Raw genomic sequence first — 288,358 nt, 5'->3', positions numbered from 1 at the left:
TTTCTTCTATGCCAAAGCTCCCTTTCTTGAAAGACGGTCAAGCCAAATAATTGAGAGAACGGGTTTTGCAGAGTCCGACAGACCTCGATTCCCCCGTACGGGGTCTGGCACTGAAGGTGTCGGGACCCTGGGCAAGTCAGCTGAGCTCTGCTGCAGAAGAACGCCACAAGCTTCGTGGTGGAACTTGGGGTGGGGGGATGGAAGGAGGCGATGCAGACACGGGCTAGCTAGACTCAGAGCTGGGTGCCTCCGAGAAAGGCTACCACTCCTACTCCTCCCCTCGCTGTTTCTATGGTTATCGTGCCGCCTCTCCGCCTCCGTCCCACTCCCGAGAGGACCGGATGGCTGCACCAGCTTCATCTGATACCATCCGCAAGAGCCCGGTCCACCGGGTACAAAAAGAAATGAGGAAGTTGCGGCTGGCGGCGCAGCCCGGGCCTCAGCGGTCAGGCCCCGTGGGTTTTGTTTTGACCACTGAGTCACGTAGTGACCAACGATCACACGGAACACTGGCCAGCTCTCCTGCTGTTCCTCGGGGGGTAAAGCTAGCAACAAAACCTCCCGTTTGGCCCATGAAAATTCACTGCCTGCTTTAAAACTGTCCTCAGGTATGGGGGCGGGGAGGGGGGTGTTAGGAACCACAATGAGCAGTTTTTCCTTGATGGCATCACTTCATTTGTTTTTGGCTTTGGCCTTCTGCTTGTCCCATGGGCTTCGCATGTGTCAGAAGCAGCAGGCCCCAAGCTAGAAAAGCTTTCCAGCTCTGCTCCTGGTAGCAGTGAGCCATACACTGGATCTCCCGGTCGGTGCTGGGCTTGACCTTGTCACACTCATCGCAATTATGACTGTTCATTCGGTGGCCGACTTCCTTGACTGGTCCATGATGGAGCCAAGAAATGGGCGCACGGGGGATACGTGGTGAACACCGGATGACCAGATGAATGAACGGAGAACGAATGAATGGCTTCCTACCTCACCCACCAATGCTTGGAGCTCGTATGTGCTACAGATGTCACTTGGGCGCTACCAGACAGCTTCTTTCCCTTTTCTAGAGTTTATCTCCCAGACAGGCTGAGATGTACCTCCCAGAGTCTGCGGGATCGAAATTAGGAAATGTGTAGGGCAGTGTGAGACCGGCTTCCTGGTGGACTTTAAACTCCACCCCCTTGAGCGCCTTGCGGGTGTTTACAGGCTCCTCCCACATCCCATCACCTCCCCGCCAGAGTTAGGGAAGTCAGCAGAGCGGCTTCCTATCTTTCGCCGCTGTGATTCATCTTGCTTTAACTTCGCCCTGTCCTGTGGGAGTGGAAATCTGGCTACTAGAGAGCCACCGCCGGTGGAGCCACCTCCTAGAAACCAAACACACATCTGGCAGAGCTCACTGGTTTCCATCTCCCACGGAGAGGGGCAGATTATCTAAATGCTGATTAAGTCATGAGCTGTTGGTACTGAGACATTTCACTTTGAAGCACCAGAGATCCAGGCAGCCTCAAAGAGGTGACATTTCTTTTCATTCATTTCTCCCACAGGGATAGAGATGGCCAGAAGGCAGGGGAAAACTCAGATGAAAAGTGGTGGTCTAGAATGGTAAGTGTCCCAAGAAGCAGGGCTAAGGGAGGGGCTGGTGGAGTGGAAGAGACCAATGACAAGGGCAGCCTTCATGCTTTAAGCCTGTACCAAGGCAACTGCTAGTGTGGGCAGGTGAATACACACACACACACACACACACACATACACACACAAGCTCATCACTCCTGCAGGCACGGACTTCCAGAGCTCATGCATACACGTGGTCATCTTGTTCCTGCCAAAGAATGTCCCAGAAGCTACCGGCCTTACCTTTACAAGGCTTTCTTCCCCACTGGTTTTGTGGCTCTTCTGACTTGACCACAAACACAAGCCTGGTTAGGAATGATAGACAGTATAGGTGCCCCCACTCGGATCCCCATTTTGGCCAATGCAACCTGTCCACCGCTGCTGTAGGCTGTTGGCTGCTGAGAGGATTGGCTCCAGCCAGCCAGGGCTTGGTGCCCTGCCCTTGGCAGCCCACAGTCAATAAGCAACGGAAATGGGGGCATAAAAGCCAACCCCCTTGCTTCAAGGTGGGGCGACTCTCGTGCCCCAAGTGACACCAAGAGCCACTATGAAAGCAGGCTGATGCTGGACTCCCAGCAGACCACGCCCTCCATTACCTCCCTCTGCCTTGTCTAGCCTCCTGCCCTCCCCGTCTCCTGAGACTGCTCTCTCAATGAACTTGAACAAGAATCTCCATCTCAGGCACAGTTTCTAGGGTTCAAGACTTATAAGAGGCACTAAAACGATCACCAGGCACATAGCACTCCCCGCGTGTCAGGAGTTCTAAGTGCTTCATGTGTATTCCCTCATTGAGTCCTTACGAATCTACCCCATGAGGTCAATTGTACAATTACCTCCACCTGGCAGTTGAGACCACTGAGGCACAGAGATGTCATGTAATTTGCCCCATGGCACACTGTAAGTGACAGAGCCAGATTCAAACCCACCCCATCCAACCACAATCGCAATCCACACCGATTCTCGTAACTCTAACATCTGCTCATGTTCCTTTTCAGAAAGCAAGTTCAGCCCTCCCTCATTCCTTCTGTAAGCTTTAATATCCAAGGAATCGGGGACATTTTGAAACTATCTTCCTGAAAAACAAATCTCAATAACCCGAATGGGTTTCCTCCCATCGCCCCCCCACCCCGATCCCAGCCAACATTATGTAAAGATTAATTTCATACTTGAGCAGATGCTGAGCAGTCTGTATGGCTGTGGCTACAGAAAGGATCCAACTTAAGGGAGAGTAGGAAAGACAGCTCCAGAGCACAGACTCTTCCAAAGGAAATCCTGTCAAAGCACACTTTCAGGTAGTCTCAGTGGTCGAGGCTGAGAGTTACCCAAGGTAAGGGGTAGGAAGGGCAGAAGCAATGGAAATGGGTTCATAGATCCACCAAAAGACAGGTTTAAAACGGCATTGTTATGATACCAAACACTGCAAGTTACCCAAATGTCCATCAAAAGTAGAAAGGAAAAAATAAACTGGGGTAGACTTGCACAATGGATGACCCTATGGCAGTAGGAGTCATAGAACTCTAACTACATAGAAAACTATGGAAGACTTTCACACACTTGATGTTGAACAAAAGAAGCCACACGAGCATATATGGCAAGATTCCTGTACATTAAGCTCAAAACCAGACAAAACTGATCTATTGTGTTAGGAGACGATACAGTGGTTACCATTGGTGTGGGAGGTGCCTGGAACGGGGCAGGAGGGGTCTTACAGAGCAACGGTATATTCCGTTTTGTGATCTGGGGCTAGCTTCCTGGGTGTCTTGACTTCATGCAAATCCACCAAACCATACACTTGTGATTTGTGTACTTCCTGGAGGAATACTATATAGCTCAATAAAAAGCTAAAAACCTGATTGAAGACAATTTTGTGAAGAGAAAGAAAGCCTTGGGGCACCTGGGTGGCTCAGTGGGTTAAAGCCTCTGCCTTCGGCTCAGGTCATGGTCCCAGGGTCCTGGGATCAAGCCCCACATCAGGCTCTCTGCTCAGTGGGGAGTCTGCCCCCCCCACCTCCTGCCTCTCTCCCTACTTGTGATCTCTGTCAAATAAATAAAATCTTTTTAAAAAGAGAGAGAGAGAGAAAGAAAGCCTCCCACCACCCAATTCCCATAGACAGGCTGTCTTTTTTTTTTTTTTTTTTCCCCAGAAGGAAAATTATTTTAATGAAGACTAAAGCAGTCTTCTCACCCGGTGATCACACTTGTAAGTTCAGATTCCTGAGGGAGATATTAAGTTGCTTTTCAGAGATCTCTCTTTATTCCTCACATTCTGCCCTGTGCTGGTTTTTCGAATGTTCTCTATATTCCACAGCACTGGGCCTAGGTGCTCATTTACTCAGAAAAGGGAAAGCAGTCAACAGAGGCATTCATGAACCACTGGAATGAGATGTCTCTGTAGGCCCATCTGTATTCAGCTGGGGCACATGGATTGATAATAATGGCCAGTAAGGAGGGCAGGAGAGGGCTGTGTTACATGGAAGCCAGTTGGCCCCAAAGCAGCAGGAACCCCTGGCCGACAAGGGCTGCCTTTGGTGCCTTCTCCGGGGCCTGTCCCCAGTGATGTTCCCCACTATCCCTTCCTCAACACGATGAGCGAGTTAACTGCAAAGAAAGCAATAGTCTGGCTTCCAATAACCCTGTCCATTTATTTCAATACACAACAGGGTCCCTGATGTGGAAAAATCAGATTTCTAGGTCTCTTCAACATCTGTTTCTGGCAGTCGTGATGTGTTATCTTTTTTCATTGCAAAAAGCAGCTGGTGAGTTGTCATGCCATTTCATTAAAAAAAAAAAAAAAAAAAGACCAAGTGAAATAAGTCATGCCTTCTGAGAGATTATTTACGACTTCACCAGAGAGAAGCTGGAGAAATACTGTCCCCTCGGTACAAAGAAGGCCTTTCTCTTTGTTCACATGGGGATAGAGAGTCACATTTGAGAAAACATGAATGTGTACTTAAGATTTGTCCCAAATTACATCTGTCCTTTGCCTACAGGCTGGGATTGGTGTCCATTTTTTGGCTCGTTTGCTTCACAAACATTTATTGAACGCCTACTGAGTCAAGCATTGTGCTGGGTGCTGGGGACATGGCAGGGGATTAGACAAAGACCCTATCTTCTGGGAGCTTGAAGCCCCTCATGAAAGATCTGTTTACAACACAACCAGGTGCTGGGCCAGGGACCTGCTCCTCCAACAAAACTTGGATCTTAGCACAGAAGTCTTCTTTCAGAAAAATATGCCTGCTTCTTAATCTCCCCGCCAACCCAATGTTCCCAGGTCATAGCCACTGCCGCTCAAGAGGCTTTGTAAGCTTCTCCATTGGAACATACCTGTGGGTGTAAGCAAAGCTGGAGCCTGTTTGTGTTGTTAGAGGTTCTGGATGATCTGACCTCCGCCCCAACCTTTCAAAACTCCTGTCCTACGACTGTCGCTCTTCCACCTGGCTCACTATGCTAGGGTCACACTGGGCATATTTCTGATCCTCAAATGGGCCAAGCTCTGGACCACCACCTTAGGACTTTTCTGTTAACTCTCTTCCCACTCCAGATTCTCTTGACCCCCAGTCTTCTCAGGAAGTAGTTCGACAATATCTTCTCATGATGGAAATACCAGCTGAAATGCCACCCCTCAGAAAGACCTTTCCTGACCATCGCCTAAGTTAGCTCCCACCCCATGACTCCCCAGCACGTTATCTTGGAGTTTCTTGCTCTGTGGACATGCGGATCGCTGGTCTTCCCGGCCCCCAGAGAATGTAAGAGCAATAATGTGGGACCTCATCTGTCCAGGTCCCTGCTGGGTTCCTAGTACACACTCGGTACGTATTTCTTGGAAATTTTAATAAACAGAAGAATAAATGGAAAAATATTAGAAATATTACACAAGTTCAACCTTTGAAGATCTGTGAAATAATTATGGTATAGCCCATAAATAGGCTGTCATCGATCCGATAAAACTTATGTTGTGGCTTAAGTGTTTTTCAAACTATGGATTGTGATCCTTACGTGGATCATGTAATCAGCTAATGAATCATGAAACAGTGCATTCTATTATATGCTATTTCATTCTAATACAGAATACACAATACTGGGGTGTGTGATATATACTAAGGGGGGTATTGGGTAGTTATACATACAGGTGTATGTGTGTTTACTCAGTAGCAACATAAATATATCTTTTGCTATGGATCATGGTAAAAAAAAATCAGAAATCATTGTAGTAAGATTAATGACTAGGAAATATATTCATAATAAATTAAATGGAAAGAAGTGGGTTGTAAGAGTAAAGACGGTGTGTGTGTGTAAGATAAAATATTAAATCGAAACACTATTAGCTTACAAGAAAGCACAGAGAGGCATAGAAAACCAATGGAAAAAAATATTAATGAAAATACCAAGTAGATTTTTCTGGGCGATTTTATTGTTTTCTTCCCATATTCATTTTTGTTTTGTAAATCATCTACCTTGAATGTGTAATTTCTTAAATGGAAGTTATTTCTAGAAGATACTGTCTGATACTCTTTAGAAAAACAGGCTTTTCTTTAATAACGCTACCTCAGTGATGATGCCGTAAATTATTGCAAATAGGCTTTTAAGTGCATAAAGAAAGCATAATTATGACTGGGAGTTCTCTGTACAAAGTGTTTTATCTTACGTTATTTTGTCTAATCTCCATAACGGCATGCAACAGGGGAGACAAAGTACAGTCATCTTTCTTTCACAGGAGAGGAAACTGAGGCACAGAGAGGTGATGTGCCCTGTCCCCGTCACACTGCAAGGTAGTGGTTAGCTTGGCAAAAGCCCAGGCTTACTCTGCTCCCTGCATTCCTCCTAGAATACAGCATCCCTGCTACTTTCTTGTGCTGTCCCGGGCACAGTTATCCCTTCGCACCTCTGTCCTGAAGACATGACGTTTCCTTCTCTCATTCATCTGTCCTTCTCCTATGGTCTCTAGGCTGCCGGCTCTAGAGAATGGCTCAGCTGCTCCCTCAGTCACGTACCTGTCCCTAGAGCCAGGGGGGTGTTGTCCTCTCTGTGTATTCACCGGGGACACTATAACATGGGGGTTATGTGCTATTGGAGTTTGAATCCTACTTCTGCCACTTACGAGCTCTGCGATCTTCTAAAGTACCTGGATAATGTCTGGCATTATACTCAATGTACGTTATTGCAAGGTAGTAGTACTACATAGTTTAGGAGGGTCCTGTGGCCAAGCCACATTCATGCACGGTGCCCTCCGATTCTTCCCATTCCCCTCCTCTCCCCCCATACACAGCAGGATTCCCTGTATTGCCCTCCTTGTATTGGCCCTGACTGCGAAACTCTTCTTGGTGTTCTATTCCAAGAGGGCTCCTGATTTATCCCTCTTGTGTTTGAAGCCACAGCTGCCAGTGCTGGCTGGTTCCCCACTCTGTGGACCATGAGTCCCACTGATGGGGTGGAAGACTCCGAGAGCAAAATCTATAGGGGTCCACAGTACAGACACATTCGGTTTTCCCTCCTGGTATCTGTTACCCTCCTTCTTCCAGCAACACCCCAGATTTGTGCTTAGGCGTGGATCCCTCCTTCCAGTCTAAGCACCAGTGATCTAGGAGGGGCTCCGCCCCTTACACCAGGGTGCAGAAAACAGAAAGAGAGAAGGGGTCACGTTCTGGTAGTTCCTGTCCAAGTCTCAAGCTTCCTTCTGATCGGAGTAGCAAGCCTTAGAAGTGAGGAAATAATGAGAAGCCACTACCTATGTCCTAACTCCCCCACGTTCCCCGCCCAACACACACACTGTGTGAGATCTGAAAATCAAGCCAGAGGCTGGACAAGAGTGGGGCAGAGTCTCCAGTCTGAGAGAAATGGGTCTCCCTGACGGCCTCAAGTCTCCGAATCAAGCCTTCCATAAAGCCAGCCTGTACCCTGAATTTCTCTGGGAGGTGAACCAGCACTTTCTCTAAGTGTCCCTTAAGACCGTTGAAGTTGGGTTTTTTAACAGTGTTTAGCCAGTAAGTTCTTGCAACAGAAATGTCCTTAGAACCATTAGTGTAAAAAAGCTGAGAAAGCCTAGGGAAGAACAGAGCAGACCAAATAAATGCTTGAGGAAAATTCAACAGAAATCATGGCGCATGGTGTTAGAGCCTCCAAGCCTCTCTGGGAAAATCCAGCTTAAACCTCCTTTCTGGGACTGCGGCTTCCCTGTGCCTTCATGTGAAATTATGCCTCCTTATTCAGAGGTGCTTAAAGACTTCCCGCGTAGGCTAGTTGGGCCCCCCAAAATACCAGGAGAGCACGACTTTGAGCAAAAGTGGTTGTAACAGAACTTGAGGAACAATCCAGTCATTGGCGTGAAACACACGAGGGCCCTAGCCTTAGCCCTGGAGGACACATAGGCTTACCATTTATTTCATCTTAAAAGCCACTGGCTTCCTGGTCCAGGCCTGTGGTGCTCAGAGGGACTGGATCGGCTGAGCTCACCACTAAACATATTCCCTACGAGCCTACAAATATCCCTGAGATGCTGCCGAGTGGACTGTGACCGGCAAGCTCACCTCGCGAGGGAATGAGATGTCCATCACTAGAAGCGTTTAAGGCAGGGTCTGAGTGGCCATCACCAAGGAGCATTTTGGAGAGAAGTCCTCCCCTGGAAAGTGTGTGTGTGTGTGTGTGTGTGTGTGTGCGCAGATAATACACAGCCTGGGAAAGCAAGGAGTATGAAGTCAATTGGATTTTTGTTGACTTTGAGTCATTTTGATGGGACGCTCTCCCCTCCCCCGACCTACACCCCTCCTCCACTCACAGGCCACAGGGTTGAGTGATTTCTTAGCGAGGCAGCACTTAGCCCCAGCACCCCTTTCATTTCCCCTAACCTCTGACTGGCAGAGACATTGCTCTAGCCAAAGCTCTAATCTCATCTCAACAGTGGCCGGGAGACCAGAATGGCAGCCGTCTGGGAGAAAATGCAAGTCATCAAGGGCAGGAAAAAGGGGACAGTTGGGGGCGCCTGGGTGGCTCAGTGGGTTAGGGCCTCTGCCTTCGGCTCAGGTCGTTGTCCCGGGGTCCTGGGATCGAGCCCCACATCGGGCTCTCTGCTCTGCAGGGAGCCTGCTTCCCCCTCTCTCTCTGCCTGCCTCTCTGCCTACTTGTGATTTCTGTCTGTCAAATAAATAGGTAAAATCTTAAAAAAAAAAAAATAAAGGGACAGTTGGCTCAATGCTGCGTTTCCACCTTTTCTCTACTTCCTAAACCACCCTCTTAGCTGCCTTATTGGCAGGTATAGACTCGAAAAGGCTGCCTGGTGCCAAGTGAAGAGTAGGCACCCCCCACCCCCACCCGGTGTTCCTGAGTCAGGCAGCTCCCTTGCCGAGCTAGGCGGCCTGAGGATGGGACTTCCTGGCTGGAGAGCCTGGGAGCCATGGTGCTCCCTGTCAAGGAAAAAGCAAAGAAACACCAGCTGCGGGACTGCCTTCACTCCCACACACTTGAAATCCCACAGAGCCTGATAGGTGTGATGAGCACCTGCGTTGCCCAGAGAGGTCAAGAAAGAGGGGGAGTTCATGTGGGAGGGGCTGAGGGTCGTTTTATCTCCCAATCTCCAAAACAAGATGGCGCCGGTTTCAGGCATCTGCTTTGGGGGCCCCAAATTTCAATTTGAGGTCACTTGGGTCTCTTGTGAGTGGTGAATAGAGGTGAGAAAAGCAGCAGGAGGGAAGGTAGGGAGTGGAGAACTGGGGGCTTAGGCCATTTTCAGTCAAGAACGGAAGATATTCCACACCTGAGGCACATTTCTGTAAATGAGAAAGTCATCCCCCTCTCCTAGTGAGCAAGGGCGGAGTTCCTCCTCCCCAGACTTCACCCTGGGAGGAGTTTTTAATCATTAGCTTCAGGTTGATAATAAATCACAAACACAGCTTTGTGTTCTCTGAGATAGAAGCAGGGGACTGGGGTGTGTGTGTGTGTGTGTGTGTGTGTGTGGTGGGGGAGACATCGAAAAGAAAATAGATATTCCTTGGAACGCCTATCTGGCTCAGTCAGTTAAGCGTCTGCCTTCAGCCCAGGTCACAGTCCTGGGGTCCTGGGATCGAGTCCTACCTACATTGGGCTCCCTGCTCAGCAGGAGGCCGGCTTCTCCCTCTGCCTGCAGCTCCACCTGCTTGTGCCCTCTCTCTCTTTCCCCCCATGCCCCCATCAAATAAATAAATAAAATCTTTAAAAAAGGAAGATAGATATTTCATTAATTCCCGCAAATATATTTTAAAAGTGGTCTCATTAAACCTTATGGCTAAAAGGCATTTAATTCACAAACTCTTCCTCAGAGGCTCGAAACTTCCACAATGAACTGTGTCAGAGAATCCTTGACCACAGCATGCAGGTGGGTTGATGGCTCCACTCGGTCCAGGCATGTCCGCCACTGTGCCCGATCACCGAGCCTCACACGGAATTCACACCTATAATCCACACCCGAACTACAACAAAAAAAGCCAAGGCTGAATGATTACCCTGAATTTTGGAGACAATCTGATAATCGAGTTGGGTACTTCTGGCTAAATAGATGTGGTGTCATTTAGGGACGCCTGGGTGGCTCAGTGGGTTAAGCGTCTGCCTTTGGCTCAGGTCATGATCTCAGGGTCCTGGATGGAGCCCTGCGTTGGACTCCCCACTCAGCCAGGAGTCTGCTCCTCCCTTTGCCTCCCCCTCCCAACCCCTCAGCACATGCTGGCGTTCTCTCTCTCTCAAATAAATAAATAACGCCCCTGAAAAAATAAAAAGATGTTGTGTCATTCATTTGCATTCCGTTCTGTGCCTATTTCCAATCCGACGCAGGACTCTACCCAGGAAACAAAACAGATATCCCTAAGTTATATGAATGACAGTCCTGACTCGATGTAAATAGAGAGGAGTCCAAGCGCCTCGTGATCGGAGCTGTGGCTGATACTTTGGTGGGTTCCCAGGGCCCATTATATTCCCCCGCGCAGAGCTGATGCCCTAATAAATGTTTGTTAAATTGAATGCAGGGATTTCATGAGCTCCAAGCCACTCGTGAGTCACTGGCGTCAGTACAGCTAATTGACAGGCTTGACCCAGGATATAAATGGAACTGGGCCACATAGGGACAGTAAGGCCACCGTCTTTCCACACCAAGATTTCTCCAAGTATATCGCCTGCCACCTACCAGCATCACAATCACCGGGGTGTTTGCTAAAAATTCAGATCCGTGTGGCCCCGCCCTTAGGAAATAAGAAGGTAGGGGATGGGACCCCGAAAGGTAGGTGCTAAATTAGAGGACCAGTACCTTCTCTCCCGCCCTTGGCAGGTGCTTTTGAGAAAATGCTACTTCTGTTACAAGCTTGAACCTAAAAAGAACACATCTCATTGAACCTAAGACAGAGTCCATTGCCAAACGCAGGGTTATTTTCTGAGACATCTTCAGAGGGAAAATAAAGCTGCCAACCACACTCTTGCCGTTCCACTATCCATCTGAGACATTCTTACTTTGGGCGGGGGATCTTAAAATTGGTGAAATGTGGAACCTGCCCCCTGTACTCCCCAAAGTTTAGTAACCCCTCAACTGTCTCCCAGGGTGTGTGGAAGGGGGTGGGCAGGCATGGGAAATGTCTGGGCTATCTCTACTATACGTAAGTAGGGCCATTTGATCTTTATTTTCCATTAATTTGTTGTGATCTGGGGAGTTGTTTTTCTAAGGAACTGTGATGAACCAACGTCAGGATACCCAATGCCAGACAAAGGTGTTGGATTTACTTCTTTAAAAAAAGAGAGAGAGAGAGAAATTGGAGAGAGGCCAGAGGAAAGCGTGATTAAATGATGAGCACATAGCTCCCAAGGAAATCTTAAAGAAAATCCCCTAACTAGAAGGCTTCCAGGTTTAGGAAGAGTCTAGAAATACACCAAGGAATGCAGCTTGAGGAAGAGAGCTAAGCAGATGCACCGCTCTAACTTTGTCCCCAGAAGACAAGGAGGGCACAGTGCTCCGGAAAACCTCAAATGTCCCCTCACCCCATCACCAGGAGGCTCGCCCCTAACACCTGCCGGACTGAGCCGATCATACAAATGGAGGTCCACGCACCATATGTCTGAGTGTTTGAAAGTTATATACCAAGCTAACAAATGTTTACATTGAAAAGCTTCTTTCCTCCTATCTTGACAAACCGTCATAACAACTTGGAAGGCCAGCTGTGAATTCCGAATTTAGGGCTCATTAGAGTGCCACAGTGGAATTTGGGGGCGCAGAGAGAGCTGGCACTCAGCCACCCCCCGCTTTTCCCACCCGCAGTGTGGGTACGTGGATGTGGGTGCTTCGGCTGCCTCGACAAGCTTCTTCTACAGTCCTCCTCATTTCCACCTGCTGAACAGCCACACCTGTGCGCCCCTCCAGCCTAGAGCAACACTTACAGGCCTGGCCGGGCCGTTAACCCCCAGGGGGTGGGGGAGGGTGCCCTGGAAGCAGGCTCGGGAAATTTGAGCGGGGAATTCAGGAGTCCAGGAATCCAGAGTGTTCTGGGAGGGCAAGTCCTGAGTGGGCACATCCATTGGCCCTTCAGAATCTTGCCTGAGGGAGAGGGGAGGAGCCAGAGGAGAGAATCTCTGAAACAGTGTTTCTCAAACTTTAATGCACACCAGAATCACCTGCGGGGTTAGCGAAAATGCAGAGCCTGGTTCCTTAAGTCTGGAGTGGTCCCCAAGAATTCTCACTTCTTTTTCTTTTTTTTTGAAGATTTTATTTATTTGAGAGAGAGAGCACACGTGCAAGCACGAGGGGTGGGGGAAGTGGGGAGAGGCAGAGGGAGAAGCAGGATCTCCATCGAGCAGAGAGCCCTATGCAGGGTTCGATCCCAGGACCCTGAGATCATGACCCAAGCTGAAGGCAGATGCTTAACCGACTGAGCCACCCAGGAGTCCCCAAAAGTTCTCACTAGTAACAAGCACCAGGTGATGCTGATGCTGCTGGTCCATGGACCACACTTTGAGCAGGAAGAGTCTAAAGGACTAGGACCCAGAGGCCTCCCTCTGGCGCTGGTCTAAAGGGAGATGGTACTTGCCATAAGTCTGGGACCAAGAGATGTTTAGTGAACGCTTGCTGTTATGTGGGTTGCTTGATAGAAGAACAGGGGAGTAAGGAGTGCGGAAGGATGGAAAGAGGGAGGAGAGAAGGAAGGGAAAGAGGAGCAGGAAAGAAAAAGAGGAAGTTCTTTCCCCTCAACTTAGACATCACTTGCCTTAGTACAGCAGTCTGTGTTTACTGTGACTTGTTTGATACTATCAGCCTTTTCCACACCGATTTTTCCCTCTTTTCTCTCTATGTTTTTGCACTCTGGTTTTTCTAAGTCCTTCAAGGACAGTGACCAAGTATTTCAGGTCTTTTCTCTGCACTAATTCACTTTCAGCAAAGCCTAGCCTGAAACCCAGGTATCTTGGCTCACAGTCCTAGATCCTCCCCTCATCGCCACCGTGTCTGCTAAATAGAAGAAATGTTAATTTGGAGAGACTGTGCATCTTCTGGAAATTTCCATATCACTGAAGATTCAGAAAGTCAGTTCGCATTCCCTCTGTACCCTTTAGTTATTAAATCATAAACTTTAATTTAAGGCATTTTAAAGGGCCCAAAGGAATTTTAATTTGACGTGAATGACTTTCAAATCTGAATAATAATCAGATCATATAAAACTGTACAATCTCTATTACTCTTAAATAATAGACCAAGTTTAAAAATAATCAACAGCCAATGTGAGACTCCTGTATAATTCAATCGAACCCTTATTTTCTGGGCTAATGAAAGAGGCAGTGAGGGAAGTAATTCCACATCATTTGTGTGTGACTTTGCTTAAGATGGACACTCTACCTTCTGTGTTCCTTAAAGAGTCTGTTTCAATTAATGACATTCTTTAAGGAAAGGACGGCTGTGGCAGGATAGCCCAGACAATACCTGGGAGGTATTAGCGTATGACCTTTTAGCACTGAAGTCCAAACCAAGAGGTAAGCGTTCACAAAGCTTATCAGAAGGCAACCCTCCCCCCCAACCTTTGTCAAAACGAATGATTTGCTATATAGACACATTGGAAGGTATTACCCGAGAACTGCTTTGAGAACAAACATGGGGTGACCACCCAGTGAGGAGAGTTTAGGGCACTTGCAGGAGAGGAAGAGCTGTCCCCTATGCAAAGATCTTTGTTCCACTGTCCTCAGGGTGGTAGTAGAGAACCCAGGGATGTCATTGCCGCCACATACATTGGCATAGGTCATCAGAACAAAGCGCCTCTCACACTCAAAACACCCCAGAGCACCAGATGCAGGGAGCCATATTGGATCCAGAGAGTGAATGAGGTCAGCCTACATTGAGTTGAGTCACACGGGAAGGGGCACTCCATGGCTTGGGCTCAGAGCTTGGAAGAAGAGTGCTTCTCAAATGGGAGCGGGCATCACAATCGCCTGTCAGGTTTGGGAACACTCCAGATGGCCCCACTCCCAGAGTTTCTGATTCAACAAGCATGGAGTGAGGCCTGAGGATCTGAATTTCTCACAAGTTTTGGGTGATCCCACCGCAGCTGCTCTGGAGACAACACGATGTTGAGAACCATGAGACCATGAAACTCTGACTATACCTGGTAGCATTTCCTTCTTTATCTTGACTGGCAAAATTGGACAGCTGCCCACCAGCCCTTTGCTTCTTACTAGGATCCGGACTAGGCACCCCAAATTCTACCATTAGCAATCTGCTCCATTGGACTGGAGAGTGGTCTCCCATTAAAGAATTCAACTGGAAAAACACCTGGTAAAGTCCATCTTTGCCAAGCACTGCTTTAGTGCAACACTTCTCAAACTGGAGCTGCTAAAAGGGCCTGAAAAGCACTGGAAATGCTGATCCTGGGGCCCTACCCTCAATGGTTCTGGCATAATTCATTATGCAAAGACCAGGACTTGACCTTTTCGTAGTTCCCCAGTAGAATGGTAACTGATGTCAGTTCGAAATACACTGCCTGAGCAGGAATTAAACCAGGTGACACAGTGATCAGATCCCAGGTGTGGGGACCTGGGTGCCACGATTGGCATGTAGTGAAATGAAGAAGCATCAGAAACAACATTGACTGCCTCCCAGTTCCCCTCAGGCCCAACCTTTGGTCCAGGCAGGTGTAGAGTTGGAGAAACTATGTCCTCAACTTGGACACCCACCTTGACGGAACACTGAGCATGACTGGTGGCAGGAAGTTGACATAGTTGTGCTGTCCTTACAAGGGCAGGTGCTCCCAGGGCTGAAACACATCTGGACACCCACCTGGCATCTCAGGTATTCTAGAAGAGACCTAGGGAAAGCAGATCTTGCTCTCTTTGTCAGTCGAGTAAGCGGTATCTTTAGGCTAAGTACCAGCTTAGCTACAAAAACAGTAACAACACGGGCTTTCCTTTCCCATCCTTGGTGGGGAACAGGGTCAGGGGAGGTTGAACAAGGACCATGCACAGAAGAGTGAGCAGTGCAGGTAGAATATGAAAAATGCCTTTTGGCTGTCGCCGAGTTACATGTCACCCAGTCACCCCCTTCTCCTCATGTCTTGAGTATGTTATCACCTGGCTCGCTCGCCTCTCTACCACTGCCACAAGCATTATTCTTGGTGATTTCAATGTTCAACACAGATAATCCTTCCAACTCTAGCTTCTCAGATCTTTGACCTTTTCTCCTCTCCCAGTTGTGTCTCTGTCCTATGTCAGATGCCGAGACCTGTTACACCCTAGATGGAATCATTACCACTAGCTGTGTCCCTAACATAATCTCAATGTTAAGTGTCCCACTCTCCATCTAGCACCTCCTACTCTCCCACATCACCCTCTCTAATCCCCCCACTCCAGCAATTTTTAGATCTCGCTGGGAGTTATCCACTGATCCTGCCAGCTCTTCACTCCCATCAATATTCTGTAGCTTCATGGCCCTCCTCACCTGCTTTGATCCTATCCTAACTCCCACTCCATTTCTCTCCACTTCAGCCATCCCAGTCCCTCCCCCATCTGTCCTGCCTTTGCACCCCAATGCTAGGTAAATCCACCTCCCCACTTCCCTGGCACCCGCACACAAGGAGCTGCTCTTACCTTCCATTCATGACCATGAATTCCAAGTAGGTCTGGAAGGCTGCTGGCATCCTTTGATGTTTTCCTACTCAGTCTATGCTACTCTCTGCAACAATGAGGCCACTCTTTCTCATCTCTCCTCAAATCTGCAAAACTCCCCTTTATGTCTTCACTCTTGGCTGATGGTCTTGCTTATTTCGTGGTGAAAATAGAAGTAATCAGAAGTCCACTTCCAGAACCCGTACCCAATTTCCCAGCCTCTCTGCAACTGTGATCAGATCCTCCAACTTCTCTCCCGTCACGGTAGACGAGCTGTCCATGCTCCTGCCTAAAGCCAAAATGAAATGTATGTGCACTGGATGCCCCAGCTCCAGCCTGCTCAAGACTTGCCTCCTGCCCCCTCCTGCATCATGAATTTAGCCCCCCAACTAGAGCACCCCCATCTGCACACAAGCCTCCTTGGATGTCAGGAATCTAAACAGAACCCAGAAGCGCTCCTTTGACCTTACATCCCTTTCCAGGTATTGCCTCATTTCTACACTCCCCACCTACAGCAAAACTCATGTTATTTCCACTTGTTCTCTGTACCTCCTCCTTTTTTCTCTGTCTCTCTCTTTCTCTCTCTCCCTTTTGAGCTTGTTCTAGCAAGGCTTTCATTCTCAGCATCCCACTGAAACTGCTCTTTTTCAGAGTCACTAGTTGATGCCCGCAAGTAAGTCCAAGACAAATTCTCGGACCTCAGCCTAACTTGACCCATCAGCACTCTTCTCCTTCTGGAAACAGTTTCTTCTCTGGGTCTTGCAGATCCTACACCTTCTTGGATCTTTTCCTACCTTTCTTGATCTTCTTTCTGTCTCTTTTGCTAGTTACAGTTCATCTTCCTGACCTCTAAATGTTGGAGTAAACTGGCATTCAATGCTTGAACGTCCTCTTTTCTCTGTCTACACTGACTCCCTAGGTGCTCTCATCTTGAATCTCAGGACCTTAAGCATCATTTACTCGCTGACCACTCCCAAATTTAAATCTCTAGCCTTGACAACTTCCGGAACTCCAGGCTTAGATGTCCCATTGCTTTCTCAACATCTCTACTTGAAGGTTGATTAACTTAACGTACCTTAAACCAGAATCTCCATTCCCCTCACCCAAACTTGCTCCCCCTGGGGTTTTCCCCAAGGCAGTAAATAACATCATTCTTCAAATAGCTTGGGACAAAATTATTGGTGTCAACCCCACATCTTCCCTTTTATCTTATATCCTACATTCAATCCATCTGTAAATCCTGTTAGTTATACCTGCAAAATATATCCAGAATCTAACCACTCCTCAAAAGAAACCACCACTACCATAAGAAATCCATCTGCCATAATTTTTTTAGTTGTTTGGCTGCAAAAGGCTCCCAGTTGTTCTCTCTATTTCCACCATTGACCCTACAGTCTCATCTCAGCATAAAGCCAGAGTTGTCCTTTTAAACACATAATTCAGATTGTTTCATTCCTCTGCTCAAAATCCTCCAGTGGTCTCTTAGCTCATTTAGAATGAAATCCACAGTCCTCTATGCAGCCTACATGATCCTACATGGCCTTCCCTACTACCTCTAGGCCCTCATCTTTTGTACACTTAGCTCCAGCTACAGTGAACTCCTTGCCATTTCTAGAATATTCCATATTTAGGCTTACTGTTTCCCCAGGCCCAAATTCTCTTCCCCTAAATAGTCATATGGCTCATTCCCTTGTTGGGTTCAGATGTCTGCTCAGAGGTCCCCATATTATAGAACTTTCTCCTAACCTTGTCTGCAATAGGATTCCTGTCTCCTCATCCCTCAATTTGATTTATCTTGCTTCATATCATCTGACATTATATGCTGTCTTACTTTGGTTCCCTCAAAAGCAGAGCCTAAGACAAGGGCTCCAGCACAAGTAGTTTATTTGGGAGGCAATCCCATGAAGTAGGAGTGAGATGACAGGGACAGCAAGACATGGAAGAGAAGGAAAGGTCAATGTAAAAGTGCTTTATCAAGGTTGTCACTCAGGCCACTGTGAGCTGGGGTCATTTGTGTTCAGTTTCACTGGGACCCCCTGAGAAGTGCACAGAGTGCCTCCCAGAATTTTTGGCCCAAAGCACTGAGTTTACCCCTGAGCGTTAACTCCCCCACACAGCCAGGGGACTTGCTTGAGGGCTGAATAATCCCAAGGTATTGGAGAAACTCCAGAGAAGAAAAGAAGAAAGTAAAAAAAAAAAAAAGAAAGAAAGAAAGAAAGAAAAGAAAAGAAAAAGTGAAGTGCACATTTGAGAAGAGAGGCTGTGACATGGGAGGAATGTGAGTTTGCAGGGAACTATCCCCTAGAGCAGGAGGTGAAATCAGAGGAGGGCTGATGGAAAATGTTGTAGGGCACCATCTTCTAAATGTATTCATTAATATATGCTGCCCCACTAGGATATGAGCTGAGGCTTTTGGTTTTTTGTTTTCTTTTGTTATGTTTTAAATTTTTATTTATTTATTTGAGAGAGAGAGCACAAGTGGGGCAGGGACACAGGGAGAGAGAGAAGCAGGCTCCCCACCAAGCAGAGAGCCCAACCCAGGGCTTGATCCCAGGACCCTGAGATCACGACCTGAGCCAAAGGCAGATGCTTAACCGCCTGGGCCACCCAGGCACCCCTGGGCTTTCGTTGTTTTTTGAAGTCAAGTTTTTAAAGGTACAATTTAATAATATCTAGCCTTTTCAAGGGTAGAACTCAATGAATTTGACAAATGTATTCAGAGAGCCACCACTACAATGAAGACATAAAACATTCCAATACCCCCCAAAGTTTCTTTGTGCCCCTTTGCAGTCAGAGCCGTACAGATGCTGGCAGCCACCGATCTGCTTTCTGTGCCTAGAATATGCCTCTTCCAGGATGATATGCTGTAAATGACATCATACAGGATGTAGCCTTTTGTGGCCACCTCCTTTCTCTTAGCATCAGACCTCCTGAGATTCACCCATATGGTTGCATGTATCAATAGTTTGTTCCTTTTTATTGCTGAGTAGCACTCCTCATATGGAGTCCTCGTTGATCCGTTCTCCAATTGTGATGGACCTTTGGGTCATTTTTGTCCATTATGGATAAAGCCACAGTGATCATTTGCATACTGGCCTTTGTGTGGTTGTACTCTTTCATTTCTTTTGGATAAATGTGTAATGTGTTTCATTTTGTTGGCTTACATCCCTAGCGATTAGTTCATTGCTCAGCACGTAGTAAGATCTCAATAAATATTGGTTGAATGAATGAACATAAAAGCAGCCTATTCCAAGCCATGAAGACCAGTCTTCATGCCCAGAAAGACTCAAATAAAAGCTGAGAATTAGACCACCTATATGCTACATAGATGTTTATAAAAAAAAATCTTATCTGATTGCCTTCTGGGACAGCAACTATTTCCATTATTGAATTCATGGACCAGCACTCATCTATCTCATCAGCTAATCCCCAGACCTCAGCAGGCTCATACTGACTGAGTAGAGGTATAGGGGTTTTTAATGCACTGCCCCGTACACCACCCGTGCTTTGGTTTGCTTGTTTGATTTAAATTCTAATTCATCTCTCCACCACTTAATTTCCTCCAGTCCCTAGGCCTATGGACTCATGCTGACTTCCATGGCCACACTATCAACAGACACAGGAATGACACTATTAAAACAAATTCATATCCTCCTTCCTCCTCCTGGCCAGTACAATTTCTCACTGGCTAATGGAATCCCATAGGTAGCCAACCTATTCTAGGAGTTTCTGAACGTTTAAGCGATGTGCCTCATCCTTGGGTGCTTTGTTCATGACACATTTTCTTACAGATATTGTTATGTGAGTTCCCCGCAGCCAAGTCAGTGGTACTAATGGATTTAGATCGCAAATAAAAGCAAAGGTTTCACTCAGTCCTGCCCTTATCTATAGTAGTTCTAGGAGGTCCCAGGGTGTCTCACATGTGCTCCTGGACAGCTTTGCTCAGATATCTCAGTGTCTATCCACTACTCCTTAGTGGGAGCCATATTGTTTTTCTATTACCTCCCACTGAGCACCCCCATTAAACCCTGAAAACCTGAGATGCTGGCAGAGCCCAGCTGTCCTGACCAATCGATAGAGAATGCATTCAGATTTTTGAAGTATCCTCTACAAGTCAGATCCCATAACAATGTGGTTTGTGTGCTGCTGGGTTCCCAAATTGAGTATCACAACTCTGTTAGTTTTTCCTTATAGCCCTTTTGCAAAGCAGTCACTCAGGAAGCACTTATTGAGTACCTTTGATGTACTAGGCATATTCCAGGGTCTGGGACAGAGAAATAAAAAGACAGGGAACTTTCCAGTGTCAGGTACCTTTTATCCATTCGGCTTCATTGCTGATCCAGCCATGGCTACAGTGAACAGTTCCACATAGGTTCCAACCCATTTTACCTGCCTGGGCACAGGTTAGAATTTGCCAATAAGAAGAACCTAAGTGAGATTGGAAAGGAAGAAATGAGAAGAGACTATTACTTACAGGAATTTATAAGAGCCAGGTATGATACAATTCCCCAGAAAACTTTTAAGAACCAGCCATTACAGGAATTTATAAGAGCCAGGTATGATACAATTCCCCAGAAAACTTTTAAGAACCAGCCATTACAGTGCTTTGCTCCAGGCTGAGATCAACAGTGTTTCCTTGACCTTGTAGCCTCAGTCTTCCTGATCTTCATTCCCTTACATCTACTTATACTTGTGCAAGTTCTGATTCCTATATTAAACCTTTTTATTACTACAATATTTGGAAGAGGTCTGTCTTCCAAAATAAAGTACCTGCACCAAACACTTGTCTCAGGCTCTGCTTTGAAAGGGAAGCAAACTAAGACAAACCCTGTCCTTAAGAGGGAAGAGACAATAAACTAGCAACCAAATAAGATCATGTCAGCCTGGGATAAGGGCTAGGAATAAAATAAGAAGGGGGATGTGAGAGAGTTTTATGAGGCATGAGAAGGGTATCCACTTTAGACAGGGGAGGTCAGAAAAGGATGATTTAAGGAGGTGAATTAAATTGAGAGTGAGAGGATGACAAGATGTGTTCCAGGGAACAGTATTGAGGACAGAGGAACAGCAGATATAAAGGCAGTAGGGTGAGACTGGACCGGGCTCAGGATGCGAAAGAAGGCCATATGGCTGAAATAAACAAAAGGAAGAGAATTACAAAATGAGATGGGAGAAGCAGGCAGAAGCTGCTTGGGTAGGATCCTGCAGGCTCTCAGAAGGAGAGTTTTATTTACCACTCTGCAGGGTGGAAAGCCACGGAAGGTTTTCAAGCAGAGGAGGGCATGATCTGATACATGATTTGAAAATAGTAGTCTGGGTGCTGTATGGCAAACGGAATAATAGGGTGAGAAAGAATGACAGCTCATGTCTTACCAAGACCCAGACCCGAGTTTACAGATACGCAGGAGTCAGCTTTGAGTGCCACAGACCACAGGACAGATACTCACTATCACACCTTCTTCTAAAGTGCAGAGCTCTCTTATTGGGTCAAGCTCCTTAGGCCTGGCTCATCCTTCTCTTAGGGACTCTCAAGAGTCTCCTTAGTTCCTCATACGCAACAACTTCCAAAGGGCCTGCCTCTGCAGCCCACTGGACACTCCCAGGGCATCTGAGGGCCAGCACGGTTGCCATTGGCACCCCACCAGTGTCTCAGGAGGACTCAATTCAGAGGCACCCATGGGAGTTAAAATTGGTCTGGCCTAGTTAAAAGAAATTAGAAAAGCAGACACCTACATTCAACGGAGCTGTACTTTCTCAGACGCTCCAACCATTTTGGCAAAAGGAGATGTGCGAAAATGGTCTTGAGATTGTTAATGGTACAGAATCACAGAAAATATGATGGGATGGAAACATCTCCAGTGATAGACTCAAAATGGAGTGTTCTATTCTGGGTCGAGAAACAAAATGAGGAGGGGCTGCCTTTCAGGAGACAGCCCCTATTTCCATAATTACGGGCAATTGTACAAGTTACTTAGGAAACATGCGAGTCATAAGGCTGGACTGTTTTTAGACCAAGCCATAATTTAGATGTGGGAAGTGGTTTCACATCTTTGTACCACCACCACAACATACGCTGTGTTTCAATCTATCAGGAGCTCAAATTTGATCAGCTTTTTTTTTCTTTTTTTAAGAAATGTGCAGCAAATTGCTTTTCCTAATTAAGGTAGATGAAGACATAAGCACGCATACTACTTACCACTCTGGGATAAAATTGACTTTCAAATGATATTTAATGGACCAGCCTGATGGTAATGTTCTGCAGTTCCAGGCAGGAGGCCTGGATTTGATTCTCTTACTGCAGGAAAAAAGAAAGGAATGTGTGTGTGTGTGTGTGTGTGTGTGCACATGTGTGTGTTTACAGTGGTATCAAGCAGAGGGCAGAGAGTGAGGATACTTTCTCAAGAAATTTTTCATCCTTCTGAAAAAAAATTAATCGGTGTCATCCCAAAGGATGGCAAAGAGGAGAAAGTCAAGTGAAATGGTAGGAGCTGATATGAATAAGGACTAGAAGAGGTGTTATTGTGAGCATTTAAAACCTTTATGCAAAAATTGTCTTCATTTTTCACTAAAATTAAAAAAAAAAAACTAGGACTGACCTCTCTTATAAAGAGAGGCTTGATATAATAATAGCAATAATAATGATGATGATAGTTACATTGTTCACATATCAGAAACCGTGCTAGCAATTTTACACAGCTTATTGCACTGAGCCCTCGTGCAAGCCACATGAATTGCAGATAGCTGGTTTCTTCACGTAATGTAAGAGGGGATTGTTGCTTGCAGGGGTGAAGGGGGTTGCCCAAGGTCAGTAGCAGAACCAAAGTTCAAGCACTTGCCCACTACCCCACAGGACCTCACTCGGGCCCTCCAACCCATGCCAATGCTGCACTCGTGGGGTTCCCTCTTTCTTGACCGCAGGCGTGTCTGCAATACGGTGACAGGGGATGGCAAGCAAATGGTAGTCAGAGTGATACAAATAGTGGGGTCAGCAGTGACTTCAGTGTACTTCTGCCTATTCTATAGAAACCAAGCATACCTGGATTTCAGCTGGCGTCCTCTGTTCCTTGGGGGTCTAGGCCAAGTCAAGCTCCATGCGCAGCTAAAGTCCAAAGTCCTCTCCAGAACTTCCCCAGGGGCCCAAGGCCTCCAACTTTTGCCCTGCTGGTGAGCACGGACAGAAAAATGTTACTTCTTTACTTTCACAACCTTCTAGCTAACATTCAGCATTTGCTTCTGTTATGAATCGGTACCTGAGTCCATTGCCACCAAGCAAAACTCTACCAGTTATTACTTCTGCCAGCTAGCTCTTGCTAGCAATGCTTTCATTAAGAAAAACATATATTGCTGTTTGGCACATTTGATCCTCAAACATTTGATGACAAAATTCCAAAGGAATTGGCTTTCTTTGACAGTCTATGTAGAGTTAATCCTTGAACAACCCAGGTTTGAACTGTGCGGGCCCACTTATCCACAGATTTTTTTTTTTGAACAAAATAAAGTGCAGAACTGGAAATGTGTTTTCTCTTCTAACATTTCTCTTCTCTAGCTTACTTTATTTTAAGAATTCAGATATATAACACATATAAAATACAAGACAAGTGTTCCTCGATTGCTTATGCTATCAGAGGGGTGTCCGGACAACAGTAGGCTCTTAGTAGTTAAGTTTTTGGAGAGTCAGAAGTTGTACATGGATTTTCAACTGCCTGGGGAGTCGGGGTCCCAACCCCTACATTGTTTAAGGGTCAAGTGTATTTTATTTCTGGCATTTAACAGCATGGTTCTAAGAAGGGGTCCCTGGATTTTACTAGACTGCTAGTGGGATGCATGGCACAAAAATGATGAAGAAGCCCGAGTTTAAAATGGAGAATTTTATGTGAATTTTACTATAATAAAAGAAAAACAAGAAGCTGCAAGAGCAACTCTGGTTCAGGTTCAGTGAGGCCCCCCCCTCCTAAGAACGCCACTGTGGTTATCAATAAACACTTTTTTTTTCCCCTGTAACTTGAATTTGGAAATTTCCATGCCATTCTTCCAGAGGAATAGGAAGCAGGTTGGGTTCACTTGCACAGAGTGGCTTTGTGTGCTCAAGGCTGTTCACAGCACCAGAGAGGTGAGCTGAGGGGAAGGAATCTGGCAAGACCCTTGTCTTCTTTCGGCTAATGAACACTCAACAGAGATCTGTCCTTGGGGGTATTAAAGACTGGATGTTTGTGTCTCGCCCAGTCCACATGTTGAAGCCCAAATCCCTAACACGATGGTATTTGGAGGTGGGGCCTTTGGGAGATCATTAGGTCTAGAGGAAGCTATGGGGGTGGAGCCCTCATGGTGACATCGGTGCCCTTAGAGGAAGAGGAAGAGACCAGAGCCCTTTCTCCACCATATGAAAACGAAACAAGACAACCTTTGGCAAGCCAGGAAGCGGGCCCCCAATGGGATGAGAACAGGCCAGCACCTCGACCTTGGACTTCCCAGCCTCCAGAACTGTGAAAAAGAAATGTCTACTGTTTAATCCCCCCAGTGCACTCTACTTTGTTTTAACAGCCCGAGCAGACGAAGATGGGGGCTCGCTTTCTCCCTGACCATTATCCCAATGTGAGGGTTACTGTCCACAAACTACGCAGATCACAGCCAAACCCTGTGGTCTCCTGCATCCCCTGGACAGCCCCTCCTCTGCCCTCTGATACAACCTTATTCATTTGAAAGCTTGCCCAGTTTTATATTTTAATGTACCTTTGTTTTGTCACTCTCGTGTCCTTGCTCGGAACCTGTAAATCCTTCTGATTGAGGATCTAGGCCTAATTAGGGGGAAAAAATCCATAATAGATTAAAATTTTAAATATACTGATTATTTCTGAACAAGTCTTCAGAAAGTAATTGCTTACCATCTGTCTTCTGTTGACCAGCATTAAATGGTAACTAGCAATAACCACGGCTGCAGAGTAGACACTGTGGTCTCATGTCCCCGGGTGAGAGCCCACTCCACCCCTGAGCTCAGCTGGCCTTAGGACAGCCACCCTCCAAGGACTGAAAGGAGTTAATGGGAAAGGAAGAAACGTCACTTGGAACAACGACATGCTGAGGCTGGGCGCTAAGGCTGTCACCAGATCTTATTGGATTTTGTTATAATTGTTCAGTTTGCCTTTTTTTTAAAATTTCCTTTTCAAATGTTTGTTTGTTTCAAATAAAGCACCATACGAAATGTTGGCACAAGGCAGCAATCCTTGTCAATGACTGTCTTTGTGGGCCTGGGAATGGAGAAAGCAGCGGTGCCCGGGTAGGGAATCATATAAATTTTCCTTTGAGGGAAGGATACTTATGTGAACAGAACCAATCATCTCTAAAGGCCCTCTCCCAGGGGCAGCACCAAAGGAGACCTCAAGAGATTGCAATGTATAACCGTGGTGAGGAGATGTGATTTGTGGATCCACACGTTATAAAAGCTACTTCTGTTGATTTTCTGTAAATGTCATGTGAAATAAATTGCTCTATAGCTTGAAGATTGTTTTGCAAGTAAAAAATGTTTAGGATGGCATTTTCCTTTAGAGGAATGAATTTATACTGAACTAAAAGCCTTGAACAGCTTTTTTTTTTTTACTTGTTTATTTTTTTTCAAGCAGCAAATGCAGTTTTGCAGGCCACTGTGATACCCACTGTACGTGTTTTTGCTGTCCATGTTGGAACATGATGGAAATTACGAAGTTTGTGGCCCAGGAGCAAAGGAGTTGCTAACATGTTACAATGTAGCCATCATTTCTTACATTTTAGTAGACATGGGCCTTTTTCTTTGGTTTCTAGCTCCAAGCCCTATCCCCAAAGCCTGTTCCTTACTTCTCGGATAATTTGTGGTCATTTTCTATAACTTCCCAAATCAACATGCATCCATTTGTACTCCCATGACCAGATCATTGTGTAGGCGCCAATAATGAATTTGGTGTCATGACCTTGCACGGCTCTGCTTCCCAGGCTCCTCAGTGGGGAGGGCCAACCAGACTTTGTTTAGTTCTGGCTGCCGGGAAAAACTAGACTCTGAGAACGGACGGACGGTTCAGGCAGTTTGCTTGGAAAGGGGATCCCAGGCAGCACAACTGAGAGGGTAGGGAAAAGGAGAGAAGACAGGAAAAGGGGGCTTTCATGACTGGGCTTCTGCCGTGGGCAGCTAGAGCTCGATCCTGCCTGCTAAGGACCCTCTGAGGAATGTTGGAGAACAGGCCTCAGAATCGTTCCACCTCAGGGCAAGGAAGCTGGGTACTTGAACACCAATCCCACTTTTTAATGGTTCAGGGTTTTTCCTGGGGCTCTTAAATCCCCTGGCCTTTCTGGACTCTCCTGCCAGGAAGTGAATGAGCTCTGGGTGGTGGGGGGAGGGGGGTGCCTGAAAACCCTGGGGCATAGAAACCAAGGAAGGCCAGCACTCAAGACAGAAACCTGGGGATGTGCCCAGGAACTCAGAGGCAAGCCAGCTCAGAGGTTGGCCAAGGGAACATGGGGCAGGACACTGACAGCGTTTATTACAAGAACCACTGTTTATCAAGCACTTACTATGTTCTAGGCACTGCTCCTTTACGTATATGTATTAGCTAATTTAATACAGTGAGGGCTTTGTTACCACATCTCCAACTGCCTTTGACTTCGTCACTTACACCGCCCATTAGCTTCCTTGAAGCCAATTCGGTGTCGCTGGCTTTATCAGACCACAGGGAAAACAAGTACTCAAGTCAAGACAGCCCAAAATGCTTTCCCAAAGCCTAACTGAAGTCATTTCTCTTGAGTAGGGAGGAAGGCACAGTGGTCAGAGGATTTTTTTGAAACATAACTTTGCAGCTTCTGATGGGTACCTAACCTGTCTCTCCAACTCACCACGTTTCCATTCTCTCCCTGCTTTGGTTTCCCTTGGAAGGAAAATACAAATGTTTTTTCTTTTCTTTTTTTTTAAGATTTTATTTATTTATTTGACAGAGAGAGAGAGATCACAGACAGAGAGGCAGCTAGAGAGAGAGAGGGGAAAGCAGGCTCCCAGCTGAGCAGAGAGCCGAACATGGGGCTCGATCCCAGGACCCTGAGATCATGACCTGAGCCGAAGGCAGAGGCTTAACCCACTGAGCCACCCAGGCGCCCCACAAAAGTCTTTTCTAAAAACAGGCTTCTCTGGAGGATGTATTCCTGTTTTTCCAGAGACGGTGAAACACGCCTTCTGCACAGCACTGTCATCGTTATGTAACATTTTATCAGGGACTTTCTATCAATAGTTTTTGGTGCTTTCTATCGATAGTTTCCCATCTCGCATTTCAGTAGCGTTGACAAGAAAGCCAATCCAAGTTTTGTGTTTGTGTTTTATCATCATTCATGCCACTCTCCAAAGTGACAGCCCCAATGGCACACTGGTATTTATCATTGCCTCTGCTGGGTACAGTGCAGAAGCTGATATTGGGTAGAACTTTCTAGGCAGCAGTAAATCCCAATCGTAGATCAATATGTATAGAGCCAGGCATCCCTTATCAACCCTTCTGGGTGTATTTACGAGGATACGAAAGCCCTGAGCCTCATGGTCAGTTAGGAATGAAGTTTTACTGATGATACCCACTTACAGTGATGGGCTAGACAAAAAGTCAGAGAAAAACTTTTTTCCAACGCCTCTCTCTCCAGTTCTGTTGGTGAAGGGAATCCTTCGTGGGCAAGACAGAATGTTCTAATGTTGTTTGGTCGGGTTATGTTTCCATGTTAATTACTCTGGTTTTATGCTGGTCTGATGGAGGCCCAACACATTACCCAATAGTGTTTCTCCCAAAGCTAATATGGAGCCGTCAATCTATATTAATTGCTGTCACGTACCGTTCCTTCTGGCAGTAAGACAACAGGCTCCCAATTTTAAAATTCAAGAGGGAAACTGGAAAAATCAGGAAGCATAGGCCATTTTCAAATAGTATTGGTCAGTGACCATTGGTAGCTGGTACCCCAGAGCATGGACTTGACCTTGGTGCTGGACGTGACTACTTTGAAGTGTAATGACCAGGTTGAGGTCAGTGAACCACCCATTCAGGCAGTCTTGACCAACGCACACCAGACAGGTATGAGCAGAGCAGTCTATGCTCCTGGCTACCTGTGCAGTCAGTGCAAAGTCTTGTTCATTCGGGATTCTTCCAGAAATTAAGACATCAGCACCTTTAGCTCGTGTTCAGATGTTCCAGTTCCACCAACAGCGGCAAGCCTGCAGAGGAGCTGCAGAGAGGAGGCACTTCCCTCAGTTGTGTAGTTGGAGCACTTTTTTTGGCCAAGCTTTCCTGACCACATCGTCCGGGGAGAATGCAATGAAACTCTCAAAACAGAACCTCTTGGTTCATGCAAATTAGATCCGTACGAAGCCCAAAGAAAACATCCCAGGGAATGGCCGCATCATTGCGTCTCCCTGGAATAAGACTGTCTCCCCGCACACAGGCAGGCTGCCCCACCCATTAGGTCTGCAAAGTTCATGGAAGGAGGCACCCCAGGTTTTGCCTCTGCTGGTTTGGGGGCTCTGCTCCAACTTCCCATCCCCCTGAGGCCACTGCAGTTTCTAATCAGAGCCCACATTCTGCTGGCAGATTGGAAGGAGTGCAGTGTAAAAAGAAAGGACCACTGGGACAGAAGGGAACTTTCAAAATGTCCCAGAAGGGCACGCTAGGACCATCCTGGTGGCTCCGAGCTGCACATCTGGGCCACACTCTCCTCTGCACTCCCAAGCCACTGATGGCCAGCCATCGGTTGCTGAGGGCTTTTGTTTTTCTTAGGAGATTTTCTTTTTTCGAATGATTTCGGTTGTACAGAAAAAATTGTGGTTATTGAGTCACAGAGAGTACACAGAATTTCCGTATATCCCATACCAATTCCCCTATTGTTAACATCTTGCGTCAGTGCGGTAGGCATATGTGGCTACACTTAATGAACCGGTATTGATCCACTGTTATTAACCAGAAGCCCTGCTTTATTTGATTTCCTTGGTTTTTACCTAAGATCCCCCTTCTGTCCCAAGATCCTACGCAGGGTACCACATGCCATTTGTAGTCCTCATGACTTTTTAGGCTCCTCCTCCATGACAGTGATTCTGGCTTTCCTGGTTTCTAATGACCTTGACAATTTTGAGAAGTACTGGCCACATGTTTTTGTAGAATGTCCCTGAAAGGGAATTTTTCTGGTGTTTTTTTCATGATTAGACTGGGGGGTATGGGTTTCAGGGAGGAGGACCACAAAGGTGAAGTGCCTTTCCCATCATGTCGCATCCAGGGTACAGGTATACTGTCGGCATGACTTCTTGCTGTTAATGTTGACCTTGTTCGTCTGTACTGTAAAGCTCCTCTTTTTCCTCCTTTCCATCACTCCACTCTTTGGAAGGACACGACTGTGTGCAGCCCGCGCTTAAGGTGTGGGAATTATGTACCATATCCTTTGGGTCACGGGTCTGCATGAATTAGTTGGAATTCTCCTAGAGTGGAGACTTGTCTCTTCTTCCCCAAGAACTTACTTATATCAGTGTGGACTCACGGATATTTATTTTATGCTTTGGGTTCTAATTTGGTATTGCTCTCTTTGTTGCTCAAATTTTTCCAGCTTTAGCCACTGGGAACTCTTTTTAGATGGCTTCTTGCACACACTCGTAACAATGGAGTTTTGTTTGTTTGTTTGTTTGTTTTTTGTGTTTCTTTACTCTTTGACACTACAAGATCCTCCAGGCTTGTCCCATATTTTATCTTCCCCAGTCCCAGAGTTAATCATTTGCCCCATTTTCTTTTACTGAAGGATTGTTTTAGGAACCAAGATCTTGGCATGGGGTGTATTTTTTGCTACTGGGCTATCACCACTTCCAGGCCTTCTCAGTTGACAGAACAAAGAAATATAAGTGTACGCTAACCTCAATATATACACACATCTACAGATACTTCTGTATCTATATTGAAGCTAACCATGCATTCATACCTATGTCTCCAACTCTAATCCATTACCACGTGGGTCATTCCCTTGCTTACCTGTAAATTCCCATCTCCACAGTGAGAAACCTCGCTCCCACCATGCACCACCCGGTGCCAAATTGCTCCCTCCCAGTACACCTGTGTACCAGGATCTGAATGGCCAATCTGGCCCCCCTGGGGCTCTGGTGCTTATGTGCTTATGTTGCCTTTCGTCTTAGAGAATCCAATCATTTCTTAAGTCACTTATTGTCGGGGCCTCCTTCCGTGAGGTGGGTTCGTACTTTTGTGATACAGTTAAATTCTTTTTATCACAGTCTTCATTTTATCCTGAGATCCCTACCTGAGGACCTTTTTTCCTCCAACAGTGAGAAAACTGACTCTCATTATCCTAATGTATTTACTCATTGACTCAAAACTAAAATACACAAATAGTTTCAAAATGGTGAGCCCTTACAAGTGTACAAAGCAAACTTATTAAGTAGGGTTTAATATTTGTTTGTCATTTTTCCCCTCTTTGGGGTAAAACCGACATACAATGAACTGCACAGATATCAATCATATAATTTGATGGGTGCTTGATTAACGGCATATACCTGGCCACCCAGAGCCACCCTAAGATACAGATTATTTTAATCACTCAGAAAATTTTTCGTGCTCCTTCATGTCCCCCCCCCCCCACCAGAGGTAACTCAGTCCTGCTAGTTTTCACCAAGGATTAGTTTGCTCTAGAACTTCACGTAAGTGGAATCATACAATATGTCATCTTCCGCGTCTGGTTTTTTTTCACTCAGAATCATGTCTGTGAGATTCATCCATGCTATTTCTCTAGCCTTGTAATTAGTTTAGTAGTTCCCAGGAATGGAGTCAAGCCAGTGGTGTGCTAGTAAATATTTAACAACCAGCTGTCTGGGGGAAAGGGGGGAAGAAAAGCCCCGATTTTTGACATTTGCTAATTTTTGTGGCGTAAATACACTCCACATTGCCAATTTCAAGACACTTTCAAAAATGTCATAGTTGGCTCTTGCGGCCTAGGGTGAGTACGCTTCGGCACAACACTGAGTAGGTCAGCTAGAGGCTCCCTTCGGTGCTGGTCTACCACCAAGCCAGTGAAATACTTACGGCATTATCTTCTGCAGTTCTGAACGACCAAGTGGTTTGCGAGATCGTGTGTCTGCAAAGACTTCTGAGAACAGCACATCCAGTGGATCAAACACTGAGAGCCTGTTCTGTAACAACCACCACCTAGATGCACAAAAGCTCTGCTGTCTTTTGCTTTTTTTTTTTTTTTAAAAAAAGGTTTTATTTATTTGTCAGAGAGAGAGGGAGGGGAGGGAGAGAGAGCACAAGCAGGGGGAGCAGCAGGCAAAGGGAGAAGCAGGCTGCCCACTGATGCGGGACTCGATGCCAGGATCCCGAGATCATGACCTGAGCTGAAGGCAGACGCTTACCTGACTGAGCCACCCAGGCGTCCCATGTCCCTTGCCTCCTTGGCATCTAGGTGATAGAGGGTCCAGCTTTGCACTTGGTGGGGATATTATAAGAAATTAGAGTAGATTTGGTCCCCTGAAATTTTGGCCTTAAGTCTGTGGCATTCTGTTTTTTTATAAGAGCCATTTTAGTCCATTATGTTGACATGAATTCAAACAGCCTGGGATTAGGAAAACACATCTGCCAGCTCCTGCCTCTGTCAAGTTATGAAATAAGGATCAGGTACAACTGTATAGCACCTGATAGAAAGGAGACACATTACTATTATGTCAAGGAGATTTCCAAAGAAACGGTGGTCTGGAACGAAGTCCTCAGACACTTGAGCAAGCGAGAGCTCTCTCCCTGTGGCCTTGACTCACAGTGCCTGCAGCTTCAACAAAGAACATTCTAGCAGGCTTCCCCTCCCCCCCCCCTTCCTAGCGCATTTGTTTTCTATTTTTCTAAGACCTTTTCTTAAAAATGTTTAGAGTGAGGGTCAGGAAGAGGCATAGGATGGGAATAGGGAAAAAATTTCTTAAAAATTCTTCTCAGAGCTGACCTTCAGGTAGAAGCCCCTTATACTGAGTGTCTGTGTGAGAGCCATTTGAGTTCATTAACACCCTCTTCAAAACAACACGTGGAAAAGAAAACCTTCTTTTCCCCATACCAATGATTCAATTTGGCTTTTGTGTATTTTTAGGTTAGTATGGGACCAAGGCCTTCTGAAGTCTGATGAAGCCGTATGACAAGCAGCTCATGCATTCCAAAGACCTTGAACATCTCATGGAGATGCCACTTGATGGATATAAAGCAGTATTTTTCTCTCTCTGCAATCCAGACTTCACTAGAAGCCTGATTTTTAATACAGTCCTCTCTGGTTATTTCATTATCATCATTACTAAAATCACATGTCCTGCCTAGGCCACCTGTTTCTTTTTTTTTTTTTTTTTAAGATTTATTTATTTATTGGAGAGAGAGAGAGACAGTGCACAAGTGCTGGGGGACAGGGCCTCCAGGGGGCGGGAGAATTCCAAGCAGGCTCCTCGCTGAGCACGCAGCCCAACGGGGGTCTGCATCTCACCACCCTGAGCTGAAATCAAGAGTCAGAGGCTTAACCGACTTCACCACCCGGCACCCCCAGCCTGTTTTGTTTCTTTTCCTCTTTGGATACAGTCTCCCATCAGACCACGTGTCCCCATTTCTGGGTCAAGATGATGGTCACCACATCATTGCATCTGGTCTCAGCTTGGCACCCTCCGCCTCCCTTCTCAGTGCTGCACTCCTGTCTTTGAAAATCGTGCAGCCAAACCAGGCTCAACGACTGCCCAAAGGCTCCTGCCACCTTTCACTCTATGCTCTACCTGACCGCCCCCCCCCATGCTTGGGCCAAGGACATTTCCTTCCCCTTCCTCCACTCATCCCTGTTAACCAGGGTTTCCTTCCTCATCTCCTCCAGAAAGGGGCACAATCTCTCCTTCTCCAACCAACAAATCAACCAACCAACTCAACCACAGCCTACCCACTGCAAAGCCCTCTTTTCTTGCTCCAAAAAGGACACTGTGTATTGTCCATGTATGACATTCCCAAGACATCTCGGCCTCCAATCATATATTGTCCCACCCTGTCCCCTAAAAGCCACCACAGATAAGCTATTCTGGGCATCAAAGGCCAGCGTGCATTCCAAGATTGATGGAAACGATAATTCGATAATTCGTGCCTGGTAAGAAGTGAGCACACAAAAGGTACAATTGATGTCATGAAGATCAAAGATACACAATGAATGGCTGAGGCTCCCTCGTCCCACCTTCCTTTGTTCCGCGGAGATCTCCGGAAGCTTGGTGGTCGAAAGTCGTGTGTGCACGCGTACACGGGCCCAGTCCATGGAATTACTGGTACTAGTTGGAGGGGTCCGGGTGCTGCACCCCCATCTTGTAACCCAGCACTGCCTCCCCCTTCTTGTGTCTCCCTGCAGCATCAGGTTTACTAAAGGATTCGGTGCAAAGGCTTTCCACAGTGGGTTACATCGGAAATTGAAAAATATATCTTTCCTATATCAGCTTACTCTCTTGTCAACTTTTGACGGCAGTGTCTCTTGAGCATATGTTGAATTTCCTTTCCTCTGAGTTCCTACAGCACTTTCAGATTCATCTCTGGGCTCTAGTCCTGCCACAACTTACACAGCATTTCCTGCAGGGCTTCCTCGAGGGTCCAGCCTAGGCCCTCCCTGTCTTTGAATCCTCAGTAGTTAGCGCTGATCTGCGGATCGTTTACATAAATGTTTGCCAAACCGTGGTTAAATGTTTTCCCACAGCACACAGGCTGGATCAAGCGTGAGTCCTCAGGATGAGGGAACTGTATCTGTTTTCTTTTCTGCACGGACCTTAGCCCGTGCAACTTAGTAAGTGCCTTTGAAAATGGATGCTCAGACTCGTCTGAACGTTCACTACCTGTCCGTATTTTGTATGCATTGTTTTTTTGTTGTTGCTATTTTTGTTTCTTGTTTTGTTTTGTTTTTGTTTTTGTTTTGTTTTGCTAGCTATATGTATTTGCAAAAAGGTAGGAAAACCAGAAAGGCAGAGATTTCTTGCCTGCTGCCTTTAAAATCCAAAGAGGAAGAGATCATATCCGTGACCTCACTGTTATCTCCTTTGGAAGTGAACATCAAGGACTATGGTTTTAGATGAGAAGTGAATGACATTACGACCAGGAAAAGCCTTAATAAAGGATTGAGCCCATTCCACCAGCTCCCTCGGGCCACCTGCCAGCGCGAGAAGAACACGCAGTAACCCTGTCAGCCGGCTTCAAAATTAGAATGAATTCATAAGAAACAAAAGATCTTGTTTTCATGGGAAAATATCCTTTGTGATATCCAACAAAGGGAGAATAATTTTGAAAGCATGTGACTTGGGGTCCTATCCTGCAGTTCTTACACAGACAAAACTCTCATTGACTCCATCAATAGAATTATTGCTACATAAAAGTCTTTTGCAAAATTTCCATGATGCTTCAAAGTGCATTTTAAGTGCATCAGCCCAGCATCCCACGCCCGCCCCCATTTTAATACAGCTGGAGAAGGTTTCTCTTAGATTGCCCTATTGTACCGCAGGAGACGAACGCAGCATAGGATTGGAAGCCAATGGACACCCCTCACCCCCACCCCTTGCATACATCATCATAGCAAAATCCAGGCGATATAGAGAAGGTCAAATTTCAACTGATCTCTGAGCTTGAATTTTCCATTTCAAATTGCTCTTGCCAGGTAGACAGAAAATGGATTTCTTGCAAGCTTCAATAAATACCATCTCCAAGTAAAATCCACATTTTTCAAATAGATAACAGTATAATGATTGGTAGTGCTATTCCAGCTATGGCTGAATCGCAAGCAGTCCATTCCTTTTTATGTACTATGCTCCTTACGAGCCTCAAAAGATGAAATTGGGCCTTCAATACTGTTGGAATGAAGGACAATGGGCCCGATTTGTTCTTTTGAATTCTCTTAGCAAATGTACTGCATAAACTAGAATGCAATGCTAGGAAAGACTTCCCTTCCCTTCCCCCACCCCCCCCCAAAAAAGCAGGCATTATCTGTTCTAATAGGTTTTCCATGCTCACCCATACCTGTGTTGTTGTTCACTCAACTGATGCAATTTTTAGTAGGTAGCGTATTCTTAAACTAAGAAAAAAAAATTCTTACTTTAATTCATGAGGTTTTGCCCTAAAAAAGCTAATGCTGATAGTTTCACTAATGGGCTTAAAAGGAAATGGGGGAGCCTGTGGCCTCTCCCACGGAACTCTGAAGAATTGGAAAGATCTGGGGCTCCTGGTTGGCTCAGTCGGTTAAGCGTCTGACTCTTTTTTTTTTTTTTTTTTTTTTTAAAGATTTTATTTATTTATTTGGCAGAGAGAAATCACAAGTAGGCAGAGAGGCAGGCAGAGAGAGAGGAGGAAGCAGGCTCCCTGCTGAGCAGAGAGTCCAATGCGGGACTCGATCCCAGGACCCTGGGATCATGACCTGAGCCGAAGGCAGAGGTTTAACCCACTGAGCCACCCAGGCGCCCCAAGCGTCTGACTCTTAATTAATTTCGGCTCAGGTCATGATCTCAGGGTCATGGGATGGAGTCCTGTGCTTGGGCCCAAGCTCAGTGGGAGTCTGCTTAAGATTCTCTCTCCCTTGGCCTCTGCCCCTTCTCTCTCTTACTCTCTCTCTCTCTCTCAAAATAAATACATAAAATCTTTTTTTAAAAATCTGTAGATTGCTCTGGGTAGTATAGACATTTAAAATATAGATAGATTGATGGATGATAGACAAATCCAAGATGCTATTCCAAGTGCTTTACACTTAGCATCTTATTCACTACTTACTACAACCCCATGGGAAAGGTGCAGGTCCATTTTACAAATGAAAAAAGAATGAGACAAATAGCAATTTTTTAGTAAATAATTGTTAACTGCTATAAATAAATGGAGGCCAATAGAAAGTTCCTGAAATGATTAGCAAAAAAGCTGGAGCCAGTGACATTTTTTAAAATGATTGCCCTTAGTCCTTTGGTGTAACAGAGACAGATATTAGGTTCCCAATATCCATTCTCTTCTTCTTCATTCGAAACAAAGCCTGATTTTTCTTCCCCAGAATTCCTTGCAGCTAGGTATGGCCTTATGGCCAAGTTCTTGCTAATGCAATTTACATATAAGTGCTGTATGGTATTTCTGGGATGATCTTTAAAATGAAGGAAGCAGGCCTATTTACTTCTTCCTCTTTCCTGCTGTTCAGAACATGATATAATGCCGATATTCTGCAGCTAGTTTGGGCAGTGAGGTGACCTTGGGAATTGAAGCCACACAATCCTGAACAAGAGAGAGTGGTGCTGGTACCTGACACAGTGAAACCACCATACCACATCTGGCTACCTACATCGTAACTACTTTTACATAAAGGAGAACAAAGTGATGGGAATTAAAGAGTACACTTATCATGACGAGCACTGAGTAATGTATCAAATTGTTGAATCAGTCTATTGTACACCTGAAACTAATATAACACTGTATGTTAACTATACTGGAATTAAACTAAAAATCTTTCTTAAAAAAGAAAAAAAGGACGGAGAACTAGGGGCACCTGGGTGGCTCAGTAGGTTAAGAGTCCTATTCTTGATTTCAGCCCGGGTTGTGATCTCAGGGTTATGTGATCAAGTCTGGGGTCAGGCTCCATGCTCAGCTAGGCATCGGCTTGGGACTCTCTCTCCCTCTCCCACTGCCTCTCCCCTCTTCTCCTGCCCCACTCTCTCTAAAATAAATAAACAAAACAAATCTTAAAAAAAAAAAAGAGAGAGAGAGAGAGAGAACCAGATTTCTAGCTTAAGCCACTATTAATTCTTTATTTTCTGCTATATGTAGCCAAACCAAGAACACTAACAAGTGGCATATATCCCACAACAACAACGTCTCTTTGATGCCTATAACAAAAAGTTATACTCCTATTTGGAAAAAAAAAAAGCAAATGTTATTTTTAATACTCATAATACTTTTTTTCTGATTATAAAATAATACCTCTCTATTTTGGAAAATTTTTTAAAAAAACAGAAAAGCAGTAAGAAGAAGATTATACTGATCTCTAATTCTACCAGTCAGAACAAATGTTATTCATACTTTGGATTTGACACAGACCTGTAAAATTAAACGCTTTCCACAGCCCACCATGCTGATGCCGATCCTGCTTCTCCCTGAAGAATCCCCACAATGAAGAGTTCCAAGTGTTGTAAAATAGTTTAGCCCATAGCTGGGATCCTTCTGTTTTAAGTTCTATTTTATATTAACAAATATTTGCCTCCCTGACATCTGGAGCAACCCAGAATAAATGTATTATCTCTCAAATATCCTGTTCCATTAAATGTTTGAAGGTCAACACAAAAGCTTTCTTTTCCATAGTCACAAACTATGCTCCAAGCATTGTGGCAGGAATGAAAACATAGGTCATGACTTAAAATAATCCAAGAGACAGAGAGTGAAGGTAAAGTAGGTGAGGGCATAAGTACACAGGGTCAAAAGACTTTTTTTGTTTTCAAATTTGGTGACCAACTAAAATATGGAGGGTTGAGGGCCCTGTTTAGGCTGGGCCACACAGCCATGTGGCGTGTAACCTTATTCTAGGTTTCTGAGCCTAAACACCTTCAGCCCAAAGCAGGTTGTGAGTGAAGTCTATTCATGTTTTATTTGCACCCAAGCTTCTCCCAGCCCTATGTAAAGAAAAAAGGAAAGTGAGTTAGTTGGTTGGCTATGCTCCAAGGCAGTAGGCCCTGTGTCAGCTTATCACTTCTGCCATACGGATGGCAGAGAATGAGGAGAGAGGAAGAGAGTCTCCCAGAGGGGGTAACCCTGACCCTTCAACTCTAGCAGTGTTTCAGGGAGAGCAGCCAGAAGGCCACACCCTAGCGCTGAGCTGTTAACACACAGTGACTGTGCCCACTGGAAATATGGCATAATCGTGTCCCAGAATCTGATGAATCCAAACAATACTCCTCCTCCCTAGACGTAGATGGAAGGGAGGAAGGAAAACAAGCTCTTGCTCCTTCATTAACTTACACAGCCAAAGGAATCATAGCTTTTGAATAGCTTCCTAGGCCTACTGGCTTGTATTGAACTTGGGGCCAATTAAATCTCCTTGGTCGTTTTCATAAGAACTTCTGAGACCTCCTCCATCTTGTACCCACGTAACTAAAGTATAAACCCTTAATGAGAAATTTAGGGGCACCTGGGTGGCTCAGTGGGTTAAACCCTCTGCCTTCGGCTCAGGTCATGATCTCAGGGTCCTGGGATCGAGCCCCACATTGGGCTCTCTGCTCAGCGGGGAGCCTGCTTCCCCCTCTTTCTCTCTGCCTGCTTCTCTGCCTACTTATGATCTCTGTCTGTCAAATAAATAAATTAAATCTTTGAAAAAAAAGAAATTTACATTCATCTCTGTCAGTTTTAATCTTCTTGCTTTTGTTTCCTAATTCATGTCACCATCTAACATTCAAACGTCTGATAAAAATGAAAAAAAAAAAAAGGCCACAGTTAAGGGTCTGGAACCTACAACCAAAAACCTCATTCTAAGTTGATCTAATTTTTGTTCACGTTTAAGTTACCTTGAAACACCCCAACCAAAGACTCATTTAGCCTTGCCCTTTCTACGTTGCCCAAGCTGACATCACAGCCACCAAACAGTGGTTTAAATCATGCTATTCTACTGGCCATTCTATTATTCTGCCCATCCTGGGACTCTGTTTTTAGAAAGGAAATGAAAAGAGTTTTTGCTTTTTAATTACATACAAATACAATACCAGAAAGACAGCTTTAAAAAATGCTCATCATCCCCAAATTCAACTTTTCCTGTGTATACGTGACAGATTATATCCCTAATTTGCTTGCATCAAGCCTGAAACAAAGAAACGATAGAGCTAGGAGCAATCTTTTCTTCCATACGCTTGCCACACAGAAGAAAGGCAGAGCAATTAGCAATTTTATCTGTTTGTTCATGAGTTCGTATTTTGCGTATATTTGCATTTCATATTTAATTTGGTGCCCCATAACTATTCAAATTAACTAGACTCAACAGATACTTTCACTTACTAACACTCTGAGTGATGTGCCCTTAAATTAATAAATAATTAATTGAACAGATAAATAGAATTTACACTCTACCAGAAAATTGTTCCTCTGTGTAGCAGATATGAAAAGCAGTGGTCTTCACTACATGTATATACAGGTAAGGATATCAAAGCATATTTATCAAAATAGATAACATCCTATTTGTGATATTTTAAAATATTTGTTAGATGACTTGAAGAGCAAATAACTTTTAATGAAATCTACAATATTTCTACAAGCATCTTTAGATGAGTTTTTAGAACAAGAAGCTTCAGTTGTACTGTGCTTATCACTGACCTTCCTATGGCCTGAAGGGTTAGGATTTTTTTCCCATAGTGAGAAATTTGTCTACCGGCCACCCTGGTCTGAGTTGTAAAAATTACCAAAAATGGTTCAAAATGTTCTACCATAGTTAAGAACACACTCCCCCAAGAGTCAAAGTCTCCAGTCCAGATCTGATCTGCTGTTGGAAGGCCTCTGGAATTTCAGGGATTTATTCCATGTGATTTCATGGAGAATAACATTAGAACATGATTCACAGGAAACCTTAGAACCAACTAACCTGTCAAAAATCCATTCGGGGGGCACCTGGGTGGCTCAGTGGGTTAAGTCTCTGCCTTTGGCTCAGGTCATGATCTCAGGGTCCAGGGATCGAGCCCCGCATCGGGATCTCTGCTCAACAAGGAGCCTGCTTCCCCCTCTCTCTGCCTGCCTCTCTGCCTACTTGTGATCTCTGTCTGTCAAATAAGTAAATAAAATCTTTAAAAAAAAATCCATTCGGTTTCCAATCACACTAGTTTTGCTTCCCCAGTGTCACCCCACCTCTTTATGTGTGTCTCTCCAGCCTTGACTGAAGTATTCCTTCTGGGGCTCATTCACCAGGCCTCTCCTCTGAGCATCTGTTTCCCTCATCCTATCTCTACCCACACCTGGATAAGGACCTGGCAGCAGCAGCAGCAGCAGCAGCAGGGAAAGATACCACCAAACCCGAGCCCTCTTTGCCTACCTGTGACCTGATTCACACCCCAGACATTAGGAAAAATCCTCCCTGGCATGGCCAGGACCGGAGTTGGAAGGAAAAAATGTCATCTTGAATTGCATCGTGAATTTTGCTCAGAAGCAAAATGGTCGTAAGTGGCCACTTGTTGGTACATTTGTTCTTTCAAACAAATGTTTTTGAGTGCCCCATTGAATGCTTTTAGCCCTGGGGATCTAATCTGGAAGTGATTTGATCTGAAGCTTCCCTTCTAGTGGATGTACGAAAAGATAATCTATCTCATTTACCCCGCCAGGACTTGGATTTCCGTTAGTAAGCTTCCCCTCAGCACTAGCCATTTTGCTTTGGGGACATTTTACCTTCATGGGATATATGCACAGAAGCAGGTGAACCACACCACCAGAGGTGAGAGTGAGGTAGGGTGGGGGTCAGGAGGACAGAGGAGGCAGGGAGGCAAAATCAACTGAAGGGACTCACGTGTACATAGAGAATGAGAGAGAGAGACAGAGAGAGAGAGAGAGAGAGAATAAGATCCACTGTCAATGTTTCTCTCCTTCCTTCGCTCCCACTTGAAGACATCCCCACGAGAAAATAATACAAGACTTCTGCCTCCTGCCTACGATTGCCGCAGCTGCCACTGGCATGTTCATGATTAATACGTCACATCAAACTTCTAGTAAGGACACAGTTCCCTATTCTTTACCCACGAATTATCTTTGAAACATGGCGAGGGAAGTGCATTTAGACTCATCGGACGCACCCATTCTCAGCAAAGCATTTTATCATTCGTTCAAGTAAGACTGCATGGCTTAAACCCTAAGATCAATTTGAAACTTCCTTTTGCTATAGCAACTGATCGATGCCCAGAGAGACTTGAGACAAAGGGCAAGATGAACAGCTTGAGGGACAGTGCTTAATGGACAAAATGGGAAAAAAGCACAGGGCCAGTTCTTGCTCCGGAACTAATTAGATGTGCGACCCTGGGAAAGCCGCTCTGTCTTCCTGAGCCTCACGTGTCCTTACCTATAAAATGGATTTGTGAGTATGTTTCCTCTGAGAACCAAAACAGCCTACCCCACATTCAGCCTGGACCCTGAGAACCCAAACCACACTCTACTGGCTATGCAAACATGACTTTGCTAGTCCGCTGTCTCCATTAGTATTACTTTACTTTTCCAGGACTGCCCTGCCCAAGCAGATGACTGCATTGTTCTGCCAGCAGAACCATCGACTCTCCCATGGAAAGCATCAATAGACAATTTTCACCCTGATATTCTTTGAATCCCTCATCTTAAAATCCCCATCTTGCTGTTTTCACAATCCTAGATGTGTACGGTGATTCTCACCCAATCTTAACCGAGCCCCCTGCATTGAAAGTCGTGCTTTAAACCAAACTTCCGGTTCTCAGTGAACTCTGACCTTACCCTCATCCCTCTGAGACAAAGCCAAAGCCAGAAGCTCAGCTTTGTCTTATTATGTGTTGGTGATATTTGGGGACCTAGCTTCTGACACCTCCCACAATCACTGTGATAATATATGTGAGAATTCTCCCAATGCTGTCAATTGCAATGAAAGTACGAGTTGTCAGAATGACCATAAATGGAGGGCAATAAATAAGGCCCAGCTAAGGCAAAAGGTGACAGTACTCCAGAAGGGGATATAAACACCCCTGGGAATGACAGCTCCCTGAAAGTGTTGTAAGATGCTGGGGACTCCTACTCCTACCGTTGGAAATAAGGGAAAACTTTTTCACCTGTACCTACCATTGGACTGTTCTAGTTCACCTTCAAAGGCGAGAAATTTGCCACTGTACAGTTGTCAAACCAAAGCTGATTTTCTAATCTAGGACACAACTGGACAATGGGTGCACAGGTAGGTGGGTGGCTATCACAAGCTGCCTCCACTTGAGTTGCCAAATGTAGGACAGGCTCTTCAACCTGATGATTTGAAGAATACCACCTTAAATTGATGGAGCGTACCAGCTTTACACATTCTAACACTGTTTAGTTCAGTTTCTGTGGTTTACAGATTCTCCAGCTTCTTCTGGACAGCCAAATGTTATTAACCAATCACCATACATCTCTTTCCTATACCTTTTGTAGTGAGAACATCCCCCCCAATGTCTGTTTCACATATGTGTATGAAATTTACATTCACACCATAGCAGTGTGCGTATCCAGAATATATAAACGCAGCATCCTCCATGCTAAAGAATGTGGCCAAAATAAGGAAGTGGCAAAACAGAATTTGGATTAGCCAAAGGAAGCTAATTGTTAACCAGGAAACCCAGAGTGCTTCACATTATCCCCAAGACAAGCGCGTAGTCCCGCACCCGCCACGAGGAGCACCTTCAGCAAACGCTGTGTGCTATCAGAGCTGGGATCATGTCTGTCTTGACACAAGTGTGTTCCTGTGATACATCTGGCAGTGTCTGGCACAAAAGTGGCACGTGATAATGTGTATTGATTGATGGGCCAACAATTCACAAAAGAAGACAAATGTCTGAGAGATAGTAAATGTCACTAGGCAACCAGCAAAATTCGTATTTAAATGAGATATCGTTATTTGCCTATTACATTAGCACAGTTACGGAAGATGGTATATCGTGCCCTCAAGGGTGGAGCCAAATGACCGGTGTGAGGCAACATCAGTGTGGGTGCAAATAGATACAACTGGTCTAGAAAAGCATTCAAATCAAGCCTTTAAAATGTTTCTGCCCTTTATTCCACGGCTCATAATTGACCCAGAGGAAATAATTTTGGACAGAGGCAAACACGGCAACATGATAAAGAACAAAAACAAGGAACACAGACTCCATTCCCAACGACTGAGCAATGATTTGGGACTAGCTAACCGATATTTCACATTTGCTATCTACAGACTGTGTCGGGGCTTCACGGATATGACCCTATTTAATAGTTTCAGAAACCACATGGAGTAGCTACTATTACCCCCATTTTACAAATGGTGAAACTGAGGTCATTTGCCCATAGACAGAACTGGATGCTGAAGGAATCAGGGCAAGAACTGGGATCTCTTTGACTCCAGAGCACTTACACAGTGTCTCTGTACCAGAGAACATTATGCATTCAAGTTAAATTTTAATGAGAGGGTAAAAATTTAATGTTGAGTGAAGATGGGATAGCAAATTGTACATATTTAATCTTTTTTTTTTTTTTAACTAGGCTCCGTGCCCAACGTGGGGCTTGAACTCACAACCCTGAGATTGAGAGTTGCGTGCTCTACCAACTGAACCAGCCAGGCACCCCTATACATATTTAATCTTAATTTTGCAATACACACACACGTGCGCGTGCGCACGCACACATTGGGAAAAAATTTTCCTGAAATGCAGCAAATATTAACAGAGGTTATTTCTGAGGGGATGTTCTCTGAGGAACTATTGTTTTCTACTTTATAACTTAGCTATATCTCCTACTTTTCTACTATGATTAATAAGTTATTTTTAAGAGAGAAAAACAGAAATGTTGTTAAGAAAAAAAAAAAAAACGCAGTTGTAAGAGGAACCTATGTCCCACAGATAAACAGAGGTTCACAGAACAGTAAAGATCTTTTGCTTGCTCTGGAGTCTGGTCATAGGGGCGCCCCCATACTCACTTTGCTGGGGTCCCAGAGTAATGCAGCTTTCTTTGTTTTCATTTCTCTACTTCTACGAGCTCGGCATCGGATGACTGGATCGAGATGGATTTGCTATATAACTCTGCCTTGCGACACAGACTGCAAGAGGTGACCAGATTTCTCCTCTCCATTTCTTCAAACTAGCAGGTGTTCACACACCTGCAGGTGCTTCTGAAGATGTTCACCTTCTGCGCTCATCACGTGTCAGAGATCCACATGATGACGCGACCCACAGGAACAAATCAAGCAGACCATGATCCTCAGTCTGAATCACTGCAGACACACCACACAGGAGCCTCCTGGAAACACAGGGCCTTTGCACCTGCACACTGTATACGGCCCGAGCCAGAGAAATGTGGACACAAGGCAGAATCCAAGTTGGCACAAATGCATACAGATCATTTTTATGGTGGTTATTTCTTTGCTCACTTGAGAGACCTGACCAGAACATGCCCACAAAGGATAATTGTTAAGTAAACGTTTGTGGTCCTGTTGCTATTGTGTTGTTGTAGAAGCTTCTCCAGTGGAATCATAAAAATGAGGTATTCATTAAGCCATGGTTGAGAAAACATTCTCAACCGGTAGAATGAACAACATAAACTATGAGAATTAAATTGATCTTTTTTTGGCCATTGGTTTTTCTGAAACTCGATCACAGAGTCACATTGAGCTCCCTGCCCAAACTATGTGTTCTTAGTTACACGTGGTTTCTGTACAGATGATAGAGCCATCAGTTAAAGGTCTGGGACTGTGGCCCTATCAATTCACTATCTTTCCAACTGCCGGTTGGCTATAAATTATCTCCCTTCTCATCCTGTTCCTAGTCCATGAATTAGAGTAACTTTTAACCTCTACTGCTGTTCCCACTCAGCTTTATTGAACTTACTTCAATGCAAACGTAATTAACTACTTTCCCCTTATATATTCATGAGATATTCAAATTGGGGATAAACCTGCTTTATGAAACTGTATGAAAAGAAAGCTGTAGAACAACAGACTCTACTGTGTGACCATGACTACATTGGCACAAGACAAAAATAAAAATAAAGATGGCAGCTAGTAAGGCTCCTGGGTTCTCATACAAATGAGAAACCAGTATGTTCTCTGGAGAACAAACCACACCACATAGACTCTTCATGGAGTCTTAGAGTTGGACCAAACATTTTGAGGTCATATGATCCAGTGTCCTACTTATAGGGCAAGAAAATATAAAATATTCAGGTGAGACCATCATTGATTCTCCTCTTAAAATTCTCCTGCAGAGATAAAAACATAGTCCTAGCTCAGAAACCCATTCTTGGGTTCTCTGGTCCCAGTTGACAAAAGGTCTTGAGTCTCAGTGAAAGTATTCTCAGCCTTGGGGTGTCTGGGTGGCTCAGTGGGTTAAAGCCTCTGCCTTCAGCTCAGGTCATGATCCTGGGGTCCTGGGATCGAGCCCTGCATCGGACTCTCTGCTTGGCAGAGCGCCTGCTTCCTCCTCTCTCTCTGCCTGCCTCTCTGCCTACTTGTGTTCTCTGTCAAGTAAATAAATAAATAAAATCTTTAAAAAAAAAAAGGAATTATTCTCAGCCTTATCAAAGTCTATTCTTTCTTGTCTCCCCCTGCTAAAGTGGGGGGCAGAACTTTTCAAGGGTCCTCTTCACCACTCCCTAATCATTTCAAACCAAGGCAGTTGTCAGCTTCTGAAAGCACAACCAGACCCACAGGTGGGGAGTAAGGAAGGCCACATGAAAAGTCTCCTCCCTACAGTGTAGACAACTACCCCCTGCTCTGATTAATTAATTCCAAACCTTTGGAGAAGCCCTCATCTAGAAAAGACACTTCGAAGAAAGCCTGGGTGAGAAGATCCCGGTGTGACTGCCAACACGCTCTTTGGGAAGAAGGCAGAAAAGCAGGGTCCAAGTCACAATATTGGGAGTTTCTCCTACTAACCACTAAAGATAAGAGCCTCTAATTTGCTCGTGCCACCATCATCCCTTTTCTTTGTAGGTCTGCACCTGCGCTGGCATGGGTGACCCATGTCCTGATGATGTGGCCGAGTTGGGCCTCCACCTGGATTTCCCCATCCAAATAATGTTTGGGTTTGTTTTTTAAATAAGAGTCACATAAGGCTGAGATAGGAATATTAGTCATAATGGTTCTGAACACATGGGCCCATTAGACAACTTTGGGCTTTGGACTGATTTGTAAGTGTCACCACCTCGAAGAGTCTGGCTTTTTTGGCTCATGACAAGGTAGATCTACTTACCATTAAAGGAAGTAAAGAAAAGCAATATTGCAGTATCTAGTTTCCTGAGACACCGCAGAGCTAGAAAACAATGTTGTTGTCAAAGCTTTGAGTTCCAAATAGAAGCTATACCTGAATGAACAGAGCAACCAACTAGCAAAGAAAAAAATAAGTACACTATGGATGGGGATAGTGGCTACCTTATCTATTGATGTCTATCACATCACCCCCAAACTTTAAATTAGCATTTATTATCTAACAGTTTCTGTGGGTTAGAAATCTGGAAGCAGCTTGGCTCTAAATTCTTCTGGGTCATGCGTGGTCTCTTAGGAAGTTGCGTTGAGAAGTCAGTAGCCAGGCTAGACTCATCTGAAGGCTCGAATAAGGATGATCGATCCACTGCCAATATGGCTCACTTCCACAGCTCACTTCCACAGTGGCCTCTGGTCGGTGGTAGGAAACCTCCACTCCTCACCACACGGACCTCTCCATAGGACTGCTTGAGTGTCCTCAAACATGGCAGATCCCTTCTCCCAAAGCAAGCAGTCCAAGAGCATCAACATGGAAACTGCAACATCATTTAGGACCTAGCCTCAGAATCATACTCCGTCGCTCCCATACTATCTTACTATATACCTGGGTCAGCCTCTTCATTTGCGTAAAGACTACACAAGGCTGTGAATACCAGGAGATGAGAATCACTGGGGGAAATCTTGGTGCCTTGCTGCCTACCACATTGGCCATTAAAGGTATTATGAGAAGCCTGTGGCCCACCTTTATCATAATGTCACCCCAAAGAGGGATTGTGGGGTTCATTGATATGGCAAATTGCCTCTTTGTCTTCTCTGCTCAAAGTGGGCAGGTCATCAGTTTCATTTCTGGACACAGAGGGGAGGGGAAGAGGAAAACCAGTAAGTGGCTCCTCTGATTCCAGGTTTCATGGTCCCTGCACACTTTAGAGTCTCTTTCTCCACAGCTGGAAACTTTCTCTATGGCTGGTATCCAATTATCTATTATCTCCACATGGTATATCATTTATATCGTTCTTCAAGTCCTTTCCATGTAGATTTAGCTTCTCACAGCATGGTGGTCTCAGGGTGGTCCCGCTTGTCACATGGTGGTTAGCTTCCAAGAGATGCAAAATGGAGGCTACTTCTTCATGTAGGATAGACCTGAAAACTGGCACAACCTCATTTCCGTTATATTTTACTGGTCAAAGCAGTCACAGTCCTGCCTAGATTCATGGGGAGGGGACTCTCTCTATGGGAGGAGTGTCCAAACCTTGTGACCATCTTCAGCCCACCACAGCAGGGGAGCGTGAACAGATCATCTGTGTATCTGAAGCAATGGGACTATTGGGATATTAAAAAATTACACAGCTATTTCTTGGGCCCACAGTTTTCTGTCCCTACCAGAGTATCTTCCATAGTGTGGGTGGCAGACAGGGCCTGAAGTAAAGCCCACGGTTTCATTCATTCATTCAGTCAACTGAACTTCTACTTCATAAGCACTGCCCCCCGCATATGCTAGCCACCTGTTCCAGGTGCTTGGGACACATCTATGGATGAAATCAAAGTTCCTGCCTTCACAGAGCTTACAGTCCAGTGGAATGTAGATGAGGAAAAGGGGTCAAATGACAGTTTCCATCATCACATGGGCTTGCTGCCCATCAGGCACTGTGCTTGGCACTTAACTGTACATTATTTCATCGACTCTTCAGTGGAACCTGCAAAGGAAGAGCAGATTCTCTCCACAAAGCTGGCAAACAACCAAGCTGGGATTTAAATCCAGGGTCTCTCTGACTCCAAAGCCTTATGCTCTTCATCACCATGCCATGCCATCTTCCTCATGCTAGGTAAGATTCTAAAACAGAAAGGAGCCCAGGATAAAAGCGTCCACGTTAGTTCCAAGTCGAGATAGAGATCTGGATGGTAAAACCCACCAACATCTGTGAGGTACCTAACCACTTATTTAAAAAAATTTTTTTTTCCTTTACCCTACCCTAAGCACTCCATGAGGTGTGAGGTTTTCTTTTCTTTGCAGAGAAAGAAACAGAGATGCAGGAAATTTCAGGGACTTATCCCACATCTGGTCTGAACCTTCCACACATCAGTCCAGCTGTGGAGACTTAGGTAGAAGCATTGCCATAGAACACCTGCAGGTTGGCCCACCTGGCAGAATACAATTGTTCTTCTCCTATTAATACAGAAAGTGAGTATCGTGGCTCACCAGACTCTCCCAGTTGGGCCCCCAGCCCAACACCACAAGTGTCATTAGGATGATGGCAGCACGTCAAAGACCTACTCCTACCTCCCATTGACCTGTGTTGCTCTCTTCTTCAAAATAGCCCTTGACCACCTTAATCCAGTCTTGGGCCCTGCCTAGGCCAGAATCACTACAATATGTTTTGTGGAAGAGGAATAGGCTCTCACATAAAATAATATTTTCCATCTTGGTGTTCCCATAATAAATAACTCCACCATTACACCAGATGTTACCCTCCTTCGAGACATCAAGCTCCTGAAGAACGGGGACCAGCTCTCATCCATCTTCATGTCCCCAGGAACCAGTTTGAAGTGTGGCATGTAGGAAGTGCTTAAAAAATGTTTACCGAATTTAATTAAATCTTATTTAGCTGCAACATGTCCTGAGCAGACCTGAAGTTCATTTAGGAGATCAGAGGTCTCCAGGTAGCTGACAATGACAGTACAATGTCTTTGGCAATGTACAAGAACAACAAAATGAATAGTTAAAGACATAAGCCAGATTTCCAAATGCCCTATAAATTCAGCATTGATACAAAAAGGGCTTATATTTTTAATAAACCTTTTATTTTAGAAAAGTGTTCGGTTTCTAGAAAAAACTACGGAAATGGTAGAGAGTTCCCATACACCTCACACCGAGATTCCCTGATTGTTAGCAACTTATATTAGTGTGGTACCCTTGTCACCGTTAGTGAATCAAAGTCAGTATGTTATTCTTATGAACTAAAGTCCCAACTTCATCCAGATTTCCTTTTCCCTACTGTCCTTTGCCCATTGCAGGATTCCATCCAGTACCCCACACTATAGTTGTGCTATCTCTCCTCATGTTCCTTTGGGCTGTGATAATTTCTCAGACTGTTGTAGTTTTGGGCAGTGTTGAGGAGTACTGGTCAGGTATTTTAGAGATTGCCCCTCTACTGGAATTTATCTGATGTTTTCTTCGTGATTAGATGAGGGTTATGTGTTTGCGGGAGGAAGACCACAGAGGTGAAGTACAATTCTCACCACATCCTATCCAGGGTAGATACTCTCAGAAAGACTTATCGTTGTTGATGTTGACCTTGATCACCTGGCTGAAGTAGTGGCTTGTCGGGTTCTCCACTGTCAAGTTACCCCCCACACACAACAGTGGGCTTATTTTTATTTACTTTATCGAGGTGTAATTTATATACAATCAAATGAGTGTACCCATTTTCAGTGTATAGCTTGATAAGGATTGATGAACCACACCAGTGGTTCTCAAACAGGAGTGACTTTGTCACCCAGGAGACGTTTGGCAATGTCCGGAGACGTTTTTGGTTATCATTTCTGACCTAAGGGGACGTGTTACCGGCATGTAGTGGATGAAGGCCAGGGACACTGCTAAATATTTTATAATGCCTAACACAGCCCTCCCCAGGAGAGAATTATCCAGCCCAAACTGTCAGTAGCAACAAGGTTGAGAAACGCTGTTATACGCTCTTATACCTATTGCTCCCCATGAAGACACGGCAGCACCCCAAAAGTCTCTGGGCTCCTCTACAGTCAATATCCCACTACCTGTCCCTAGAAACAATGATTCTAATGTTCTTTACATCAGTAGAGTAGTTTTGCTTCTTCTGGAACTTCATATAGATGGAATAAGACTTTGTTTCTCCTCTATCTCTGGCTTTTTTCATGCAGCAGAATGTTAACATTCATCCATGTAATTTTGTTTATCAGTAGTTTGTTCTTTTTTGTTGGCTGGTATCCCATTGTATGGTTATACTACACTGTATCAACGGGCATTTGGGTTGGTTCCAGTACGGGGTTTTCAGGAGTAAAAAGAAAACTGTGCGGAAGTCTTTGTGTGAACATGTGTTTTTGGTTCTCTTGGATGAATACTGAAGAATGGAATTGCCAGGTCATATGGCAAGTATACATTTAACTCAAACGGCTTATATTGTTAAAAAAGAAAGACAAAATAAATGGTTCTTCATCTCCTTTTGGACTATATGGATTCTCTCAGTACTTCTTCCTTCTCATCTCCACTCAGAAATAAGTTTTGAATTAAAATAAGTAAGTGATGTCAGAGACATCCTCTTCCATTTTTTCCATCCCCAGGCAGAATTCCTTGGAATAGGTGATCAGACTTCATCAATCCCCTTCTCACTTGGACTCGGCCAAACAAAAGTTGTTGTCTCTTAAGATCAGAACCAGAAACAGCTGTGTCTCTGGTTCTTTGGGTAATGTGTGTTTGATTTTTTTTTTTTTTGAAAAGATGTTTATAGAAAATGGCCTGCGGTATTGGCAGTTGTGAGAATAGATCTAACTTCTGCTTGGAATTGCTATAAATTTTTAAAACAAACCAAACCCTAACATCACAATATGGCTATGTAAGGTACCTCCAAGCCAAATCCATTAGATTGGGAATGAAATATTTATTATGATCTGAATGAGACAACAACAAAAAAAAGGACTTTAGATTTTCCTTAAAGTTGTACAACCAAAACTTGGAACATTTGTTTTCCTACAGTGAGTCTGGGGATTTAATCTTTGATTTAAACAGGGACTCAATGTGACCAATGTGAAGAAAAGTTTGCAGAATTCATAAATGAAAATGAAATCTTCTCAAGGTTCGAAGTAAAGACTTACTTTGCTAATAAACATCCTGAATTTGAGGCACCGAGAGCTATTTCTTAGGCTTAAAAATGATTTATAATATGCATTATGAACTGATCTTTCCCAAACTCTCCCATCAGAGCTGGTAAGTGATATCTCCCAAATTTTAGGCATTCATATCCAAAGATAAAATTTTAAAAGAGCATTGGTAAAATTGTTAATTTTCTCAAAAATTAAATAATTTAAAGAGGGACAATAAAGAGCTCCATAATGAATGAAACGACAATGGAGAAGTAGAGACTTAAATTCGAATCTTGCCTGTGTCACAGACTAGTTAATGGGAAATATACTGGATAGATTTCAGCTCTAACCTTTCATGAATTCCACTGTCTGGTTTTCAATGCACACATAAATAACGGAGCACAGATATTTGTATAAGCAACTGCTTCATCAGAGTGTTTTCACCCACTTCAAAGTAATCGAGGTAGGGGGAGCATTAGATGAGAGAAGCATTTGTTAAAGTCATATGGAGTTACTACTCGCCTTACAGGAATTATAATACTAAAATGTCTTCATTAATTTTTTTTTTAGTTACAATCTGATGGAAATTTAGCATTGCCTTTTACATCTTTATTTTTAGGTAGATTTATGTCCCCCTGTTGTAAGATTAAGCATTCATGCGACACTTTAATGTTTACTGAGTGGTTAAGGATCATATGTAAGTTAATTCTCATACAAGACTTTTTAAAGGCAGCCTGGGTTATTTAAATGGAAAGAAATTGCTTTGGGAAAAACAGTAAGTACAAATGGAGTTAACTTTGAAGGGAACAGACGCCACCTTAATCTGTAAGAATCAGAAGCATGAAGTACAACCGTGGTCAGAAAAGGCTCCTAGCAGGGGCATTTCACTTCTGTTCCAAATGGACAAATAAGGTCATCTCTTGGGTGCTTCCTTTTCATACACTCAGGATTACCATTTTGGCAACTTCTCCATGCATCACACTATTCTTCTCAGATCTGGGTTTTCAGTATTTTGTGTCTCTTCCCACTCTAACCCTCAGTTATATACAACCCTTATTCAGGTGAGTGTTTGAAGGTTATAAAATCATCTGCTTTTCAAGGGGGGAAAAACCATCAGGAGGGGACATTCCTGATGTCAGCCTGATAGTATGAACTCCAGTAGCTCTCTTGGCGTGAAGATTTTGTAAGACCCCTAATACACCCTAGGGACAAATGCAAAGCAAGAACAAGGTTTGCAAGCTGTATTTGCCATGAAAATGGAACCTTGACTTCTTTGAGGTAGGTGATTAAAGTGTCAGATTTGAATATCATGGTGGCTATTTTTCTGCATTCAAATTTGCATGATTTTGAAAACAAAAGATAAGGTCCTTTCAACGTTGAAATAAATCAAATATAATAGCTGCAAACATTTGTGAATGAATCGTATTTTGAAAATCATAATGTTCAGAATGAGCACAGATAATTGTATTGCTAAAACGACCAAAATCAATACATTGCCCTGCAATTGATATAAAGGTACCATTATCACCTGAGTCAAGAAGTAACACTTATCCACAGGGCTTCTTTCTGATATAACAGTGATGCTCACATTGCTATGAAATGCTAAGGCATGGCGTCCGTGAATGCAGTCTTGGGCTCACCTTGAAAAGGGAAATTCCAACAAAAATAAGAAATTACTTTTTTAGATACGATTATTCTCCCCACGGAAAGAAGAAAGAGTTTCTTCTGGCAAAATGTTGAAATCAACACAGGTAGCCAATCCATTTTTCTTGGAATAATCATCAGAGCTCTGTAACCCACTTCAGACAATAGTGTGTTTCCATGATAGAAGAATCATTAGGAAGGAACTGACCTTTCTGGAGAAAAGGCTAGAATTCCTAGCAGGCATTATGGCAGAGAATTAGGCTTTTCTACAGATTTGCAAACACATCTTCGGAGGAGGACTTAGCTTCCTGAGGTGGGAGTGCATTTGATCTTACAAAACACCCATATTGAGATGTTTATTTCTACCTTTCTGGGAGGTGATTTTCCTCCGGGAGGAAAAAATGTTGAGATTAACTCCTTCTGATCTCTCTTCTCACAGACCTTGGTTCTGACCTCGCAAGTGGACTCCCACCCTCCCCCCAACAGCAGGCTTGTCGGTCCCTGCACCGCACCCACCCCCCCAAGCTGTACCCTGCTCCTCATGGCCTCCTTGCCATCTCAGAGGTACCTTCCATGCCGGTCATGCTATCTCATCTTCCTTGGTTCCATTTCTTTACTGTGAAGTGTCCAAGCCCCCAGCCTGTACCTTCCTCTTTTGCTACGGATGCAACATGCCTTTTAAGGGTTTTGCCAAATGCCCCTATCACTGCTGGCTGAAAAGTTTGGAATAATCCCTATTTCCCAGTGTTTGGCACCTAGAAAATCCTGATCCTTTCCCCAGTCGTCCCCCAAATAGGTATTGGCGTGGGAAGTCTTCATGTGAGCTGGAAATGATAGAACAAATCATTTGTGTTGGCTCTGGTTTGATTATCGTGCCCTGGGTTTCTAAGCAATGCAAACCCAGGGTGGGGGAGGGGGTGGAGGAGGAGGCGGGGTTCCTGCTGAGCCAAGACCCTTGCAGACTGAGAGGCAGCTACTCACCCACACCACACCTCCCCCAAAGGAACTTTTGTTTGTAGGAAGTTAGAACAGAATTTCTTGGTAACTCAGGAGTTGGTGGATGCAGGAGCTCCCCCCACACCCCTGCAATGCCACGGCCCGTGTCACTCGGGGCCCAGGAGAGTCTTCCCACATTAGCCACCACCTCACTGAGACCTATGCATCACCCCTTGGCTGTTTGTTCTGCCTCGGGTTTGAGGGTGGGGTTTTATGTACACTAAAAAAAAATAAAAAATAAAAAAATAAAGGAACAAGCCTATCATTTTCAAAAGAGATCATAAAAAATCCATTTCCTCCTGTCGCTCACACAGGGACAAGCAGGAGTCAGAGAATATTGCATATCCCTAAAGGTCTTTCCTCCATGGGAGGTATTATAATATGTATATTTTGCCTACCTTGACTTTTAAAAGCTATTTGTGAATATGTCAAATTCTGGGAAGTGATCTCCTGGTGTTCAATTTTTTTTTTTTTTTAACTCTTGTAACCCCTTGATCCCGCTGGTTTGTTAAAACAGATAAATTTATACATACATTCTTTTCACAAAGAAGTTTACACTTCAGAAAATATATTACTGCAATTTATTGTCATTTTGAGTCCTTTCTGTCTCTGTAGCAAAGCTTCACTCACACTTGGGGTTCTTTGTACAAGTCGCACTAGATAATAGCATGTGGCTAAAAAGCATTACCGGTGCCCTAAGCTGAAATAAAAATGAAAATGGGAAATATGAGCAATTCGAAACATACATTTCACACCCAGACCCAGCAGCACACCTCCAGTGCGGTCACAGGAGCATCCCGGCACACCTCATCTCCCTATTTCCTTTATGCAAGAGAGGGAAATGACTCCCTTATCTAATTCCTTGCCATTTTGGACATTTCTCTTACATTGGTATCTGGGAAAAGAACATTCCAGAAGAGAGGACAGCAAGAGGGAGGGGCCCACGGCCGGGGCATGTCTTGCAAGTTGGAGGAGAAACGGAATGACTGGTGTGTCTGGGACAGAGGGCAGGAAGGGAAGAGGGTGAGATAAGGTCAGAGCCCTAATAGGGGCCATTCTGTGGAAAATCGTGGAAGCCTTTGGAAAGATGGTGGTTTTTACACTGAGAGTTATTAGGAGTCCTTGGGATGTTCGGATCAGAAGAGTGGCATGACAGGAGTTCTGTTTCAATCACATCCATCTGGTTACTGTGGAGAGGAAGGATAGATGCAGAGAGACCTGAGAAGAAGCTCCCAAATAACACAGATGGAGTATCATGGTGGCTTGAACCCGCGCAGTGTCAGTAGAGGGGGCGAGAAGCAGTCAGGTAGTCGTTGTTTTACGAAGACAGAGCCAACCAGGCTTCCTGACAAACTGCATATGACATATGAGAGAAGGAGAAGAGTCAAGAGTACTTCCAAAGTTTTGACCAGAGCAACTGGGGGAATGGAATTCCCATCCGCTGAGCTGGGCAAGGCTGTATGTGGCTACAGCTGGCTTAGTAGTTGAGGTCGAAAACTAAAACCATTCTTCCCCCACTAAAATCGCCTCCTTTGTCTCACATGCTTATCTGATGTATTCTATGCGGAGACACTTCATCCCAAAGGTCACCCATGACTCTCCCCTCTCCATAACCTCCAAGTCATGCCTACCACACCCTCTGCTTTCCGCTTCCAAGATAATCTCCTTCATCCATCCACTTCTGTCCTCCATGGCCATCGTTTTATTGGAGGTCACCGTCATCAGTCATCTGAACTCCTTTTTTTTTTTTTTCAATTTGGTTTATGTTTGAGAAAGAGAGAGAACATAAGCAGAGGGAGGGGCAGAGGGAGAAGCAGGCTCCCCTCTGGGAGCCTGACTTGGGGCTTGATCCCAGGACCCAGGATCACCACCTGAGCCAAAGGCAGATGCTTAACCACTGAGCCACCCAGGCACCTTGGTCATCCAAATTCTTACAAGAGCCTCTGAAATGGCCATGAATCCACCCCAGATTGAACCATTCACTAGACTGCACCCTGAGACTTCATCCGAAAGCACAAAACCCTCCCATCAATGGTTCACCATGTCTTATTGTCTTCAGATAAAGTCCAAATGTTAAAGTGTGGGGTTCTTTTAACTCTTGGCTTTGAAATAATTTCTAGCTTACAGAAAGGTTGCAAGAACAGTCCAAAAGCTTTCCACATACCCCTTACCCAGATACCCCATTTGACGTCTCTCTCTTTTCTGAATCATTTGAGAATAAACTGGAAACACAATGGCCCTACCCCTAAATGCCTAGGAATGAGAATGACAACGTGTGACTGCAATACAATAATCAGAATCAGAAATTAACATGACTCCCATACGATGTATAAACAATATTTAAAGTTTCCCGATTGAATAAATGATGTCTGTTACAGCAAAAGAGATACAGTTGTAGATATAGATGTTGTCGACATTACTGGGCTGAGAACTAGTCCCGGATTATATGTGGCATTCGGTTATCCTGTTCCTTTGATCTCTTTTATTGTGGAGCAGTTCCTCAGCATTTGCCTTTTATGACCTTGACACTTGCGTAGAGTGTAGACCTGCCATTTTGCAGAATGCCCCTCCATTTGGATTTGTTTCCTCATGGGGTTTCCTCATGGTTGGATGTGACTAGAGTATGTTGGGCCAGATGATCACAGAAGTGGTGTGTCCTTCTCCGGGCATCTTATCAGGAGACAGGTCTTTAGTTTGCTTAACAACTTTCTTCATAATACTGCTTCTATGCAGGTGTCACCCTCATCTCGCACCCTCTGCCCACCCCCGCTCTGAGGCTCTCAGACATAGCCCTAGAGATTCCATCCCGACTGCATTTTTCCCTGGCAAGTCCACCCTGTCCATCAGGTCTCATTGTAGAGGTCGCTCTGTCCAAGGGGCTGGTGCTCAACCCCAGGCCTGGGTTAAGAGCCTCTTTTCTGAGCTCGCATAGTGCCCTGCATCCACCTACCATCGCACTTATGAAGCTGCGTGGTAATTGCCTGTTTTCCTGTTTATTTGATGGCAGGGACTGTGTAATGTGCACTAACATCACTTAGCGCATAACCCAATGTCTGGCACATAGTAGGAGCCCAATAAATATTTACTAAATGAAGCATCACTTCCATGTAAATTCCTCCTGCATGCTCCCGGAGCTCTGCTTCACTCCATTATCTCTGTCTTGGTATTGCTGGATTGTTTACTACCTTTGGTCTTTCCTGTTCGACTGGAAACTCCTGGAGCCACATCTGAGCTCTTGCCCTTGATTCCAGTGCACCTTAACCCAGAAGGAAGGGAAGAGAGAAGGAAGGGAGGGAGAAAGGGAGAGATTGGGTCTTTTGTTCTAGAACTTTTTTCCTCCTGAGTTTGTGTGGAGCGGGTGCAGGCTGTTTTGGAGTCCCTCTCCCAGCTACTCCTCCCCCCACACTCCACTTCCTGTTTATTCTGCCTGCCAACAGCCACACTGGGGAGGGGTGGGGGGTGGGAAACATTCCAGTTCCTTTATCCGCCTTCTCACTCCCTGTGGGCCCCAATTCAGGAATGATTGCTTCAAGGTTGAGTTTGTGCTCTTTCAAAGTCTTTATGAGAGTTATTAACAAGAATCTAAAGCTTCTAGTGTGAATTCTCATCAGTGCATATACTAATAACCGATGAAGTCAATGAAGGAAGAAGACAGGAAACAAAAGAAAAAGAGGTCTGGAGAATTCACAGATTAAATAGTCAAAATAGTCTAGAATGTGGTTGAGTTGTTTTATAAAGCCTTAAAGAACAAATCAGGTAAGAGAAAAGCATCTCCTTCCTCTAAGGTTCCCTTTTTATCCTTTTCCTGGCCAACATATTAATTAAAAACTAGCAAACACTTTAAGATCGTTACAAGTTATGGTTTAATCGTTGTCATATCTTGAAGACTTGGTTTCCCTTATAACAAATTCTTTGAACACTGGTTTCAAAATTAGTTAGGGTTAGATTTGGCCATGAGCAACAGAAATGGCAGTGACTTGAACAAGATAGCACTTTATTTCTGGCTTTTGAGATCGAAGTTCAGAGGCAGGCCATCCATGACGATCAGAAACCTGGGTCCCTTCCCCCCTCCACCCTTCCTGCTGTTCTAAACACAGTACTGCCACCTTATTATCCAACATGGCTGCTGGAGCTCCGGCCAGCCCATGTTGCTCCATTTCACAACAGGAAGGAAGGAAAAAAGGCACTCTCCCATCCTTTAATGATACCTCCTGGAAATAATATACGAAACTTAATGCTTTTGGCTCATTGGTTCGAACTCTGTCACCTGGCCACTTCTAGCTGCAAGGGAAGAGGAGAATTACAGCTTTATTTGGGGTGACCAAGTTCCCAGCTAAAGTTGGGGGAACCAGGAGAGAACAGATATTCAGAGACAACAAGCAGACTTTGAGACAAATCTACTCTTCTGTAAAATGAGAATAATATTAATACTTACTTCATAGGGCCCTCGTGAGGAAAAAAATGAGATCATGCATGAGGTGGGCATCAGTCACATTAGTAACGACTTCCTTCTTCAGAAGAAGGAGGAAGTGTGCACTTGAGTGTGAGCCCAGTGGTAGTTCATTGCTATTACTTTTAATCCAGTGAGGTAGTACCCCGCATTTTGCAAAAGCGAAAAGAAGCCAATGAACCCCCCCAGGAAACAGAGAATGAGCCTGTAGAACTGGAGTGAAATCCACATTCTGGGACTCTGATTCCTGGTTTCCTTTCACTCCTGGGGGCCACCCCTCCTTCAGCCTCATTTGGCCACATCCACCTCTCTCACTATGATCCTCATGTTCCCTAAGACAGCATTTACTACGCTCTTCTCCCTGGAAAATCTCTTATGCTCTACCCCAGCACTACTGGGAGAACCCAGGTGCCAGTGGTGAAAACATCACAGATCAAAAGGGGCTGCACGCTGGGATCCCCGTCATTAATGGCTAGCTGGGGATAAGCGGTATATCCACTGTGGAAAACTCCTTGGCAGTTTCCTGTAAAGTTAAGCATTTACCTCTCTTATGAACTAGCAATGCCATTCCTATGTATTTATTTTTAAAAAAAGGACTCCAACTAGAATGCTCCTTATTAATAAAAGCTAAAAGAAATAAATTAAACAATGCAGACAACCTAAATGTCTATTATCAAGAAAAGAGGTAAACAAAACATGGACATTTATAAGATGGAACAGCATTTACAAGATGCTGAGCCATAAAAAAGAAGGATTCAGGTACTAAGTCCTACAGGAGTGTGGGTGGATCTCAGAAATATTACATTGAATGGAAGAAACCAGACCCCCAAAGAGTATGCAAAGATGATATTGCAGGATTCCATGAATACGAAGCTCAAGAACGGGCCAAATGGTAGATGAGGGCTAGAACTCAGGAGAGTGGTTGTCTGGGTTGTGGGGGAGGGGAAGATCCGAAAGGAACATGAGGGAACCTTGTGGGTGATGGGAAGTCTGTGAACCTTTACTAAGGTATCAGTTACATGGGTGTGTGCATTTGTCAAAACTCAAACTAGGTACTGTACGTTTTATTGCAAGTAATTGTATCTCAATTAAAAAAACAGAACTAATGATGAGCAGGGATACAGAAATGAATGCTACACCTCAATGTCACCAAACTGTTTTAGAAGGGAAAGAAGCGAGAATCGAACAAATCAAAATGAAGAAGGCGGGAGCGCAAGGTCTTAGCCACAGAACAGGTAATAAAGAAGGCGGCTAGATTTGAAGTAAGCCCTTCAAGTTCCCAGTGGCAAAGCCATGACTCATGTCTGTTTATGGGGGGCTGCTGCCACCAAAATTAGAGCTGAAAAGAAAAATAAAGTCTCTTTCACAAAAGAAGGCAAAAAGAACCTTTAATGCTGTTCTCAACAAGTTGTTGTGCTCGAAATTCTATATTCCAGCCAGCCCAAGGCAGTGACTGAATTAAGTGTCAAGAGTCTAACCTTTCTGTTTTCCAGCCACATGCTAGAGGTCAGCTGTTTCCGTTTCCTATTGCTTCTGGAACAAATTCCCACAAACTTGGTGACGTAAAAACAATGCAAAATTATTATTGTCCATTTCTGGAAATCAGAAGTCTAAAACAGGTCTCGCTGGGCCAAAACCAAGGTGTTGGCAGGGCTGCATGCTTTCTGGAGGCTCTAGGGACACTCTGTTTCCTTGCCTTTTCCAGCTTCTAGAAGCTGCCTCTGCTTTTTGGCTCCTTTTTCCGTCTTCAAAGCCGGTGAGGGCAAATCGCGACTTCCTCATGCAGCATAACTCTGACCTTAACTCTGACTCGGACTCCTACTTCCATTTTTAAAGACCCTTCTGATTACACTGGATGCATCTGGATAGTCCAGAATAATTTCTCCATCTCAAGCTCAGGTGATCAGCAGCCTTCGTTCCTACTGCAACCTTCATTACCCCTTGCCATGGAAGGAGATATAGCCACAGGTTTGGATGATTAGGAGACAACCACCTTTGAGGGACTATGATTCTGCCTACCAAGCTGAGCTTTAACTGTAAAATGTGACTTCAGATCCTTCTCTTCTTCACAGCAGCCATCAGAGGAATGTTTCCAAAGGTTCCAGGTGTATTCGAAGCTGGGATAAAACAGACCCTGTCCTCTAGAATTACGTCCTACTTTAAAAAAAATTTTTTTTAAGATTTTATTTATTTATTCGACAGAGAGAGACAAAGTGAGAGAGGGAACACAAGCAGAGGGAAGTGGGAGAGGGAGAAGCAGACCCCCTGCGGCAGGGAGCCCGATGTGGGGCTCGATCCCAGGACCCTGGGATCATGACCTGAGCTGAAGGCAGAGGCTTAACGACTGAGCCACCCAGGCGCCCCTACATTCTACTTTTTTGGGGAAAATTTCATTTATTTGAGAGGGAGAGAGAGAGAGACAATGGGCAAGGGGGAGGGAGCAGCAGGCTCCCTGCTGAGCAAAGAGCCTGATGTGGGATTCGATCCCAGGACTCTGGGATCATGACTGGAGCTGAAGGCAGACGTCTAACCGTCTGAGCCACCCAGGCGCCCTACATTCTACTTTCAATTGCTTTCACTTAGTTCTACAGTCTCCTGAAATTTGGATAAAGGTCTCCACTCCGATTATCCATTGCTGGGTAACACACCACTTAGTGGTTTCAAAGAATGAAAATAATTTTGCATGCAGGTATGAAATTTGGACAGGGCTCAATGGGGACAGCTTGCCTCTGCTCCTCTCCGCGTCGGCCAGAGCGACTCAGAGGCTGGGGGCTAGGCTGAGCTGAAGGCTGGCTCCTAGGGTTCGCAGAGAGATGCTGGCTGTGGGTGGTGACCTCACTGCGGCCATCAGCCAGGACAGCTACATGTGACCTCTTCGCGTGGCCCGGGCTTCCTTGTAGCACTGCAACCCTGTTCCCAGGGTGAGCATCTCCAGAGACAGCCACGTATGTCACACAAGTGGAGGATGTCCCGCCCTCCGTGGTCTGGCCTTGGAAGTGATGGCCACGTATATTTTATCAGGCAGCCACAAAGCCCCACCTAAATTCACTGTCAGGAGAGGTAGAGTCCACCAGTTGATGGAAGGTGGCAAAGTGGCAGAAGAAAATTTAGGGCCAAAAAGAACTCGGCACCCTTTGTTAGAAAACACAGTTTGCTGCAGCTTCTCTGCCACGTTTCCGTTTCTTCTCTTCATTTAAAGTCTCCTCTTCCTTTTGTTCGATTTGTTCCCCCTTACATAATGCCCCTCTTGGGGACAACTGGGTGGCTCAGTCGGTTCAGCGTCTGCCTTCGGCCCAGGGTCCTGGGATCAAGCCCCTGCGTGGGGCTCCCTGCTCGGCAGAGAGTCTGCTTCTCCCTCTCCCTCTGCCCTTCCCCTCGCTCATATTCTCTCTCTTTCAATAAAGAAATAAAATCTTAAAAAAAACCATAATGTCCCCCCTCGGCCTCTTTTTTGGTCCCCCACTCCTTCTGGATTGAAATCAGGCCAACCCTGAGTTGGCGAACAACAGTTTCATGAGGTGCTAGGGAGGGACCGTGGCCCATGCTCCGAGGACGGGCAGCTCGTGGCTGGAATCGGGGTCCGCTCAACCATTCTGCATGGACAAAAATGACAATTTCATATGCTTCAACCTAGCATCTGCTGCTTCTCCAGGCAGAGAAAAAGGTACCAACCCGCTATCGAAAGAGAAAGATTACTTCTGCACTCCTCAGGTTTCCAATGGGTGGGAGTGTCCCAAAACACACTTCGCCTTTCTCCATCACGGCCCTTATCACGCCGACCCAGGGGTGACATCTGGTCCATTCGGAAACACCAAATTCGGCAGCAGCTCATCTTGGCACCTCCCTTTTTCTCCTTGAGGCTAAACTGGCCCCAGCTTTCAAAACCACTGGTCGGAAAGGGCTGCCTGTGTGAAGATCCCGCCCAGCCCCCAACACTTGGGTAAAACATCTAAATTTCTGGCACTTTCTCTCCAAACATTCAAACTATGGAGGAACTGTCAGCAAGTACTTATCACAACAGAAGCTAAATTATACCCTCCAAGCACGGATGAGTTACAATGTCAATTAGATGTCACAGAATACTACAGCTTGTTTTGAATGACCGAAACACAGCAACTACACTCCTCGCATTCTGCACATAGCTCGGCTGCCACCCTACGCACCCGTGCTCTTTCACAACGCACGCGTCCCATTAACAACATAGCAGGGCTTAAAATTAACATCACATTGTGAAAAACCGGAAAATTTAAAATACCTTGGTGGGACCCAACAATGCGGTACTTTCGTTTTCATCTTTGTTTGACCACCAAACAGGAAATCTCCTCAATTAGATGTCCGCTCAGAAGAAGAAGGGGGAAAAAAAAGCCATTATCCAAGGACACAGCAAGTTCTGTCAGGTATTTCAACATGGTGGAAGAGTAGTCGGGTTTTAATTGGCCCTATTGAGCTCACCCACAAGCTACAACATTCTTTACCTCAGCAGTGTGGTATTCAAAAGTTAAAAAAAAAAAAAAAACTACAAAGGTAGTTCCTACCTTTGAAAACATCAAACGAAACATGTTCGGTTTCATCCTGTTAACTGAATGCTCGTTGATAAAAGTGCACATATCAACACTAGTAAGACTGGTATTCAAAAGTAAAAGAAGAGTCTTGAAAATGCCCCACCCCCAGCATTGTTTATTTAGCTAAAATAAAGAACTGGGCTCTGTGTTTTGCTAGTATTTTCTCAGTCTCATCTACTGTGTTGGAAAGCACTTTCTCTAGACAGCTCAAGGTCAGAAAGTTACCTTCAATAACCCCAGTCTCAATTAAATGATAAAAAGTTTCTCCAATCAAAATTCTTCCCAGTTCGGGGTTATTGAAGTGGGCCACACTGCCAGATAGATTTTACCACTGCTAGGCAAAGCATTCTGAAACAATAGACAAAGAAGTAATAAAATAGAAGAAAAATCATGGGAAGTTACCAAAAAAAGAAAAAAAAAGCAAAACAAAAATGTTCCTCTTAATATAGAGAATGCCAAAACAGGAAGGACTGATGAGGACAGTTGTGGTTTTAGCTGGCCTTGTTTAGACAGATGCACACAACTATTAGTTTTGTGCTTTAACTTGACCAAGACTTTTGACACTAACAAGAAAACAGCAAACTCAGTAATTAACAACAACAACAACAAATAGATGAGAGAAGATTCGAGATGGCAAATGCTGCACGGTTTTACGGAAGGCATATCTGTTTGGGTATTTGCTATAATGACTTCCATTCAGGCTCTGAATGGCAAACAGCTGGAAAAACTCTGTGTACAGATGTGGTTTTCCTTCTCCTTAACCAATATTTCATTAATTAAATAACATTCTTTCTGTGGAGCAGGGAGGATCCTGAGGAATGTGGGAAACACAAAGGAAAATGCTAGAATCCTCATTTGCCAATGCTGGAAGAGATCTTAAGGCTTGAGCTAGCTTTTACCTCTTATTTCCTTTCTGCAGGCTTTCAAACCCTTTGTCCATCCTGAAACCCAAAGGGGACCTCCTGTCCCCACTCCATCCCCTCATCTTCCTTCCCAAGCTCCATCCTCTGGACAACACAGTTTGCTTCCAAGCCCTGCCCACCATCCAAGCATGTTCACCACCGGGAGAATAAACTCAGGGTCAATATTTGTGAAGTCCCCGAAAGGGGGTCAGGGCCATTTGGACAAGGAACTCTTGTGATTCAGGTACCCAAGTGTGGTGTAGAAGTAGGGGCACAAACTCTGGACATTCCCTTGGCTCTGAGACCTCCTTGCCCCAGGGGAGTCACAAGGCCTTACAGGAATCATGGGGGCCATCGAAAGTTGGGGACCCAGGAAAGGAGCCCTCATTGCATGAGGCAAAGGATGGTATTGATTTCCAGATACAGAAACGGTTATTGGTAATAGACTATCATTATGTCCACCACTTACCAGAAAGTTCTACACAGTTCCAAATGAACTGGAGATGTAATAAAGTGTTTAGAGGAACTCAAGAACACCCTTCAAATTTCCCTGAGTTACTAAAAAAAAAAAAAAAGGACCTGACCTTAAAAAAAAATAATAACTTTACATTTAAATTATCTTACTAATTAGAGCAATTTAGCCTTGATCGGAAGCTACATAAAGCTTAAAATTTTATTTTGTTTTATTTTATTTTTAAGCTTGAGATTTTACAAAGACTAATAATTAATTTTAAGAGATCAATTCAATAGTCCACATGTTTAAAGTTTTCATGAGCTTCTGGTCCAGATTTTTTTATCTGTTGGGGGTAAAAATCCCTTCTAAAATTTTAGAGAAAACATTCCCTCTGTCATTATTTCATTCAAAACTCTTCCAAATAAATCAAACAAGGATGCAGTCAGTGATTGGTATCAATGTACTAGACGTCCCATAAAAAGATAGTTACCTTTAAAAAAAAGGTATACTCTGCAAGATTTGAGGCCTCAGTCCACCAGAACTGTGTCCAATTTGCAACGAGATCCAGAGACTAAGGGGAGAAGGCAGGGGGAGGCAAACGGGAGACCCGATTTCCCCAGTGAGTTTTTTTTTCTTTTTTTTTTTTTTTTAAGGATTTTATTTATTTGGCAGAGAGAGGTCACAAGTAGGCGGAGAGGCAAGCAGAGAGAGAGGGGGAAGCAGGCTCCCCGCCGAGCAGAGAGCCCGATGCGGGGCTCGATCCCAGGACCCTGAGATCATGAGCTGAGCCGAAGCCAGAGGCTTAACCCACTGAGCCACCCAGGCGCCCCTCCCCAGTGAGTTTTGTTCGGCAACTACAAATAAGGGGAATCTTTGGGGCATATGCAAACGACAATAACTTTCGTTAAAAAAAAATTGTTAAATGTAGGCTAGTTTTCAAGTAGGTCCAAACAATAACAATCCCAGCTGCTTTCTAACAATTGAGTTCAGGTTCAGAGAAAGAGTAAATGAGGCCAGACCACTAAGGAACACTGTGTAAATGTACAACATGAAAAACCCCATGTGAGCAAAGCAGAAATCTGTTTTTTAGAGGCAAAAGCGGGCCTTCTCAAAGGCTTCGGCGTGCAGTTTTGATGTAGAAAATCGCATCAGATGTAAATATCTGGACGGTAATCAATTCCATTCTAAGCTGTTCCCTTTTGCCTGGTTCATCTAGCTGTGCCTTCCCTTTGGTCACAGGCCGCCATGGAGATGGGCACCATCAGGCAGCCCTGAGCTCTTTGAGGGACGTGCCGCCCAGTCTCTGCAACTTTTAAAATCTGTTGAGTACTTTGAGCTTCCTCAGGAGAGACCTTCTGAAAATAAAGTGGCTCATCCCTTTATCTACCGATTTTAAGCCAAAATTTAAATAGCATGGGAAGTTTGACTGGGTCAGTCTGAAAAGTCTACACAGTTCCAAATGAACTGGAGATGTAATAAAGTGTTTAGAGGAACTCGAGAACAACCTTCAAATTTCCCTGAGTTACTAAAAAAAACAAAACAAAACAAAACCGGACCCAACATTGAAAGAAAAACTAAATTACTTTAAGTTTAAATTATCTGACTAATTAAAGCAATGTAACCTCGATCAGAAACTACATAAAGCTTGACATTTTATTTTATTTTTAAGCTTGAAAATTTTAAGACTAATAATTAATTTTAAGAGACCAAGAGTCCACATGTTTAAAGTTTTCATGATTTGACCTTGTTTTGTCTGATAAACTGATCTTGAATAAAACAGTAGTTACTATCTGTGGGCTAGTACTTTTGGGGGCTGGGAATCCCCATGGTTCATTAAAAAAAAATCCAATGCTCTTTAACAGTGCTTGTTATTACTCCTAGGTCAGAATCTCTGTTTGCATAATAAAAATACCCCTATGTGAAGGAATGGTTTCCCGTATGCAGTTCGAATGGATAGCTATGTACAGTTTAAGTCTTGCTATCTGTATTCTATATAACACAACACCCTGAAAACAACTTGCAGTTAGCATCTCCTAAAATTTCTGCAAATTATCTGCCCAAATTATGACTTTTTGCTTTAAGTTCAGGTTCTCCCTCTGGACTTTGAGACGGGAAATAGGTGAGCTGCTGTTTCAAGGACGTAACTGAAATTATGCATTCCGTGCCTCACGTACATATTCCTGGAGAGAGGCAAGGGGGTCAACAGAGACATGAACCAACATTTAGAGCAAGATAGAAATCTGTAAGGCCTCTTTCCAGTGCCTGAAGGAACTCGGAAGAGTCATTCTATGTGTGTCAGCTCATGTAATCCTCACTGCAACTGCACGAAGAAAGCCCTGTAGTGATTACGCCTAATTTCAAGTGTGGCAGTGAGCGTGGATGGTCGAATATTCTAGTAATAAGTTGTAACAAGAGGATTTGAACACACCACTTTCTGGCTCCAAAGTCTTGGTGTTTCTTTCCACCGCGTTTGTTGTTTGCACTTTGGATATTTTAAAGGGAATACGCTACAAGAGCCTCTATACCTTACTTTCGATGCTGGTCCCTTATCTTTCTGTATTAATGATTAACTTTCTCTGGCAAAGGCAAGCGCCCCAGTCTTGACACTTCCCCATTTTTTTTCACTGCTGCTAAAAGCTGATAATAGACTTGAGCTGCCCACACCACAAAAAACGTTTGGCTTTTTATTTATTTATTTATTTATTTTTCGGACTGCAAAATTCTATGTATTTTAAGTTCAAGCTCTAGGAGCTTAGAGATGCCACATGATTTCAATGAAGTCATGATGCCACATGAAAAACTGAAGTTGATCCAACACTCCTTCCCCCTAAACAAATAAAGAAAATGCAGAGCACCCTCCCAGGAAAGCATCATAGCCGTCATCTGAGAAGTGTTCCCCAGGGCCCAGCGGCAGTTTGGCTTCAATCTGCTGTCCACAATTGCACGCCCGCTCATCGAAAACCTGGAAGCATTGCTGGGCATCGATTACCAAAACTTAGCTCTTGCCTGGGAAGCAGGGAAAGAGGCCCTGGCACACGCTACAGAATACGGTTTCAGTTATCTCCTAAGAGTCCCCTGAGAGTCTCATGAAGTAAAGACCTGCGAGGTGTGTGCGCTAGTATTAGCTGATTTTTCACTTCTCAGTAGCTAAGTGAAATTTCCGCCTCTAATGAGTTTTTCTGCCTCAAAACACACTTCACTGTGGGCTTGGGCTTCTTAAAAAGCCCAAAATGTTCATCAAGCTCTGCAAAAAGCCGGCCAAGGGGGTTGAAAAATATAGCTGCCTCCCCAGATAACCTTGGGTATCTGAATTTTTGTTGAGGTGTCTGGGCCTCCAGGGGATGGACTTAAATAAAAAGCTTGGCCGTGAATCTCATTGGTAGCTACATCCCAAACAAAACCGGGTCCTTACAGAGACGATTAACCGAATAACCACCACTTTGAAATACCAGAGAGAAAATAACATTTTCTTCCGCTAAAAAAAAATAAAAAGCAATTGAATTTATTTTTATTTTACTTAGCTAGGCCATTCATAGACAGATTTAAAAGCAACAAACTTTTGCTGAGTTTCGTTAACACATGTGCCTTTTTAATTTTAGAATATAGTCTACATCTGGATTAAAAAAAGTTTTAAATAAATTTAAGACATATGACAACAGTGGAACCCTTCATCATTCTATGTACACCACGGATAGAATGTCAGTTGGTTCCATTTCGGATAAGTCCACTTTCTCATAATAACATTATTATTTTCACTGGCTGAGTGGCAAGCTTCGTAACGGGCTGGCACCGTGCCAGCTTCCACACACTGGGTTGGGGGCGGGGAGGGTGTGAAAGGGCTTGGGGGTAGGGGTGCCACAGGACAACTGTACAGTGTAACAGAAAATCATTAATCTCGTAGTACCGGTTACCGAGAGACAGTGCTGTTTGTGCGCTTATCACAATGGAATCGACGAAGTTTCAGAGCAAGGAGGAGATTGGAAATACTTGAAGACAGGGCCACTGTTACAAAAAGTAGTGCAAACAGGAAAACTGATGCAATCCTAGCAACGCTGCGGCCTCCACCAGCCCAACGGCAGGGCGGTAGGAGGCTGCGCGCCCCGCCTTCCCCAGCGCCCAGCTCCGGGCGCCGCTCCCAAGTGTGGCAACCCAGCGCCGCGCCCCAGCATGGCCCCTTCTCAACTCATCTCCTCCAGAAAGAACAGAAAAGAAACTCCAAGGAAGGCACAGGCTGAATGCAGGGCGTCAGCCCAGTCCCATTCCCAGCAACTTAGAACACAGCGCCCCCCCACCACCACTACGGGAGAGGGGGAGGGGGCCCCAACCTTAACTCCCGCCACCACTTTCCTCTCCTCTTCCGCAGAGGAGGCCCCTTCCTCCAGGCAGCCCCGCTGCGCTCCCTGCACGTACGTAGCCACCCCCCACCCCGCAACTTTGCAGTCCGCCCATCGCCCCATCGCGCCCTACAGCCAGAAAGAAAACAGCTTTGAGGAAAGGGTGAGAGATGGGGCCAGGAAGGGTGCTGGGCATCCGCGGGCGTCCCGCCTCAGTGGCCCCAATTGCTGAAGCCGATCTCCTGCTTGTATCTGTTGGTGAGGATGTTGGCTTTACGCGTGAGTTTGGAGAGCACAGTGTGCAGCCCGCGCAGGTGGTAGTGGAACTGCTGTTCCAGGTCCTCCTCGCCGGCTTCCGCGCCCTCTAGGTGGCTCAGGTCCACCAGGATGTCCTTGGACTTCCAGGCGTTGCCCTCCTCGCTCTCCGCCGGCGGCGGCGGCTGGTGCAGGACCCCCCACTCGATGTCGTTGCGGATGGACTTGAGCAGCATGTAGTGGCTGTACATGTCCCGGGAGGGCGCGAAAAAGCTGCCGTTGGCGCTGCCCGGGCCGGGGGCCGGGGGCGTGCGCTCCTCCAGGCAGCCGCCACTGCCGCCCACCTCCACGCCGACGTCGTTGTCCAGCCCGGGCTCGGCCAGGGGCACGTCGCGCAGCAGGCTGGGCACCATCACCGTCTGGTCCATGTTGTTCACCGCGCCGATGAAGCGGTTCATGGCGTTAAAGAGCGAATGCTTCTGGTTGTAGGTATCGCAGATCTGCATCATGGTGGCCGCGCGGGCGCCGGGGCACAGGGACGCAGAGGCACGGGATGGCCGGCCGGGGCGACGGGCTACTTGCCCTCACGCGCTCTCCGAGGCCCGCGCCGGGGGCCTGTCTAGAGCCGGTGCGCCGGGATTCCCGGCTCCTGCTCCGCCTTCTCCAACTCTCGTCTCGCTCACAGCCGGGCCCTGCGGGACGCACAGCAGCTCCGAGCTTGGGCGCCCGGAAGCTCGCGATGGCGGCGCGTGGTCCGCGGGTCGAGCCGTGGCCTGGCTGGGGAACGGGAACGAAAGAGATTACCCACCCGGCGAGGGTGCCCGGCGGCCCCGCCCGCGCACAGCGCCCTCCCCAGGGCCGGCTCGCCCGGGACGGCGCCCCGCGGGTTCCCGCAACCCAGCGCTCCCCCCGCAGCCCCGCGGTCCCCCCCTCCTCGCCCGCCGAGGCCGCGGAGAGAAGGAAGGGGTGCTTCCCACCCCCGTCCCCCTCGGAAAAGGCTGAGTCCCAGCATCTACAGTGAGCGGGCAGAGATGGGGCGGGGGCACCCACCTACTGCTGTGCCTCAAGATCCCCTGCCGCTGGGTATCTCAGCGTTCCCGCAGCTGGCGGCTGCTGCCTGCGGGCGCTCCTGCGGTCAGTGGCCGGACTGTGACTGCGGGCGGCTGTGGTGGCGTCGGCCCCCTACCCATCCCAGGTGCTCAATTTATAGAGCCCCGGAAAGGTGTCGCCGGCGCTCAAGGGCCACCCCTGGTGTCTCCACCTCCCGCCTCCCCGGCAGCGCCAAGATAAAAGGCCGGGGCCAGGATGACCGCGAGTAACACTCTCCTGGTCCCTTCTACAGCGAGGGCGGGGCGCGCCGGGCCAGCTCCGCCTCTCGCCTGATACCCGGGCGGAGGGAGGGCGCCTTGGCCTGGCCGGGCTGGGCAGGGCGGAGGAGGGATGGAGCAGCCGCACCCCGCCAGCCGGGAGAGCAGAGCAGGCCAATTGGGGGAGGGCGGGACACCGAGCGGGGAAAGATGCTGGCGTCCGGAACCGCCAGGAGGGCAGGCGTGCTGGCTCGGGTGGGCCTGGCACACGCTCCGGGAGTGGGATGACCGAAATGCACCCTGGTTGCAAACGGAGCCCCCGACCCTGAATCGATAGTGGCCGCTGCCCAGAAACTGGTTTATTATTAGCCGTCGGGGGCGGGGGGGGGGGCGGCGGGAAAGGGACCAGCAGCAGCCGCAACTCCATCTCAGTGATCTTACGTAAGAAGGGTGGCTGGTCATGCCTGGTGCACGTGGACGGGTGGTGTTCCCGCCGTGGCCCTGGCCTTGGTCAGCTGCTGGGGGAGGGGAGCCTCGGAGTCTTTTGACTAGGTCCAGGCCAGGTCTTTCCCAATCTTTTCTGTAACAGCTGTTGCCAGGGATGAAGAGCAACCCACCGTCAGATCTGTACATTTCCCCAAGAGAACAGTAGTGCCAATGGGGAGAAGTAGCCAAATTCCTCACTTTTGTCCAAGTCTTGCTACTCAGAGATGCTGGGGAGGCCTGGCCGTGTGGCCTTTTGGCTGCCAAGGGGCTAGGAGAGGGGGATGGTAGTTAAGCCTGGTGTTGGGTATCTTTCATCATTTAACAGAAAAGCTGGGAGGCATACAGTTATATATAAATATATGGGGGTGGGGATGTGGAGTTTGAAATGTTACTTGCCAAAGATAGTTCTTAAAACACAGGGTCATTGAATAGGGCCAAAGCCATGTACTGAATCTTTGAATTTAATTTTTAAGAGCATTGCACCTTAAATTTCACTTTGGGACTCCAGACCACAGCCCATTTTCATTTATTTTTGTTTCACCATCTCACTTCCCTTGTCCTGTCCTTCACTGGCCCCTCTTCTCCAATAGTCCTACAGATAACAAGATTCAAGTTTCTAATTTTATTTTATTTTTTAAAATTATTTATTTATTTGACAAAGAAACAGCTAGAGAGGGAACGCAAGCAGAGGGAGTGGGAGAGGGAGAAGCAGTTCCCTGCTGAGCAGGGAGCCCCATGGGGGGCTCCATCCCAGGACTCTGGGATCATGACCTGAGCAAAACAGATGCTTAATGACTGAGCCACTGAGGCATCCCTCAAGCTTCTAATTTTAAATTGCTTTTCTCTAAAACCTTTCAGTGGTGCTTTTACTATATTGTTTCTCACAGGATAAAATGTGCCAAAAGAAGAGAGAGGCACCTAATAAAGGAGTTTATTTCTTTCCCTCCTTCTTTCGCTTGTGTATATTTAAATTTTTTTCACAGCAAACTATCAGACTTGGTGCAATGTGGACTGACCTGTGAACAACAGGTCACCAGTCAGTGACTTCTGGAGGCAGAGCCTGACCAGGGGACCTCCAGTTCCAGGCTTTATTAGCTCTGCTAGATCATAGGCCATGTTTTCCTATTGATAGAACTCGGATAACACTACCTGCTCACATACCAGTCTTTGGGGGGATCAATGGAAAGAAAAATGTTGGGCAAAAATCATTACATAAATTTGAAGCATGAACATAATCTCATCCTCCCATTTGCACTCATGGAGACTTAGAGAAACTTTCCCACAGTCAGTTTCCTTATCAAGAAAATGGAGCTTCTCCCAGGGGCTAAGTCCAATTTTGTTTCAGGTTAAATAAGATAGTGGATGTAAAATTTATGTAAATTAGAAGCTACTTTCCAAAGATTAATTGTACTTACTGAAAGACATCATAGCCAAAAGGTGTTTATGTGAAGTCAGAAACTTTTAAAAACGTGTAAATGGGCTATGATGAGCCACAGACCCTTTCCCCTAGTACTTAGGCAGCGGGAGAGTACAAAAATCGATTTTAAATCTTTACAACCAATGAGATACAAAGAGCGTTGCAAGAAGACAACTCGAGAAAAACGCACATCCAGTTTCCAGTAGGTGATCGTCTCACTAATTAGAACATATTTGTCCCCCATTACAGATCATCTTGATATTTTAAGTATGTATGCTTCTGGATGAAAACTTGGTATTCAGATTGAGCTAATCAAAAGCTGGAATCCCGCTTCTTTTTGTCTTGGTCCCAGTTTCAACACGGTGTGATAATAACTTGCAGAAAACGCAACTCCAAGTGATCTAGCAAAGGGATCCCAGCAAAAAGGCCCAGGTTGGAAGAAAGCCCCTAAAGCCTTCTTTTTGGCCCCCATCCTTCTCCCCCACCCCACCCCCACCCGTTTCCTTCCTTCCTCTAGTCTCGCGGTCCCTCTCCATCCTCCAGTTCTTGATTTCGGCCCCTGCTCTTTCACGTTTCTTAAATACTGTTGAGAGAGATGGCTCGTGCACCTGCCTGCAAAACTTCCCAACCCGGTCCTCCTCAGCTCCCGGGTGCCCGTGCAACTACTCACGCCACCCAGTAACTCCGGAACTAAAAAGTCCCCGGGCCAGGGCTCCGGGCCCTTAGAATCACCCCACCACCGCCCCTCCAGCTTCAGCCAATCAGATGCCGTCTGAGCATGTTATGCAAATAAGCCTTCACGCCCCGGCCAGTCAGAAGCCAGAGCCCCCTCCCCCCAGCGTCCTCTTTCACCCCAGTCGCGCCAAAGTGGCGGCCGCGTCCCTGGCAACTGGCGCGCTTTCAATTTTCCCTCAGACGCGGCTGGAAAAAAAAAAAAAAAAATGGTTCCCTGGGGTCACTTGGGAGCGGAGCGGGCGGGTCCCGGCCTGGCCCGAGGGGGCCAGCCTCTCTGGTTGCTTCAGGCACTCTCCCAAATCGAGATCTGGACCTGGCTGGAGATGCTGAGCCACCTGCCCAGGCTTCATTTTGCCTCCGGAAAACAAAGTAAGTCGTCCGTGAGCAAACAACTTTTGAGTATTTGGTGTAGGCCAATAGGCTCAAGGCTAGGGCCCCTGGCCTCTGCCTCCCGCCCAAGACGCTGAAGCCTCTGTGAAAGCCTTGTCTGGGGTCTAGCGCCCACCCCAGCGTCTCGGTCCACAGCTCCGACTGTGGAGCTTGGAAGTTCTAGTTCTTAATTCGCACTTTACTTCCTAACCTCAGCAACCAGGAAATCATGCGTTGCTGGCCCGTCTCCCAAAAAGTGTCCGCAAATTACCCCTTCCACTGTGTCCTTTGAACAACTGGGAATGGTGGCATTTTAAATGGCCAGAAATTCACAAGCGAAGGAGAGAGCAAGTGTCAACTGGTCAAAGAAGGCAGATTAGAGAAGTAAGAGGTTCAGACGAGAGGTGGAGAAAAGGTGGTGGAAGTGGCTGTAAGACTAGAAACCAGCCCAAGTCAAGGTAGTGGAGATTCTGGATTACTCTGTGGCAGAACTTACAAGGAACCAGTTCATGCACAGTGTCCAAGAAACAGGACAGTCAGACTCTTGTTCAAGGGCATGTCCTTCCGCCATCCACTTCCATTGAAATCGATCCCAACATCCCCACCAAGTGGTCACCCTGGCCCACATTCTCATCATTCGCACCCCCCAGTACTAGTTGTCCCTCTTTGGAGCCCTCCTGGAGACCACGCAGCACACCATCAGGGGAGATGCTGTCTCCCTTGAATCCATTCTTCTTCCAGCCATCTATCCCCAGTTGCTACCGTGATTCTTCAGTATCACTTCCTAGGCACTCCTCCATCCTGATCATTCTTTGCAAGTAGCTCTGGTTTGTTTGTAAGTGTGGCACCTGGAATTCATCCTAAGCACCATCTCTCCTAGGACTGAACGCAGTGGTGGGGCCACCTATTTTATTGTAAGTGGTAACTTTCTGGGTCGTCGCTATTGCATGCAAGTGCCTGGAACTTAGACATGTTAATGCATTTGAACTCTACAACAACCTCGAGAAAAAAGTAAGGATCAGAGAGTTTAAATGACCAAAGTAACAGGACTGGGATTTGACCTAGTTTGCTGCTGCCAGAACTAATGTTCCTTCTACACTATTCCACAAATACCTATTTCCTTACAAAGCCACCTAACTTTGAGTGGATTACTTTTCACAGCTACCTCCGTAAGCTGCTGGTTAACAAAATTCCGAGTAACCCATTCTTGAGCGGGGCAGATCTTTTTGGACCAAAGCACAGAATTTTATATGTATCTTACTTAAATTTTATCTCATTAGATTTGGCTCACTACTCCAGCCTGTTTCCATATTTTAGGCCCCAATTTTTTGCTCTGATGTAATCAGGTCTTACCCATACATTTGATAACTGCCCTATATATTCATCCACGTTATTGATAATGGGCAAAAGGCAGCACTCGGTAAAGGGCAAAGTGCTGTGGAACATTTGGAAAGCTCCTTCAGCTTGATATCAGTCCATTAATTAGCACCTTTTGGTGTATGTTGTTTCATCCAGCTATGAATCATATTAATTGTACAATCATCTAGCCTACATAAAATTTTTTCTTGACTACAGAATATTATGAGCGACCTTGCTAAATGCCTTGCTCAAATCTCAAGTTAATGGCTGGTGTTTTCTTATGGGGTCAGGAAGCAGGGTATTTTTTCTCATCTGCCATGGAGAAACCACTGTCACATGGTACAAATGTGGCAGAAATAGCATCACAATATTCTGAATTAAAATTGGGAGGGGGGAGTAATCTCATTGTCATTGTTATTATAAGATACACCGTCACAAAGTTGGGAGAAGGCTAAAACCCAGGAACAGGGCAGGAGTGAGTCTGTTGGCCTCAAACCTTAAGCTTCCAGGTGCTGGCATGTCTGAATATGTTGGAGTTAGCACTTTGTCAAATCTCATTTTAAAAAAGCCTCTTTAGCTTTGAATCCAGGAGGAGTAAAGCACAGAAAAAGTTGAAAATACTAAAGACTACCTTTTGTTAGGTTCTCAGCATTTCTCTATCTTTGGGAACTTTATATATAAATTGAATCATTTAATTTGAGTATGGTAGATACTTTTCTAAGTACAAGACTCATTATAGGTTTGCTTACCTACCTTATAGAGGCATCTCAGTTTGGTTATTCCTGGAGCCCTTACAATTCCAGGACCTCCTTGCACCACCAGCATAGGAGGACATGGGCAAGGGGAATAACTCCAGGGAGTTATTTGCTTTTGACTGCAGAACATAGAAGGAACCGCGACAGTGTTCTGCCTTCACTCTATCCTGTGTATCTATTGGATTATTTTATTATTAATTTTAAATTATTTTTATTTATTTATTTGACAGAGATCACAAGTAGGCAGAGAGGCAGGCAGAGAGAGAGGAAGAAGCAGGCTCCCTGCCGAGCAGAGAGGCCTATGCGGGGCTCGATCCCAGGACCCCGGGATCATGACCCAAGCCGAAGGCAGAGGCTTTAACCCACTGAGCCACCCAGGCGCCCCTTGGGTTATTTTAAATTATGAAATTAGATTCAGAGTTTATAGATTATAATGCTCAATTAACATAGGAAGAAAAGACGTAAGTATCAATATTTCATGTGTTCAAGTCCTAACTTGCGTGACATATATGTATATATATATTCCATTTTACTGTTGTATATATAACTTAATGTATGCTTATATATAAAAGTTATATATATCATTTATCGGGGCGCCTGGGTGGCTCAGTGGGTTAAAGCCTCTGCCTTCGGCTCAGGTCATGATCCCAGGGTCCTGGGATCGAGCCCCGCATCGGGCTCTCTGCTCAGCAGTGAACCTGCTTCCCTTCCTCTCTCTCTGCCTGCCTCTCTGCCTACCTGTGATCTCTGTCTGTCAAGTTAAATTAAAAAAAATCTTAAAAAAAAGTTATATATATCATTTATATGTATTTTATACACACACACACACCCTTTTATTGAAGCTACAATGTCATGAATACAATGTTATCTGATAGAATATTTCAAGAGTTCCCCACCATAGTTTACTCTTTTAACCCTAATAATGAAAGAAAATGGGCCTAGATGAGGTATACGGGAGTTGAGCTGACTCACCTATATCATATCAGGTCTGGACAGGGCAGTTAGGCTAATCTCATGAGCAGGAGAAAAGAATAGTGTGGCAAACAAAAGAAAAAAAAACAGTCTGCAAGAGACGTGTTTGGAAGCCAACATAACCCACAAGTCCCTCTAGCTATAGAAGGAAGTAAGAATAGGAAAAATAATAAACCATGGGGAAGATTTAAAAAAGGAAATTGCAGAGCAAAGGAAACAAAATTTGAACAGCAACAGCAACAAAATACCAACCAACCAAACAAACAGCTGAAGAGGTAATAAATGGACCAGAAACAGAACAGGCATGACAGAATGTTTAGTTACTGCCAGAGAGTAAAGGGCTCAGATCATCACAGAGAAGAGCCACGAAGAGTTAAAGGAAGTGTTGGATCTAGACAGCAGACAACACATGGATGTAATTGATGTCACAGAAGTAGAGATCTCGATCCATGAACTAGAAAACAATTCAAACATGATAGAGAAAGTTGTCCTTAATAAAATGTGTTCATCTGTAGCTTTAATAGCACACTGCATAACAGGTAAAATTATTCAGAAGAGCTGACATTGAAAACCAAGCTAGTTATATGCTTCAACTTCAAGGAAGAAGAAAAAGTCTTCAAGGATCCAAGTAGGAAAAGAAATCGCCAGAAAGACGGCGGTTGCAGGGGAGGGTACAATCAAGCTAGCTTTACAGAAACATTCAACAGCAGGAGACAGTAGAACTATAAAAAAGAACATGTGAGGCAAGAATCGTATATGACTCAAGTAAAAAACAATAGAATTCTCAAACATGAACTCAGGGCTTTCCTTGAAAAAACAAAATTACTCAGGGATAAAATTCTGCCAACAACAACAACCAAATGAGCCGAAAGAATGAACATAGGAACAAAGAAACCCTGATGAAGGGATTCATGGTGAGCTTCAATCCACAGAAATACAGAAGGAAGATTAAACTGTGGGTAGGATGGTTGCAGGACAGAATAAATATTTTAAACACCCACAATGTGAAAATAATGCAAGCATCAAAATTGGAAGTTGGGAGAAGAGATTAGCAGAGGCAATCAACTTGGTCAATCAGTGAAATCTAAAACCAAATTGTGCCATTTACAAAATGAAGGCACCAACATCTTAATTCTCAAACAATTTTTTTCTCCACTTAAAGGAGTCCTTGAGGAACTAATATTTTTTATAGCAAAAAAAATCTCTTTCTGAAGTTCAGTATTTCTTTCTGTGTCGCTTCAGTTATTATTCAAAATTCAAGTAAAATTAATTTTCACATTTCATTTAAAGTAGCATGTAAACTAATGTTCTATTTCTTCATTTGAGTACTAGATGCTACTTACATAGGTGTGTTCAATTTGTTAAACTGACACTTACTTGAAAACTTTCTTCCCACGTGCTATCCTTGAATAATTGTTTGGAAATTCCATTTATACATATTGTCCTGATAGTTTGTCATCAGTTTCATCTGGTGAGCTGGTTTGGAATTAAATGCTCTCAGTATTGTTTTGGTAAAAACACTTGTGAACCCAAATATTACGTGGGAGTAGGAAAGCAGTATGCCATCTGAACTCTGACCCTTAGGGCAGAAATTACTGTTCTTGCTCTCTGTTCCTGTCAACTGCAGTTTGAGGCTTCCAGTGTTGGGAGTTTCCAAGCCTTGATCTTGGAGAGATGATATTCTCAGACGTGATTCCATTAAAACAGCATTTTTATGTAAATGCCTTAAATACTGTTTCTAAAAGTGCATTCATGCAGCATATTTATGCATGGGTATCTGCTTTTGTTATGCTGTTCCTTGTTATGTATCTATTACAGATGATTTATAAAACTAGAACCCTGGTATCTACCATTCTCTCTGTGAAGTCTGAATTTCTTCAACCCTAAAGGTAAAAAAGTTCATGTGAATGGAGTTCTAAGAGTCTCCTGTGTGCTCATCTATACCCCGAACCTGGCCAGAGGAATATATTATTTATCTATAACATATATGTACTATTTATCACGCTGCTGCGCAAAGGTTATCCTTGCCAGTTTGGCCTGCAAAGTTTGGACTTTAGGTCGGCATTGGTCCTCGGCAGTCCGAAATCCAACTGCCGCACGTTGTCAGTTTCCTTTTTTCCTAAATGGCTTCACGATTAGTAGAAATTTGGAAATAAACTCATGTGTACACCATTAATAAGCACCTTGAACTTTGTTATAATTATTGCTTTCTTCCTAGAAAAACATTAAACAAGGAAACGTATGTTTTCCAACTTTAAGACACAGCGTCTTGTGTAATTTCATTTTGTACAAAGTGGGCGATTACCTTGTCGGGGATTATAAAGTGGGTGTTTGTGGCGTAGAGCTCAGCAGGCAGTGTTTGTCATACATGTTTATTTGGGGCTACACAATGTCTCTAGAAATGACTTCCTTGGTTTCCGTTGGAGGGCCTTAAATATCATTTCAATCCTGATTTAAAATATTAGCAAATGTTAAGTGAAAATGCTGAAGTGGTTCGCATAGGGATTAGATTTGGGGTTTTGGAAAAAAAACAACCTTGATTTACATAACAAAACATCCCTAAGAGAAAACAACGTGGCTAGGTGTTAAAACATCTCTTTCCTGTTTAGTCTTCTTCACTAGAAGGAGATTCTCTTAATCGTTGGGCTTTAGATTCAGAATCCAGAATATTCTAAATTGAAGATTCTTGGAGTCTGTGAAATATTCAATGAAGACATCCTAAGTGTGGGTTTAATGTTTGTTCATTGCATCCTATTTTTTCCATTTAGCTTTAGACAGTCCATTCACCTTTGTTAGATCAAGGCTGAAGCAAATTGGATGCCGTTAAGAATGGCCAGTTCAGCTCCTTTTATAAATGTTGTTCTTGACCTACTGTTGGGACCATGCCTTTTGTATGTTCAACCAGTTGGTTCAAGTACTTCACATTTCTTTGTTCCATATGCGTTATTCCTCCATGACCAAAAAATAGAGTGCCTGGGTTATTACCACCTAACACCATGTTTATTCAGATTTCTATTTTTTATTTATTCAAGCAAAGGCATAAATTTGCCTTCCTTCTAGAATACAATCCTTGACCTATGTTCCCAGACAGAAAACAGTCTCCTTCCTCCTCTCCTCTCCTCTTCTCTTTCTCTCCCCAACAAAAGGGCCAGAAATTGAAATGGGAGAAATGCTTAATGGGAAGATGATGTTCTCCCAAATCCCTAACCATTTTGGAATCCTTCTGTAATTCACTCAGAAAATGTAAGGTGTGCAGGGAGGTCAAGTTCACTCACAAGATACTGTATAAGGTGACATAATAAATTAACAAAACAGAAAAAATAAACCCACCACACATTGCAAAGAAAGTGATTCATTCTAAAGTCATGACTGGATTCTCACAAAGACCATAGAAACATTGTAGTAAATTTGTGTTCTAATACAAAATTAGGTAGAAATAAGTTTTCTCTAACAAATGTCCTATTTCCTTGAGAGGGTGGCAAGCCACACCAGGTAGCGTAAAGAGCCAAGTCTCTGGACTCAGACCTGTCCTCCATGCTCCCTCCCCACACACACCCCAGCCCCAAGGTGTAAATCACCTCTCTGTCATTTCCAACCTCAGGAGCTCAGAGCAGGCACAAAGGCTCAGTTTCCTCACCTTGCAGAGTTCATGGAAGGAGAAAGATGAGATGTGCCCATGATAGAGTACCAGGCATCGGGCCAGCAGTGTGGTACCAGCTGTGACACATTTCTGCTGTGTACTGCATGTCTGTATCAGGAGGCCGTACACGAGAAATGTGAACGTATTCTCAATCCCCAGATCATGCTTCCTTCCTTTCAAGCAAGTTTCCTATAATTTTATCATTGAATATTTTTTTTCTCCTCTGAGATTTCGAGCCTCTTCTTCCGGAGTTTATTGTATGCTTTTGTCTCTCTTTCAGAGCTGTCACTTTTTAAAAATTTAGTTTCATTTATTTGTCCTTTTTCAAGTCCTATTGAATAGTCTCTCCAAGCCTATCTCCCTACTACTCACTCCTGATATCAGTAAGATCTAGTCTACTTTTTGTCTTGTTTTTGTGTTTTTTTTCTTTATTTTTATGGATTTTTTGGGGTTTTTTTGGCCTTTGTCTTTATGTTTTTTTGTTTTTTTTCAACAATCTGAAATACTTCCTTTAAAAAAAGATTTTTGGAAAATCATGGCGAATATATTTGCAACGATGTGGGTGGAACTAGAGGGTATTATGCTAAGCGAAACAAGTCAGTCAGAGAAAGACAATTATCATATGATCTCACTGATAGGAGGAATTTGAGAAACGAGACAGAGGATCAGAGAGGAAGGGAGGGGAAAAGGAAATAAGACAAAACCAGAGAAGGAAACAAACCATAACAGACTTCTTAATGTCAGCAAACAAACTGAGGGTGGCTGGGGGTTGGACACTGGCGGGGAGGGGGGTGGGTATGTGCTATGGTGAGCCCTCTGAGTTGTGTAAGACTGATGAATCACAGACCTGTACCCTTGAAACAAATAATACATTATATGTTAATAAAAGCCCAAAATACAAAAAAAAATTGTGGTGAATATGCCAATATTGGATAAAATTGGATTGGGTGTACATGTTGCTTATTATTCTCTATATTTTTCTGTGAGCTTGGTTTTTTAAAAATAGACTTTTGTTTTTGATTTGTTGTTTTGAGCAGTTTCAGGTTCACAGCAAAGTTGAGAGGAAAGTACAGAGCATTCCCACATGCCTCCTCCCCCCACATGCCCAAAGCCTCTCCCGTTAGCTGCAGAGTGGTCCATTTGTTACAGGCAATGACCACGCACTGGCTCATCACCATCCCTCAAAGCCCATAGTTTACATTACAAATATGGTCTTGGTATCTATAATTATTGTGTTATCATGTCTATTTCCTGAGCCCCGCCAGTACGTTTTATATCTCTTTCTCAGCTTCTTCCCATCCCTCACTGTCTTCCTTGAGCCCTTTTCCTTTTCAAAACAATCTTTCTGGGTAACTTCGTTATAATTGTTCGAATCTTCTGCACGGAGGGCAGCCACATTTTCCCAGGTGTGCGGTTTTTTTTTTTTTTCCTTCTTTACATCTCTCCTACCTTCACATAGAACCCATCAATAAATCGCACTAGCTTCAACTTCAAAATATCTCCACATATGATCCCATTTTATGCCCCTTGGCAGTTAGAGAGGTCAGGTCTGGCCAATGACATGAAAGGGAAAAATTCTCCATAGCTTTCGGGAAAAACTTTCTAAAAGCAGACAGACAGCATCGGCGTGTGCCTTCTGCTTTTTTCTAGTTGCCCTTCTTCCCTTCTTACTGTTGGGAAGGCAGCTTGGGGCTTCAGATGGAGCAACCATTTATCACCATAAGGAAGATAGCATGAATCTATAAGAAGCTGGGTGTAGATGACATCTACAAGCAGCTCTATCAGCCATAAAATGTCTAGCTCCATATTTCCTTTTACCTTTAAGCTACCGTGGTCAGCTTTCTGGTACATGCGGGCGAGAACCATCTTGACTGATGAACGCCATGTAAACAGTATTTATTCATTTCCTGTGCCCGTCGTAACAAAGCATCACAAACTTGGTGGTTTAAAAGCAACAGAAAAGGGGGCGCCTAGGTGGCTCAGTGGGTTAAAGCCTCTGCCTTCCCCTCGGGTCATGATTCCAGGGTCCTGGGATGGAGCCCCGCATCGTGCATCGTGCTCTCTGCTCAGCGGGGAGCCTGCTTCCTCCTCTCTCTCTGCCTGCTTCTCTGTGATCTCCGTCTGTCAAATAAATAAATAAAATCTTTAAAAAAAAAAAAAAGCAACAGAAAATTTTCCCCCCATCCTGGCATCCAGAAGTCCAAAATCAAAGTGTCAGCAGGGCTGCTTTCTCCTAGAGGTTCTGAGCAACAATCTGTTCCCTGCTTCTCTCCTGGTGTCTGTTGGCTGCCAGCAACCTCTGACATCCTAAATGTATTACTCTCATTTCTCCGCTTGTCTCCAGATGACCTCCCCTCAGTCTCTGTGTCTTGTCATTTTCTGTCTCCCAAAAGGACACCAGTCATCGGATGTAGGGCCCACCCTAATTCAGGATGATCTCGTCTAGAGATCCTTATTTTCCTCTGCGAAGACCCCTATTCCAAATAAGGTCCCATGCTGAGATTCAGAGTGAATATATCATTGGGGGGGGGCACCTTCTAACCCACTACATGCGTGTGTACACATAAATGGAATCATATGTATGTAGCTTTATTTTAGGGCAGTCCTTTTATTTATATATTTATATGCATTGTACTCTTTACTTGATTCTTCTCTTTCTCTCTTCCCACATCAACCTACATCATACTACTCTCATAAATCATGTTAACATATTGTGTATCCTTCTATTTTTACCCACAGACATCTAATCTTATGCAGACAGAATGTATGCACACACACACACACAGTATCAGTTAGCTGTCCTGCATAATGAACTACCTCCCAAACTCAGTGATTTAATATGGCCATTACTTCTTATTATAGTTCATAGATCATGAGATTGAGATTTGGGTATTTTGGCTGGGCTTGCTCATGTATCTCAGGATCAGCTGGGGTCTCCGTCGGGATTGGATTTGTCTGGAGTAACTTCTAACTTTGCTAGAGTGGCTCTGCCTCACCATCTCTCAACCTCCTCCTGGGACCAGTGGGCTAGCCTGAGAATATCCTTCCCGTGGAGACAGTGGAAGTACAAGGGGGCAAATGAAACTACACGAGCACTCTTTCAAGTGTCCACTCGTGTCACGTCGGTTAACATCCCATGGGTTAAAATCATAGTCAGTGGGCACAGAAATCTATTCCATCTCCTGATGGAAGACACCGAAGTTACCTGGCAAGGGCCTGGATATAGGAAGGAGCAAAAATAGGGTCCTTTAATGCAATCTATCTCATAGATGATATGATAAACAAACATGTCTGCCTTCATTTGCTGAGTGTTTGCTTCCCAGAAATAGGATCATGCTACATGATTTGTTTGCATCTTGCTTTTCTCAGTGACACCATGAAAATAACTCTAAGTCATCTTTTTATCTCTGATTCAGTTCTTAATTGGCTGTATATTATTCCATCTTGTTAATCTATAATTATTTAACTATATATAATATATTTTTAAACCATATATGATTTAAATCATATTTATATATATGGTTACATATATAAATATGTATAGTTACATATATAAATATGTATGGTTACATACATATACATATATATGGTTACATACATAAATATATATGGTTACACATATATACATATATGTGGTTACATGTATATACATATATATATAAGTATATATGGTTACACATATATACATATATATGGTTACACATACATACATATATATGGTTACACATACATAAATATGTCAAGCTTTCTTGATGGATATTCAATTTGTTTCTTTTTTTTAAATCGGTCATTCATTTTGAAGAGTAGGGAAAAAAATCCTTTCGGAGTAGTTTTTCAGGAACGAATGTCCTGGGTCAAAGATATGTTTATTGTCTACTCCTGAAACCAATATTACACTATATGTTAACTAACTAGAATTTAAAAAAAAAAAAACTTAAAAAAACCCCAGAAGATATTTTTATTGTTAATTTTGATAGAAAGTTCCAGGTTATTTATCTTTCTTTTCTTTTTTTAAGATTTTATTTATTTACTTCAGAGAGTGAGAAGGAGGGTGCTTGGAGGGACAGAAGGGAAGGGAGAGGGCCAGGCCAGCTCCACACTGAGCTCAGAGCCCAATGCAGGGCTCGATCCTATGACCCTAAGATCACGACCTGAGCCCAAGTCAGCTTACTTTTCAAACGAGGCTGTGATACTTCAATTTTATCAGTGCTTTATGACACTCCAAGAAGTGGTGGCTTTGTTCTTTATTAATCTTTGCCCCTTTATTGCGCATAAAGTGATCATTGCTTCCTCACCTTTCATTTCTCTGTTTGTGAATTTTAGCATCTTTTCATATAATATGTCATCTGAGTTTGCATTTCTGTTACTAGTCTCTTTATACCCTTTCCTCAGTTTTCTGTTGAGCTGTTTTTCACTTTCTTGTCAATTTGTAAGAGCTCTTTGTATATTATAGAAAGTATGTCTTTGATTGGCTTAGGGGTTACAATATCTCTCCAGGTCTTTGTTTGTTTATTGACTTTGTTTACAATATCCTTTGTCCTGCAAAAGTTCTGTTTGAGGCTGTTTTCGCTATTTAAATATTTATTAAATTAGATGCTTTTTGAAACAGCGCTATGCCAGCTAAGCCAGTGGAATAAGCATCAGGAGGTGGAGTGGGGGAGAGGGATCATCTCTTGACACTGCCTGGAGCTTCCTCCAAATCCTCTGTGCATGCAAAAGAGAAATGAAATAGGGCATTTCAATTATACCTCTACCAAATTGAAAGAGGAGAGAGATAAATGAGAAGTCACAGGTAAAGAACATGTGATTGAGGCCCCAACAACTGTTATTTAACAGAAAAAAAAAACCCCACTTGAGTTAACTAGGACTGAAGGAGGAGCTCAGCTGAGCACTGTGCTCATTTCCTAGGATTGCTGTAACAAAGTGCTGGGAGCCTGATGGTTCCAAGCAACAGAAATTCATTGTCTCACAGCTGTAGACGTGTGACATCAAGGTGTTAGCAAGGTTGTTCTTTCTGGAGGCTCTTTCCTAGCTTCTGGTGGTTACCTGCTATCTTTGGCATTCCTCGCCTTGTAGGCTTTTGACTCCAATCTCTGCCTCCATCATTGTGTAGATGTCTTCAAAGCCTGTCTTCACATGGCCTTCTTTAAAGGACACCAGTCCCGGGGTATAGGGCCAACTATAATCCACTCTGACTTCATATTGACTGATTACCTCTGCAAAGGCCATATTTCTAAATAAAGTCACATTCTGAGGTTCTATGTGGATACAGATTTTTTAAGAACACTATTCAACTCAGTACAGTCAGCCCTCGGCCTGCTGCCCGCCCCCAATCTCATCCGTTCCTTGTGCAAAATACATCCCCCAATGTCTTAACTCATTCCAGCACTAACTTTAAACCGAAAAATCTCATCTAAATATAATCAAGCTATTGAAAAGTTCACAATCTCACAAAGTTCTAAATCTTATCATGTAAATCATCTAAATCAGGTATGGATAAGATTTGGAGGCTAAGCCATCCTGGAGCTAAAGTCCTTTACATCTGCAGACCAATGAAACTAGAAAATAAATTATCTGCTTCCCAAATACAATGACTGACAATCAGAGGGTAGATGTTCTCATCGCAAAAGGAAACAAACAGTCACAGAATCTGATATCCCCTCCCTGGAGAGCCTGACTCTGTAGGCTCCGCCACCAAGGTTCTTGTCCTGGATAGACTGGTGTAGGTGGCCCCGCCTTCCACGATTTCCTCCAATTTTGAGTATGTCTAGGCAAACCTAGTTCTTCCTTTATAGCTTCTGTGTTTTTAATTTCAGGTAAAAATGTTTCCCCTTTTTAGTTGTTTAATTTTGTGTTTACATCTTTAAATCTTCTGACACATATTTTTTCTATCATGGGAGATGGAGTCCATCTGAATTTTTTTCCAGATGGATATTCAATTATCTACCTTATTTTAACAAATCCCTACTTTTTCCAGAAAGTGGTTTGAACTATGACTTTTGTCATTTATTAATTTCCCAGATATATTGGGACATAATTCTCGACTCTCTCTTCTTTCACACTGATTACTTTGTTTCTTCTCATGTCAATATTATATTGATTTGATAAAAGTGGCTTTTCAATATATTCTGATAAAAGAAGACTTCCCTCACTGACTTGATTTTCTGGATGTCTCTTTTTATCCTCCAAAAAGTCTGTATGAGAGGATAAAATGAGTTTACAGCTGCACCAAACATTTGGTAACCACTAGCCAAAATTAAACCACTTAAAATTAAATTAATTAAAGTAAATTAAAATTAAAATTAACCAAAACTTGAATGACATTAGTAAATTTTTTTAACATCTGAATTTTGTTTTATTTTTTCATGTTCTAAGATTCATTATTTATGCACCACACCCAGTGCTCCATGCAATACATGCCCTCCTTAATACCCACTACCAGGCTCACCTAACCCCCCACCCCTCTCCCCTCCATAACCCTGTTTGTTTCTCAGAATCCACAGTCTCTCATGCTTCATCCCCACCTCGATTTATCCCAATTCACTTTTCCTTTCCTTCTCCTAATGTCTTCCTTGTTATTCCTTATGCTCCACAAGTGAGTGAGACCATATGATAATTGACTCTTTCTGCTGGATTTATTTCACTCAGCATAATCTTCTCCAGTCCCGTCTATGTTGATACAAAGGTTGGGTATTCATCCTTTCTGATGGCTGCGTAATATTCCATTGTATATATGGACCATATCTTCTTTACCTATTCATCCGTTGAAGGGCATCTCAGCTCTTTCCACAGTTTGGCAACTGTGGACATTGCTGCTATGAACGCTGGGGTACATATGGCCCTTCTTTTCACTACATCTGTATCTTTGAGGCAAGTACCCAGTAGTGCAATTGCTGGGTCATAGGGTAGTTCTATTTTTAATTTTTTGAGGAATCTCCTCATTGTTTTCCAAAGTGGCTGCACCAACTTGCATCCCCACCAGCAGTGTAAGAGGGTTCCCCTTTCTCCACATCCTCTCCAACACTTGTTGTTTCCTGTCCTGTTGATTTTGGCCATTCTAACTAGTATAAGGTGGTATCTCAATGTAGTTTTTTTTTTTTTTTAAGGATTTCTTTTTTTTTAAGATTTTGTTTATTTATTTGACAGACAGAGATCATAAGTAGGCAGAGAGGCAGGCAGAGAGAGAGGGGGAAGCAGGATCCCCGCTGAGCAGAGAGCCTGATGCGGGGCTCGATCCCAGGACCCTGGGATCATGACCTGAGCCGAAGGCAGAGGTTTTAACCCACTGAGCCACCCAGGTGCCCCTCAATGTGGTTTTGATTTGAGTTTCCCTGATGGCTAGTGACCAGTTCCTCTGTTGAACTGGTCACATTTCAAGTGTTCTATAGCCACATGTGACTGGCAGTTACTGTATTTAACAGCTCAGAATTAGAACCTTCCCAGTGTTGTAGAAAGTTCTATTGGATAGAGCTACTCTAGAGTATCTGAATTTCTTTGTTTCTGAGGATGATTCTTCTGAAGTAAATTCTTCCTTTAATTTGTGTTACATGTTTATTTACTTCTCTTTTTCTGTTTTTGCAGGTGGGGGAGTGCCAGTGGTGGTACTAATATCTACATATAGGCCATATAGCATCCTTCCTTCATTTTGCTTATCTTTATTTAGATGGTGACACTTCTGAAAAGGCCACTATTTGATAGTAGCATGAGGAGTATTTCTGTTTGTATCCATGACAGAGCAATTGGAAATGGACTTACCCTCCCACCATAAAAACAACAACAACTATAAAACTGGAAAAAACATATGACAACTGTTTTCAGGCCTTAGACAACAGGCAGTATAAGAGCATGACCCTTCAGAGGATGGAAACATGGGAGATGAGCCTCAAACTCATATCATTTTTCTGCTTTGGGGTACTTTTTGGGTCATGGTGCCAACCAAGTGGAATATGCCAGTCTCACTGGGCTGAGGATATCAGAGTTCAGGGCAGCTGGAACACATGGAATTTTTTGAAAGTGTACCAGAGATGAGGGAGCTGAGCAGAACAGGACCCAGAATAGCCAATATAGTCTTGGGATTAGAAAAAAAAGTTGGAAGACTCACACTATGCATTACCATAAAGCTACCAAAATCAAGACATAGGGGACAAAGAGTTTAATAAAACCAAATATAATATGTGAATAAGTAGATAAAGTTATAAATCAATTGATTTGTGAGGCCAAGACAATTCATTGAGAGAAAGGAAAGTCTTTTCAACAACTGTTGCTAGAACGAGTGGTTATTCTTATATTAAAAACAAACAAACCTTGGGACGCCTGGGTGGCTCAGTTGGTTAAGCAGCTGCCTTCGGCTCAGGTCATGATCCCGGCGTCCTGGGATCGAGTCCAACATCGGGCTCCTTGCTCGGCAGGGAGCCTGCTTCTCCCTCTGCCTGCCACTCTGTCTGCTTGTGCTCACTCTCGCTCCTCTCTCTCTCTCTCTCTGACAAATAAATAAATAAATCTTTAAAAAAACAAAACAAAACAAAACAAACAAACAAAAAACAAACAAACCTTACCTCATACCATATACAAAAGTTACTTCTAGATGAATCAAAGACCTAAGTCCACAAGCTAAAATTATAAATTTCTGGAGTAAAATGCAGGAGACTCTCTTTATGATTTAGGGAAGCAAAGATTTCCAAATCAGGATGTAAAAGAAATTTATCATTACAAATTGTAAATTGGGCTTCACCAAAAGTAAAACAGTTCTTGTCATCCAAAGTCAGTTAAGAAAATGAAAAGGTGGGCCCCTGGGTGGCTCAGTTGGTTAATCATCTGCCTTTGGCTCAAGTCATGATCCCAGGATCCTGGGGTCAAATCCTGTTTTGGCCTCCCTGCTCAGCGGGGAGTCTTCCCTGCCCTTCCTCTGGCTCATGCGTGCTCTCTCTTCCTCTCTCTCACTCTTTCTCTCTCTCGAATAAATAAATAAAATCTTAAAGGAAAAGAAAATGAGAAGGCAAGCATGGTCTAGAAGGAAATATTCACAAAACATATGTCTCATGAGGCGCTTTTTTCAGAATTCATAAAAAATGTCTTCAATAATAAAATAATTAGCAGCCCAATTTTAAATTGCATAAAATGCTTCAAAAGACACTTCACAAAAGAAAACATACGGAGGCTAACAACTGCATGAAAAGGTAGTTAACATCAGCAATCAGAGAAATGCAAATTAAAACCACAGTGTGACATTACACACCCACTAAAATGGCTCAAATTTAAATGTCTGATTAAAGGAAACTTTGGTGAATATGTGGAATAATTGAAACTCAGTCTTGCTGTCAGGAGTGTAAGATGGTTCATCCACTTTGGGAAACTCTCAGTTTTCTGTAATGAGAAGCACACAGCTGTGCTCTGACCATTAGTTCTGTTCCAATTCATTCAAGAGAAATGAAAACTTTTGTCTACAAAAAGACTTGTATGAGAATGTGTATAGCACCTCTATTCATAATAACCCCAAACTGGAAACCATCCAAACATCTATTAACAGAAGACTGGATAAATAAATACACTATAGTCACACAATGGAATATTAGTCAGCAATGAAAACAACTGAATTGCTTATACACGGGACAGCAAGGATGACTCTCAAGAACACATTGAGCAAAAGAAGGCAAACACAAAGGAGTATACACTCTAAGATTACATGGATAGGAAGTTCAAGAATGGGCAAAGCTAACCTATAGTGACAAAATTCAGATAGTGATTGTTGATGGTGGAGGGCGGGGAGGGGTTGAGTACTGGGGGCACAAAAGACCTTTCCTGAGTGATGGGCCTGTTCTCTTGTGTTCTTGATGGGGGGTGGTGACTACAGAGGTGTGTACATTTACCAGGACTCATTGAGTTGTAAACTTAAGATTTATGTCTCTTACTGTAGGCAGATTGGACTTCAAACAAACCAAAGGAACACTGTGAGGGGGATGAAAGGAAGTAAGCTGTGGTTGCCTGGGACTTTCAATCAGGTATGGTGATTAGAAAATTGTGTGGCCAAATCTGTGTCTCTTCCCTACAGGTGACTGGTCTTTGTCAGTTCTTGGCACAGCCCTTAAGAGGAAGGTCTCATTCACAGGGAGTGTTGGTTATTTAACTTTTTAGCTCCCTGGAATTTTTTTCTTTCATGGACCTGTGGTTTGTTTTTGTTGTTGTTGTTGTTTTGTTTGTTTGTTTTGGTTTTTTTTATGGTTTGGTTTGGTTTGGTTTGGTTTTTGTCTTGTTTGGTTCAGTTTTTCTTTGCTCTCTGGCCCCTGCCAACAGCAGCCTTGTGGCAAGCCTTGTCACCTCTGCCTTATCTAAAGGAAGTTTATCTGGGCTGGGGAAAACAAAAACGGCATATCCACAGTGTCTTTTCTTTTCTTTTTTTTTTTTTTTAAGATTTTGTTTATTTATTTATTTGACAGAGAGATCACAAGTAGGCAGAGAGGCAGGCAGAGAGAGAGGAGGAAGCAGGCTCCCTGCTGAGCAGAGAGCCCGATGTGGGGTTCCATCCCAGGACCCTGGGACCACGACCCGAGCCGAAGGCAGAGGCTCTAACCCACTGAGCCACCCAGGCGCCTCTCCACAGTGTCTTTTCTCCACCATGACTTTCCCTGTAGTGCTTCAAGGTGGAAAGAAGTCTACATCATGATGGGCCGTACTCCACCATATTCGGCTCACTCCCCCAGCCCATCCTCAGCAGGGCGAGACTCGGCTCCGGATGCCTTGAGATCTGGAGAGTTACTTGTTAGCTTTCAGCAAGGGCCCATGACTTGGCGGATCTACTCCATTGTGTGGGTCATAGCAGCCATCTCTTAGTTTTCATTGTGGCTGGAATTTTCTTTTGTTTTCCTTCATTCAGATCTGTGGGCTTGGAATGCAAGAGTGTGACCAGGATACTTTTACTTCACCATCTTTTGTTGGAAACCTTGAGTCTAGTGTGAACTTTGAGAAATCCAGACGTGGTCCTGCCACTCCCATGCCTACAGCCTCTGACTGGCCTCCACTGCCAGGCAAAGATAGAGTCCCAGAACACTGGGGTAGCTCACCAGGCTCTGTATGGCCCACCTCTGATTGAGCTGCTCGGCCTCATTTCACTTCTGGCTCCACAAATCTCAGAAGCCCCAGTCACTTGCACCTTGTCTCATCCTTTTAAGATAACATTTATTGTTCTTCTTCAAATTATGAAATTATGAAAGTGACTGTATTCAGTGGTAGAGAATTGGGAAAGAGAAGTATAAGAAAGGAATCGAAAATTACCTTTTGTCATGCTTCCTAAAAGGTAACCACTGATATCCTTGTGTCTTCTTTCATTATAGTATTATTTCTCTACGTAACAGCCAGATAGTATTTTTATATGTTACATATTTTATATATGTCATTTAGACATATATAGACTCCTTCCATTCACATTTTATTCTGAACATTTCCCCTCACCTCACCATCATAATAGTTGCAGTGATAGTGAATATTAATAAGCACTTCCTACGTGGCCAACACTTGACATGCATTTTCACATTTAATCCTCACAACCGTTTTTGAGCTGAGTACTATGATCTTCCCATTTCACAGATGAGGAAATCAAGTAACATGCTCAAAGTCACATCGCTACTAAGTGTTGGAGCTGTGACCTGAACGCAGGTGAAGCAGACCTCATAACTCCCTTGAGGGGTTAAAGGAACTGTTTAAAAAACAACACTAAATATTGAACAGATACTAAAGAATGATTATAACCTATATGTAAGGTATAAAGAATCACGATACAATGAACCAAACTATTACCCATCACCCAGTGTCAAGCAAACACACTCACTTTTGAAGTTCTTCAAAGTGGCCTTCCGTGAAATGATCACGATTAGAATTAACAAACATGTGGGTCCTTGGATGAAAATTCCCCAGTGTAAAGGAGACAATGGCTCCCCCAGTCTCTCGGAGGACAGCAGGCCTCTATAGAGAATCAAGACCCGTTGAGTGCTGTGAGCCCAGTTCTGGCCCATGCTCCTTGGGCGGTCCCTTCCCCACCCTTAGGAGACTTCTGCGCTGAGGGGGGCCAGAGCAGTCAGAGCAAGGCCACCTTCAGTGAGGTCAACAGAGCATTCTTGGGAGCAGTGGCATCAAAGTGGGCAGTGATTAAGAGATGAATGGGGTCTGGGCTGGTGGCAAGATCAGCTCACAATGAACAGTCTGGGTGGACAAAGCAAGGACAGCACCTGGGGAAGTAGCGAGGGACTGGGGCAGCCAAGGTGAGGGGACAACTTTAATTGCCACAGAGTTGGCTGACTATGAGTCATTCCAGGAAAAGCCAAAGGACCTAGAGGCTTTAGGAAGCCCGCAAGGTTCAGGGGGCTCAGTGCCAAGGTGTTTTTGTTACTACAGCCATTTCTATCCACATCCTCATCTGTCCACCCTCCTTGGCTAGTTCAGGCCGAGCTAGGAAGGATTAATCAATATTTAATAAAATGCAAGTTTCATTGCCCAGACCACTCATTTCATTCAGCTGTGGTGGCTCTTCCCCCCCACCCCGCCTACTCGCTGTGGTCCCCAGGGATAAACTCAAAAGTTGTACAAGTTGTCTTCATCAGACGGATACTTCCAAGAGACATGGGAAAGCAGCAGGCAGAGAGGGGGCCTGGCCACACCAGTGTCTGTGCCCTTTCTCCACCTCCCGCTACCCACCCCCTCGATGTAGTTAAGGACCCTTATCGTATCCAGACTGAATTCCGATAGTAGCCTCCCAAGGAGCGTCCTTGCTCCCAGTCTGTCTGCTATATTTGCCACCGATTTGGCTCCTTTCACAACTGCTTTTAATTGCCCAAAATGCATGTGGATTTCCAAAGTCAAAATAATATCACAAGCTATAGTCCGAAAAGTTCCACTCCAATCACTATCTCCTCTGCCCTGCCTCCTCCCTCTCCTCTACATGTAAATATTTTTATTAGTTTTTCATTTGCCCTTCCGGTGACTTCTTTTTTGGGGGGCAAATACAGCAAAAAATGTGCATCTGTAAGTATGATTATCAGTATTTCCTCCCTTTCTTAAGTATAAGATAGCATGCTAAATAAATACAAATTAAAAAATAAATAAATAAATAAATAAATGCAAATTTCCTTTTTATGGTGGCTTAATACTACATCATGGAGGTGTACTATTCTTTTTCCAACCAGTCTCTGTATTGAACATCTGGGTTATTTCAAATCCTTTTATTGACGACAAATTTAATAAAAATAAATAAATTTAGCAGCAATGTCGCTCCCTTGCTCAAAAACCTCTACGGCTTTCCGTGGCCTGCAAAATCCAGATGCCCTTGGAGGTCTTCTAACATCCGAAACAATCTACCTTCCCCTACCGGTTTTCCCCCTACCCATCCTGGATCCCGTGTAGCAGCCACAGGGGAACTTGTCCTCTCCATTCACCAATTTTATTTCCCCAGATTTCCTTTGCACATTGCTCATGCAGTTCCCTCAACCAAACACTCTTTCTTTCTGTCCCCCATTTCCACCTCTTCTGTTCATGTTGGTTGAAAATACTCCTTAGTCCCTAGAAGAAAACTGATCCTTGCAGGACTCCATCACTGAGCCCTGTCCTCATCCACTCCTTCCCCCAAATAAAATTAATCACTCTCCCATGGGATTCCCAAAGCATGGTGCTTGTATTTTTATATTTCAGTTTTGCAATTTACATCATGTAGTGTTTTCTGGTTATTTACGTACATTTCTCCCCCCTCCCAAATAGGTTATGGAAAAATGATTCCTGCACAGAGCTTTTCCATGGTTAAGTGCTCAATACATACTCGTTGAATTGTTTGTTTTTATTAAATGTCTGTAAAAATAAGGCACACATAATAACTAGGACCAACATTGCTCATGGCTTTGAAAACCAAATGAACGTCACTCATCCTTTTGCTGGCTTTGTTTTAATCTACTGGGTGGTGGGAGAGGACCCAGAGCAATTCCTGAAGAAATAAGAATTCTCTGAACAACCGAAGGTTGTTGTGTTTGTACAGCATATTTATGTAGTTTTAAAATTACCATGCTTTGACACATCAACCTTCCTCTTAATAGCTTTTTGCCAACTACACTAAATTTCAAATTAAGTTAGTTAGGTCCTACTCAGAATGACTGCTAAGCACTTGCAGAGTTCACAGGGTTTATTGATACCTTAAAATTAATGCTTAAATTTAAGGACAAGACTTATCACTGCCCTACGACGTTCATATGGTAAATTTGAACCATTCATGGGACCTCTTTAATAAGTGTGCAGATCTAGCCTCCTGAAATCCACCAGAAGATACTTGGAAATATTTAATTTGCTTCTTTCTGTTGTAAGAGAAACAACCCCTCTCCCCCAAATTTTATGAAGTACCATCAGAAAGAGTCCTAACGAGCTCTTTCAAAATTAAGACAATGCAGTACAAAATCTCTGATTGTAGAGACAAAAGTCTTTCCAGACTCTTGGGAGGACACCAAAGGTCACATCAGCTCTAATTGACATCAATATTTTTGGTGGGTTAATAAATGTTCATTATATTGGGTCTCCTATTTAGTCCATGTATAGAGCCTAAAGTCTATACCTTAAGAGATGTAGAATCTCATAAGAATAATAAAACCTGTCAACAGGAGAACTGTCAAGGAGTTGGAGGCCATCTTTAATCCACCACAGACTCCGTCCTGGGTAATGACTATGCATATAAGCAGATCCCAGGACGAGCTCTTGCACACAACCCCTATTTGTTGCATTGTTCCTGTCACTTAATACATATTTAGTGAATTAACAAATAGACCTTCGAGATACCATAGAGGAAAAAATTAGAAGCTGGACTTTGTGGTGAAATGTATGCAGGAGGCAAAGGAGAGGAAGGGAAGCACAGTGATGATATTATGAAGTTGGGAATCAGATGGTTATAAACGGATAGCAGTTTCCAGAAGGGAATATGAGCTCATTTTCTGATGGATTAACTTTCAAAAACCGCTAAAACCATCCCTAGCAATGGTCAATTGAAAATAATAAAAATAATAAGGCTAGGTCATGGTTAAAGGTAAGGAGTATAGGGGAAGATTTAGCAATCATAGAATCCCAAGCAATGGTTAAAAAGGAAACAAATGATTTCGTCCATGGGAGAGACTGTAGCAGGAACAATTTTAAACAGTCACTGAGCAGCGCCGTTAATGAACACTATTACAGGAACATTTTTGTTGACCTTATTAGGGTTGTTCCCCCATTAACGTTGGTAGGTGCCCCATAGAGATCAGTAGTAAAGATACCTCGACTCTGCAAAAGAGCCTTCTTCGTGCCAGAATTTCAGAGGCTTCTCGAGTTGTCTGTTAAATCTGTGATCCGATGAAATATGCTCGACTCACATTCCATTCCAAGTTTCAAGTTTACATTTTTCTATGCGGGTTGATCTGGCTGCCGCTAAGGCCGGGGAAGCAGAAACTTCTTGGGAATCAGGGCTGATCTGGCTGAGGTTTATGGAGGGGCTCTTACAGCCTTGCATTTAAATCCCTCCCTGCCTTCCTGTAGCACAAGTTGTAAAGTGCTTCGTAACCCCGTGACCAGGAGAAATGAGAGGCTCTGCTGAGACTGTAATCTCACTCTAAACAGGTCTCCGGCGAGGGCTGGCGAGTGGTGATACATCACACGGCTCTCTCCTCTTGAGGCGCCCGGTGTCACCTCTACGGCGCTCCCGCTCAGGCTGGAAGATAGGAGGGCTTCCAGGGAGCGTCGGAGGGAGGTCTCCCGCGTGTGGCGGGCACGGCGTATTAGCTGCTGAGCCAGAGGCCTGGCCCCCAGCCTAATTATTAACATTTGAAAGTCGGCTGCTGGGCAACTGCGGGAATAGCTTCTATGACATTTAAAAGTATGGATTTTTTCTCCTCCTTCTTATTGGACGGGCCGGTTGCATATTAGTTTCTGGATATACTGTCGTTGGGATTGAAGAAGCCATCTCCACCGTGGCTACTGTCACTATTGATCACAGCAAGGATGAGTTCTTTCGGGGACAATCATCACTGAGCACATATTGGAAAATGAGTAAAAGAAATCCTCGTATTACTACCATTATTTAATATGAATACTAATTTTCTATGTATTGAAGCGTGTGGGTGCTAGGTTCTCATAAAGAGCAAAATGTTACCCAAAGCCCGTCACAGCAGATCACATCCCTGGCCACAGGACATTTTCTATTCTGTTTGGATAAGGCGGACGGATGTATTAGAACTGTATCTCACACGTTCAATCAATAGGCCATAGTGATTCATCAATAGAGAGAAAGAGTTCACTTAAAAGTATGACCTTCCAGCCTCTGAAAGAGCACTTGTAGTTCCAAGGATTTTCTAATATGCATTTAAGAGAGTGTTTTCGGCTGGACGGAGCACCGAACGCTGGAGAATGTGGGTTACCTTTCAGAAAAAGGAGTTTTCTCCAGGCCCTGTTTGATAAATGAACCTGGACTGAATGCGGCTCCGGAGAGAGGCAAAGGGTGACTGACACTAGATCCGACATTTTCCTGCAGTCACTGACAGTTTCAGAGATAAGTCACATCCTGGGTGTGGTGAGCGCTGTCGTGTTTCTCCTCTCTCCAGGGAAGCCAGGGACCAACGCGTCCAGCGAGCTGAGCAGATCGTGGGAGGGAAGCATCTGCTACAGAAATGTGCCCAGTGAGATGGTTCGGAACCTCTCTTCTTAACCCCAGATAATCCTCTCATTAAGGGCAGCTGCTGGCCTGGTCTCTGGCTCACCGATCTGAGTCATTTTGTACCGTGGCTGCGAGGGGAAATATATACATGTTCGAAGCTCTTTACTCTGTTATCCTATGTCTCAGCCAAAAGCTACAAGAGTAAGAGGAAGACTGCCCAGCGCAAGGTAGCTGTGAAAAAGGAATGAACACAAATATTCAAAAAGCACTTTTAAGGAGTAACAATAAAAATACGAATTTACATCTATAGAATAATTTATAACTAGGTAAGACTTCATAAATCACTTTGCATCCATTACACAGGACATTTAAATCTCAAAGCCAACCTACAAAGTGTACAAATACTTTATAAATACTAAATAACTAAGCCCAAGAGCAAATTAGCTTAAAAATTAACTTTACAGATGACATTATTTTAAATGAATGGAAAATCATTCTTTTAGTAATTTAACATTGGCACCAATACCCCAGAAAGATAGACGATTTGACCTCGGCTTTAAAGTTGTCTCCATTGTTAATTTCCATAAAAACCTTAACATTTGTCTAATTATAGGGTTCTGCATTCATTGATCTCACTAATTCAACTGTTTTATCTGAGTGCCTCTCCTGAATTGATAAATCTAAATTGCACATTTTCTAAACTGCTAAGCTCAGGAGAAATCTCGAAGGTGGCCCAAATGACTGTTGGATTCTTTTGTACCCGTCTAGCACCATCTACTGTAACTTTGTAATAATAGATTTATTGTCCTTCTCTCGAAACCACGATGTTCCGATCCCTTGACTCTGTCCAGGCATTACTCATTCCACCAAAGGGATGCATTCACGGGGAAAATGAAAACCAAGGGACTTGGGTGGCAAGACACGTTAAAGGCGATCTCAACTCCATGGCGTTGTTCAATTTAATCATCGAGGAATGGGTTTCTCAGATTTCCTGGCTTGTCTTGAAGTCTGTGTTGCATAAGCAATGTTTCTGCTAGAAACCTTTCTAAAAGGAATGAGTAGTTACATAGGAAAACACCATGAAACCCTTGCAGTCGCTTTCTTTGTCCTGGAAGAATGTGTGTTCACATGATTCACACAACTTATTGTTTTATCATTTATCTGCCTCCCTGGAAATAACAGGACATAAAGAGAATGAAATCAATATTCTTTTCTACTTGCCTAGCACAAATGGATACTTACTTGGGGTCAATAGTCCTTTTTGAGGGTTTTATGTAATGCTCAAAAGTACCTCTACTCCAGATGGGGAGAAGCCAGAGAATGGAGTGATGAGGGAAACATAGAGTTAGCTGGAGTTATGACCAAGGTCCTGGTTTTTGTTTGGGGCTATGGATTTAAAGGTGATTACGTTATTCAAACTAACTGAATAAACAGAGTGAAAAATTAAAGTAGACGACGAATGGACCAATGATGAGTCCACCACGGACCAAGGATTATGATAAATCGAATCCCTTGCTCCTACACAATCCGACGTTAAAAAGAAAAAAGAAAATATTCCTACTTTGGTTTGAATATTGGAACCCTAAGATCTTCTACCTAATGAGTTTTTGACCAATGAAGTAACATCCCGTGTCAGAGCCTCAAGACTAGTTAGGAGCACCTATCTAGTTTCTTGATCTTCAGAAGAGTTTCCTTGTCACTAGCCTCTCTGCAGGCCATTCCATCCCCATGGGTTCCTGCAATGCTGCAAACCCTGGGAGGTAGCATACACATCAAGAGATGGGTTCCAGAAGGTTCCCAGCTGCACTGTTCATGATCGCCCCAAACCAGAAACAATCCAAATATCTATCAACAGTCAATAGATGTGGTATATTCACACAAAGGCATACTCTAGAGCGATGAAAATGAATGAAATACAGCTACCACAGCTGGATGAAACCCACAAACACAACACTGAATGTGAGAAGCCAGACACACAGAAGAATGTCTACTACATTATCGTATTTATGTAAAGCTCACAAAACAAGCAAAATTAAACTGTGTTTAAGGAGTGCATGCTTGGGTGGTAAAACCATAAAGAAAAGCAGTGATGTCATCGTCATAAAAGTCAGGTTAGTGGTTACCCTTGAGGGGGTGACACAATGACTTGGAGGACACATGAAGAGTGGGCCTCTGAGCCACTGGCAGTGTTCTGTTTCCTGACCTGGGTGGTGGGGCCATAGGTGTTTGCTTTATGATAATTCCCTTAGCTATACCCTTATGATTTATATACTTCTTAGAATATCTGGGATATTTCACAGTTACAAAAAGAGTTTCCAGACAGATGATGAAAATTCTGCTCTGTGACTCCATTGACCACCCAACCCCTCATCTTGTCAGGGAGTGCTCCCCACATCTGCTTCCAGCTCCTTGTCTTGCCTGGTTCCCTCTTCTCCCTATCATATGCACCATGTTCTGATCATACTATTCTCTTCAGCGACACTGTATTTTCTCCACTTCTGTGCCTAAACACTTACCCCTTCTCCCAGCCCCATGTCCACACATTTGAATTCACATCCATCCTTCTTTTTCTTTTTTAAAGATTTTATTTATTTATTTGATGGAGAGAGAGATCACAAGTAGGCAGAGAGGCAGGCAGAGAGAGAGGAGGAAGCAGACTCCCCACGGAGCAGAGAGCCTGATGTGGGGCTGGATCCCAGGACCCTGAGATCATGACCTGAGCCAAAGACAGAGGCTTAACCCATTCAGCCACCAGGTGCCCCTCACATCCATCTTTCAAGGCATAGCCAAACCAAGACTTCTTCCGTGAAGTCAACCCTGAGCTCCTTGGGCAAAATACTGTCTTCTAACTGAATTCTCATTTCCATTTGAGTCTCTTTTATAGCAACTATTGTATTTTCCTTGTCTGGTCTTGTGTGTGTTTGTGTGTGTGTGTGTGTGTGTGTGCATGCACGCGTGTGTGTCCACTTTGTCCATAGACAAAACACAGTTTTGAGCACAGTAGGTACTCAATAAATGTAGAATAAATTCATTATTCAATAGATGAATGAGAATCATTATCAATTTGGCTATTTGGGACTTAAAATACAGTTACAGAGGCTTGACCACAGAAAAAAGGTCATTGTTTGTTAGAGGTACACTGAGGAATAACTCAACCCAGGCAGTAGAGTTTACTAACTGTTCTGAGAGTTGGGTTGGGCTATTCTGGGAACTGGCCTGCAGTCCCCAGCTAGGTCACTCTATGCTGCTGGTCCTGGGTTATGACCCAAATCAGTTTTGTGGAACGTATCTGGAAGGCTCTAGAAGTTACTGGGCAATTCATAATACATATATGAAGACACTCCACATGTGAGTGAGGATTTACAGAAATCATACATATAGCCACCCTTTTATGAGTGTGTGTATGAGTGTGTGTGTGTTGGTGGGTGTGAGCAGCAGCATGTGTAACTACTTTGTAAATTACTTTGTAAATCTGCAACTTACAAATGTGTATGTTGTCTGGTGGAATTCAGAATACCTCACTCTTCCTTTCCCAAAGACTGTGGGTCAGTCTGAGTAGAGAATGAGATGGGGCAATAGAGAAGACTCTTGGGGCTACTTACAAAGCCATGGATGCCATCGCTGGTTAGCTGTTTGGGTACATAAGGACATTCATAAGTTAGGCATGGCTGAGTCATGAAATACCGACAATGTGAGCATGCATGTTTGTGTGTCTGTGTTATGGCCTATATTTGGGATCTTCTTCATTAGCAAGTGAGCACCTCTATTTTGGTCGACTTCACAGAATCATGCAAAAATAACTGAAGGATCACCAGATTTTAAAGGAGGGATTATAGGGATTCAAATGTTGACTTAGGTAGGAGCTAAACAGAAAGAAAAGCAAAACAATGAACCATTTAGAGAAGATTCTGGAGAACTTTGGTTGGGTGACTTTGAAAGGCACAGGAAGTATCTTTGGGTGAAAAGTTCTGTTCATCTGTTTAGCTCAAGTCAGAAGTAATTGTTCAGAATGGGTGGTGGGTTGATGACCTTAGTGGTTATTGGGCAGGGCCATTAGTAGAGTTCTAGGGTCACAAATAAGTTAGTTTTGCATATGGACTCTAAAATGCATGATACACATATGAAGTATTAGATGCAAAGTGTAGTTAATGGCTAACAAATGTTTGAAATCCAAAGCTATTCCAGGAAAGGAGGAATGAAATGAGTCCATGTTACATTCATTAGGCTAACGGCCTCCAACATTTGATATGTTACCCAAACATTCTGTGAATTGCTAGCTCTAACATGTTCCAATTTTGTTGGTTAAGAAATTATCAAGAAAATCCAGTGGAAGTCATGGAAATGATGCCCCACATAATGATCTGTGAAGAAATACTTTAAACTTAGAAATAGGAGAACACTCCCTGTGCTTTTTCCACAGGTCTTAGATGAAGTATAATTCAGGAAATGAAGTCATGTGATTAGGAAATATCATTAACTTTCCTTGTTATTATGTCATGATCATTTTTTATGGTTTGGGTAGTTTCTTTACAAGTCCCTTATGCAAGCTCTAAACCTAACTAGTTATCTCTGGGAAAAATTTGGAACTGTCGGTGAATTTTATCAAGGTGTCTGTAAGGAGATGCAGCAAAAAATAGGTGGCTGCTTAGTTTTACCTTGAATTTGCTAGTTTAAAAGCACTGCAGCTGCATTTTTCACTGGGGTTCTCTTAAGAAATGTGGAGTTTTGATTTTGAATGTCAAGTCATTTTTTTTTAGCATTGTCATTGGAGGTTTACAAGTGTTTTTCAGTTGTGGATGCTGGAGAAAATGAAATAAACCATAATAAAAATAATTTTGTCCAGGTGGTACATAAATCAGTTGAGGAAATACAGTTCTTTGTGGCAAATAAAAAACATATGTATTACCAAGTGCACTGAAATGTTATTATTCATCAAATGAATGTTATAGATGCGTTAGAGTTCAGAGACTTGAGGAAGAATATTAAGGTAGAACATAGCAATATTGTATATTTTTGCCTAATGTGGAATAATTAGAAACAAATATGTGAGGGCTTTTGCATGAATTTGGAAGAGTTGAAGTTCATTTCTGGGGTACATGGGGATCTCCTCATTAGGCAGACTATCTGCTGCTATTTATTCTTAATTCACCATTTGTTGAATACTGCCGAATTACTCTCCAACTAGAGACTTGGGAAATAGAGGGGTGCCTTGGTGGTTCAGTTTGTTAAGTGTCCAACTCTTGGTTTCAGTTTATGTCGTGATATCCGGGTCATGGGATCAAAGCCCCTTGTTAGGCTCTGTGCTCCGCTCAGAGTCTCCTTGGGATTCTCTCTTGCCCTTTCCCTCTGGCCCTCCCCCTGCACACACACACTCCAAATACATACATACATACATACATACACAAAATCTTGAAAGACTTAGGAAATAGAAATTGCAGTGGATACAGTGTTAGCTAGGAAAAAACCTGGTTGTGGCGTAATCTGGAAGCAACGGGAATGTTCGATGACATGTACACGTGTGTCTGTGCGGATATTTGGAGTATATGCATATTCATGTTGGGTGTAGAGATTGCTTAAAAATAAAATCTTAAGAAAAATACTTTTGATGCTTCAGTTTTGTACTCAAACTATTTCTAGATTTAACCAGAATCACTATTGTGTATCACATTGTCCTCCATTTGATAGCAGATTGTTTCAAATGGAAATTTCTAGTTATTTTTCTCTTAAACCCAAATCTATAAATTATTGGTAAAGAATTTTATATAGATTAAATGACTACTACCAGTGTTTACTTCTTTAACGAACTTGATACATTCATCGCTTAAAGTGGAGGTTTGACCAAAGTCATTTGTTGGATAAAATGCACATTTCTTATGCACAAATTATTTTTTCTTTGATAACAAATTCATTCTCTTTACATTTCTTTCTCTTTCTCCTTCTCCTCCTTCTTGACCAGCAAATCAAAAAGAGGGCAGAGGTAATAGAAATAAATTACCAGAGGATTATGAACATTTTGAAAAATAGAATGAGTTAGAAAAGATCTGTGTAAATGATGACCTAAAAGAAAACCAGAATGTTCTTTCTCATGTAAGAGTGTTTTACATTAAGACAGATGTTTATTCATCTCAGCACATAGGTCAGTCTATGGTTAAAAAAATATTCCACAATTTAATGCAATCAATTAACACCAGTTAAAATTGTCACAAAATCCTATCTTACAACATCAGAGCTCTTGATAGTAACCTGTCGTGATGTTAAGGTTCAGATTTAAGGAACCTATGTCACACCTGTGGTTTGCGCTAGTGTGCGAACATGTCACATGGTCAACTATCAAATGGGGACTGGATTGAAATAGTCTGCCTTGATATGTGATGCAGTCAAACCTTATGTAATATTGGGTTCTAAAAGGGAAACCAACCAGCGATTAGGCTATGTCAGCAGGAGTACTTATCCTGAACCTAGCTTAGCGCTTAGAATGGTCAAACATGCTGAGTTAATAAGTTAATGTTTGGATGAGGCATGGATCATTTTTTGAAGAAATTAACGTTGGCCTGTTGCCTTCCACAAGTCTGGGTCCTCATTTACAAAGAAAGGATAAAATTGATTTTGGAAGTCCTTCAGGAAGTCTTAGGTCACAGCTGGTATGTGTTCTGTGGGTGTGTTGGAACGGTCATAGTGATAGGACACCTTCTCCGTTCCATTTACATTTAGGACCTGAAAAGCAGTGACAAGTGCTCCAAGGAACCTGGGAAATCAAAGAGCTGATAGCTTGTTGGTGGTTCAGGGCACTCAGGTCTTAGGACATTTTCGATATCCACTAGTTAACATAAGAATCGTCACAACGTGTCAGTAGTTCACCAGTCTCGCGTGCTGTATGGGAAGGTGATACCACTCCTCCGTAAGGATGTGGCTGTTCGCATTCATGACATCATCTTCGGAAGTTAGGGATGTAACTTGAACCTGCCTAATTTGCCCTCAGTGAACTGCTAAGGTTCTGTGATCCACGAATTGACCCAAATTCTCCTTGAGCACATTCACCTTCTCATCCCACCCAGCTTTGCGGGCCTAATGGATTCCCTGTGTGGACTAGACACTGCATCAACAGGTTCTTCATGTATGTTCTCAAACCATAAACCGTAAGTTTTAGGGTACACTGTACATTCTAGATTTAATACCAATAAGCTCATGTGAGTGCTGGCCGTAACTTCTTGGTGTCTGTTTGTTGATCCCGTCCCCTTCATCTTAGGGGAGGATCGTTGTATGAAGGAATTAAGATATTTCAATACTTTCACGTGTAAGCCCAAATAAAATACACCCATGTTTTTGCAATTCTGAAAATTCTTTCAGAACAAAAGCTTTTCAGTGTTAGATTTTGAAAACTCCCAACTCCCTTCAACAGATTGGTTCTATGACAAAGGAAAAGATTTGGTATGCAAACACTCCTAGCCAGAGTACACACAGACTTTCATAATTCACTCTGATATACCAGTCTAACCCTCAATATGTGATAAAAATTGATTATCCATTTAAAGTTGTTTCATGGTCCATGCATGTGTTTCCACTAGTATTTTAAGTGGCTTTACACAGAGTGAAATAGCATTACTTAAACAGTAAAGTATAAACATAATATGGCTCGTTTATTAAGGTCCCAATGCTGCAGCTGGAAGGCATCCCAGGCAGTCCTGATGCATAGAAACTGTCAGTGTCCTTGGCTTCATAAGCCACAGAGACAATTGAGACACCTCAGTGTGGTCTATGATGACCTTTCCCTCCTTCCTCTCTAGCAATAGACGAGACACTGCTTTTATCTTTCCTCCTAATCCAACTATCTCTTGTCAGTCGTGCATTGTTCACATGAGTTGCTTGGTAATAAGTGTTGCAGCTGAAATTTTAGAGTGGACTGGAATCCATTTCAATGTAAAAGCTTGGAATTGTCATCTTTGTTGATGGTTGTTGGCAAAGGAGGGAGTGTGGTCAGCAAGGTCATGGCAAAAAGGGTAAAAAAAAAAAAAAAGCCTGCTGAGTTTTGCATAAAATCCTAGTGAGTTTCCCTAAATCTGGTCTCTTCTGAGCCTTGGCTGTGTCCAAAACACAAGGGATAACCGTTAGTGCTCACCCCTAGACCCTGGACACAGCCCATCTCCGTGCAAGCCAACCAGATGGCCTCCAACTGGCCATATCTATAGCTCTTTGCCATTGGGCTTTCTCTGGTTGCCAGAGCCCCCTTGGTTTACTCATAAGTCAGGCTGGCAGTGTTGGGGAGCCAACAACGGAAGTGCCACCTGCATCGGGCTTATCTGCACCTTGGACGAAATATTTCTAAGATGTGATGTTTACTGTCCCCACAGGTTCCTAGTGGAATTGAGCCGTGGTTTCCCACTGTGGGAACCTGCTCAATAACACACGCCTTATTGGACTTCTCTTCCTTACTCCCCTGTCGTTACTTTCTGGAATTATCTCCCAAATAAGCTCGTTCTCACGTTTTTGTCTTGAGGTCCAATTCTGAAAGAATCCAACCTTCCGTGATTTTTATTTTTTTATTTTTTTTCTTCCGTGATTTTTAAAAAACTATATGTTCTCTGGCTCAACCTCAGATCAATTGAATCAGTATCTCAGGGGATCGAGGCCTAGGAAACACTGATTTTTAACACATGCAAGTGACCCTCAGGTGTGGCTGGCTGCAAAACACTGAGAACCCCTTCACCACAGTCCCTCTCTCCCCGCAGACTTCAACAGTAGCAAGGGAAGGCAGGAATGGCTTCTAGAACCTGGTGGCCATCAGTGAAGTTGTACTCAAAAGTATTCAAGCGTGGCTTCCTTCACCTTCTTTTTTTTTTTTTTTTAAAGATTTTATCTATTTATTTGACAGAGATCACAAGTAGGCAGAGAGGCAGACAGAGAGAGGGGGGAATGCAGGCTCCCTGTGGAGAAGAAAGCCTGATGCCGGGCTTCATACCAGGACCCTGGGATCATAACCTGAGCTGAAGGCAGAGGCTTAACCCACTGTCCAGCTTCCCTTGCCTTCTTGCTGGCTATCCTACAAACTCCAGGAAACTGTAGGTGGAGCGTGGAGGAGAGCAACCTGCCCTCGTCCTTTTACGCTTTCAGGAGGTCGTGGTCATTCTGTTTGTTTCATTCTCCACCTGGATGCCATAGGTTAAGCAGAAGATTCGGAGCTGCCTACAGACCAAAACTGTTGGGATGTACTTAAAACCAGACTGCATATTTAGAATTTCCTCTGGCTGATCCCAAGCAAAAGGATGGTGTTCTACTATGTCTTTCAAGACAAAAGCTCATCGTGCTTAACAATGAAGAGTAACACAAGCTGAGTTCGGGGGCCAGATCCTCATTGTGCCCACTAATGCCTTTTAGTAGCTAGAAGGAAAAGCTAACCAAAGCCTTCCCCACACCTGTGCCAAACCTGAGGTCATGAGGAATTGGTGTTCAGAACTCACCTGAGGCCATTTCTAGCTCCTCAGCTTGAAAGGCTTAAGAATAATTTCGAGAAGTCAGAAGAAAATTCCTTTGAAACCGGAAGAATGAAAATACACTTTCTGGGGAATCAAGTAGTAGGAACTGTGTGCATTTAACTTGGAGAAGGTGCTACTGATGGGGGTAAGACTAAATTGTCACTGGACTGGATCTTGAAGAATCGGTAGGCTTGTTTTATTTATTTATTTTTAGAGATTTTATTTATTTATTTGACAGAGAAAGAGACATCGAGAGAGGGAACACAAGCAGGGGGAGAGGCAGAGGGAGAAGAAGGCTGAGCTGGGAGCCTAATGTGGGGCTCGATCCTAGGACCCTGGGGTCATGACCTGAGCCAAAGGCAGACGCTTAACGACTGAGCCCCCCCAGGCTCAGTAGGCTTGTTTTAAGCATATCTTTTCTTTTCTTTTTCATTTTTTAATTTAAGTGTATATTTTAAATAGAGATTCATTTCTTTTTTTTTTTTTTTTAGATTTTTTAATTTATTTACTTGAGAGAGAGAAAGAAAGAGCAAGCAGGAGCATGAGCAGGGGGAGGGTTAGAGGGAGAAGCAGGCTTCCCACTGAGCAAGGAGCCCAATGTGGGGCTCGATCCAGAACTCCAGGATCATGACCTGAGCCGAAGGCAGACGCTTAACCGACTGAGCCGCCCAGGCGCCCCGAGATTCATTTCTTTAATTCAACCCATGTCATTGCATTTCTAACATGGGCCTGGTGCTATGCCCAGCACAGGGGTTCCAAAGGGGAACCAAATGCAATTCTGGCTTCTAATAAACTCAGTGTCGCAGAGTTTGGTAGGGAACATGAACTGATAGAGTGCTACATTCCAGTAACGAACAGAGTGTGATAAAGCTTCAGAGGAGAGAGTGGTTCATTAGGATAAGGTCTGTAAGAAAAGGGATGCAGAATTGTCTTTAGGCTAGAAAGCACTAGAGAAATGCTATTGAGAACAGCTGTACCTGGGGGAGGAGCAGGGAGGCACTCAGGGAAGATTTCAGAGAGAAAATAACTTTTGTCCCAGGCCTTGAAGACCAGAAGGCTTTCAACAGGCAAGGTGAGGAGCAAAGACAGTCGGGGCCGTGGGCCCAAGGTGCGCAAAGCCTGCAAGCTCATGTTGGGGGCCAGTCGCTCACTGGGCGGTGGATTCTGCCTGGGCCAAACATTTTCCGTTCTCTCCAAGACCATCCCCAACCCTGTCCTGCTTCCATTTACCTCTTCTCGACATCACAGACCTCTCTGTGAACTTGCGGGCCTCTGTTTCTCGGCACCTCAACATCTCTGGAGCTTTTTCCACCTTTCCCTTGGAGATGAAATGTTCAGAAGCTGTAAATCCAGCCCACCTGCTGACACCTCTGAGCCAGAGCCTCTGCTCCTAGACCAGCCCCTTCCTCTGTCCCTGACCTCATCCGCCCTGGTCTTTGTGAGTTTTGAGCTCTCCCTCGACCCTTCTCTGTCATCTTAAGTCTTTCCTACTCCACTGATTTCTTTCTTTCTTTCTTTTTTTTTTTTTTGCTTTTTCTTGAATTGCATACTCAAGTTTCCTCTACCTTTGACAATCCCCCTCTATACCCTTCCCTTTACCTCCCTTCTATGAAATGCTAGTGCATCTCCCTTCCTTTCTTCTCTACTCTTCTAGAAGGCTTTAGCTATACCTCCTGCCTGTGCTTCAATACCCACTCCCTCTGTAATTTCTTGGAAACCAATTCCACCTCCTCATAACTGCCCTTTCCCTCCTACCCCGGCCCCCGGCAGCACGTACTCTGAGCACTACCAGGGACCCACTGTGAGTTTTGAGCCCACATCCCAACTGGCACTGCGTGCATCTCTCTGCTTTCTCCCTCGGCTTTGAGGGGCAGAATTCACTCCTTCATTCACTAAACATCCATGTTCTACCTGATCCTGCTTCTCTGCCTCATATACAAATGAGCACGATTTTTCTCTTTAAGGTGCTCACCCTCAGACACCAACTCTCGTGTCTATGTGTTGGGATAGCGGCCTTTGTCCAGGGCTCCCAGAATGCTGAATAGACAGTGATTCAGTGGGCCTGGGGGCAGAAGGAGCTGTGGGAAGGATCCCAAAGGCAGTCGTAGCCTACGTAAGTGGCAGTGGAACAGTCTTGTCATTAGCAGAAGTCTGGAAGGCAGGAGAGGAAACTGATTTGTGGATGATGAGTCCCAATCTATCTGTTCTGAGTGAGAAGGCAGCTAGGTTACCCAGGAAGTCTAGGCAGACCACTCGGCATTAAGACACAGACCAAAGAGGTTTGGAAGTCACCTGCTGATGGCGTGGCTGACACCAAGAGGGAGGTGGGCTTACTGGGAGACAAGGTTAGAGAAAAAGGAGAACCAGGGGCAGAGCTTGGTGGTGAAGGCAAAAGTGAAGCTAGAGTTTCCCTGAAGGAGGGCTTCTTGCCTCCTCCCTCCCCTTCCTCCATATCATCCTGAGTCTGATGGGCTTGAAGCACAGCTCTGTCTCTGTCCTTGCTCAGAAACCCTCAGTGGCTGCCGTATTGCACAAGATGGAACAACCAGAAGAAAACAATCTCCGTAACACAAGTCTCTTCAAGGTCTGACCCTTGGGTAGCTTACCTTGTCTATCCTCTCCCTGGCAGGGCCCATGCTGTGACCCAGGGGTTCTGAACCTTGAACGCAGGGCAGAACCACATAGTGGGGGGCTTGTTGACACATGGATGACCAGGCCCCACCTACGAACTTTCTTACTCTGCAGTTCTGAGGTCGAGCCTGAGAGTTCCCAACAGTTTCCTAGCGATGTGACTGCTGCTAGTAGGACCACATGTGAGGACCACGGCTTTAAGCCCTGCAGGGTCCCCTGACCAGGACAGGGGGCTCTGCCTCTGTGTCTTTGCAGATGATATTCTGTGCCTATAGTTCAACCTTCTTCTCACTGCCCAAGGCAGTGTTCTAGAAAACTTCCTGGACCAATTCTCCTTGGTGGCTATACACCATGACTCTTTTCTACCTTCCACTAATAGGTATTCTGCCCCTCTGATAGGCAAGGACTCTGGCTAGATTTGATTTGCCAAGGCAATTCAGAGAGCAATACTACAGACTTGGCCCTGAGCCCCTGCTGGATGGGGCCAGTCTCGCTATGTTGATGGGCTTGCTGCCCCAGCCCCCACCCGTCAGAACCCTGGGTGGTCCCAAGGCTTGCTGGGTGGGGGAGGGGAGGAGGGGCAGCCGCTCTAACTGTGATGCTCTAGAGAAAGAACGATTCAGAGGCTGAGGTTGGCAGTCCCTTACCAGTGCATATGTCTTTTGTCCCCGTCTAGAACACAGATTTCTTAAATGCCGGAGTAGAACTCTCTTTGTATTCTGTGCTGCCTGCAACTGCCTTGAACGTGAGCGGTGCTTCTTCTTGAATGAGTAAAATGAGAAACAGCGGCGTGTCCAATTTGTTATTGGCTTCTAAGTTTATTTAAACAGAAGAGGCCATGACAGATGACATCTGTGCCATATACATTTGTCACATTTATGTCACATTTATGTTAACATGCAGCTTTTGAAAGTACATTTCATAGTATCTCCATTATCTTCTGTTATCCTCCCGTTTTTATCTGATCAATTAGGAGGTAGCTTTTGACCAGCTGGCCATTAGGCAAAGAGACATCTATTTACCTATTTGATAGAGACTGGGAGCCTTGGATAATTCAAAATCGGGCATTTCTAAACAATGATTTAGAAAAATTAAGATATTAACCTCGTATAAAACTTTGTTTTCCAAAAATAAACATTTTTTTTTTTTTTTTTAAAGGACAGCTCAGTGGATTTGGAATTTTTGGAAGACTTTTTTAACACCAGGCTCTGTCTGCTCACAGCACAGTAACAAAGCACCATTTTGCCATCTAGTGTCGCTGGGCAGTATTACCTGTGCTGAGCGCCCCGCAGGCTTCTTGAGCCTTTAGTAAAGCTTGCAAGGACAGCAGCGGGAGTGAAATAGATCTTAGAATCCCAAGGATCCCAGTTTCTTAAAACTCAGGCTTCTTTCTCATCCTTCCCTTCTCAAAGCCTCTGGTAAACAACGGAACTGAGTTAAATTCAGAACATATTGCAATTGTGTCCTTAGGAATCACCCACATGCACCTGCTGGGAGATTTTCTTCTGGGTGGGAGAGGATGGTAGAGAGGACAGCACCCACGGGAGTGGGCCCAAGTTGCTCGGCAGCAGCAGTCATAGAATTGAGCATGGCTTTAGAAGTAAACCTCCGTTCAGGAGGATACATAGGTTCTGGTTACACAGACAGCGTCTGGTGTAGTTACGACCAGGGTTCAAATCTTTGTTCTGCCGTTTACAGCGGTGGGACCTTGGGAAAGTCATTTGGCCCCTCTGTACCTCAGTTCCTGCATCTATAAAAATGGGGGCAATGATGCTTCCCATCTGTATGGTTATTGTTAGTATGAGTTCATAAGTGTAAAGCTATTGACCGTATAGTGCAGTATTTGCTTGAATCCTTGGTCTATGATTTAGTACTTCTGCAAATTTAAGCAGATTTCTTAACTTCTTTGAGCCTCGGTATCATTATTTGGGGGGATGTAATACTTTTTGATTAGAAGTGGTAGCATAGGGGCACCTGGGTGGCTCAGTGGGTTAAAGCCTCTGCCTTCGGCTCAGATCATGATCTCAGGGTCCTGGGATCGAGCCCCACATCAGGCTCTCTGCTCAGCAGGGAGCCTGCTTTCTCCTCTCTCTCTCTCTCTCTCTCTCTGCCTGCCTCTCTGCCTACTTGTGATCTCTCTCTCTGTCAAATAAGTAAATAAAATTAAAAAAAAAATAAAAAAGAAGTGGTAGCATACCTGGTGTATTTGACACCCAGAGCAGATAATTTTTAACCTTGTCTACCCTTATATGACAAAATCTTTTCCCGCAAGAATCACAAAAGGAAACAAATGATTCTAACAGCCAGCAAAGAAACACAATGAAAAAAGGTCTTTTCTTGAACTTCTATTCCAGTAAAAATATAAAATAAAATAAAAATAAGTATCCTCCTACCAAAAAGGAAAAAGGCATTGGATCAATATTTTTATCCGTATCCATATACTTTTTAAAGACAGGGGAGCCAGGACTCCTGGGTGGCTCAGTTGTTCAGTGTCTGCTTTCTGCTCAGGTCATGATCCCAGGGTCATGGGATTGAGTTCCGCATCTGGTCTTTGCTCAGCAAAGAGCCTGCTTCTCCCTCTGCCTGCTGCTCCCCCTGCTTGCGCTCTGTGTTTCTCTCTTTCTTTCTCTCAAATAAATAAATAAAATCTTAAAAAAAATAAAGATGGGGAAACCACACAAAGGACCACACCCACTAGAGTGAACGCCACGTGCTTCCAAGAATGATTTGTACCTAGAATGGCAGATCGAGGCATCATAAGTTCTGTTTCTTTGCTTTCACAGTCACTGTGTTATCTGTGCGTTTCCGATCTACCATTTGAAAGCAGGAATATATAGTAGCACCTGGACAAGGGTCCCAAACGGCACCCAAAGTGAATGCAGACGATTTCCCACCAACACGAACTTACTTTAGAAGCCAATGTGTGTGTGCCTAAGTCTACCTGTTGTCAGCAGTCTACTGTGTCCTGGGGGGGGGGCGTCCCCTACATTTTCTTCAATGCAGAAAACGGTCTTTATTAAAGGACAAGTAATGCATATGTGCTTATTTGAAACCACATATATAGCATTTAAAACTCAACAGGGACCTTAGGAATCTTAGAACTAAACCCAATACAATATTTGGGTGGTGAGAGTAAGAGTATTATCACTGAGGTTCTGAATTACTGGCCCATGCTGATAATAAGAGGTACGGATTTGTAGTAGGTTTTATTATTGTTTAAAATTTGCCCACCAACAGTGCATCCTCCCAATGCCTGCACCTGGGGCCCACTGCGCTCACCTCCTTGCCCTCGGTACCCACTGCGTGCAAGAGTTCAATGAGAAAGGCCGCCAGGGTAATTCACTCAATAGTAAATATTTGATATACCCACTATTCTTCCTTGAGTTATCTCTTCCTTCCCCTTCTCCTACCAACCCAAAGCCTGGATCTCCATCCTCCAGGATGATTTCGAGCCTTCAGGTGACTAGCGAATGACAAGGTAACCAACAAATCCAGTGTTCTATGTTGCTTGATGATAAATAGTCAACAGCTTAGGGCTTCATTTGGAAACATGGGTTTTCTCTGGATTTTCCCTCAAGACATCTCTCAATACCAAAAGACTAGAGTTGGTCTGAGTTGTCTTGGCAGTTGGGTGTGGAGATACCATGTGGGGTCTGGCCCACAAGCCTGTCATTTGCCTGTTTGCTCTCAGATCTATTCCCAGCCCTGCATCTCCTCCACTCGGTATGACGAAGCATTCTACGTCCCTGGCTTCTGGGCAGGTTAGACCAATAGGAGGTCCAGACAGAGACTGGAAGGGAGGAGCCGGCCTCACTGCCTCCACCAGTGCCCACAATAGCTCCATCTCTTCCAAGACAAGTTTGCTAAAGAGTTAATAAGGCTTAAGGCCCAGGGCCTCTCACTTACACAGGCACCTTCCAATGCCCTGTGTGTATAATTTGTTAATAGCTTTTTTGAAAGATAATTTACAAACCATAAAAATCACCCATTATAAGTATATGGTTCAATGGATTTTAGTTAATGTATCAAATTGTGCAACCATCACCACAATCCAATTTTAGAACGTTTCCATCAGCCCCTAAAAGTTCCCTCTGGTCTTTTCAGTCAGTCTTGCCTCCTAAGCCCTGGACCCGGTAACCACAAATCTACTTACTGTCCCTAGAATTTGCCTCTCCTGGACATTTCATATCAATGGAATTGTATAGTAAGTGGTCCTTTGTGATTGTTTCCTTCACCGAGCATCATGGTTTTGGGGGTTATCCACGCTGTAGCATGAATCAATAGTTTTTTACTTTCTTATTGCCAAATATTATTCCATTGTATGGGTAGTCCTCAGTTCCTTTGTTCATTGACCTGTTGTTGGAACTGAGTGTAATTCTGTATTTGTAACTTTGCATTCTTTATCTTAAAAAGGGTTCCCCAGAATGTCTACGCTTTGTGCCTCCAAAGCCTAGCTGCCTCTGCCTCTATGGTTACAGTCCTGTGGCAGGAGGTCTCTAAGCAGCCCCCCACCCCCACCCCCGGTGACCCAGCCTCCCAGGCTTCATGCCCTTTTTAGTCCCTTCTTGAGTGTGGGTTGTCCCAACTGGTTCCCTTCTAACAAACTGAATATGGCTAAAGTGTTGGGATGTCTCTTCCAAGATTAGGTCACAAAAAGACTGACTTCCATCCTGCTCTCCCTTTCTCATATGCTCTCTCTCTCTCCCTCAGAGCTCTTGCTCTACAGGAAGAGAGTGCCATATTGTGAATGGCCCCATGGGGTGGCCCACGTGGCAAGGAACTGATGTCTTCAACTGACAGCCAGTGAAGACTTGAGGCCCGTCAACATCCATATGAATGAGCTCGGAAGAAGAGATCCTTTCCAGCTGAGCCTTGAGATGACCGCAGCCCCAACTGACACCTTGATCGCAGCCTCGTGGGAGACCCTGAACCAGAACCATCCAACTAAGTTGCTCCTAAATTCTTGAGTGGCAGAAACTGTGTGGTAATCAGTTTGTTGTTTGCCTCTGTTCAGTTTGGGGGCTGACCTCTTAGTCACCTATAGACAAATATAAGCCCCCACCTGGCAGCCTTCAACTTGCCTCTAGCTCCTGCCACGTGAGCATAGCTTCTGGAGTCTGGTAACACCACCTCCTCCCATGGCCTCCTAGTCCCAAGGGTAGTGGCACCTTCCCACTGTGGCTAACATCTGTGTTGCCTGTGGGCCCTTCATTGACTTCTTAGCCTCGTCTGACCCATGTAACCAGCTCCTGGTGTTACCCCCCACACACACCACCCCGTGTTTTAAATACCTAGAGTTTCTGTTTCCAGCATTGCAGGGTAAAGTAGTTCATCTTCTGTGACACATAGCCTCACTTGAGCCTTCACAAGTCTGTTTAGAAAAAGAAAAAAAATTAGCGTGGGACCAAGAGTCTTGTAGGCCCTAGAATCAGTCTTCACGAATAAAATAGGTTAAGACAGAAAGCCACCCGCTGAGCTACCAGATCGCGTACAACAGTTCTAAAAGGTGATGACAGGGTGACAGAGCAGCCCTCCTCACCATTCCGGTCCGCGGCGAGCATTTGGGAGCAGGGAGAAAGGGGGACTGACCAAGAGTGGGTATTCTCCAATGGCAGCGGCTGCCATCCTGGGGATTCCTCTTTGCTGAGTCTCCCTGGGGCCATACAGGGTGGGGGTGTGTCTAAGGCTGCTCAAGGGGCAGATGTGATCCTGAGCAGAGGGCCAAGCCCACATCCTCTGGGGCTTGGGCTCTCCGAGGGCTCCCCTACGGCTTAGGTCAGAGCCTGCCTGCTCTGGGAATGGAGTTCTGCCCCTAGCATGGTGAAAAAGTTTCTACAGATTGCTGGAGGGCTGGTGCACCAGCAGACACAACGCATTCTTTGACCTGCTGGACGAAGTAGCTGCTCTTTCCCAGCCCGACCTGGGAAAAGAGACAAGGAGCCTCTGGGTTTGGTTCCTCATCTTTCAATCTCTTGGTTGTTCGGGGGCAGGGGCTGTTGGCTGGGGAACTGTTTTCCTCAGGCATTGTTTTTGCTTCCAGCCCCCAGCCCTGTTACTGCCTCTCGTGCGTGGGGCCAAAGAGTAAACCGAGTCACAGATATTAGCCCCTGGCATCTTTTGACCTCTTAGAGGCTTACCATCCTGTGCAACCAGCTCTCATTCTTCATTACCCCCTGTAGCCCACGATTCTCTATCTTCTGCTTCTGGCACCTTCTCCCTTTCTCCTGTGTTATTTCATGGACCAGCACCTTCAAATACACCCCCAGCTCTGACGGAGGAATTGGCAGGTTCCTCCGACACAAGTGGGTTCGGCCGCAATCCGCGCTTGGAGGGGTCACCTTGGGGTGACTACGCCCCCTCAGCAGCACAGACACCCCATGGACAGAGGGACAGAGAAGAGGTTGGCACGATGTCAGAAACCCCACTGTGGAGTCTGTTTCTGAGTGCATAGGCAGAGCAGAGAGAAGGAGTGGACAAAGGAGGGAGATTAGGAATAAAATGGCTAGGAGGATCCTAAGATTGATTTTACTCGAGCTGCCACTGTCAGCTGTTTGGGGCATCTGGGCCAAGGCCTCAGCTAGAGCTGGAGAGAAGTTCAAGAACAATGGCTCATGAGAAAGACAGTTCCCCTCTCCAGACCACTGCTGCTTTCTCTTGCTAGAATAGATTTCACCAAGCAGTTCGGTATTGACACTTATCATTTACATCTTCATTAAATATTCATATCACACCCTGTAATTGTTCCTCACTTTTCAGTCCAGGCTGGATTCTGTGAGGTACCGTGCTGATCTGCTCTCCTCGTGTTTGGGCTCCTGGTCTCTCTGGGATGTCATCACCAAGGGCTGCTGGGCACCGGGCTGGGATCCAGGACAGGGTACAAGCTCCCAAGCAAGGGAGTCACTCATTGCCCACAGTGTGTTTGATGGTTATTACTTGTGTGATGATGGGGAGGAACGTACATTATGCAGCCTCTCAGGGCTCTGCTGGTGAATTACAGATCACTTTGTCCTTTAGCCTGTTAGCACATCCATAAATTACAGCACAGCCTGGGCAGAACTCCTATGGAAAACTACCATTTAAAAAAATCTTTTCTAGGGTCTCTAATTTGGGAACCACAAATCAGCTAAGTTACCAGTCACCATAAACACTCAACGGGTTAAGAAACAGGAATGGGAACCACCTCCAGTTTGTGGATGAAGAAGATTTGAGGACAAGTGGTGGGTGAATGTTGAAATGGACGTGGGGCAGGGAATTGGGGGACCCACTGCCCCCAGTTACAGCTCATTGTTGGACATTGGTCGGGCACATTGAAGGAAAACTGGCTTTAGCTTCTATTGAGATATGTGAAAAGGATCTAGCTCCCTCTTTAGATCGGCTCTAATGCTTTTGGCTGTGTATAACAAAATACCAAGTAACAGTGCTTCACCATCAGGATGTTTCTCATTTAACATACAAAAAGAGAAATCTAGAGGTGCTTGGTACCAGGGTCAGTTTGGTGGTTCCATAGTGTCCCTTAGAACCCAGATCCCCTCCATCTTTCTGCTCTGCCCTCCTCAGGGTATTAGCGAGGTACTCAGGCCTGTCCCTACTCCCCATGGTTGCAAAGTGGCTGTCATGGTCCCAGGCACTGAATGGAAACACAGCAATATCTAACTGAAGAAGAGAGCTGTTTCTGCCCATGAGGCTTCTCCCAGGAGCCCCTACCACGTGACCAGAATCAGGTCACGTGTCCATGCCTTAGCTGCGAGAGAGGCCGGAAAGCGAGCTGCTGCCATTTTCAGTCTCTGGGATGGGAGGGTCTCTGCATCAAGAAAGGAGGTGGAAATGGCCTTTGTGCTTATGACTGGCAGTATCTCCCACACCCAGATTCCACCTTTACCGTATTCTTAGCACAAGCTTAGCACTCTGCTAGGCACCTTCATGTAAATTACATTATTCACCCAGTGAAGCTGTCATAAAGTTAGAATGCTCAATAAATCACCTTCTGGGGTCTTAGAAGCCCACTTGTTCATCTATTTACCTCTGCAGTCCTAGGGCTGTTCGTTGGCCCAGACCCTGACCCAAACTGACCCAAGTAACCAAGTGGACTGAAAATGGGTATTAAAAAGGAAGACCGAAAAATCCTATCAACATGGGTTCAGACAATCTGAATTGTTGAGACGAATTTTCTTGATTTCTGGCAGAGTGTTAACAACATTCCCAACCTCCGGAATAAAAGCCACACACTGAAAGGTCTTAATTCCTGTTCTTTCAAGTTACGTAAGAACCAACGCTAGCCATTGATACCGCCTCCCTATAAGGAACGGCTCAGAAATAAAGGGCTCCAATACCGTTGTGTTCCGGTTTATTAGCTTAGGTCAACCCCATTGGCTGAGCTCATTCCTTTGAGCCCTCTGAGAATACATTGCCGTTCACCTGTGTTTTGCATTGGAGTTTCTGTCAACAAGTAATCAAGTCTCTCCAGATGTTTCACGTGCTGTAACAAAGCTACTGTCACACACAATAATGCCCAGATGTTCCCTTTGAAAAGCAGATTAAAAATGTTTTTGTTAATGCTTTCGAATTATCAAATGAATTGTGAAGAATATGAATGCAAAATTGGTTTTAGGAATATCTGCTTGAAACTGGAGTTTTAAAAAAATTAATTATCTGTAACCTCTTCGGGTAGGATTACTCGAACTTCAACAAACAAAGTAGAAACATAAACTGAGTGTTTGGGGGGGCAGGATTCAAGTGGCTGGCGCTTGTGAAATTTGCTCTTCACAGAAGGATTTTACTCCCGCTTGTTCCGTTTTCTTCTTCTGTCCTCTGTGTCCCTTCACCGCACTTCACACGGAGCCTGTCTGCTCTTGTGTTACTGAGTCTTTGTTTCTGACATGGCTTTTTCTTTATTTGCTCATTCACCCCTAAGTCCCGCAAGCTCTTTGAACAGCCTGCCGCGCTTAGCCAGAGCGTCTCAGAGCTTGGCTGTTTCTGATTTACGCTGTTCTTTGATAGCCTGCTAGTTTCCTTATTTTCTTTTAACCTTGTTTTGTGTTATTACGCACTAGGTTTCATTGTTTTTCTGCTGCGCCTTCATTATCTGTCGGTGTGTTATTTGATTCATCCCTCTCTTTCCTTGTAATACCAGTCGGTTGTAGAGGGTTTGCTTACAACCCGCTTCTCTTGCTTGTGTTTAAATGAGGCCGGGGAGGTGGGGAGGTCCTGCGCTTTTCTGAGAGGGATCCTGCCCAGGGAAGGGGCAAATGGGAGCCTCTTCCTGCTCCACAGCTCCTTCCCTGCTCTGACTTGGAGGCAAGGCTTGGAGGCCGGGTGGCCTGTGTCGCTGCACAGGGTCCTGCTCGGGCTTTCCTGCTCTGCTAGCACCTCGAGGGGCTTCAGAATTTGTGGACCAGGGGCCCTGCGTGTTCAGGCCGCATTGTGCTGTGCAAATGATGTTGCTGGTCCCACTGAGGAGTATCAAGGACGTGGCCTTGATAGAACTGCCCCCTGTACAGTTCTGAAGGTGGCACCCTCTAGACCTCTCTGGGCCACCGTGAAACTGGTCTCTCTCCCACTAGGCTCTGGTTTGCTCCATTTGGAGGCCGCTCCCAGCACGATTTCTTTCTCAGGTAGGGTCTCTGTTCTTCGGGATGGGGGGTTATTATTGGGTATTCCTGAGGTTCTCGTAAGCTTTCCTCCACTCAGCACGCTGTGACCTTCCTGCAGTCTCCGGGTGGGGACCTGAGGTCCTTTCTGGGGCTGGCCTGCAAACGGAAGCTACAAAGGCATCGCTCAGGGGTCTTCTCAGATCTGCTTGCCGAACATTCCTACTCGCGGGGGAACATTTCTTTTGGAACCATTTGTGGGCAATTTCTGTGTCCTAAGTCTCTTAGGATGATTGGCGTGCCCCCCTATTCAGCCTCTAGTTCCTCGCATAGTTTCTAAACCCATAGCAGTCCTGCTGCTGTCAGGGTTGGGGCCCACGCACACATGTGCCGGGGTTCCTGGGCATGCGGTCACTCCCTGTTGTTGAAGACGTTGTCCGTGGTTTGTATCTTTTGCTATCCTACTTGTTCGAGAGGATTTGGAAAGATTAAAAAAAGGGCCTTGCCATCATGATCTTGCCCTAACTCGAGGCCGTATAAGAACTTCTGGAGGCTGAAATACAAAATGGAAGAGAAGTGGTGTCATTGTCATCAGCAGGGCACAGGGGGTCTCGCTTAAGCACTGAATATTAAAATGATTTTAAAATTTGGCTTAAAAAGTAAAAACCTTCACAAGATGGATAAAGTTCTATTTGTGAGCCTTGTTCGTCTGGAACGTAAATCCGTCCATTACATTCTTCATATCTCACGAAGTAGTAAACCCTGTGATAACTAGACCAGGTGAGAGCTACTGATCAACACCTGGAAAAAGACACACCATTGGGTTTTTTGTTTTTTTGTTTGTTTGTTTGTTTTGATAATCATTTATCTTGTAAATAAAATGAGGCAGTAATATATAATTTTCACTCAGTGTATGTGGCATTACTTTGGCAGAATAGGACACAGTAGCAGAGCATATATCAAGAGCATTTAGAATCATGATATATGATCCCCACAAAGTCCTTCTACAGCCCAGGTTCACCTGCCGCTCATTCATTCATCAGGTAGATGGGAAATCTACCACGTGCCAGAGCTGTTCAGATGAGACGACATAGCCCCGATTTGTGGGAAACGAGGCTGGCAGCCTCATCAGGTCTCAGGAAACGGGATGGGTGCTTAAACAAGGACCAGAAGAGGGAAAGCTATGTCCATTTAGGAGGTCAGAGAGGGCTCGGTCCCCCTCTCTGACTCTGGCTCCTGCTGTTTTCCAAAGGCAAGGTGCCCTCCTAATGGAACTAACTCACACTTGTCAAGTCTTTATGATTCTACTTCTCAGGTACACCTCAGCTCCTGAATACCATTTTATAATGATATTTTTCTTTTTTTGAACTCTGAAGTCCATCCCACATGGTCTCATTTTTGTCTCTACATTATTGTAGGGTCATTCTACAGTTTTTGTCTTTAAGTGCCTATTTCTATACTGCTTTTCTCTAGCTGAACTCTACGTTTTTCCATGTTAGCAGAGGTATCTTCAACTGCATTTTATATTCTGTAAGATCTAATGTGATACTGGGCACACCATGGGCGTTTCACAAATGCTGGTTACAGAAGGGAACAAATAAGCGAGTAAATGAAGACATGTTTAAGTTTGGTTTTGTTTGGTTCACTACGTGAAACTTGATAAAACTGGTTATATGTTCTTCAAACTGTGGGTGGATGGAGCTGCTTTGGAGACCCCAAAGTTGAAACTACGTTGGCTTTCTTTTGCAAGGTAGATAAGGATTCTGTTGCTAAAAACACATCGTATCTTCGAGTGACGTAAGCTCTTAGTCCGAAGTACAGAGTAGAACATACAGTGGAACCATGTGGTGGGAAGAACAGAAGCTTTGGGATAAGTGACAGCTAGAGTCAAATGCTGAGATAGCATTCACCAGCTGGGTGGCCTTGGACAGGTTAATGGGCATCACCCAATCTGTGTGTCTCTGCACATATTTTACGTACAATTTCAGGTCCCTATTCTTCTTGCTATGCGCTCAACTTGGCCCAATAGTATAGAGCTACGATTCTCTACATTGTGTATCCATTGATACTCCAAGCTTTGCATTGATGTTCTAAACTTGAGTAAGTGCCCCCAAAGTTGCTAGTGTTAATGGGACAGACTTAGAGAATACATCTTTAGCTTCCTGTCACATAGACAAGATCTTTCCATTCCAAGCCCCCGCCATGTACAATTAGGATATTGTTTGGAAATTATAACATCTGAAACTTAAGAAAAGACAGGCCCAATCCTTAAACTTGTCAGACTTGCAAGTCTGTAATAATAGGCTTGAGAACTATAGTTTTTTGTGCTGGAGCTTGATGAAGAAAGGAAGAAAAACAAAGACATGTTTCTACCATTCAGTGGAGCTTCACAGGCTATGGTTAGAGAAAGAGGTCAGACTCCATTCATTATTTGTTTACCACCATTCTGCCAGCCCAGTTTCTCTTCTGCTGCCAGGTTCACAGGACTAAGGTCAGAGGAATTATTAATAAAACAACGAGTCTCTATATTTCAGCTGTTTGCTTGTTAGCCTACAAAGCTCGTGAGGATGTTTAAATATGTGGACAAGGCAGAAAAAGAAAGATCTTTTTAAGAACTCTTGTTCTGTCTGCTACCCTACATTTCATCCTTGCCACCAAAACCTCAAGTTTTGAGCTCTCCAACTGAGAGCTCACAAATTTTGTTCAGAGATGTGGGGAACAGACACTGCCAATTACACATCGCCCTTCTGATGGACAGCTCAATAACACAATGAAACATAGCAACACATGGATGGTGAAATCAGAGGAGACGGAATCTCCAGCAAACAGGAAAAATGACCTTTCTTTCTTTTTAGGAAACCTTCCCTCTCCATTTGCTCCCCAAAGATATGCACATTTGGTAAGTTCATACACATGCGAGAAAACACTTAGTAAGTCAAATGATAGATGGTGTAAGGCAGTATAATGAGTTCTATATCGTCATTTTGGCCTGGTAGTGAGGTATTATTTGACCGGTTTGAGACATTTTTATAATTCAGTTTGTAGTCAGTTTTTGAATGCACTCCTAGGTGTTGTTGAGTAAAGTAGTTCTTCACAGGTTGTTGGACTCAGTTCTACACATTCTATTAGATCCAGCTTGTGAATCATGTTGTTTGACTCCTTTATGCACTTCCTAAGTCTTCTTATCTACGTCTTCCTGAAAGAGATGTGTTAAAATTCCCACTAATTGTGGAGTCTTAAATTTGTCTATGCACTCTTATTGACTTTTTGCCTTATTTATTTTAGATCTATTTTTTGGGTGCATAGTAGTTTATGACTATTTTTTATTCCTGGTCTATAATTTTACTACGTAATGACCTACTTAATCTCAATGCCTTTTTGCCTTGAAGATTATTTCATTTGACATAAATATTGCTATGTCTGACTTCTTTTTTGTTATTCTTTGGTTGGCCTGTCTTTCTTGTTCATCCCTCTATTTTCAGCCCCTCTCTGTCATCAGATTTAAGGAGTTTTTCTGGATTGAAAAAATCCAAGGCAAGAAACTATTTTTAGGACTTTTGAGTTGAATTCATACATATTCTTGTGGTTACTAATGTATTTTTATTTATTTCTAACAGCTGATTTTGCATTTCTCTTGCATATGACTTGTCTTGGTTTCCTGGGGTTTTTTGTTTTTGTTTTTGTTTTTTTAAAATTGATCTTTTAAAAATGGCTTCCTCAACAAAATAAAAAAAAGAAATAAAAACTGCTTCCTCTTTTCTTATCTTCTGGTTTGGAAGTTATTATTCCATTTCTATTCTTTTGCAGGACACCCTTAAATGCTTAACATGCACATTTAACCTAAAAAGTTAGTATCTCTACCCTCTTCCTGAACAACACAAGACCTCCAAACACAAACTCTAAGCATAATCCACCCATCTGCCATGTTTTTGTTGTCTAGTATTTAGTGGCCCTTTGTTTTTAATTTTCTATCCCTTATTATCATTGTTATCAGCTTTATAGCTGACATTTATTTAAATTTGAATGCATGTTGAACAATGACCACTCACATTGTCTCTTATATCCCACTTCTTCCTCCTCAGTTCTCTCCTTATTCAAGTATCTTCTCTAGAGATTTTTCAACAAAGGTCCATAAGTGGTCAACTTTCTCCTTATTCTTCTAAAAATGTCTCTGTTTTGACTTGATCTGGAATACAAATCTAGCTGAGAATAGAAGTGAGGTCCACAGTTGAAAATGGTGTTCAATTGTCTTCTGATGTTCTTACTGATGAACAGTCTGTTTTCAGTCTAATTTTTGTTCCTTGGTCTTTTTTCCATGATTACAACTTCCTCCTTGTTTTTAGTATTTTGCAGTTTCACTGTGATGATCTCTACCCCATCCTCTCTACTCTCACCTTCTGGAACGCTTGAATTTCTTTCTTTCTTTCTTTTTGTTTTTTTTGTTTTTTAAAGATTTACTTACCCATTTTAGAGAATGAGTGAGAGTGAGTGGGAGGAGGAGGAGGAGGAGAGAGAGACAGAATCTCAAGCAGACTCCCCTGGAGCATGGGGCTCGATGGGGGTGCCCAATCCCACGACCCTGAGATCATGACCTGAGTTGAAACCAAAAGTTGAATGTTCAACCAACTGAACCACCCAGGCGCCCCTAGAACTCTTATTTGATATATGTTGGACCTTCTCATTCTTGCCTCCGTGTTTCTTAATCTCTCTGCCCTGTGTTCCACCTCTTCATTTTTCTTTGCTGAATTGTGAATCATTTTCCCAGGTTTGTTTCTAGCTGGGTGTAACATAGCCACTGAATTTTTAATTTTAATGATTCTGTTTTTCATTTTCTTTTAAAAAAATACTTCTCCTTTTTCATAGTGTCTTTTTCATTCATTATGATTTTGACTCCTCCCTTTACCATTCTCAAGGGTCTTGTTTGAAGTCTCATTTTATTCATAAAGCTTACAAATCAAAACAACACCTTCCTCCCTCAGTAAGTAACTTCATTTATTAGATTGTTGTGTATCCGCACCATGTTTCTTCATACAAATGTGAGGATTTTGAATATCTATTCAGATCTTCTCCCTTTCTTAGCATAAGGTAACATCTATACTACATAGACAGTGTCCTGTTTTACTTTTAGCACTGAGAAACATGACCTTGTTCTTGTTTGTGATGGTAGCGCCTTCCCTTGTGTGAGTATACCATGGTTAGTTTAACCAATACCCTGCACCTTGGTTGTCCAGCCTTTTTACTCTTACTCATAATACTGTAGTGGGTAACTTGTCATTTTGCATGTGCTCAGGCCTGTCTCTGGGATCGAGGCACAGAGTGGGATCACTGCGCCAAAGGGTAACTACATTTGTAATTTTGATCAATGTAACCCAATCATTCTGCATGAAGTTAGAATATTTTGTGCCCCACCAACAATGTATGAAACTGCCTGATTCTCTACAATCTCACTAACAGTGTATGTCAAACTTTTAAAGTATTTTTAACACATCTCACATACAGTCTCTTTCAGAGTATGTCATTCTTTACAGTTCTCATTGTCCCCCTGCATGTTGTCTGTGACCTTCTCCCTCATCAAGGATCATTTCTTCTCACATTCAGAATTTGTGTTAGGGAGCATCTCTTCACCAGAGATTTTCTTCCCCCTTTTTCTGATTATCTATTGCCACAAACAAATTACTCCAAAGCGTAATGGCTTAAAGTGACTCTTTTATGTTGTTCACGATTCTGCGGGTCAGAAATTCTAGAAGGGCCTGACTGGGAAGTTCTTGCTTGACTTGTTTCGTGTTGTTGCAATTAGATGCCCCCTGGGCCTAGAGTCATCTGAAGGCTTTACTGAGCTAGGCATCCAAGATGGCTGACACACAGGGCTGGCATTTGGTTCTGGCTGTCAGCCTACAGCTCAGCTGACATGTAGGTGGGAACACCTACATGCGAACTCTCCAGCATGGCAGAGCCTCAGCATGGCAATTCTTCTTTCTGTGGAGGTTTACGGCTCCAGCATGAATGTTTCAGCAAACAAGCTGGTCATTTCAAGGCCTTGTAAAGTCTAGCCTCAGAAGTCATGTAGCATCTCTTGAGCCGTATTCTGTTGATCAAAGTAGTCACAAGCCTTTCCTGGATGAAGTGAAGAAGCATAGATCCTACCCCTCAGTGGAATATCAAGGATATTTTTAAACTATCATGTTTTTGAAGTCCCATGTGTCCTGGATTGTAGAAGGATCTCTACAGGATGTGTTTCCATTTCCCTCTGTGAGGTGGCTCAGAGGTTTTGTTGGTCTAAAACTGGTTTTTATATTGATTTCTCAGCTTAGGAATTCTCATACCATATGCGAACTGAAAATTCATGCTCTACAACCACTTGTGGCACAAACCAGCGGCTTAATTTTCTGACAAGAAACTTTTTTTTTAGTCCACCTAAAGTCGTGGGCAGACATATTATCCATGTTAAATCCTTAGGCCAATCAGGAGACTTTTTCTAGCTTACCTTTGCTGAAGGGACAGCTCTTTTTGGAACTCTGGCCTCATGAAATGAAATAAATTCTAACTTGTCTTGCGTGGACACAAAGCCACATCTTTTATGGCCATTAAATCCCAATACTTGACCATAGCACCCTATACCTGGGTCTGATGCTGTACCTTATCCCCACCCCAACCCCATGGGACCTTGCTTCTGATTTCCTCTTAATTTTGCACTTGCAGGGGTTTGCTTTCCTTTATACTGAATGAAGCTATATACTTAAAAGTTATTGTTGATCCAGTCTATCCAGCATCTCTATGTGTTTGTAGTGGAAGGATCATCTACGATAGCTCAGTCCAAGACGGTCCCAGAAGTCTTCAGTTCTCAAACAACTTCTGAGGGTCAAAAAAAGAATCATTGAATGACTACCTTTGAAGGTATGTTTAAGAGACCATTATTAGTGGGCAAGAATAGATGTTTTCCCTTCACTGGCATGCTTTCCTGTAAGGACATCCCTTTCATATTTTCTGATCTAGATCTGTGGGCAGCTGCCAATTTAGCCAACCTCCAATGGCAGCTGAAGCATGTGTAGTCACTGCCTTTTTGCCATCCCATACAGCTATTCTTCTTGTCGTAGATTTGGCAGGATAATCAATAGGACCCAAATGGCAATCAATTTCATGTGATTGCACTTGGTTTCCCATTGATTTCAATGCTGACTCTATGGCAGAATAATGAGGGAAAGCTGATGCCAATCATTGCCTGTGAATGCCACTGCACATCTTTCTAGGTGACTGAACAGCATCAAAGAGATGGGGAGAGAGAGATGTGCTGGCAAAAAGACAGAGAGAGGACAGAGCAAGCTTCAATGATGGAGATGAAGAAAATGATGTTGATAGAGATGTGAAAAGGAAAGCTTGAATTATGACAGTCCTCTGATCCAGAACACCACTGAAAAACCTGGGATTCATACCAGAGAGGATAAAATCAACCTCGGGGTCATTGAGCTGGAAGAAGATTCCAAGGTATGTTTCCCTAACAATGATGATGTCTAACAGCTTCATCTTAGTGTGGAAATCTTGGTTGTAAGTTCACACTTGGAAATGATTAGTCTGTCTAATCATGGCTTGATCATCAGATGTCATTTTCTCAAAGCCAAGAACCACATTTTTATTTACCCACAAAGTACTCAACCGTCCTCCACCATATGGATCCTCAATGAATAATGGATGGAAATCTAGATTGTACCTCTTATGGATATCTTTTTCTAATCTGTGGACCTAATAATGTATTGTTAGTATTCTCCAGACTTCTCTCGGTGTTGACATCCTAGTTTGACATACAACAGAACCATTGCACCAACCGAATGATCTCAGTACATGCTAATATGAAGGCAAAGTTAACAATACAGTAGAACATATTTGACTTTGATTTCTTCTAAGGCATAAGCTCTACCTTACTCTTGGGTTATTTATCTCTGCCTTCAGCAAAAGTTTTCTGCAGAGTATATTTTTAAATTTTATTTCTATTTTTTTGAGAAGGACGTATATTCACATTAGGCAAAAGTTAGAGTAAGATGGAAAGCCATATATTAAAGCATATCCCTCTTAACCTCTGTCTCCATCCACTTCCATCTGGCCTGTACTGCTTTGGTAATCAGTCATCATAGTTTATTGGGTCCTTCCTTACACAAATACAAGAAAATATGAATATTTTCATATTTCCCATTTCTTATGCAAAAGGAGGCATAGCACAGATGATGTTCTGTCCCCCTTTTTTCACTGAGTATACCCTAGAGCTTTCCTTTCCATATTGGTACCTAGAGAAGAATACTTCCATTCTACTGTAGCAATCGCATAGTATCCCATTGTGTGGCTATGGCCAAGTTTCTTTAGTCTCCTATTAACGGACAATTGAGTTGCACCCAATCGTTTGCAATTACAAACAGTGCTGCAATGAATAATCATGAACATATGTCATTTCTTACATGTGCAGGTGCATCTGTGCAGTAGGTTCAAAAGGTAAACACATTTGTAATTCTGACAGATAGCGTCAGTTTGCCCTCCATACAGGTTAGAACATTTGCATTTCCACACGTAATGTATGAGATGGTATCTTCTGCCCCACACTTTACCAAGAGAACGTCGTGCTGTGATGTGCTTAGATTTTGGCCAATCTTAGGTGAGACATAATACCTCAGTTTAATTTTAATTTGCATTGCTCTAATTATGACTGAGGTTGGGTGGATTTTTACATGTTTCAGGTGCCATTTACATTGGCATGTGTGCGTGTGTGTGTGTGTGTGTGTATGTGAACTGTGTATATTCTTTGCCTGTTAACCCACGTTTCTTGAAATGCTTTTACGGTTTCTTTCTTGCATTTAAATCTCTGATTCATATGGAGCTTGTTCTGGGGTACCGTCGTACCCCAGAGTACGACCCCCAGTTGGAGGTTTAGAGCCCACTTTGCAGTTTCTCAGATCACTACCCCATTGTCCAAAGCGTTCATGAGCCTCCCGACCAGAGAGACAATCTTTATCATATGTTGACATCATGTACCCAGCTTGATTTCGGGATTTTCTATTTTCTTCCAGTGATCTCAATCATTATTCAAGCACCTTTTCAACTGCTGAGCCATCCCTGTAAGTTTTCTCTTCTGGTAGGGTCAGTGTCCTTATACTGTTTTCCTTTTCCAGAATTTCACCAACGACTCTTACTCGTTTTGTAGCAAGTAGTTCTTAAGAGTTTTGTTTGTAACCATTTGACCTTGGGTGTGTGGACATGAAGGTTATGTTATAGGAACTTCTTCCTATAGATGGCTTTTTCTCTTCTTACAGAAACTGAAACTGAATGCAATCACCAAATTTAGATGGAAGGGTTGCCTGTGAACCTGAGATGAACATTGTGCTGGTCAGCATAACCCAGCAGAATCCTGCTCTGAAGAATGACCTTATCTCACCAAGTAAAAAGAAGTAAGTGAGCCCACGGCTGTTGGAGCCCCACCCTCCCACATTCTAGGATGAACGAAGCCAGTAAGACATAAGCCTCTGGCTTTAGGTCTAACAGCCTTAAGGGAAAGGGTCCAGGAAGCAGCTATTTGGTTCTGATGAATAAAAGCTGGGAGACATGCCATGACATTTGTGAATGAAACCTGCACCCAGACGGCAGCAGGTGTTACATGCGTCCCATACCCTCCCTTAAGCTGTTCCTTCCTTAGATTGGAAAATGGTGGCCCAAGCAGCTGGGGATGGCCAGGAGCCATTCATAGCACATCAGTGAGACCACAGGCATTCATCCCAGGGAAAAGCACTCCTGGGCATAGCTGCCTGGGAGGGACTGGGGTGTGGTGAGGTCAGGAAAGAAATCCAATAGGAAGGTGCACTTGAACTAGATCTTGTAGGAAAGAAGGGAGTTTTCTGATAGATGAGTTTGGAAAGGGCATTTCCGAGAGAGGGAACAGACAGCACAAAAGCCCAGAAGTTCAGGGATACCTAGTGCATTCTGGGAAGGGCCAGTGGTTTGCTGGGGCTGTAACAAAGGCATGCAGGGGCATGGGTGGTGTCTAAGCAGATAGATCTGCAGCGTTCCCTAGGTCAGTACCTGAACTCGAACTTGAACTAGTCTCTAGTCTGTGGGAAGTCGCTGATGGATTCCTTTTGTAGCCTGTTTTTTTTTTTAATATTTTATTTATTTATTTGACAGACAGAGATCACAAGCAGGCAGAGAGGCAGACAGAGAGAGAGGAAGGGAAGCAGGCTCCCCGCTGAGCAGAGAGCCCGATGCGGGGCTCGATCCCAGGACCCTGGGACCACGACCCGAGCCGAAGGCAGAGGCTTCAACCCACTGAGCCACCCAGGTGCCCCAGTAGCCTGTTTTTTTATTACCAAAATCTTACCATCACATAATGAACATTCCTATAGCACACATAAGTCTTTCTTGCCTCCACTTCTCTCCTCCAAAAAGACCACAGCTATAGTTTCTTATATTTGTTTTCTGAATTTCTCTCCAGAAACATGTCATTATTATGGGTATGTGTCCTTTTTAAAAGGAGATTGTACTATGTTGTACTGACCTGGGTTTTTTTTTTTTTCCCCACTTAATTACCCATCTTTTTACAACTGCTCTTGAAAAACCACACCACTGGGGGCCGGAGTGGGAGACATCACATTTTTTTTTTTTTTTTGGATTGGCATAATGAATTTTCTTCTGCAAAACGTACTAAATAGATGCACTAAAATGAGAGTTTTGACACTATGCTTTCCTGCAAAGACACACTTGCCAATTTCCTTGGTGAGCAGTTTCTAGTCAGAGATTATGATCTAGAACTCATCTGAACTGTGCCCCATGTTTGAATGGAGGGCAAGTGTTCTGTTTCGTTCACGCAGACCAAGCGAGAACAATGCAACCCTAGTACCTTCCTTACCTTCAGTCTGTAGTTGACATGAGCTATTTCCACTCAGGTTTTAGCCTTTATGTCACCCCCAATAATGTTCTTCTATACTAGAACTTTACTTTCAAGAACTGTTTCAGGGCAAGATGAGCAGAAGCCCACCTAAAAGTGGAGAACATGGTGCAGAAAAGCAGAATTCACCTCCCAAGGAGCAGCTCTCTGTCACCCCACTCCCCCAGCCACCGGCCGCTCTTCAGTCTCCTCCCCTTTGGGCAAGAACCCTAGACCGTCATTATGTGCACACTTGCAAACTGATGTTAATTCCTTGCATCAACTCATTTTCATCACACAGCTGATCTCTCTTTCTATCTGCAAAACATTTTAGAGTATTTGATGTTGGATTAGAGTGTGACACAGTTTTCCCAGTGAGATTGATGTACGTAGTTTTCATGAAACAGCTCTTCGCTTAGCGGCCGGGCTTTCAGGAACAAATCAGAGTCTGAAAGGAGGAGGTAGAGTGTCTCTCAGGGTATAGATCATGGCCAAGGCCACCAGAGCAAACCCAGTCTCTGCCGTTCAGTTTATGACTTCCCAGTGTCTAATTCCTGCAGATACCACAGTGCCTCTAACCAGGCATCTCTTACTAGATGGTCTAGGGTTTGTTCGTTTGTTTTTTTAAAAAGGGAAAAAGAAAAATCAACAACAAAAATGCTGCAGTGGAGATCCTTTTATACACGTCTTGAAACTCTTGGGTAAGCATATCTGTGGGAGACATTTCTAGGAGTGAAATTGCTGGGTCAAGGAGTGTATGCATTTACAACGTGAAAGTGAATGCCGAACTGTCCTTCCCAGAAGACCTACCGACTTACACTGCCATTAACTTTGGACAAGTGTCCCTACAACTCCATCAACAGAGGACCACAATGAACATTATCAAATGTGAAAAGCAGTCATTTGTCTGTTTTTATATGTATTTCTTTAAATGTTAGTGGACTTCAAGAGTAAAGGAGAGCATTTTTCATGTACTTATGGCTATTTGCAATTCTTTTTCTTTGAACTGCCTCTTCATGCTCTTTGCCCATTTTTCCATTAACTTGTTACCCTTTCTTTTATTGAGTTGTTAGATTTAAGGGTTTTTTTAAAAAGATTTTATTTATTTATTTATTTGGCACAGAGAGAGAGAGATCACAAGTAGGCAGAGAGGCAGGCAGAGAGAGAGAAGGAAGCAGGCTTCCTGCTGAGCAGAGAGCCCGATGTGGGGCTCGATCCCAGGACCCTGGGATCATGACCTGAGCCTAAGGCAGAGGCTTAACCCACTGAGCCACCCAGGTGCCCCAGATTTAAGGGTTTAAAGTAAGGGTGACATACACTCACATTTCAGAAAGTTCTTTTGCTATATAGTGCCACATTGATATTATCATGTATTCACTTGACTAATGTACCCATATTCTCATGATTTCAGAAGACTCTGGACATAGGTGTCTGTGACCCTCTCGGAAGGAACAGAGCTACTATGGAAGTATGAAGTTTATTGAATCTCATAGGCTAAGTCTCGCCGTGGTAGAATTGTACTCTTTTCTAAAGTTGGTGGGTTAGGCAGAAAACGACAGTTGCCAGGAAGTGTGACAACAAAAAGAGAGCAGATAGATTATACCTCCTGAAAATAAAAGAAACATCATATTTGTCAGACTATTTCAAAATTCGGAAGTAAGAAATACACCAGCATTGCATTCATTTCTCTACGACATGGCTTTCATTTCTCTCTGAAGGTCAGAAACATTTCTTCTTAACTCCTCTTTGGAGAATACACACTTGGTTAATGAAGGCAATTCTTTTCCTGCACTGAACTTTCCATTTTCCCTTATACACACTCTGAACTCCCCAAGTGGGCATTCATGCCCTTTCAGACCTGGCTTTGAGCTACCTTTCCAGGGAGATTTGTCTGTGTTCTGAACTGTGAAGTAGTTCCTCCATCCACAGTGGACATCACCTTGTTGTCTTCTTGGGCTTTGTCGTCATCTCCCCATCCCTTGGAGAATTCCCCTCCATGGCCTATCTGGCCCCCAAGGTCTGCCATGTCCTGTTTCTCTTCGAAATCTTGGTTCTTCACTCCCACAGAGTCTTCTAGACCTCATCTTCCCCAGCTATTTGTCTCTTCCTTAGGCTCTTATTTAACCTCTTTTATGAGTGAGTTTTGTTTCCCCAACTAGATTAGAAGGCTCTTGATGTCAAGAGTCCTGTGATAGATTTCTTGTAGCCCCCCTCCCCCCATAGGGACCATCACAGTGCTAAGCATTCCAACATTTACTAACTGAAATGACATGAGTAGGACTTTGGGATGCTTCCAGCATGTCATGTGGGGTCATTCTCAAAACTTCCTACCACGAGGTACCTGCCTCTGGCCATTCCTTCTCTTTCCCCGCATGGCGATCCACGTCCTCCATCTATCCCTTCAATGCTGGGGTACTCCACCTGCCCAGTCCTTGCCCTTCTGCTCTGGAAGAATCTCTTCTGCCCCTTATTGTCTGCCCCCATTGACTTAAGAGCGTAGCCTGAACAACCACTGAAGCCAAACCCGGGCTCACCTGGCGGATACTCGTATGCCCTTCAGACATCCGCACCGGCATGTCACTGAGGTACCCAGACTCAACCTCTCGAAAAGCTGACTCATTGTTGTCCCCCAGCCTGCTCCTGTTCATGTGTCCTCCATCTCCATGGTGGGCCCACCACCCTCCCAGTCATCCAAGCTAGAAACCCAAGAGTCATCCTTGAGACCTCGGTTGCCTGCTTTCCGACATCCAGTCAATGACCAGGCTCCACCAAATGTGACCCTTTTCCACACCAGCTCTCAGTGCCTTAGTTAAGGTTTTCATAATCCCTGGATAACTGTAGCCACTTTTTACTTTGTCTCCTTGACCTTAATCTCATGGCCCCCAAATCCTTCCAGAATGATCACTCTCCTCTACTGAAACAGTTCCCCAGGTCTTTACTGGCGGCAGGATGAGGTCCCTGATTCTCAGCCTGGCGCGTAAGGTCCATGGAGCTGACTCCCTGTCTCCACTCCTCTTGCTGTGTGTCTCACAACTCTCGCTGAACACGGCAGTGACACAGAAGGGCTCAGGCTCCCCGCACACCCCCAACCCATGCACCATCCTCTTTTTGCCTTCTTGCCTTTTGCTCCAAATATCTGCCTTGACTCTAACGCTCTTCCACCTTCTGATACCCGATCCCTCCATTTGGGTTCCCCACTCCCAGCCAAGCAATACTCTGTCCAAATCACTGGTTTCACATAGAATGTAATGTTCTATGTATTTATGATATTTTTCCTTTCTTGTGTCTGGCTTCGCACTTGATTGAGAGGTCTATGAGGACAGGGTTCATATTTCATGCATCTTTAATCTGACACATTAAGTGCCCAGTTTGTTAAATAAAACAACACACGTGTTTGTTTCTCCTCAGTGTAGAGATGACCTCGGGGATATGTGAATGAAATTGTGGAGGGTACTTCCTCATGCAGCTTCTAGTGTCTTATGGAAGGTAGGTCTTTGTGCCTTTACATGGGGTAAAGGTTTCAGAAATCGGCATGAATGCCATATATTTGATACTTGTTTATTCATTCCTTTGCAACTTCTCCTGGCTACATGTCCACATGGGGTGACAGACCAGAAAGGCTAACATGTGCCTGGTGTGATGGGACCGGAGGGGCTTGAGTACAGTGGCCAGGGCAGCCTGATACCCACAGACAGAGACCCCCAAGCTGCCACGTGACCAGGGTAACTGTGAGCAGCGGCCAGGGTGAGGAAGATGGTAAGACGAGCTGGAGAGGAACAGAAAAGGAGGCTGGACTGCCTTGTGCTCCAGCAGCAGCTACTGTGGGCCCCTGCCCAGGGCACTATTCCTTCCCACTCGGTGACCGAAGCAGCACAACAGACACACAAGAGAAAACAAGGCAGTTTTATCCTGGTTTCCGGTTCTTAGTAAGCCAAGATCATAAATTCAAATTCCAGTGAACCTAGAGGAGGCAATTATCAGCAGTCTATCTCCAGTCGCTGGGAGGGTGAGCGGGTTGTCAGGGTAACCCGGTAGGCAGCTGGTGGTCAACCTTCTTCCCCCTAGTGGTTCGCTTGGAATTGTTACACACTTAACCTTGTGCAGCATTTGGCCTTCCGTGCAGGAAAGGGGAGACGGTTTTCCCTAGAAATGAAGAAACCTGAGTATCTTTGTGTCCTGGCCCATGCATTATAAAATTGGAGCTCCTGGAGTGTATTTCATTCCTTTTGTAATACCCCTGGTCACTAGCTAGAGGTTAACCTAGAAAGAGCTACATCAACTCTTAACTTTGCTTAAGTCTGGCAGTGACCCTGGCGAAATACTGTGGCTTCTTTATTCTGGTAGAATGATTGATGCATTGATTTTATTACCTTCATCCTGTTTGGAATTATTAATAGTTCGTTGTTCTGCTTGATCTTCCTTCCTTGTTAATCTTTGTGAGATTTGTGGTTTGTAATCGTTTTGTAGGCGGCATTCTCAAATAATGTAGTTTTCGTTTTACATTAATCTGAAATGGAATGTTATTGGGCAAAATACCCCTTAGGAGTATAATGAAAAGGACCTATTAATTTTCAGGGCAAGAGGGCTAATTATTCCCCTCCCCCTTAAGTCTGTATTAATTGCTAATAACTTTTTATAGAATCGAGTACATGAAGCTAATTTTGATTTCTTCTTTCCAGTGTATAGCATATCTGAAACACTTGGCCGGCACAAGAAAAGGAGCTTTAGAAGGTCAGGTGCTTAATAAATATGCTTTATGATATTGCAGTTTGTAAATGAGTCAAAATTGAAAGAAATCGGGGGCTCCAAGAGGGAATGCTCATGTTTTTAATTAAAGGGGACTGCAGTTGGGAGACCTGAACATTTTATGAGCCCACACACATGCAATACTTTATGGGAGATACTCTACAACATCATTATGGAAAACTTTACAAAAAGAAATATTCAAGAGGTGATTTTTTTTTTCTAAAAATAAACCATGACAACAATCTATTATTTTTTCTAATTCTGTGGATTAAGTATTGAAGTAGGGGTCAGCGGCATGGGTTCTGTCCCCATAGGGGTGGCTGATGTGGGTCTGTGTAGCTGTGTTCATCTGGGAACTTTGCTGGGGCTAGCCAGGCCAAGCTAGCCTCTCAACCCTCAGAGCTGCTCTTTCGTGGTCTCTAATCATTCCATTGTCTGTCCTGGGCATTGTCACAGCCTGATAACTGGGATTCAAGGATGCAAAAACAGAAGCCACCAGGATTCCCGTGAGGTTTAGGCCGAAAACTGGGATAATATCATTTGGACCACACTGTATTGGTGGAACCAGTGAAAGGTAAGGCTCATTTTAAAAAGTAGAGTATGTAACAATCACTATAAAGTTATTGAGATAACACAGAAATATATATCTATTTTTTAGCCTTTTCTTCCCCCCCCAAAAAAAGAGGCAATATAACACAGTGGTCATGGTGACGCGTGTGGCACTGGGCCCAGTCTGATCTGGTGAGAATCCCAGCTCCAATGGTGTGACCTTGGGAAACCTTCCTGTTGCCATTTCTTCATCTGTAAAACAAGGATAATGAGAGTGCTTCCTAACTCATACTGTTGCTGTATGAGATTAAAATGAGATTAAATGAGATCTTGTCCATAGAGCCTTGAGAACAATGCCTGACATTAGTGTCATCAACGTTAGCTATTTTCAGTATTAAAAGAAATTCTCAGGTTTGCACTCCTGTCCTCATAGCAGCCTTATTCACAGTAGCCAAGAGGTGGAGGCAACCTTCAGATGAGGAGAGCCACAAAATGTGACGTATCCATACAGTGGAACGTTATTCAGCCTTCCAAAGGAAGCAAATTGTAACACGCGCCCCAACATGGACGAAGCTTGAGAACATTACCCGGAGTGACATAAGACAGTCCCCAAAAGCCAAATCCTGCAGGATTCCACTTATATGAAGTATCTAAACTAATCACATTCAGAAAGAAAGATGAAACAGAAAGAAACAAAGTAGAATGGTTATCACGGACTGTGGGCAGAGAAATAAAGGGTTGGTTTAATGGGTACAGAGTTTCAGACTTGCAGGAGGGGAAGTTCTGTAGACTGAATGCCCAGCGATGTGAATATACTTAGCACTACTGAAGCATGTACTTGCCAACAATTAAGATAATAATTTTTATGTGATTTTCCTTACCATAGTTAGAAGAAAAAAACCGTTCTCTTCGGAACATGAGGGTGTTTCTGGGGCACTGGGGACATTCTATATCTTGATCTGGGTGCTAGTGATATTAGTATGCTTAGTTTGAGAAAATTCATCAAAAACATGTTCATGATACGGCACTTTCTGTATGTCTCTTACACTTGAATGAAAAGTTTAAAAACAGAGATACACCCTTCAGTGTCTTGAGCTTGCAATCCTTTTGCCAGCAAAGCACACGCTTGCTTATAGAAACAACATTTTTACACGTTAGCATGTACAGAAATGACTATTTCGTCCAAGAGAAGTGACTCATAAGCAAGCAGGTGTGTTAAGAATTCCAGGAATTCAAACAGCCTTCGTACAATGTCATAACACGAAGAAACTACGTAGGAAAAATGTGACACAGTTCTCGCTAACCTCAACAAGAATTTGATCCACTTTTTAAATCGACCATGCTTAGGGGGAGACTCGGAAGAACTCAGTGACACAAAATAGACCTTTTAAAGAATAATCAACAATGGTTGGCATATAGCGTTTCGTAACAGCTTTGTTGAGATATCATCTACTTCATACAATTCCCCCATGTAAATGGACAATTCCATGGTTCTAGTATATTCCCAGAGCTGTGCCACCATTACCACACTCGATTCTAGAACATTTTCATCATCCCCCGAAAGAAAGCCTGCGCCCGTTAGTAGTCATGACTTCTTTTTTTTTTTAATGACACAATTTTTATTTTTATTTATTTTTTTAAAATTTTTTATTTCTTTTCAGCATAACAGTATTCATTGTTTTTGCACCACACCCAGTGCTCCATGCAATCCGTGCCCTGCCCAACACCCACAACCTGGTTCCCCCAACCTCCCGCCCCCCGCCCCTTCAAAACCCTCAGGTTGTTTTTCAGAGTCCATAGTCTCTCATGGTTCACCTCCCCTTCCAATTTCTCCCCAACATCCATGCATTCCCCGCAATCCCTAGGCAACGGCTGATCTACTTTGTATCTCTATAGATAAGGCTCTTACTTACACTCATGGAAGTAGAATTACACCCATATATGCCCATATATGCTCTTTTCTGGCCAGTTTCTTTCACTTGGCACATTTCATCCACATTGTCGCCTGTGCTGGTGCTTTGCTTCTTCTTCAGTAACGTTCTGTTGAGTGGACATACCGCATTTTCTTTATCCATTCATCACTAGATGGACTTTGGGGAGCCATTAGGAGTAATGCTGCTGTGAACTTCTGAGTGCAGGTCTTTGTGTGAACAAGCCATTTTCATTTCTACCTGAATGGAACTGCTGGGTCTGTATGTACATATCTGATATACAGTAAATTGCACATATTCAAAGTGCACGTGATAACTTCTGACATAAGCTACCCCCATGAAACCATCAGCACCATTGTGATCAACAGCTCCCCACCAACCCCCCAAATTCTGTGTCCCTTTTTCCCTCCCTTCTGCCCCAACCTATCCCCACCCCTGGCCCCAGGCCGACACTGATCTCATTACTGTCACATAGTGGAGCTTGTATTTTCCGTAATTTTCTATAAATGGAGCCACACAGTACATGCTCTTCTTTGGTCTGGATTTTTTTCTCACTTGGCATTTTGAGATTCATCCATGTCGTGTGCATCAATAGTTCATTCCAATTTGTCTGTCCATTCCCCTGTTGATAGACGTTTGTGTCATTTATAATTTTTGGCTATTACAAGTAAAGCTGCGGTAACCATTCATGTACAAATATTTGATTGGATCCAGGATTTCATTTTTCTTGGGTAAATAAATACCTAGGAATTTAATGGATAGATCAAATGATAAACATTTCTTGAACGTTTTAAGAAGTTGACCAAATATTTGCTAAAGTGGTCGTACCATTCTGCATTCCCGCCTGCAGGAATAACTAGAACGTTCACACACTGTTCCAGTTACTATGAAAATTGATACCTAGCACAGCCGATCACTTTAATCTTAGTCTTTCCAATTGGTAAATAGGGGCAGCTCATTGTGGTTTGAATTTCCATTTCCCTAATGACTAATGATAAGGGGCATATTACCATACACTTTGTCATCTGTATATCTTATTTGGTGAAATGTCTATTCAAATATTTTGCCCAATTTTTTATGGGTTGTCTTCTTATTGAGTTTTGTGAAATTTTTTTATATATTTGGTATACACGTCTTTTATCAGATTCATAGTTTGTAAGGATTCTCTTCCAGTCTATAGCTTGTCACTGCATTTTCTTTCCAATGGCTTACCTGAGAAATAACCCAGTCTAAAGCAGATATTCTCTCCTATGTTTTTTTTCTAGAACTTTTATAGGTTCACATTTTACATTAGGTCTGTGATGAATTTCAAATTAATTTCTATGTGCAAGATGTGACTAGAAGTTCAGTTTTTTGCATGTGGCTGTCCAAGCATTTCCAGCACCATTTGAGGCAAAGGCTGTCTTTCCTTTACTCTGTTGTTTTTGAGCCTTTGTGAACAATCAGTCATCTGTGTACGCATGGATCTATTTCTGGACTTTCTATTCTACTCTGTTAATCTCTTTAACTACCTGACTCTGATACCACACTGTTTTGATTACTGATGCTTTATAATATTTCTTGAAATCAAATAGTGTTAGCCCTCCAACTTTGTTCTTTTTCTGTTGTTTTTTTGACATTTTCATATGAACTTTAGAATCAGTATATCCATTTCTACCAAGAAAAAAAAAAAAAAACTTGTCTAGATTTTGGTCAGGATTGCATTGAACTGATCGGTTTGAGGGGAACCGACATCACTGTTGAAGTTTCTGAACCATTAATGAGATCTCTCTTATTTGGCTCTTCCTTAATTTCTCTTAGCAATATTTTTTATCATTTTCAATAGGTTGGTCTGACCCATCTTTGATAAAATTTGTCACCAAGTATTTCATGTTTTTTGATGTTGTAAATGATATTGTAAAAATTTCAATCTCTGATGATTCTTTGCCAGCTCATGGATTCACTTGTCGTTTTGAAATTCCTTCAGGTTTTTTGCCTTTTTTTTTAACATAGAAAATCTGTGAATAAAGGCATTTTTATTTCTTCCTTTTCAGTCTAAATGCATTTTATTTCTTTGTCTTGTCTGATGATCCTGGCTAGAACTTTCAGTACAAGGTAGAAGAGAAGGTTTGCTAATTCCTGAGATAAACCCTAAGTATTAAAACATATTGGTTTTGTATGTTGTTGGGCTCCATTCGCAGCAATCTTGTTTTGAATCGCTCTATCCATTCATTCTAGGAATGCACCGCAGTTTATCCGTTCTTGCTGTGGCTGGATACTTGAGTCCCTTCTGCTTTCAGGCTATTGTGAATAAAGCTGCTGTGGTTATTCCTGATGGACTTTTTGGGGAACATATGCACTCAGTATTTTCAGGTCTATACTTAGGAAGAGTGTATTATGAACCATAGCTAGGTGCTCTGTACATCCATTTTAACATTGTTGGTGATTAATTTTTGCCCTTCTAATTCCCAGGGTGTTACCCTAGCTGCCACTAAGCAGAAGAGGCTTCCCTTTCTTCTCCCCAGGGAGCATCCCTTCTCTTCCCAAGGCCAGCGGGAAATAGGCTCACTGGCAGCAGGAGGGCCCTAGCACGTTCCAGAGCTCCCTTGGAGGGTTTCAAAGGCGGCCCACGGTGATTTCCCCCGAGTGGGAATGTTTGATTTTCTTCACCTGAATTGGTGATGGAGAAACCCCAAATTGGGCAAAAGGCAAGAAGCCATCAAAGGGATTGCCTTTTTATTTTTCCTTCCTCTCTAGTGAGAGCACCTTGTCAAGGTAGGTAGAGGGATGTAAGGCCCCCTGGCCACATGGCTATGATTGTTTTTTTTTTTTTTTAAAGATTTTATTTATTCACCTGCCAGAGAGAGTGAGCACAGGCAGACAGAGAGGCAGACAGAGGCAGAGGGAGAAGCAGGCTCCCGGCTGAGCAAGGAGCCCGATGTGGGACTCGATCCCAAGACCCCGGGATCATGACCTGAGCCGAAGGCAGCCGCTCAACCAACTGAGCCACCCAGGCGTCCCTGATTGTTCTTTTTTTATGTGAAGATACAAAACCCCGAGGCTAGGCTCACTTCGCTCTGCACCACACCTTTATATATCCGGGCACTCGGCAGAAGATACCACGGAATTAGGGTAGACGTCCCTGCTATCGCCGATACCTTTCATAATAATCATACCTTTTTATGAAAAAAAGCTGCAGACTCTGCCTGCAGGACGACGGATGTGACTGACCAACTGATTCTCGTCTTCTTGCCTGTTCAGATTCATTTTAATATATAGTTGTTTTGAACTTTAAATAATATCTCCCACAAATCTCACGGGACTCTGTGGGAAAGGGCACATTTATCCTCATTGCCGGCCCCTGCCTGTGAAGCGATTAATGACCCTTTCTCTATTTCCCATGAAACTCTGTGGGAGTTAGTCTGTGCTACGTCACTGGCTTGAAAGGTAGGGGACAGTCTGCAAGGAGTTTTGCAAGGGATGTGGCGGGTACCCTTGGGCTTTCCTTGGAGAATTGTACTTTCTTTAGAACCTCATTTTAAGGAGACTCCGGAGGTAAGCATGATAAGGTTGTGTTGACATTTTTGTGGAAACTGACTCACTCCCAGCCTTTGGGCTGACAGCTCAGACTTCGTCCCTGCGTTCCAACTGTGATCTAGAAATCAGGCTGTGGGTGAATAGCAAGCAGTCCAGAGAGATGTCCTGGCCCCCAGAATTTTCCTCCCAACATGGCCCAAAGGCATCACCAACATCCACCAACATGCCAGCGGGACTTGACTTACCTCTGAGTCAGGAGGCAAAGCTACTGGTGGCTTGGAACACGAGATCTGAGAGAGTACTATGTAAAGGGAATTTTTAAAAATCCGGTTTTCTCGTTGGTTTATATTACGATTTCCGAGCCATCATGACTTCATTTTTGGAAATTCCCCATTGGCAGTGATACCCAGGACTTTGGCTCCATGTCTCCTCCTCTTACTCCCAACCGCCCATCGCAGGAAAATTGTCACATTAAGGAATCCCTGTTTTAAAAGTTTCAAGATTTCTTACAATTCATTTGTCTCAGCATTTTTAATTGACGTGTGATTAAAATAGTGTTATATTAGCTTCAAGTATACAATGTAATGTTTCAACAATTCTATACAATACTCAGTGCTCACCACAATAAGTGTAGTCACCAGTAAGCCTTTCAATTGGTTTTTAAATTTAAAATTTGAACAAGGCTAGAGATTGTCTACCTTATACCTACATTTGTAGTCTGGTCCCATACCCTCAAAGCGCCTGTGTCCTTCAAATATCTTCCCGATTCTTACACTTAGGACCCAGAAGTGAACATTTAGAAGATGAATAAGTAATTTTTACTCCCAAAGATCTATATGGTTATCATAAAATTATTTGGAGGTGGGGTATTGTGATCAAGTTCATTGATCATCTGAATCCTTGTTTTGGTTGATACAATAGTAATGATGTTACTGTCTCCCCTCCCACCACTATTTTTATTCCTATGGGAGCATGTCTGCCCTGTAACAGTGAAGGCGTAGAGACACTAGAATTGGGAAGATAAACAGAAACTAGGGAATCCTCAAACCAAATCACGATTTCCTGTATAACAAGGATCTTATGGCATACAGATCTGTTTAAACTCAAAGAAGCTGGAAGCAGGATGGTGTTTCCAAGGGTTAGGGAGAGGGGAAAATGGGGAGCTGCTGTTCAATGAGTATAAAGTTTCAGTTAAGCTTGACAAATAAGTTCTAGAGCTATCAGTACAACATTATCCTTATAGACAGCAATACTGTATTAGTCACTTAAAATCTGTTCCGAAGGCCAACCTCATGTTTAACATTCTTACCACAGTAAAAACAGAATGAAAATTGCTGAGATCAAAATTCTTAATTCAGAACAATTTCATGGAGTAAGGGTTGTTCTGGGGCAAACAGCCAGGTTTTGGACTTCCTGTCTCTTCCTCATAAGAAGGCCTAGCACAGGTCTCTGACAAAGGGCCGGAGTCTCTTTTTAAATGAAATGCTATTATGTCAAAGGAAGTTAGGAATTCCAGCTTTGCAATGTAAGCACATTCTGGTATTTTCAGCTGTCACGGAACCTGCGTTTGGAAGATCACAGCTCTCAGAAGCCTCAGTACCTTCGTCTACTCAATGAAAAGAACACCTGCCTTCTGAAGATACCATCTTAGATTTCTCGCATGTTCTAATGGGCTAGCTTGTGTGTCCCATAACCAGAAGCTCAGAGTAGCCGGCTTCTTGAGCAAGAGAACAGAACTTCACACAAATCTTCTCTTAGCTCACCTCCAACTGTTCTGCTAAAGCAATTCAGGGACGACAAAGAATTTAACTCACTGAAATTTAAAGACTAGAGCCTGTGCTTGCCTGTTTCCACAATTGAGTTTTCATTTTCAAAAAATCAGAAATGTGTAATACAGATTGAATTTGTTGAACCGTATTTCTGGGAGACACGGCGGGGGGGTGGGCGTAGGAAGAAGTACCCCCCAAAGGTATCCTCTTCTGAATATTCAGCCACCTTCTCCCCTCCCTCAACAATCCCCTGCTATTTGCTTTATGGCTTAACAAATGCATAAGGCCATATTCTGTTTACTGCCTTCAGCGGTCTGAGCGATCCATGTGGCTTCCTCCCCTGGAGGAATCGCACAGATAAATTATTGCATACAATTACATAAAATAAATTTAAACTGGATAGGGTGAGTAGCAGGCAGGCTAGTCTTTCTGAGTGTTTCTACCAAGTTAATCCCTGGTGAAGAGGGAAAATCGCTGCATATAAATGAGATCTCGCTGCCGTCTAAACCAGCTGATAAATGATACCATCTGCTGGAAAAGAATTCTCAGTGCCCTCGCCACTCCCCCCACCCACTTACAAGAATAGCCATTCTCCATTCATTATGCACCAGCTTCCATATTCGAGGAGGCCGTTGGGTTGGGGTGCAGTGGGAGGCTGTCACCCTACCCCAGTGGTGGAAGGTTCTAGACGACTGACTTAACACTCTAAACCTAGTTCTCCAGGTGGCCAAACAGCCCACATTTTCAGGACATGGATCATTCTTAGGGTTCCGTCTGTGGCCTCCATCAGTGTTCTCAACCTTGGCTGCACATCAGAATCCTCTGGGGAGCTTTCACTCTCTGGTGATTCCAAAGCATGGCCAAGTTTGGAAACCAGTGGCCTAAATTAGTACTTCTCAAATTTTTGTGACTATGAACCCCCTGGAGATCCTGTTAAAATGTAGGTTCTGATTCCGATTTGGGGCAGGGCCTAAGATGCTGCAGGGCCAGCACGCTCCCGGCCATCAATGTCACCCACTTTCATGGTCTTTCTAAAAGAGATCATCAATTTTCTTCATTCATGCGTGGATCATCTGCCTGCTTCCATAAAAAATGTAAGTTGCACGAGGGCAAAGGTCTGCTCTGTCTCGTCACCAATATAGCCCCATTTTCAAAGCTGTACCTGCTCAGTAAGTATCTATGAAATGGTTGCAGAAGTAAAGGCCACCAAAAATTCTCTTTCCTCTCAATCCAAACCAGACTGATCTGGACATTCCCTCGATTTGCTGTCCAAGTCAGCCTCACCACTACCACCACACTGGGCTTCTATTCTCTCAGCCCTGAACCGTGCAGATCTGTAGCTCCAAAGAGTTATGTGAGCCAGCTGAATGAAGATGGAAGTCACTGGTGTATATGGGGCCACTGAAGCAACAGCGGTGGAGAAAACTGTCCAGCAGGAGAGTGTGCAGATGGCCCAGGCTTGAGCTCTCACGGATTCAACCTTTAAAAAAGAAAATTATTGGGGCACCTGGGTGGCTCATTCAGTGAAGTGTCTGCCTTCGGCTCAGGTGGTGGTCTCAGGGTCCTGGATCGAGCCCTGCATCGGGCTCTCTGCTCAGGGGGGAGTCTGCTTCTCCCTCTCCCTCTGTGCTCACCTGCTCTTTCTCTCAAATAAATAAACAATAAAAAAAATTATTCCCCATAATTTTCTGTATCTCCCCAACATGCCCCAGTCCCCCCCCCCACAAATCTGCACAACTGGACTATCACGGATTCCTTCAACCCTAACATGATTTCTAGTGGCTTAGTATTCTGGAGACTACTTTGGATGTATTCATCTATCAGTTTAACAATGTCCTCTTAAAAATGTAATTTTTTTGCTACCAAAGAAATTACAAATAGAACCAGTATCAACCCCACTGTTCCATTCATTCAACTGTAGCAAGCATCATTTAGAAGAATCCTCATGAAAAAAAAAAAAAAAAGGAATCCTTATGAAGTAAAGGTAATGGAAGAAGGGGTTAAAAAATCAAATACCAAGTCATTTACTTTTAATGATTTCTCTTCAAGGTTATTTTGCCAAGAGGTGTGTGGCAGTACAGAAATGAGGTAATTACTAGAATTTTTTTTTTTCAAAAAAGAGTAGACAGGAACAAATTAGAAAATCTTCCAAGATAATGAAAAGTAGTTCTAATATTTGGAAATCTACAGCATTTGATTTTGCTGACCATCAGAAATTCTAACTCCTAAAGAAAAATATTTGAGGAAGTGGTGCCCAAAAAAGAAAAAAAAAAAAAAAAAGAAGAAGAAGGCAAGCCTTGGCTAGTCATGAAAAAAATGAATGGCAAACACCAAGATCAATGACAGCAGAGTGTAAACTTACTTGTACGAAAGTCCTCTTCCTTAATTTAGTTACTATTCTCTGTTAACGGGGTGTGTCATTCAGTAAGTCCCAAAGGGAAGCAAATCTAGTTGCAGCAGGCAGCCTCTATGATGGTCGCGGACGATGCTAGCCTGCTGCTATTCACACCTTCGAGTCATCCCTTCCCGTTCTGCATGGACTAGACTTATTCACTGACTTCCAGCAAACAGAGGTTTTTTAATTTTAATTTTAATTTTTTTAAATTAATTTTTAAATTTTTTTATAAACATATAATGTATTTTTATCCCCAGAGGTACAGGTCTGTGAATCGCCAGGTTTACACACTTCACAGCACTCGCCATAGCCCATACCCTCCCCAATGTCCATATCCCCATCACCCTCTCCCATCCCCCCTCCCCCCAGCAACCCTCAGCCTGTTTTGTGAGATTGAGTCTTTTATGGTTTGTCTCCCTCCTGATCCCATCTTCTTTCATTTTTTCTTTTCCTACCTCCCCCCAAGCCCCCACGTTGCATCTCCACTTCCTCATATCAGGGTGATCATATGATAGTTGTCTTTCTCCGATTGACTTATTTCGCTAAGCATAATACCCTCTAGTTCCATCCACATCATCGCAAATGGCAAGACTTCATTTCTTTTGATGGCTGCATAGTATTCTGTTGTATATATTTACCAACATCTTCTTTATCCATTCATCTGTTCATGGACATCTAGGTTCTTTCCATAGTTTGGCTATTGTGGACATTGCTGCTATAAATATTCGGATGCACGTGCCCCTTCAGAGCACCACGTTTGTATCTTTAGGGTATATACCCAGTAGTGCAATCGCTGGGTCATAGGGTAGCTCTATTTTCAGCTTTTTGAGGAACCTCCACGCTGTTTTCCAGAGTGGTTGCACCAGCTTGCATTCCCACCAACAGTGTACAAGGGTTTCCCTTCCTCTACATCCTCGCCAGCATCTGTCATTTCCTGACTTGTTAATTTTAGCCATTCTGACTGGAGTGAGGTGGTATCTCACTGTGGTTTCGATTTGTATTTCCCTGATGCCGAGTGATGTGGAGCATTTTTTCATGTGTCTGTTGGCCATCTGGATGTCTTCTTTGCCGAAATGTCTGTTCATGTCCTCTGCCCATTTCTTGATTGGATTATTTGTTCTTTGGGTGTTGAGTTTGCTAAGCTCTTTATAGATTTTGAATACTAGCCCTTTATCTGATATGTCACAGCAGAGTTTTAAAGAAGTGATGGCATATTGCTTCTGAGGTTAGGTTATAAGAAAGTGGCTTTTGTCTTAAACATTCTCTTTCACTCGCTCTCGCATGGATCTTTCATCCCAGGGCAAGCCAGCTGCCAAGCTCCCCTATGGAGGGGCAGGGCAACCCTGTGGAAAGGCCCCTTTGGTGAGGGCTCAAGGCCTCTCAACAATCACCTGAACGAGGCCAGAAGTGGATCTCCCTCTCCCAAGCTGGGCCTTTAAAGGAGATCACAGCCCGGGCCAATGACTTAACTGCAACTTCACAAGAGACCTTGAGAACCAGAGGCAGCCGGCAAAGCCACACCTGGATTCCTGAGCCACAGAAACTGTGATAATAAGTGTTTGTTATTTTAAATTGCTAAGTGATGGGGTAATTTTTCATAAAGCAATAGGTGACTAATACATCTGTGTTCACAGAAGATGTTATATTGACCTTTTCACAATCAACTGTACAAACCTAAATTATTCCAGTAAAAAGATTAGTAGCTTGCATGATCTGTTATATATGTGGAAATTAATCAACACTGCTTGAAGACATTTTCTCCACATGCCCCATGGTCTAAATCCAATAAGTCTTCTATTACTCTTCTTTGAGTTAAATTCTATTACTCCATGGAAACATCACACAATGGATCAAAGGGGTCCAAGAACAGATAAAGGAATTCCTCCTAGCCCTGGTAGCTCTCTGCGGCAAACAGTACTGTGTAATAGGTCAAACTTGCTGTGCATACACAGAGTGTTAGCACATTTATACAGGCTATCTTGAAGGTTCTGTTAGGAGACAGAAGTCACCAACTTCCTTCCTCTAAGAAATAAAAATCTCAGGATTCTAACTATAACTCTGAACAGGAATCTGTGTTGGATCCTACCAGTACTACTCAAGACATGGAGAGTTATTTATATTGAGGACAGTGAGAGAAACTATGACAAATTCATGAGATAAAAATAGAAATACATTAAATGGAAAACAAGACATGAGGCAAATATAGAATGCCATAGAATTCTAGAGATAAAACAACAAATAGGACTCCAGGAACAATGAAAATAAATGAAGAAAATATATGTACCTAAAACCAGTTAATCTCCTGGCACATAGTTTAAGGACTTAAAGTTGATTCATTTGTTATTTATGAAGTAATTTGAGAACCTAAAAAATTCTTCTTTGCCCATCACTGTGGGGATATAAAGGCAGTATTGACATTGTCCTTGCCCTCAAGAACATTATTAAAAGATCCTAACCAACTGTGAGTGAAATTATTTACACATGAGACAATTAGAGAACAAGGAGGCAACATGTAATGCATTGCAAATATTAGAATATGGGTCCTGGCACCATGAAAAACTGAAAAACAAATGAAGCCATACACACTAGGCAGAACCTCAAAGAGTGAGTAAAAGTATGTTTAAGAATTAACTATATATCTAAAGACAAAAAGATGAATCACCAAGAGAAACAAAGAAACTTAAAGCTAGAGCAACAGGTTCATGGGTTGTGTTCCATCAGTGACCGGGGTAGAGGGTGTGGTGGGAAATTGACCTAGTATACTCTTCAATGCCTTGAGAGTTGAACCCTTACAAAGGGTCAAGAGACATATTCTTGGGTCCACACTGAGCAGTGATATTTATCTCATGACCCTGCATAAATCCAGTGACGGGAAAAGGAGAAAAAAACCTACAGAAACAACAATCATGTGCAGGTGTGGAATCTAAATCTAAGTCGTATATGTTTTCTCAAGCTGAGAAGCTAATATAAAATCTGGTTCTGGATCAACAAAACTTCTGGGTGCCCACCTAAACAAATGCAAAATCTCCCCACAGGGACAATTCTATAACCCAGAAATCATGGTACTATCACAGAAAAACCAATCCACTCTCTAAAGGTAATGTAGTATCCTGGATTGGATCCTGGAACAGAAAAAAAGACGTTGGAGGAAAAAACTGGGGAAATCTAAATAAAATTTGGAGCTTGGTTAGTAGTAATGTACCAGTGCTGGTTTCTTAGTTTTGTCAAAGGTACAAGGATAATATAAGGTGTTAACATCAAGGGGACTGGCAGGAAATCTCTGTATTGTCATCACAACTTCTGCATAAATCTAAAATTTGTCCAAAATAAGAAGGTATTTTTTAAAAATTCTCCTTGAGGTTTACAAAAACTAAAAACACAAGAAAACAATCTACCCATGAGTGACAGTCAGCAAACGCAATGTCCAAGAGGATTAACCCTCACAAACTTTATATATTAGACTATCTGAAAGGATAAAGACAGTTGAGGATTAGTAGAGATAAAATGAAAAGTCAGTGAAAGATTAGGTCACTAAAGAAAAAGAAGAGAAGGTTTTATTTATTTTTATATTTTATTTATTTGACAGAGAGAAAAAAACAATCACATGCAGGGGGAGGGGCAGAGGGAGAGGGAGAAGCAGGTTTTCCGCCTAGCAGGGAGCCCATTTCGGGGCTCGATCCCAAGACCCTGGGATCATGACCTGAGCCAAAGGCAGACACTTAACGGACTAAGACACAAAGTACCCCAGGAACAGAAGATTTTAAACAAAAAGATGAAAAATAACTTATAGAATATTAAAAATAATTTGATAAAATTGAGAAAACTGGAAGACATAACCGAGGAAGTGATCCAGGATGCTCTTCAAGAAATGAAGACATGAAAAAAAGAAATGAAAGATTCCAGGAGACACAGAAGATAGAAAGTCCATCATATATAGGAGGATCATGAAAGGTAAAGTCTTACAGGCCTTTAGTGATAGTTTTTTCATAAAGATTTAGAAAGAAGAAAGTTTAGCAATTAGATTTAAAGTATTAAAATACTCAATCCAAGAGCACTGGACTAGCATCACTCTAAGATTCACATTATTGTCTTCCAGGGGCTTTACATGTAATGATGACCAATGCTATCTCGTACTAACCATGATTCAGCTATCCAAAGGAGGTCACCATGCAATTATCTTTTCCAGCATCTATTAAAAGAACAGGACCCAGTCCTGGGAAGTGGAGGAAATGGGGAGATGTTGGTCAAAGAGCACAAACTTTCATGTATAAGTTCTGGGGATATAACATACAGCATGGTGACTGCAATTAAAAATACCGTATTGTATACTCGAAAGTTGATATGAAGGTAGACCTTTAATGTTCTCACCATGACAGTAACAAAACTGGGAATTACAGGAGGTGAAGGATGTGTTAACCAATCTTATTGTAGTAAACATTTCACAATGTATACATGTATCATCATCACATCTTGAACTTACACAGTGTTATAGGTCAATTATATCTCAATAAAGCTGGGTGGGGGGAAGAGACAGTTTTAAAGGCCAACTAGGGAGAAATGACATGACTATGGAGAAATGATAACTGACCCCAAAATGAACAATTGGACTTAATGTTAATAATAGTAAAAGGCCAGCATTACCTTCAACTACCAAGCTAGAATTTTAGCCCCAGTTAAACTATCATTTAAAAATGCGAATGACATGGAGATTTTTCAGTCTGAGATGATTTAGCACATATAAACCCCTTAATGAAATAACAAAACATGCATTTCAAAAAAAAAACCCAAAACTGAACCCCAAAAGATGTAAGCAGCAATGTTTAAAAACCCCAAATGAAACAAAAAACTCCTATGTATGTAGGTAAATCTAAATAAACTCTAAAAACAGTGATGGGATCCATTTCAGGAGATGGGAGAAATACAGGGTCAGGGAATAGAAGTGGGGACGTTAAGTGAGAGGTGCCTGGAGTTAAAACACTCCAACGTCTTTGTGTTATTTTGGAAGAAGATGGAGATTCTGATTATCTTTCCATTTCAAGGATGCACAATCAGAAATTAAGATTAACCACTAAAAGTATAAACATACAATGCATAAATTCAAAATAAAACAAAGAGGCAGGGAAGAAAAATGAGAAAGAAATGAAGAGTAGACAGAAAAAATATGCTAGAAATAAAACCAAATATATCAGTAATAGCAATATACAATGGGATTAAGCTTTTCGGTTAAGACTTTCTCAGACTGAGCTAAAAAAGAAAAAATGCAACTATATGCTGTTTAAGAGACACATCTAAAATATTACACAGAGAGGCTGAAAGCAGAGGGATCTGGAACAATATCCTTCACAAATATTTGTCAAAAGAAAAGTAATTATAACAACTACAATATCAGACAAAATGAACTTTAAAAGAAAAATCATAATTAGGAATAAAGAGGGTCAGCCCATAATAACAAAGGAAATAATTAATCAATGAAACATAATCTTGAATTTGCATGTCCTTAACAATATAGCTTTAAAATACACAAAGCAAGGGACACCTGGGTGGTTCAATAGGTTAAGTGTTTGTGTTCAGCTCAGGTCATGATCCCAAGGTCCTAGGATCAAGTCCTGCATGGGAGACCCTGTTTCTCCCTCTGCCTGCCGCTCCCCCTGCTTGTGCGTTCCCTCTCTGAGGAATAAATAAATGCATTTTTAAAAGTATTTATTTATTTATTTATTTATTTGACAGAGCGAGAGCGAGCGAGCACACCAGCAGGGGGAGCAGTGGAGGGAGAGGGAGAAGCAGGCAGAGAGCCGGATGTGGGGCTTGATCCCAGGACCCTGGGATCGTGACCTGAGCCAAAAGCAGATGCTTAACCGACTGGGCTACCCAGGCGCCCCAAATAAATAAATATTAAAAAAAAATACATGAAGCAAAAACTGACAGAATCCACAGCTCCAGCAGGGGATTTTAAGTACGTTTCTCAGAATCTGATAGGTCAAACAGATAAAATATTCCTAAGAAAACACAACTTCAACAATAGTCCTAAAATTGACTCTCTGAATACATTTACAACCTTGTTCTAACCCTGCACCTATAATTAGAAAATACACAAAGCTTTCAAACACATACAGAACAAACATGGACCATATGCTAGGACACAAAGCAAGCCTCAACAAATAATAAAGAATCTTTATATTACAAAACAAGTTTGTTGGAACAAAAAGGCAGCCTCAAACTCTACACATTTGGAAATTAAAAATTAAAAAAAAATTCCTACATGGTTCAGTGCATAAATCCTAAAGAAAACTGCAAAATGTCTGGAATAAAAGACAACAAAAATTGCAAACCAAAACTGAAATGCAGCTAAAGCAACACCTTTTTTTTTTTTAAAGCACAAATTAATGAGCTAACAATGCAACACAAGAAGTTAAAGAAAAACCCAAGGAAACTCCAAGAAAGATTTCCTTAATTCTCTAAAAATGTTGACCCTCTGAAGAAGAACTATCTGTTCTACAGTGAAGAGGGAGTTTTTAGATCCACTTTTTTTGGGACAGATCAACATATGCTTTCATTAGTTTTTTTTTAAAGGTGACTCATTAAGAAGGAAAATACAGATCACAGATAATCTATACTCCACCTATTGCTAAAATGCTTAAATCAAGCGTATGGATTCCATACTTTAGTACAAACCAGGGCATGGGGACGACTGCATGGTCTGATGTCATCTATTCTCCAGACTGAGTTTCTTCAATCCAGACAAGAAAGAAGGAAAGGAAGAATGCTCATTCGAAACAAGGAAGGAGAGCATAGATGTCCATTTCCTTTTTTTTTTCTTGCAAATGACGTTGAGTTTTGAAAACTTTGCTGAAATCTTTCTGCCTCTAGCCTGCAATAGTATGAAGCTTCTATTTTCGCAGCCAACAATACATCCTGCTCATGATAAATGATTCAAGCTTCCGAAATGTCCATAAAGAAGTCTGACCCTTTGGCTTTTGCACCCACCAAGGTTATTTCGGTGGGGTGGGCGCATGCGTGGAAGGGTGGGCGCATGCGTAGAAGGGTGGGCGTGTGCGTGGAGAGGTGGGCTCATGTGTGGAGGGGTGTGGCAGCGTGCAAGATGATCCACTCCCAATCACCCATGGAGCAAGAAGAAGTAGAAATACGTGCGTAGAAGCTTACACGATAAGCAAAGAACAAAACACAGCAATTTGTAATGATTCTATTTATTAATACATGTATCACAAATGTTCACAATATCAATGCATTCTTGTTGGCATGCTAGACAGAGGCATTGTTTAAGATCTTCTAAAAATATTTTGACTTTAGTTCCCCCTTCACACTCATTTTTAAACTGATTTGCTGAGGTCCTCGATGTCCATAATGTTGATGCAGAGAAAAAAAATACAGAAAGAAATAAAAGAACACAAGAGCAATTAATTGGGGAAGAACAGAAGTGATACTATTTCCTTCACAGGAGGCGACAATACAGCTTGGTAAAAGGATTATATAGGTTTCATCCAAAAGTCATGGGGGTCACTAAACCGTCCACACGTGCCCAGGCATGTAACAATAACGAGTAAGGAGGCCACCTAACGCTCAACTGTGTCCTTCATGCATGATGCAGGCTTTTTTCTCCTCACGGATGGTTACTGATGTCTCTCTACATATCCTAGGCAGCCTGAAGAAGGTAGGAACAGAGTCTTAGTAAGGGGAAAACCAAACCAAAAGGAGATTAAGCCAAAAGAACAGAGCGCTATCAGCCTATCTACATCAAGGGGTATGGGGTTTATCACTCATGATGAAGGGTGAGCGGGAACCTTCCACACTCCATGCAGGGCCCGGCGGGGCCAGGGGTGGTGTGATAACCAGTCACCTACAATGAGCTACAGTCGGACCAAGTACAGATGGAGGAGCTGGCACGCAGGGGGCCTCAGGTGGGGTCCACTAGGACTGGATGCAGGGAACCTGGCTACACTCTGGCACGACGGGGCTTCACAAAATGGAACGCTACACGGGATGCGGGCTGGAAGGCGGAGTGGAGACCGCGTGGGCAGGTCACTGGGGCACTGGCTGGGGGGTTAGGGAGCCTGGGGTGGGTGTGTTAGGTGCTGTGCTCTAACATCCTCTGGAAGTCTTTCGGAGAGTGCTGTGGTTCGTTTTTAAGACAGGTGTCTCATTCCATCGTGCTTGAAAGACTGCGGGAGAAGTGAAAACATGTGAGTGACTTAACTGTTAACAGGGACTTAAAAGAAGGGAACAAGCTACAGGGAGCATTCAGACTTTTCGCACCCCACCCCCTCCCCGACCCCCGAGCCACAGAAACGAGGTTTCAGCTCATGTGCAGGTGGCGCCGAGCTCAAGTAGCTAAGTGGCTGGGCGGTACCCTTGCCCCTTTGCAGGGCAGCGTGTGCCCCAGAGGGAAAACCCTGAAATTAAACACTGCCGCATGCACTCACCTTCTCCTTACACCATCTCATACTGGTTGGCCGTGATGAACCGGGACAGACAGCAGGCCAGCAGCATGCCGATCAGCTGTTGCCAGGAGAGAAAGGAAGACCACAGTCTCAAGTCCCTGAACTGCACACTTCTTTGACCCCCCAGATGTAATTTTTAACAACCAAGGGCTTTTCTATGCGAATAAGGAAAAAGGCACTAACGAAAAAGATCAAATGTGATTTCACTGGTGAGGTCTAGGACTTAGAGAGTCTGACCACTAGGGCAGGACAACTGGAATTTCCAGAACTAGCCATAAGGTTCCAGTCTAGCAAGCTCTGGCTGCTTAAAAACAACTTTTGACACATAAGCGATATTACGATTGGTTCATATGTAAAGAGAGTAGGGGGAAAAAAATGGAAGGACCACAGAATCAGCAAGGTATGCACAAAAAGGCCAAACACGCCCATTCAGAGGATATCTCAACACGGTGTGATCCCTCAGGCATTCATGGCTGACAGGATCATCACTCTTTCCTTGAGGCAACGAGACGCTATTCTTGACTGAGTTTGCCAGTTGAGGTAAGAAAGCCATGGCTTGAGGTGTAGGTGTTGGATTAGGGGAAAAGGGACATCAAGGCTTATACTTCTCTTTGTCTCTAACCATGTAGATATTTTTGGCCTACATCTTGGTTTCCACTCAGACATGTGGACTCCGATGCTCTGGGGGCTGGCGCCCAATGCTGGTGGGTCAACAAGCCTTCCGGGTGAGAGAAGCAATTCATCCAGGCCACGTGGTCACCCTTATTTTACACGTGGGACACATGCAGCCACAGCAGGTCCCACTGTGGCTCAGGGCAACCCCTGAAACACGGCTACCTCTCTTGCTGAAATCCCAGATTCTTATCTTCATTTTTAAAAGTAAAACTATGCTGTGAAATATAAAAACCATAAGTTCCATCAGGTGAGGAAAAATCATCACCTTAATGGACTTACCCTATCTCCTACCAAGGCTTGGGCCACCATCATTTTTGTGCCATAAAACATATAGTATCCTGCCCAAACCACCAAATCACCACAGGAACCATGGCTGTAACCTCCAGAATTCTGGGCCACATGACACAAATTAATCTCCCCCCACCACTGACTGTAAGGACTTTGAACCTTATAGTTTCTCCCTTTTCATTAGAACTGCTAATTTCTGGGGCCAACGTACACCAGAACACACTTGATACTTTTTAAGAGGGGAGGGGTGGGGGGAAGGAGAGAAAGTGCAGGTGGGGAGGGGTAAAGGGAGAGAGAGAATCTCAAGCAGGCTCCACACCCAGCACAGAGCCCCACTTGGGGGTTAATCTCATGACCCTGAGATCATGACCAAAGCCGAAACCGAGTCACACGTTTAACCAACTCAGCCACCCAGGTGCCTCTAACACACTTGATTCTCCTAAAAATCAGATTTGGGCCAAAAAACAAGCATGAGAGGTACAGCATTTTCAAGTGTATTAAGCTATTTAACCCTCACCACATCACCGTACAATATTACCATCCCAACCTTCCAGATAAGAAAACGGGCTCAGGGGACGTTAAACGATTTTCCCCCAAACCACACTGGTAGCTCACATAGAGCTTAAGTTTTCACCCTCTTTCCCGTCAGAGGACAACCCCTTCCCTTGCCACCCACTCCTATAGCTCAGCCTAGACATTGCCCTTTCCAGAATCGCTCCTCGGTCTCACGCTATGAGGGCTCCCTCCTGCCTTGCCCTGCAGACTCTGGACGGAGGGGTTTCAGTGGGTATCTCTTTATTTGATTTCAAGTTCCTAAACTCTTTTTTCTTTCTAAAGCTGCTCCGTTTCTTGTTTCCCTGTTGAGCTCATGTGTGTCGGAAACACTTCGGAGAGTTATCACCCCACTAAGAGGTTGGCAATGCTCCCGTAATTCAGTGCTTTCCGATGCTCCTGGCCTCCACGGCGATGCTTGAGCCACACAGCCAGAAGACTCCTTAGGATGCTTACCTATGTCTTGTATCTAAAATCTCTGCTTTCAGGGAAGGATAACATGTGCCTCCACCTTCCCCCCCCCAAACAGAAATAGCATCATTCTTAAGCACTGGACATACTTTGTCACAGAAACAAGAACTTCTAAAAATATGGCTACAAATGAAAGTGACTTGCTTTTAAACTTCCTGTATTTTACCCTGGAACTAATAATATAGTATGTGTTAACTAAATTGAATGAAAATTAAAATTTTTTTAAAAAGATGTTTTTCAAAAAATAAAAAAACAAACCAGACCAAAACAAACCAAAACAAAAAACCTTACTGTGTTTTCTATTTCTCGGGCAAGAACATACCTTCTGTTTGCCCACAGAAGAAGATAGACTTTTAAAGTTATTTTTTAACATCTACTAAGAAATTTGTTTTCCTAAAAAAAAAAAAAAAAAAAGCATCCTGAACTGAGGATCATAGAAGCTATTTGAAAACAGTATTTTGCACACACTGGCTTTTATTTTATTTAATTCTAGTGTAAGAAAAAGTAGGATTTGGGGTATAGTAGGCATTTTGGATTCTTCACAGGGTTGTGGATTTCAAATTTGCTCTCGTGTTTTTACCATATTTGAGAGAAACTTCGCCCTCCCACCTCCATAGCTACCACGTTAATGGAAAGTCAGAAGCTGGGCAGGGAGGGTCCCATACTTCATAGCAGCTGTTACCGGGTGATTTCTGAGTACGTGACGGGAAGCTGTTTAGCCAAAGTCAGGGCCCCTGCCTCAGTGTGAGTCAGGACAATCACCTGCTTGACACTAGACCCAGTTCCTCTGTAGCCAGAAAAGCCCAGCCTTATTTTGACAAAACCTTGTTTCACGCTAACTGTATGGGAAAAGCCCCTCAAAGAGCAGAGGTACACTCTGTGCCCCGAGAAGCATCTTGCTGGTGTGTAGCAAGGCTGCAGGAAGTAGGCACTGGGCCAGACTTCCGCTTTAAGCCCCGGATAGAGAGAGGAAAAGGGGGTTGGTCTCTCAAGCTGGAACCCCTCAGGATGGAGACCCCAGGGCCACCCCTCGCCGTTCCCGTGGCCGGTGAGAGGCCTGCTGTCCGACGGCCTCCAGAGTTTTAGATCAGATTATTTATACTTGGTTGACGAAGACTTTGTAATTCATATTCATCTGGTTTTTTTGAGGTTACATTTTATTTTTACCACTGTCTGCCTTGCTAGTGCTATATTCTGCTTTCTTTTGCGTCATGGGGACCTCTAGGACGTCTTGCCGCTTCAAGAACTGAGAAGCCGGAGAGGCGGAGAAAGAAGAAAGGGCCTCTACTTAACAGAAGGCTGACTCCAGGCTTCGTAAAGGCCCTCCCACAGAGACAGCCTGTGAGGTCTGAGCGCCGGGAAGCTCGAGCGACATGGGTTGCCTCACAGGGCCTCTGCAAGTCACCAGGGACCCGGCAGATGCCAAGAGGTGGGAGAGAGGAGCGCGAGAGAGGTGGGGCCCAGGTCAGCAAAGACTAGAGAGGTAAGGGGCGATGGGCCGAGGGCGTTGTCTCTGCCATCGCCATGGGAGGCAAAGGTGGCCCAATTCCTGATTCCGGTCCACAGAGAGGACAGCAAAGTTGTAAAGGCCACTTTCTGAACAAGCAAGCGACAAGCAATAGGTCAAAAACTTAGATCCTTGTAATGCCAGGGGGGCGGGGGATGGTGTGCGGATGACCGAGGTGGGGGTTCCGTGTCATGGGCATGCGCCAAGGAATCTGGTTTGACATAAAACTGTATAAATGCTATTTGGGACCATCTCGGGCTCTGAAGATACTAGGGAAATAAGTAAAGAGCTCCATTAGCCTTCTTTGGCCACATCTCATCAAGGCTGTGAACAGCTTCGTCCGGACCTCTACATGGAAAAGGTCGACAAGTTCGAGAAGAGAGTTCGTGACTCATAATGAATCATCCCAGCAGCCTGTGGGTCCTGGGGGAGGCCCCGAAGGGGTGTGGGTCAGGGGATGGATGGATAGGAGGAGGATCTCTATTTTTTGATGAGTACCTTTTTCCTTTCAATTTCACAGATTCTCCCCCCTTTTGTTACAAAAGCACAGAACAAGTTCCCTTTAGGTGAGGTAAGAACAAGGGTGATCTTTGGTGCCAAAGTTTAAGAGAGCAGGCCGGGTGGAGAGGTCAGAATTGTAAGCTTGGATCTTGAGCCCAGACTCAAGCAAGCCACTCAACCGTCCACTTCTGGAATATAGCTCTACTGTCCCCATTCAGGACTATTCTGTGATGTGGAGGATTAATCCAGCCTAACACGTTCCACGTCCAGCAAGGCCGTGTGTCTGTCTACACCGGATGTGGGAGCCTTGCCACTCCCCATTTGCAACCCACAGCAGAAGCCAACCAAAGTCGGGGCAGCGTCACAAATGGAGTAAGTGTCGAACACCCTCAGCTTTGGCTTTGGGTCATGTTAAGGGCGGGGGGCGGGGTGGGGGGGGTGATAGTCCCATTTTCCTCCACTCTCTCCCTCTCCCTCCACACGGGCGCATGCGCACGCACTCACACTCTGCTTGTGTGTGTCTCCCTCTCCAAGCTGTCTTGAGTGAGAGTAGCTGCCGAAGATACAGGGAGGAGGTAGCCTATCAAAACACTCAACTTCCCGCTAGGAATTAATTTAGAGGGAGCAGGACCTGCCCATCGAGTGTAGACAAATGGGTTTTCCCTTGACAGGGCTCAGGCCATGGGAGCCTGTAAGAGAAACATTAAATGTCTGCGCAAATCCTGCTGCCCAGAACAGAACTCAAGGGCTTTCAGTTGGCTAAAGGAGCTAACCAGGGGCAGAGTTTTGCACAGTCTGTGGAAAGGCTCGACGCGGCTCGTCTGCCTTATACTCTATAGCACCTTTCCTTTCTGACACGACAGATGAGCAAGGCCAGTTCTTTTCCACAGATGATAGCGTGGATGTGGATGTCAGCAGAGCAGGCGAGGGGAAGGGCACGTAGCGGGTGGAGGTGGGTGAGGAAAGGGGAAGAGGAAGGGAGAGGAGGAGGAGAGGGCAGAGAGAGAACGCGTGACACAGCTCTGCGCTTTCCTACCTACTTTGGCCTCCCCTCAGTAGAACCTGCTTTAGTACCGGAAGGCCAAGACGTCAGCCAACATGACTGATTCACCTAAATCAGCCAACATTCGCTAGGTTTTGCTCTGATACTAGTCCTAAAAATTCTGAGCACATGTGGCTAAAGCTTTGGTTCTGGGTCTTTGACCAGGACCAGTGTAGCTGGTTCTTCCTGAATTGGTAGCTGGTAAGTGGCCGCCGCTGTCCCGGAAAGGCCTTGGATCTACTGGTATCTGGAAGCCAACCTCAGCGGCCGGGAACCCCGAGGCTCCTAGCACATCCCGCTAGTGAAAGGCAGCTAGGGCTCGTCTTCGCCTGCTTCCAGCTGAGCATGGCAGGTCTCAAGTCTCCGCCTCACTGCCCCTGTCTGGTCCTGCGAGTGAATGGGATTGGCGAGGCGATGCCCCTGGGCTTTGTGTTCTGTTGTCTTAACCCAGCAACAATGTGGTACCTTGATGACCCTAAAATCTCTGCAGAGTTTCTGTGTGGGGGTTCCCTCAGGGACGCTGGCCCCTCTCTCACTGCCCCAGAGGGCCACAGAGCAAACTCCACAATCCCCACGTCGGGGATTTCTTCAAGGTTAGGACAGACAGATTCAAGCTCATTGGGTGATTTGTCTAAAGCAGAAATGCCTCCCCTCCCCTTCATAGGGAAGCCTGAGAGAGAAGAGAGGTCTTCATCAGAATCTTCATGACTTGGCTCACTTCACTAATGAAAACGGGAGAACCCCCCATGCTCCTTATGGTCGTGCGGGAATATTCTTAGATCACATAACTTTTTATCCATGAGATTCCAGGCTCTGTGAGGCTCTCTTCTCCTCATGTTGAGAGTACTGGCATCAGGTTCCTTTGTGGTTCTAGGAGAGCCATTAGGGGAGACTTCACCTGTATTCCTTCCTCTGAAGGGACAGTCGTCCCCAGCCACCAAGCACATGTCTGGCCTGTCAGTGACTTTAACGTGACCCTGCATATAAACGCACAGATGAATATGCAAGCTCCCCAGTGCACCTTGCACGTCTGGCTCGGACGTGGGTCCCGGATCCCCTGACATATCCCTTGGCTGTTACAGGTGCCTCCCTGAAGTGCGATAGCCGTCGGAAGAAAGTCTGGGGCAGCAACTCTTTGGGAAACGTCTCAGGAGACGACATGGCATGGTTTGTGGTGCCATCTTGGTTTGTGTGTTGGCGTGTTGAGGGTGTAATTCCCTTCACGGGCTGCCAACAACGCAGAAGCACGGTAAACGACCACAAGGAGCACACACGCCCATGGGATGAGTCCACATGCTCTTGTGAGATGAAATGTCACCTAGGTTTTCGTCACTGCTGAGGAAGAAGTTTGTCAACTGACCTGCGGTGAAACCCTTTCATTGCAAAAACGACTAGGGCCATGTTCTAATCCTTGATCTAAGTGAGGGTGACGCAGGTATGTTCACATTGTGCTGGTTTGTTAAGCTGTGCATTTATAATTTACGTACTTTTCCGTCTATGCTTTATTTCAATTAAAACGTTTGAAGAACGAACTTGGCTAGAACGAATGTGTGCCTACACTGCTAGGCAGGAAGGAAGGAGGTGGGGGGGCAGGGAAAAGGTAAGTATAGTCCGAGAGAGCAAAGGTGGAATTCAGGCAGGGGAAATTAGAGTGGTGGAAACATTACCGAGAGAACGTTAATTGGGCTTTGTTGGAAAAATGAACTGTTGGTCTGAAAAAATTCGGAGTTAAACATACACCAAGTTTTCATTTGGTTGTTAAGTATACATGCCAATCCTCCCACCCAGAGCTCTGTCGTTGCAGTAATGTGATCATTTGGCCGGGAGATCAGACGCCTGTGGGGTACTGTGCTGCCGGGCCGAGGTGGGCTAAAGTTTAGAGTCAGCTTAATCGTGTTCTATCCATGAGACCGTGTGGCACACTTCGCTGGCAGAATGACTTCTCCTGTTATTTTAGAGAGGCTGGGTGGAGATAAAGGGCTGCACAATTTAATAGACAAGAATTCCGCTTCCATCGAAAGGAACCATAGTCAAACTTAGGATGAAAGTAATGATCGCCAGACAAAGTTCGCTAACTGTAGGCTTTCTATAAAAGGAGACGGCTCATGCATAATTGACAGGAATGAAGAACAAAACAGGGACAGGTCAACCAGGAAAAAAGAGCCTCCCCCCAAACCCAGATCAGCCATTTGACGTTTTGAGTTGTTTATGCTCCAATTAAGCCAGCACTTGGTTCAGTTAACCTCCATTTGACCTACAGAAGCAGCAAGTTGTTTTCTGGAGCTAGTCATTAGTTGAACTGTAACCGATATTCCCTTGATGGCAAAACTTCATTTAAGTTGAAGAAGAAAAATCAATAAACAGATGACCTGAGGACTAATGAGCAAGGAGCTCCAACCCCATCTATCAGCCTCTCCCAAGGCCCAGGGGGGCCAGGCAGGGAATCGGGAGCCCGGGGAAGGAAGCCGGGGCAGGAGGCTGGGAAAGGCCAGGCCTGACCACACAATTGCGCAGCCTACCTGGGAGAACGCTATTCCAAAAGCCACTCCGGCGATGATTCCCATGTTGGTCTCCATGAAACTGGTCACCAGATCATAACAACCCTGCAAACAGAGAGAGAGAGAGCGTGTGGGAGCCTCAGAGACACATTTCACACCCAGGCCAGACTGAGCTGTGTTAACCTGCAACCCAAGCCAACATACGCTCCGACCCGCAGTCGGCAAATCCAGCTGCCTCTCACCTTAGGAACTCGCTAGCATTCTGTCCAAACTCAAAAAAAGGAAAATTTCGAACATAAGTAAAGGTACAGAGAGTAGTACCGTGACCTCCCGAGTGACCCTTTCTCTGACCTCACAATGAACATGTAGCCAATCTGGTTTCATTTAAATCTCAGCTCTCCTCCCCTGGCTGGACTATTTTAAAACAAGTCCCAGATAGATCGTTTCATCCAGAAATGTTTCAGCGGTAGGACAAAGTGTAGCAGGACATCTGTCAGACCTACGAAGCAAACCCGCAGACTCTGACCGTACAGAGGCATTCCACATCCTTGCACAGGAAGAATCAGCATAATAAACACGGTTACTAGCATTTCGATAACAAGTGACACAGTCTTAGAAAAATAAAGTGAAATCATCAGGTTGTGGGGTGGTGAATGCCTGCCACCTTTATTGTGTTTTGGGGTTCTTCCTAAGGAGACCATTAAGCTTTGTTTGTTTGTTTTTTTTTTTTTTAACAGGGAAAAACCTATGTTTTTCCATAAATTTACTATGGGACCCTGAACAAGTCACATCTCGTCTTTTTTTTTTTTTAAGATTTATTTATTTTGAGAGAGGGAGAGAGTGGAGGGAGTGGCAGAGGGAGAGGAGGAGAGAGAGAGAATCTCAAGCAGACTCCCTGAGATCAGGACCTGAGCCAAAACCAAGAGTCGGATGCCTAACCGGCTGAGTCACCAAGGCGCTCCCTCACTTCTCCTTTCTAGGTGTCAATAACTTCGTCCATAAAATGAAGTGAATTTTTCTTTCACATACAATGAAATCTCCAAATGCTGTGATTAAAACCAACACCCGTTTTATCAATTTCAATGTTAGTGTAATACTGATAAAGTCAATCACCTTTCTTTAAAATAAATGATCTGGCTGGAGTTCAGCCAGGTTGCTAAACAAGTTTGTTTGCTGTTGTTATTCGGGATTACATTTTATCAACCTGGTCCAAATAGGAAACACCAAATTTTGTGTATCACCCATAATGCAAAGGCACAAGCTGACTCTTCCTGTTAAATGCCTGACAGGTTGAATTCTGTGTGTGTGTGTGTGTGTGTGTGTGTGTGTGTCTATGTGTTTATATGTATATTTATTTGAAACCCGGCCAAGTCAGCCTAGATTTCTGAACTGACTTATACAGTCTCAGAAGACATGTTTTTTTTTTCCAGTTTTCTGAAAAACGGCTTCTACTTGAATATATAAGTCTGCAGAAATCAAAACATTAATTTCATAAACAGGGTAAAAAGGATTCTTGTTTATCAAGAAAGGCACACTAAATTGCAATGATATCCGAAGACCACAAAAAAACCATGTCTCCCACACTGGAATTCAAAATTACCTATTTAACATTTCTCAGAGCTTAGGAAAATTCTACCAGTGCTGTAGTTTCTAATAAGTGATATTTTATGCGTCTGCAGTCTGTCTGCAGAGAAGTGTGTTGACTTAGCAGCAGCGCTCTGACACGTGCTTTCAGTGCAATGGGCCGACTGTACTCGTTGGTTAGCTGATGCAAATGTGAAGCCTGGAGGCGGGTGGGAAAGGAAATCTACTTCTACTCATGAGAAATTTTGAAATTTGATTCTCCCTTTGTAGTAGAAGACTGCTTGCTGATTTCATTTTTACTAGTGGAAGTATCTGTCACACTACTTTTCGAAAGGTAGTGGAAGGGAGAGCAGGCTGGGTTAGGAAGAACTCAATGCAAGAAGAGAGATGGATAATTGGAACACTTTCCCAGATGGTAGCGGCTAGGGCTGTGTTTTGCCCAGGTGGCCATCATGACCATATCTTCTCCCCCCAGTGATGGTCGGGCTGAGAGATGAAGTTCATTCAGTCCAACACCAGTGGTAGGTCACCTCAAGATATGGAAACCCAAACCCAACAATAAAGACCAGAGAAAAGCGAGGCAGGTGATTTTCTTACTCTATAATATACCTTGGCATAGGTATTTTTCCTATGAACTTCGATTCTGCATGTAAGCGAAATATATTTTTCTGACATATGATTTCTGTTCCATTTGTAGGAGACTCGGAGCAGAGTCAATCACATTTTTGGTAAGCCCACTCCAGCCAGCAAGAGCAACTGAAAACACGCAGTCTCTGCCATTAGTGCAACTGTGACAAAATCGTTCTCTCTCAACCTTGTTCCTCAAAGTGGGGTTCTTCCAGGGGCAGCAGTATCCCCTGAGAATTTGCTAGAAATGCAGAATCTGAGGCCTCCCTCCAGACTTCCTCCATCAGAATCTGCCAAATCCCTGGGTTATTCATTTTTAATGAATTTTAATGAATGTGACCACTATCTCTAGAGTTTCAGCTGCCCATTAAAGCTTGAGGAACACTCTTCTAGAAGAAAAGTTCTCCCATGGCTTTTCACTCTAAAGAAGACAGCAAATCAATGAATCCTATCAGTAGGAGGGTTCCTTAAAATGAAGAGATGAAATCAATACTTTCCACCTCTGGATTCCTCTGTTACTCACCAGGTGGAACCCATGAGCCCATTCTGCAGGTCTCAGCTCACATCTGCAGACGGCAAGGCCACGTTTGCATTCTACCTCATGTTCCCCACTACACCGTGACCTTATCTGCCCACAACAATCTCTTTTCATTTCCTCAAATGAAAGCCTGGTGGTCGGGCATGAGAGAAACCTACAGAGACCTGCTAAGTGTCCTAAGAAACATTCAGAAACGGAACAGGCCCTTTGCTTGCCCTCTCTGCATGTCGAAACCAACACAGTCACGGATGGAAAATATCCCTCTTGCCCTCGCTCTTAAAAAAATGTCAAGAATTCGAGGGAGCAGGGGCCCAGTCAGTCAGTGCTGTCAGCCACGTGAACTGCAGACATTTCAACATCCTGCTGGCAAAACCAAAATAAATCCCGTCCCCTACACAAAACAATAAATATCCCGTTTAGCTAGTCTCACCTCCCTCCTGCTTCTCTCCCAGGGACTTGAACAAAGCAGGTTGCACAGGCTGCCAGGTGAGAGCCAAGAGTCATCTTTCAGTGCTATTAAATCATAGGGTTCAAGACACAAAAGGATCCATAGGGATTAAGACAGCACGATTCCGTGGAACTACAGGGGCGGTGCTTAAGCCTCCTGGGGGAGGGAGTCAGGAGAGGGGAGCTAAAGTTTATGAGCATTTCCTATTAGGTATTCACCCCAGCCCTATCTCCTGCGTTTTACAGGTGAGGCTTCTGAGACTTAGACCCGGGCCTTCATTTGTCTCAGATGTTCGTGTGGGCATGAAATGAGACTCAGTAGGCAAATTTCACTCTTTCCTCACTTCTTCTTCACAGAGAAAGCCAGGTTGAAGTTAAGCCCCCTTTCCAGGTATCTGAGTTGCCCCAGAAAATGTAAATCAAGCAGGATGGGGGTGTGTGTGTGGGGGGGAGGCAGGGAGTGAGGTCAGTTTGCAGGTTATCAATGAATGAAATGGGAAAAAAAAAAAGGTACCCTATCTTTCTTTCTGGAAAGAATTCTAAAGATCATAGAGATGCACTATAGGATAGGATTCCGAACATGCCTTTGAAGACTAACAAAGATCTTCCCTCTGAGGACGTGCTACATCATTCCTGATGAGGGACAGTGTGGTAGAGGGAGACAAACTTCTCCACCTCCCTGGTGCTGTTTGCACTGTAGCTGACATCGAACATCACACTTAACGTTTCTCTGGTCCTTACTCAGGGCCAGGCCCTGTGCTGTAGCGACTTTATCTCGTTCTGTCCTCCTGCTGATCCTAAGAGGCAGGAGCGATCATCCCCCTTTTGCAGCTGAGAAAAAATAAGAAAATATGACTGAGAAAGGTCACCCCTAGCAGGTGGCTAAGCCAGAATTGAAACTGGAGTTGGACGCCATAGCCCATGTCCCTGACTTTTAGATCCCCAACTTTCACAAAGGGAAAGGAAGTTTGGGGGTAAAAAAAAGATGACCCAGTTTGATGGGTGCTGCATCCACAAACAACCTCCTGGGGCTCTGTCATGCTCAGACCTCACTGCCTTGGAGCTGCGTATGCTCAGAGCTTCATAAAATGGCAGCACGAGGACATCTCTGGGGGCTCAGTGGGGATGCCCATGAAGAGACCAGAAGTTACCTTACTGATGAGACACAAAGGAAGGCTCAACCTTTGGGTTCATAAGAAAATTCCAAGAGGAACAGATGTCTTCTTGGCTAAGACAAGAAGCAGTCAGCACGGAATATCTGACCGCATCGCTTCCATAAGAGGTCATAAGCCCAGAATGACACAATGAACTTCTAGAAGGGCAACAATGCTCTGCAGCATTTATGCTACAAATGCCAACATTAAATGGGTAAGATAAGAAGCCATCTCTTAACGTTCTCATCTTGAGAGGATGGCTACTGTCTATGAATTATTCAGCAGTTCGCCCAGATCGCGTCAAGTGTTGAAGACCTTGGAAGAATAGAATTTTATCTGAGTAAGAAAACTGACCCGATGGCTGCATAACAGCAGGTGAAGTCAACAGAGGGTTGGTGTTTTCGTCCCTTCTGTCCTACCAAAACATATTTTCTGTGTGGCATTTCTCTAAATCTTTCAGACTGCGGACACAGCCTTCAAACATGTCTTATCGGGCTTTCGCCCTCTTCTCTGTGAAGTGGAAGACAGAATTGGTCTTCCTTCTGATGACTGAAATTCTATTTCCCTCATTTTCACTACCTACTACCTTTCCAATGTCTTTTAGCCAGTTCTCTCTCTCTCTCTCTCTCTCTCTCTCTCTCATTTCTTTGGGAGTCAGGATGCTGACAGTGAGTTGAAGCGGAGTTGCTGCTTTCTTTTCCGCAAGCAGAGAACACCTTAAAATAAAGGCCACCATCCTGGCAGAAGCAGATGTTGTCTGTCAACTCTCGTCCCCCTTCCTGCTAAGGACTGGCACCCAGCTGTGAAGAATTCCATGTTTAGAAGGTAGATTGAGCAGGAGAAAGACAGCCAGGAAGAAGAAAGGCCACAGTCCCTGTCTGACATCAGCCCAGGTGAGCAGGAACCGTTGCTCAACCTCCCTCCCAGGGCCTGGTCGTTTCCTGCTGAGTCACAGGAGCTCCTTCAGCAGCGGACGGCCTCGGGTGCCTCGTCCCAGGCAGGGAAGGACCACGGGGAAAGACTCTGCCCTCTCGCCCAGACTACCATTTCTGATCCATTTGGCACAGTTTCACAGAAGCACACGCACCAAAAGCCCCCCCACCCCCAGCACCCCCAGCCTTCACCACGGATCCCAGCAGGGCTGAAAGCAAGCCTACCTTCTGGTTCACTTTGGTGGCAGCCACGGTCAGATTGTGCAGGTCCTGGGGGTTGCAGTCGGTTTCGTTCATGCAGCAGCTCGGGGGGATGCCATGCTCCAGGAAGTAGGGGCTGGTGCTCCAGTTGGTGTAGTTCTGCACGCCGCAGCAGCTCAGCTGTCGAGAGGGCAAGGGAGTGAATCCAAGCGTGCGGATCACAGACACCGCGCTCTCCCGCCCCACCACCCCGCGTGTGCCATTTCGACGAGGAACTCGGGCCAAGACCCTAAGTCAACAGGCACAGCTTTGGTGAGGAAAGGTGAGCTGAGGCTCCATGAACGCTCGTACTCACTGGGAAGCCTGCCTGAACTGAGAGAAGGAAGCTAGCCCCAGACTGCATGTTGTGTTGGCTTTCTGACCACGTCCACAAAGTAAAGCCCGGTTCTCTGGCCCGGCTCCGCACGGAAATCACCTGTGTGGACTGGCTGCTGTTCCAGGTACGGAGCAACTAAACCAGGCTTGCTGGTGGGGAAGCCAAGATAAGAAAGGCTTTAAAAAGCTCTTTTTAAGGCTTATAGATCATAGGATCTATGCCAATAAGCAAATGGTTAAGGGGTGGGGAGGAAGAGAAAAAAAAAGCCATCTGCTTTTACCAGTGAGAATTTGGGGGGACATGGCCATGCCTAGCCCTTCACAGACTACGGCTGCCTGTGTGCCTCCAGAACAGAGCTGTGTAGTCGTGACACAGACTGATGGCATGGCCCTCAGAGCCTAAAACAGTGACCACAGGACCCTTTCCAGAAAAAGTGTGCCAGCCTCTGACGTAGAGAATGTTAAAGGAAACGGGGCAAAAGTAGAAGTGAATTACTGAATCTGGGTAAAGTGTATATGATTCCTTATACTCTGCTAGCAAGTTTTCTGCTGAGTTTGGAATGTTCTCAAAATGTCAAAAAATAAAATAAAAATACTGCTGCCGAAGTAAAAGACAAAGGAAAACACACAACACCCGGCCCACCCGAAGAGCACCCTAGGTGATCCAGCCGAACCGGGAGGATTCGGCACCAGCATCTGTCCCCCTGGGCACCTCCAGGCAGGGGACAGCTACTTCCCTCAGCTCCTCGGCAAAGCACCAGGCAGCCTGGGGCACTCCCACTCCTGCCTTGGCTTCTCCTAGGCCCACTGTTCACCCTCACCACACTGCCCAAGCCAGTAAACACAGCTCACCGGAGCGCTCCACTCAGCCTGAAGAAACCACTTCCAGAATGCCAGCCTTTGGGCGCCAGTGCTAAGCAAGGCTGCTGTACCTTGAGCACCTCCTTTCCAAGGCTTTGGGTTTTAAGGGCAAGCTAGCTTTCCTTGGGAGGCTCCTAATTCATACTGATGAAAGGCCAGCCACAGGTACTGGTCCCCTTGATGCTAATTACCTGGATAACCAGACCCTGGACAAGGACTGGGTGTGAACTCTTGGCAATGGAAGTGGAGGACAGGAGTCAGTATCAAGTGCTGACGGCCCCACGCCCCCAGCAGCCCCCAAGTCTGAGGCCTGATGTCACTTACGCTGCGCTGCACGTGATCCACCGCCCGGCTCCTCTCGTCATTGCCGTTGTAATTCTGCATGGCGTCCGTGTAAGTCCTCAGGAAGGTGTCCTTGATCTGCAGAAGGCAGGGAGGAATATGGTTCTGGTCCACTGCCACCCAAACGGACTCAGATTTGTACCGAATTCTACCCCAAAATGGCCTCTTCTGAAAAATCCCTGAATCAATGTAGGCCAGAGGGTGGGGGTGGGATGCCCTGTTTTCTGAGACAAAAGATCTCAGGAAATTCGCCGAGGGATTTATTAAATCGGGAATTTATTTAAAAAACTGTTTTCCTCATCCGTAATCCAAAGAAAGAAGCCTGCCTCGTGGCCAGCTTCTGAAAGAGCTGTGAGAGTGAGCCCCAACCTCAGGCCTGGCTTTTCTCCTGATTTTCTTCAAATTGATTGATGGCCATCGTTCTGTCTGTAACTTTTCCTGCCCTCACTCAGAAGAATAACAAAGGGCAGGCCACTGGAGGGCAGGAAGACTGATGGCGCTGTGACCAGACACGGATCGCTGTTCTAGCATACGGAAGTGGGGCAAAACCAACTTGCACTTAACCTGTCTTTATCGAGGCCAAAAAGAGAGGCAGAAGGACGTGAACTTTTCTTGTTATGAGGTAGTTCACAAAACCCTTCCACCTCCTCTGGGAGCACATTTGGCGGTGGGCTAACTTTTAAGCTCTGTTCCCCTGGAAACCCACTGAAGGGGGCGTGTCAGGTGTGTTACCACGCAGCTCCCCACGTCTGGTGAGACTGCCCCCGACTGCCGAAATGACCCTGGAGGGGGAGGACGGCAGATGACAGTAACAGCCTGGTGGGAAGCGGTGGACTGAGTATGGCGCTGGTCTCACAAGAGGCAGGCACCTTGCGGAAATACCGGGCACTCTGCCCATGGACCAGTGGACACTAGTCCCATGGAGCTTCTAAGCCAAGGTGGATACTGCACCTGCATGGTCTCTGTGGGCTGGGCAGGGGCACACGGAGTAGACCCTGGGCCACTGTGAAGACTTCCACTGGAGAAACAAGCCCTTTGCCCCTGGTCAAAGGGTGGCATCACATCCCTACCTCCTACTCCCCTCAGGGTGTCAGAGGCACGGAGGTGAGCTGGATGAGGGTGTCCAGGCCCTGGGTATCCCTCCTCCTGCCCCCTGGGGAGCCCAGTCACAGCAGCATGTGGGAGGAGAGCGGGCAGGGGCTCAGCTGTGTCTGGAGTTCACACATGCGTCAAGGGCACCTCTGGGGCCGTGGAGGCCGGGACCTCATCAGGTTTCACCTCGCCTGACAATAAAAATGGGGAGTCTAATTCTAGATGCAGCACCCGTACAAAATGGGTTCTAGAAGTTGGCCTTGACACCCGAGATCTCACCTCCGGTGAGAGGAAAACCAGAACAATGGGGAAAGGGGCAGAAAGCGCCATGAGCTAGCTCACAGGAACCAAACTTGGCCAAGCACAGAAACAGGGTCTAGGACAGATCATGCCAGACTTTCAACAGCCTCGGTGCGTTTTCCACCTTTATCTTGCTTCCCCCCCCCCCAACACATGCATCCCGACTTCTGGCTTTACTGCTATTTACAGGGCACAATACCAGACCGTGGAGGAGTTAGCGTCAGGGCTTGACTGTAGCACGTACCCTGTCTGACCTGTCACCACTATACATGTCTGACAGGGGACACCGTGGTGGCTACAGATAGCATGAGGGCGTCTCGTCTCTGCCAGAGTGTCTACCCATTGTCTCAATAGAGCAGCCCCAGTGACAGTCCATGGAGGAGGGCTACACAGGATGCAAAACAGCCAGCAATGTCCTTGAAACCACGGTTAAGATCACAAAACAGCATTCAGAATTCTTTTTCTCCAGCCTCCGAAGTCTAAACCTATTACATGTCACTTCAAAACAAAGCCACGCAGGGGTGTCAGATCACGATGGCCCTTTCCTCTATTCCCCTCGCCACCACACAGAGTAGCAGGGCTCCTCACTCCTGGGCTTGGCTTCTACCCCCAGCTGGTAAGGGGCGGCCACCAGGACTCTGGGGAGGGAAGAGGGGAGTGCCGGCTGTTTGGGGGAAATCAAGCAGTCACAGAAATCTCATGATATAGACACCCACTTGGGCCTTTTGCTGAAGCTGCTGTTTTAAAAGGAGTATATTTGCTCAACACCGAAGGTCACTGCTTTAAAACAAGGTGGAGAATCACTTCCTGCAGGAGCTCTTTCACAGAATGGAGTGAGGATCCACACCTAAGGTTTCAAGTCTGGTGAAATTCCTGCATTTAGATTTTATTGGCATTTCAGCCCCTATGAAGTGAGACCGACAGAGACACAGCTAACCTCTATGTGCCCCTCACACATTACAAGAGGCTTTAAAAGTCCTCGTCCCAGAAGACCCTCTAAGCGCATTCTCTGCTCTGTGTATACTTACCTCATGACGGAACACGAATCCAGAAATGCCGGCAACCAGCTCAGCCAGGAACACCAGCGACAGAAACATGGCATACTGAAAACCAAGCACACGGGGACAAAGGCAGACACGTCAGGATTGGGGTGAGGGCTCCTTTGGGGCTCGGTGACTTCGCCATCTCAGGGAACCACACAGATCCTCACATCCCCCAGCCAAAGCGGAGAAAAAGTTTAAAAATACTCTTGTCCAGATTTCCCTACATGAGCCTCAATATAGAAATGTATCTGTTTAATATGCATAAGCGTTGTGGGCCACACACGCTGAGGAGAGCTCATCCGCAGACTCAGCCCAACCAGGAGAAATGTGGAAGGGCTTTTTATAACTCAGGTAGCTACTGTTTTTGATGTTAGAATTGTGGAGCAATGGGGTGCCTGAGTGGCTCAGTGGGTTAAAGCCTCTGCCTTCGGCTCAGGTCATGATCTTAGGGTCCTGGGATCGAGCCCCGCATCGGGCTCTCTGCTCAGTGGGGAGCCTGCTTCCTCCTCTCTCTCTGCCTGCCTCTCTGCCTACTTGTGATCTCTGTCTGTCAAATAAATAAATAAAATCTTAAAAAAAAAAAAAAGAATCGTGGAGCAAGAAGGTATGCTGGGGGGAAAAGATAAGTACTCTGGAGGTCACGGTTCTGCCCTGTCTAGAGGGTCCTTCCGACCCCCTGCCCCATGGCGGTCGGCTGGCATCCGCAGGCACCCTCTAGCTGGGTTCTGCAAGCTGAGCGTAGTCCCTGCACCCGCGGACCCCTAGGAACCCATTTCGTTTCCAAGCTTTTCCGTCGCTGGAAAGACTTCCTTTCTCTCGGCCACAGTACTTGTAACTTCCACTCCCTGATGCTAGAACGGCTTTCAGGAGATCGGAGAACCAGCCCAGTCTTGCTCCTAGGCAAGGGCCCTTCGGACGTGTGACCACCGCCCTGACGTGAACCTACTGCTTCTCTTCGTTTGGGTGAATCCCTGCAGGTTTCTTCAGCACATCTCCTAAAACGGCTTCAGACCCCCTTTGTTTGCAACCGTATGGAGCTCCTGCTGACAGAGAGACCTGAATGCACACAGGTCCACGTTCTTCCTCGATGTGGTAATCGGGCTTGAGTGCAGCATTTAGAGCCGGGGCCAGGGGCCTACTTTCCTCTCCAGCTCTGCACAGCACGTGGGGTTGATAGCGTTTAAAAAGCTAGTAAGCTACATGACTGTAAGTATCTGAAACCCTTAATGCTTCTTATTCATTTCATGCTTCCCGTACTTTCCAAGTTAATTGTATGTGTGTGTGCGTGTGTGTGTGTGTGTGTGTGGTGCACGCACACGCGCGTGCACTTACTTCAGGGATAAATTACATGGTACTTATGAGACATTAAGTGTTTCCATTTTTGTGCCTTTGAAAAGCAGATAAAAGGAAAGAGAAGGGATTCTTATCCTACAAGACATATGTCTTACAATCTGTTTCTTCTCATCTCAAAATGAAATACAACAGTTCTGAATGTTTGGAATGGTCCTAGGTGATGCTGTAGAATTTGGATAGACTCGACATGGTCACATTACTTACTTTAGAGTGTACATATGTGCACGGGATCACAAATTATTCTTCTTGGCTAGTGGCACATATGTTAAAAGGAGGAAAGACTGGCTTAAAAGGGCAGTTTTGAAACCTTAACAAAAGTCTCTACACACACTTATAGCACAGCCAGTAAAACAGCAAACATAGTTCTGAGTAGCATGCTCCACGTACATGACCTTGGTCTCTCAACTTAGTACACAATGCAGTGAGAAGCACATGTGACTCCGCAGAGAGTCTCACACCAGGCCTACAACCCACCAGAAAGTCCTGTGGGAAAGTAACCACCAGGAGGCAGGGGGGAAAAAGGACAATTGACTACATGGTCAGAAGTTTATGGTTTAGGTCCTAGCTTTGTTGTGGGCTAACTCTTAGGAAAGAGGCAGCCACACTGGGCCTCCATAAAGTGGAAACAGTTATTTTCAGTTGCTTTGCAATTAATGAGGTTAAATGAAGACCATAAAATTCTAGACTGACAGTTAATCAAGTGATCTCCGCTCTTGTCTGCCAGATCAGCAGTTTCCTGTCTCTGGGAAATTCCCTGTTTCCAGAAGCTTCCAGAGAACAGCTGCTTCTCCTTCAGAAGACCTTGGCCAAAAGCCTACTGGGGAAAGCTTGTACTAAGTACAAGTGGTAGGGGTCGGGTTTTCTCCATGTGAAAATACTATAGTAGACAGAGTTCTGGCTTTGGAAGGCGACATGTGTGGGTTCCAGTCCCAGCTGTCCCCACACTAGCTGGGTGAAGCTGGGCAGGTTATGCACCCAGTATGGCATCTAGCAGAGAAAAGGAACTGATGGTTTTTTCAAAGACCAAAACCAAAAACTAAATGAAATCCCTAAAACTTCTCCCCAAAGGCTCAGGGAGCTCACAAGTGGTAGCAGAAAAAGGCAGAGTGGTTTGGAACGTCCCTCAGCAGAGTCCAACGCACTCTTTCATACATAGGGACAGAGGCCCAAAGAGGTTACATCCCTGCCACTAAAGACCAAAGCCAGGTCTCCTCCCTTCTTGTCTGGACAGATGGATTCTTAGCCATCTTTCTTTTCTATGCCTCTGAGGTGAATTCTCCCCTTGCTACGCATTGCACTAAGTGGGAGGCTCTCCGCCCCTGCTGTAGCATCAAATCGCCAGGAGAGCTTTCGGAGAATGTGGTGCCAGCCTCCCCCCGCCCCCACCGCCACACATTCTAGTTCAGCTGGCTGGAGGTGGAACCCCTCGCAAAGGTGTTTTTGAAAAGCTGCCCAGGTGATGGAAGAAGGCATGCAGAGTTGAGGACTAGACCAAAAGAGATACCGGTGCTTGGAAGAAGCTCTAGAAGGTGGACCCAGGGCACTAGCATGGAGTGGCAGGTGACAGCAGCAGAAATGCCTCTGTATGGCCTCACTGTGGTTCTTCCACCAACCTGGAAGAATCCGTGCTGGCCGGGCCATCGGCCTCCTGCCTGGTCTGCAGAACGGAAGGAGCCAGAGCAACTGCTACCTCCACGAGATTGTCGAGAGAGACTGCTCAGTGCCACTCGGGAAGGTGGTTCCTTTGCAGTGAGTCACCCTCTCCCCCATATCTGTCACTGGAAGGTATTCAATGTCACCCTAACCTAGGGCTAACCACAGCACTGAGGGACTCTCCACCCTCCCCTTTCACAAAATGAGGCGTCTGAAAGAAATGTCTTTGAACAAAATGTTCTTTTGAGGAGAGGCCCTTGCTACCTTTGATCTATAAAATCCTTTAACATTAATACTCACCGATGAAGAGCATGGGCGGTGAGTGGATAATTAGGCAAGAAGTCTACCAAAAAAATTAAGAATCATGGTAACAGCCTTGTGACAGCCTGCCCCTTACCCTTTGGGAAATATCACGCTGTGTGTGTCCTATTGCGGTAAAGGCGCCCAGCCCTGGGCCTGGTAGCCAACAGTTGGCACAGCATTAACCCTCTGTTGAGGGGGTGGAAGCTCTGGCTGAGCCGCACTCATAGCTCTGAGCCGGAGTACACAGGTTGAGAGAAGAGCGTGCCCACGCAGCCAAGCACGGCCAAGTTCAAGGAGGCAGAAGGTATTTCTCCAGTGCGAACCTGAAGCCGAAAGGCTGCTGATGTTCCAGAGGCTGCCCTGCCCACCAAAGCTGCACGCCACACACCTGAAGAGATTTCTAAGAAGCAGTTCGGAACTAGACCAAGGCATCTCGCCATGAGGATATAAATGGCTTCTGGAAATCACAGGCCGCTGCTTTGTCACCACCTACCTCGAGGGACCAGAACCAGAATTTCTGGTGCCAGGCTGTGTTTGTGGTTGTTTTGTCCTCTAAGGGGGTAAAGGGTGGATTAGGTAAGAGTCTGGACTAAAATTAGCGTCCATGCGTATTGGCTTGTGGGTGGCTTTAAGAAGGGCCATGTCGCTTTCATGTGATTTAAATTTTTTCACAAAGTTGTTGAAAGAGCAGCATTATGTTGTGACAGACTCACCAGTTTCAGCATCCACGGGCTACCACGGCAGGTCGCGAAGCATCCAAACAGGCCAAAAACCACGATAGTGGTGCCAGTTCCGATGAGCACGTAGGGAGCATTTGTGGAGTTCTCAGCGATCAGGGAGATGTAGGTGCCCAGAGTGAGTTTGCCCCAGACTCCAACAGCCAACAGGATCACCCCAGTGATCTGAAAAGGTGGTGGGGGGAGGGGAGAGGAGAGAGGGACTATGAAACTGTGAAGATGAAAATCAACACTGTGATGTGGCCTGGATGTGAAGACTCACATTTCCGTGGGCAAGTGGCATTTGGTGCAGGAGCCCCTGAAGCAGTGGGAAGTGTGGCTCAAGCCACCCCAGACTGAAGACACTGGGTTTTGTACAATTAGATCTGGCCCTTACACAAAGCCATATGCGGTTACCACTTGGATTGGAAGTCTAGCCGACAAGAAACCTTTTTTGAAAGCTGTTTGTGAAAAATGTGTGTTCATGCTAATACTGATCTGAGAGCCCTCCCGGGCCTGGTCAGAGAGCCATGACCCAATGCCGAGCTGGGCATTAAGGTCAATAAGAATGTTGGCTGTCCTCTTCAACGGCGCATGTGGATATGGTACGTTTTAAGGACATTTTGCATGATGTTTTAAGGAGCAAGATGATTTTCTTGTCCTGTTAGAACAAAGATCTTTACAAAAGCAAAACATCCAAAGTATTTTTGAATCCCTATCAACATACTGTCTTTTTTCCAGTGCTTTATTCAACATAAAACAACAGAAAAATCTGATTTATTCCTGGAATTAGCTTTAATGCGATTTGACAAATCCCACTGATTGGTCCAAAGGAAATTGCCACAGTATGTCTGAACTGCCAGACCTTGCATCAGTCAGGACCTTACTTTAGGGAATAGACTTCGGGTCACATGTCACACCTTACCCTCCACCTGTAGTAGGCCACACGACCCAGCGGCTTCAGCTGCTAAAGCCAGAGGTTGACTTTGTGTCTCTACCCCCCAGCCGGTCTCGACTTCAGTTTTCCAATAGCTTAGCCACTTGCTCACACAGACAGCCCTCTAAATGCCACCTCTTCTGACACCTTGTGAGGCTTGAAAGAAGCCTGGGTGTCCAAGGGAGCCCTTTCCCAAGTTCTGTCCCACTCTATCGCCCGATGTCCTAAAGCAAATGCCTCAGCTTCCTGTCCAGCCTGGCCGTCCAAGGGAGGAGGTGTGGTGAGAAACATGAGCAAAGCAGTAGGGTACAAATCAACACCCACTTTGCCAAGGTCTCCCCCGTCCATCAACACACTGTCCCAAGTATGTGCTACAAGAGGAAGCAAACAGCGGGGCCAGTAAAGATGCCCGTGCCTCTTTCCTGTACACTCCGAAAAGCCCCGCAGTCTGGAGCCACCGAGATCCACCATCAGACTGTTTCTCTTTGTGGCGCGCTCCACCCATTTGGAGGAAGGGATCAGCGGGAAAAGCAAGAGCTTGGTGATAGTGATATTCCCCTATCCCCACCCCAGCTGCCTCTCTACTCTCTAGAACCATCACCATGAAAGAATTAAAAGCTTCCAGTCAGGAACGGATTGAGGCACTGGTGCTAGTTTTATAAGGGGAAGGTGGATGAATGTGGAGAAAGCATTTGACACTAATACTTGGAAGAAGGTGGCCCAGCGGAGGTCTACCGCCCTTGAAAAGTTCCAACTGGGGATGCTTCCTTTAGTTAAGAAAACCCAGGATGGAGCCTGCCCCCAGTTTCAAGTCCTCTGCTGACACCTGGTGGTTGCTAAAGAAAGTAGCTGCCTTGAACAGCCTCTTCTGCCATAGGGAAGCATAAAATGGAAACGTAAAATGCTTTTAATGCACCAGAAGCAAAATTGAGAATCAACTCTCCACTCATTAGGGGTGAGAACGCAGTGAACATTAGGGAGAAGGGAGAGTGCCTGGGCTATCTTTTATGTCCCAGTGCCAAACACGGCCATTTCACTTCTCTGAGTCTTAGCACCTCTGCCTCATAAGAGTCCTTCAAACATCACACACCGACAAAACTTCTCCATCAGGTGGATATTGTGAGGGACCTTAAAATGGAACCAGAGAAAAACCTACTCCCCTACTTCCCACTTCTATCATTATCTGCCTAGCGCTGTAAATGTCACGGTGCCGAGGTACTAATCAAAACCAAGAATTCAGTTCAGCCAGGTACTGTTTAGGCTGAAGACACGCCTCCTCGACAGACTCGCTCTCTCATGTGACTGGGATTCATCATGCTTCGGACACACGCTGTTGGGATGCGGTGGCTTTGGTGACCAAAGAGAAGTCAGATGGCTTAGATTTCTGTGGCCAGTCACTTTATACAGTGCACTCGCTACCACAACAAATATTATATGCGGTATATCAAAGTTAACCCAAATCCAGATTTTAAGGGTAACGGTATTAACGTTTTGATCTCTTTTCTCATTTCAAAAAGTAATTTCTCTGAAGGCCCCCATTGCTTCATGTAAGACAGTGCTCTCTGGTAAATTACAAAACCTGTAACATCAACTTTGTTAAAATGTTCATAAAATGTCAATTATATTAAAATTAAAGAGCTATCTGTGCACACCTCAGAGGTGCCTCTTAAAGATTGCCCATGGGAGCAAAAAAACACAACGCTGTGGGCACCACATTGTGTGGGAGAAAAGTCATCCAGTATCTTGACCTAGACCAAGCCAGTCATCCTCTAAGGAACTCTTTTTCCTAATGACGTGGAGACTGGCACAGATGGGCCCCATCCGTCACCTGTCTGCTAGGAATCAAAGAACAGACCAGAGAGAAAAGGCCTTCTCCAGTGTTGCTCTTCTCACACTCAGACATCCCCAATGGCCCAACTCTGTGTTTGGAAAGCCGAACCCCACAATCACACAAGGCCTTCTGCACACATTGAAGCCACCTGTGCACCGCATCTCCCTCCCTCCTCCTTAGGCGCTCTGTGCGGTCTGGTAAAACTGAGCTGTTTTCTCTGTATTTCCTGTGCTTTACTACTTCTCAACCTTTGCTCATGATGATCCTCTCGGTGAGAATTCTTCCCATTCTTATCACCACCTGTCTACCTCCTTAACTCGTATGGCATACAGTACCCACTCCTCCCGGTCTCCTTACACAGAACTTATTCTGTACTACGCCGCTGTCATGTGGTGCCCTATCATCCCCCCCCACACATCCAGGACCGTGACACACCCCCACCCCATTTGAGGGCAGGAGATGTGTCTTGCACATGACCAGTGGCCAGTACATGTCTGCTGAATGAATGAATGAATGAATGGACAGGCAAAGGTGGATGTGAGAAGGGACAAGAAGTTTCCTGCTAGCTATCGACTTGCTATACTCTGAATCTCTCTGAAGAGCCCTCAATGGTACAGGCATTGTCATCTGCAAGTATGGGACAAAAGTGCCAGGCAGTTGAAGGAAAAATAGACAAGCCAAGGGCTGAAACACAAACTCGTACTTTCTCTCATTTTGTCTACTATAATAACACTTCTCACCAAGGATAAGAAACCTACAAGGACGAGCCTAAGTCAAAAGTCATTGTTATACAGTGTGTGATTTTCTTTCTTTTCCTGTCAACACACACATGCACGCGCATGCTCCCCATTACGTGCACCGTTATAAGCACCCACAGGGTGAAAAGCAATGCCCAGGCTCCTCTGACACACCTCTTCCACTTTTGGTCACCATGAGTAGGCTCAGGGCTCACCGAAGCAATTTTGGGTCTGAGCTCCTCAGAGCCCTGCAATTTCTAAACCCATCAGTGCGTCGCTGATTTAGCTTTTTAGGGAAGCTTTGCTTCTTTCTCAGAAGACTCCATGAGCAAGCGGCCAACATGGCGCCTCAAGAGGGGACAGATCAGAGCCTACAGGTCAGAGCCTACACGAGTGCCCTGGGGAAGGTGCCGCCCCCACCTCACACATGCCCATGTCAACCATGAGTCAGGAGGGCAGGCCTGCTGCCCACCAGGAGTACTAGCCAGGCTGAGGCTCAGGGTCTCCTTTCATTCCTAGCCTGTCATGGCAGCTTGACATTTTGTGTACTTCCGGTGCAGCTCAGAGTATGTGGGTAGTAGAGTACTTGTGACTACCTGTAATTTAGGCTTAGTGAGGAGGCCACGAAAGCTACAATGGTAGCACCAGAAAATGTAGATCAGAACTAGAAAATGCGATGGCTCACATTACCTTAAAATCTTACTGAAAGGATACTATGGGTAGGTTGGCCAACATTGCATGGGGTGTCCAAAATGCTGTGGAAGAGATTTCCTGAGGTCCATTCTCATTTGGAAGTAGACACTGGGGGAGCGATGGCAGAGATCCGTGCGGTCCTTTGCCCCCCACCAGGCCAACATGCCCACAGGCATCTCACTGGAGCCCACCGCCTCCCCTGCACACGGACCACAGCCTTCTGACTGAGCACCAGCAGCAGCATCTCTCACACCCATGAAAGTCTGAGCCAGGTTTGGGGCTGATGGAGCCAAGTCCCTGCCCTCTTTATTTCCTTAATTGCATGAAATACAAAACAGGCACTTGGGTCACTGTTGGCATAATGCGTATCTGTTCTTGTAGGTGGGGCTCATGAACCCATGTATTATGCAATGAAAGAAAAAAAAAAAAGGACCATCAAAAGTTGAATTAGAGCAGCACCGGCTCTCTCGAAGACACCCCATCCTAAGAAGCCATTTGGGATAGAAAGCACAGGAACAAAAAAATCAGTCTAAAGAAACACACAGAAGAAATCGTAGGCCGAAAGCTCAGCTAGACAGCATGGTGGGTGAAGGTCACAGATCCGTCACCCCAGAAGCTTCCCAGTGAATTCGCCCCTGGCGACTCCACATAGAGGCACTGTGAAGCGTTCTGCCCCGACTCCAGACGATTCTCTAACTTGGAAAAACCACATGACACAGAAACTCCAGCCATATCATAATTAAAACAAATATAATTCAATAACGATTAAACAGTAATTAAATCATTAGAGACAGGGTCCTCAGAAGTTAGATTTTGAAGTAGCAGCCAAGCAAACCGTGCTTTCGGCCCCCTCTTACTTGAAGCTCGATGCTGAGAGGAGACGGCGGGGCAGGGCGCTCTGCCCGGTGTTCCAACCTGATTTTGTACACAGGGAGATAAAGCGACCAGAAAGGCAGACAAACCAGCAGTTCCCACCACATCATGGTTTTCTCTTCAAACTTGAAGAAGTAACAGTGTGAGTCTGTCATACTTACAACTTAGGATTTTATTACAAGTTATTTGTGAAAATCCGGGGCTGGGCTAAGAGGCAGAATTGATTGGAGCTTTCCAGTGGGCTTGAGAACCTTGACGGGTAGAAGGCGAGCCAGTGCATTTATTTAAAAGGTAGGTGAAGGGAAGAGCTCTGGGCTGGGAGTCAAGACCCCGGGCCTTTAGTTGCGGTTTATGACAAATTAGCTGTGTGACTTGGGGCAGATCACCTAAATTTTCTGGGCCTCGGTTCCCTTTTCTGGCAGCTCAGGAGGTGGAAAAAGCTGATTTCCAGTGCTCCCCTCGAGCTCTAACATTGAGACACTAAAACAGGATCTGCAACTCAACATGCTTATTCACTTGCAAATCTATTTAGGGACGTGCCCACTGGGAAAATAAGCACGAGAAAGTTTATTAGGGCCTCCCTGTGACTGACAAACTGTCACCAGTGGGAGTAGGAAAGTCGGCTCGTCTCTGGACGGAATGCCCACTGTTCTGCCGGCTTTCGGAGGTGATAAGTGGTTGCCGGGAAAGAGAAGGAAAGAAAAGTGCCCAGGGGAGCAGCCATTGCAGTTTTATACGGACGCTCAAACATTCCTAAAGTCACTCGCGTGACAACAAGCTTTCCCTTTTATATGAAGATGACAGGTCATCTTAAGAGCAAGAAGACCTATGCTTTGGGCTGCTTCTTTCTAGGCAGGTATGTTAGCCAACTCAACCCTTCTCCTCCCTCACTTTTAAGGCTGTGGTATGTGTGGAAGAGAGGGAGATGAGTGCGAGCATTAAAAGGGAAAGCGGGAAGTTGAGAAGAGGGAGAGAACTGAGATGATCTTAAACACTGATCATTTAAACTGAGTTTGAGAACCGTTAGGGAACCCAGAGACTGTCTGGTCCCGGCCCTGTTTTCGGTTGGGTTTCACGTGACTGAAGGCCATCCGGGGGGCATTCCGAAGGCCCTCGTGGAGGGGAGACTGCAGTTTGGGAGCGAGTCAGAGATGCAGGTAGGGGCTGAGGCTGGAAGTGACAGCCGAGGGAAAGATGTGTCTCAGGAAACGGAAGCAGAGGATGGTGGGAAGGACGGGGCTGGAGGAAAAGAGTCACTAGAATGTCGGGGGATGATGCCAGAATTGGGGGGAACCGTGAGGAGACGCCCAAGCGAATGGACAAGTCTGCGAAAGTGGCTGCCGACAGGAGAAGTAGAAGACATGGAAGAAAGAGACTTTTTTATTCCCCTCAAGATGCAAACAAAAGGTCAGCGCAGTTCATGGGCTCCAGGGATGCCCACGGGCTGACCCGGTACTCTTCATTTATACAGCCAGCCACGCCCACTACAATTGTACTTTATATTTAAATATTACTTCATCCTGTAGCCAATTCCTAGAATTCAAATTATGGGAGCTACGGCATGAGCCCAGAGTGATTTGTCAAAAACTCGAGCTTCTCTTTGGATTTTATCAGTGAGTGCCCAGGGTCTGATATACACACTGTCGAACAGATCATACGTAGATGCTTCTGAAAATATGAAAAGGGCTTTGAACAGCACTCTGAAAAGTCAGGAATTCCGGCTCCTGCTGTGGGCTCACCACAGGCCTTTCTTCACGTGCGTAGAAAAGCAGCGGAGCGTGTCATGGGCAACGGCTCCTGGAATGCTTTAAGTCTATCAAACATCGCTTCCGTCCTTCTCCCAGATGTCTTAAATATGCAACCACCAGCTTGCGCCAGTCATGTTGCAGATCTGTGCCTTAGTTCTCCATCTGTGAAAGGACAGGACTGTTCCTGGCAAACGTCTATAGGAGCCCTTCCGGTGTGTAAGTTTCCTGTGTTGTTTTCAGTTGCCCAGGGGTCCTCAGAGGGGCGAGATCTAGCCCACCTGGTCCCTAGGATGCAGACCACAGTGGTCAAGTGTGTTCCCCAATGGCCTCTGCTGGCTGGGCTTCGTACTTAGCCTGGGGGAAGCTAGCTGGGGAAGGGCTCCTGCAGGTGGCTGGTTGGACACAGAATGATCTCTAAAGTCCTAGAGGCCCAGGAAGTCGTGGCAATTGATCAATATGTTGGCGGCACTTTGTGAATTAAGAACTGGCTTTGAACATGGTGGAGACATCGGAAATGGACCTCGCTGGAAAAGGCAGGGCTATACAGCTACAAAATCATACTCAAGACCACTTATTCAAAGAGCCTTTCACTACTTGACTTACTAAACCCCTTCAAGTGAGCCCAACCTGTTCCACTTTCTACTTAATTCTTATCCAACAAAGGGTCACGGGAAATTTCCATACAAGTTATTAGGGACTCTATATATCCTACTAGGAAATGAGAAAGAATGGGCAGCCCTGAATTGATTTTGCATTTCCTGTATATTACCCTAAAAGATTCTGGACTTTAGGTCTCCTCCCTCTTAAAAAAAAAAAAATCCACAAAGAAAGGGCCCAGAGGTGAAAGAGAATTTCGCTCCATGCTTATGAGCACATTGAGAAATGTTCCATTATATCTGGGAGAAATTTTAAGAGCAGCTTCTCAGTGTTACTCTTCATTTGTAAGTATTACTGAGTTCTCCCTGCCAATGTTCAAAACAGGAAGTGTGATTTACACCACCGCCGGGTGTCTTACCTGACCCTCCAGCCTCTAAGAGCACGGAAAAGAAACAAGTGCACAAAGCTCACACCTCTGGTCTCTTGGATGGCCCAGGTGTATAAACAGGGCACACAGGTGAACGCCTACAAAGAACTGGGGCAGCAAAGCCCCTTATGGGGAGATCTGTGTACTTGGGAGTCAGGACCGGCTGTAATGTCTAAACTGATAGAAGTTTAATGTCTGGGGGATTCCCTCTATGCCACTCCGCCTCTGTGGAACCCCCAAGTTGCTGTCACTCATGTTTAAAAGCCGTTGGACCCGCGGACACACACGCAGTGGCAGGTGGGAGCGGGAGCACCAATGACCAGCCTTATCAGCGGCATTAGCAGGTGGCTGGCCCAGCAACTGAAGGAAGTACTGTGGGGAGAAACCCCTTCCTTTGCTTCCCTTCCTTGGGTCCCCGACCTGGGACCGGAGCAGCGCTGTGAAAAGATAGATCAAATTCCACGCTAATAAGAAGACAGATTTTAAGAGAAGATCATGTCAGCATAAGCTTATAAACAAGAGCTACGCCTGCGTTATTAATGCCTGTGGACAGATAGTTTCTGCTGACTGCACATTTACCCTGTCCTGCATTGCTAATTGTGTGTGTGTCAAGATCTGAAGAGTCTCGTGGGACGAAGTAAGGTCCGTTATCTCCTCTGTATCCACCAAAGCCTCGCTCACCCACATCCTGTGTCCGATCTCCCAAGACAACAGGTCATTCAGACATTCTGTCCTAATGCGCATTTAATAGAATCACTGCTTGACTGAGTGTGATTCCCAATTTTTAATTCGAAAGCCAGCCACTGGGCCCATGATGAGCACAGGGTGGGAGTTCAATAAATGAATCTTAGTGGCAATCTCTTGTCTTCAAATTCAGCTCCCTTCCAGGCGCTGTGTCCTTGGGGGTTACTGGATGGGAACGGACATGGATAAACCAGTCCTATAGGTGAGTCCATACATCTGACAAGCACATGTCTCTCTCATGATTAGGCTGCTGAACAGGTTGAGCTTTCCAGCAGTTCCATTATTTGCAAAAGGGAAAACTTTCTTTGCAGCATTTCTATATAGGATTATCATCTCCAAAATACCAAAGACAAACCCACAGTCTTCCATGGATATGTACATACATGTGGAAAGGCAACAGGAAGATGCTAGAACATAGAGAGGTGATCCCTGAAGGCCTGTGCTCGAACTGGCTACGTGTGGATGGGGACTCAGGGGGTGGGGTGTCTGGGGGAGCTCAGGTCTCTCTTCAGATGAACTTGGCACAGATGACACATAATGCGAGAAGAGGGCCTATTACGAGATGAGTTAAACAACGCGTGGAAGAAACACGTAGGCAGCACTGAAGACCAAGATTCTTACACGAATAGTAAGGCGGTCTTCTTTCAGTGGTCCTAACTTTCTCCTGAGATGATTTAAGGGAAGAAAAGAAAAGCCACCCCCTTCTATTCCTGATTTAATGAACTTTCCTCTCAGTATTTGAATATCTACACCACACACCCATGTGAAACCGCAGGGAAAAAAATTAACTTTATGTAACACAGGTTCTTGACCAAAAAAACACAACCCCCCCCCACCAAAATCAGTTATTTCAGAAAAGCACAAAGAGGATACTTCATCCTCTCTACGAACACCACTTGGGTCAAGTCACTGTCCGTGGCATCTGTCCCTGCCTCTACCTTTGCTCCCATGGCTCTGTTCTCAACACCACAGCCAGGGCGATCGTGCTCAAACGAGAGTCCGAAAATATGAGTGGTTTGCTCGAAACCCTTCTCCACATTCCACCTGCAACCCCCCTCCCCCGGTTCTTCTGATGTGACCTCCAGGGGCTCCCTCCCTGCTTTGGCTCCAGCCCTCACAGGCTGGCTGTGCCCCAAGTACTCCCAGCCTGGTTCCTGCCGCGGGGACTTTGCACTTTCTCTTTCCTCTGCCTTGGCTTCCAAGATCCCTCATTTCTTCGAGTCTCTGCTCTTCAGTGAGCCCTTCTCTCATGACCTGGCTTCAACCTAGAACCCTGTCTCTCCAGCATGCCTTGCTCCCTTTCCTGCTGTTTTTCTCACTACACTTACGATCTCCAAACACGAGTGGATTTACTTGCTTCGTCTGTCTCCCCAGACAAATCTTAAGCTCCTTGAGGTCAGGGGATTTTGCCTGGTTTATTGATGAACCCCCAAAGCCAAACCAAATGCCTGCCCCACAGCAGGGGCTCCGTAAATACACGTTATGTGATTGGATACAAGAGGACAGGCTGGTGGGCAGGAGCGAGCTTTGGAGGCCAGGACATCAACAGTTACTAGCCCTGCACTAAGGAAGCCAGGTAGGGGACTTGACTCTCACAGGGCCAGGCGCTGGCACTCAGATTAAAAACCTATTCTCTGGCCAATTTGCTTCTAATGCAGCACACTGCTTCATGAGTGTCTGCCTCTGACCACCAGGGGGACTGCGTGAGCAAGCATGGGAAGGGCTAGGTCTCATCCACTAATGGAAATGTAATTAGAAACTCCTACATCCTAGAGCTCCGTGAGGTCAATAATTGAAGGTCAGGAGTTGAGAGAAGGAGGAGTGCTTCTATCAGCAAGCTTTTTCTCTTAAAATATGTACAACGTGTGTGTGTTTGGGGCGGGGGGAGGCCTGGACGGGGTGCTTACTGCGAGCCGGGCACTATGCTAAGTGCTTAACTGCTTTGTCCAGCTCGGTCTCCTAATAATCCCATCACGCTTGTCTGAGGTCATCAACTCTAAGTAGCAGAATAGATGTTGAAAGGCCGGCCCTCCACCACTGCCTTCCCTTAATGTCTTGCTAGGTCGCCTGCCCTGGAGAAGGTTCTTTCTCCCCAGCCCTCTGCCCCTGCTGCCTCTGTAAGAAAAGCCCAGAAGCCGCAGTCTTGCATCCTGGCAATGACGCCAGGTTGATGCTCAACCCTGAGAATTTGGATGCCACATTAAAAAAAAAAAAAACCAAACCCGTGGGCATAGTCAGTAAGTGACTTATTTAAAAATGTTGTCCATTATTTCTCCCCTTTCGAGCAGGCAAATCTATAGAAATGGAAACATGTTCTGCTCCAAGCAATAGCTTGATACTCGAAATGAGCCAGGCTGGGGAAGAGATACTCCGATGAATGCGATGGGATGAGCCAGGAATGTCAAGTGTCACGAACTTCACACACAAGTCGACACGAGGACCGATCTGAAGACTCAGGAGAGCTTGGCATGCACATGGAAAACTGCAGCACCTTCTGGGAAAAGTTTAGGAGACTGAAGTACTCTGGGTCTTACCCTGAGGGGAAAAAAACCCCCACAATGTCTGTGGCTGAAATATACACGAAGGGAACCTGCTCTGAAGCCCTGACTGTCAAAGTAGCTCCGACCCAAAGTGACGGGCTGAGCTGCCAGCCACGGCGGTGATGACATATCCGCCCACCCCGCAGCCTGCCAGGAGGAGGTGATCTGTCCTTCACAAACTAAGGACAGCGTCCACAGTTACCCGGGTATACGCCTGTAATAAATGGCATTTCCTGAGCAGTACTGCACTCCTTACATGCTTCACCACATTTGTCCTTAATCTCTGCTCTGCGGATGAAAGATGGCCTTTAAAACCTGGGGCTTTGTAGGGCGCCTGAGTGGCTCAGTCGGTGAAGAGACCGACTCTTGGTGTCGGCTCACATCGTGATCTCAGGGTCATGAGATTGAGCCCCATGTTGGGCTCTGCGCTCAGTGGGGAGTCTACTTGGGGTTCTCTCTCTCCCTCTCCTGCTGCCCCTCCTCCCACTTTCTCTCATTGATAAATAAAATAAAATAAAGTCAAATAAATACCAAGGCTTTGAAAGGTTTGCCAATTTGCTCAAAGTCACAAAGCTAATAAGAAAGCATGGGAATAAGGGGTACAGCCCAGCATTAAATTCACTTCTGTCCAACTCAAAGGCAGCTTCCCCTGCCACCACGACTGTCTGCATCCCAAGGCAGTGTCAGCAACGCCGGCCACCTCCCAAGGGCTGAGATCCAGGAAGGGGAGCAATGTAGAGAGAAACCTGGTTTTCTTTACATGGCCTAGGTGCTTCTGAAGGATGGGGTGTGAGGAAACCAGAATTCTGAACTGATTTCCAGAAACTCTGTATGTACTTTCTAGTGTTCAGCATGCAGGAAACGTGGGTGTGGGCAGGGGTGTGAAGAGGTGGACCCTACAGACGGACCCTGTGAGCCCTGGTCTCCTCCCTTCCCCTTTTCCGGCACGTGCCGCCCATGTCCATTACTGGACATGCACCTGCTTATGAATGGGGCTGTGCTCCAGAAGATTATTTTTGATACATTACTTGTTTGGAACTGTGAGGGCATTTTCTTTGGAAGCAGTGTTAGACGTGGTGCCTGTGTTTCTAGGTCAGTCCTCAAAAGTCTATATTTAAGCCAGTATTGGGGAAAGTTATAGAGAAACAGATTTCTGTCTCAATACGGGGAAGAACTTTCTAATAATAGGCATTGCCCAAAATGGACTGGGCTGTCTCGGGAAGTGTGACAACAGAAGGTAAACAGCTTTCTGGGCACTCCCACAGTGTCTCCAGAGGCAACCGTGGGACAGAAGTCCTATGGATGGGAAGCCAGCAGGAAAGGCAGAATCGCCTGAAAAGTCATTCTGACCCTGACCATTGTCCTGGAAGCTTTGCGCGTTTCCCAGCCAATTATCTCCCTGGATGTTCATACATGAATGAATAGGCGCATTAGCAACACAGGGACCAGGGAAACCATTTTCCCAGACTCCGAGTTACGTTTCCTTTGATCTCCAAAAGGAACGGATAGGTCACATAATCTTGCCACATGAACAGCAACAGAAATACCAGTTCAGCATAATGAGGTTGCAACGAAGAGGAACTGTGTTTATTTCTTTATTTTCCCGAGGCAAACACACGCTCGACCTTGTCTTGCCTGAGAGTCACAAATACTGGCTGATTTTAAGAATCGGTGAAGCTGGTTAAAGATAAATTTATAAAAGCTGTAGAGGTGACCTTCATACTTTTCCACATAGAGACAAAAATTCTGTCAAAAACCTGACATACATTGGCAGTAAAAAAGGAAAGTAGCTAAAAAGGTGTTGTTAGGAATGCCACATTGCGCCGGCAATCTGTTCCCTAGAAAACCACCACATAGCTCCTTAGAAAAGCTATGTAATTAGCTCTTGGTCATGGTCATGGGGGCAAAAACAGCTCCGTCCTTTTGCCCTTGAGGTGACAAAGCTGCCACTGGCAAGCGAGCTCCTGCGTGGCCCACGCTGGTTCTACCTGCTCCCCTCCGCCCCCGTCCCATGGCTGCCCAGCTGGGTCCTACTTGCCCTTGCAAGTGTAACTAAAATGTCCTTTCCACACCAAAAGGCCTTTCCCGACACCCCAAGACAGGAAGGATTTCATTCTCCTCTGAACATGCTTTAGATTTTCCGCATAGCTCTTAGGAGTAGCATTTTACCTTGCATTCTAAGCCTCTGTGGACACCTTATGGCATCCCCATAACCCACGCCCCACCAACAGATGAGTCCCGCGTGGGGCTGTGTTATTACCTATGCGTGTCCTGGGGCACCTAGTGCTTGGTCTGGATATCTACATGTGCTCAAAGGGAGTCCTTTCAGAGCAAAGAGGTCTCATCTCGGACGCATCACTGGGAACCTGCACTTTCGACGCTGGGGTTGTAGAGATGGCACAGGACGGGAGAGGCACACGGAAACGGAGACAAACCGCTAGTCGAGGGTGGTAGGCGCATGACGGGCTGTTGCACTGCTTCCAGTATGTGCTGAGAAATGAATAGGACTGCTGTGGTCTGAAGCAGATCAGCAGCTCAGAAAGCACAAGTTGGGAATTGGTGCCCCCAACTCAGAGGCCAGAGATGGAAGCCCCCCCCCTTCCCTGAAAGTTGCCATCAGCAACTTATTTTAGAAAGCTAGGCTTCTCAGCGAAAAGCAGCACTCCTTGCCCGCTGGTGGATGGTGTTTGTGTCATGTGACGGGCCTGCTGACCACTCCTTAAGGAACCTATAAAGGGCCAGATCTGCTGAGCCCTCCCTGGCCCACGCACCAGCTAATGACCAAGGACAGTCTTTCCAGGCATGGCAGAAGCCACCGGATCTTACCCCACGTTTGCACTCAAAGCCAAGAGTCATCCGAAGTCCTGGCATGTGCTGGGAGTGACCGTGGCCACAGGACTGCATGGACCAGCAGGCACCAAGATATATTCTGGCCCCGGAAATCAATGGGCATGGTCATTTTTGCTCAACTATTCTTCCAACTCATTTTGCCTTGGGTTGTTTGATCAGAAAGTATTATAACCATGGGCCCTGTGGCTTCCGGGAAAAGCCATACAAGCCGCCTGGAGCAAACAGCGGGGTTTCCTGGAGGGCTGCAGGCATCTTAAGGGATGGCACGGGTGACTGGTAACTCGGAGGATGGGAGCCAGAGCTACCCTCTCGCGCCCCCACAGTAAGGGCTCTGGGGTGTGCTTCTCTCGCACCCCGACCACTCCCCTCTCTCTGTTCAGAGTAGCTGTCCCTACACAGTGACGAGAGCCTCCCATCAGCGCAACTCCCAATTCACACACCCAGCCGAGAGTGACAGGCCACCCTGGATACCGGCTGCCGATTCAAGCAGGACAGGACCCGAGGGGCCGACCTCAGGTCAGGTGACCTCTCTGATGCAATCAGTGGTGACGGGGCCCTGACCACGTCCCTCTGCCCCATCTTGTCAGCAAGAGCTAGGAGGAGAGACGCTCAGAAAAAGCTGGGAGCAGAGCAACTCGCCAATTACCATGCCTGCCGCGGAGAGGCTTGGCCATCCTTTTCCTCCGGGAATAAGGGAGGGACTGTGAAGCCTCAGTTCAACACCCCAGTCTATGCGGCACCAGAAGGTTCTGCTGGAAGACCAAGTCACTGCCTCTGGAGACAGCCCTGTCACCAGCACAACCCTTTGCCCAGGAGGGGCCTTGGAGAGACCCCACTCGAGGAGCCAGAACCGGCTTACACGACGAAGTCCTAGCCACCTAATTGGGGTAACCCAGGAGTGGACAGCACTGGGCAACCCCTGGGAGGCCAGATCCTTCCCTCAGCTTCTCCCCCAGACATGGCTCAGGCCCTGGACCACAGGTGAGGCTCGATGCCATGTGACCTCAAGTAAATGAAGACACTCTCCTCAAGCAATCTGCCTGTTGCAGAACTCACTCTACTCTGAAGACCATTCAAAGCAGTTCTCCCTTCAAATCCGATGCGGTTGCTTGGATCCTTGGAACACCCTCATGCCTACACTGAACGTCTGCCAAATCTGGTTTCCTACCAACCCTCTTCCAACCGGCCAGCTTGGCCAGTGGTGGCTTCTGGTCCTGCTTCTGGGACACCACCAACCTGAGAACGGGGGCTTGGCTGTTGGGAGAGAAATGAGAAAATGTGGACAACACAACAGAGGAAGAGCTGTCACATTGTGTCCACTTGTCAGCATATTCTTTTGGGGAGGACAAAGAGCGTGAGGATCAAAGGCATGTGAAACAATTCCGCAAGGCTAGAGGGTAGTCATAAAACCTTTTTTTTAAGTAAATGGCATAGTAAATAAAAAACCGAGTCTGGCATTGCACCAGGGTCCCTCCTTACACAACGGGGATAATGTAATATTGGCAAGTGTTGCTTCTTCATTCACTTAAATTGCAAAAACCTCAACTAACCGACAATGAGAGAAACCACAAGTAAGTATCCATGGAGAGGACGAGACTGACAAGAAGGAAACGAGCGGTAACAGGGGTGACTCTTGTCTTTCACTGAATGTGTTTTCAGAGAGGACCTCAAAACACAAGTGGAAAAGAATGAAGAAATGTTATTACATAACCATCGGAGACAGCAGGAGGAAGAAAATGGTGTCTGAATTTTATGTAACAGGGAAGATTAAAATATCATCACATCTGTAATGTGCTTTACAGCTTTTTTTTAATAAGTATTTCCATTCATAGACTCCAATGAATATTTGTAAGAACCCCAGTAGGGCCCCATGATCAGCGTGTCCCCTTGCACGATGGAGCTTTCCTTAATTCATTTTATTTTGTGTATCCGACTTGGGCCTGACCTGATACTCCAAACTGTGAAGTTCCCCTGAAAACTGATTTTATTAGTATCATCCAAATGTAGGGGAATCAGAGCAGACCATCCAATCCGCCACAAACCCCAGGACTCCATGCACACCTAACAGCCGTGTCTAGAGCTCTTTGGGATTCAAACCCTGAGAGTAAAGAGTGAAAAATCAAAGAGTGAAAATAAAACCAAGCCATCAATACTGTTACACTTGGATCACTTGGCAGGCTGTGGTTTCCATCTGTCTTGTACTCTGCAGGACAAATGTACTGTGATGAGTTGGTGTATTAACTGCAGGGCGTTCTCTTCTCCTTAATCCAAGTGGGGGAGTAATTCACAGAGCTTCGCTAAAGGACACCAGCTAGCAAACCTGACCCGCAGCAACTGCTGTTAGACTAGCGCAGCAAGGGTGATTTTTCTAAGTGGTTGCATTTCTAGCTGGGGGTACTTAGAAGAAAATCTAGAAGCCAGCCCTTTCCAAAGTTGGATGTCTACCTTCTGCCCGCAGAACACCCTTAATTCTCCCCAAAGGCCAGATAGTTTTGGGGTTATCTTCGAGATACACCTCAGCACTGATCTTGCTTAGTGGAGCATGGGGGCATGTAAGCACCGACCTCAGCGAAGGACCATGAAATGAAACAATCTGCTCTCCCATGGCCACCAATGACGGGCGATCTGAAGGTACAAATACATTCCAGGAGTGAAGACAAGAGCCACCAAGTTGCTCTACGGCGCATGTGCTTTGGGTCTCTCCCAAAGGCAGAACTTCACAAACTGCATTGACACCCTATCGCTTTACCACAATTTTTAAAAATTTAGGAACATTACACTTCACACGCATGCCTATAATGACAGCACAGAGCTCGTGTATTGTGACGCACTACAACAGTCAAGTCCCTGGAGCTCCTTGCTCTTAAACTTGTACCCCTCTCGGTCAGCGCAAGAAAGCTCATGCCCTCCTTTCAGATGATATGGAATTGCAGAAATTCTTTCAAGCCATAGTGGCTGTGAACACGCTTTCTCCAGCTACAGCCACCTCTCTCATCTCGTGTCTGACATCCCCCGTGGAGAACCCCTGTGCCACATGTACCCAACCCACCCAATACGGCGACTCGATTCCACTGTCACCCTCAGGGACAGAATAAAAGCAAATGCCATCTCCACAGGTTCCCGTGGCTGGCTGTGTCAATGTGTGGGAGCCAAATTGCCAAACAAAATTTACGACACGAAGCTGTAGCCATGACGCACTGGCTCCCAAACTGTGCAGCTTTTCCCTTGTTTAGTGAATGCATGATACAAATGATCTTAGAGCAAAAGCTTTGCGGTACCATCTGTACTCTTTACAAGAAGACTTTCCCCAAGGTTCTAATATCTTTAAAGGCTCCATGAGAAAGCGCACCAACTAGGGGTGCCTGGGTGGCTCAGTGTGTTGAACGTCCGACTCTTGATTTTGGCTCTGATCATGATCTCAGGGTCGTGAGCTCAAGCCCCAAGTTGGGTTACCTGCTGGGCGGGAAGCCAGCTTAGGATTCTCTTTTCCTCTCTCTCTCTCTTCCCCTCCCCCCACCCCCGCTTGCTTGCTCTCTTTAACAAAAAAAAAAAAAAAAAAGGAAAGAAAAAAGAAAAAAGAAAAAGAAAAAAAGAAAGAAAAAATGATACTATTACTAGATTAAAAACCAGAGTTTTAAGTCTGTTTGACCAATAAAAATCTGGAAGTTGCCAGTGCTTGCCAGTAACTCACTGCCAAGTGATTGACAAGAATTACTCTAAGTTTCACGTAGGTTGGGCAGACACCAAGAAAACAAATGTACACTTCCAAGTTCTTCATGTGCACCATGGCTCTGTTTTCCACTTCATAGGGTTGATGAGTGGTTTAGATAATATGTCAAACGTTCTCAGCAGTCATTCAGGCCTGGGAAGCCATAAACATTATACAAAAACTGTGGTTATCCCATTGCTATTTTATGATTAATACTGTTATTATTAAGCCCTTCCAAATATTTCTACACACATGAATGCTAGCAAGAGTCTGCACTGCCTAGAATCCTTTTATGTTTGGAATTACCTCTTGGGAGAGTCTTTTGATTCTGTTAAGCATCTAGACAGTTCTGAATACAGAGGTCTGCTCTGGCTTTTAGAAAAATAAACCATGGGGGCACCTGGGTGGCTCAGTGGGTTAAAGCCTCTGCCTTCGGCTCGGGTCATGATTCCGGCGTCCTGGGATCGAGCCCCACATCGGGCTCTGCTCAGCGGGGACCCTGCGTCCCCCTTTCCCTCTGTCTGCTTCTCTGCCTACTTGTGATCTCTGTCAAATAAATAAATTAAAAAAAAAAGAAAAATAAACCATGTTTTGCAGCTAGAGGATACCCATCTACACATCCATTTCTGCCTTCTCGAGAAAAAGCTTGTTTTCATCCATGTTCGAATCCATAACAAGTTGTTTTAAATGGAACTCTTGGAAGAGATGTGGAGTTTCTCGGCTCCTTCCTGGGCAGCTCTGCTTCAGGAGGTGAGACCTTGTGGGCAGCCATGGGCTCACAGAGCAGCAGGACTAGAAGCTCCTGGGAGCCAAGGAGGGCTCTAGCATGTGCCCTCTCAACCCCCAGCCACCACAGGACATCCCACACATCACAGGAGCGATGAGAGGCCTGAGTGGGCTCTACCTAGATATTGTCACAGTATGAGTATAGATCAGTGCAGTGACTTCACTGGAAACTCTGGGGTCTTGACATGGATAAACTGTCACTGGATAGCACATCAGAAGTCACCACTGTCAGCAGGGAAAGAGTGAGAGGCGGGAGTCAGTGGAGGCCACGAGAACCGGCTTGGGGGCAGTGCTCCTGGGTTAGGATAGTGGTTCCTACACCGCTTACCACCTGGGAGACCTTTGGCAGGCTACCTGTGTATGTGCCTTCCCTCAGTTGCAAAATGGGCTCAGTGATGACAGTGCCCTCCTGACAGGGCTTGTGAGAGGGCTACTGGAGTGAATATGGGTGAAGTACTTGGAAGGCTGCCTGATGCCTGAGAAGCATTCAGTCCAAATTAGCTACTCTCATCATCAGCATCGTTACCTGCCTCTAGAACATTCTTTCTTGGAAGTGTTGGAGCTAAGTCAACACCAAGGTTTACCAGGTACTACAGGGGTACCATGCATGTCGTTCCCTCAGTCAGGCTGGTTTGCGTTGGCCTCTCAATGAGGAGCTGATTCGGAGCTAGTGCCTGAGAAATGCTCACTTATCGGCCACCTCTTTAATCCCAAGGCATCTACTGCCACCACTTACCCTGGTCTTTAACAACTGGTAAAGTTCTTGCTCCCTTCCACAACCTTTGCAAGTCCCCAGAAATCCCTCCTGCCAATGAAAGCCTTGGATCCCGGCACTGGCCTTTCCACTAGACCAGCTCTGGCCTCTCTCTGCCATCCACAGTCCTCCAGAGACCTCACTCTCTGTAGCCTAGACAACTACTACCACGGGCCTGGCAGCCTTTACCACAGCAAACCGGGCCGGCTGCCTGCCGCTCACGCTGCCTTCGTCCCTCAGGGTTAGGCCAAATGCAGGATCAGCAACCCATAGCAGTGACACAACCTCTCGCCCCCCAGGAGCCAAAGCAAAGGGGAAGCAGTTGGTTAGATGCCACTGAGTCCTGTTCTGAGAGCAAATCATGTCCAGACGTGTCTTTCGGGTGACCCTCAACTACCTGACTTTGAAGGCCCTAAGAAGCTGATTACTACTCCTAGGGACAAACCCAGGGGGTTCAAGTAAATCTTGCTGATAACTTATGACAAACTCTCACATTTAGGTTCGCAGGGATAGGTTGGGGCTGTTTTTCTTCTGTTCTGCTTTTAACCTTTCCCCCCATTTCCCATTAGGATAGTCCCTATAAACGAATTTCATTTTGCACTGAGTGCCTACCTTCCCAGGACAGGTAGCCACCGGTTTTGCTCCCTTCCAACGATACCTTCATTACGGTATTAAGTCCTTTCTTTGTAGAATACATTGCACCTGTGTTTTCAGTTTTTCAAATGAGTATTTCAACCTGGCAAAAGAAGTTTTTCTATATAATTTTACACATGAGAAGACCAAGGCCCAGGGAAGCGGAATATTTGCCCGAGAGCACACAGCCGGTTAGGGGCTGAGCTGGCACTACAATCCGAGTCATTCACTCATTGGTCCACACAGACTCCAAGTGTCCCCTTGAAAGGCCTCCAAACAATTTCTATTAGAGGAGGCTGTAAGAGAGTTTTTTGGGGACACAGATTTATCAGGACTCTTTATAGTGACAATTTGTAAATTTTTCTGAAATTTGAAAATTATTAAGGAAATGCAAAAGACACATCAAAAGGGACACTTGTTAAATTACTAAAAAAACATGCTATGGTTTTATACTGTATAAAGATTTATTGGAGGGGGGCACCCGCTGGCTCAGTCAGTAGAGCATGTGACTTTTGATCTCAGGGGATATAAGTTTGAGCTACATGCTGGATGTAGAGATGACTTAGAGAATAAAATCATCCAAAAAAAAAAAAAAGATTTATTTGGGTATTTGTGTGCCTTCTCCCCATTCTCAACCACTGTCTGGTCACAGAAGGTTGGAATAAAGAGTTAACACCACAGAAGGCCACCAGAACAACAGTGCTGCTGTTTCTTAAACTCAAGGTCAGAAGCATCAGCACTTCTCAGCGAAATGGTCCCCAAAATAGGTGACTCGGAATAATTTTAGCCTATACATCACCCTCTTGAATCAAAATGTCTCTCCAGTGTGTAGTTCACTGAGGTCAGCAGAGTTTGGGAAGGATGGGACTTTGGGCTCCACTAATTTTCTCACACTCACTGGAGCCATCCATCCTATGGTGAGAGCACAGTTCATCCCATGGGAGTCAGGGCAGCACAGAGCATTCGTGGGGTGCCGTGAACTCCAGTGGGTCGGCTTACTGGTTTTTTTTTTTTTTTTTTTTTTTTAAGAGCAAAGATCCCAGCCTTTCTGCCTGTCCTTATCATCTTGCATTCACTACCACCAAAGCGAAACTGGCTTCCGTTCCCCAGTTTCCCTCCTTAAGCTCTGCTTTGCTTTGTCTCCTTGTGACTGATTTCTTTCCTATCTTGCTCTGCTCCAATCCCAGCATTTTCGCTTTCCTTGGTAAAATCGGGGAAACTCCAGTTTCTGGAAGGCTAACGCTCAATTCCATGTTTCAGTATTAGGCCCTTTCTTCCAAGGCTTAGCCACCAACCCCATTGCTAAAAATGTCCCCAGTATGACCTTTTTTTGGTCTATTCTTTTATATGTATCTGAACAAACACCCTTATTGCTATGCCTTTGCTCAGACAATTTTCTCCAACCCGAAAAGCACTCCCTCAGAGCCTATGAGGGGTCTCTCCATCATCCCTTACTGCCCAACTCAGGTCATCTATTCTCCTAGGGCTGCAATCCCCTATACCCAAATCTGCTGTGCTCTGACCCCCACGTAGCTGTAGCTCCCTACAGCCCATCATGTGTCTTTCCTGTAGCTCCCTACAGCCCATATTGTGTCTCTCCTCATCGTCTGCCGGGACATATCGTGGACATCTTCAAGACCCTGTTGGTGAGGACCCATTGTCCAGCTTGGTGCTGACCTCCACCCTGTCCTTTCCCAGCAGAGGTTTCCTTCGTGCCCCTTACAGAGCATTGCCAATGTGCCAAAAATCGCGTATACGTGTGCGTGAACTCAGTTCACCCTCAGAGCCATCTCCCTTCCCGTGAGGTAGACATAGTTATTCCTCCCTCTTTGCAGATAAGGAAAAGGAGGTACACAGTGGTACAATAAGCCACCCAAGGTCACAGCATCAGTAAGTGGTGGAGGCAAGATCTGAACACAAGAACCTTCGTTGCAGTCTGTGCTTTTAACCGCTGCCCTCCAGCACCCCACCTTACAAAGGCCACCATGCCCTGACCCGGTCAGATGCTTACTCTTTCCCTATTAGTTGCATGTTTTAGGTCTTAGCTCTCCAAAGAGACCACAGCTGGAAGGTGGAGGAGACCTCCTGGCCTTTTTTGGGTCTGCCAGAGTCCTCAGCACAGCGACAAGCCCAGCGAAGAGTCGTATTTCTGTCCACTAGAAGATGGGATGGCTTGCTCTGCATTGCGGGTACTGTCCACTTGCCCTGCCTTATTCTACATCATGTCGCTGACTTCTTCTATTAGCTGTGGTCGCTCTGAATCCTCAGTTTAGTCCTGAGATGGCCTAGCCACAGCTGTCCAATTTAATGGTCCCTTTAACCTTGACATGTTGTTTCTTTAAGCCCCAGGAATCACTGCAGGCAGGGTTGACGACGAGTTATAAAGTCACTCTTGCAAAACACACACATGTACAGGATCAGGCCTGAGGCGGAACAAAAGAAATGGCTCATGGCTTTCAGGGGGAAGAAAAAAAATGTGACAACTATCTACTGTCCCAGGTGGTGGACTCTTCAGACCTAATGGAAATCAGTATTTTCCACCTTGTGAGGAAAATTGAGTGGTACCAGCAGCAATAGATGGTGGCTAATTGGGCCAGAACTTACAAATCCCAGGATAAAAGGGTAAGAGACTGAAAGACCAGAAGGAGATCATCTAGGGAAAAAAGGCATTTCTTTTTTGTCTATCCCCTTTTTAGCCCCTCCTTTTACAACCTACTTCTGCCACTTTGGGTCTGAGCCTTGATCTTGACCTGAGCAATGGAAGATAGTATCTGTGCTTTGGGGACAAAATGGTAAACACTTTGGAAAAAAGTGGGCTGCTGCCTCCCTCAAAGAGGGGTTTCAGCCTCTGTTTCCCCTCACTAACTGCCAACATCACCCTGAAGATAAAAATCAGCCAGGACCTGGGTCTGGCAAGTTGAGAAGGAAGCGCGTGCTTTCATGATATGTGAACACATTGGGGTCCTCTCTCCGAGAGCTTGTGCTCAGTCTCCGAGACCAAGACATCACACATGAATCCTCTAGCGCAAAGACGAATACACAGAAGCCAGCTCCCTGGACTGCCTCACCTGGACTGTGACCTTGGGCAAAGCCTCCCTTATCTCATGTGTCAAATAGGGATAATATACTCACCTCCCGCAGGTATGGTCAGGATTAGACAAAACATCACTAAGGGGATAGTTTTAGTGCCTCAAACTTGGAAAGTGTCCTATAAGTGTATCGCTTGCCGCTGCTACTTAACGTCCAAAGCGGGTCCAGCCTTAACTCATGGGCACGTCTCCAGCTCAAGTAATTGGAGAAGCATGAGGTGTGATGTGGCTCCCATCTTTCCTTCCCATATAAATGTCAGACTCCCTGAAATTTCACTTTTAAAGGCATATTTTATAGTTAAATTTTTAACATTTTAGGAGAGAAAAATGCCCTTAACCGGCAATAAAATAGCAATTCATCTCGAAGTGTCAGTGATTTAATCAAGTCAGCCTTGGCAAAAGGAGGGGTGAGCTTGTTCAGGAGACACTAATTGAAAGAGTAGCTCTCTTACCCCACCTAGAAAATTCCAGGGCTTCTCCTTGAACAACAGCTGCTGTGGACACAGAGCTCTGGGGCACGGTGGGCTGGGTTTTGAGTCAAGCTTTATCAGATAGCAGTGCTGTAACTTCAAGCACCACCTCCCTGAGCCTGTTTCCCTATCTGTAATAATGGTCATGAGCCGCAATCTTGGGAATTGCCCATTTGTTCCCACCTTTTGCCATCATGCTATTTATGAGCTTTGACAGGGGTTGGGGAGGAAATCAGGAGTAGAAGCATGTCAAATGTGGAGCCCAGCATAGAGCAGGGGCTTGAGAAATAGCTCTTTCCTTCCCCTGCAAGGAAGATGCCCTAGACATCCAACCCTGATAAAACCAAGTGTTGATTACCTTCAGACTTTTAAAATGCAACGAAAACCCAATTTTGGTACCAGCATATTCTAAACCTACTTCTATTCCTCCTGGCTTCCTCTTTGTCCCCTTTCAAAACTCATGAAGGCATGTTCCAGCAAAACATGGAACAGATCTTTTGTTTAAAAAAAATGGATAAGGAAGATGTGGTCCATATACACTATGGAGTATTATGCCTCCATCAGAAAGGACGAATACCCAACTTTTGTAGCAACATGGACAGGACTGGAAGAGATTATGCTGAGTGAAATAAGTCAAACAGAGAGAGTCAAGTATCATATGGTTTCACTTATTTGTGGAGCATAACAAATAATACAGAGGACAAGGGTAGATGGAGAGGAGAAGGGAGTTGAAGGAAATTGGAAGGGGAGGTGAACCATGAGAGACTATGGACTCTGAAAAACAACTTGAGGGTTTTGAAGGGGCGGGGGGGGTGGGAGGTTGGGGGAGCCTGGTGGTGGGTATTAGGGAGGGCACAGATTGCATGGAGCACTGGGTGTGGTGAAAAAACAATGAATACTGTTACGCTGAAAATAAATAAAAAATTTAATTAAAAAAAAGCTGTCATTTTTGCTTGTGGACATATCTTCAAAAAGTCTATCCTGTTGATGGCTGAAAGTTGGTTTTTTTTTTAAAGATTTTATTTATTTATTTGATAGAGAGAGATCACAAGTAGGCAGAGAGGCAGGCAGAGAGGGAGAGGGGGAAGCAGGCTCCCCGCTGAGCAGAGAGCCCGATGCGGGGCTCGATCCCAGAACCCTGAGATCATGACCCGAGCTGAAGGCAGAGGCTTTAACCCACTGAGCCACCCAAGTGCCCCATGGCTGAAAGTTCTGAAAGAGTCCTGCTGGCAAATACAGTCACAATCAGAAAATAAGTGACCCTCGTTTAAGATTACTTCTCAGTGACTACTGAGGGTGAAGGGAAATATTTTCGTCCCTTAAGGACAAGATTCGTTGCTCAGAGAGGAAGGAAAGGTCGAGCCTGAACTTGAAATTGCTGAAGTAAACCCCACCAATGAAGACAGCAGGTACCCCCTCACCAAACCCAAAGAGGGAGCAAGAGAGGGGTGCCTGGGTGGCTCAGTCAGTTGAGCACCTGGCTCTGGGTTTTGGCTAAGGTTGTGATCTCAGGGTCGTGAGACTGAGCCTCATGTTGGGCTCCATGCTCAGTGTGGCGTCTGTTTGTTCTTTCTCTCCATCTGGCCTTCCCCCCAGCTTGCGCAAGTGTGTGCTCTCTCTCTCTCTCTCTCAAATAAATAAATAAATTTAGAGGAAAAAAAGAAGTAGCAAGAGAACCATCCATTGAACAGTGCAATGCAAGAACAGGCAATATTCACATCTGACAACAGAATGTGATATGCCACAGAGGGCCAACCATGTGCCACATGGGTACAGAGAACAGGAAATCACTTCTCACCAGGAAAAGCAAAAAGGGCTTCCAGAAAGTCAACATTCAGATTAGGGTCTGCCAGATGGAGTGGATTCTGATGGCTCAGAAGGGGCGGGAGAGAATATTCCAGGCAGGAGGGAATATACAATCCCCAAACGAGACAACGTGGAAGGCTTATGGCCTGGTCTTGTTGGTATCCTTTCACCACCGCTCAGGTATGTGACCTTGGCTAAGTTACTCAACTTCCTTAACACCCAGTTTTCTTCTCTGTGAAAGGGGGATGACGACAGCCACATGAGAGTGTAAGCAGCTCGGAGGAGATAAACTCTAATCCGTTAGGCCCATGTCTTACAATCAGTGCCCAATAAACTGAAGATGTGACCATTCTCTGATCATCCCCCTTCTGAAGACTACATGACTATGCCTTTAAGAAGACTTAGTATATGTGGCTTGGAAGAGCTTGCTGGAACAATTCATTTCCCATGCCATAGGTCAGAGGCAAAGGGTTTCATGTAGATAGCCAAATGTGTTCTCCACGCATATCATGGGCCTCCACCTATTAAAGCATGAAAATGCTAGCTACCCAAGCCTGTCCTTTCCCCGCAGAAGGCCTCTGCTTGCTGTCCACTCTGAACTCCTGGATCTAGGGAGAAGCATCGAGGAACCAAATGCTTACCAAGGGTCACGCTGGGGTTCAGTGAGTTTTCTTATTAACTGAGAATACAAAACACATTTGTTTTAACTCATAAGGAAATTGTAAGTCCATGAGTATATCCTTTGCTTCAGAAAGTGCAGTGTGGTCATAATTAAATCCATCTTTGATGATTAAAGACCTACCAGGGCCGCAGGGCCACCATATAATTAAGGAGGGTTCCCCACAACTAAGGCTTGGCAGAGCAGGGGCCGGACCAATGGCAAAAGCAAGTTGAGGGGAGGAGGAGACGATGTGAGACTAAGAAGACGGGACCCCCTAAGCCAGGGGCTTCGGACTTGAACACAATCCATCTACCTAAGAAGTAAGGTTTCTATTGAAACCCCATAGACACAACTGAAATGACCCACCCTCACTATGGGCACACGGGCTGGTATTTTCTCCTCTTGTGAAAACCCGTTTTATAGGTAGCACTGACACTGCACCTAGAGAGGGTCTGCTTTCCACTTCTGGAGAGCACCACACACAGAGAGAAGGAGATAAGTCAATATAAGTTCAATGAAAAAAAAAAAATGGAAGGTGCTCCTCACACCACATCCCCTCCTTAAAAATAAAAATAATAAAATCAAAAGAAAAAAAGTGGACAGCAGGTTAAAGGCTACAGCATTTTGCCAGAATTGGGGAGTTAGTGGGGGGTGTATAGCTCCCTAAGGTGCAGCTCTAGAAAGTTGCCTTTTCTCCTCCCCCTCTGATCCCCTCTCAGAGTTAGCCAGGGACCCATGACATGCCCAGTGAAGTCAGTGCACACAGCGGGGAATCCTTAACACTTCCCTTCAACAAGCCAATCAAGGGTGAGTGGCTCTGAGGGACTCTCTGTGGGCTCCGGGTCTGAGGTAACAGGCAGCCAGCCCTCCCGGGGCTGAGGCAACCCGTTACCTCTTGAGGGGCCTATAGTGTACTGTAATCTTGACACACCCTGTGCTTCACAATGAGTCAAAACTCAATGCAACATAAAACCATTTTTTTTTTTGCATTACTCAAACACCACCGATGTCTATGGGAACCCCAAGCACGCCAGAGGTGCCTCTCCACAAAGAAGCTTCTGTCGATGAGGAACCTATGTCGCAGGCCACCTGGATGGCACAGCAGTGTCACCCAGGGAAAATAAACTCCTTGCAACTAGGAAAAACCACTGGCAGCCAGCCATGCTGCAAACTGCTGTGTGCGTGTGCGCATGGAAAGATTTCCTATGAGCAGGGGCTTGCTCTCCCGTGAGGAAAGATGGCTGTGTTTCAAGAGGTACCGGGAAGGAAAAACTGAGTTCAGCATCCCCAACAATAACTAAGCAGCACAGGAAGGAAAACAAGCTCTGCTGAACCAGCCCACTCCAGGGACCCAGCATGGAATGAAGCAGGGATTGCCATGACATTTCTACATCTAGGATCAAAGACGCGAGATTCTCTCTCTCCTAGATATGTACATGACCTTGAATGTGTAAAACGGAAGTCAACTGGGGAAGGATTCTTACAGGAAGCAAATAATGGGCCGTGGCACACAAGGCTAAAGCAACATCAGAATAACTGTATTCACAGGAATTCACAGGTCATATGAATTAAAAACAGCGCTTTTGGAATGTTACAGGAAGGAAATCTGCTCGTGGGAATACCCAAAGGCCAACTCGCAGGACACCAAAAGCAGCAGTAAGCTGAGATCCTACGAGGACATGGGAACTTGCAGGGTGGCCAGAGAAGGCAAAGCCCCCCAGAAAGTCAGGATACGATGATAAACCTGGCCCATGAAGGGGTCATTTCTTATAGCCCCCACGCTTTGTGATGTTGCTTCAGTAGGACAATAGTTTTACTAGAGAAAGTACAGGGAAAAAAATCCCTGTCTGGTCCTCATCCTGACTGCTAGGAACAAGGGGCAAAGGTCTTCGGTTCGCTGGCTCAGCCCATCTCCCCAGGTGCCTCTGAACTGCCTTCTGTCGTGGGTGTCATCTTTCACTTCTGCCCAACAGGATGGCACTGGGGCCGAGATCTAACTTTTTCCCTGATCTACTTTTTTTTTTAAAGATTTTATTTATTTATTTGACAGAGAGATAGAGAGCAGAAGTAAGCAGACCCGCAGGCAGAGGGAGAGAGAGAAGCAGGCTCTCTGCCGAGCAGGGAGCCCGATGCAGGGCTCGATCCCAGGACCCTGGGATCATGACCCCAGCCGAAAGCAGCTGCTTAAGCCACCCAGGCGCCCCCCTGATCTACTTTTTGTGCTGACTGTCGTCCAGAAACTACTTTGGGGACCTGCCTTTTGCGTTGCTGCTCCAGAGTACAAAAAATTCGATTGTAAACAGGGACAACTGTTTGGAACAGAGGGTAATATGCAATTTTAAATGTTTCTCTAGGAGAAAAGAACGGATAAGGGTCATTTGCCCAAAGTCAGGGTAATGGTTAAGAAGCAATTTGAGCAAAGGAAAAGGAAAATAATAAAAGAAACCACTTTAGTCCTACTTCTAAGTGGTTTGTCTCACTAAAGAATGGAGAGGGTAGGGATACTTAGCTATTCTAATCATAAGTATCGAGAGGTTTTTGCACTCTTTGGCTCAGTGTGGCCTGTCCTGAAGCTGGGGTACATATAGCACATTTAAGTTTTGCAAAAATATTTTCCCCTAATTAGCAAGTGTATATGAATAAGTGGGGCTGCCAGTAAGGAATTTCAAAAGTTTGGTCTGAAATGGAGTAATTGAATACTCTTCCAGAAATAGGAAGTCTGCAGTGAACTTCATAGGGTACTATTCATAAACCAAGGCCTGCGTGGTACCCCCTGTAGTTTGCAATGGGGGGGGGCACAGTGATCGATCCACAGCCCACCTCCCCTGGAAAGGACCACACAGCTAGGGTAAGTTTTAGAAAATGGGTTAGGGGTGCCTGGGTGGCTCAGTGGGTTAAAGCCTCTGCCTTCCACTCAGGTCATGGTCTCAGGGTCCTGGGATCAAGTCCTGCATCGGGCTCTCTGCTCAGCAGGGAGCCTGCTTCCTCCCCTCTCTCTGCCTGCCTCTCTGCCTACTTGTGATTTCTCTCTCTGTGTCTCAAATAAATAAAAATCTCAAAAAAAAAAAAAAAGAAAATGAGTTAGATTTTCACTCTGTGATTTCCTGATGTGGGACTCTGGGCAACTTAACTTTTCCTCTGTGTCATTTTCCTTATCTGATAAATGAAGAGAATGTTACTACCTTTTCCACAAGACTGTACTAAGGACTAAACGAAGAAACACACAGTGTGGGCCATATAGTAAGTGTCTGATAAGCATTCAAGTATCAGCAGCCGTGTTTTAGATTATTTCAAAGCTTGCTTTCTTTTTCTTCTCTTCCTGGCAAGGGCATTTCTAGAAACGAAATACTGTTATACTTCATCAGGAGAGAATGGGAAATGGTGTCTATTTCATAAGGAATTTAACCAAATGCTTCTATCAACATCTGCAGGAAATGGAAATAGTGTAGAAAACCCTTTTAGGACACTGCCTCTGCCCCTCAAAGTCTTGGCAAAATATCACGAAAGTCATCCCATAACATTTTTCTTCCTTCGGGGGTATCTCAGCCTCTACTAGCAAACCCCTCCACTCAAATTAAAGTAGAAAATTCAAACTAGGTCTTCAGGTGTTTTTCCTTTAAAATTAATTTAAAATTGATTTCATTGACCAAATTAATCACGAGGCCTAGAAGCGCCCCCAGTTGGAAGCAGGTCCGTGTCGGGCTGCGGGCAAACAAGGAGAGGGAGGAGGTTCTGAAATGGCACTAGTAAGAGCCTGTGTTGAGTGCAGTCAGCAGATACTAAGGTCCCAGGAGGAGGCAGGGGTCACCGCCTGGAAGTTGACCATGGAGTCAGAACCAGGGCTCACCCCCCTGCTGGGTGAGCCACATGCTGCTTTGCTCGTGGCCTTTGTCCTAGATAAGTGTCCTCACGTCTGTTCATGGGGAAGGGCTCATTTCCTGGATCCCTCCTGACCATGGCTTCTTATCAACTTCCACACGCAGGCAGCAGAGAGGTTTAGCAACACTGGACAGCTGAGGTTCAAGTGCTAGTTCTGGCACCTCTGACTCTCAATTGTCTCGTGTCCCTGGCCTTCTAGAGAGAAGTTTTAATGAGGTCCCTCATGAGGGAAAAGGGGCAGGCAGGGAAAGAAGTCTGGATGCTGAGAATCAAGTCCTTAAGAAGACAGAAGAATTGGTAGCGCCGCTACCGTGGCAGCTCTCCCTTGCCCACTTCTAGAACTCAGCCGATCTCAGAGAGAGAAGGAATAGAGCCTAGGGCTGTGTCACATGAACTGGATAGGGATCTGCTGGGTGAAACACAGAAACGGGGGAGTCAGAGCCCTAACAGGGGAACAAGGTGAGTCCAACTCCCAAAAACATCGGTTTTGTCTTCAATCATCTTCAAGGCAGATCTTCAAACTGATATGGACAAATCTTTTCCGAGTTGAGGGGCCCTTTGATGGTGAGTTGAGGAGTCCTTTGATGGTGGTTATTTTCTAAAGCCTTATACGTGTCTGTTGGAGCTTGTGGATTCTAAGGGCATGGGCCAATTTACCTTTCCTTGCCCCCAACTCTTCACAAACCCCGGGAGCCTTTGCTGTCAGCTACCAGGTTTCAAGGAGTTTTCTGTCAGTTACTTCTTTGAATTAAGAACATTTCTACGCATATTTAATAGGCAAATCGATTCGGATTAAAAGTGGGGATGACTGGGACGCCTGGGTGGCTCAGTTGGTTAAGCGGCTGCCTTCGGCTCAGGTCATGAACCCAGGGTCCTGGAATAGAGTCCCACATCGGGCTCCTTGCTCAACAGGGAGTCTGCTGCTCCCTCTGCTTCTGCCTGCCTCTCTGTCTGCTTGTGCTCACTCTCTCTGACAAATAAATAAATAAAATCTTTAAAAAAAAAAAGTGGGGATGACTGATCCTAAAGATTTTCATTTGTATACTTTCAAGTAGTAACGACGAGGCACTAGGATTATAGCGTATCTTGCATCAATCTTTCACTAATACAACGGAGCTAGTTCTGACAAAGGCATCTCTCAATCACCTCAAATATAATAAAAGTTTAAACTTAGTTAACACAATGTTCAAGAAAATTAAATTAGCAAATTAATGGATATCACCCAAGAACATAATAGAAAAGTTCATTAAAGTGATAAGCATCTTTAAAACAGAAAAGTAATACAATCTATAGGTATTAAAAATATTAGTCCTTCTATGATCTACTTTATTCAAATTGAGAAAGTATTTAGAAATGTAAACAGAAAGGGGTGCCTGGGTGGTGCAGTCTGTTAAGCGTCTGACTCTTGGTTTCCACTCAGGTTATGGTCTTGGGGTTGTGAGATCGAGCCCTGCATTGAACCCCACACTCAGCATGGAGTCTGCTTAAGATTCTCTCTTTACTTCTGCCCCTGCCCCCCACTGTCTCTCTCACTAAAATAAATAAACCTTTTAAAGACATGTAAAAGGAAAATAAAAATTAAGAGACCAAATGGCATTAACCCACAAATAAGAAATATTTGATTAACCCAATAAGTAGTTTACATTGACATGAACATAATATTAACATGTCAAATTTTATAACAAATGGATAAAAGTCGAAGAAAGTGCTTTCTCTGTGAATGCGTGTGTTGAAGAAAATTCTCATGATTAAATTATCCAGTTAGATTTACCTGGAAAAGTAGCTAGAGCTCAGCCTCGATCAACACTGTAAATATTTCTGGTGTAATGATTATTTGGCTGAAAAATAGAGGTGAAATTCCTTTAAAAATTAAATTTATTACCATCTGTAAGTGTACTGGTTTTGTGGTCCATCACTTGTAACCATCATTTGTGTACAGAGTTTCTATTACTGGATTACGTCTCTCTGTTAAGATTTTACTTATTTGAGAGAGAGACAGAGAACATGAGGAAGGAGAGGGATAGAGGGAGATGGAGACTCCATGCTGAGCAAGGAGCCCAATGTGGGACTTGATCCCGGTACTCCGGGATCATGACCTGAGCCAAAGGCTGACACTTAACCCACTGAGCCACCCAGGAGCCCCACTTCTCTTTTTTTTAATTAGAGAAAGGGGGAAAGGGCAGAGGGAGAGGGAAAGAAAATCTTTTTTTTTTAAAGATTTTATTTATTTATTTGACAGAGATCACAAGTAGGCAGAGAGGCAGGCAGAGAGAGAGAGAGGAGGAAGCAGGCTCCCTGCTGAGCAGAGAGCCCGATGTGGGGCTCAATCCCAGGACCCTGGGATCATGACCTGAGCGGAAGGCAGAGGCTTTAACCCACTGAACCACCCAGGCACCTGGGAAAGAGAATCTTAGGCAGGCTCCACGCCTAGTTGAAAGTCCAACATGGGGCTTGATCTCACGACCCTGAGATCATGACCTGAGCTGAAATCCAGAATTGGACACTTAACTGACTGAGCTACATGTCCAAGAGCCCTGGACTACTTCTCTTAAAGCCAAATTCAGGCATTACCTAACTTTATAAGAGCTTATTCAAACTAAACAATAACTATCTGATGGTTGAATGACTTAGGAAGACCAGCTTCTTAGTTAAAAAACAAACAAACAAAAACAAAACAAGAATCTTCTGCTTGACAAATGGCTTAAATCAAGTTGACTTTCACATCAGGAAAACGTGATAAACGCTTTTAAAAATCTTAAGGGTTATCATGAAGTAGACTTATTCTGCTTTGTTCCCCAAAGCAAAACCATGACTAAAACGATGTGTTTTAAGAAGGCATATTTAAAGGGTGTCTGGGTGGTCAGTCAGTTAAGTGTTTGCTTTTGGCTCAGATCATGAGCATAGAGTCTGGGATTGAGCCCCGAGTTGGGCTCTCTGCTCAGTGAGAAGCCTGCTTCTCCCTCTTCCTCTGTCTGCCACTCCTCGTGCTTATGTGCTTGGGCTCTCTCTCTATATATATAATAAAATCTTAAACAAAAAAAAGAAGGCATATTTAAGAAAACTCTGCATAAACCTATACCACATTGACTTTGTATCCTGCTACATTACTGAATTGCTGTATGAGTTCTAGTAGTTTGGAGGTGGAGTCTTTCGGGTTTTCCATATAAAGAATCATGTCATCTGCGAAGAGAGAGAGTTTGACTTCTTCCTTGCCAATTTGGATACCTTTTATTTCTCTTTGTTGTCTGATTGCTGTTGCTAGGACTTCTAATACTATGTTGAACAAGAGTGGTGAGAGTGGGCATCCTTGTCGTGTTCCTGATCTCAATGGGAAGTCTGCAAGCTTTTTCCCATTGAGGATGATATTTGCCGTGGGTTTTTCATAGATAGATTTGATGAAGTTCAGGAATGTTCCCTCTATCCCTATACTTTGAAGCGTTTTAATCAGGAACGGATGCTGGATTTTGTCAAAAGCTTTTTCTGCATCAATGGAGAGGATCATGTGGTTCTTCTCTCTTCTCTTATTGATTTGTTCTATCACATTGATTGATTTGCGAATGTTGAACCATCCTTGTAACCCAGGGATGAATCCTACCTGGTCATGGTGGATAATCTTTTTAATGTGCTGTTGGATCCTGTTTGCTAGGATCTTGTTGAGAATCTTAGCATCCATATTCATCAGTGATATCGGTCTGAAATTCTCCTTTTTGGTAGGGTCTTTGCCTGGTTTGGGGATCAGGGTAATGCTGGCTTCATAAAAAGAGTCTGGAAGTCTGGACACTTCTCCAATGAAGACATACAAATGGCTACCAGACACATGAAAAAATGTTCATCATCACTAGCCATCAGGGAGATTCAAATCAAAACCACATTGAGATACCACCTTACACCAGTTAGAATGGCCAAAATTAGCAAGACAGGAAACAACGTGTGTTGGAGAGGATGTGGAGAAAGGGGAACCCTCTTACACTGTTGGTGGGAATGCAAACTGGTGCAGCCACTTTGGAGAACAGTGTGGAGATTCCTCAGGAAATTAAAAATAGAGCTTCCCTATGACCCTGCAATTGCACTGCTGGGTATTTACCCCAAAGATACAGATGTAGTGAAAAGAAGGGCCATCTGTACCCCAATGTTTATAGCAGCAATGGCCACGGTCGCCAAACTGTGGAAAGAACCAAGATGCCCTTCAACGGATGAATGGATAAGGAAGATGTGGTCCATATACACTATGGAGTATTATGCCTCCATCAGAAAGGACGAATACCCAACTTTTGTAGCAACATGGACAGGACTGGAAGAGATTATGCTGAGTGAAATAAGTCAAACAGAGAAAGTCAAGTATCATATGGTTTCACTTATTGGTGGAGCATAACAAATAATATAGAGGACAAGGGTAGATGGAGAGGAGAAGGGAGTTGAGGGAAATTGGAAGGGGAGGTGAACCATGAGAGACTATGGACTCTGAAAAACAACCTGAGGGTTTTGAAGGGGCGGGGTGGGAGGGTGGGGGAACCAGGTGGTGGGTATTAGGGAGGGCACAGATTGCATGGAGCACTGGGTGTGGTGAAAAAACTATGAATACTGTTACGCTGAAAATAAATAAAAAATTGGAAAAAAAAAAAAACCTATACCACATTGTCTTAGACTACTTGGTGGGCTCATATGCTCCCCATTTCTAGAGGTTGGGTACTCCTTGATCTGGGGAATGGCAACAGAGGCTTCTGCAGTCAAAAAAACAAAAACAAAAACAAAAACAAAAAACAAAAACTGACCAAATGACCTCTAGTCTTCTTTCCCTATACGGCTGCATACCCTCCCAAGGTTTACTCTCCTACGGATCATCTTTCTTCCTCTTTATCAGTTAATGCTCTGGTTTATATTCCTGAGTACTAGAAGAAAAAAACTTTTCTCATTAACAGTGATGACAACAATGAAATCACCATTCAGTATTCAGTATCATATCAATGGCTATGATAAAAGCCATTTGTAGATAGTCACCTATGTAACACTTGAAAGAGATACCTTCCTGACAGTTATAATGCTGACGAATGATAGTCAATGAATATTACAGCATTAAGTCAAGAAATCAAACCGGACTTCAACTTTTTCCGAGATTAATTAAATGCCAGAAGGCCAACCATTTCCAACCTTTACTTCCATTTATCTGCTGGCAGCCAGAAAGGAACTCCTGATGGTACAGTAGCTCAACAGATTTAGAAGCTGAAATTAACTGGTTCCGCTCATTAACACAATTCTCTTTGCCCCCAGCTCAAACTTACTATTTTAACGATTCTCCTTTTTAGAGTATCTTTGCTCAGAAATAAAATTTGCTAAAAAAGGTTAATAGACACTGATTTTGCCAGTGGGTGCAAGAGAGTTTTATGCAACCCAAGCAAATAAATACTAACTCGGAATCCTACAACTCTGTCCAGTGGAATTTTTCCAATTAGCGTCGTGATTGCTAGAGATACAAGATGAAGCCCAACTATCTGCAGCAACTTCAGAGTCCCACACTGTTGAAACCTTAATGGTATTAGCACAGTTAGAAGGTGAGCAGTTTATACCAATTAAAACAAATGTAATTTTAGAACCAATCCACTAGAGAATGTTCTCTAAGTGACGTGTCTTTTCTGGAGTTTAACACAGTCATAAGACCTACAAATATAATTGCACAAGATATATCAAAGATTTACCCGAATCAAAAAAACCTTTGCAAGTTTTATACCTGTTGAAAATACTGTCTGGGAGAAGTAATGTCACAGCACGGAAGCTGAGAATTTAAGTAATTATACTCAGTCTTACACTAAGGTATAATAGATTATAGAGGCAGGAAGCAACTGCTCTTTCTTCAATCCGTAGCTCCCAAATTAGGGGAGCAATGATGTCCTGAGACTGTAGCAATTACTCCACTTTAAACCTGGGATTCTGGAAACACATCAAAACAGAGTGAGATAATGCTGATTCAAATGGTCCCTGTGCAAACAGATGGGGAACTGAAATTCCCAAAAGGACTATGGCCTTTCAACGTCATGTCCCTCCCACCAGTTTGTCCTCTGTACTTAGGAGCTGTTTTTGTCTGTTCATTTGTTTTGTTTTTCAGATTCCACGTATAAGTGAAATGTATGGTATTTGTCTTTCTTCGACAGATTTCACTTAGCATAATACCCTCTAGGTCCATCCATGTTGTCGCAAATGGCAAGATCGCATCCTTTTATCTTGGCTGAGTAATATTCCTATGTGTGTGTGTGACCGTGTGTGTACACACATATATACATGCATCCGTACATACACCACAGGGTTCTGGCATGGGTAAAATAGGTGAAAGAAATTAAGAGGTGCAAACTTCCAGTTGTAAAAGAAGTCACAGGGTTGTAAGGTATAGCATAAGGAATGTCGTTAATAATACTGTAGTCACTTTGTGTGCTGACAGATGGTTAACTATTGTGAACACTGCATAATGTATAAACTTGTTGAATCACCATGTAGTGTACCTGAAACTACTATAACATTGTATGTTCACTGCATTTCAATACAAAACACACATCCACGCCAATCATTGCCCATTTTCCTTTAAGTTGCTCCCAAACTCCTGCCATAAAACGCACTGAGACCACCACCATTAGGATGCCAGAATAAAAAGGGAATCCATAACTGATGAAGAATTGGATAGGAAATACTTACTCTTAAGCTTGGTGGATTAAAAAAATTAAAAAAATAAGAGCAGTTCGCATTCCAGAACTTACTATACCTCTGAATAATGAAGAATTCTAGTAAACCAGTCTTTTATGATCCAACTTAAAGGGAAATTAAAGGGGAAAAAAAAACTACCTGTGGCCCCATTTTGTCCCCAGAGAAATGTGTGAATGGGCAACACAGGCTAAAAGAGGAGGATTCGAGATTTAGCCAGTTCTTTGTACCGGATTCCTGCCCTTGCGCTGTGCAGATGCGAGTGTGAGTGAAGCTCACTTGCCATCCCTGATGGGGCATTTCTGGCAGAACTGTGCAGGAGTCTTCTCAAGGTCACTGGAGACTAAAAACAGAGCATCTAGAATCTATGTGAGACCACACCAAAAAGACAGCTGTGAACGTTGAAAGAAGAGATAAAAGGGACTAAAAAAGAAAGACATGGGGGCGCCTGTTTGGCTCAGCCGGTTAAGCATCTGCCTTCGGCTCAGGTCAGTCCTGGGATCGAGCCCCGCATTGGGCTCCCTACTTAGCGGGGAGTCTTCTTCTCTCTCTCCCCCTGCTCCTCTTCTGTCAACTTCTTCTCTCTCTCAAATAAATAAATAAAATCTTATAAAAAGAGAAAGATATACTGGTGCCCCCCCAAAAGTATACCATACACATAGCATATCATTACATCAGAACAGGAGAGATATACACAAAAACTGCCCTGTGTATGTTTGGTCCCCATTTGTAACCCTGTTTGGATTTTGAATCATAATATATGGAGGACAGTGCTATATCCATCAACCATCTTTACCTGGGCATACCAAGATGGCATGGTCCTCACCATTAGGCCCAACTTTGAGCCTAGATGGAAGTAAATCTGGTACTACCATGGAGAATAGAAACTAAAAAACAAACAAAGAACCCCCCAAAACCAAACCCATTTAGCATAATATTTATTAGGAGGCATGTGTTTTTGCCATTCTTGAAACTCTTGGCTTATTTTCAAAAATCATTCATATAAAGAGCTACAGAACAGAGAGGCATACTCATTGCATATTTTCTCCTCAAAACGAATAGACATCTGGCAATATATCAAAATCATAAGCAAAATAGTGCATACCAACTCTTTTGAGATGACATGAAGGACACAACCATCTTCTAAACTGACTCAGACATTTTGGATTGTAAATAAGCGTAAAATAACTACATGGGAATGGGTAAATGAAAATGATCATTTGGGCGCTCTTTCTTCTTTTGCAGTGTTCTGAATTTTGAAAATGCCCCATTTTTCTTCTCCAGCATGACCACAAGAATCCTAAACCTTCCACGGTACAATATTGTGAGTTGGAAAGCAAACTCATTTTGGCCACAACTAGACAATCAGGCCAATTCCAGAGTCCCTCCTCCCCAACCCCGTGCAAAAAAAAAAAAAAAAGGCAAGCCAATTCCATTTAGATGAGCATGGCCTGGTTTCCGGAGCTTGTAGATAAGGAGGTAAAAACACTCTATCACTGTAGAATGACAAATGTTAAATTGAGTAAGGACCTAAAGATGAAATAAGTCTAGGGAAAACAAGACAGTGAGAAGGCCACCTTTCTCAAAGCCCTACAAACATGTGCCATACTAGCCACACTTTGGGGCACTGGAGGCCCTCAAGTCATACAGCATTAAGCTGCAACCAAGCTCTAAGGCTCTTCGAGATTTTAGCCCTGAGTATCACACCTCCTGTCCTTTTCCAGGAGGGAAAGAAGGAAGCGGCGAGTTTGAATCGTGCATCCGCTGCCACAGGGACAGTGTCCTATGTCGCAATCGGGCTGAATATTTCTGCTCAGCTGTGCTATTTCCAGGTTCTTCCAGAAACAGCAGGGGTTTTCCACAAGTTCTCTTCCAAAACTAATCAAAACACAAGGTGCTGAAAGGTGATCAAGTGAATGACATGATCATCGTGGATGCAATTTAAGCTCTTCAAGGGCATTGTCCCCAGTTTAAGCAGAATGCTGCTATAGGGGTGCCAGGCTGGCTCAGTCGGTTAAGCTTTTGACTTCTGCTCAGGTCATGATCTTGGGTCCTGGGGTCGAGCCCCTCTCCCTCTGCTCCTCCCTCCACTTGCATGCATGCACTCTCTCTCTCTCTCAAATAAATAATAATCTTTAAAAATTTTTCCAAAAATGTTGCTGTGAACAACAACAATATAGGAACTGTAGTAGAAGATTCTCCACACCATATCATATCACCTCCTTAATGCTATAGGTTGTGCTCTCCATTACAGTAACCACTAGTCACAGTGGCCACTGAGCACTTGAACTTGGCTACTGCAAACTGAGCTGTGCTGTTAAGTGTAAAGCACACACTGGATTTCAAGGACTTGGTGTGAAACATAAAGAAATGCAAAATATTTCATTCCTTTTTACCTCATTTTACTTTTTAATGTAGGCTCTGGAAAATTAAAATGACCTATCAGGCTCACATTATATTTCTATTGAATAAAACTGTTGCCAACATTCTTTAAAAAAGGAAAAGCATCTGAAACACGTGACCTGATTCTTTGCTAGATCTATGCTACTTTAGCCCAAACCCAAGGACTATCTAAAGCCCTAAAACCTATTGGCCATTAAAAATAGCTGTAAAAATCCAAAACATCCTGCATTGCACTCATTTCCTTAGGTCAGAGGTTCCTGTCTTTAGTTGGTGACAGGCAGGAGGTAGGCTTGATCTCTCTCCGTCTAACTCTCCTCGCCTGCTGCTAGTCCCACATCCCAAGAAAGCCACTAGGCAGGTGGTCTAAAAAGGCCGGCAGAGGCAGCAGTGGGGTACCGTGGTTCCCCAGGAAGGGGAAGAAAGGCTGGGCCTAAGTCAGAGCCAGCCTTCTCAGCAGAGGATGGCGGCTGAGAGAAAGAGAGGGACCGACTCCCCATTTCGAGCTTTGAAAGAGCCCCAACCACAGGAGCCAGGGACAAGGCTTCAGTGTCTCACTAGAGCTCTGATCATTGTTCCCAGCCCCTGGGGACACTGCAATGACAGTCCCCACACTGATTCTGATAAATCCTGCTCCAGGCACCAAAGCTCAGTGGCAGAGGCATTTCCTTAAACAAACAGGAAAAGAACCAACCGGCTAGTTATACTTTTTGAGCTTCTGGAACTGCGAAGTTTCTGTAATGTATCTGTGTTCATGTAAATCTGTAAATAAGTTGGCCTCTGGTCAAAATTTAAAACCTCACAGTAGGAACCTATGTTGTCAGGGCCAGGCCAGTATTAAGCCACATAACAGATTTCTAAAATAAATGGGCAGTAATTTCTCATTACAGATCCCACTTTTTTGACATTTGCCATATGTCAGTTTTACAAAACAAACAAATATACCCTGGGGAAAGGAGCTATCTTTAATGATGATGCCATCAAATCAAAAAAAAAAAAAAGGCAAGTGAAAACCAAATACTCATAAATGTGAAGTGAGAATCAAGTCAATACACTGACAAATAGAAATGCTTGAAATCATCCGGCTTTCCAGATCCACCAAGGAATGGTCAAGAGGGCAGAGGTGTTAAAAACAATGAGAACAGTTAGTTGGCAGCTGAATTTAAAATGAGAAGCTTTGAGGTTCAGCTCTAATACTGATCTGAGCTGAAACACAGAACAATATGGCAGATAATAAAACCTTGCATGCCAAGATTTTTATTGTGCTACTGAAGTCAAGACACAGGACATTCTTCTGGAAGCCTCCCCAGGCAGGCATGATGTACCTGGGCCATACCACGTACAGGTAAGGGCTATTTTGCTATTGAGTAAAAGACTGAAGATTTTTTTTTTTAACAGAATTGCCACTGCAAGTGCTCCCAGGATGAAAAGATCATGTTTGGTGCGGTCCCTCTGGAGTAACAGATGGGCCCTGTGGATGTGACCAGGATCATGCCAGAGTTATCGGCATACCAGGCTTGGGACCCAAGGGACACTTAACAGCACAGTCCCCCTGACCCATGGTGGGCACCAGGGATGGGCACAGAAAGAAAAGAACTTGGGATTAATGCCAATGGACCCATGGTTCTGGACACTGCCCAGGAGGAGGCAATTAGGGTCTAGACCCCCTAATCTGAGAACACTTCCCTAACCACCTTTAGTCAAGGGGGGGTCAGAAAGCCAGCCTAGAGCAAGCCACTCTGGGGGTGAGGCAGGCTTGTTTGCCCAGATTCCAGCCCAGAGGACTCTGAGCAGGGCCTCTGAAAGAGCTAGAACGTCCTACTGTGGCCCCTAGAGGGCGTAGCAGGGGCTGAGCGGAGGGCACCACCTTCTAGAGGAGCCATGCTTTTTACTGATTCAGGGTCTGTATTCTTCTGTGCCACCTGGTATCAGTCATCCCCACCATCCATCCCAAGGGCAAAGGTACTTGGTTTGATAGTCTCCTAATGATAAAGGGAAAAAAATACTTTTTTTTTTTTTTAAACAGACTTGTGGTTGGCGGCACTGAAGCATTGGTGGGGGTTTGAGACATTTGTATAGACTTGATGTGGTAATCTGGTCTCGACATTCCTCTGTGGCTTGGATCTTGGCTGGGTGTATGCACAGGCTGGGGGTTAACTAGCTTTCAGCTGATCTATATACACAGACCACCCCCCATCTTAAGTTCATTATTTATGAAATGTTTTCAAATGTATTACCTCATTATAATCTTACTCTGAAAAATGTTAACATCCCCATTTATACAAGGCTAAGAGGGTAAGCGGATCAAGCTCTTCCTGAGAGAGCTCCTATATCGTACCTCAATCCATCAGAGATCTACTGGAACCAATGCTTCTACCAGCCATACGCCACACCTGCTTTACCTACAAGTCATGCCTGCTCACCCCTGGATGTAAACCCTTCTTGTCAGGCTCTTCAGTTCCTCTCTTTACCCACTTTCCCAAAGTGTGGCAAATTGCAAAAACAGTCCTGGTTTTCTATCTCTCTTCTATCTCTCTTCAAATCCTTACCCTTCACCATATGACTTTATGACTTTCTCTTTTTCTTAGCTCTGTGACTTGCTTGGACCAAAAAGATGTTGGCAAACATGACCCAAGCAGAAACTTGAAAAACACTTGAACAGTTGTGCTTGCTCATGTTCGTGTCTGCTGTCATCACGATGATCAAGCTATGCCCAAGGTCGTCTATTGGTCCCGGGAAGAAGACGAGAGATACACAGAACACAGCCAAGTAATCCCAGCATAGATCAGCTGATTAGCTAGCTAACCCCCAGACATACAAATAAGCTCAACCAAGATCATCACAGCCACTTCAGTGATCACCATCTAACTCTAGAAACATGCACGGTAACTACTTACCACTCATGGCCACCAAGCTCGTTAGAACTTCTCTCATAACCCAATCCCACTTCCAGACCACTGCCCTTCCATTCACAAATGGTCATCCCTTCTCCCCTGCTGCTCAGACTATCTGGCTATGCCATATACTGCACTCTACCTCTTCCTCGTAAAGCCCCGATCCCTTTGTAGTCTTGAAGAGTGACAGCTGGTTGATAGTTTTACTCTACACCATGCCCTATCGTCCAGAGTGACTTCCTGCCTTTAGCGTCTGTCTTGAGGTTCCCCCAATGTCAATGAGATTCACCTTCATTCCATGGCTGCCACCTACTCCCCTGGCCACCACATAAAATGTGTCAGTACCTGTAAACACTCTACCTCCAGAAGAGTAAATTAAAAACCCCACTCTCTGCCCAAACCCTCTCATTTTTTCCAGCTCTCACTTCTTTACTGTCACTATATTTATTCTTCGATTATTTAAAACCTGCTATGTCCCAGGCACAATGCTAAACACTGAAGAAATGGCAGTGAACGAGAAACATAGTGTTTGAAGTGACAAATTCACGTGATTTCCATCCTTAATGAATTCTGGACACTAACTGCTACTACTTCCCTCGTATCTCTTTCCCACTCTCCACAGGGCTTTTTCAAACATTATCTCCTTGAACCATCTACCCTGCCTCATGAAGTTCCCATAGATGATTTATCTCTTATACATCATAAAGAAAATTAGAGCCATCAGGAAAAAAAATCACCTTAATTTCCCACCATACCTCGAAATGCACCTGCCCCCACACTTGCTTCTTCCTCTTTCCCAGCTGTCAGCATCAAAGATGTGTCTTTTCATTTGTTCAAGCCTAACGTTCCCACTTGTGCCCAGGACCCCACATCCCGGGATCTCTACTCCATTATTTACTCCCCTCTCCACTTAATCTTCAGCCTTTCCCTTTCTACTGAGTCATGAATGCACAGTAGTTTACTTTGGGTAGGACTGACTAGCTGCTCAAACACATACCAGATCTCTCCCTTCATGCCGTTTTTCTTGTTCATGTAGAATGATACTGTGGCTATGTGGCAGGTGGCCTTCCGAAGGTGGTCCTCACTCATAGCCAGACAATGGGGAAAGAATGGAGGATGATCTGAGGAGGCCAGGCATTGAGGTTACTTCTGCTCTCACTGCATGGACTAGAACCTGGTCATACGGCCACACCTTAACTTTGAGGGAGGCCAGGAAAGGTAGTCTAGCTGTGTGCCTCACAAGAAGATGAAATGGGCTTTGGTGGATTCTAGTAAGCTTTGTCCTTTCTTCTGAAACACAGGAATTTGGGGGCCAGAAAGATTAGAGTTCAAATCTCAGGCCTGCGACTTACTGGCTAGGTGATGGTAAGCTGGTCTCAGGGTTTAGACACATTGAGAGAGACCCTAATGAGTCTCCTACACCGAACAGGGTATGAAATGTATCTGCCCCATGCCCTGTTGACTAGCTACATGTAGCTAGTGCTCCTGATTCTGGAAAAATATAAAGTTTTAAGGCGAAGGGGAGCTGTTGTTCATTTTCATGTCTTCCACAAATAAAAGGGAAAATTCCGAGATTTTTGTCTCTTCCAGAAAACAAAAAAATTAGGAGAGGTGTTTGCAAAGTATTTAAGTCCCTACTGTAAGAATTCTCAACCCTTGGTTGCACATTAGAATCGTCTAGGGAGCTTTGCAAAATCCTGATGCCTGGGCCACACCCAGAACCAATTAAATTAGAATCTCTGGGGGCGGGGCCAAGCATCAATGTTTTTTAAGTACTCCAGGTGATACCAATGTGCAGCCAAGGTTGAGAACCACAGCTTTAGAAGAATGGGCATTCAATATTCTATTTTTTCTTTTTAATTTGAGCAGGAAACAGAAATATTAAATATACTACTTACAGTCAGGCAAGATCATTCTGCCTTGATCATTTTTTTTTGTTTTGTTTTGTGTTTATGTGACGTTATTCACCATACAGTATATCATTAGTTTTTGATGTAGTGTTCCATGGTTCATTGTTTGCATACAACACCCAGTGCTCCAAGCATTACATGCCCTCCCTAATACCCAACACTGGGCTCACCCATCCCCACTCCCTTCCCCTGGGAAACCTTCAGTTTGTTTCCTGGAGTCCATAGTCTCTCATGGTTCGTCTCCCCCTCTGTTTTCTCCACTTCATTTTCCCCTTCCTTCTCCTAATGTTCTCCATGCTATTCCTTATGTTCCACATATAAGTGAAACCATTTGATAATTGTCTTTCTCTGCTTGACTATTTCACTCAGCATAATCTCCTCCAGTCCCATCTATGTTGATGCAAATGGTGGGTATTCATCCTTCCTGATGGCTGAGTGATATTCCGTTGTATATATGGATCACATTTTCTTTATCCATTCTTGAAGGGCATCTCGGCTCTTTCCACAGTCTGGCTTTTGTGGCCATTGCTGCTATGAACATTGGGGTGTATGTGGCCCTTCTTTTCTCTACATTTGTATCTTTGGGGTAAATACCCAGTAGCAAAATTGCTGGGTCATAGGGTAGCTCTATTACTAATTTTTTGAGGACTCTCCACACTGTTTTCCAAAGCGGCTGTACCAACTTGCATTCCCACCAACAGTGTAAGAGGGTTCCCCTTTCTCCACATGTTCTCCAATATTTGTAGCTTCTTGCCTTGTCAATTTTGCCATTCTAACTGGTGTAAAGTGGTATCTCAATGTGGTTTTGATTTTAATTTCTCTGATGGCTAATGATGTTGAACATTTTTTTCATGTGTCTGTTAGTCATTTGTATGTCTTCTTTGGAGAAGTGTCTGTTCATGTCTTCTGTCCATTTTTTTACTTGGTTGTTTTTTGAGCGTTGAGTTTGAGAATTTCTTTATAGATCTTGGATACCTGCCCTTTATCTGTAGTGTCATTTGTGAATATCTTCTCCTATTCCGTGGGTTGCCTCTTTGTTTTGTTGACTATTTCTTTTGCTGTGCAGAAGCTTTTTATCTTGATGACGTCCCAAAAGTTTGTTTTCGCTTTTGTTTCCCTTGCCTTTGGAGACGTGTTTTGAAAGAAGTTGCTGTGGTTGAGGTTGAAGAGGTTACTGCCTATGCTCTCATCTAGGATTTTGATGGATTCCTGTCTCACATTTGGGATCTTTCATCCATTTATAGTTTATCTTTGTGTATGGTGTAAGAGAATGATCCAGTTTCATTCTTCTATATGTAGCTGTCCAATTTTCCCAGAAAAACTTATTGAAGAGACTGTCCTTTTTCTGTTGGATCTTTTGTCCTGCTTTGTCAAGAATGAGTTGACCATAGAGTTGAGGGCCTATACCTGGCCTCTCTACTCTATTCCATTGGTCTATGTGTCTGTTTTTGTGCCAGTATCATGCAATCTTGGTGATCACAGCTTTGTAATTTAGCTTGAAATCAGGCAACGTGGTGCCCCCAGCTTTGTTTCTTGCCTTAATCTTATAGGCTCTGGGAACTATTTCTAAGCAACATTTCTTAATGTGAAGAACAACTAAAACTGAGACCTATTTCTAAGGACCTGGAGCTTCCTAAGCCCTATTAAGACCTATTAAGACATTTATCAGTCAAAAAGCAGAGAAGTTACTCCACTACTCGCATAAATAATTCAATAACCTAAAAATAAATACAATAATTTGCCTTTCCATGACACATTTCATGATGAATCTGGCTTTAAGGGTCTCAAGAGATGTGCATGGTCAGGACCAATCTGGCAGCAACATTTCCTCTAGTTGGTGGGTTTCATACAGCCTTATGACTCAACGTTTTTAATAACAGCACTCTTGAGGGCTGAGTATTGTGGCTTCCTGGGTAGAAACCAGAAATGCTGAACGGAAAATTATGGCTAATATATTATTTGGTCATATCTCTAGCCTACAGCCAGCCTGGGCTATCCCATCTTTATAAAGAACTATGCTGCAGGGCTCCCAAAAACCAACCAACCAAACAACAACAACAACAAAACCCAAACCAAACACACCCGAAAACTCATTCACCTGTTTGCCAAGAGAACAAGAATCCATGAAATTTGGCTGTTGATACCTTGGACCTGTACCCTCAGCTTGCAAATAAATCAAGTGGATGACAACATAATTCAGTGCCAATAGATACTTATTTCTCCTCTGTGTGACTCTACCACAGGCACTTGGTGGGGAGGGGAAAGAGCTCAGAGATGTATCTAGAAGATAATTTGGGAAAGAAAGGAGTGGGTGGGAGCTTAAGGATGAGTATGGCTGTAGGTGGAATTGGTTCTTTGTTTTCTGTGAGAGGAGGAGATTAGTTCACATTAGGGACACACTGATTGGAGATATCTAAGCAGCCAAGACTGTGGGAGAGGAGTCTGGACATCAGGAGAGGCTCTGGGAGTTTTTGGGATTTTGGTGGTATTTAAAAAGTCAGGAGATGCGATGAGGTCGCTAAGAGAGTGAGTACAGAGAAAGAGAAGAACTAGTAAAGGGAGCTGAGAAACCCAGTGAGTTGTAAGGAAAACCAAGAGAATGGGGTGCTTGCTCTGGAAACCAGAGCAAGAAAAATCCCCAGAACTTACGGGAAGCTTCACAATTCTCAGAGACTGAAATTCGACCCTCTTCTTGCTTAACTGGAAGAACGGAAGCCGAGCTCCAGAAAGGTGTTTGATCGTACTTCCCACATGGCATTAGCTTCAGCAGCTTGTCTCCTCACTCCAGGGAAAGCCAAGTTTCTCAGCAATGACAGGGTCTGCCAGTAACACTTACAAGTGGGAATAAATAAAACTGATGATGATCACACTTCCCTGTTTACCAAGTGCTGCTGCCTCATGCACGGGCTCTCCTTCCATAGAACCCTACAGCCCCCCCATGACGGGAGGAGGGGGTGGCCTTGACAACTCAGATTCAAAGACCATACAGCTCAACTGGGACTTGCTGGTGGCCATCGGAGGTTGCAGAGGAGCTAGCTGAGGATTTGGCTCTTTGGACCTTGACTCTTTTTGCTTCTGTCTTCCACTCCCTATCGCCCTATCGCTTGTTATGGTGAATGAGGAGCAAGCCAGCTTCTTACCCTCAGCAGACAAGGGTGTCCTGTCCCAAATACAGAGAAATAGCCACACAACTGAGATCTGCACGCCGCTTTGGGGATCACACCATTACACACTCTTCATTGGGGAAAAAAAGAAAAGAACCGGGTCTGAGCTGAACGAGTTACGGGCCCCCAAATCCCAGGCCGGTGAAACAGGCCTGTTTTTCTTCGCCTCACTACTGTGCTACCTTCCCCACTGAAGGTGAACTTGCCAACATGGTTCTCAATTCATCTATCTGTCCAAGGAGCACTGGACCCTGATCTAATGCCAGATACCACATACCAGTCAGAGTCTTAAGCAACATTATAGCTTTTGTTTTAGAACCCAGGAAATGCAGTGACTTGGAGCATTTCGGCCCCAGGCAAATCAAAGGAAGCTTAGATCCTGGATCCTGGATCTAAGCATGAAAAAATTTCAAATCTTTTAAAGAATGAATCTTAAGACCAGTCATCAATACACTGAGTTCTTGCCAAGACCTGGCTAACCTGAAAATTTTGAGACTTGCTTCGGGGATCCAAAAGCAGGGCGCTATGATTAAATTGATTCTTTTTGCCTTTATAAATTACAAATGTGTGGACTATTGGCTATACAGAGCCACAGGGTAGACTGGAAATGCAGAGGTTACTTATTTATACAGCACAGCCAGGATTAAAATTCTGTATGTGCATCTGTTTGTGAAGCCAGCGTGGTTGGAAAGTAATTACATCAGCAAAATTGAGTGGGATGGGCCAGCAGAGCTGGGCTGCTAGGTTTTGGAAAGCCAAATGACCTAGCAATTATTCCCTTTTTCTCAATAGGAAACTGCCGTGTTTTGTTTTTAACTAATTAATTTCTGAAAGTTCATAAAGGAATGTCATACAAAATTTAAAGAAAACAAAAGGATTCTATGGTGAAGAGAATCTGCCTTTTACCCAGAACCCACCCCTAAGCTCCTTGCTCCCTTTTCTGGAGCCGACCATCATTACTAGCTGGTGCTCCGGGGAACAGTTTGAAGTATGTATACTTTAAAGATTTTGTTTATTTATTTGAGAAAGAGAGAAAATGCGGGAGCAGAGGGAGAGGCAGAAACAGACTACCCTTAGCCAGAGGTAGGGTTCGATTCCAGGACCGTGGGATCGTGACCTGAGCTGAAGGCAGTCGCTTCACTGACTGGGCCCCTCAGCACCTGCCCCTGTTTGAAAAATTTTTATGAGAATTCCTCTGGCCCTCTACTCTTTTCCTTACAGTCTTAGATCTTATTTCTTTAATCTTTCTGTCCTTTCTCTAGCTGCGTTTCTATTGTGTGGTTCATTTAAGATATACCATTCAAAAAAACCACATGGAAAGCTAGGGTCTACCAGTTTTTCCCATATAGCTGTAATGGCAGACAATATCTTATTCAGAGGCTCAGGTTTGGCTTGCTGGGATGACATCGTAAAACTTAAAAAAGACTACCAATGACAGAATAACCAGGTATATCTGCCAGGATTGTTATAAAAATCCATTGTCAAATGAAAGTTTAAAGAAAAGTGTTATCTTTAAACATGAAGAGTAAAATTCTATAGGATGGGTTGATCTTGCTTTAAAACCAGTGAAGTAGTTCTAAGGGTAAATTAAAATGTCTCGATGTCTTTGGAAACCTTTGGCATCCTTGCTGATAGCCAATCCTTTTATCTTAAGCCTTCTGGCAACAGACTTGGCTGTTGCTGAGAATATAGCCAGAAACTTTTTGGTGAGGAACTGCCACAGAGTCCAACACCTCTGGTGGCCCATATCCTGCCTCCAAGATCTAGGGGCCGTCCCGGTCTACCCAGAAAGAAAGCCTCCCTCGTGCTGGCAGGCTTTATGTACCTATCTATGGGGCTTCTCTGGGCCAGGCATCATGCTCCGTGTCGGCAAGAGAGTGATGAAAAGCATGTGCCCTGTCCTCCGTGAGTCAGCGTGTTCGGGACACCGCGGGGCAGCGGGCACTCACAAGTTTCCCCACACTCTTCATTGCTCACCAAATGTCAGGGCAAGACATGCTCAGACCCACCTGCCCCTCTATCTGTTGCTCTGCCTGGTGATGGTGGGTGCCCTCTGCCCTGAGAGCTTGTGCATTCCAGACCTGGGGTGGCTCCTTGAAGGGCTGACAAAGGACAGTGAGGAACGGCTCACACGTCAGAGCCAAGTCTCTACACGCCACTGGGAGAGCTTGGGTGGGGGAAGGCGTCTGATTCTTTTCATAACTTTTCTGTAGGTCCATGGGGACAACTTCCTTGCTTCACTGGGGACACAGGATTAAGACAAAACTGGTTGTCAAGGCCAAACAAAAAAGGCAAGCAATTTCTAAGCCAAGGACTCCAAGAGGGGCCTCTGAAATGCCACATATTATCCTGTGTTGCAGAGTCAGGGCCTAGCTCCCAGAAAGGGACTCCAAGACTGAAGCAGGGCCTTGCTTGGCAACAAAAGACAAGGGCTAGGTCTGGCTGTTCCCATGTGTTTCCATGGAAAGGAGGATTCTTTACTTGGTGGTGGTCAGGGTAGGGAGACCCAGCAGTGGCCTGCCGTCACTGATGGGCTTGAGTTGCAACCGAACGGTATGGAGAATGTCAGAATGGTGTTCTTGCTGAAGTCAGCATACCCCACTCAGGATTCCCCTACCTGCCTTTCCTCCACGTCCCATCCTTTCTCTCCTAAAACATGACTCCCACCCTTTCTACACAGGCAGACTGGTCCATCCACCCCTGCCCTGTCCCTTGGGAACTTCCACATGGGTCTGGAGAACAGTAAATATATCACGCTCATTTGTGTAGCACAGAAGATCACAGCAGTCTCAGAGAAAAGAATGGAAAAACATTATCTTTAAATTAGGAAAGTCTGAATGGCTTCATGTTTGCTTTGGAGAGCTCCCTGCTTTAGAGAATTTTCTTTTTCGTGTCCTCTCCCAGTGTAGCTTTTTAAAACTTCTGTATTTATGACTATCTACAACGCCCACCCTCCCTCCCCAAATAAAATCATGCATACAATGCAGGAAAGCATGCCAAGCAATCCTAAAATTCCATTCTTCAGTTGTACCGAATTTTGCAGTTGGCAGCCTACGACTACAAAATAGAGCATGACGATACTGTCAAAGTCACAGTGCTGCTCAGCTTTCCAGTCTAAATCAGGAACTCGGGCTTATGAATCTGAAACGACAATATGCTCTGCCTGAAAACAGGCTCCTGCCTGTCACCCAGCTCTCAGCCCCCTTAAGGCTGCTGGGGGTAACCTCTAAAAAAACACGTGGCAAAGGGTCGTTTCAGAAACAACATGAAGGGCGCCTGGGTGGCTCAGTGGGTTAAAGCCTCTGCCTTCAGCTCAGGTCATGATCTCAGGGTCCTGGGATCGAGGCCCGCATCGGGCTCTCTGCTCAGCGGGGAGCCTGCTTCCTCCTCTCTCTCTCTCTCTCTGCCTACTTGTGATCTCTGTCTGTCAAATAAATAAATAAAAATCTTAAAAAAAAAAAAAAAAAAAAAAGAAACAACATGAAGACCTCTTTAGGTGGCATTCTGAGAGGGACTCAGGCCTGAGGCTCCGCCATAGCTAATTAATGCTAGGGACCTTTCCCATCGCAGGTGCCCTTGAGAGCGCACACGAGGTGCAGGCAGGAAGACGGTCTCCTGCAAGAAGAGGGCACTGTTGCTGGGTGCTTTGGGGAGGCATCAAGTGTTCCAAGAAGAGAGAACACGGCAGGGGCCGGGCTGCTGTGTGAGGTTCACGTTCGCCTGGGCAGTGCCAAGTCCCAGCAGGGCAGACTCCAGTGTTACATTCCTGGCGATGGTGGGACCCCAACAGCCGCCACGGCTGCTGCCACCTCTGCCCCCGGCTCAAGCAGGACACCTGGGAGATCGCAGGGGCAGCACTGGCCACCACCGGGAGCTTCTTATCATTTAAGGCTCTTGGCCCTGGCAGAAAACTGCATTTCTGGGCTGGCTAAGATTTCGAAATGAGTGGTAACTTGACCGTGTCAGCCAAACCGGCAAGTTCTGAGATAGAACCTCAGAGCAAAGACAAAATAGGGATGGAATCTTCAGTAAGATGTCAAGGGAGCATGACATGCTCGGGACCAATGTTTCAATGCCAGGAAGCGAAGCCCCCCAGCTCCCAGTATGACACAACTGACTGGTAAAGTCTGAGCCACCAGGCACACCTCTCCACCTACCACCGTCCACAGACGAGCTCCCCACTCCCAACTCCACACAGATCTGTGTCCATTGTCTCCCAAGGACCCTGGACCTAGCAAAGCATCCTGTAGGGAATTATGTGATGGAAACATGTCTTCCCTTTAAATGGCGGAACTAGCAGAGCAGGGGTAATTTGCAGGAATTGACAGGACATTCTCCCAGGAGCATGAAAGAATACCATTTCCAAGGCGTTTCTGTGACTAGGGGTATAGTTGGAAAAGCTGGAACTGTTTGAGTGAAAGGCTTGGGGGGACTGAACCCTTCTGAACCCTCAAAGGGGACAGCGTCCACTGGACAGCGAGTCAGAGGGAAATTATGTCCCAACCGCCCTGACTTGACGGTAATTTCCAGAAACCTTGTATCAAGGACACCCACCTATCTGTCCCCTTTATTTTTCACAAAGACAGAAAACCTAGTAAAAAGGAAGTCAACTGGCTGACAGTCTGGGGCTTTTCCGAACTTCCCCATCCTCCGGAAATGCACAAGCCAGCTTTGCTATTCTGTCCAGGGAGGAAACGCATTTGATAGAGCAGAACTGCTGTTGACAGTTAAAGATCTGCAAAAAAAAAAAAAAGTCAATGCATAATGGATTGCCAACTTAATGAGTTCTGACTCTCCAAAGGTGCTTACTGGGGTCTCTGTGCTCCTGATTGTTGGGTTTCCTGGGCCCACCCGACTGGCCGTCCAGGGTTGGCTACATTCTCCCGGTCTCCCGTCCTCCCTCTTCCTGGGTCCATGTGCACTACTTTTAGGCTCACCATCCCTTTGATCCTTCTCCCCAACATGAGCAAATGTAATGGCAAAACTAGAAGATGAGGATGAGTTTTTCCCAATATGCAAGCTCTCCCTGTCCCCACACAACTCCCGACAACAGAGAGACTCCTTGTCGCCCAGCTGGTGAAATGGATGGGTGAACCTCATGAGGCGAGGGTGGGTTTCCCTAAATCGGGAGAGGAGGGCTGAGCAGAAAGGAGAATCCCAGGAAAAAGAAGACTGCACCAACTCACGGACTTGCGTGTGGTGTTCCTCAAAGTATGGCCCGAAGCCTTCCTGCTTGACAGAAGCTTTGGGGAGCTGTTCAATATACAGATTTCGGAGTATAACATCAGACCTGCGGAACCGGGGTCCCGGGGGCATATAAAATCCGCGTTTCAGAGGAAAACTCTGCCTTGTCTCTATCTCCACAGAGCATGTCCCTCCAGGTTACCAGCCTCCTGGCTTTCATCGCCTCGGAGCTATGTTGTCCCTCTCCGAGTTGTAGGTGACTGAGTGACATAAAAACTCTGTCACTGTCCAAGCTGGATGGATCTCCCTCCTCCCTGCCGAATAAAATCAGGTTGGCCCCCATTTGCAATTCAATTCCTTTACTCGAGATAAATTTATGCTTTCTGCCTTTTCCCCTTTGAACTGCTAATAGCATCTGTCGCGTTCCCTCATAGGAATCACCGAAATCGCTAACGCGTGTTCATTTTTATCTGCGCATGAAAGAAACGAAGTTGCCTTTTTCTGAATATCATCTTTTAACAGGGCTAGCGACTGGGATCTTTATTTAAAAAGGTATACCCCAGGTGGTTCCTCAGCACTAGGCAAAGTGGGGAAACCAGCGCTCTGGTGCCTGAGTTGAGCACTGCGCTCGGACCCAATGTAGCCGGCCGGCTTCTTTGGGTAAATCGAGTTTTCTTGGAGCCTGGCCACACCCAGCCATTCATTTCTCGTCTGGGCCTGCTTCTGAGCTACAGTGAAGAAGTTGTGACAGAAACCTTACAGCCAGCCAAGTCTGAAATATGTACTATCTGGCCTTTTATGGGAATGCCGTGCCAACCCCTGCTCTGGGGGAACCGCTTGCGAAGTTCTGTATGTGGCAAGCACATTTTTCAGAGGCATTTTGGGGCAGTTGGGGCCAGCTTGGCCAGGGAGGTCAGCCATGGTGTGGAAAGCTCCGCAGAAACACTGACAGAGGGTTTGGCGCCAGCAGCCCAAGGTCAGAGGACATGCACTGGGGCTTGCGGGGATGGAGCTGGCTGGCTCTGAAGAACACACTTCCTAAAAAAAAAAAAAAAACACACTTCCTGCAGCAAGAGTGGCCCACCCCAGTCAGCTGGGGAAATTCCTTCCTCAGCTCACTCAGCAACCACTGAGGGAGCACCTACCACTACCTGTGGCAAGCAATGGGTGTCACAAAGCTGAAGGAGATGACAGATGACCACAGTGACCACTGCGTGGCAGTTAAGACGGGAGGCTCTGCAGTCAGACGGCATGGGTGTGAAGCCTGACTCCACCACTTACTAGCTGTAGACCTCTGAGCACGTTAAAACTCTCCATGCCTCAGTTTTCTCTTCTGTAAAATGGGGATATTAATATGGTGCCTACATTAAGCGTTAATACACATAAAACCCTGAGAACAGAGGCTAGCAGGTAGTAAACGTCAATTTGTGCTATACCATAACCAGGACCCCCAGTGATACACCAGTGGCCACAGTATGCCCCGCCCCCTCCATGTGCACCCTCTCTGAACCTTACAAGAACCAGGAAGTTGGGATTTATCCCCATTTTCCCAAAGCAGAAATAAGCCCAGGGAGGTCAAATGGCTTTTCCAAGAATGCAAGGTGTGCACAGAACTGAAACCTACATCCAACTCCAAACTCCAGACTTTTTCCAGCATTACACCCCCCCCCCTCCAACACACACAAAGTCTAAAAGGGGTGATGATCTCGGGACTACAGGTCTGTGCTGACAAGGTTTTCTGAACTTATCTTCGGACACACAACCTGGCTTTGCTATAGCAGGTTTTTCTGATATAAGACCCCTAAATATTTTCCCTTCAGTAATAAGAATGAAAGACGATATTCCCCTGATGAAAACTGTTAAAGATAAAATATAAGGCAAAGTCCTCTATTTCTCTCAAATAAAATACACAAGGCGTATGTTACACATCCTTTTCTGTCCTAGGTAAAAGTCCAATTAAATATGAAAGCCGATACTGTAAGCAGTTTCCAAAGTGTCCTTAGCATAGTCTTTTCTTTAGAACTGGAGGGAACACAAGAGGGTCCCGAATGTGCATTTTAAAGCAGTTGAAATAGCTCCAGCACTTTTTAAATGCCATTAAATGAAAAGGGTTCTCTCTGGAGAGACTAAAAATAATTTGGCTCAAAACACTGTATTCAAATGGAAGCCTCGCTAATTTCAAGGGTCCATACGCACAGGCAGGTTGCTGCTACTTTGCACTTTTAGAAATCTTATTTTCGGTTATTCGTAAGTGGTTTATATTCCATTCTTCTAAGCAAAGGATGAGCTACAGCTATGGGCAAGAATAGAAACAGAACCTTATTCTTAACAAGCCAGCAGCCATGCTTAGAAAGCTCGCTGAAGCTGAAACCTATTATAAGAGTGATAACACTCTCAACATTCAGGAGAAAAGGTCTCCTTGTTTACCAATATTTCCAGTCCTCAAATATTCAAATCTACCTAGTGCATACTTAGAGCTACAGGCAACTTTTTAGGTTTGAAGCATAGTTTTTTGTTGTTGTTGTTTGTTTGTTTGTTTGTTTTTTGGATATGTAAGACGGTCTGAAAAAGGTTTCCAAGATTTCATCATCATCAAATCTGTCAAGACTATAAAGCTCCCATTTATGGCTGTATTTATTTTGCAACTAAACGGCTTCATACGGTTGCAGCAAAAGGCAAAACTGTCAACAGGAAAATGAAATGCTGCTGCTCATGATAGTGAATGGGCAATGAGTTACCTAGCTTTGTGGCTGCACAGAAAATAAGGCCTTCATTACAGCACCATCTCCCCAGTAAGGCACACATTCTCCTGGGTGGGCTAGAGAACCATGCATGCTTTGTTCTAGGGACAGCCGGCACAAGGGCGTCTGTGAATGACCTTCTGCCACACACCACGCTCGCAGGGAGGCGGGAGGCACTGCAGCTGGGGAAAGCAGGTGCTTCTCACGCTTTGTGGGGGCCCCATTCACTTTTCAAAAGCCCAGGCAAGGTTACTCAACCCAATACATGCCAGAAGATTTTTTTCTCCTTCAAAGTCTAATTAACGCAGAGATCCTCATAGAATTCAGAGGCATTAGTTCAAATCAGCGCCTGGTCTAAAGGGAAGCACTGGGTGTGTTAGAAACTTTCACAGGGTTTCAAAACGCAGATCTTGGACTGGATTCAGATGCCAGCGCTGCCGCTTTTGAGCAGTGACCTTGGGTGCACTGCTTAATCTGAGTGTCAGTTTTGTCTTTTGTGCAGGCAAAGGGCTTACCAGCACCTGGCACAAAGGTGTTCCATAAATGGCCAGAAAACTTTGATGTGGGGGACAAAGGCAGAAGAAATGCCGATAAAATTAACTGTCCTTAAGAACTATAGTCCAATGACAACTACTTGAGGCAGGCAAAGGAGAACGCTCCTTCCTCCTCCCTCCTCCCAGAGCTCCCAATCTTAATGTTCATGCCTTAGTAGAGGAAAAACAAAACAAAACAAAACAAAAACCCAAAATCCTTAGCTTGATAATAGCAAGGCCTCCAATATCCCCAGAGTCATCTTTAGCATATGAAAGTCCTTTTGGAAACTTCCCACGTCTTCACATCCCCCAACTCTGGGGTGTATCATCAGTTGCTCCTCACAATCCTGGGGCAGCCGCTCCTTCTGCCCAAGGGTCCTGTCCCTGGGTCCCTGTGCTTTAATAAAAATACTTTTTTGCACCAAAGACGCCTCAAGAATTCTTTTCTTGGTCGTCAGCTCCGAACCCCAACTTTTCCACATCACCTTATTACTGGACTTGGCCTTTGGCTTCAAATAGTAAAAAAAAAAAAAAAAAAAGAAAAGAAAAAAAGTGCTGGATCCAATAATGTAAAAAAAAAAAAAAGAAAGAAAGAAAAGAAAAAAGAAATGGAAAAATTCCAGCTTCTAGGTTAAGCTTGCAGACTAAACACATGCATCCCATTCCATGGTCTTGTAAGCCATGAAGACCACAGAAAGAAGTTGGTTTTGTAAAAGACAAATCCAGGAGAAAAGGAGAGAGGCTAACAGGAAGAACGATTTGGAAGCTGCAAAACAGATGAGAGTGGTAATCAACTCAGTGGGCGGCAGGCGAGGAACCGGGGACCTGATCTCAAACCAGCAGGGAAGAAAGCTGGCAAGGGGCCTCAGGCTCCTCTGCAAGGTGGAGTTGGGGTTGGGGGACGGATAAGGACGATAGTGGAAAGAAAACAGCCTTAGAAGCTGTTCCTACTAGCTGCTTGCTCCATCCCACTGTTTCTTCCCCACTCTGGCAAACATCCAGAGGACTAGTTCCTGAAGACCCGAAAACATAGCATGTGGCTTGGGAGCCATAGGTGGGCCATGCATTCTCTGGGGGCAGGCAGGGGCATTAAGTGACCAGATAAAGGGGCGCTGAGCCCTGAAAGCAGAGACAGCCTCCACCCCGGTGCTCTTCCCCCAGGAGTTGCCAGGCTGAACAGCAGACCCACTCCTTCCAGAAGGAGACCAGAAGTCTTCTGGGGTAGGGGAACATCTAAGCAACTCAAGGAGAAAGACTTCAAGATATCAGACGTTGGGGTCTTCCCAAAAATGCCCAACCCAGATCTCTACCCACCTAATCAGAACTTCCCGACAGCTTTCTAAGTCCATCACGCAACCCAGGATTACCAGATATCTGTACAAAGCCTCTACCAAAGGGGACAGAGATGAAAACAAGCAAGCATAACTTGGTGGGAACAGAGACTACTGAGTTCACAGGAAACTTAGGCAAATACGTGTCAGTGATATCCTTGGAGAGGTAACACACTATATCTACGAAGAAATCAGAAAAGGCAAAAACCCCCCTCCCAATGAAGAAGCCAAAAGCAACATTCTCAGAATCCAAAAAACATTGAGGAGACATGAAGAACAATAGAAGTGTTAGAAGGTATCATCCACAAAAGTAAGCTGTGGGAGGAGAAGGGGAAAATGGAAAAATGAAAGGAATATTCAGAAACATTTCCCAAACTGAAGGAGTCAGGATGTCAGGGTGGAATGATCCTCGGGGACAAAAAAAGACTTTATAAGCTTCCAGAGAGAGAGAGAGAAAAAAAATCAGGTCAGAAGCAGCCTATCAGGAATGGCAATGGCTTCACACTTCTCGATAGCAAGAGTAGAAATTGAGGACAAGGGAGCAATGTGTTAATTCAGAACTTTGATTTTGAACTTGGCATTTTATGCCCCAACTGCCAATCAAGTGTGACAGGAGAATAGACCTTTTCCGGCAGACAAGGCCTCGAACAATTTACTTCCCGTGTAGCCTTTCCTAGAAAGATGCTGGAGGACGACGGGCTTCACCAAAACAGGCCAAGAGGAAGACACAGGAGAGAGGTCAAGGAACAGCCTGGAGGAGGCTAAAAGGCAGCCCCGGGATGAGGGCTGGGCACCGAAAGAAGAGGACAGCCGATCCAGGCTGGAGCGAGGGGAGTCTGCAGGGATGGACATGCGGTGGGCTGTCATCACAAGATGCCTGCTGCCACCGACCTGGCGGACAGAACAAACAGGTGAGCAAGGCCCAAGTCCTTCCCGTGCTGCTTTTCCTGACCGTGGGCCGCTGGCAGTTCTCCTTAGCACACTGGGGTCAATGTCTCAGGCATTGGGGTCTTCCTGAAAATGCCCAACCTTAGCACACTCTGCTGCCTACATGGGCAGAGGACCCGCAGTTCACTGCACAGCGGCATTCTGCCTTGACCTATTTCCGAGAGCTGGACGCAGGCCCCGGGAAGCCGAGAAGCAGGAAATGCAGAGCTGCCGTTGCCCCCTGATGGTCTTCCTGGTGGGTCCCTAGTACCCGGCACCACCCTACAGCACCATCCTGCACCCTGGGAGTGGAGAGCCCTGTTTTCCTGTGGCTCCACTTGTGCCCTTGCCCACCCACTTCCCCAGAACAACCTCATGGGACCTGAAGCCCCACTTCTCCCAAAGACTGGACTTGGATTACCTTCTCTTGGGACCTTCCTCGAGTAGAAGCCACAGCTTCCCCTTCCTTACGCAGCAAGGTTTGCGCTTACTGCTAGATTGTTTGGAAAGCAACACACTGTTTAGGGAGACCCACGCACATGTGGGCATGAAAAAGAAGAGAAAATGGGCAACAGAAGGTAAAGTAGTGGTTGTCCCTGGGGAGGGGGGGAGGAGTTCCATGCAAACAGAGGCAGGGGCAGGGGCAAAGGTGGTTCTGGAGCTAATGTCCTATTTCTTAAATTGGAAGGTGGACACATAGGTGTTTGTTTTAATATCCTTTGTGCTATATTACAGCTACGATACATTCTTCTGTATTTTGGACACGTTCTGCAGAGAAAAGAATTATTTGGGTCACAGATTACATCACACATTCCATAGACTCTGTACCATTCGTTTCTGTTGTCTCCCCCCTCCCCCAACAAACGGCAGTAGACAGACTCTATTCCAGTCATCACATTCCTTTTTATGTGGCCCAAGACAGCAGTCACAGGAATGCAATTCTACGAGACACTTTACAATAGGGACAAGCAGAAACGGGCCCCTCTATAATTAGCTTTCATGTACAGCCATGATGAGAAACATCTCATGCTCCTCTACCAGTGGGATTGCCCCCACTGCCAGGCTCCTGAGACAAACTGAAGGGGCTAGTCGGGAGAGATTGTGTTCACCATCTCCCCGGCCTGGTTCACTCTTCTTCAGACAGAATGGCAATTTCAAGATAAGTACCCTTAACAATTGATTCACTTTCCCAGCACGATGCGGAAGAAAACAGGAGAAATGTTTACCGTTAGCTGCTGACCCTGTTTGGTAGATTTCCTTAAACGCTACGTATGCTGTGCTCAGGGAGCCGTGGCTGCAAATCGTTTTTCGAGGAAAGGCGTTTTGCTGTTCAGTTTCACAAAGCTGCTCTACCAGAAAAAGTCTCTGGAGGTTCTCCTGTTGCTCTATATTCCCCTTCTCTGTCCAGTCAAAGATAGAAAGAGAGAGCAAGAGTACTGCAGCTCTCATGTAAGACTCAGGACACCAGAGCCCAAGCCTCTGGCCGCTGTCCAGACATCTAGCTGAGGCACATCCTCACTTCACCTCTTCTGGGTTTCACCTGGAGGGGCAGGTGTTCAGGCTTTGAGCGAGGGTATCTATTCCACTCATCCAAGCAATAAAGTGAAACAGCTGGTGAAATGATACGAACACAAATGGATACACACCCCCGACGTTCCTAAAGCATTGTCAGAACCAGAATCTTCCCCCCACTTCAACTGCCCCCACTTGAGACAAGAGGGCCCCTTTGTAAGTTCACCTGTTAGAAGACTCAGTGAAGTGAAGCAAGACATGGTCACAGTGCTCTTTTTCATTAATGTTTCTGATCAAGTAACAGCCATCGGTAATGTACTTCTCCTGGACCCGAACTTCTCGACCTTGGCCGCACGCTGGAATCACCTGGGCAGCTTTCAAAACTGCTGATGCCCGGGGTTCCCTGATTTATTGGGCCAGATGCTACATGAGCTTAAAGATCTTCCCCGGGTGGTTCTGATGTGCAGCCAAGGGTGAGAACTATGGTGTATCAGAGAATAATGGTGACCGGTTCCTTCCTGTCAAAAATAAAAAAAGTTAACGTTTCCTAAACCCATCTCTGCTATAACAAAGTGTGTATGCTTCCAGACACCAGGCAGCACAGCTAAGCGATTAAGAGCACAGAATCTCGAGACAGGCTGCCTGACTTTGACCACCAGCTTTGTCACTGGCTGGCTGAGTATTGGACAATTTATATACCTGAGCTGTGCCCCAGTTTGCTCATTTGCGAAATGGGCTCATATTAGTACCCATACCTTACAGGATAGGAAGGTGGGTATTAAACCAGTTGATATTTATAGGATGCTTACAACAATGTCTATGACACAGAACATGCCTCAGAAATGTTTGTTAAATAAAACATTGAACCAGTTTCTATAAAAGCTCCAAAGAGAAGCTAAAAAAGAAACTGGCAATTGTATGAACTAAAATAATTCAGAATCAGATAAAACTTTCTTTAGGATGCCAGTTGCATATTTTTGGAGACACACATCCCTCAGATTTTCTGTGCTGCCTCTTATTTTTATAATGGAACTTTATCCAGTTCTGGCAAAAGGGGCATTTTGAGGTCCGAGAGGGAAATTTAACATAACACAGCAACATTCTTTCTTGCTGTGTCCACCCTTCTCTCCATCATTTCAGACATCCATGTCTCTGTTAATAACCTGGTGTGAGTCTGAGAGCTGAATTTGCAGGAATTGGCAAGAACAGCTTTAGAATTTCAAGTTTTTCCTTTCCAAGGGACATGTCCCTGCCTCCACTCAGAGGATAAAGCAGTATTTTTTCAAAGGGTTCTCTGTCCTGTTGTAGGAAACAGAGGTCCCTGAATTTTTTTCTAATTAAAAAAAAAAAAAGCTGCATGCCAAGCACCACGCAAAGAAACCCATTAATTCTAAAAGATGTTTAAAGCGGGAGATCAAAACTGAATACAGTCTTGAAATATACGTGTGAACAGATATTTGGCTGTGTGAGCTTTTCAAGAGCAAGAATAAACATCAACTAGTATTTGAGGAAGGATATTTTCATATGTGCAACTGCTAAATACAGTTGTGTCGAGAGAGCTCTAAATAATATTCACCAACAACACTTCAAATATGTTCAGCTTGCTAATGCTTTCATTCAAAAACTCACACTTAAATTCTCTAATGCCATGAAGTAGCCTCTTAAAAAGAATAAAAACTCATTTTGAAACATGCAGATTACTAATCAGACACCGCTGAGAGAGTGTGTACACAGGCCCCACACTTCTCCATAGGGATCAAAAGCATTCACCAAGTATATATCCTCTGACCCAGGATTCCACTTCTAAGGACTTATTCTTGGAAATTAACTGTACACATGGGCAAAAATGCAAACACAAGAAAGGTCGTCATATTGTTTAAAGGCAGAAAAGGGGAACAAAAGTAGCATGGAGCACTGGTTAGCTAGAAGATGGTATATTCATGCAATGGAGTCCTATGGCATGTATCAAGTGAAATGGAAAAGTGTCTGCAATAAAGCTAGTGGGGAAAAAAGTGTCGTTGAGTTATTTGGGTAGTGGGACTCCATCAGTATGGAATATAATGATACTAATATTAGAAAAATGCAGGGAAGGCTATATCAAGTTAAAGAAAGTTATCTTTGATTAATGGGATTGTCGGGCTTTTTCTCTGGGGGAGTAATTTCTAATTATTTAATTATGTATGGCTGCTACAATCAAATGAATGAATAAATTATGAAAAAATTCAAAACTAAAATGCAATAAAGACACGGTAAATATTAAAATATATATCATAAAAAAGAGAGTAGATCCCTTTTAAACTTTTCCCCCTTTCCTTGAGAGCTGTATATAACAAGCTTCAGGAGTAACACCTAGGAAAGGAAACTATCACACGGCTCTTTATCCACTAAGAAATGGCCAGAAGACAAGGGCCATAGGACTGAACATTTTCAAACCAAATACTGTCTTCTCAAGTAAGGGCTGCCTGCAATGGATCCTGCTGTCACTGTGGCCAGCAGTCAAGTTATTTTGCAATGGTAAATTCTTGAGACCCTATTTATTCTCTCTAAATGGCATCTCTAGAACTTCCCTGAAACTGTGAATTGCCTGTAAGGAACAAATGTTTAAAGGAACTAAGAGCTTAGTGTCTCCAATTTATTTGACTTCTTTCTTACAACCCTCTAGCCTCTTTGTCTTTCCTCCCTTTGCTTTATTCCTCTAGTTCTCCCGAATTTCCTAAAGGCTGGGATCCTTCCCCACCAGGGACAGGCAGGATAAGTCAGTGAAGATTCAGGGAGTGCCAGAGGCTGGTGATGCTTAGGAAGCAACAAGATCGAACTTTGAAGCCATTCGAGACTCACTTGATGATCTTAGTTCCAATTCAGAATTGGCTTCTCTTCCCCACCTTTTTCTCTCAAAACTAAAATTAGAGCAAAACACAGTTCTTTTGTAGACACTAAGCTAAGCACAGCTCTGATATGGTTTCTGCAGAGAGGGTCATGAAGAAAAGGAGTCCCTAAAGCCTTGCAGTTCAAGATCAGCGAGTGCTCACTTCTGGTCCCAAGCATATGCCTCAGATCCCGGAACATGAAATCACAGAATTGCAGAATATTAGAGTTGAAAGCGCTAAGTGTTAAAGATGAATGCTACTAATGGTGTGGTTGCTCGGCGGTGCTGAAGATGAATGCTATTAATGGTGTGGTTGCTCGGCAGCATTGCATGGGTGCTTGCTAGAAATACAAATTCTCTGGCCCCAGCATGCACTTACTGACCCAGAAGCTCTAGCGGTGAGGTCCAGGTATCTGCAGTTTCATGAGCTCTCCAGACACATAAGGCCTACAATCTAAGTGAAAACTACTATTACACAGTAAGAAACTGAAGCGCGTGAGAGTCTGTCTGTCTTCATAAAACTAGAGGGGAAAAGCAGTTATTCTAAGTGAGACATCGAAATAAAGCAACCTTATTTTCTCCCTGTTTCAACATCTGCAAAAATGTTACCTTCAGGTCTCTGGATTATCTTTCATTCCTAGCTGTCTTTTCCTTTTTACATGGCTACACTTGGAGAAACTGTGGCAGCCAAAACAGAACAGCCCAACACGGTCTCTGGAGCATGAAGAAGGGTTTAATTCAGACTCTTTTTACAAATCACTGGATTAATGAAGTTCATCATACATGAGAGTCCTGAGATGTCGACTGCATGCAAATCACATTTAACAAGCTAAAGTGCAGACTTCGACCTTAGCTCCCAGAACACTGGAACGGCAAACACTAGAATAGGAATTTGACTATGCATGAATCTACAAGAAGAGCTGGAGCTCCTTATCTTATTTTCTCAGGCTGTTCTTACCTATATCCACACCAAGACTCAGAGAGGAGCTCTGAAATGTAGGCAGTTCTATCTCACAAAAAAAGCTGGCTTCCCAGAAGATCACTTCCAAATCACTTATTTGAAACCTGGACACATTTCCTCATACAATGTTATAAATGGTCTTAGATGTCTAATCACAATAGATTTGCAATAAATTTGATAGTATGAAAAACTTAATAATTTAAAATTTTCACTCATATGTGGAATTTAAGAAACAAAACAGATGAACATAGGGTAAGGGAAGGCAAAATAAAAACAGAGAGGGAGGCAAACCATAAGAGACTCTTAACTATAGGGAACAGACTGAGGGTTGCTGGAGGGGAGGTGGGTGGAGAGATAGGATAAGTGGGTGATGGACATTAAGTAGGACACTCAAAGTAATGAGCACCGGGTGTTGTATGCAACTGATGAATCACTAAATTCTACCCCTTGAAACTAATAATACACTATATGTTAACTCAATTGAACTTCAATAAAACATAAAAAATAAAGGCTTCCACTAGCAAAAAACATATTCCAATCTCCAATTTAGATGCATCTACATAAAGGGGTCTTCTCTTTTGACAGAGAAATGTGGGGGGCAGATGTCTTTTTCTGCATTCATTATCTTTAGGTTGTAGACTACCAATATCATGGACTTTGGATTCAAGATTCCTGGTCCAAAAGATCTACTTAAAAATTCTGAACTAATATCTTGCAGAAGGCTGTAACTCTGGCTCTTATAGGTACCAAGACCAAAGTCAATTAATGCTTTATCTTGCACATTTTCCTACTACCCCTCCCCCTCTTCAGCTGAGCTAGATGCTGCCTCTTTGGAATTCTATTTTCCATTTACCACTGATTTTTCTAAAAATCATTCCTATTATTATTAATATTTTCTAAAAATATTCCTATTTATGTTTCCTTTTTTTTAAGATTTTATTTATTTGACAGAGAGAGAGAGTAGGCAGAGAGGCAGGCAGAGAGAGAGGAGGAAGCAGGCTCCCTGCTGAGCAGAGAGCCTGATGCGGGGCTTGATCCCAGGACCCTGGGATCATGACCCAAGCTGAAGGCAGAGGCTTTAACCCACTGAGCCACCCAGGCGCCCCTATGTTTCCTTTTTAAAAAGATTCATTAAATGCATAATAAGATATGGATATTTTTAAAGCAACATTAAAGAACCCCCATGACCCTTAGCTGTTGCTCCCAAATCTCCCCATCTTCCCAACTCTAGGCAAACACTAGCCTACATTCTGTCTCTGTAGATTTACCTATTTGGGACATTTTATATAAATGGAATCATACAACATATGGTCTTTTATGGCTTTCTTCACTTAGCATAATGTTTTCAAGGTTCATCTGTGTTGTACCATGAATCAGTACTTCATTCCTTTTAATTGCCAACTAATATTCCATTGCATGCATATATCATATATGATTTATCCATCCATCATTGGATAAACATTGGGGTTGTTTCCACTATTTGGTTATTATGCATGATGCCACTGTGAATGTTCTTACACAAGTTTTTGTGTGGAAGTACGTTTTCTTTTTTAAAAGGATTAATTTATTTTGAGAGAGAGAGAGAGAGAGAGAGAGGAGGGAGCATGAGCAGGGGGAGGGACAGAGGGAGAGAATCTTTCAAGCAGACTCCCTACTGAGAGAGGAGCCCCACATGGGGCTCGATCCCACAACCCATGAGACCATGACCTCAGCTGAAACCAAGAGTCAGACACTTAACCAACTGAGGTTCCCAGATGACTCGGAAGTACATTTTGATTTCTCTTGGGTGTATGTATATGAGCGGAATTGCCTGATCACATGGTAACTCCATGTTTAAGTGTTGGAGGAACTGCCAGACTGTTTTCCACAGTGGCTGCCTCATTTTACATTTTTACCAGCAATATAGGAGGATTCCAATTTCTTTTTTTTTTTTAAGATTTTATTTATTTATTTGAGAGTCGGAGATCACAAGTAGGCAGAGAAGCAGGCAGAGAGAGAGAGGAGGAAGCAGGCTCCCCGCTGAGCAGAGAGCCCGATGCGGGGCTTGATCCCAGGATCCTGGGATCATGGGATCATGACCTGAGCCGAAGGCAGAGGCTTTAACCCACTGAGCCACCCAGGCGACCCAAGGATTCCAATTTCTCTACATCCTTGCCAACATTTGGTATTTCTATCGTTTTTATTATAGACATTCTAGCGGGTGGGAAGTGGTATCTCAGTGTTATTTTGATTTGTATTTTCTTACTGGATAATCATATCAAGCCTTTTTCATGGACTTATTGACCTTTTGGGTATCTGCTTTGGAGAAATGTCTATTCAGACCCTGTGCCCATTTTTTAATTGTATTATTTGCGTGTTTACTATTGACTTCTAAGAGCTATTCATATATTCTTGATACAAGTCCCTTTTCAGATACATGATCTGCAAACATTTCTTCCATTTTGTAGGCTCTGACATTCATTTTTAAAAAATTTATCACACAATGTGTCTGACTGCATCATTATATATCTATATCTATCTATATACGTCAACATAGATATCAACATATTCTCTACTACTCCCCCACTCAGGTGGCTGCAGCCACACACCAGCTGCCTTTCCCACTGCTTCCTTCCACCTCAGGACCTCACCATCGCCCTTACCTCAGCCTGGAATACTTCTAGAGCATGTGGCCTGTGGCCTCACTTCATTTGGCTTCTGCTCCAATGGCATCACCCCAGAGAGGCCCTCTCTAGAACTCCAACTCCCTCTGCTTGTCTCTCCATTCCCTTACCCTTCTCTTCTAGAAGTGCTATGAAAATATAGCAGCAGTTGATGTTTGTCAGAAATTTATATTTGTTTGCCTTTTTTTGGATAACTGGATAAAATGAATGTTTTCTTAAATGTTTATTGGCAGCCATGTGGATATTGATATCTCTTCTTTTGTAAATATCCCCTTTGTGACCTTTGCTGATGTTCCCATTGGCATATTTGTCTTTGTTAATTTTTAGGAATATTTCCCCTTTGTGTATTATCAATAACTTCCCCAGCTGTGTTTTCCTTGTTCATTCACAGTGTTTGCCATGTAAGAGTTCTTAATTTTTATGTAGACTCATCTATTAGTCTTTACATTTATTCACTGCCTTTGGTGGCTTCTCTGCTTGAGGATTCACAAAAGTGAATGGGTTTTAATACTAAGGACACTTTTCATAAAAATCCCTTTGCTGGTCTGTCTTACAATCTCTCATTCACAAAGCCCATTCATCGCACCACTACAGAAACTGGGTTTTCCTCCACCCTCAGCTCTCCTCCTTCATCCCAGCAACGAGCAGCTCTACTTCCATTTTACTGAAAGCATCTGGCAATTCAAAAGTCCACTGTGAGAGACTATTACAGTAACAGTCCCAGTAAAGTCACACCTCCTCCCCAAGCCCTTGTGTTGTGTCCTGTCTCACAATGACTCTGGGCTTGGTGATATCACTGCTTTTGACTAGTGGGACTCTGGCCAACACCTTGTAGGCAGAGGCATGAGGCATGCACGTGTGCCACTCCTGGGAACACCGCTGCTAAGATGTGAAAAACCCAGACTGGCCTGGAAGACGGGAGACAATGTGGAGGTAATACTTTGTTATTAGAAAGCACACAAAGGTGGCTCAGTGGGTTGAAGCCTCTGCCTTCGGCTCAGGTCATGATCTCAGGGTCCTGAGATTGAGTCCCGCATCGGGCTCTCTGCTCCGCAGGGAGCCTGCTTCCCCCCTTCTCTCTCTCCCTGCTGCTCTGCCTACTTGTGATCTCTCTCTGTCAAATAAAATCTTAAAAAAAAAAAAAAGAAAGCATAATTAGCTTCCCTGCTAATTGGGCAAAAAGAATATCACTTTTAGCCCAAAATTCCCCAGATTCATTCAGGTAAGAAGTATCTGACACTTGCTAGCTGCAGAAACAAAAGGAACAGGGCTGGGGAAACACACAAACATGGTTAAATTGTACTTGGGCCTCCTATATATAGGTCATCAAACAGTAAGATGTGGGGCTGGACAGAAGTGACAGACACAGCATCGTATCTCTAGAAGTGACAAACTGTGAGCAGAGCTTAAGAGATTCCCTTGCAGGGGTGCCTGGGTGGTTCAGTCATTAAGCATTTGCCATTGGCTCAGGTCATGACCTAGGACCCTGGGATCAAGCACTGCGCGGGGCTCCCTGCTTGGTAGGAAGCCTGCGTCTCCCTCTCCCACTCCCCCTGCTTATGTTCCCTCTCTTCCTGTCTCTCTGTCAAATAAATAAAATATTAAAAAAAAAAGAGTTTCTCTTGCTGTTGGAAGAAACAGAAAAAAAGAGACACAGACGTGGGGGGCGGACTTGAGCCTTAAGCAAGGTGCTTTTCACAAATGGGTCTTCCATTTCTCTGCTTTACAAAACAAGAAAGTAGGGGGTTGGGGAGAAAAAAAAAACTAGATCAAGGGAAGTTTAAGAGCCTTTGTGTACTTAGGCTTTCCAGCTGGGTACACAGCTCAACCAAATATCTATCCTTTCCTGCTGTTAAATAGAAATACATGGAATTGCTCTTCCAGGAGGAAAATGGTCACACATCACCAAGGAGACCAGGAGACCCTCATGATAGAGTTTTGTTTTTGTTTTTGTTTTTGTTTTTGTCTTTTGTCTTTTTTTTTTTTTTTAAGACTTAGGAATCCAAGCAACCCTCGACTCCTTTCTCGGGACTCCACCAAGAGGGTAACTGAAGCTCGTGCCAAAAGAGAGAATTCACATGGAATTTGGTCTGTTCACATCTGATACTGGGAATCAGCTGAAATCTGAAGTGCCTTGAAACTAGCTCATTGTGAAGGCAGACATTCTGGCATGAAAACTAGAAAAAGCTGCCACCAAAATAAATGCACATTGTCTTGCACCAACTGCTACTAGAAAGTGATCTCAAGGATTCTAGCAGAAAAGGAAGGCGTGATTGACGAGAAATCGAGCATGAGAGTGACTGCTCTTGGGAGAAATGTAAAACAAATCATTTTCCAACAGAGGGTATTTCTCATAAAACTGGAAGACAAGTGTCTTTTTCTGTGGTGTGCCACAGGGAAGAGATAGGATGCATATTTTTCTCACGGGCCTCACAGAGTTGCTTTTCTTTCAATAATGCCCTGTGCTTTCTTCCTGCTGCCAAGAAAATGTAGGACAAGCTAATACAAGCACCACAAAATGGGGGACTCCATTAAAGCTGATTGCAATTCATCTCCACATCTCCAGTACTCGATTGACTCAAACAAGATGGACCATTTGTGCATTGTTCCCATTATTTTCTCATTTTCATAATGCCTCTTGTCTTTGAATTTACCATTAATATTATATTTTATGTTTGGTCATTTTGTTCGCTTTCTTCCCCCTATGGAATACATAAGAATTCTTACATATGTGCCTGGTTCACTTCAAGAAAGGATAACGAGGTAGAGGTTCCCCTAACATTTCTTAATAAGGATTTTTTTAAAAGTGTGGAACTCAGGTAAAGAGAATTGGGTAAGTCATAGTAATCAAAATCTTTGGTTCATGACTACTCTTCACAGCCTTGTTTGTGGTTGTTATATAAACACACAGACACACAGACACACACACACACACACACACAACTTAACACAGAGACTAGAATATGAACAATCAGTCTATGTGATTAATGTGGTTATCCCAATCCCCTTCCCCTGCCTCCTTCCTCCCAAGGTAACCACTATCTGGAATCTTGCACCGAACATTGATATATACGTATCATATAATCTTGAGCGACACACTTTCATTTGTTATATTAATAAGATTCACTCAGTGTTCTTCATTGCAATAGTTCATTTATTTTGACCACTACATATGAATTACTGTATGAATCAAGAAAAGGAGGAATTAAAATCTAGGGTATCAATATTTTATTGCATTAATTCATTTTATGTTCTTTATTTCTTAATAAATGCCACACTGAGCATCACTAACTTGTTTTAAAACAACTGACCACATAAAACAAGTTGCTATTGTACTTCATAGCTAATCTCCTCACCCTCAATTTTTTTGGTATTTTCCAGGATTAAATGCTCATTATGTATTCCACACTGGATTTTCCTGAAGATTAGTGATTTCAGAACTGGCAAAGATCAAGGCTATTGATACAAAACCAGTCTATTATGACACTAATCAGATCAGACTCAGCCCTAAATTCTCATTTACTCAACACTTCCAGTGACCTCATGGCCACACACTTCTATAAAAGGCACTAGTCACACCGAGCTGAACAAAATCATTCCTTTCCATCAAGGTTCTCACTGCCTAATGGAGGGAGAAAAAAAATTTTTTTTAGATCTACAGTCCCAATACAAAAGGTAATTTTCAGCATCTTAGACCTAGAGGCAACTGCTTAGTAGATAAAGAAAGGGAAGCAGAGGGACTGATCACTCAAAGGCACAGGGGTGGGAGAGCTTTAAGAGGTTAGGGATCTGTGCAGTGCCAAGGAAGTCAGAGGTCAGATCTCAGAGTATTGGGAACTTTATCCCAAGGTAACTAGGAGCCACTGAGCAATTTCACATAGTGGAGGGATAGAATCAGATTTGCTATCCTAGAAGGTGGGCTATATTGGAAGGTGGGGTGGAGGTAAGAACAGTTGGAACACTAGTCTAGGATCCAGGAAATACAGGATGTGGACCTGGACTGACACAGTCACAAGATCTTAGTAATTGTGGAAAACAATATCTTGATTTAAGACATAAAAAAAAATTTAAAAACCTGGGGTGCCTAGGTGGCTCAGTCAGTTAACTGTCTGCCTTTGGTTTAGGTCATGATCCCGGAGTCCTGGGATTGAGACCAACATGGAGCCCCAAACCAGGCTCCCTGCTCAGCCCTTCACCTTGCTCTTGCACTTGGCTTGCACTCCCTCTCTCTCAAATAAATAAATAAAATCTAAAAAAAAAAAAAAAGACAAAAAAGAACCGTACTGAGAACTGTATTCTAGCCAGTCAATGTGTATCTCACAAGGGTTTGGGTTAGCAATCCTAATTCCACTTTAATGTACACTAAGATTAAAGAAATATATTTACATATATTATAGATGATGAGAGCCAGGTTTCTCACCATTAGGGAAAGAAGACTGGAATGAACCATGTGGTGTTGAATTAGAATCAGAGGTTCAGTATGAGCTCATGACTTGAAAGATAGATAGATGGCAGAAAGACAGAAAGGGAAAAAGGAAGACAGAAAGATGAAAGAATGAAAAAAGACAAGATATTGATATATGTGCTTGCATAGTTAGTATATGTTTACACGTATGTCCTAACCACTGGGAAGGCCTAGAAACAATGACATCCCAGTACCCAATGAGCACCCCTAAGGCACAGGCCCTAATTTCTAAATGCCATTCTGCAATAAAAGAAATCAAGAAAGGGTGGGGCAGAAAAAAGATTTGTGGAAATATTAGCTTGAATTTCCCAAATTTTGTGCAATCATTAAGCCTACACATTCAAGAAGTTCAATAAACCCCAAGCAAAACATGAAGAAAAGTACACCAAAGCATATCATAATTAAATTGCTCAAAATTAAAGCTATCAGAGAAAACATGAATATTACATATAGAGGAATAAAGGTAAGAATGACCTATTTCTCATTAGAAACAATACAAGCAAGAAGACAAAGGAGCAACATCTTTAAAATACAGGAATTTAAAAACTATCAACCTAGAATTCTATAGCAGCAAAGATATCTTTCAAAAACAAAGGTGAAATAATTTTTCAGACACACAAAAGCTGGAAGAATTCATTAGCAGCAAAATTATACCAAGAAAAATATAGAAATAAGTACTTTAGAAAGAAATAAAATGATACCAGATGGAAATATGGATCTGCATAAAAGAACGAAGGGTACTAGAAATAAATACTGGGTAAATATAAGATTTCTTCTTATTCTTCGAAGCCTTTAAAATAGGACTGTTTAACAAAAGTAACAATGTGGTGTGGTGTTTAAAGCATACAAAAAATAAAATGTATAAAACAAAAGAAGAAAGGCTAGAAATGGAGAAACAGAAGTACTGTATATTATTATAAGATTCTTATAACAATAGAGAGGTGGTATATTATCCTGGCCAACCTTGAAATTAGTTAAAAATGTATAGTATTGGGGCACCCGGGTGGCTCAGTCGTTAAGCATCTGCCTTTGGCTCAGGTCATGATCCCAGAGTCCCGGGATGGAGCCCCACATCAGGCTCCCTGCTTGGAGGGAAGACCGCTCCTCTGTCTCCCACTCCCCCTGCTTGTGTTCCCTCTCTCACTGCGTCTCTCTCTGTCAAATAAATAAATAAAATCTAAAAAAAGTATGCTATTAATGCTAAAGCAACCAATAAAATCACAAAACAAAGAATTTATAACTTATAGGCTAACATAAAAATCATAAAAAATAATTAAAAAATAAGGCACAAAAAAGGAATAAAGGAGAGGTGGGACTAGTAGAAAATAATGCAAAACAATAGATTTAAACCTAACCATATGAATAGCCATATTAAATGTAAGTGGTCTAGGGGCACCTGGGTGGCTCAGTCAGTTCAGCCAGCATCTGGCTCCTGCTTCTCCCTCTGCCCCTCCCCCTGCTCATGCGTGTGTGTGCTCTACTCTCTCAAATAAATAGAATCTTTAAAAAATAAATAAATGTAAGTGTAAACACTTACATGTAAACACCCCACTTAAAAGGCGAAGATTGTCAAATTGGAAAAAATAAAACAGGACCCACCTATATCCTGAATATAAGAAACACACTTTACATATAAAGACACGAATATGTTAAAAGGATAGAAAAAAATATATCACACTAACACTAGTCAAAAGAGACCTGGAGTAGCTATACTAACATTAAACAAAGTACATTTCAAAGCACAGAATATTACTAGGGATAAAGAAGATCATTTCATAATGAAAAAGGGCTCAGTTCATCACAAGGGCACTTAAGAACAGAGCTTCAAAATACATGAAACAAATTGATAGAATTTTAAGGAGAATTTGACAAGTCTAGAACTATAACTGAAGATTTCAAAAAGACTCTTTCAATTGATAAAGTAAGTAATGGTAAAATTAGTTAAGGATATAGAAATTTTGAACATTATCCATGTTGATATACATAGAACATTCCACCCAACAAGAGCAGAATATATATTCTTTTCTAGCACACATGGAAGATTTGCCAAGACCACATCCTGGCAAGAATTTTGAACTGAATGAAAATGAAATGACAATATACTAAAAATTTAAAGGCAGCTAAAACAGTATTTAGGGGATAATGTATAGCATTGAATGCCTGTATTAGAAAAGAAGAAAGGTCTCAAACCCATGACTTCAGCTTCTTCTTTAAGAAACTGGAAAAGCAAGAGAAAATCGTACCCAAAGTCAGTAGGAGAAAGGAAGTAAGATTAGAGCCAAAAGCACTAAGATTTAAAAAAAAAAAAAAAAAGCCGACAGAAAAAAATCAACAGAACCAAAAATTTGCTCTTTGAGAAGATCAATGAATTTGATGAGCCTCTAGGTGGACTGATTTGGAAAAACAGAGGGAAAACACAAATTACAACAAGTTTGAGGGGGAAAAATCACTACAGATTCTACAAATATTGAAAGCATAATCAAGGAATATTACTAAAAACTTTATGCCAATAAATTTGATAACCTAAAAGAAATGGACTAATTCCTCGAATGATACATACTACCACAGCTCACTCAAAAATTCAAAAAGCTGAAATAGATAAATGTCTATTAAAGAAACCAAATTTATAGTTAAAAACCTTTCCACAAAGAAAACTCCAGCTCCAGATGGCTGCACTGGTGAAGTCAACTAAATATTTAAGGAAGAATTAATGCTAATTCTATAAATCTATATATATTCTATAAATTCTATAAATCACTTCCAGAAAATGGAAAAAAGTGGAAGAACAAAGTTGGAGTATTAACACTGCTTGATTTCAAGAATTATTATAAAGCTTCTGCAGTCAAGGCAGTGTGGTACTAAAGGATAAACAGACAGACCAAAACAGAGATTGTAGACACAGATTCACACGAATACAGGAAACTGATTTTCAACAAGGGTGCAAAGGCAATTTAGCAGAAAAGTCTTTTTAACAAATGGTGCTGGAACAACTGGACGTCCATGCTGAAAAAATGAACTTTTATCCAAAAATCAAATGAAAATGGATTCTAGACCTGAATGTAGACATAAAACCATAAAACTTTAAGAAGAAAACATAGGAGGAAACATTTGTGACCTTTAGTTAAGCAAAGATTTCTTAGATATGAAACCACAAGCATGATCCTTAGAGGAAGAAATTGATAAATCGGACTTTATCAAGATTAAAAACATTAGCTCTTTTAAAGATTTTATTTATTTATTTGATAGACAGAGATCACAAGTAGGCAGAGAGACAAGGCAGAGAGAGAGGGAGAAGCAGGCTCCCCGTGGAGCAGAGAGCCCGATGTGGGGCTCGATCCCAGGACCCTGGGATCATGACCTGGGCCGAAGGCAGAGGCTTTAACCCACTGAGCCACCCAGGCACCCCAAAACATTAGCTCTTTTAAAAACACTGTTAAGAGAATGAAAAGCAAGACACATACTGGAAGAAAATACTTGTAATTCATGTATCTGATAAAGGACTTATATCCAAAAAACATAAAGACCTCTCGACACAAAATTATAAGAAAATAACCCTCCAAAAAATAATGGGCAAAAGATTTGAACGGACACTTTGCCAAAGAACATGAATAAATAAGCACATGAAAAAATGTGTTCTATACGTACAATGGAATGTTATTCAGCCTTAAAACAGAAGGAAATCCTGACAAATGCTACAGCATGGATGAACCTTGAGAACACTGTGTTAAGTGAAATGAACAATAGGACAAATACTGTGTGATTCCATTTATATGAGGTCCCTAGAGTAGTCCAATACATGGAGAAAAAGTAAAATGGTGGTTGCCAGGAGTTGGGCAAGAGAGGAAGAGGGAGTTACAGTTTAATGGGTAGAGAGTTTCCACCCTGCAACATGGGAAGAGCTCTACAGATAGACAGTGGTGGTGATTATGTGATAATGTGAAGGTACCTCATGTCACTAAAAGGAACCCTTAACAATGATTAAGATGGTGAATTTCATATGATACGTATTCTATCACAATAAAATAATGGATAAGAACAAAAAATGCCCAACATCATTAATCATCGAGGAAATACAAATTTAAAACTGCAAGATACTTCTGCACATCTATGAAAATAAGTAAAATTTCAAAAACTTACCATGCCAAGTGTTGGTGAGGATATGGAGAAACTGGAACTGTGGATATGAATGTAAAACAGTACAACCATTTTGAAGACCAGTTTGGCAGTTTCTAGAAAAGTTAAACAGATACCTACCATATGATTCAGCCGTTGCAGGTATTTGTCCAAGAGAAATGAAAGCATATGCCCATAGAAACACTTGTATGTAAATATACATAACAGTTTTATTGCTAATTGTCAGAAATTAGAAAAAACACAAATCTTTGTCCATCAGCCAATCAATGGGTAAACACACTGAGATACATCCATTTAATGAAAATCTACTCAGGAATAAAGATGAAGACATTTGAAATGAAAAAAGGAAATGAAATAAATATACATTACAACATGGATGAATCTCAAAATAATGGTGCTGAGCGAAAAAAGCCAGACCAAAAAAGTATGTACTGTATGATTGCGTCTCTATAAAATTTGGAAAATCCAAACCGTGCTGATGGAAAGCAGATCGGTAGTTGTACTCTTTAAATAGGTTCAGTTTACGATACGTCAATTATGCCTCCATAAAGTTGTTAAAAATCATCAAGCAAGCAAACAAATATGTATGGCAAAATACTACCTTTTCTTTTCACGTTCGCTACACGCTCCCCACCACCAGAGAATAAACTCCTTGAGAACAACACCCATCCGAAGTATTGGGAAACTTTGCTCAAGGTTTTAAGTCGCAAAGACTAACAACTTCCTGCAATTAGGAGTGATGACCTTGGTACAATTAAGTAACACACCAACCGAGCCCATGAGGTATAAGACAATTAAGAATAAAAAGGCAGAGGGGTCATAAAAGTGCTAGAGAAAAACTGAATCCAGATCAGATGACAAATTCTCAGCCACAAAAATGCATTTAGGATTATGCACAGTCAGGTCCTTATAGAGAAGTAAAGAGGCATTAATACCAACCTTTTCTATAGCATTACAGCTATATATAAGTTTACTTTTTATTTGATCAAATTTGCAATTTATATAGCTCTTACATCATAAATTACAAGTGGAAGGATATATTAGGTAATGTGCAACACACACACAAAAATGGATAGATTGCTCTCATGTGTAAACACTCTTTCAAAACAGTAAAACACTACTAATAGAAAAATAGCCAGAGTAAAAGACAATTCATAAAATACAAACAGATTTTTAAATTTCACCTTATAATTCACACACAGAGAGATATATTTTACTCTTCTTTTAAAACTATGAATTCCAAAATGTCTTTAAATCTTTGTCAATGGCAGCAGTGCGCTCTAATTAACATTTCTTAGGCAATTAGCGGGAGGATATTGGCGAACATCCTCGCTGAAAGCTTTTTTCTGGCAAAAATTTTCAATATCTAAAAACATTCATAGTTAATCCTTCCATAAGTAAGTTACCTTAAGCAAATAATGAAATGTAAAGCCAAAGATTGCGTTCAAACTACTAATCACAATCTTGTATTAGTGAAAAACTAGAAACAACCTATATATGGTATAGCAGAAAAACTGCTAAATAAATGAACCTCAGGATAGAAAACTACATGACTGTTTAATGTTATTTTTAAAGAATTTTTAAAGACATGGGAAATTCTCATTGAATGAAAAACATCAGGACACAATCTGTTTAGTACAGCAGGGTTCTAAATCTGTTGAACTCCTCCAGATTTAAAAAAAAATAGAAGTTTTACGCTGCTCTTTAAGCACTTTCACCAAATTGTTATCTCTTAGTGGCTCAGTGCCAATCATGAAGCTAATCAACTAAAAGGCTTGAGCACCATCAAACAGAAATTCTAAACTCCAAGACTCCAATCCACCCTTCTAATGCTAACCTAGCCTCAGCCTGGGAGTTAAATAACCACACATCCATTAGCAAAACACCCTCCCTGTCAAGAGCGCTACTGAAAGTAGGTGGTAGAGAAGAGTAAGTAAGCAGTGAAGAGAACCAGGGACAAATGGGGAATTTAAATGCCTGAGATTTTTGTCCCTGTTCTAGCCCATTATCAAAAATAAACTGGGATTGTTCTATGAATGCCTTCTTTCAAAACAAAGATAAGGCTACTCCAAAATATCACTTCTTTTGGACAAGATGCTCACTCTTGGAACTCGATTGCCAGTGAGTTAAGATGACGTTCCAGGGTTAAGAGGCCACGGAAGAAGGGACTGAGGACAAACATCCATACAGAAAAATATTTTCTTAGCATTTGAAATGTTGGTCCAAAAGAGTCCTGATTTTCTTAAGTTGGAAGACTCTATTCATCATGAGAGTTCCGAAATACTCAGGTTACCATGAAGGGTGACACAAATCATCCCAAGATTACATGGTGGAATTGGCAGAATGGTTCAACATGACTTCTTTCTCCAGCAATTCTTGAACAGTGCATAAGGCCAAGAAATGAAAACCGGCAGACACAGCATTTTAAATTTGTGGGTACATTTTTTTTCCTTTTCACAGAGTATCATTTTGGTACCGTTGATAGCTTGCCTAAATTAAATCCACAAATAAAACCAGCAAGATTTCTATGGTTATTCTGAGCCATAACCTATAGTATTAAAATGTAGTTAAATGCCTCTAAAATGTTGCAATGGTCCAAAACGTACCTCATTTTTTGCTATTATGTAAGATTTGTTATATTCTCATTATAACATAGTAATATGAACACAAATCGAGAGTAACTGCTGACCACCTCCCCACCTAACTTTTCTGTATTTCTCCTTGACACACACTCACGAACTCCCTATGAGACCCGGAATATGAATACCACCTTGCCTGGAAAGGGAACTAAAGGGGAAAAGAGAAAGCACCTGCCAAGCACTCAGACTCACGTATAACTCCAACTCTCCTCTCAAATCATCTCCCAAGCTCCAATTACAGCAGTTTGTGGTCAAGGCAAAGCTCCCCCTCTAAGAATGTGGTTCAGCAATGTAACCAAGGGTTTCCATTCACTTTACCGCAGACAACTGCTACTACTTACCGAGGTTAAATTTAACCACCAAAGTAGCCAACATTTTGGAAATTATCCTTTAGGACAGTAGTATATATTCTGGGTTTGCTTTCAAAACCCAGTTTTATTTTAACCTGAACCAAAACAAACAAACAAAAAAACAAACCTAGAAAACACAAAGGAATCCAGAAAGTCGTGGACCTAAAACTTGATAGCTTATGACAGAGGTTAATACAGGTTTCCGATGTTACACCGTAGCAACTCTCCCCTAAGCCAATCATTCAGAGGACTAAACATGACCCTCCAAGTAAAATGAAACACCCACCAGATTCACATTAAAATGGAGCAGAACTCGGAACTCAGCTCAACGGTAGCATCCTTCATGGATTACCATATATGTTCTACCTATTAGTCACGAGCTACCCATCAGTCCTTGAATTACTTTAAAGTTTCCTTCTGCCCCATAATATAGTATTATTTAATGAATACATATTTGGTGCTACAGAATTTAAATTTAAACATATTAAACATGAGTACAATGGTGGTTGCACAGTGGTATGCTTTTGTCAAAATTCATCAAATCACACACTTAAAATTGGCAAATTGCACTGCATGTAAATGAAACATAGCTGGGAACGGATGATTCACTCAAAACATGGAACCAAGAGTGACTGGGGAGGAAACCGAGGGAAAGAAACTTGCTTAGCCTAGAGCAGGGGTTTCTTAGCCTCACCTTCCCTTTTAGTTGTGACAACCAAAAATGTTTACAGACACTGCCAATTGTTCTCCTGGGGGCAAACCTCCCCCTCCGGCTGAGAACCTCTGCATGTCATCCCTTATAGGGGTGTTATGTTATACAAGGATCTATTATGTAAGGATTTTTTACGGAAATGCAGTAAAAGCCAGTGGTGAAAGGTAAGGATCCCAGAGAAAGAAAAAAAAATGGAGAATGTTAAAGACTTCCCAGTTATTTTGGACACTTTCTTCTTCTTCTTCCCTTTTTTTTTTTTTACCTTTTTTTAAAACAGGTGAACTCTACCAAACATTTATTTACTTATTTTTAAGTTTTTCTTTTAATTATCATTAGTTAACATACAATGTTCTATTTGTTTTGGGTGTAAAATATAGTCATTCAACACTGTTTAGGATACTTTCAAATACAGGCGGTCAATGTTATCAATTACTTCCTCCACAGCTAATAAGCACAGATAAATCTGGAAACATCTTAAGCATATTTTTCTAAGAGTCGTCCTTTACTTATATTTTAGGTTTCATAGCTATAAATCATCCCCACTGACCAACTCGATAGCATCACTAATTGGCCATCTGTTCTAGCAGAACATAAAGGAATTAAAGCACTGATCATTTACTCTGAGGACAGAATGCAAATATACACTGGACTTTCAATAAATGATTTGTCAAGGAATCGGCTTTTTAAAAATCAAGTCTCTAAGTTCAGTGTTTAGTCAAATTAAAAGAGAAATCTATACCATGTCTGTTTACCAACTAAACTAACAACATGCAAATGAAATAAGGCTGTGAGACACACTGTGGGTCAATGGCTAGTGTGATCTGTTTATCTCCTAATGTATGAGATACCAGGTTTACTACTAATTCCACACTTGGAAATATATTCCAAGGAAATAACCCCCAAAAGAAATTAGATTAAAAATATTCAAAGGGGGCGCTTGGGTGGCTCAGTGGTTTAAGCCTCTGCCTTTGGCGCAGGTCATGATCTCAGAGTCCTGGGATGGAGCCCCGCATCCTGCTCTCTGCTCAGCAGGGAGCCTGCTCCCCCTCCCCACCACCCCCACTCCCACCTCTCTGCCTACTTGTGATCTCTGGCAAATACATAAATACAAAATCTTTAAAAATATTCAAAACATTCTCGATATTAAATATTACATAGCTTCCAAATCTGCAAATGGAGGCAAAGAAATGGACATTTGTGCTTTATCAGACACACAGATGATGGCTGAAAGAAACCTGAGTTTCTAGTCTAAGTCCTGGTTTCCAGACACTAAGAGAAACAGAAGGTAGTAAAAAGGGCCCACTGGGCATTTTCAGAACTCTTTTTTTAAAAAGTGCCTAGGTCAAGGCTCCAGGTAGTGGTGCTCAGCTACGAGGTTTGGGAAAACAAAGGAACAAGCACAGTCAGATGAATAAATGACCCAATTAACAATTACATATGTTCCTACTGTATGTAAATTATTATTTGTATTCTAAAATCATATACAAATATATTACATTCAAATATAAGCAATCACATTTTAAAAATGCAATTTATTAATCAAAAATCTTTTGAATTAGTGTTTTCATTTTCTTTGGGTAAATACCCAGTAGGAGAATTACTGGATCATATGGAAGTTCTATTTTTAATTTTTGGAGGGACTTCCCTACTGTTTTCCACAGTGGCTGCGCCAATTTGCATTCTCATCAACACCGCAGGAAGGTTCCCTTTTCTCGGCATGGAGGGGGGCTTTGTATGGTGTCCCAAGGTAGCTACACTTGTGGAGAGCATAGCATAACATATAAAGAAGGTGAGCCACTATGTTGCACACCTGAGACTAATGTAACATTGTGTGCCAGCTATACTCAAAAATTTTTTTTAAAAATTAAATCTTTCAAATCATAGGAGCTAGGGGAAAAATAAGATGTCTTTTCATAGGACAATGAAATATGCCCCCCAAATTGATTATAAGAATGGGCAACAAGTAAATGAAAATATGTACTTCCCTGTTATTAACCAGAGGAACACAAATTAAAAGCACCTTAATACTATTAAACATCCACTGAATTGGAGAAACATTGAGAAGTTTACCAAGACCAAGTGCTGGAGAAGATGCGAAACAACCAGAATTCTCACCAATCCATAACCACTAGAGAAAAGAGTATAGCAGCTTCTGTTAAATTAAAGATGCACCTACATCTTCACAGATGTTTAACAGGAAACAAACGAATAGTCATAGAAGCCTTATTCATAAAAGCAAACAGAGGACCACCCAAATGTCCAATAACAGAGTAATTTGTGGTATAATCATATACTGAAATATTATAAAGCAATGAAAAAGAATAAACCGAGCCCCAAGTAGCAACACAGATGGGTCTTACACGTTATGTGAAAGAAGTCACAGAACACACGGAGTATTATTCAATGTACCTAATGTTCAAAGTTAGACAAAAAACAAGAGAGAGAGAACTACTAGGCTATTGATGGGTGCATTCATATGTGGTATAACTACCAAAGCAAGGGGATGGATGATGAATAAGTCTATATAGTTTTCCTACAGAGGAAAATATGATAGAGAAGTATACCCAGGAGACTACGGAGGGGTACTGACAATATTCTAGTTCTTAATCTTGGGGGTTAACTAGATGAGTATTTGCTTTTTAATTATTCTTTAAGCTATACGTGTTTTAAGATTTTTTTTTTAAAGATTTTATTTATTTACTTGACAGACAGATCACAAGTAGGCAGAGAGGCAGGCAGAGAGAGAGGAGGAAGAAGGCTCCCTGCTGAGAAGAGAGCCCAATGTGGGGCTCGGTCCCAGGACCCTGGGATCATGACCTGAGCCGAAGGCAGAGGCTTTAACCCACTGAGCCACCCAGGCGCCCCTAAGCTATACGTGTTTTTCCACTCCTTTATGGTTTTCCCATACCAGAAAGACTTTTTTTTTTTTTTAAGATTTTTATTTATTTATTTGACAGAGATCACAAGTAGGCAGCAAGGCAGGCAGAGGGGGGAGGGGAAGCAGGCTCCCTGCTGAGCAGAGAGCCCGATGCAGGGCTCGATCCCAGGACCCTGAGATCATGACCCAAGTCGAAGGCAGAGGCTTTAAACCACTGAGACACAGAGCCGCCCCAAGACTTGATTTTTCAAACACAATGTAATACAACCATTTCAACACACGCAGATGCAGTCCACATGTGAATCACATTAACTGGAAAAAGCAAAACTGCATATTTAGGATGATTACAATTGCACAGATGTGAAGATACAGTGACAAAGCCCAAAGGCTAATTGGAAGTGCTATGCAACAGGGGCTTTTCCTGGTGGCGTGCTCAGGTTCCTAACTTCAAAACTATTTGATTGCTGTCACACAACAGATTAAATTTAGAGCTGGTGGTGTCAAAAAATCAATATGGAAAAACAAGTCCAACTGACAATGAGTTTAGAATAGCAACAGGTCCCTGAATTGATGTTCGATAGGCATCTTCTGCAGGCAAACACACGGGGCAGATTTGAGAGACTTAAGATTATATACACAAGTCTACACATCGGCAGATGGCACAATGGATGTTCATCAGCCATGGAAAATGCTCGGTTGACAATTATATTTCACGGCAAAAAAGTTTTTATTGTCATTATAAAGCAGGATACTGCTGTCTTCTTGCCATTCATTGTGGCTACAAATGACTGGTCAGATTATTGCTTGAAAGCAAGTTCAAGGGAGGAAGCAAGTTCACTGCAGCTGACCAACTTTGTCTTGGCAATTGTCCGAACAACCTTAACTTGCGCATTAGATAACTGTATTTAAGCTAGTGTCAGCTCCATAGGAAAATGCCTGATGATTCCCACTGCTCTCAGCTTTGTTTCTTTAAAGCAAAGAAAAAAAAAAAAAACCTGCATCTCCAGCAGCTTTTCACGACTTGGCTTCTGTCTTGTTCAAAGTGGTTGGGAGCTTCCAGCCATAAGAGACCAACTCATATCCTTACCATATTTCACAGCAGTGAGACAAATAATACCCATGCAGTTTGGGACAGATATTTAGGATTGTAGTCATATGTTTGTTTGTTTGTTTGTTTAATGAGAGTAGCAAGACTATCCCCATGAAAGTTTTCAGGATCTCTTATGTCTTGCCCACCGGGGCCATAAACTGAAGAGGGACAAAGACATTTAGAGACTCAGACCTTGGGAAGTGAATGGGCAGCTGCCCAGCTGTTCAGGAAGAGCTCTGTGCCTGACATTAGGATCCCTTAGATGGTCTTGGGCTTCCACCACTTACCTGTGGACCAGTAGAATGCCCACTTGAGAAAATGGGAGTTTTGAGCTGAGAGGACAGGAAAACATGAGAAAAGATGGCCCTGGCCTCAGTTTTCTACAAAAGAACCATAGGTGGTAATGACTCCCACTGAAGTTGTAAACATTGACCTTTCTGGAAAACCAAGGCTGCTTCTTTGTGCAGGAAGCCATGGCTAGCTTTTGGGAGCCAAGGCTGGCGCTGATGAACACTTGTGCCTCAGAGCAGTGTGGACACTCAGAGCACCCTCTAACCCATCTTCAAAGGTCCACCCTGGAGAACCGGGCCCCACTGCTTGAGCACCAGGCCCAGTGCTGGTGGAGAGGTGCAAACTGAAGCCTCACTTAAACATGACCTTGGGCCAAACTCTGGACCCAAGCTGCATCTTCTCAAAATGAGGAACAGTAATTACTACCTCAACAGGTTGTTATGGGAATTCAATAAGATAATGCACATGAAGTATTTAATACTATCCTTGTCCGGGGTGCCTGTGTGGCTCAGTTGGCTAAGAATGTGCCTTCGGCTCAGGTCATGATCCCAGGGTCCCAGGATCAAGCCCCACATCGGGCTCCCAGCTCAGCAGGAAGCCTGCTTCTCCTTCTTCCTCTGCCTGCCCCTGCTCCTGCCCCCTGCTCTGCTCTCTTCCTTTCTCACTCCCTTTCAACTAAATAAAAATAATAAAAATCTTCTAAAAAATTACTATCCTTGTCCTTCAGTAAATGCTCAGTAATCAAGTAGCAGCTCTAAATCATAACAACATCACTATGACCTAATAGAGTTAACTGAGTACAGAGGGGACCTCCTTGCTGCTGACAGTACCATTTGTAACTCTCCTTTTGCTCCATATGCATCACTCTACACTTTTCACTCTTCAGCAAGAAAAATCCATGAAAAAGCATTTAAATCAACAATAAATATATCTTCTCTATCTCAAACCATAAATAACATACCTATTGGCCAACAGGGCCACTGTCTACTTTGGATTTTTTTTTTTTTTGCTAAGTATGGAAAACAGGACCAAAAAATATGAAAAGCTTAATTGCTTCATGATCAACACACTACACTGGAAATGTTCTCACTCATCCGGTAAGAAGATATGTGTATATGTGTACACACACACACACACACACACCAATGTTCATCAAAGCATCACTTCTTAGAAAGAAACAGTTAAGAAGTGCCCTCACTGGGCAAGAAAACAGATAAATAATGATATATCCACACAAAGAATGAACGAGGTCAGAGGTCAGCAAACTTTCTGTAAGTAGTAAATATTTACTATTTTCTGTAAAATATTTTCCATAGACAGTAAATATTATGGGCTTTCTGGGCTATCCAGTCTCTGGTGCAACTACTCAACTCTGCTGTTTTGGTGTGAAATCAGCTCTAGTTTAGGCACAAAAGTGGTGCCTGGCTAGATTAGGCCCATGGCCCATACTTCATCAGCCTCTAAACTTGAGCTGCATTTATCAGTGTGGAAATATGTCAAACAATGATGAACAAAAAAATGCAAATTTCAAAACAAGATCCATAGTGTGGTTCATTTATACAAAATTTAAAAATCTGAAAGTGATACTTTACAATCATTAGAGATAAGCATGTATTAGTAAATGTACAAAATTTATATTTACTCAACTTATAAACTCTCAATTTATGACAGAGCAATGTAGAGGAATCAATGGTAATTTTTTCATTTTTCTTTAAAAATTAAATATCCAAAGCAAATAAGGCATAATACCAATATCTGATAAACTTAGGTGTCGGATACTAAGATAATTATCATATTATGCCCTGTCTTAATATTATATTTGATGGGCGCCTGGGTGGCTTAGTGGGTTAAGCCTCTGCCTTCAGCTCAGGTCATGATCTCAGGGTCCTGGGATGGAGCCCAGCATCGGGCTTTCTGCTCAGTGGGGAGCCTGTTTCCCCTCTCTCTCTGCCTGCCTCTCTACTTGTGATCTCTCTGTCAAATAAATAAATCTTTAAATATATACGTATATTTAAAATACATTGTGAAATTTTTTTATTGTTTAATAGAAGCAGGCATTTTCTTTTATTTTGGAGAGACAAGAGTTAAAAATCAAGTTAAATGTGTTTTTGCTCTGCATTAACATAATCCAGCAGCTAAAATGGACTGGGTCGAAAACCTGCTGCATTATAAATGACCTGATGATATAAAAATAGGCACTGTATCCTTGAGAAACAAAGGAAAACCATACTATAAAATGATCCACAAAATTTTATATATGTGTGTGTATATATATACATATGTGTGTATACATATACATATATATATATTATTTTAATTAAACTTTACACCACATGTGGGGCTTGAACTCACAACCCTATGATCAAGAGTTGCAAGCTCTATTGACTGAGCCAGGCAGGTGTCCCCAAATTTTAGTTTTTAAAACAGCATTTAGGGGCATCTTGGTGGCTCAGTGGGTTAAGCCTTGGGCTCAGGTCATGATCTCAGGGTCCTGGGATCTGCCCCACATCGGGCTCTCTGCTCAGCGGGGAGCCTGCTTTGCCTCTCTCTCTGCCTGCCTCTCTGCCTACTTGTGATCTCTCTCTGTCAAATAAATAAACAAAATCTTTATAAAAAAACAGCATTTACTGCTTTCTTAATTGCCAATGTAACTCATGCTATATGTGAGGGCAGGAAAGAAGCCTCAGAAAATAAAGAAAAGCATAGAGGAAAAAAAGTAACCCATGACTTATCTTCGCACCCAGCTATAACTAATACCATTCTGATATAGGTCCCCCTCTAGGATTTGTAACATGCATTTTCTTCCTTACAAAAATGATACACCAGGTATACAGACTGTTTTGTAGACAGCTTATTTGAACAGGTTTTCATTAGAATATTTATTGATTTATGCCCCTCTCTTTTCCTGGATTTATCTCAAAAGAATTCACACGCTACACAGAGTTGGCTCCTGACATCTTGGTTTTAAAAGACTTTGATCTGAGTTTCCAACGATGTAGAGAAGGGCATTTCACCTCCATGTGTCATCTAGACCAAATCAAAGGCCCCTAAAGCACTCACTGAGCCACTGTTCAGAGCTGCCTGTTCTAAGCCATTTACAAAAGCCGTAAGGCTAGCTACCTCTGCAGACCAGGATGATCTTATGAGAAATACAACATACACAGCAGTGACTTGTTTGTTCTCAAAACATCTCTAAGGGATATAAACAATGGCCAGCTTCACCTCCCAAATAGAGCAGCTGCTGTTACGGAGATTAATAAGTAACTTGCTCCAATAACTTGCTTCTATCCTGCAGCAGAACCTTCATCCCTTAAGCGAGATTTACTGAAACTCGGTCTTCCGTTAGTGCTGAGTGCTGGCCGAACGCTTGGTTCCACCTGTTATATCTAGTACCAGCAGGCAACTCAGCACTGACCGTACGTAGAACTCGGGGCTTATCATGCAGTTGAAAAGAATCCCGTTTATGATCTCATGCTTCCTACAGGAAAAAATGGACTTTCCTCAATTTTGCATCTCCACACCAACCTCCTTTTAATTCTGAACCTGCCTGTTGAACTACTTTAAATATGTACCGAATCACCCTTCTTGATAGCCAAGGATCTTTACTGTTAGGAGAATGGAGAGAATACGGAGTATAGGAATGACACCTGCTCGGCCATACCTCACCACAACCATGAAAAGCCATTCTTCCAGGCTATGGGAAAAGTGGGGGCTGCTACTGAACTACTCAGGTGGGAGCCTGCAGAGTCTAGTGGCCAGGAGTCCACTGGGCCCACTCAGTGAAGTTTTTCCTTTCTCTGCTACTTGTTCCTGTGTCTTTTTCTCCTTCTGTCCCTACACCAGCTGTGTCTCTTGTATCTTGAGCACCTCTGGAAGAAGGCTCCAACCATATCTCAGAAGCCAGGTCATCTTAAGTGCCACTGACCAGCCAACAAGGAAATAGTCAAGGGTCAGAACTGTTCTGCTCAACTCACTGTGTTCATGGTGGACAGTGGGAAGGGCCAGGAAGTACAGAGATGGCCAAATGTAAAGAAGTGCACAGGGCCACTTTTGTCAGCAAAGAACACAAGCGAGCAAGCTTCTGAGAGCTGGCCTAGCTCTTAAATCTGTGGGCAGTTCCAACTGAACATGTGCAAAATGGAGCCCATCCTATTAATCTCAAACCAGCTTCTAAGGTCTGCATTTTCACGAGGGCATCACCATCATCCAGGTTCTTCAAGCACATAACCCTGGGGTTCTCCCTCATTCACAAATATCCTTGTCACATCATAAAGTGGCTGTCGACTATTCTCTATTCTTCATTCTCATTGTCACCCTAGAGAAGATCCTATGCTTTCCTGGTTCACCAGGTTTCACCACTTCTTGCCTTTCTTATTCCAACCCAACCAACTTACTATTTCTAGACTAGACCTGTAAACAGCTTCCAGAGCTACCACTCCGTGCTTGAAAGTATGGTCTAGTCTTCCTACCCCTCCCGAGCAAAATTACGTCCAAAGCCCTAACCCATGCAGTCAACCCACCAGAAGGCCTAGGCCTGCTTACCTAGATGCACCATGTTTGATCCCTTATTATAGCCGGACTCACTCTGCCCCAAACACAGAAACCATGCTGCTTTCTATAGACCTGTACTTATGCTACTTCCTCCATCTGAGAGCCTTCATGATTCTCCCAGGGCACTACTTGTCAAAATTCCATCATTCTCTGAGGTGGATTCTGTTCCTTTGACTTTCCCAAATTCCCCAGCTAGATGAGCTCTCTCCCTTGGCTCCGCAGCACTTCATTTAAACTTCTAGTACTTCTCGTTCAGTGCTGTCCAATAGAGATCTATTAGTGAACTGCATACTTAACTTTAAATTCTCTAGTAGCCACAATGAAATTAAAAAGAAACAGGTGAAATTAATTTTAATAATATTTTATTTAACTTAGTATGTCCAAAATATTAACATTTCAATACATAAAAACAGATATTTGTTCATATTAAATACTCAACATCTACGTATTTTATACTAGGTGTCCATTTGGACTATCTACAACTGAAGTGCTCAAGCGGCTGCTTTATTGCATAGCGCATGGCTAGCTCTTTCAAGCCCCAAATTGGGAGGCTTGCTTCTCTCCCACTCCTATATGCCCATTTAAACTTTATTTCCTTTAAAATTTTACTTATTTATTTGACAGAGAGAGAGTGAGCACAACTAGGGGGAGCAGCAGGCAGAGGGAGAAGGAGAAGCAGGCTCTCCAAGGAGCAGGGAGCCGGATGTGGGGCTCGATCCCAGGACCCTGAGATCATGACCTGAGCCGAAGGCAAAGGCTTAACTGACTGAGCCACCCAGGCACTCCTCCCATTTAAACTTTAATTCTTGAGGCTAAGGATTATTCCTTATACAGGTATCTCCTAGAGCAGGAGTCCGAAAACAATAGCCCCTGGGTCAAATTGGGCTGCCCACCTCTTTTTGCAAATGCAGTTGCATTTGAAGATAGCTTCGCTTCTTTATTTACATTTGCCTATGCTGATTTCACATGACATGGCAAAGCTGAGTAGTTGCAAGTGGGACCATAAGGCCCACGAAGCCTAAAGCATTTATTATCTGTTTCTTTACAGAAATGGTTTGCTGATCCCTTTCCTAGAGCAGTGATTCCCAAAGTGTGGTCAGTGGGCCAGCGCTGGTCAACAAACTATCATCAGTCCAAGATAAGAAGAAGCTTGCATCAGAATATAAATAATTTTTTTTGTAACAGGACTTTCCTTATGAAGAAAATAGTATATTAGTTAACAGCCTGGCACTATCCCCTTATCTCACCACAACCATTTTAATTGACTTTATTGTACCTTTTGCCATACAATTTAAAAACGTTTATAAGCAAAGACAATCTTTTTTTAATTGCTTCTGAGTCCCCAGCTGGGTTAAGGCAGTCTAACTCATGTCGTGCATATTATCTCTATATTTTCTTACAGGATATGGCTTTGGTTTTGTATTTATGCATTTACACCAACTAGAAGTTTTAATATTATTTATGTAAGGGCTCCAGCTTTACTTTCTTCTGTATATCCACCCTCTCACTGTGATGAATGTTCTTTTTCATATAGTAAACCATATGCACTAGAATTTATTTTTGGATTTGCTATTGTTCCACTAACCTATTTGTCTATTTCTAAGTCAATATGAGATTGAATCAATTAGTGACTTCCTAGCTGTATTAGTTATGTATTACCACAAATATAGAGGCGTCAAACAGCATACAATTATTACCTCATGGTTTCTGCAGTGTCAGGAGTCTGGGCACAGCTTAACTGGGTCTTCTGTTTCAGAGTCTCACAAAGCTTCCAAGGGGTCAGGTGGCCGCAGTTTCATCCAAGGCCTACATGGGGCAGGATCTGCTTCCAAGATCACTTGATCGTTAGCATCATTCTGTTGCTTGCAGGCTGTCAAACTGGGGGCCTCAGTTTCTTGCAGCCAGAGCTGCCCTCAGTCCCTTGCCATGTGGCCCTCTCCATATGGCAGATCACAATATGGAAGCTTACTTCTTCGAAGCCAGCCAGGGATTAGAAGCAAGCATAGGTCCTGCTCAGACCCAAGTGGACGAGGTTACACAAGAGCGTGAATACCAGGAAGTGGGGGTCATGGCAGCCATCGCATGGTCTGTCTGCCACAAGAGCACATTCTGATAACTGGTAGGGCACGTACTTCCTTCCCCCCCCCCCAATTTCTCTGGATTTTTCAGGCATTTCAATGCTGAAAATAATGTTTTTCTTCTATAAAAAACATTATTATTTTATCAAGCATCATCCCCTACCCCTCAAAAAACGTCCTGATGGGATTCTATTTGGAACGACACTAAACACATTTTTAGAAAATCTGCTATTTTTATGATATAAAATCTCCCCCACTCAAGTACACAGTGTCCTTTAATCTGCTTAGATCTTATTTTATGACCTTCAATAAAACTTTCATTTTCTTCATATAAGAGGCTTACCTTTCTTGTTAGCATTTTTCTAAAGTAGTTATGGTATCTGTTGCTACTAAGAACGGAATTTTTCCTCTCTCTCCTTTTCTAAGACTTGTGCTAAAATAATGAAAAGCAAGTAATTTTTGTATTTTTATCTTGTATCCAATTGGCCATTTTACCAAATTCTCTTAGTAGGTTTTTGTTTGTTTGTTTTGTTTTTGTTTTTTATTTTTTATCTAGAATCTATTGGGTTTCTTCATATACAACAATTGTATCCATGAAAAGATCCAACATAAAGGGTTTTTTTTCTTTTATTACATTGGCTAGATAAACCAAAATTATAAATAATCATGGTAAAAAAGAATCCTTGTCTAGTCCCCAACTGACTCAAATGTTTTTAATATTTTACTATTTTTAAAACAAATATTTACTGTTGGTTTTAACAGTTGTTGAGTGGAAATCATCTCTTCTAATAAAAGAATAATGGTAGATACTCTACGCTCAAGGAAGTGGCGCATAACTCCCCACTCCACAAGTGTGAGTTAGGCATAGTGACTTTCTTCCAAAGAGTACAGTATGGGAAGGCGGAAAGAGACTAACTTTATTATCTCAGCCAGGTAATCAAGGTCAATAACAACAGCAATAAGTCATCTTGATAGTATGTACCCTTCATATGATGTCATGAAAATGGCACTTAACCTGTGTGGTCTTCTTTCCCAAAACACATAACCCTAGTAACCATGAGAAAAACAACAGACAAATCCCAATAGAGGGCCACTGTACAAAGTATATGACCCCTACTCTTCAAAATTGTCAGTCATGAAAAACAAGGAAAGTCTGAGAAACTGTCACAGCCAAAAGAAGTCTAAATGTAATACTACTAAATGTAATATAGTAGCCTAAACTGGATATTAGGTAAAAACTCAGACAAATCTGAATGAAATGTGGACTTTAGTTCATCATGTATCAATCCTGTTTCACTAACTGTAACAAATGTATGATAGTAATATAAGATGTTAATAATGGGAAAAACTGGTTACATGATATATGGAAACTATGTACTATCTCCACAATTTTTCTGTAAATTTAAAACTGTTCTAAAATTAAAAGTTTATTCAAATATAATAAGGCAAGTCATCGATACTTCATTTAATTTTAAGTGACAGATTTATGTTTATTTTTATCCTACTTAAGAATACTCTTATTTCAATGACAGAGCTAAACTCAGTGACCAAACTCATTATATCTTTGGTTCTTATTCAAACCCTTTTGCAATCCCAGCTCTCTTTTGTCACAAACTATAAAATCCAAAATGTTAATCCTTGATTTTCAGGATAGAAAGTATTGTGATCAATTTACTCATTTAACAAATAGACATAGTACCTCCCATGTGCAAGATATTAAGAAAAAAAGCAACACTCTACACCATAAGGAATAATGTTGTCAAACATGCATGTGTCATACTTTACAAAGCACTTGAATGTCATTTAACTTTCAAACACCTGACTAAGCGGGTAAGCGTGGATCTCAATTCTGGAGAGGGAACAGAGGTTCAGAGACACTTAGGTGACTTGCCAAAGGTCACACAGCAAATAGTCCAAATCAAGACTTCACACAGGACTGATTTTGGATCCCCTACAAGAGAGGGCAATAGTTAAAAGAATACCAAGTGACTGATACAGTTTAGAATGTGAAACAGAAATCAAGTAAAGTGAGAAATCCTCAAAAATTTCATCAGAAATAGAAAATGAACAGAAGAAGCAATGAGGATTTACCACCCAGATCCCTATTATTGAGCTTTAGGTTTCTTTTCAATGCAATGCGGTCTACCTTTGGGAAGTCCTGGAACAATCCCCAGAAATCAGAAATTCTCAAATAATTGTTGTGGAATGATTAGAACAATTAACTGACCCAGGAATTCTGTATATCACCACGATGAGGTTTGGAGAATGGGAACTGAAGTGCAGAAGCAACTTCATTTCACGGAGAAGCAAGAATTGGTAATCTCAGGCAAGAATAAAAGTCTCTATATTTCTGCGGAAAGGAAAATTGATTATTCAATAGGCATGGTAACTAGTAACCACCAGCACGCACTTTCAAACCTATTTGATCAATGGCAATTCACCTCAGTCTAATTGTCAATGACAACTCAACTTGCTTCAGGGAACATATTTCAGAAAGCCAATTACATGACAGTCTCACAAATCCAAGGTCAACCAAGCAGCAGCAGACGCACTACAATGAACACTTTTCAGAGTCAATCAACAATAGTCTCACCCAAATGGTTCTAAGGCCAAGATCAACCACTCATGCCTCTGTAACCAAAGCAACCCCCAAACATGACCACACTTCCCAAAAAGATCAGAAATCTACTTTACTCATAAACTCCTCTCTCTCCTATTTTGCTTTTTGCTTTATATATCGAATAATAGTTGAATCTTTTGACAGAGGGCAAACCATGACTCTTCTTAACTTCTTCTAAGTGCAACCGTGAGCAGAAATAGATTCACCCTGGAGAAGAGAAACTACGCCAAACTCCAAGAGTTCAGTTGGAGACACTTATAAGAGACCAGTTCAGTGGGTAAGAAAAACACTAGATGGGCTACATCTTGCTTGTGGAATCTTCTCAAATTAGCTTTATGGTACCACAGATCACATCACAGGAAAGCATTCATATGGTAAGAATTTATTTAAAACAAACTGCAACACAGACCACAGAATCACAGCCCAGGAATCAGAATCACCTTGTGAATGGTTTAAAAAAAAAATACGTACCCAGGCTGTTCTCCAGATCAGTTAAAATCAAAGCTTCAGGAGATAGGACCACACATCTTTTAAAAGTCCCTTAGTGATTCTGATGAGTATGCCTATAGTTAAAAATGACTAGCAAGGTCTCCCACGAGTGACAAGGACACTTTGATTTACTAAGAGACATTGGAAACCTAGCTTCAGATTTGGAGCAAAGCAGAACAAATCAATAAGCCAACACTAGATACTCAGCAGCTAGATATCTATTCCCTAGCAATCTCCAGACCCAGGAGACTCAAGGTGAACCAGGCCTAGTATGGTATATTGAGTTCTCTTGGAATCAATGGTTCTCAGTCTTGCTTGAATAGCTGAAGCCCCTGGGAGACCATTTAAAAGATAGAAATGCTGGTACCCAACTCCAGACCAACTGATTCGGAATCTCTTAGAGTGGAGCCTAAGCATGTATTTTAGGTCTCCTTAGGCAATCCTGCCAGGCACACAGGGCTGAGAATCACTAGACTGCTCAGTTAGTACCTGTACCTGACCCACTCCAACTTCCAGTAAAAGGTACCTGGAGTTTCTCCTAAAAGAGATGATGAAAACACCCACTATGTCTTACAGAAAGTACTAAGGAAAATCTTCCACAATAGAACTGTGATTCTCGATTCTACCACCAAACCATATAACCTGCTTTTATGTTCAACTGATCAAATAATGAAAAGGGAAAACAAAGAAAAATCCTCTATCTTTTCCCCTTATGTCTTTTTCTTGATGAATATTGGGGCTCTACATAAAAGAGGCCAAAAATGTTGAGTCAAGAATGAAAAGCCTTCTGTTGCGGCAAGAGGGAATAACAGCCAAAAAAGGAAATTTTTAAAAAAATATTTATTTATTTTAGAGGGGAGGGGAGCATCTTAAGCTGACTCCATGCTGAGCAAGGAGCCCGGGTTGGGGCTCAATCTCAACCCCAAGATCACGACCTGAGCCAAAACCAAGAGTCAAACACTTAAGCGTCTGTGTCACCCAAGCACCCCCGCCCCCAAAAAGAAATTTAAGAGCAGTAATCCAACGATCTGCTTGCCATGAGGAGAGAACCCAAATCAGAGGCTGCTGTAATGGGAACAAGGAAGGAAAAGACACATGAATATATTTTAAAATGTGCTTCAGATTGGTTTAGCGTACGTTAGTCACTCATGTCAAGGGTTTAATACATTTGAACAAAGAAACACAGTCAGAGATGATTTTCAATTCTCAGCCCCTTCTGAGGTGCTTACTTAAAAGAGTATATAATGCTGAACAGTCAATGAATCATAAGTAACGTAGCTCATGGTAGGGTCAAATCAAGAACTCTAGCTATAATTAAAATTGAGGAAAGTATTTCATTCTAATTGGACAAAAAGTCAGCTAGTTTCCAAGCAACTACTAAGTAGAAAAGACTTAATGTTCCCCAAATGCTATAAAAGGTAGTGTACATATCTTAACTACATATTGCATATGGGAAGTAAAGTTGATTAAGAAAAGACTGTTCAGATTACAATGTACAAGTTCTATAATAAACATGAAGGGTTATCATTGTAGAAACACAAAAAGAGCAGAGCAATAACCCGTTTAACAGCCTACTTTGAACTCTGGTGCTTCTACATTAAATTAATACAGCAAGGTCTGAATTAGGTCAGAAGGCACATGGGCCTTCACCTGGTGGGAAGAAATTAGAAGAGCAAAAAAAGCAGCAGCAACCTTCAGAGCTTCATTCTCATTTATCCAACTCTAGTCCCTGATGGCCGTGTGGCCTTAAAGAGGCTGTGCCTTAGTTAGACTGTTCCAACCTAGAACACTCCCCTTGACATCCAAAAGCTTTTTAAAAATTGAAAAGTAGACACCAATATCTATTACAACAACCCAGCTATTGCCATTGTAGGTGCTCTAGTCAGTCACTCACAAACAACTATGTATTTAATTAGTAGCATGCAATGAAGAGATACAAATATAAAGGACTTTCAGTTAAAGATGATGGATTGAACACATCCATTTACCTTGGCTATCTCCCAAAACTCCACTGAAATGACACTAAAAGGATCTTTAAAACCCACAATAACAGAATGGAAGAGGAGACAAATGCAGTGACACTTTGGAAGCTGAGAAAAAACCAGATCTTAAGGCAGCTATGAGAAAAGCCAAGAACAAAATATTTGCATGCAAGCACTCTCAAAAGGCAGCTTCGTGCACACCTGGAACTGGGGATGAAAAAAGGCTAAAATAAGGAGGAGCTGGTAAAAAGAAATATTTTTTTAGACAAGTAATTAGATCCCCTCCATCTTGTCTCTGGCCTTTCCCCATTCCAGCATAGGCTTGGATTTATTTTCTAGGGTGGAACTAAGAAACAAAAGCACAGTGGACATAGATTCTACAACTCAAATAGGAGCTTAACAAAGGTTTATATATTGCACGTGAAGACATCCAAATTCCTAAACGTTTTTATTCAAAGAGAGGATTAGAAGATGCTTCTGTAGGAAATCTGATCAGACCAAGGGAAAAGACTTAAAAACACTGACCGTGGTTCCAAAATTCAATTGTCAAGCCAAATCACCCAACTTATATTCAACAAACTCCCACTTCATATACTAGGAGCTTCCAATCAGCTTTTTCATGCTCTACTCTTAACCAAGTACAGGATGAAGACCAAAAGTTGATCAGAAATTGGAGGTCTGTAATACTCCAGAAAAGAGATGTTTGAAGGAAACAATACAGAAAAAGCAAACTTAAAAAAATCATTAATATTGCCAGATGGATTATAAAAAGAGATTACATTTTTGAAACAAGAGGCTAGGAAAAGGAATATTCAGATCTCAAGGAGGAGCTCCTAGAAATCAACATATAAAACAAATGACAAATGCAAGACCAGGCAAAACCAAGTGTGAGAGATGTCCCATAACATACAGCCAAAAAGATGAAGAGGTGGGGCGCCTGGCTGGCTCAGTCGGTGGACCACATGATCCTTGATCTTGGGGTTGTGAGTCTGAGTCCCATGGTGGGTATAGAGATTACTTAAAAATAAAATCTTAAGTAAAAGACGAAGAGGTAAAAAATAGGAAAGAAAATTAGAGAATCTAAGAGGTGAAATATTGAAAGGGAGAATAGGGAAAATGAAAGGAAAGTAATAAAAAAATTTCAAGAAAATTTCCCCAAACTGAAAGACCTCAGTTACCAGACTGAAAGGCTCTACAGGAAAGAAATAAAAATAAACATATAACAAGACATATTCTGGTGAAATTTCAGAGCACCAAAAACAAGAAAGAGTTTCCAAAAGCTTTCAGAGAAGGAAAAGCAGAATTTAAGTAGAATTAGAATAAGATTTGATTTCTCAACTGTAACAAGAGCAAGATCACTGGGAGGAGGGGAGGAGACAGCAACATTTTGAGGGTAAATGATTTACAGCTAGAATTCTATACTCAGCCAAACTATCAAATCAAGTGCAAGAGCAAAATAAGATTTTCACACCTGCAAGACCTCAAAATATTAACCTACCATGCATCCTTTTCCAGAAAGTTACGAGAAGATTTGCTCTACCAAAATGAAAGAACAAACCAAGAAAGAGAAAAACAGGATATATAGGAAATTGAGGATCCAACATAAAAGGAGACTGGATTCCCCAGGATGATGGTAAAGGGAGATTAAAATGATGTTGGCTCTTTCAAAGGCCCAGGGAACACTAGTCCAAATTGAAGGTCAGAATGCTCTAGGAGAAAATGTCTCCAATGGGAACGGATAGGATTCATGAAGTGTTTAAATATACGAAATGAAGATACACAGCTCTTGGGGAAAGTGGGAGGATAAATTAGGGGCAAACATGGAAAAGGACATAAGCAAAGGATATAAAACAAGGCAATTTTTAACTCCAGGGAAAACAAAAAGCTGTGCAAGCAATCATAATATACACACTAAGTGGCTCAGCTGTGAGTAGGCTTACCTAGTGAGTAGGCTTATAGTAACATAACCACTGGTGCTCTAACCACAATGATATATGATAATAATCAATGATATACTGGGGTCTACCCCAATACGGAAAGGATGTGAGAGAGCTAAATCTTCATCTTCCATAGGGGGAAGACAATATATAACACCTAATAGCAAAAAGCTGAGAAGTAGTAGAACGAGGGCATTACTTAAAAATGAAGCAGCACCTAGCAAAAGTTGGTAAACATTCTATTGAGACACCTGGCATATAAAAACCATTTAATGAATGTTTACTGAGTTACCATGATATGTAAAATAGTTAGTATAAGCTTCAAACAAGTATAAGATTCAAACACTTGGTAAATGTTGGGGAATGCTCTTTAAGATATTTTTCTCCTCTATTTAACCCAAGGAACTAAACTTTCTGGATAACAAAAGAAAAAAGAAAAACATTTTGACTATTATTCTTTTAAATCCTCTCCAAGAAAGGCTGATGATGCTTACTAAATGAAAAAAACAATCATTCATATTTTGCCATAAGAGAATTTGATAGCACTAGTGATGAGCTAATTAGGTCCTTCGATATTCAAAGAAGAAATCAAATCCAATATATGCTGGAATGAAGCAAAGGTATTTCTCTTCACACATTATTTAGAGGATTTAGATGCAATTAATTTAGAACTCACATGAGTGTCTAAAATGCATTACAAATTACAAATCAAAACAGAATTTACCTAATAAGTGGCATATTTATAAAGCTGTCCTGCTTGTTGTTGAAATAATTATATTTGTTGTGAAGAACGGATATTTTGCTTTGTATTAGGATAAAATAGATATTTTTTATTCAAGTTTAACAAATTAAATTCCAATTCCAGCTTTAGATTTTAGATAACTAAAATGTCTGGCAAACTAGCTGATCATAAAAATACAGTAACTGAACTACCATTAGGATAAGCAATTCTTTATAAAGTCCTCTATCCCACGTTTGTATACACCAATGTCAGGAACACATATATTAGTCACCGCAAATAGACTGAAAAGAACACTGTTTTTAAAAGCCTCCCGATTAAGGTAAATTGAAATAAATAAATGAGCCCAAGAGTAGTCAATAAAATTTCCTTTATTCATTCATTCATTAGTAAATACTTCCTGGGTAAACCTATTAAGTGCCAGGCACTGTTTGCTAGTCTTTGAAGCATAGGATAACTTACTCCTAGGTGTGGGTTTTTTTTCCTCCTCTTCTATAAATCTGAAAATGAAACACATAAATCAGGGAAAATAAAGGATCCATTTACCTAGCATTCAGGTGATGTCACGTACTGGAAGACCAATCATCTTATCCATTTAGACACTATTATATAAAGAACTACCTACCTTTCATCTTCAAAAAAGAATTACAGTACACCACAGAGATTGTTTTTCTTCTCACTTGGGACTGCGTTCAGTATGCTCTGGTATGGTGGTTGCAAACACCAGTAAACATGGTTTTTAAAACACTGAGTTTTGCATAAGACTCTATTTTTCTTCATAGGATTATGTCAAGTCTGATGGTGTAGACGTTGCTGGCACTGTTGACATATGGAGCCAGAAAATCTTTGCTGTGAGGACCTGTCCTATGCTTTATAGGTCGTTTAGCAGCACCTGTGGCCTCTACCCCCACTAGATGCCAATAGCACTCTATCCCCAGCTGTGACTCAAAAGGTCTTCAGACATCGCCAAATGTCAGGAGATGGGTGGGCAATAAGGTCACCTGTTGAGAACCACTGCTTTAGAGGAACACCTGGGAAAGGGAGAGTGATTGTAGACAGAAGAGGAGACCAGATAAAACAAAGGTCTATTCGCTAACATTAGGCTTCTGCTTTAGCCAATGCTCAGGTACATCCACCTCTTGACGCTACTGGTCTACCACCATTTTAAGCTCAAATGTCTTCTGGTCCTAAGTCTAAACTGAAGGAAGGGAAGAGAGGTAGTCCTGTTAAAACAATTCACAAGGAACGCAAAGGAAACAATTCTGTTTAATCTTCCCTCCATCTTCCACTTAACAGAACACCAAGGTCATCTTTTTTGTTAATTACCTAACCTAACCCCAGAAGTTTTGACGGATATTGGAGTACCTACTATGTGCCAGACATAGTTCTAGGTGCTAGAAAAAGATAAATTTCTCAACTGTATTTACTGAATTGATGAATCACTCTAATAAATGGCATTTTCTTCATGATCTTGGGTTTGGCAACAGATTCCTAGATATGACACTAAAAACATAAGCAACACAAGAAAAATAGGTAAACTGGACTTTATCAAAATAAACTTTTATACTTCAAAAGACACCATCAAGAAAGTGAAAAGGCAACACACAGGAGAAAATATTTGCAAATGATATAACCAATAAGAGCCTTGAATCAAGAATATATAAAGGACACTTGCAACTCAATAATAAATAACCCAAATAAAAAATGAGCAAAGGCTATCAACAGACATTTCTGCAAGAAAGATATACAAATGACCAAGAAGCACATAAAAAGATGCTCAACATCATTAATCACCAGGGAAATTCAATCAAAACCACAATAAGACACCTATGCAGATGATCAGAATCACAGTCATATACTAACAAATGTTGGCAACAATGTGGGAAAATCAAAACCCCCATACACGGCTGGGTTGGGGGAGGTAATAAAAGATGGTGCAGTCACTATGGAAAACACTATGGCAGGTCTTCAAAAAATTAAACATAGAGTTAATATATGCCCCAGTAATTCCCTGCAAAGTGAAAATACACGTTCACACAAACACTTGTACACGAACATTTATAGCAGCATTATTCACAATATCCAAAAGGTAGGAACAACTTCAATGCCCATCAATGGACAAACAGATGAAGGAAATGTGATATAGTAGTACAACAGAGTATTATTTGGCAATAAAAAGGAACATGGAGGGGTCTTGAAAATATTACATTAAGTGGAAGAAACCATTCACAAAAGACCACATACTACATGATTTATATGAAATGTCCAGAACAGGGAAATCTACAGAGACAGAAAGTAGATTAGTGATTGCTTAGGGAGGGGAGAGTGGGGTATGATAGCTAAATGGTATGGAGTTTCCTTTTTAGGGAATGAAAATGTTCTAAAATTGACGAGGGTGACGGTTGCACGTATCTGTGAATATACTAAAAACCAATGAATTGTACATTCTTAAAAGTATGAATTATATGGTATATGAATTATATTTCAGTGAAGTTGTTAAAAAAAGAAAAAAGCAACCAGCATTTAAAGTACAATAGAGGGGCGCCTGGGGGGCTCAGGTCATGATCCCAGGATCCTGGGATGCAGCCCAGCCTCAGCCTGGCTGGGGAGGGGGGGGGGGCGGAGCTGGGCTTCCTGCTCAGCAGGAAGCCTGCTTCTCCCTTTCTCAGTGCCCCTGCTTGTGTTCCCTCTCTTGCTGTCTCTCTCTGTCAAATAAATAAATAAAAAAAATTTTTTAAAGTACAATGGAAAACAGGACATTTGGACAACACTTCATTAATGAGAATATCTTATTTAAAATACCCTCGATTCTGGAGAGATCTCATTCCTTTGGTTGTGAAATGATTATTGAATGCTAAACTGCTGAAAATGCTCCAGGTCAACATTTTATTTAAGATTATAAAAAGCTTAGAACACAGGCATCAAGAACTTCAGAGGACATAAAATGCAGGGCTTGTTTAAGATGTATTAGGGGACATTAAGTAATTATATGCACCGGGTGGGGGCGGGAGGTAAGCAAGAAGAGCTAAAGAGAGATGAAAAGCCTCTGCCTGGAAGACTCCCTTCTTCACCAGCCTGCAGTGATGCTATAAGAACAACACTCCATATATACTGTAAATCTTATTTTTCAGGAAGCTAAAAATAATCACCCATATGATTTACTCCAGTAACAAATAGGAAGTCAAGTAAATACTAAAGTGCCACAGAGAGATTTAAGGAAATAAATTTTAAAAACTCAACCAGTTACCAAGAATGGCTACTGGAAAGTTTCGGCAAAAAATGTTCAACCTGTGTCGTTTTCAATCCAAATAAAGTCCGTTTCTGTGTCTGCCTTGGGTGATATACTCAATTAATCTAATCCTATCTCACTGCAGAGCTCTTGGAATATCTGGTCCCCAGAGCCCACAGTCCCCCGACCTGAAGAATCACCAACACCAGTGACAAGGAAATGCCAGCGGGGGAGGGGGGGTGCGTGCATTAGAGTTTTTTTTCATCCTTAATAAATCTCAGCTCCTGCCTTGGTCATTACAAACAGCTGGTCATCATTTCAAACAGCCTAGTTCACCATCAACCCAGGTCTGGGTTCCTCACACAGTACTGTGCTCGGTTTCAAGCCAAAATTCGGCCTAATTGGGGTGGGGGGGGGGGTGGCACAGACAAAAACAACCAAAGGAGGGATTCGCTTTTTCTACAGAGCCTCAGGTTTCAAAATGACTGCCTTGAAAGGTGAAATGACCCAAATTATTGTGTGTGGGGGGGGCGGTTGATAACAGACATTCTCCTGCAAGGTAGCTGTGGCTTGGTGTGGAAATGGGGAACTTGGGGAGGGGGGTTCTACATGGAAAGAGAAACAACAGGAAACGGTCTTTAGGTATCACCCACCCCTCCAAGTGAATCACTGCAGTGTCAGCCTGCACTGATTCCAAGAATTGCCAAACAGGATGAGGTAAGGCACAAGCCTTGCCCCCTCCTCCAGCTACCCCCGCGCGCAGAAGGGCGCATCCCTCCGCGAGGTGCACCACGCAGCCCCCCGAGGCCTCAGCTGAGGGGTTGACGTCACCCTTCTGCATTGAGCTTCAAGGACTGGGAGCAGCACTGGTTAGATGGGGAGTAGAGTTGGGGCGCTATTGCTGTCACCAAGTGGCGGGGGTCTTCCCCCAGGACTCTGCGGATTGGGTTCGTGCAATAACAGAAAGACCAGATGAAGAGCGGAGGGGTGGAGGGGAGTGGGAAAAGGGTCATAAGACCCACCTCCTGGGTCCCCGGGGAAGCTCAATGAGGCCCCTAGTTTATATAAGACCCTTTCCCTCCAGTGCGTCTCCGCGCGACGGCAGCTCCCTCTCCCCATCAGTGCACTTGGGGGGCTCTGGTCGCCCTTGCCCAGCCAGACAGGCAGGCACAGGGCTCCTGGCACCTCCCTCTCGCAGCCCCGCGGGGTTGGGAATAACCGGGAATCTGGGATCAAACCCAGTGCTCCCGCGCCCTTCTCCCAGCCGGGTTAGCTCCTAGAGGCACCACGAACAGGCTGGTAAGAGAGGTCGGGAGGGGTGTCCAGAGAGGGAAACAGAGGAATAAACCCGCAACTTTCCCTAGAGGCTGACCCTATCCCGCGAGCTTAAAAAAATAAATCAGTGCATTAAAACAAATTTGGGAAAGGTCGACATTCTGCAGTCACCGCCACCACGCAGCCCCTTGCAGGCTGCACCGGGTGGGGTCTAGAGTCCGAGCAGCCCCAAGCTTGCACCCCGTCATCCTGCAGCCCCAGCCCAGCCCCCTGAGCCTATCTCCTTAAGGAGGGAACCGAGATGAGATTTTTGGTTTGGGTTTTTTGCCCCCTCTTCCTTTCTCCGAGCATCACTACAAGGACTGACGGCCGGAGGCCCGGCCACCCGCCCGGAGTGGCCACTCACCCAGAAGACGAAGGAGTAGATGATGAGGAGGGTTTTGAGACAGGTTATCACAGGTTTGGTCTCCATTCTCCTCGATGCCATACTACAGAGCTCCGGCGGCGGCAGCGGCGGCGGCGGGCGGCGGGCGGGCGCGCGGGAGGGGGGAGGAGGCGGGACGGGGCGGGGCGGGAGCGCGTGCCGCGAAAGGCCCCGTGCGCGCGCAGACGAGGCGGTGCGCGTGCGTGAGCGCGCACTCCGCAGGGCACCGATTTAAGGAGTCGGGCGGGCAGCGACTGCGCATGCTGAGAAGGCCGCCCGCGCCGGCACGCCCGCGCAGGCTCAGACCCCCAGGCCAAGAGTCTGGCAGGGCCACGGGGAGGGAGTGGAAGAGCCTGGGGCGGGGTCGGAGGTCAGCGCAGCCTCTTCCAGGCGCCCCTTGGCACGTAAGTTTCTGCTTGATGCACAGTAGGGTTTTACATTTGCAGGGCTGTCTGCACCTGGCGACAGGAGCTTTAATTGGTATCCCCGAAAAGCAGTCACGTTTCTGCATTTAGGCGCCCCACCAGGCCTTCTCAGATGGAAGTGGCTCAGTAGTCGTGTCCTTGGAACCAGCCGGCCTTGTCTGTGCCAGGAACAGACTGTGACAGGTGGCCGGCGACACAGCTGGAGGGATGGTCAGGAACCTGGGAGCTCAGACACCCCAAACCCTTGCCACGGGAGGAACGCCATTTTTTAGAGGTCCTCACATTTTGAAATGATGCCGAACGACCTGTTTCTGTATGAAGGTACCATTGTTTCTGCGCGTAAAATGTTTAGCAGATAACAGAAAAAATGTTTTGAGTGCCTGAGACCCATTTCTCCCAACCTAACGAGTTCAAACCACCTCACAGCCAGGAAGGAGCGAGCTGTATCGAGGCCAAAAAATAATGTTCAAAAACATTTCGGAAGTTCCTCAAGAAGCCAAACAGAGAGATACCATATGACCCAGCAATTCTCCTAGATGTACACCCAAGAGATTTGAAAACATGTTCACACAAAAGCTTGTACAGGAATGTTCATAGCATTATTTATCGTAGCCCAAAAGCAGGAACAACTTTAATGTTCATCAGTTATGCATGGATAAACCTAATGTAGTAAATCCATACAATGGAAAATTATTTGGCCACAGAAAGGAATGAAGTATTTATACATGCTGCATGTATGAACCTTGAAAATCTGCTGAGTGAATGAAGTGACCTAGACACAAAAGACCAGTGTTGAATGATCCATTTATAAGCAACGTCCAGAATAGAGAGATCCACAGAGACAGAAATAGAGGTTACAGGGGAAGGGGTGGCAGGAATGACTGTTAGGAGTGACTGTTAATGAGTAGGGGGTTTCTTTTTGTAGTGACAAAAATATTCTGGAATCTGATGTGGTAATGGTTGCACAGTTTTGTGAACCTACTAAAAACCACTGAATTGGACACTTTAGAAGGGCAGCTCTTATGACATGTGAATTATATCCCAATAAAAGAATAATGTACGCTCCACCCAGATTTCCTGTGGCTGGTTTGTGGAGGAACACACAGTACAGATTCTCTGGGAGATTTAGCTTGATCCTGAGAGTTTCTGCTGTCAAAATAGCAACACTATCACAGGCTAACTCTGTCGTGGATGATGTTAAGGACACCTTTTGTGAAAGAGTTAAAAAAAAAAACAGCCAATAGGCTTGAGGAAAGCCTGCCAAGGGCAGTTGTTGCAGGAGTAATTATTACCTCCAGTAAGTTGTATGTGGTCCCAGGTCAGTGAGGTCATTGTATAAACAGGACACAAACAGGAGGAAGAGGAGAACTTGCTTAAGGAAATGATCAGCCATAACAAAAGGTTATGTGGGCATAGAGGGGAGTGGAGAGGAATATGGGTGCAGGTGAAAAAGAGATTAGGAACAGATTGGCAAGATTTGTGTTTTAAAGGAAGTTTCTGCACAATTATTCTCAACTCTGGTTATTCATTTGGATCACTTGGAGAGCATATTAAAAAAAGCAAAAAACTATGACTGCCTGTGGCCAGTCTCAGGTAGCCTGAATCATTTGGTCTCAGCAGTTTCTAAGTTCTTTAGGCGGTCCCAATAGGAATCAAGAGTTGAAGGATACTGTCCCTATTGCAATGAGCTTAAACCCAACTTCGGAAAGGAGCTTTCTCCTATATTTTTCCAGTCCCCAGGAAGCAGCAGGAAAAGTATACTGAACACTTCAAATCCAGTGGCTACACTTAGCCTCAAGGTCTTGCCCATGCATAATTACCCCGTAAAGGAGTCAGAAATCTCCATTTTCAAACTAACAAGGACACTGCTGAGTGTCATAGATAATTTTACGAGTTAACACATGATAGTCACAGATGGTGCCCATCAGCTCAACTATTTCACAGTTTGGAGCTTTCTGGGGGATAAGTTTTAGGTCCAGATTCTTGAAAAGTTGGCCTGTTCTAGCAAAATAGATTATTTAAATGTAAAGATAAATATGAATATTCAACAATGTAATTAACAGGTAAATTTACTAGCCCATTAAATCCTTGCTACTCAGATTGTGATCTGGGTGATTCCATAGGGTGACAAAGCGTCCCAATTTTCCCAGGGATGAGGGGTTTTCTTGCAGTCTGGATTTTCATTGCTAAAGCCAGGAAAGTCCTTGCCAAACCAGAACAAGTCCTTGAACCTGGCATCTACTGGGAGAGCCTGTTGAAAATGCAGAACCTCGGGCTCCTCTCCAAGCCCATGTTAACAAGATCCTTATGGGATTCAGATGCACAGTAATGTCTGTCAGTTTGTCATGGATTGAATTGTGTCCCCTCAAAAGATCTGTTGAAACCCTACCTTCAGTACCTCAGAATGTGACCCTACTAGGAAATAGGGTTGTCGCAGATGCAATTATTTAAGCTGAGATGAGGCCATACTGGAGGAGGTTGGGCCCTTAATCCAGTATGACTGATGTCCTTAAAAGAGGAGACATGAGGGATCCATGGGAAGACACAGAGACACACAGGGGAGGGGCATGTGGCCAATCGGAATGACACAGCTGCAAGCAAGCTAAAGAACGCCAAGGAGAGGAAGAGGCAAGAAACAATTCTCCCCAGTCTCAGAGGCACCATGGCCCTGCTGACGCTTTGATTTCAGACTTCTGGCCTCTGGAACTGTGAGAGAATAAATTTCTGTCATGCAAGCCAGCCATTTTGTGGTACTTTGTTAGAGCGGCCACAGGCGACTAATAACATGCCTAAGAGTCACTGATGTCCGGTTGCTCAAAATATAACCACAGCGACCATATCACCCAGCAATCCCACGGCCAGGTAGATACGCAAATGAATTGCAAACCGGTATACAAACAAAAGCTTGTACATGAATGTCCACAGCAGCACTAGTCACAGAAGCTGAACAGTGGAAACAACCTCAGTATCTACCAGCTGGTGAACAGATCAACAAAACGTGGTCCCTCCATACAATAGAATATTACTCAGTCATAAAAAGGAATATAGTGCCGACACATGCTACAACATGGGTGAATCTTGAAAACATACTGAGGGGAAGAAGCCAGACACACAGCCCACATACTGTATTACTACCTTTGTATGAACCATCCAGAACAGGCAAGTCCATAGAGACTGGAAGCAGATTAGTGGTTGCCTAGGGTGGCGGGGAGGGGTAATGGGCAATAACTGCTTGGTAATTCCCAGGGATTTCCCTCAAGGTGGTGAAAAACTTCTGGAGCTGGACAGTGGTAACAATTGTACAACATTGTGAATGTACTTAATGCCACTGAATCATGCACTTGAAAATGGTTGAAATAGGAAACTTCCTATTTTTTTAAAAGATTTTATTTATTTATTTGACAGACGGAGATCACAAGTAGGCAGAGAGAGAGGAGGAAGCAGACTCCCTGCTGAGCAGAGAGCCGGATGCAGGGCTCAATCCCAGGACTCTGGGATCATGACCTGAGCCGAAAGCAGAGGCTTTAACCCACTGAGCCACCCAGGCGCCCCTGGAAACTTTGTGTTTTATCACACAAATAACTTAACCACAGCAAATCCAAAGGCCCTGAGGCCTGAAGGAATGCTGCATTTGGGGAGCTGACAAAGTCAGCGAGGCTCGATAGTCGGGGCAAAGATGGTATACAGGAGGCTAGAGGGAGGTCAGCCTATCCAGGTCCTATTAGATAATAATAAGAATTTTGGTATTTTGCCTAAAATAAGGGGAGCTTTTGATTTTTATTTGCCTTAAGTTCTACTTCAGGGAGAACTGGAGTGCCACCAAAGCACCTACCTGGTCCCTGCTACCATCACCCCTCAATCTGTTGTTCACATAGCCACCAGCGTGATCTTGTTCAAATACAAACCATGGCATGGCTCTCTCTTGCTTAAAACCCTCCTGTGGCTTCCCATCATTGCACAAAGAATCAAATTTCAACCCTCTACCCTAACTTAGCAAGCATCCAGGAGCTAGCTCCCATGTCCTCGCCCATTATTCTCCCTTCACCCCTGTGCTCCAGCTGCTCTGGCCTTCTCTCTGTTCTTCAATCAGACTTTGTTCCACCTGAAAGCCTTCACGCTGGCTGGTCCTATCATTAGAATGCTTGCTCCCTCCCTTCCTGCCATTCGGATCTCAATATAGTTGTCACCACCTCAGAAAGACCACTTCAGACGAAAATAGCCATCTAGTCCAAAACAGCCAATATAGTCACTACATGCTCTAATTCCCTGCGTTGCTCTTACTTACCATTTTCTTATTCGTGTTTTTGTTTTGTTGTCTACCTCTCCCACCAGGCTCCACGTAGTAGGTGTTTTTGTCTACTATATTCACTGTTCTATCCCCCACCTAGATGCAGTAGCTAATCAGAAAATGTTGACCAAATGGATGGTACGTCGTAGTCACTCAGTAGATGATTGTTGACTGAGTGAAGAAGGGTGGGATATTTGAAATGGACCATGAAGTACGAATAAGGTAATGGTGTAGTTTGGAGAAAGGAGACGGGCATCGTTATAGGCTAGGGCGCAGCCTGAACAAAAGCAGAATGCTTATTCAGAAGAGTGGTGAGGTCCACCAGAGGCCCTAGAGTGGGAAAGGATGCAGAAATGCGGGGCTGTGATGGCCCTCCTTGCTCAGGCCAGGTAACGCTCTCTTGTGTAGGCCGTAGAGAGCAGTGAAGGGTTTTTCAGTAGAAGTGACATGATCTGACTTGTGTTTCCTGGGAGGTAATTTTGGAGTTAGGAGGTAACTGCAGCCATCAACGGCATTGATGAGGGCCGGACCTCAGAAGGGGTAGTGAGACTGGAGGAGTGGTGCATCTCAACTCCGGCTACGTAAAAATCCACTAGAGAGCTCGTGTGCTCCCAGATGCCTGGACTCCTTCCCCCAGAGATTCTGATTGACTTGGTCTGTGGTGAGGCCATAGGAATCAGTATTTTTTAAAAGCTTCCAGATGCCCTAGCTGGATCAAAAGCCCCAGGGGCAGATAAAATAAATTGTTTCGAAATACAATAGACAAAAGGCACCTGGGTGGCTCAGTCGGTGAAGTATCCAACTCTTAATTTCGGCCCAAGTCATGATCTCAGGGTCCTGAGATTGGGCCCTATGTCAGACTCCGAGCTGTGTGTGGAGCTTGCCTAAGATTCTCTCCCTCTCTCTCTGCCCCTCCCCCGCCTAAAAAACATAGATCAGCCCTCAGGACTGTGTGGATTTGGGTAAGGAAGGAAAAGGAGGAAATGAATATGACTTTTAGTTTGAGTAAACTTGGAGGGCAGCTTTGAAAATGCATAATCCCAAAATATGGTACATCCAGGCAAGGGACTGGCTTACAGTTATTACAAAGCATGTGTAGGAAGAACTTTTTGCTCACAAAAGGAAATTTTTATCTTTTTTTAAAGATTTTATTTATTTGAGAGAGAGAGAGTGTGCGTGAGCATGAGCAGGGTGAGGGGCAGGGGGAGAGGGAGAAGCAGATTCCCTGCTGAGCGGGGAGCTAGTTGGGGCGCTCAACTGCAGGACCCTGGGATCATGACCTGAGCTGAAGGGAGATGCTTAACCGATTGAGCCAACCAGGCACCCTGGGAAATTTTTGTTCTAATAAGAAAAAAGTCATAGGAAAATATGCAATATAACCTCAACTATGTAAGAACATATAGAAAAGAAATTAGAAGAAAATGTGTATAAAAGTGGGGCACATAGCTGGCTCAGTAGGCAGGTAGAACACGTGCCCCTTGATCTCAGGTCATTAGCTCAAGCCCCGTATTGGGCATAGAGATAACATTTTAAAAATGTGTATAAAATTTTCACACCAGTAACTCGGGGTGGTGGGGTTATGAGTGATTTTGTTTCCTCTTTTTTTTTATATGTGCTGTCTTTCCTAGAATTTTGAAATGAGCATATATAACATTTATAACGAAAAAAGAGACTGTTTATAAAGGAAGTCCTCCCAAAAGATTAAAACACTAAAGTCTGTAGGACTTAATGGGGGGGGGGGAGGATCTTGAACTCTTCAAAACCTTACCAAGATGAAATTTGAGTGTATGTGCATTCATATCAATTTCTCTGTCTGTGCGTTTCCAGGGTCCCTCCCTACCTAAACACAAAGATGACTTTTACCCTGGGTGTCAGAAACATCTGCAAGACTGACTCCGCACCCGTAAAGGTATGTTTGCAAAAGCCACCCGGGAAAGCACGCAGCCAAAGAGAGGAGAGAACTGAAGTTTGCAAATTTGGTTTAAGGAGCCTTCATAAGCATCAGAGGGTTAGGTTTGTTCTGAGGACAACTCCACAGGACCTGGATGAGGATGTGGAATGAATGATGCCTCAGGAGAACCTCATACAGATTTACCCCTGAGCCTGGGGGAAAAGCACATGTTAAAAAAAAAAAAAAGCTAAATGAAAAAAAAAATTCATATAGATACTGGGACAATAAAGTTTTGTAGCCAAGTATAGTCTGCTGAACAAAAAATTAGCAGGGACAAAGGGTACTGTTCTCCTATCAACAGACAGGCAGTTGAATGTCTCAGAACATGGGGAAGAAACATAAGACATTCAGACAACTTCCTGAAACGGCACAAGCTAAAATGAAGGAAAAAAAGGTCAATGCCACTTAGTAACAGGACTACATTTGTGAGACTGTAGTAGCAGCACTAGGTGATAGGAAGACCAGATGTATAAATTCAAGTGCCACCTCCCTCTACACTTGGGGACTTCCTGAACATGTTGGGAGGAATTTGAGAGGGGTTGAAGTTCTTCGGTTTTGGGTGTTTGTTTTTTTTTTTTGACCTAGTAATTCCTTCTCTAGGATTTTGCCCTACAAAAATAAACAAGTATACAAAATATACCTATAAGATTACTAACTACAAAATTCATTATTGGAAGAGTAAAAAATGGAAATAGTACAAATACTCATCAATAGTGTTTTGCCATTTAGTCATTCTCCAAAATTTTTGAGCATCTGCTATCTACCAGGCACTTTTATGGGAATATAGCTGGGAATATAGCTATGACACTTTTATGGGAATATAGCTGGGAATATAGCTATGACCAAACCAAACCAGGTTCCTGTCCTCAAGGAGTGTGCACTCTACTGGGGAAAATGAACATAAAAAATTTTCTTTAGCATATCTATACTATAGAATTCTATGATACAGGTTTTTAATATTAGATACATTTAGCTGTATTAAAACAAAAGGTCCTTCAAGATATAATACATAATATATAATTTTTTACTTATAAAAAAGTTATTGAACAGAGTTATAATCCTCTATAAGTATAAAAAGAAAGTGTATTAGAGTATTCATATGAAAAAATCAGGATGAATATACATGACAATCTTTGAGCAGTGGATTTTATTACAGTGGAATTTCATCACTGAAAATGTTCATTTGATTTTTTTACAAGCAATATTATACTTATAGTAAAAAATAAGGCATTAAAAAGAAACACTGTGTATAGAGGTTAAACCCTAGAAACATTTTTAAAAAAAATTATTATTGGGATCTCCTATTTATTCTGCAGCTATCGGACATAGGGAAATGCAGGTAAAACTTTTGTGTATTTGGGGATACAATACAAAAATGTATAATTATGACTCAATAATAATCCCTTCAGATATCAACCAAATGAAAATATATATCACATCTTCTTCATCCATCTATAGATGGACAGTTGGGTTGCTTCCATATTTTGGCTATTGTAAATAATGTTGCAATAAAGATGGGGGTGCATATAGCTTTTTGAATTAGTGTTTTCATATTCTTCAGGTAAATATTCAGTAGTGGAATTACTGGATTACATGGTAACTCTCTTTAATTTTGAGGGGAGCCTTTATACTGTTTTCCACAGTGGCTGTACCAATTTGCTTTCCTACCAAGAGTGCACAAGCATTCTTTTTTCTCCATATCCTTGCTCAAACTTGTTATATCTTGTCTTTTTGATATTAGCCATTTAGACTGGTGTGAGATCATAGCTCATTGTAGTTTTGATTTGCATTTCCCTGATGATGAATGATGCTGGGCATTTTTTCACATGTCTGTTGACCATCTACATTTCTTTTTTGTAAAAATGTCTATTTAGGTCTTCTGCCAATTTTTTTTAACTGGATTGTTTGGGGTTTTCGGTGTTGAGTTGTAGAAGTTCTTTATGTATTTTGGATATTAAACACTTATCAGATATATCATTTGCACATATCTTCTCCCATTTAGTAGGTTGCCTTTTCATTTTGTTGGTGGTTTCCTTCATGTACAAAACCTTTTTATTCTGCTGTAGTCCTAGTAGTCTATTTTTCTTTTTGTTTCCCTTGCCTGAGGAGATATATCTAGAAAAATGTTACTAAAGCCAATGTTAAAGACATTATTATCTATGTTTTCTTTTATGAGTTTTATGGTTTCAGATCTCACACTTAGGGGTTTAATGCATTTTAATATTAGATACATTTAACTGTATTAAAACAAAGGTCCTTCAAGATATAATGTTTTTTTGTGTGTGCCTGGTGTAAGGAATTGATCCAGTTTCATTGATCTGCATGTCACTGTCCAGTTTTCCTAGCACAATTTATTGAGAAGAATGTCTTTTTCCCATTATATATTTTTGTCTCCTTCATTGTAGACTAGTAGAACATAGAGTGTGGGTTTCCTTTGGGATCTCTATGTTCTATGTATCTATGTGTCTATTTTTGTGCCAGTACAATATTGTTTTACTATAACTTTGTAATATATTTTAAAATCTAGGATGGTGATACCTTCAGATTTGTTCTTCTTCCTCAAGATTGGTTTGGCTATTTAGGTTTTTTTGTGTGTGTGGTTTTATACAAATTTGGGGGTTATTCTATTTCTGTGGAAAAATGCTATTTGTATTTTAATAGGGGTTGCATTGAATCTGTAGATTGCTTTGGGTAGTATGGACATTTTAACAATATTAATTCTTCCAACCTATGAGTATGATTTGGTTTTCCATTTGTTTGTACAACCTCAATTTCTTTCATCAGTGTTTTACAGTTTTTGGAGCACAGGCCTTTCACCACCTTGGTTAAGCTTATTCATGGTTATTTTATTATTTTTGGTAAAATTGTAAATGGAATTATTTTCTTAATTTCTCTTTCTGCTGCTTCATTATTAGTGTATAGAAATGTGACAGATTTCTGTATATTAATTTTGTATACTGAATCTTTACTGAATTATTCTAATGGTTTTTTGGTGGAGTCTTTAGGGTTTTCTTTGTCATCTGCAAATAGTGATAATTTTATTTCTTCCTTACCAATTTGGATGCCTTTTATTTATTTTTTCTCACCTGATTGCTGCGACTAGGAATTCCAGTACTATGTTGAATAAAAGTGGTGAGCGTGGACATCCTTGTTTTGTTCCTGATCTTAGAGGAAAAGCTCCCAGTTTTTTCATCATTGTACATGATGCTACCTGTGGGTGTCTCATATATGGCCTTCAGAAAGCTGAGGTATATTCCTTGTAAACCCACGTTGTTGAGGGTTTTTATCATGAATGGATGTTGAATTTTATCAAATGTGTTCTCTGCATCTATTAAGATGATCATATAATTTTTATTCTTCATTTAGTTAATGTGGTATTCACATTGATTGATTTGCAGATATTCAACCATCCTTGCATCCCTGGAATAAATTCCACTTGATTGTAGTAAATGATCCTTTTAATGTATTGTTGACTACAGTATACTAATATTTTGTTGAGGATTTTTGTATCTGTGTTCATCAGGAATATTGTCCTGTAGTTTTCTTTTTTTGTATTGTCTTTGGTTTTGGTATCAAGGTAATGCTGGCCTTATAGAATGTATTTGGAAGCTTCTTTCCTCTTCTATTTTGTGGAGTAGTTTGAGGAGAATAGGTAGTATCTCTTTTTTAAATGTTTTATAGAATTCACCTGTGAATCCTTCTGCCTCAGAATTCTGTTGGGAGTTTTTGATTACTGATTCAATTTTGCTATTAGACATTGATCTCTCCAGATTTTCTATTTCTTTCTGATTCAGTCTTCAAAGACTGTATGGGTCTAGGAATTTATCCCTTCTTTCTAGTTTGTCCGATTTGTTGGCATATTGATTTTTCATAGTAGTTTCTTATAATCCTTTGTATTTTTGTGGTGTGGTATCGGTTATTAGTTCTCTTTCATTTCTGATTTTATTTGGGTCCTCTCTTTTTGCTTGACAAATCAGCTTTAAGGTTTATCAGTTTTGTTTATTCGGAGAACCAGCTCTTTGTTTCATTGATCATTTTTATTTTTATTTTTTAAGTCTCTATTTCATTTTCTGGTCTTTATTCCTGTCTTCCTTCTGTTAACTTTGGGCTTTATTCTCCTTTTTATAGCTCCTTTTAGTGTAAGGTTACACTGTTTGAAATTTTTCTTGTTTCTTGAGTTAAGCCTGTATTGCTTATAAATTTTTTTGCTATAAATTTCCCTCTTAGAACTGCTTTCACTGCATGCCAAAGATTTTTGACTATTGTGTTTTCATTTTCATTTGTTTCCATGTGTTTTATTAATTTCCTCTTTGATTTCTTCATTGACCCATCGGTTGCTTAGTAGCATGTTGTTTGGCCTCTGTGTGTTTGTGTTTCTTCCAGCTTTTTTTTCCTTGTAATTGATTTCTAGTTTCATATTGTGGTTGGAAAAAATGTGTGATGTGATTTCAGTCTTCCTAAATTTATTGAGACTTGTTCTGTGGCCTCACATGTGATCCATCCTGGAGAATGTTTCATGTGGTCTTTTAATGGCATTGGTAAGGTTATGGACTGCTGGGTTTCTATTCAGTGGTAGCAGGACCTCCAAAAGTGGTAGCAGTAATTCCTCACACAGGAAGCATCAAGTTTGAGCTTGTGGCCTCCAACTGAAGCATGGTAGCAGGTTTCTGGTTCCTAGGTAAGACACACTGTGATCATTTGTTTGTAAAACTGGACAGAATTCTTTCTCTTCCTATTTCCATGCCCTTTTGCCATGTGATTTTGAAGCTCTTCCCATAAAAAGTGGAATCTTTTTCTCCACTCTTTGAATCTGGGCTGGCCTTGTTCCTTACTTTGAACGATAGAATGCCAAGGAAATAGCATTATGATGGTCCCAAGCCTGGGCCTCAGGGGAGCTCATCCTTCAGCTCACTCTCTGGAGCCTCATGACTGCTATTGGAATAAGCCCATGCTAGAAACCATGTGTATCAGTTTAGCCAGCCCTCCTGTCCCAGCTGAGGTCTCAAATATGTAAGAGAGCCCAGCCAAGATCAGCAAAGCCAATCCACAACCAACCACAAATGTGTTAGGGACCCCAAGTGAGACCAGAGAACTGCCTAGAGGAGACCAGCCTAAATGGCTGAGCACAGAACTTTTTCTTAAATAACTGGTTTTACACCTGTATATTTGCAATGGTTACACAGCAATAGCACCTTTTCCCTTTTGTTAGCACTTTTTGTAACTTTGTGGCAAATCATTAGCAACAAGTTGTTTCTGCATTGAATGTATAGAGTAATTTCTGTTTGCTTGACTGGATACTGTTACAAATGATACATGTCTGTAGAATAGAATTCTATTCGGCCATCAAATTAATGTTGTAGTAGACTACATGGATACAGGGAAATTATCACAGATTGTTTTCAGTGAAAAAAGAAGAAATTATCAAAAAGATGTATAGTATGATGCCAAATTGGAGATACACACACACACACACAGTGATAATTTTTACCTCATGAACTGATATCTTTATATTTTTGTGATTTTTTAAAAATTTTCTGCATTTACTTAATGTTCTGTGAAAGCATGTATTTCTTTTGTAATTAGAAAAAAATTCACATTGTTAATTTTTCAGGACATCTACATAGAAATTTGGCTTGGGGAAGCCATGATACCTTCTGTAACTCCCTCTTTAGCAATATATTGTAAATGACTTTTTTTAAATAGGTGACAGGAAACCAGTGTCTTACCTCTGACAGCAGTTTTCCAAGCTAGGTTGCAGTTACTCCTGCTGCCCTATAATCCATAATCCTAGAGCAGCTTCTGAAGTGGGACATAAGCCATTTTTTTCCTTCTGTCCTCTTCCTCACCACATAGCAGCTCCTGAAGCATCCTCTTGACATGTATCCCCGAGAGGTGTCCAGCTCTAGATAATTCACTCAGCAGAGATACGAATCTTTGGTTACTGATAATCTTTTATTAAAAGGATTGCATGCTCCTACACTGACCCCAATACCTGTGATAAATACTGTGCTCCTGTAACATAAAAGATATAACTGATGGACACTTGGCTCAGAAGAATTCAGCCAAAAAGATGATCGTCGCAGGTATCCAGGTTCTGTGCAGTTGTTTACCATTTTTATTCATTTATATCATAATGTTTATTGGATGCTATTTTTGAAATCTAAAGATTAGTGTTCATTGACTCCTGTAGGACTATTTTCTACACAGTGATGATTAATATACTTTAATGTAGGTTCATTTATTAGTTGTCTTTGCACCTTAATAAACCAATATATAAAAATGAGTCCTTTGAAATTCCTTCTATCTAGTTATAGTGAAATATACTTCATTTTTTATTTTATTAAAGATTTATTTATTTGACAGTGAGACAGAAAGAGAGAGCACAGGCAGGGAGAGCAGCAGAGGAGAGGGAGAAGCAGGCTTTCCGCTGAGCTGCGAGCCCTATGTGGGGCTTGATCCCAGGACTCTGGGATCATGATCTGAGTCGAAGGCAGAGGCTTAATGACTGAGCCACCCAGGCGCCCAGATCTGTACTTTAGATAGTCAAGCGTGCAGATGTTGTATAGCCCAGGCCAGAGCCCTATCTTATTTAAATGTACAAGTGGCAATGTTTAAGGTGAAGACTGAGCCATCATGGCTAAAGCAGAGCAGAACATTGAGCTGGTTATCAAGGAGTTAACCTCTGAATTCAGTTGACACGCATAACCATGGCTCTGAACATTTTTTGTTAGAATCATTCCCATCAGTAAACTGCTGACTTCTCATAACTGACTTATTTCATGATCATTATTAGAAACATGTACTAATCAACTGTTGGCATCAGGACTTGAACCCAAGCAGTCTGGTGTAGGAGCCCAAACTTGTGAACTCAGGCTGCATGGGTTTCCTTCTGGCCTCTGCGATTTACCAGTCTTCACATCTGTAAAATGGGGGTATTAATAGTACCTCCCTTGCTGTCTTATATGAAGCAGTGTATGGGAAGTGTCTTATATAGTTCTGGCGTGGTGGGTGCTCAATAAATGTTCGTCGTCATTGTGAGAACATTGTGGTGCCTTCTAAGTATGAAAGTTTAGATCTAAAAGAGACCTCAAAGATGATTAAGTTCACTGTTTTTCAATGGCAGTTCACAGCCTCTTAGTGGATTTTGAAATCAGTTTAAGGGCTTACTTCTGTCATTTAATAAAGCACATAAGAATATAATAAAATAGAGATTATCAAAGTACATTACTTGTAATAAGGATAAGTGTTGTCTCATGAAACATTTGTTTTAGAGTGATAGCAGACTTGACTGATGCTCTGCCCACATCCCCTCAGGTCTCTTTTGCTGGTTCTGCCCATTCCTCAGTGTCTTTATGCTTTTCTCTTAAAGAATTTTCCCTGCGCTTCTTTAGAAAACTACTTTTCAGCTATTAGAGATACATTAGTCTAATATATTTCTATTATTTATCTGTTGCTGCATAACAAATTTTTCAAAAACTTGGTGGCTTAAATGCAAACATTTACTTATTATTTTTTAAGATTTTGTTTATTTATTTGAGAGAGCCAGAGAGAAAGAGC

At 43.8% G+C, this 288,358-nt stretch overlaps 2 protein-coding genes and 2 long non-coding RNA genes across 4 annotated transcripts; 2 read left to right on the top strand and 2 right to left on the bottom strand.

Annotated features, from left to right (window-relative positions):
• Window positions 1-66,930: 66,930 nt before the first annotated feature.
• Window positions 66,931-69,373, bottom strand: MID1IP1 (MID1 interacting protein 1). The gene is made up of 2 exons (XM_080795913.1): window positions 69,084-69,373; window positions 66,931-68,810 (listed from the first exon to the last, which is right to left on the bottom strand). The coding sequence occupies exon 2, from the start codon at window positions 68,540-68,542 to the stop codon at window positions 67,991-67,993; it is 552 nt and encodes a 183-aa protein (XP_080652039.1). The 5' UTR covers window positions 68,543-68,810; window positions 69,084-69,373; the 3' UTR covers window positions 66,931-67,990.
• A 54,729-nt stretch (window positions 69,374-124,102) lies between these two features.
• Window positions 124,103-126,831, top strand: LOC308337743. Its single transcript, XR_013966328.1, has 3 exons — window positions 124,103-124,297; window positions 124,651-124,885; window positions 126,697-126,831. It is a non-coding gene; the product is annotated as an uncharacterized lncRNA (long non-coding RNA).
• A 23,560-nt stretch (window positions 126,832-150,391) lies between these two features.
• On the bottom strand, window positions 150,392-274,393 carry TSPAN7 (tetraspanin 7). Its single transcript, XM_080795160.1, has 8 exons — window positions 274,120-274,393; window positions 172,715-172,903; window positions 168,678-168,752; window positions 166,240-166,335; window positions 164,704-164,859; window positions 159,218-159,301; window positions 151,645-151,720; window positions 150,392-151,383 (listed from the first exon to the last, which is right to left on the bottom strand). Exons 1-7 carry the CDS (start codon window positions 274,198-274,200, stop codon window positions 151,652-151,654), a joined length of 750 nt encoding a protein of 249 aa, XP_080651286.1. The 5' UTR covers window positions 274,201-274,393; the 3' UTR covers window positions 150,392-151,383; window positions 151,645-151,651.
• Window positions 154,614-159,470, top strand: LOC308337125. The gene is made up of 4 exons (XR_013966294.1): window positions 154,614-155,131; window positions 155,676-155,726; window positions 155,875-156,028; window positions 157,781-159,470. It is a non-coding gene; the product is annotated as an uncharacterized lncRNA (long non-coding RNA).
• Window positions 274,394-288,358: the final 13,965 nt, after the last annotated feature.

This window comes from Martes martes (assembly GCF_963455335.1).
Source record: "Martes martes genome assembly, chromosome: X".
In the NCBI taxonomy this organism is placed as follows: Eukaryota; Metazoa; Chordata; class Mammalia; order Carnivora; family Mustelidae; genus Martes; species Martes martes.
This window is presented reverse-complemented; position numbering and strand designations above follow the sequence as displayed.

Bases quoted from the DNA above. Each gene is read 5' to 3' on its own strand.
- MID1IP1 (XM_080795913.1), bottom strand. From the start codon at position 68,542: ATGATGCAGATCTGCGATACCTACAACCAGAAGCATTCGCTCTTTAAC.
- TSPAN7 (XM_080795160.1), bottom strand. From the start codon at position 274,200: ATGGCATCGAGGAGAATGGAGACCAAACCTGTGATAACCTGTCTCAAA. The intron at 168,753-172,714 runs GTGAGTCTGTCA...CTTGGTTTTCAG, and splicing joins GCCCGTGGATGCTGAAACTG to TATGCCATGTTTCTGTCGCT. The intron at 166,336-168,677 runs GTAAGTATACAC...TGCCTTCTGCAG, and splicing joins GATTCGTGTTCCGTCATGAG to ATCAAGGACACCTTCCTGAG.